We start from the raw sequence: 288,358 nt of genomic DNA on the forward strand, positions 1-288,358 counted from the left end.
CGATTCTGGTGTCCTCAGTGGTCAGCTTGTACTTCTTGGAGTTGACAGACATTTTTAAGCCAGTGCGTTCAGGCTACAGCTGCAATGACCGCAGCCTCAGCATGCCTTACATTGAGCCCACAAAGGAGGTCATCCCCTTCCTCATGCTCTTCAGTCTGGCTTTTGCCGGGCCAGCAGCGACGGTAAATGCCATAGTGCCACTCTTGCTCTTATTTAGTTTAGAGGACACTCTTACTTATTCATGCAGGCTTAGTGTTTGATCTCATTTTAGAGGGTCAAGGATGAATATTAAAGTGAATATTAAGTTATCCATTTTTAATGGTATGACTCCAATTTCTGTGTAGTCACCTGAAGTTGAATATGGCAGGTGTTTTTTTGTTTGTTTGTTTTGCGGTATTTGGTTGTAAATTGTTGCTAGCTTTGCACACATAAGTAAGTAAAGGCCCTATGAAATTACTTGATGCCTTTAGCTTTGTCTTAGCCACAAACAATGATTTGCTTCTTCCTAGTCATTTGCATTTGGTATTAGGGGGAAGGATATTTTGTCCAATCAGATGCTCTTTAACCCCTTAAGACCGGATGGAGCGTCGGCGCTCCCATTTGCGTGTCTCTCTTTAAAAGCCAATAAAAATTGAATCCATATAGGTAGCACAAAAATTCTTTTTGCATACAAAACCAGAGACTTTAAACTTTCATATCAAGCCTCCAACATGCTTCTGTTGTGTTGTTTTCACCCTCTAATGAGTCTGAGTAATATGCGTTTACAACAAAAATAGCACAGCCGCTAACTGAATACAAGTATGTATATTTCACGTGCTCATAACTTCATGAAAAATGCACAGATCATAAAAAATTGCACATCAATATTTAAAGCAGATTCTCAAGATTAAAATGAATCCAAAATCAATATAATATATTGCGTTGATCACAAGATATTACTCACGGAATGATTAAACATACTTGGCTAAAAACATGTCTCTCATCTCTCCGGGATGCAGTGTGTATCCAATGTTCCCGGACCCATCCATGTTCGTTTTCCAACGTGGAATAACACAAAATAGATATCATTTTAAAGCTTAGAATCTCATCTTTTTAATGCATCTAACCATTTTGAAAAACTCCTAACGAGTGCTGAGAAGCACCTCTAAACTGGAGTTTACCGCCCGTTGGTGCCACCTGGCTGCGGAAAAAATGAACAACAATTTTTCAAACTATTCTTTATGCTATCACTACGAAATTTGAACCAGATGCAGCTCACATATAGGAGAGCATCACCAAAAAAAATTGTTTAGCGATCTTATTGTGTTCCTGAGTTATTCCATGTCAAATAAAAAAAAAGAAAAATTATTTTTTAAAAATTATATATTTTTTGTCTTTTATCAGCTGTTTCTCAGCAAGAAAATGTCCAAATGTCATGTAATTTATATTTTCTTAAAATTTAAAATGATTTCTATCAAATGATACCTACCTTTTGACTCTCCTTGCTAGAGTTTTGGAGTTATGAGTCTTTACTTTTGTGTGAGTCGCTCAGAATAAAAAACTCTAAAAAAGCCTTCAGGTCTTAAAGGGTTAATGTATAGTATAGGATGAGTCATAATTTTTCACTTAGATGGCTTTAAAGGTGATAGAGAGGATTTTTTCGTCGACTGAGAATCCAAAGACTGTTACTGAGTTTTTGAAATGAGCGCATGCGTAAGAACAACCCCCCTCCTTCACAACACATTTCAAAGGAACGCCTCCCAAAACTCGTAAACACTCGTATTGGAACACGAGTGTTTACCGCCGGCATTCGCTGTGTCGTGTTTTTTGGATTCATTATGTCGGACTCAACCGCAGGTAACTCATAATCTGCAGTTGTTATTCCTGTCTCCTGACAAAAACATTGCATGCGGCGCCTGTAGAGTGTGGAAAGTTACTGGAGAGCACAGCCGCTCGTCTCTCACAAGGAACGTCACTGCAGTGATTGACAAGCCAGAGGGCCAATCGTTTACGCGATCATCGCGTAAACGATTGGCTGATGTTTTTAAGGCCCTACCTCGTGCACAGATGATGTATATTAATATTATTACTTTCAGTGCACCTAATAAATAGTCTTTTATCAGTTAGTAAAGACAGTTTCAAGTAATATTGCAAAAATGTATAAAACAAAACATCCTCTTTAGCACCTTTAAAACTAATACCCAGATGTGCCAATGTAACTAAGCATAAAAAAAATTACATAATGAAAGGTAGGGTAGGCAATTTCAGAGAGGCTAGCAATAGCAAGCTAGCTTTGAAATCATAAGATCCCTCCCTTCCTTCAGAGCGCTCTCCAAAGCCACGCCTCCTCCAAAACACATGAACACGCACAGTAGAGTCTGCAAAGCTACATGAGAGGCTGTGTTAAATTACCTCATGTCTCAAAGCACATAACATTACAATAATAATGAACATAAACAACTTAAACAGCTCTCACTTGTACCACCTGACTGCTGCAGATTTATTTCGGCGTTGATAGTGTTTCCATAGAATCATATAAATCTGAGTCTGGGGACATGTACAGCTCCGGGTTGAAAGTTACGGGTTGCTATCTTGTAATTGCGGTTACGACATGGCACGAGCATAAGCTCATTGTTTTGTTTCAGGAGGAACTGTAAAAGTTGGCTTCTGTTTATGACGCTCTGTGACATTTGGATCGAATGCAATGATTGGACAAACATTTTTTGGTCCTGAGACTTCCACAGAAGATATATGTAAAATTTTTTTAATATAGACCACTTCTATTATTGATTGCTATCAGGTTGTGAAGAGAGTTTCAACCAGTATAACAAAAAGTGTTTATGAAAAACATTGCCTTCCCTATATTTTCCTAGCTTTCACCTCACCTAAATTGCTGTTATCATTCCTATTCAAGGTCTCTCTTTCTCTCTCTTTATATCTTGCTCTTTGCCTGTCTCTTTTGCGTGTTATCTTTTCCCCAAACTGTCAGTGAAGTTTTGACTACCGCCCACCCAGCATGCATTTCGAACATCAGCTGGGCGTCAAGGCTCTAAGCCTCTCCAGGCATGTTGTGAGTGTATTATCAAGACCCTGGGTGATGAACTCAGGAGTCTAATAGATTGCCCTCAATTGCATTTCACCATCTGTACATGTTGAGGTCTACAAGAGTGTCACTGCAAAGGCAACTCAGTAGAAATATCTCGAATAGCTAATTATCACATTTCCTTTCAAACTTTCAAAAGTTGGAAGTTTGGAAATGTTTGGAAAGTGTAGCTTTTGAGAGTCATATACACATTACCATTTAAAAGTTTAGGACCAGTAAGATTTTTTTTAAAGAAATTAATCCTTTTACTCAGCAAGGATGCATTAAATTGATCAAAAGTGACTGTAAAGTTAGGGGTGGAGGAAAAAATCGATACAGCATAGTATTGCAATGTTTTTCATGTTGATATTGTATTGATACTCAATCTTTGCAGGGCCTGAATTTCGGCTCATGATTGTGAATATTGTGCATAATTTTACCATGAGCTCTCTGCTTACAATGCAGAAAATAATAATAATGGTTTGAAATCTGTTTTTCAGACTGTAATTTCACAAACAGTGCAAGTAACACAGACACACGCAGTGTGTAAAGGAAGTGCATTCTGGCATATTTCTGAACAAGGACTGCTTGTTGAAGGCTAATTAAACATGTTAATTTGACACACAAATGCCGTCACATTACCTGATAGCTCACCTGTTACATTACTGTTACATACAGTTGGTAATAATGGTTATAGTCCTTTGAAATCAAACTGTCTTACAATACGTTATTGTGTAGTCTATTTTTAACAACGAAAATAACTCCATAGCATTATCATTGGCAAATTTATGTGAGCCTTTCTTCCTAAAACAACAATATAAATATGATTCAGCACATAATTCGATTTCATAACTGAAAAAGAGTGTAAAGTATAGTTACCTTTGACTTTTACATTAGGGTGTTAGTAAGGTTGTTCTTTGTAAAACTCTTTAAAACGATAGCATGTATTGTAAAACAAATGTATTAAACTGAGTGTGAAAACATTGAAATGTGCAAATATTTTTATTTGACAACTGTAATTTCTATTTCAAAAATGTCTAATATATGAGGAAGGAAAATATTGAACAAGGAAGGGATGATGGACATGAAGATGCAAAATGAACTTTATCTTATTAGATAAAAACAAATGTGGCACAATATATGATATCGCCTATATTCGTCAATACTCAGCATATTGGAAAATCTTTTAAAATCGCAATAATATTCTATTGTTGGGCCTCTGGTGAATTCCACCCCTAGTAAAGACATTTATAATGTTACAAAAGATTTTAAATTCTTTTTAATTAAATTCTTTTTAATATGAATAAATCTTTGAAACTTCTTTGTAACTTTCTGTTCATCAAAGAATTCTGAAAAAAAAGTACAGCACAACTGTTTTCAACATTGATAATAATAATAAATGTTTCTTGAGCAGCAAATCAGCATATTAGAATGATTTCTGAAGGATCATGTGACACTGAAGACTGGAGTAATGATGCTGAAAATTCAGCTTTGCCATCACAGGAATAAATTACATTTTAAAATATATTTAAATAGAAGTTATTTTAAATTGTTTTAAACTTTACTGTAGCTTTGATCAAATACATGCAGCCTCAGTGAGCATAAGAGACTTATGCATAAAAACATTTTAAAAATCTTACAGACCCCAAATGTTTTAACAGTAGAGTAGCTTTTTAATAAATAGGTCACTGGGTCACAGCTGGGTCAATGAAACTAAAACTGTCCCAAAAAGAAAAGGAAAAATCTTTTAAAAATCCAGAATAAAATATGTCAATTTCTTAGAAATATGTATTCATGTTGGTTTTGAAAAACTTTTTTTTAAAATGTCAAGAAAAGTTACAGTATGTTTTACAGAAAAGTACAGTATGTGCCATCAAGTAAAAAGTAATAACATATTTTCCTTACTACTTGAATCTTAATCATCATATATAATCAGCCATGTACACTCTGTAAAGTTCCAAGACTTACAACTGCATTTAAATACGAGAGTGAATCCCCTAAATTATCGCTCTGTGACACCATGGAAACCATAGCAAAGTTCTGGCGTCTTGCACATTTGGTATCCGCTATTTTTGACAAAAATAATATTACAGTGACCAAAGACTTATGTTCTGCTATTTTGACAAAGCCACCACAGGGTCATTGTGTCTTGCTTATGCTTGTAAGGCTACTTCATAGAGCATGTCCTCATATTATAAGTGTTTTTAGGCTTGTTGTTTGATTTTGGCTCTTAAAGCGATCAAGTTTATAGAGTTAATAAAGTGGGCAGGTGCAGGTCAAGTATTTTATAATTACAACAATAGTTGTTCGGAAAATGTCGGTTCCGTACACTATGCATAGAATATTGTAAATGTGGTTGTCACTCCCATAAATTACTGGATTAAGCACTAAAAGGTGAATTGACAACCAAATTTAGCTGCAGTGTATATGGCCTTTTTGTATTTTACAACTATCAGGAATTAAATTATTAATTAATATAATTTCATGATGAATTGAATTTTAATTTTTTTGTTTTTTGTTTTTTTTTTAAACTAAACAGATTTGAAAGAGCTTTATGTCATTGTTTCAGCTGCTAATATATATTCACAGCGGCTTTCAAAGTTTGTTATTCCACTGTTGGTCTCATCAACATCATCTTAAAAAAATTACCTCACTCCACCTATATTCATCAGAGAGCAGATTCGTTTAATGTTTAATGACATATTTGTTTCATCAACTCCCCAGGATGTCGCTTGGGTGTTTTCATCACATTAGTTGCTCCACCATACTGGCCTAATTAATTTTGCAAGGCGGCTATGCTCTTTTAAGTGCTATCACTGTTTGTTATCCTGTGCATTATGCATTTGCCAGACACTGCAAATGAAAGGAGAATTGGACTTTGGTCTGCAGTGAAGCATGAGTACAAATCTCCTAAGGGTGCCCCGATCAGGATTTTTGGGGCTGATCAATGATCACGGGAAGCAGTATCAACCGATAGCGTTCACCGATACCGATCATGGTGTCTATTTGAAGCATTGTTCGTTTGTGTTAAATAAGAGGTGATCTATTGCTGGAATGTGTTGTTTTTTTTGCAAGTGCTCGCATTGCCGCTGTTATCAGTTCTCTCCTGGCACTTGTGCACACTGCGCAGTGTTCACACAGATAAGCAATTCAATCTACCACTTAACGCCATCGCAGAGACTCTCTGTTCGTCCAGTGAAATCACAAAACGTGTCCCTGCTCTTGATATAGAATCACTTATGAACAACTATACGAGGGCGGATTAGAACCCAGAACCTCTGACAAGTTTAACAAAAATTCTACCACTATCCCATTAAAAGACTCAAGTGTTATGTGCGAATTTCAAGCAGTAGCGCAAATAAATACAATAGAAGAAAGATACAAATGAAATAAACAGTGTTTTAAGTTTTTTTCAAGTAGCTCTAACAGTAGTATTCAGGTAAGAAATGCTACAGAAACTGAATAAGGAATCAAATCCGGATAGTCTTCCCTGAATAAATCAAAAACATATTAAGCCTTACAATTAAAGTTATTCATTCAAGAGCAGTGAGTGATTTTCTCTTTGTCTTTTGTTGTTTGATTTCCATTAATGATACAGCAGCAGCAGGTATTTATAGGCTGCTGTCACTTTAAGACCTGAAGCGTTTTCACACATGCGTTTTCTTTTTCAACAGTTTTCGTTCATTTGTGCAGACATGATGTGAAGCCATTTGTGCATTTTGAGAGAGACAGAGAGAGAGTGCTGATTCACTCATGCTGTATGTGAAATTACATCTTAGAAAGTTTTCAAATTGCTGATTTGTCAAAAGTTACTGCAAGGACTGCATGCCAGTGCAAGCATATCGTATATACCATACCTCTCATGGCAGGCACACGTCTTTAAGTGTTCTCAACATGAAATCGGTTTCTGAGATCGGCAAATTGAGAGATCACCGTCATTATAAGCGATTATCAACCAATAGTGAATCTCCACCTCAGCACAAACATTTGAGTCATAATTTTGTCTAATCACTCAACAACACTCTCTCAATGTTAATTCACCCAAATGAGGTTTGAGCCTCAGTACTGTATGGGTATGACGGCTGAGCCTGTGATAGCGGACGGCATGTGAATGTGTGTCCTGCTGGTATCTCCAGCTGTTATGGAAGCGCCTGCTACACTCAAGTGCTGCACTTGACTGTAGGTGTATAGCAAGTGTGATCCCAGGGGGGTATGATCACTTGTTCATCTCTTTCACTCCCTATCTCGTCATTCACAGCAGATGCCCCCTTGCAGAAGCATTTACATATAAATCTATGGGTTTCTGCTTTTCATTTACGTGGAATTAACATTTTAGTCATTGCAATAGTGGAGGCCTGGATGACTTACAAGATACCCCCCTTGCCCTCATCAGTTTGTACACTTTTGGATGAAATCCACCTCATATGGCTATAAATTAATGGATGGATGGATGAGAGTGATTACTTTAATTACAGTAATGGAGTTGATGTGTCAGTGATTCTATTAGAAATGACCCCTGGAAGCCACTAGAAAGGGGAGGAGTGGCAGTTTAACAACAGTGCTGTATGTTTGGGTAAACACAGATGACCATCTTCCCACAGATTATGATTGGGGAAGGGATCCTGTACTGCTGCTTGGCCAGAAGAAATATCGCCATCAAAACAGAGGCTAACATAAACGCCGCTGGCTGCAATTTCAACTCTTACATCCGAAGGGCTGTGAGGTTTGTGGGTGGGTGTATATTTCTCTGCTCTTTGTGACTCTAAAAAAAGCCATATAACTTGTATAAATATTGTTTGGAATACACTCTTGATCTTGACTCATTCTGTCTGTTTTATAGTCTTGTACTATATTGAGTTTGATATTAATAATGAAAGCTCCATCTATTTCATCACAAGCTTATGAAGTGTACTTGCTATTTATGAAATCTAGTATTTGAAAGACCTCTGTGTGTGTGTGTGTCTTTTGCTTCATTTTCAGGGGTTCATGTGTTTGGCCTGTGCATCACAGCACTCATCACAGATATTATCCAGCTGGCCACAGGATATCACGCCCCCTACTTCCTTACTGTGTGCAAGCCCAACTACACCAGCCTCAACACTTCCTGTGATGAAAACTCTTTCATTGTGGATGACATCTGCTCTGGGCCTGATCCAGCAGCCATCAATGCCGGCAGGTCAGAGAGTGGTATCTGTGTCATATTGTAGTTTGTCAACCCTGGTGCATAATCATGCTCAACAAAGGTCTACATTTGGACCAGATATTACATTCTATTTCAAAGTCAACATGAAATGTTGTTTTCAACCCATTTTACTTCCATATTGTGATGCATTTCCAAGTTAAACAGGACATTTAACCAGGAAAAAATATATGGCAAGACCATTTTATCCATCAGGAATAATTTGGGTGATGAAATGTGGGTGTTGTAAATGAGAATGGAAACAGACTGAATGTGAGTTTGCTAAGACTGTGTGTATGTAGCTATTTGGCTATTGGTTAACATTATTCAATAGCCTGTGTAGTCAAAATGATGTCAGGAAAAGGAAGGCAGTTTTAGAGGCAGCGTAAGTTACTGTTTCTATATATTTAGATTAAAGATTACAAAAATTAACTTTTTTTCTTTGTAAGAACATGCAACGAGTCACAGTTGTATCTCACAATAAGACTGTGAACATGAGTTTAGAAAGTAAATAGGGTCCATTATTTTGATTTATACGACTGGGCTGTTGAATGCTTGAATCTGATTGGTTGACCAACATTCTAAGGTGTGCAGATATTTTCAGGGAAATGCACGGCTGAAGTAGTTCTAGGCAGGTCTTGACCGCATTGCAGTTCCATATCACTTCGGCAAATGATTTCAGTTATTTCATTAGGTCCTACAGCCTACACTGCAAAATAAACAAAACCCACAACAACACTGAACAAGCAATTAAATATAGTAAACAATAGGATGAAAACGACAAATTATTGTCACAAAATACGTTTTATTGTGTCCTGAAAGTACATACTCTCTCGTGCTCTCTCTCTCTCTCTCACGTACTGTACACACGTACTGTATAGTACGGACACACACGCATTCACATATGCTTATTTTCTCTCTCTCTCTCTCTCTCTCTCTCTCTCTCTCTCTCTCTATCTCTACTGCGTTAATAACTGTATCAACTGTATTAGTCTGCTGTCAAGGCTCAAGCCTTCGTTACTAGTTCTGAAATTACATTTTGGAATTAGCAACGGATGCTTGGGATGAGATGCGTAAGGAATTAGTCCCACACAAGAGTGTTATAAGGACAAAAACCTGAAAATTGTCTTGAAATACAACATTGGAACAGTGTCTTGATGTGTAGTAACTGTAGTATAAGCAGAATAATTGACTCTGGGCCATTAAATTCTTAGAAAATAATGCACACCCGAGGTGCATTACCACCTTGGGTGTGTGTTATTTTCTAAGAATTCAACAGCCCGTCATCAATTATTCCTTACTTTAATCTGGTCCAACTAGAATAATCTGATTCTTAAAGACATATTTTTTAGTTCACTCCCGCTTGAGTTCAAATTGGCAAGATTCTTATACCATTTCAAGATTTTTCCTCAACCAACTGCAGATAAGTACTTGTGTCATGCAATGATGCAAGACTGACCTTATAAAAAGCTGACTCTGAAACTGGAGTGTGTTTTATTAACAATATAACCAAACAAAGATGATTAGACATATTATGGCTGACGAAATTTAATTGGTCCTACTGCGTAACAGCTCTAATTACAGTAAAGGTCTGATTGGATCAATAGATTTGTATATAATCTCTGCTGTAAACAGTGTAGATAAATATGAAGGCAGCAGAATGAATGCGGAGCTGTCCTCTGGCACATGGCGTTCCTGTAAAACCCACACAGGGTTCAGTCTTGATGCTTCACTCACAACCCGGCTGCCCATTCCAGCACACCCACACACATCCATTTGCACAGCTTTGCTTTTCAATCTTCCACTCATTTTATGCACTCTCAATAGCCACAATTACATGTTGTGCAGACATTTTGTATAACTTAAAAATTAGACGCAAAGAGGGTCAGTGTGGTGCATGTGTTCCCCGAAGGCTTACACTACTGTGACATATATTGAAATGTCTCTCCAGAATATCTAGCAGACATGCATACAGACATATTTGTTGTTTTATGAGAACATTCTTGGAAATAAAAAGCCCTGATCTTGTTTGTCACTCTATATGAATTATGGCACTATGGACGTGATCATCTGTGGCTTTCCATTCCCATCTGTCCCTTAGCATGGTACAGTACCTCAAATGTGTTCAGTGTGAAAAAGATCTAATGATCTAACAAGGCGGTCTGTCTCTCTTTACAGGAAGTCCTTCCCATCTCAGCATGCCACTCTGGCAGCCTTTGCGGCTGTGTACATCTCCGTAAGTAATCCACTTGACTCATGGCACAGTTGGCTCAAGCGAAATCTAACTGCTTGCCAAATAATCCCACTGTCCTTTCCACTATTAAGAATTTCCTAAAACTTCAGTCAAAAGGCTGGTCTCCTTCCACAGATGTACTTTAATGCCACTCTGACTGACTCGTCCAAGCTCCTGAAGCCACTCCTGGTGTTCTCCTTCATCATCTGTGGCATTATTTGCGGCTTGACTCGCATCATTCAGTTCAAGAACCATGCCGTGGATGTCTACTGTGGCTTTCTTATCGGAGGGAGCATAGCCGTCTACCTGGTGAGTCCTGCTGTCACAGAGATGCAGAAACAAAGGCAATGCGTGGATGATAGTTCATTTCATAATCCCATGACCGATCCATATTACTCTATGAAACCTTACTCTGGAGACGAATCATAGAGAATTAGCAAGGTGCTATAAGACAATACTGCTTTAATATAGGTAAAAATAGCTCACACATGCAAATCCCTTGTGGCTCCTTTTCTGTTCTCCACCCACACACCCCCCTCACATTCCTCCCACCATTTCTTTCTTTTTCTCTCACTCTCTCTCCTTACCCTCTGCTCAATCTGCTCTGAGGTCTATGTACATCCTGTGGTTTCTAACACTGACAACAATGCCAAAACACCTTTAGGAGGAATTAACGCAGCTAAGGCAAATCAGTACATCAGCTACTGGTTTTATTGTTTGCTTAACATAAACTACATTAATCAGGCCAAGCGATTAGCTGGGTAATGCTATTTGAACTGTGAAGTCCATGGAAAATATGAGTATTGATGTTGAAAATATGTGCATGTGTTGGAAAAACAATTACTGGTGACATAGGACCTTAGGACAATCCTGTTGCGAAAAGAAAAACTAAATCTTCTGGTCAGGCAGATCTGTTGACTGGTCCTAGAGGGGTTTGGGTACTTTACAGGTGGCCAGGATGGGAGACCAGCTTAAAACAGCTAGTGGATTTTTTTCAGCAGAGAATACAACCTTTTGAACCTTTAGATTATGCAAGTATTTCTCAAATCCTCAGTTTCATGTGCAAAAAAATAAGTATCACTATTCTGACTAACATCTTTATGGCATCTTAAATTTGATTCATGTTGAGGTAAAAATTGTACCTTTTTGCACTACTTCAGGGTCTGTATGCAGTCGGGAACTTTAAACCTAGTGAAGACACATCTTTGAAGACACATGCACATCCTCCTCTCCGTCAACCACAGCCACCACAGCCTCCACCACAGCCTCAGCCAGTGGTGCCTCCACCTGCTATGCGGGAGCCTCTGAGACCTCTACCCAACTTGAACACAGATCCACCACGCTTACTGCCACCTAAGAGCCTGAGTATGCGGGAACGTCCCACCTCGGCACGCTCTGAAAGTATCCTACTACGTGGACCGTCCTACAGAGAGAACCACTCTATGTCCAGCTTGAAGAGGGCAAGCACCGAGGTGGAGTGCATTACGCCACCCAGTCCCCTCTGCAAGGAGAGCTTTGTGACATTCAGTAACACCCTGCCTCGCGTGCATTCAACCGGAATTGAAGAACCAGTGCCTCGCCGCCACGCTGCTATCCATGCCTCCATGGACTCTACACGTTCCAAGCAGCTGCTCTCACAATGGAAGACCAAGAACGAGAATCGCAAGCTGTCTCTGCAGGTAATGGAGGCTGAGGCTGGACAGCTTTCTCCCCAGCGAAGCATGGAGCTCCGCTGCAGCTCTGAACCCTCAGCTATGGGCTTGGATGGTGAGCTCCGTGGTGGACCACCGGGACAGTACATGAAGCTTGCTGCTAGTGCTGTGCCATTAGCCAATCATAATAACTCTGGTGGCCTAGCTGGTGGAGCCAGGGTATCTATCCAGTCACGACCAGGATCCTCCCAACTGGTGCACATCCCTGAGGAGACCCAAGAGAACGTGAGCTACTCACCTCAGGAGGATGATGGAGAGGTGAATGATGGTGGGGGAGGGGGTGGGACAGCACGGTCGAAATGGTTGAAGGTGGCAGAGAAGAGCACCGCCTGCCGGACTAACAGCCAACCACGTATCATGCAGGTCATTGCAATGTCCAAGCAGCAAGGCATGTTGCATGGTAGTCCTAAAAGTGAGGGCAGCACCGTGAGTTGTACTGGATCCATCCGTTACAAAGCCCTGATGGATCAGGAACCTAACTCAGGCATTGTTCGAGTGGAGGCCCACCCTGAGAACAAGCCCGTGGTTAAACCACCATCCACAGATGGCAGTGGGTCCTGGAGGTGGAAACCACAGGAGCGGGTCAGCATCCGGCAGTCTCTCGAGCTCAATGACCTGAACCGGGACTCCGAAAGCTGCGAGTCATTGAAAGATGGCTACGGCTCCATAGATGGCAACCGGAGCCTACCTGACATCAGCAATCCCCATCATCCCCATTTCCACCATCACCACCACCAACAGAGTATCACCACCATCCGAGTCACACCGGTGGAAGCCAGCAGTGAAGCCACCTCGGAAACTCTCTCTACCACCTCCAGTCGAGACTCCACCCTACGCAGGAAAGGCAACATTATCCTGCTGCCTGACAGAGGACCTAGTCCTGAAAACACCAGGAATCTGCCTCACTTTTTCAAACCCTCCCCTACACCTCCCCCCATTTTGACTTTCAAAGAGTGAAAGAAACCTCTTTCTGTACCAATCCTAAGAGTTGCCTTGCTCTCTGAACTCTGAAGACTGGAGGCTCTGTTAAAGGAATGAGTAGAGCCAGTCATTCTGGATACATCTACGTTCCCTGACCATTAGACACACCTGAACTCTCCAGAACACATAAGGCAACATCATGCATTTTCAGTCTACATTCTGTAGGTCTTGTTACGAAAAAATAAGCACAAAATATGACAGTTGGGGCTGTTTGGTAAAGGTGATTGTTTGATTTGCCTTTGATTTTTCTGGATTAGTTTTGTTATTGAATCAATCCATTGTCTTATCGGAATCTGTCTGTTGTCTCATGGCAACGTGGGTGCTTTTAAAAACTTTGTAAATTTATATATATTTTCTCAATATAAATATTTGTATGTATACTGGACCACTCAATCACACGCTTAAGGAAAATAATTGTTTTCACTATGTCGCTATGAAATATTTAATACGGGCTTTCAATCAGACTCATAGCTTTTAGACAAATAGGACAATGTTATTGTGATGTTTACAGAAGGTTTTAGAGACAGTGTTTTTAACCAAATGGATGTTTTGTTTAGTGGGCTTGTTTAACCATATGCACTGTGTGTTTTGGTGACCATGAATGAGCTATTTACATTCAGACAGCTGAAAGGCTCTTTGCTGGCATAGAGACAATGAATTTATAGAGACTCAGCCTTTGGCATTGTAATGCAGAGAACAATACATTCTTCAGACATTAATATCATATTGCCTTTGTGTAATGTAGAACTTTTATTTGGTTCCACAGGCCAATGAGCACTATTTCACTCATATATATTGATTTGCAAGCCCCTGTATTTTATACTAGTTTGCTTTGAGCACAGGTATAATTGTGTTTTATGGCCCATTGCTGTACGTTTACAGTGATGTATTGTGCATATTTTCTTGGTTGTCCCCCATTTTGCCTGGTAGGATGGGGTTATATAGCTACTGAGGTGCGTCGTTCTCTTCATTTTTAAGCGTGTGGGCATAAACAAATGACTCATACTTCACTGCACTCACTGCAGAGAAGCATACACAATATAAGAGCAATAGGAGGCCCCCAAAGGTACTAGTGGGAATACATTGCTTATTTTTGTAAACGTCTAAAAAAACACTAATAATCATATTCATAGAGTGCCTCAAAAAGAACTAAATGCATATTAGCTAGTGATTACTTAGCTCCATCTTGCAGTAACTGTACAAAAAGTTGCTAATGGTGCAGAATTGACAGATGTTCATTGACTTCGCTTTAAATAACTACTGTCTGTGCTATCGAATGGCATTGGAAAATGGGCACAGTCATTGCATAATGACAAGTGCTGCATAAACTAAACTTTTAATAAAATACACATAATAGACTATGTTAGGATTCGTCCTGTGTGGCGTGTGTATTTCTAAACAGTTCTAAACTGTGTATTTGTATTTCTAGCTCATTGTTTACATCCTTGTTAGGATCATATTGTAATATACATAAATATTGCCAAATAAGAATGTATGTTGAACAAGGTGACAGATACATTTAGTTAATTCATGTACAGTGTCATTTATATGATGTTTTTTTTTAATTGAACTTAGATTTCAATGATATATATATATATATATATATATATATACATATTTGAATGTGTCTGTTTTAAAAGAGTGAATCAGAACCAACACATTTTAAAGTTTTATATGTGCTTGTACAGTATAATTGTACCCCACATTATGGCTTTAACCTGTCCTTACATATGCATGGTGACTTAATGTACTGCAACTAAAGGATTTGTTTTGTTTTGCTTTTCTTTTTTAAATGATGCCTTTAATAGTGATGGCTGGTACCTTCTGCGGAATCAACCGGATAATCATTAAATCTTTTTACCCCTGTAAATAGGTATTTGTAACTTTGCCAGCAAACTGTTGAGATGTGAAAAAGGTCAGTGGGTTATTATTTGAGTGTCACTGACACACTTTCATTATTAGTGCTTCAAACAAGATACGGTAAATCAGACAAATGGCTTTTCACTTGAACCTGTTGACAGATATTTGGAAGTTTCGCCTAGTGGGGTTTTGTTTAGCAATGTATTTTGACTGAGGATGATATGTCTTAATATATATTGAAATAAATATTTGGTATCACAGCCAGAATAACCTTTTTTTTTTTTATTTCCACACTTTCAAAGTATCATAAAAGATCAAAAAGTATATCACTGCATTGTTTTTTGTGCCTTTTTGTGAAGTGGTCTGTTTCTTCCACATTTAAAGCAAAATACACCTTCTATATGTGACGGTATATAGTCTCAGCCTCAGACGGCATGCCCATGGACCACCCGCAGTCCGTTCACTAACCATCTGATGCATATTGCACACAAAACTGGTAAGCACTTTCTCGATCTTGTATAAATTTAACTGGCTTGGAAATTTCCGTGAGTAAGAGCATGGAATATTCTCAGTTTTGTTAAACACTGATCAGGCATAACATTATGACCTAATATTGTGTTGGTCGTCCACCTTTTGCTGCCAAAACAGTCCTGACTCATCAAGGCATGGACTCCACTAGACCCCTGAAGGTGTGCTGTGGTATCTGGCACCAAGATGTTAGCAGCAGATAAGTCCTGTAAGTTGCGAGGTGGGATTGGACTTGTTTGTTCAGCACATCCCACAGATGCTCGATTGGATTGAGATCTGGGGAATTTGGAGGCCAAGTCAACACCTCAAACATCTTGTGCTCCTCAGACCATTCCTGAACCATTTTTGCTTTGTGGCAGGGTGCATTATTCTGCTGAAAGAGGACACAGCCACCAGGGAATACCGTTTCCATGAAAGGGTGTACATGGTCTGCAACAATGCTTAGGTATGTGATACGTGTCAAAGTAACATCTACATGAATGGCAGAGCCAAAGGTTTCCCAGCAGAGCATTGCCCAAAGCATCACACTGCCTCTGCCGACTTGCTTTCTTCCCATAGTGCACCCTGGTGCCATGTATTCCCCAGGTAAGTGACGCACACGTACCCGGCCATCCACGTGATGTAAAAGAAAACGTGATTCATCAGACCAGGCCACCTTCTTCCATTGCTCCGTGGTCCAGTTCTGATGCTCACATGCCCATTGTTGTTTCGGTTGTGGACAGGGGTCAGCATGGGCACCCTGACTGGTCTGCAGCTATGCAGCCCCATACGCAACAAACTGCGATGCACTGTGTATTCTGACAATCTTTCTATCAGAACCAGCATTAACTTCTTGAGCAATCTCAACTTCTTGAGTCTGTTGGATCGGACCACACGGGCCAGCCTTCACTCCCCACGTGCATCAATGAGCCTTGGCCACCAATGACCCTGTCGCTAGTTCACCACTGTTCCTTCCTTGGACCACTTTTGATAGATACTGACCACTGCAGACCTGGAAAACCCCACAAGAGCTGCAGTTTTGGAGATGCTCTGATCCAATTTCGCTCTTGTCAAACTCGCTCAAATCCTTACATTTGCCCATTTTTCCTGTTTCTAACACATTAACTTTAGGACAAAATTTTCACTTGCTGCCTAATATATCCCACCCACTAACAGGTGCCTGATGAAGAGATAATCAGTGTTATTCACTTCACCTATAAGTGGTCATAATGTTATGCCTGATCAGTGTATATATCTGCTTTGATTTCAGAGTTATTTCTGTGAAGTACTTATTTCCAATAATATACTGTCCTGTTACATATTTTCTGCTTTTTATTTTCTGTAAAATCATTCATAGAGCCATGTCATTATTTATTTTTTCTATGCTCTTCTTTTATTTTGGTATAATAAAGTTCAGTATAATATAAACCTGCTCCTAAATGGCACATATGCACAAAAATAACTGTGATTGATTGCTTTATATGTCAGTCAGATCCTGCCCAGAATAAACTCTCTGCCATGCTGCCAAGGTGTTTGGCATGGTTGCCAACACTTTGCAATGCAGTTTCTGTGGTTGTTAGCATGTTGGCTTAATTATTATTAAGAATTTATGTTTAGGATTTAATATCAAAATATGACAAATAGTAATAGTGATGCCTTTCAAAATGTCCCTAAAGTTGACATCTCTGAGCCATAGCTGTGCCAGAACCCCATTCAAAACCAATTCATTTACAAATAATTACACCTTGTAAATGAAAAAAGTGAGGTACAGCTGAACAAAGACCCTATTTTCAGCATCTTATTTCAGAAATTGCACAACAGTGGAAAGTATTTTCCCTTTATATGTGTCTTTTACGGTTGCTTTAGTCTGTCTGTGCTGAACCCAGAGGTCTAGTATCCATGTCTTTGTACAAGTGTATGTATCCAAGCCTTGTCTGTCTTTGGGGCATGTCTTAAGTAAACGCACTGACCAGCTCTAACAAATGACCTCACATTATGTTCATAGCTGGAATCAAAGGTCTCCTTCCCTTCATAATCACTTCATCTTTATTTATATGCTCTGCCAAGCTCAGTGTTTGGCTCGGAGGACATGTGGCATTTTGGATTAAACACATTCCTCTAGGAAGTGTTAAAAGCCAGGAAAGTGTGTCTGGTTTGCATTGCTGAATCCAATCAGTGGGTCCTAAGTAGGTCAGAAAGCTGACCTAAATTGAGGAAGAGATTCTCACTCCCCTTCATTTTATACAGCATCCCCTGAAGACCAAATGCATTGTGTTGAGTGGGGAGTAGAGAGTGAATAGCCCTGTTATGTATCAGAGACCAAAACAACAAAGAAAACAGAGACAGCTAAAAGAAAAAGTGATTAATAGACGTCTGATCCATTACTTTTGGGCTTGTCATTGGGCCGATGCACATCATCTTATTGCCCTGAAGCGAAGAGCCATTGCTCTAAAAATACTCCAACATAAAAACATCTCTGATGTCACCTGGCTAATGCAAACAACAACAACACAGCATCTGTTAAAATGAAGGTGAGCAATGTTTGAGTCCCTTATCATTCCACCATTGGAAAGTACATCATGTATTTTAAATTTTTCATGCTTCTTTCATTTGTTCCATTAAACTGTCATTTCAAACCTGAAAGTACACATTGGGCCAGATTTACTAAACGGGGCAATTAGCGCGAGAGCACAATTGCGCCGATGGGAGTGGCAAGTTTTGTGGGTGATCTGCTGATGCGCAAATTAAAGAACACAGATGCAGTCACATCATTTACATAATGTCCAATGCAATCTACCAAGAGCAGTGCAAATTAGCATTGGGTTGCAAATAAGCAGAGCTGATGCTCATCAGGTGCGGGTCGACACAGGCGCAACTTGTCATTTTCTCCCTTTTACTATGTGTTCTGTTCTCTGCGGTGTCGTCTCCTATAGCAGCAACAATTGCAGCCATGTCGCAAAATGGGTTAAGACATGCTTTTTTTGGGCAATAAATAATGGCGCAAATACCAGTAAATTGACTAGCACAAACATTAGTAAATCGCGTTGCGTGATTCATTTAAAGTCCACCTGTAGTCAATCATTTTATCATTTTCTACGTTGACGTGATTGGTTATAAGGTAGTTTGTGACATCAGAAACACCAGCAATTTCAAACCGCGAGTTTGAGACGGTCTGGTTTACTGCAGTTTTAAAGAGAAAATACTCAGCAATGGTGTTGACTTATGAATTTGCACATGGTTTGTCTTAAAGCATATTAAAAACACCAGATAGACATATCAACAACATTAAAAACTTGATTTTCACCTCACAGGGATTTTAAATGGTCTCCTCCCATAAATTTTGCATCTGAAACTGAAACTCCTACAAATGCATATGCAATATTGCGTTGGCGCAAGCTGTTAGTAAATCAGTGTTTATTCTCTGATATGTATCAGCATGTAATAAGCATGTCAAAAAAATTATGTTTCATGTAGTATACATCCAAACCATCTGTCCCCTAGTTTACTGGACAAAATGGGGAAGGAACATGGGTTGATCACATTTACCAGTAACAGCAGACTGTCAGTATCCCACAGTTTTAATGTGCTCTTTTTGCTTTACTACTGCTTTATTTCAAGACTTTGAAAGAGACAATTTTGGTTTTCAAAAAATAAGACATCTGAATTATTGCCGGTGTTGTCTTAGTTTTTTGTTTTTTTTCCCTGAACTGGTGGTTTAGAAGTTGATCAGCAATGACACAGTGAATTGATGAAAAGTGACAGTTAAGACTTTTATATTGTTACAAAAAAACAATTATATTTCAAATAAATGCTGTTTATTTGAACTTTCACTTGAACCTGGAAAAAACAGCTTTGCTATCACAGTAATAAATTAAATCTCAAAAACTTTATTTTTAGGCTGATCCAGCTAATGCACACAAGTGTTCAAACAAGTGGATGTTCGGCTCTTTTAACCGTTTAAAAGAGATTGTGGCCACATTTTATGTTACGATTCACATATGTACAAATATCCCATCAATTCACCTTGTAATGTCTCAGCTTTCAACATTACTTATCAAAACGTTTGAGATTATCCATGCAAGAAGGTCTAAACTTGCTTTGCCTTTTTTTTTTTTTTTTTTTTTTTTTTTGAGGACAGTCTGAAGGCAGTACACAGAGGGAGACAGATGGAGGGGTCATCTGGCAAAGATAATCAACTGCAAGGGGAAGAGACAATGTCAAGTTCATTTCATGGCTGTCAGGCAAGACCTGTCAAGGTGATGTCAAGGTGGTTCCTCCAACAGAGAGCGACAGACATGACTGTCAAATAAAACTTCACACGGCAAAACTTCACACTTCTGAACTATATTGCATGTTGCATTCCTTTTAGACCATTTTCACAGGTAACGTTGGCAACACATATTTTTTTGTTCTTTTGATGCCCTGTAACACAGAATGTGACTTGTTGCCAGTTTACAAGGCACCATTATGTCAAGTCTAATGATCTAGAAGTAACTTCAAGTGAGCTTTAGACATAACCAAGCAAATATTTAATGACTGTGCTAATTTATCAGCAGAAATGCAACCGTAAAGGGAAAGTTCACCCAAAAAAGACAATTCTGTCATTTACTTACCCTCATAGCATTCCAATCCTATTAGATCGCTTTATATGAACATATTTCATTTAGACTTTTATTTACAACTAAACAATAGCCAACACACATAGAGTACATCAAATATGGTAAACACAGAAGCTCAAACGCGAACCAATGAGGTTTGTTTTAGCGTATGATGCAGGCACATTTAAGCTTCTGTGTTTACCATATTTGATGTGCTCTATCAAAGTCCCTTTAAGACAAGTCATTTCACTCGGCGGCCATCTTTGAAACGCCTCTCGGGCATCCTGGGCATCATGCAATCTCTTTGAATGGGGAAACATCAAATTCTCCAAAACTGTTCGCCAACCTTACGATTAAATTTCATATTTGAAATCACCAATGAAATCTAACAACCGGCTCATAAATGTAGTTTCTAAACGCTCGAATCATGACAAAAAAAAACTATTTTTCAGGCTGGATCAAGCTAATGCGCATGCGCAGACCTAAATGCGCGTCTCTTCGGAGGCGCGCGTCTGACTGTTTCTATAGAAACCGGTGATTCTAACGGCCGCTGAAGTGACGCGATGACTTTACCAGTCGGCGATTGGCTCTTATTTAGAAGGCGGGGCTTATTCCGCCATATTGCGCGTTTCACTTTCTCCCATTCAAAACAATACGAGTGACAAGTCTTGTGTTATTTTATAGTCTTTGGCTCTATGTGTGTGCAGACATCCCAGGTCTCCCGGAAGTTCCGGGAGTCTCCCGCATATTGATAGCGGCTCCCTGATGCCCGCAAATTAGTTAAAATCTCCCGGAATCTAGAGCGAGCGAGCAAGAGCGCGCATAGAGACTGTGTTTCAAACCAGCGCGCGCACGCCAGAGAGGGAGAGGGAGCGAGAGAGAGACCTTGCGTGTGTGTGTGTGTGTGTGTGTGTGTGTGTGTGTGTGTGTGTGTGTGTACGAAGCGCATGTATGACAGAGAGCATCCCGAATGGCCTTTTTCGGCAAATCAACCAATCAATTATCAGTGAGGTGAGTTGACAAGTTTCATTTCATGTGCATATTATTCAGGCAAGTTGCCAAGGCTACATGAAAACAACAAACTCCTTAGACCTGTTTAAAGTTGCAATGGAAAATAAATAAAAGCAGTTTACATAAATAGTATAAGCAGCTTATATAAATAGTAAAAGTAATCTACATATTTAAACATAATTAACGAATAATTGCATATGCCTATAGCTTATAGCTCCTTCCTCTTTTTTTTGGGTGGGGGGGGGGGGGGGGGGGGTGATACCTCCCTGAAATGACTTTTTGCAGGTTGGGATGTCTGTGTGTGTCTTTATATGCGAATTAATGCCTATATTAATTTAAATCTGATATAAAGCGATCATATCTCTTCACAAGACTTGGGTTAAAGCACTTGATTCATATGGATTTATTTTATAATGCCTTTATGACCTTCTAAGGTTTATGATCATCTAAGTTTTGGTGGAATAAATGGAGGGACAGAAACTTATTAGGTTGTATTTTTTTTTTTTTTAAATCCTAATTTGTGTTTCAAAGAATAAACGTGTGGAACGACATGAAATGATAACAGAATTTTCATTTTGGGGTGAACTATGCCTTTAATTTAAAAAAAGTTGGGAAATGACGTTCATGAATGACGTTTATTTACTTTCAACATCTTCATCAGATGCTATTTGTTTATGTTCCACCATCTGCCCAAACCACATGCACAGGATTGTGCGATATCATAGACAGCGAAGAATTCATTTATGCATGCTTCCTTCAAAAATACAAAAAAACATCTCAGTTGACAGGATGTTACGTAAACAGTGGATTGGGATGTGATTTGATGCCCTCCTACCTCTATTGCCTCAGAAAGTGGTATTTTTCCAGAATCACATGTACTTTCATAAACAGGAGACATTAAGTGCATGTACCTAACACAATCAGGTCCGTCCATCACACACAGTGCTATCAACACACTGTCCTATTTAACCACAACCAGACGATGAATCTGTGAGGTAAAGAACTGCAAGTTTTCCATCTCTGTGAGGTTGCCATGGCAACTCCGCAGCAGACTCTGGATAGAACGAGAGTGTTTCCAATCAATGCTTTTTTTCGCTCTAAGATGAGTGTGAGAACACATTGTATAGCCGATGGCCTTGGCGGAGCCGCTTCTGAATCTGAAAAACAACATTTTAGACACTATTCATACCCTTATGCTTGATCTAAGCAAGGTGCAAAATGCTTGTGCAGACATCTTGAGGTTACCAGAAGGACAGGACGCCTACACTTATCCTTGAATGAAGATTATTGTACACATTGCAGCTGAAGCCACTGAACATTTGCATGTCTACAGTATATGTCTCTTCTTACAACCACATTATGGTGTGAGGCAATAGAGGCAGGCAAATAATACTGAACTTTTAATAGAAGCCAGCCCATTATGGTGAGCCTGGGGTTTAACCGCCAAATGAAAACTCTCTCATGAGTTGAATGAGGAAATTGTATTTCTGTTTCCTGCAGAGTTTTTCCTAATTTAATGGGATCTCCCTGGGAGGCTCAAAGAGCTGTTTGGGAATAGTGATGCGTAAATAAGTTGTAAAACTGTATTCGTGCACAACCTGGCATGTAAATGAAGTCGTTTGGCTATTATGATATCATTCATTCCCATGTGAATCTAGGAGAGACTGCACGATGATGTAGCAGTATTAGCAGTCTGGATGTTTCCTCTGAGATGCTGTACTAATTTTTCTTTCCTATTTATTTTAATCTTTATGGTTCCTCACAGCATGAGCAGAAGAAACAGTAAGGTACTTTTCTAATGATGACAATATTCTTTGTATGCAGATAATGGCATGAGCTTATGGGCTTTTGCTTATGGAAGCCCGTTTCTGCCTCAGAGTATAAAAATTCCTTTTAATCTCATAATGTGACTTTATGTCTCATAATTACAACTTTATTTCTAGCAATTTTGACTTTAAATCTCACAATACAACCTTACATTTCGTAACTGCAACTTTATTTCTAAGAATGTTGACTTTGTATGTCACAACTGCAACTTTATTTCTCATAATTTTGATTTTATATCTCATATGTGACCTTACATCTCAAAATTCCAACTTTATTACTCATCATTTTGATTTTATATTTCATGTGACCTTATATCTCACAATTGCAAATTCATTGACTTTATATCTGTCACTGACATGAGATCCACAACGATTGCAATCCACAATGATCCAAACAATTCCTGATGGACAAAATCAAGTCCCGCCCTACATTATTTCTTGTTCAATAAGCCGTTTCAGTCAGATATATTAATATGGACGCTTGTTTCTAAAATGCAATAAAAAATAAAAAACGTAATTGTGAGTTTATATCTCACAATTCTGAGGAATAAAAGTCAGAATTGAAAAATTTAACTGAGCTATCGGGGGAGAAGAGCCTTGGTGAGAGAGGTAAAGAAGAACCCAAAGATCACTGTGGCTGAGCTCCAGAGATGCAGTCGGGAGATGGAAGAAAGTTGTAGAAAGTCAACCATCACTGCAGCCCTCCACCAGTTGGGGCTTTATGGCAGAGTGGCCCGACGGAAGCCTCTCCTCAGTGCAAGACACATGAAAGCCCGCATGGAGGACTCCAAGATGGTGAGAAATAAGATTCTCTGGTCTGATGAGACCAAGATAGAACTTTTTGGCCTTAATTCTAAGCGGTATGTGTGGAGAAAACCAGGCGCTGCTCATCACCTGTCCAATACAGTCCCAACAGTGAAGCATGGTGGTGGCAGCATCATGCTGTGGGGGTGTTTTTCAGCTGCAGGGACAGGACGACTGGTTGCAATCGAGGGAAAGATGAATGCGGCCAAGTACACAGATATCCTGGACGAAAACCTTCTCCAGAGTGCTCAGGACCTCAGACTGGGCCAAAGGTTTACCTTCCAACAAGACAATGACCCTAAGCACACAGCTAAAATAACGAAGGAGTGGCTTCACAACAACTCTGTGACTGTTCTTGAATGGCCCAGCCAGAGCCCTGACTTAAACCCAATTGAGCATCTCTGGAGAGACCTAAAAATGGCTGTCCACCAACGTTTACCATCCAACCTGACAGAACTGGAGAGGATCTGCAAGGAGGAATGGCAGAGGATCCCCAAATCCAGGTGTGAAAAACTCTTTTCCCAAAAAGACTCATGGCTGTATTAGATCAAAAGGGTGCTTCTACTAAATGCTGAGCAAAGGGTCTGAATACTTAGGACCATGTGATATTTCAGTTTTTCTTTTTTAATAAATCTGCAAAAATGTCAACAATTCTGTGTTTTTCTGTCAATATGGGGTGCTGGGTGTACATTAATGAGGAAAAAAAATGAACTTAAATGATTTTAGCAAATGGCTGCAATATAACAAAGAGTGAAAAATTGAAGGGGGTCTGAATACTTTCCGTACCCACTGTAACTCACAATTGTGAGTTTAAATCTCACAATTCTGAGAAAAAAAGTCAGAATTGTGAGATAAGAAATCACAATTACCTTTTTTGTTTTTTTATTTAGTGGCAGAAACAAGCTTCCATAGATATATATCACAATAGGGAAGAAAATACTTACGTTACATGCTGACTTTAAATTTTTGATTATTGCCATCACGGTTTTTACCTACTGATGTGTGAAGTGTATAGGCTACCTTAAAGGTAAAAAAGATGGAAAGCTATTGCTTGTGTGAACAGCAGACATGATTTTTTGCAATTAGAAGTAAAATTTGAATTTGAATTGACCAAGTTTAATATGTAAATGTGGTTATGGTGTACTAAGTCAATCAGATAATTTTACAATAATTAGTTTAATATATGAAAAAAGCTAATGACACTGGTTTATCAGCAGATATACAGCAAGAGGGCTTCCAAGGACCTCCCTTGACTCCAGTCTGGCTGCTGTCTGAATTTGTTGAGCCAATCCAAAAGCAAATGTGTTGGTAATGAAGTAGAGAACATCATCATTCAGTCTCATTCATTCTGCTGCAGGGTTGTTTTCCTCTCCTCCCTCAGTAGATAGATCAATCCTGCTGTTTTATATGCTTCTCACCTCAGTGTGCAGCGTGTAGTGAGCACCATGCTCTCAGAACAGACACAACAGAACAGTTTTGTCTGCTTTTCACCCTTTTTGTAGGATCAACAGTCCATTTATTCCTTTTGTTGTTGTTTCTGTTTCGCATTTTTCTCAGGCTTTTATTTGTAACTTTAGCTGAAAGGTCGTAGCAGTGTGTCCTTTGGGCTGAAACACCTGGAAATGGTGATTGTGGAAAATGTAGGTCATGCCATGTGAGACCCCCAAATCCTGTTACAAGGATCCACACAGAGGCTTTGGAAATGCAAAGAAAATGAAGTATTGATGTAACAGAAACACTTCTGATAAAAAAAAATCTTGCTGTTTACTAAAATATGCTAATCCATGTTTTTAAAAATCTGGCTTATTATAGGCTATGTTGGAATATGTGGATTGTTTTTGCATTTCTGCACTGATTTTTAAGGAAATTCTGTGGATTTAAACATGGTAAATGGTAAAATAAATTAAAAATTGATTGTTATCTTTAATTGCTAATTATTTTAATTGATTAAATTAAAATAATTGTTAGATAATGACAGTAATGAACAATTGCTTACATTTTAATGAAGTTTCTGTACTTGTATTGACAAATCCAATTAATTTACTGTTTCAAAAAGTAACATTCCCATAATGTTTGCAAAATGATAAAATGGGATGTTAAAGGGTTAGTTCAAACTAAAATGAAAATTCAGTCATTTCAAAAAATGAAAATTCAGTCATTAATTGCTCACCCTCATGTCGTTCCCCACCTGTAAGTCCTTCGTTCATCTTCGGAACACAAATTAAGATATTTTTGATGAAATCCGATGGCTCAGTGAGGCCTCTATTGCCAGCAAGTTAATTTACAACTTCAATGCCCAGAAGGGTACTAAAAACATATTTAAAACAGTTAATGTGAGTACAGTGGTTCTACCTTAATTTTATGGACCTTATGTAGCCCCGCCCCTTTTCAGCACTGCGCTCGTTGTCTTTTGACTTCTGGTTTGTATTTCCACAGCGATCTTATGTATTTATGAATGAATTGTTCATTTTAAAGTCTTCCCAGTCTATTGACATTTGTTAAGACATGTGCTTTAAACATTACAATGCTCATGATAACTTTTGTTAACTCTACAATAAGTAAATCCACTTCACCAGCTAATTACTCTTTGACAGTGATGCCATAGAAATATACAGAGCTACTGCGAAGCTCTGTATATTTCTATTTGTATATTTATATTTATTTTCTTATATTTCTTCACGGAAGTTCAAAGACGAAATTCTCAAGATGGCTGCGTGCACGTTTCTCTGCTCCATAAGGTCTATATAGCGACGAGAATACTTTTTCTGCGCCAAAAAATACAAAAAAATACAGACTTTTCAACAATATCAATAATCTTTTGTTTCGAATCAGCGATTTGGAGCGGCAAAGTCACATGATTTCAGCAGTTTGGCAGTTTGACACGCGATCCGAACTGCTGACTCGAAACAAAAGATTCGAAGCAATGTTTTGAAATCGGCCATCACTAAATATTGTTGAAAAGTCGTTGTTTTTTTTTGGCGCACAAAAAGTATTCTCGTCGCTTTATAATAAGGTAGAACCACTGTACTCACATTAACTGTTTTAAATATGTTTTTAGTATATGGGCACTGAAAGTGTATATTAACTTGCTGGCAATAGAGGCCTCACTGAGCCATGGGATTTTATCAAAAATATCTTAATTTGCGTTACGAAGATGAAAGTGTTACGGGTATGGACCACATGAGGGTGAGTAATTAGTGACAGAATTTTCATTTTTGGGTGAACTAACCCTTTAACATTCGTATAACCAATAAAAACATTTTAAAACATTTAATAAATTGGACGTTTTGAACATTCTGAGAACATTCAGAAAAAAAAAACATTTCATAACCTACTGGGAACGTTCTTAGAGCATATTTTTGTTAGCTGGGTAGTTATTGTGAGGCTTATATGTCATGTTTTGTTTCTGCTTGGACCCCACTGTAATATTAAAGAGAAATGTGTATAGTGTTTGCTTGTAGATTGGAGTGATCAGCAGGCGGTTTCATTGCCTGCAGGGGAAGAAACTGTTCTCATGCTTGTGAACGTGCAGCAGCCTTTTTTCCAAAAAAACAAAAAAATTGTTAGCCTCCCCCCTGCTGGGCAGCACACACAGAACTGCGTAGAACTGGCAGAAGCTCAGCCTGTATGTAGGAAGTTACGCCTTGGCCTGGATGAGAGTCAGAAGAGTTTGAATTGAGTGGTAAAGTAAATGTGCTGTTACAGGCAGTGATGGAAGAGCTCAAACCCACAAGGGCTGCAGTACCCAAGGCACTTTTCATTATTTTTCCAGAATCTCCATGTCTTCAGTCCTGTATTATTATTTTTTCTTCAGTGAAACACAATAGGAGATGTTAGGTGGGCTTCTGTTGTTCATTTAAGGAAAATAGGATTTACACTACACAGTAAAATCCACAGAGTTAAATCAGCTCTGCTCAGATAACATTTGGTCCCTCTCTGAATAGTGTTAAAATAACACTGAAGCAGAGTTAAAGTTAATGAGATAATTAAGCTATTTATTCAGGGATGATTTCAATTTCAATTTTGGCTGAAATCAAGTTCTTGTGTTTCTCTTTCTCGTTTCAGTTATTCTGCTTGTTAACAGCAGGTGTTCATCATTAATCTTCAATCATCCCTGAATTAATAGCTTAATTATCTTATTAACTTTAACTCTGCTTCAGTGTTTTTTTAACACTATTCAGAGAGGGACCAAATGTTATCTGAGAAGAGCTGATTTAACTCTGGATTTTACTGTGTACCGTTCAAAAGTGTTTGTTTATAGAAATTAATACATTTATTCCTCAAATATTATTAAATATGTTAAATTGTTTAAAAGTGACAGTATAATGTTACAAAAGATTTGTTTCAAATATTTTTTATTCAAATGTTTTTATTTAAAGACTATAAATGTTGTTCTTTTGAATTTTCTATTCATCAAAGAATTCTCAAGAAAAATATGTGCTGTATTAAGCAGCACAACTGTTTTCAACACTGATAATTAGAATAAATATTTCTGAAGGATCATGTGACTGTAGACTGGGGTGATGGCTGTTAAAAAATCATCTTTGCCATCACAGGAATAAATTCTATCTTAAAATATTTAAAATAGAAGAGTTGTTTTAAATTGTAATATTATTTCACAAAATTCAAAATAAATGCAGCTTTGGCGAGCATAAGAGCCTTCTTTCAAAAACATTTTAATAAATCTTACCGATCCTAAACTTTAGTGTATACTATGTGGTCCATAAGACTATTCCACTATATTCCTGTCTTCTGAAATCAAATAATAGTTTTATGTGACTGACATTTTAGCCATTATTCACTGAAAATCACATCAGTCTGAATTTGTGTTTTGTTATGTGACCTACTGTATCATGATGTACAGGTATGAAAGTCATCATACATTTTAATTTTATGAAGTGGAGCAACTCAGACAGTCTGGATAGCATCTAATTTTAAGTTTATGAAAATAAATAAAATAATATACAGTTGGAGTGAGATGAGAGTGAGTAAATGATGACAGAATTATCTTGTAATTCATTTACTGTCAGTCACAACCTACAGTATATGATTTATCACATGCATCACTATTATAAATAAATGTAGGGACAGAAAATATTCATGAAATATGAGTTAATCTAAGTACACTCAGTTTTTTTTTTCTGCCTTTGCAAACTCAATGATGTCCCTCCTGTATAATAGACAGGAAGTGGATGAATCATCTTCAGCTCATCTATGAATGACACTCATTAGGCATCATCCTGACAGGGACAGCATCTTTGAAGAACTTAGACTGTGCTTGTGTCTACTTGGCTAAATCAGTCTGTGCATTTGCAAGCATGTATGGTTGTGTGGCTGAATACGAGGTCTTCACAGGGGGTCCATGATGGTACTGCAGGGGGTCCGCCAATTATCGTTTGATCTCAAACTATGTTTTGTGAAAAATGAAAATATGCACAAACAAAAATGTAACCAAAAAAAAAAAAAGTTAACTAAAGTTCAGCAAAAATGCAGATGAATGTTTCACTGTGGACAAAATGCATTACAGTAAGTTAAAGAATGGCTATAAATACAAGTGAAACAGGACCTCACTGAAGAGTAAAAAGAGTAAAAGAACATCATGTCGCAATCAATCAAGAGATGCGTACCTTCGTGTTCGTTGCCTATCCCTGAGTGCGGATCGGGCAGAGGATGCTGCATCTCTTGTTTTTAGCTAGATGGATTTCGTGAATGCCTCCTCCTCCCACTCCTCCCACAATGATAAAGTATATGAGGAGTTACTCAAGGTGGTGACTTGCGCAGTGGCCAGGTTACAGCTAGACTGATCACAGGAACAAGAAACCCTGAAGTGCTCAAAGTTAGAGGACAGATTTCTCTCTGGTGTCCAAGTGGAGGTGCCTGAGCGATGGTCTCTCCCCTGCTTCGAGGACCTCCATGATGAGTTAACTTGTTCATGTGGGAAACCATATTCACTTCATGTCTTTGTGCTCTCAACGTCGACCTATTCAACTATCGTGGGTGCAAGGGCATGTGATTATACGATTATGCCTCAGGTGGAAGAGCCGCTTGTGGGCTATCTCTCCCTTGGGAGCTCATCCTCATTAAAAACGGCTGGAAAGCGTTTCAATCAGCGGGTCAGGCTGGTGCTGCTCTGCACACCATGGAGGTGTTGCAGGCATACCAGGCTGACCTGCTGAAATATTTCCATATATGAGGAGGCCTTTGTTACATTTTTTCCCCACCGTACTCAAGGGGAGGGGCTGTCGGGCACCCACTCGTGGAGACTGGGGCCGGCTCGCCACGCTCAACAGCCTAAAAGGAGACCGGATTTGAGGGCAGTCTTCTCCGCTAAGAAAAAGTCCTGAGGCTTTTGTGCCCAAGAAGACCATGGGGGTGTCTTTATTAAAGGTGGTGTACTGCATGCCGCACAGACCTAGTTCACTGACAGTGAAGAAACTGAAACAGAAACCACATTGTGTTGCGTGCCTCAAAATATTAGCTTCTGACAGTATAAAGCCGAACAAGTTAAAGGGATAGTTCACCCAAAAATGAAAATTTGATGTTTATCTGCTTACCCCCAGCGCATCCAAGATGTAGGTGATATTGTTTCCTCAGCAGAACACAAATGATGATTTTTAACTCCAACCGTTGCAGTCTGTCAGCCGAATAATGGTAGTGAATGGGAACTTGGATCAATAAGAGTCGAAAAACCTTGCATAGACAAATCCAAATTAAACCCTGCGGCTCGTGATGACGCATTGATGTCCTAAGACACGAAACGATCGGTTTGTGCGAGAAACCGAACAGTATTTATATCCTTTTTTACCTCTAAAACACCACTATGTCCAACTGCGTTCAGCATTCGCTTAGTGAGGTCTGATCACGCTCTGACAACAGCAGTGATGCCTAGCACTCATTGAAGTATATGCGCGAGACATCACTGACATTGTCAGAGCGCGATCAGACCTCACTAAGCGAATGCTAAACACAGTTGGACATAGTGGTGTTTTAGAGGTAAAAAATGATATAAATACTGTTCGGTTTCTCACACAAACCGATCGTTTCGTGTCTTAGGACATCAATGTGTCGTCACGAGCCGCAGGGTTTAATTTGGATTTGTCTATGCAAGGTTTTTCAACTCTTATTGTTCAAGTTCCCATTCACTTCCATTATTTGACTGACAGACAGCAACGGTTGGAGTTAAAAATCATCATTTGTGTTCTGCTGAGGAAACAATATCACCTACATCTTGGATGCGCTGGGGGTAAGCAGATAAACATCAAATTTTCATTTTTGGGTGAACTATCCCTTTAAGATGCCACTTAGAAACTTTACATGACGAACACAAAGAGAAACCCGTTGAAGTTGAGAAGTAGTACTGTACTGTATGTTTCACCTATAGGATTCTGCAAGCAAGGTCATGTCGAGAGAGGTTATGTTTAATTGGAGGCATGTTGGGGGGCTTGAAAATACAAAGTTCTGTCATCAAAATGTAGATGGCGCAGGCTGCTAGGTCCTTAACTCAATCTGCTTGCAATCACATTGTTCTCTATAGGGCACAGCTTATTGGTTCCTGCTGTATCAGTAGCCAATGAACTTGCTGCTCAACCTTCAGATACTTGTCGGAATTTTCCGTTGCGACTGCAGCGCGCTTTCAGAAACCCTCCACCTTCCCCAGCTCCACCTGTATAGATCTGCTACGGGTAATTATTTTATGCTATTTCGTACAGCAGCAGCATGTCTTACTTGTTAGCAGCAGCGTGTTGTGTATGTATTGGCAGCAGCAAGTCCTGTACTTGCTCAGCAGCAGCAAAAACCAACAGCAGCAGCAAAAATAACAGCAGAGTAGTAGATCTATTCCGCCAAGACCAAACATATCAACATTGTCATACCATGCCAAACACTCAGAGAGAAATATTTTTCTCTACAAAAGGGGGCCCGGCAGGAAAAAAAATTGTGAACCAATCTGCATTAGAGTATTAATGTACAGTACTTGCAAAGTTACTTATAGAATGTCTGTTGGGGGACCATCACTATAAAGTGTTAGCAGATATTAAACAGACAGTCTACTGATACTCTAGTGTGAGTTAGTTGACATGTAGGTACAACGTTAATTAGTCAACAGAATGTCTAAAGGCAGTGTTGCCAAGTCTGCGGAATTTATCCTGTGGAATTGGGCTACTTTAACACTGTTGCTGCAGGTTATTTATCATGTCCGCGGGTTGGAGCAACCCCAAATAACATCATATTTTGCCCCTGGAATGTGTTTTGTTTTTTTGTTTTTTATGGGTGGAGGGGTAGCAATTGGGTGGGTTTTGTTGTGAAACCCTGGCAACCCTGTCTAAAGGGGACCATCAAAATAAAATGTTCCCCAGTTTTATACAATATGTAACAGATTATGTAATCCTTTACATCTCTCTATCCACCAATGGGTCCTTGGCATAAAAAAGATTAAAGTATGCTGTTGTAAACATTTCTAATTTACAGCACTTCTATATTATTGTGTTTACTGTATATAACTGAATCTTAAAGGGATTTTTGGTTTGAATAACAAAGATGGAATCAATAGAAAATCATGTGACGTTTGTGACAATCAATGATTCACATCAAAATGATCTGAAATCTTATTTTGACACACTGATTAAAGAAACGTGGGTAAAGGTGACTTTACAGATGTGACATTTCAGGGGTGATTGCACACCTGTTTTCAATCAATACATCCCATGCAGTTAGTAATACAATATCCATTCAAATAAATCAGTTACATTTCCTTTTGCAATTACATCTCTCTAATGTGGTTTGATTATGAATAATGTTCATATAATCTAAGAAAACTGTCTTTATAATTGAGATTCACGAGCAGAGTGAGGCATAAAAGACCTACGTTTGTTTGTTTTTTCCAAAGCATTTTCATAGTTAGCTGCATGACATACTGTGGATGGCACTAGAGAACGTGCAATCCACCGTTGCCCATGTGAAAATTCACCATAGCAACCATGCCACTGAAGCAACTAGAGCGTCATTCACTGCAATAGACGACTCAGCTTGACACAGCATAGCCCGAATACTGTCACATCCTTGCATATTGCAGATTAATCTTTTAATATGTACAGTATTCATCTATCTATTATTAATAAAGCAATCAATTATGCATTTAATTCATGCATACAAATTAGTATGTACGTTTTGGCATGTGTTATTTGTGTTTCCTAATGTACCGATGTCAGTAGGCATGCAATTTGCTGTGTGTCTGAGTGTGTGAGCGTGTTCAAGTGTGTAAATGTGAAGGTAGGTGTGCTGTTATCACAACCCCTATCAAAGAACATTGAAGTGTTATTTGGAGCTGCCCCAAAACCTTTGTTAAAGCAAACTGAAGTGTGTGATTAAGGCTACATCAGGTGCATTAGCATATTAAAACAGTCTGTACCGGTGCTGGAGCAAATCCTTTGTTATTTTTAAGCTCAAATGAGTCTGGACAGACTGAATGAGGACAAGGTGAGGACCTTTTTTTTGAAGGTACCCTAATGTAATAGAATAATTCACACGACTGTATTGTAGTCATGCCGGCAGTCTGTTTTCCTTTATCCACGGGCCACGGCATGAAAATGTTTCAAAGAATAGCCCTTGATACATAACTGGAGTGAAGCAGCTATTCAAAATGAAAAGCTCTTATCGAATTTTGCAAGGTCAACACACTTTCATTATGTAGGATGCTATTTATTTCTATGATGCTATTGCACAACTGAGTTATCATATTGCATTCATGAGCAACACTGTCAGTGTCAACTATACTGTATATTAGATATGCTACTGATTTTTCTTTATCTTTTGAACAATCCACCTGGTTTGAGCATCTGATGCAGAACAATGCCATCTACTGGAACTTTGAATAAAGCACAATTTATAAATTAGTGCTGAGGTAAACATATTTTTGTTGTCCATTTTTTCCTGTTGTATGACTGATTTTTTTTTTTTTTTTTTTTTTTTTTTTTTTTTAAGTATCTAATGGAAAACTGTTCTTGACACATCAGCTGGTCAACCTTATTTTACTTGAAAGTTTTTTTATTTTATTTCAGATAATCATAATTTAGGTTCCACTTATTATTTAAACTTTAAACACGTTATTCCTGAAATCTAAAACTATAACTTTATATATTACAGTACTGAAAATATATTACAGTTTTATATAATTGGGTCAGCACTTGACATTCTTTCTCATTCTATGTTTATTAATGGTGTAGATTCCAGATCTCTCTTACACTGTTTTTCTTTGGATACTGTACAGTATGTTTTGCAATATAAATACAAGAAATGAGACTGTTGTCCTAAACATCATAACACATAAGACCGTGTATGGAAATTTTGTCACTATAAACAGACAATCATGACAAATAAATGAAAGGACACAAAATCTAATACATAGAAACATTATCATTATCATTATGTCTATAGTGAAAAGAGCTGACAGAAATCCTTTTTCTTGTGCAGGCTTTAGATATTAAATTTACTTGACAGTTCACTCACAGTGACTAATGACCCCTTTTGGGCTTGCTTTATGCTCATTTGTTGTTTAATATGGGTTACACCTCAGAATAATCAGATTTTTTCCCTTTTATTAATCCACATGTACCCTGTTTGAGATATATTTTTACAGTGTGTGACTCATCACAAAAAAAATAGTTCAGCCCAGAATATTCACTTAAACTATATAAAAAGTACATTCTCACCTCTTATTACATTCCTGTCACTTTTCTGTTCCTTCTAAGAGTTACAGCACTAAATGTTCTTTGAGAAAGAAGGTCACACTGAAGTCATTTTGTATGACTTGGCAACAGAGCTCGAAAATTAGCGCATTTCTCAGGTATTCACTTTTATGGGGATGACCAGACCTTGGTTGTCTCACAAGAACCCTACAAATGCCTTTCTGCTGTGTAACATGTAGCACCCACAAATTTATGAGTTAAAAATGACAGGGTATGGGAAAATATGATCCGGTCATGATAAATAATAACATATTAAAACATACTAATATAAGAGTAGAACAGAACAGAAAGTAAATGGAACTCTGAAACTCTGTCACTTTTAGAGGTGCATTATGTAACTTTTACTGCATGCATTTTGTGGAAGAACATTATTTTGGTTGTGCTTCGGCTCTGCGTGACTGTGTGGTTGAATATGACCCTTCACAAATAGATAATGCTTTACAATGAACTCTGTTAGAGAGCTACATTTGGCAAGTTATCTGTTCAATAAAATACCTTACTCATCTGTTGAGCAATAAAAACGCCATCTCTGTGTTGCTTTTACAACATTTCAAATCTCTCAGTTCTCGTCAGCTCAAAAGCCAAGCATATGTTCAATCTTGTTTTATTATAAGCTCTGTCGCAGCAGACTCTCCTCTGTTCAGCACTTTTTTTTTTTTTAAATGGGTTCGAGATTTTATTACGGATTTGTGCTCCATTACAACTTTTCTCACTCATTGTGGGTGAGTGACGTATGTACAGTACGCAATTTCCCACGAAAACTATCCCGACAGGTCTAAAATATAAACACTTATAATAGGCTTATCAGGGTAAGAAGGACTTTTTTGGAAGAAGGACTGATGATGTATTGTTATTTAAATTTGTTAATTTTGGGGGAAAAAAAGTTTTCCTTTAAAAAACTTTAAATTTAAAAAGCAATTTAAATTGAATATGAGGTTCATGTGACCTTTGAACACACACACTCTATTACACTCTTGTCTGATCAATACTCTGGAAAGGGTCACGGCCTTATTGGATTAGAACAGAAAAGTGGGTTAAGCATCTTCTTGGATGCCACAAATATATCAGACGTAAAGGTGCATTATGTCACGTCCCAAACAGGAAAAAAAGGCCTTGAATTCTGTAGAAATTTAGAAGAGTTAAAAGTGACAGACAAACTAGAGGTCTCATCTCTAGAGGTCAGTAAAGAATATGAGTTTGACACAGCTGATCTGATCAGTCAATATTAGAACATCAAATTCACACTAATTAAATAAATATACATGTACTGAAAATTCATTCATATAATACTAGAATTATAGTTGACAATATATGTATATATATACTCTAAACCTGAAAAAGTTGGTAAAACTCAAAAAAAGTAATCAATTACATCAATTTTTTTAAGTTAGGAAATTCAAAGTTTAAGTAAGCAGAACTGGCAGATTTTTATTTTGTAGTCATACATTTTAATTGCTTAACTTGAAATACAATATATATATATATATATATATATATATATATATATATATATATATATATATATATATATATATATATATATATACACACATAAGGTCCATGTGTGTGCTGCTGATGCTGGCGTTCAGACGTAGAACCTGGAAGCGCTGAACGTAAACAGCGTAGCAGAAAGACAGGGGAGAGAAGATATTGCTGAATAAAGTCATTATTTTTGTTTTGTTTTTGCGCACAAAAACTATTCTCGTCGCGTCATAACGTTAAGGTTGAACCACTGTAGTCACGTTGACTATTTAAACATTGTTTTTACTACTTTTCTGGACCTTGAATGACGGTAATTACGTTGCTTTCTATGGGAGATTTTTTAAAAAAAATTCTCGGATTTCATCAAAAATATCTTAATTTGTGTTCTGAAGATGAATGAAGGTCTTACGGGTGTAGAACATCAGGGTGAGTAATTAATGACAGAAATTTCATTTTTTGGGTAAACTAACACTTTGTTTACTCTACTCAAACCAATTAATTATTTTACATTATTTATTTACTTATTTTTTACAATTATTATAATAATAATGATTATAATTTTACCATAACACAAAAAAAATCATGTATCCAGTTTTAAGAGCAACAAGAATCTGTATTAGATGTAGCTGTATTTGATGTAGGTAAATTCAGACACTTTATTTTTAGTGTAATGCAAGATGGTTTGGATAAAAACAATAATCAGTTAAATGACAAGTAATCAAATTTACCAATGTGTAGAGTGAAAAGTCTCTCTGTCTTAATTATTACAACTAATACAATGGTAGCATATGTTATCACTATGCTATTTGAAGCAGGCTTACAGTCTGATGATTGTTGCTTTTTTCCAGAGGTCTCTGTAAAAGCATTGGGTGACCTCAGCTGTCGGTAGGGCAAGAGCCTGTGAATGCCCCACCTCACACATACCCTAAATATCTAAAAGCACGTGTCATTTGATCAGGAAGCAGAAAGTATGACAGATGCTACTGGAGGGAGGCTTGTGCATTATCCTTTGAATAGTTTTGCTTTACATTTGCAGAGTCAAGTCACCTTTATTTGTTTAGCGCTTTTTACAATACAGATTGTTCAAAGCAGTTTTACAGTGATGACAGGAAAGTTATGCCACAAAGTTTGTTTCGGAATCTTCGAATCTTAAATATTTTTACTTTGACTCTTTTGGTGAATTTGTAAAACTGTAATATAAATTTTATGATAAAAAAAAATAACTACATTCAAATAAAATATGCATGTTATTGCTTGAAATGCATGAACATAAATATATCAGTTTGAGCTGCAAGTTCATGAAAGATCTCAGCATTCTTCATTCTGTTCATTAGATGCAACAGTAGGAATGTCCCATCTTGCTGTCGGTCTCATTTTCTACAGCTAGTGAGAGAGCATGTAGGAATGTCTGACACTTGACTGCAGCTTGTGAGTCGCCCCACGTCAAAATGATTTGTGACACTGTTTTTCTGCTCCGAAAGAAGCTTTGAAATGTATAGCCTAATGGTGATTTGACATTGCTGTACACCCTAAAAGAGAGTAAAAACAATTAAACAAATTAGATTAAAAGAACAGCTTTCCAGTGAAACCATATAGGCTACAGTGCTATATTCTTCCCTATACAAAGTCAAAATCAATAACTGCACTTCACATATCCGAGTGAAACAGGGAATGTGAACAAATTTTGTCTATCGTCAATTAATTGGATTGTTGATCATTGTGGTTTGCTATTGGTCGATCTCATGTGATTGACAGGTTGTCCCGCCCTCGCTCCAGTAAACGCACACACATCACCAGAGAAGATTTGTGGAAGAGTTATTTATTATGAGTTATTTTGACATGAATTTACCAAAAAATAATGACGTGCACGGACAAATCATTTATAATAAACACTGCATTATGCCATAAAAATAACAACTGTAAATTTTGATTTCATGGTGACTTTAAGTGAAAAATACTCAAATTTTCCAGCATTTTATTATACTGTTCCTCCAAGAAAATGCAGTGTCCAAAGTTTTGTTCCAAATATCAAACACAGAAGCATAAATTGACACAAGCCCACATGGGTGTGGGCTGTCGTCATTCACTTCAAACGTTCACTGATGAAGCTGATGAGACTGAACAACTGAACAAGCTCACTGGAATTTCATTGGCTGAGGGGAGGACTGTCAATCATTCCTACAGCACCTGCGAGAGCTGTAGCCATTAAATGAGCTCTGCGTGACGACTTCGTGTGAACTCAGAAAACCCTTCTGGATATCCGTTCGTCTTCGTGGCCCGGTAAGTGTGTTATCTGCTATTTTACTTCTCTTAGGGGATTCACATACAACACAATGTGAAAGTCAATTAACTGATGCCATAATATGCCAAGGATTTGTTTAAAGTTGTGTAGAATTAATTCATTAATTTGTAAAGGAATCGAGGGTCTCGTATCCTCTCAAATGTCATTAAGGCGGCAGAATTCTGCCGCCACTTCCACGCATCCTGTAAATTGGGTGACATTTTGTTTGGAAAAAAGTTAATATAAGGTGAAAGTTTAAACCCTCACAAGTCATAAAAAGAGTTAGTAATTAAAATATTCGGTGACATATGGAAACTAATTTTTGTTTTCTATATTGTTTACACATATGAACACACTTGTATGCTCATAACAACGAAACAACTAAACAAAAAATGTTTTTTAAGTAGTTTTATAATGTTTAAGATGTTCTTTGTCTTTATTATTCATATTAATATACAATAATTATCAATATACAATAACTTTATGGTTCCTGGATGTTTGTCCAGTCAGGATATTGTTATGGGAGCAGATGCCACAGGAGATTTACATCTTAACTGGCTGGTGATCAGATTAGAGGAGATTAGAGAGAAACTTCCTCTTGCTAAAACTGACAGGGAAACTGACCATGTGCAGGAAAGGCCTGCAAAGCATAGTCATCATATTCATGTGATTGTATCTGCCAATCAACTTGTTCAGTTTGTTTTGGATCTGTGCGGAAATGTGTCTATATGCCATAAAGCTGTCAGCTGTAACTGTTTATATATACTTTTATTGCCACTCTTAATGCATAGTTTTCATAAATAAGCAACTGCAAATGTATATGGTTATCTTTTGGGTTTTAAACCCTGACCACACTTAAGGGTCAATTTAAAGACATACAGATATGAATGAGGGTGTTTGTTAATAGTCTAATTCATTGCCTGTGTCCTTTCTTTAGGATATATCAGCTTCACAATTGTTTTATCACTTTGATCCATTTCAGAACAGCTGGTGGGTTTTTGTGGCTAGGAGAACAGAGACCTAGTGCATTGGTGTGCCACCATCTCAGGCTCATTATAGGCAATGTACCCCTGGGTGGCCTTGCTATTTTTAGATTGTGCCTGCAGAGTCTATTGGAATTCTGAAGCATAAGGGGTTCAATACGGATAGGTAGGTAGGTAGATAGATAGATAGATAGATAGATAGATAGATAGATAGATAGATAGATAGATAGATAGATAGATAGATAGATAGATAGATAGATAGATAGATAGATAGATAGATAGATAGATAGATAGATAGATAGTAGGGCTGTAACGATATGCGATATGAAACCGAAATCGCGATACGCAGGTCCACGAACCTGTATCGCGATGTGAGAAGGCAGAATCGCGACACACCCCTTCCAACTCCCAGAGTTATCCTTCCTGTCCAGATCCAATGCTACCACATTTTTAAATTACTATACGTATTAGGGGTGTAACGATTTATCGTAGATGGTGTGTCTCAATCAGCTCTCAGTTCAGTAAGTGTTTCGGGCACACATTGAATCTTGCAAGCAGGTTTAAACCTTTCTCATGTCAGTCTCTTGCATGGTCGCGTGAGAAAGTCGTGGCTTTCTTTCACCGCAGTGCACAGCAACAGCTGTGCTCACAGAAAAGCAAAAGACGCTTGCGATGCTTTGCTTTAAGTTAGAGGCCGTTCACATATTGCGTCTTTTCCGCGTGCAAGTCAGTTATTATTTTCAAATGTAGCCGGGCGGCAGGCGCGCTCATAATGGGATCAACGCGGTCGCGACGCGCATGCAATTCTCAACTTCTCAGAATGCCGCAAGCGCACCGCAGGTCGTGTGACAAGAATCAACCGATCAGCTATGGCCTTTCCGTAACAAAACATCAAAAGCTCAACCGAACAGCTGATCATAGCTGTACATGGTGGTTTTTATATCTTATCTCCATCAATATATCTCGTAGTAAAACTAATGCAAGGGCTATAATTTATCCTTTGCAGAAACATCCTGATCCTCTTGGAGAGCTCAGTTCATGGTTGCATAGCAACGACCGACGCCACAGGAGCGCAAGCGCTTTGGAAAGAAGGAGAAGCAGTGCGGCCGCGCCTTCCACGCGTTTTTAGACGCGATATGTGAACGGCCCCTATTCATAATTCTAAGTTCATGTTAAATTTAACATTTTTTTTCAGTGACAGACAGCCCTATTCAACTGTTAATTTGAATACAGAAGGTTTTTATTAAAATTTTATATTTATTTATTTTATTGAAATGTGATCTTGTATGTACAACAAGGAAAATTATTGAAATTTGTTCATGTTTTTTTTAATAAATCTTGTTTGAATTTCAGTTTCATTTTGTTCAAAATATCGTGATACGTATCGTATCGTGAACTTTGTATCGAGATACGTACCGTATCGTGACCTGAGCGTATCGTTACACCCCTAATAGATAGATAGATAGATAGATAGGAATTGAAGAAACTAATATTTTTATTCAGCAAGAATTAAGCATTAAGTTGATCAAAAGTGACAGCAAAGACTTTTACATTGACCTTTTTGAACTTTTGAACTTTCTATTCAGAATACTGAATAGAAAGTTCACAAAAATGTAAGCAGCAGGTTTTCAACGTTGATAAATGATTATTGAGCATGAAATCCCCATATTATAATGATTTCTAAAGTATCATGTGACACTGAAGACTGAAGAAAGCAGTTATTCTAAATTGTAATATTTCACAATACTGTTTTTACTGTATTTTGATCAACTAAATACAGACTTTTTGAGCATAAGAGACCTCTTTTAAAACATTAAAGGGATAGTTCACCCAAAAATAGAAATTCTGTCATCATTTACTCACTCTCAAGTAGTTCCAAACCTGTATGAATTTCTTTGTTCTGCTGAACACAAAAGAAGATATTTGGAAGGATGTCAGTAACCAAACAGATCTCACCCCCCATTGACTAACATAGTATTTATTTTTCCTACTATGGTAGTTAATGGGGGGTGAGAACTGTTTGGTTACTGACATTCTTCCAAATATCTTCCTTCAGCAGAACAAAGAAATTCATACAAGTTAGGAAGAACTTGAGGATGAGTAAATGATGACAGAATTTTTATTTTTGGTTGAACTATCCCTTTAATAAATCATACTGTCCCCAAACGTTTGAATGGTAGTGTATATATTGAGGAATGTTTTTGTGTGTTAATACTGATTGCATTTTCATAATGCGGTTTCTCTTGTGATCATAGAAGCTTTTAGAACATGTTACTGAAATTAACATTGTAACATTGAACTGTGCAAGTTGAGTCCAGGGCAGTGAGAGGCCTTATAACTAAAGCAGATGAGCAGGGTTGTGTCGAGTCAGCACTGGATACTGTCTATGTATGAAACATGGACAGAGACAGGAAGTCTGGAGTCAGTCTCACATTTCCTGGGAAAAGAAAGAGAAGCCTGGGGACCCACAGACACAGGCCCTGCTGTCACTATAACATGATAGTGTTACATTTTAAATGTTCAAATACTTGTTGCTCAAAAACTTGCAACTGACGTATATTTAGCAAAGATATGACTGACAGGGTATCAGAATGTGAATTGAAATTAATTCTATATAGTAAGTGATGTTTTTATGTACTTTTCCACTGCTTGCCCTAGTTAAAAGTACTGCAAAATAAAGCAGACAGCATGTCTTTCAGTTGCGTTGTCTTTGTGGCTGCATGCGATTTCAAACATGCAGGACAACCATTATAGATTTATGAGGTCAAAAAGTCAGCATAACTATGAACCTAATAAAAATTACACTTGCTAATATATCAGAATTCTGTAGGAAATGCTATCTTTTGCTTATCTTTGCAATATTGTTTCATACTCTTGCATTGCACGGATGTGGCAATCACAGCAGGTCACATCTGGCCAGTTGTAAGAGATCTTTAACTGAATGAAGCATGAAGCTACTTCAAGGGGCAAGTTCTAGCCTAAGGCCTTACTTGGATGTCTATTAAAACCGACAATATCTACAAGGGGTCACCCACTCAGACACGGGCAACCAAATCCTGTCAGGCAGATTATTTATGGTGCATTGCAGAGACTGTTTTACCACAGCTGCTATTCATGGAAGCACAGTGATCTTTAGAAAGCAGGAAGCAAGTGGTGATGAATGGACATTAACTTATGTATCAAAATATCAGTGTCACTGTATGGAGTTTGACCTACATATCGGCCAACACCCTTTGAGGCCCCACTAATATGAATGATGATTTTATAGTGTCATATAAAGGTTAATGTTTGTTTGTTTTTTTGTTTTTTTTCTTTTCTTCCAGAGGCAGGATGGAGGAAGCAGAACTCTTAAAGGAGCGGCTTCAAGCTATTACGGTAACTTCACATGGGTTTGTCTACTTATTTCAAAGCTCTCTGAAATACTTGATTGTGATTGGTAAAATGCTGCAATTACCCCATGATTTACTCACCCTCAAGCCATCCTAGGTGTATATGACTTTCTTCTTTCAGATGAATACAATCAGAGTTATATTAATAATCACCCTGATGCTCCTAAGATTTATAATGGCAGTGCACGGAAACCACCTGTTTGAAGCTCAAAAAAGTGCATCCATCCATCATAAACATGTACTCCACATGGCTCCGGGGGGTTAATAAAGGCCTTCTGAAGCGAAGCAATGCGTTTGTGTAAGAAAAATATCCATATTTAACACGTTATAAAATAAAATAACTAGCTTTCGCCAGACTGTATTCAATTTACGAAGAAAGTGTAAAACTCTCGCAGTTCAAAGCGCTTGCGCTACATCCTACGCCTTCCGTATTCAACTTACAAAACAAGCCTAACTGATGCGATGTCAGTTACGCTTTGAAGTTGAATACGGAAGGCGGGTGAGTAAATCATGGGGTAATTTTCATTTTAAAGTGGACTGATCTTTGACATTTCTAATTTTCATTGATTTTAAGATTTTTTTAGTCAAATTAATATTTTATTTCAGCTTTATTTTAATTAACGAAAACAATTTTTAATAGTTTACAACTGTATAGTGACAACCGCTTTCCTATCACAGAGTTGTGCTACTGTATAGTTCGTGTCTCTATTTCGTGTCCATTTGTCCACAGAATAAGAAAAAAATCCAAGAGGAAATTGCCCACAAACGGCTTGAGATCGACAGAGAGAAACTGAAGCTTCAACATGTTAAGGTACCTTCTTGATGTTTTCATCAGCGTTTTACTGAATTTTATAGTTTGAATTGTAAGGGACTGAAATTTGAAGTATCTCTATGTGTCTTTTACAGAAAAGGTCCATGAGAGATCTGTGGCTCATGGATGGGATGAACAGCAGTAATGCACAGGAAACCCAAAAAGCTCTTGAAGATGCACAACAAACGAAACACCTCAAGAGTAATATACATCAGTAAGACAAATTATTGTACTGTGTCTTATCGTATTTTTCATTTCAGTGGTTTAATTACTGTAGTATTATCTAAACCATATTTTCCACAAGAGAGTGGCTTTTGATCCAAAGATCTCAAGGCTTTTGAGATTTTTTTCATAAAGCATGCCAGTTACTTTGAGATTATCATGGCATAGTGGCATCTTCTGAATACAGTTCAAACAATCTGAACTGAAAGGTCTTTTGTATTTAGCTTCAGGGGTTGGCCTGATGTTTCTCAGCTAATGTCATTTGCCCTGTGGTGCCCTAATGAAATCTTTTTAGAGTGAAGCATGAGGCAAGAGGTGTGCAATGCTTTGTAATCGCATTGCATTGTAGTATGGCAATGAAGTCAGAGAAGGATGTTAAAAAAAGCTTTTTCCATGTCCTTGAAAAGCTGCTGCATGCAGGTCACACTCTGGTACAAATATTGCTGTCTGTGTCATTCTTTGCAAGTGTGTTAAATGATTCAGACTGATGGTGATTCTGACTGAACCTCAGTCGAATGAGAAAGTAAATTCTAAAGTCTGTTACTTAATATTTGTTTAAAATGCTTTCATACCCTCTTAACAACTCTTTGTGTCTTTAAACTATTGGGTCTAGCATGTCTATGCAACAAAAAGTACAGAGTGACAGGTGTTTTGACTCTTGTATGACTTGACCCGGTAACGGAGGCCAGTGTGTGTGTGTGTGTGTGTGTGTGTGTGTGTGTGTGTGTGTGTGTGTGTGTTACGAGAACTCGAGAGGACTCTTATTTAAACTATTACTGTAACAAATTCTCTGTAGGATAGAGAAAGAAATTGAAGCGTTGGAGAGAGAGGAAATGAACATCTCAACAAATGAGGGGCTGATTCTAAAGAGGCTAAAAGCCATTGAAAAATCTCCAGAGGACATTATTAAGGTACAGTGCTTTTGTTATGGTTCATTTAAAATGAATAGAAACTGTGCCTTTGCTTTAATAAACTAAAATATATATATAAATAACATTATTATTTTTTTAAGTAGGCTTTATACACTTTATTGTAGAAGATGATTCTGTTTATGTCTTCACAGGCAGTGAATGCAGATTTCATTTCAGGTAAATACTGTAAAACTACATCACAATCACAACGTTCTATGGACCATAAAACTAATTGCAGATTATTTATGAATATTGTAACTTTTTTTTTTCCCCCAGACCCAATCTATATTCACTCAACAATTCCAAATATGCCAAAGCCCAGCACACCTCTATTAAACCAGAGGAAGAAACAAGACCTGGAAACTAAAGAAAAAAATGACCAAGCCAAACCTGGTAAAATGAAAGAAGACTTCAAACCATCTTCAATATATTTCTATAATGCAGAACAGCAAAACAAATCAGCAAAAAAAAAAAAAAAATGGTTTCCCTTTTTTTTTTTTTTTTTTTCACGAATCCCTGGGGAATAGCAGGGGATTTGTGAGTTTATTAATTAATTAATTAATTAATTACTTAAAGCTAAATAATTAAATCATAAGTTTAAAAAAAGTTAATAAAAGTTAAAAAGTTTTAAATAAAAACAATCAAAATGAAAGCAAGATCAAAAATTTTATTTGTTTACCTGCTTGTCATGTGACCATTAACCAAAAGCAGAAAGCTGCAAAACATGCAAATATAATTTTTAAATTATTGAAATATTCACTTAAAATCTCAGGGTGTACTTCAAGTTAATATATTGGGTCAAAGCAGTTCTGCTGACAAAAAAGTTTGGGAATTCATGCTTTAAAAGTGTGTCATTTCTGTGCCAACAAATGGAGAGAAACATTTTTTTGATTATGTTTCGCTTCAAACAAACATGGCAAAAAATGTTGATCATATGACTATTGGTGCCAATGGTTCTACGATCTACTTAGGCTTACGATGCTTTTGAAAAATGCAACCCAGGTGTCATTGGTTGGTGAAACAGAGTCCCGCCTCCAAAATCACACCATTGGTAGAGCTAATGTTTTTATGTTGTGATACTCAAAAAGAGCAACGTTTTGATAGCGCTACAGCCACAGTCTCTACACTTTCATGGATATGGACACACAAATGTTTTACTTTATGGTATCCTAGTTTAATATGCAACGATAACAGTAAATATTTAAACATCTTAAAGCAATCTTAAAAATTCTAATATATAACACATTCCATTTGTCTCTTACAGCTTTGTTTGCTATGGAAATTAACGTTCAGAAGGACTTGCGCACAGGTGAAAGCCAAGTGCTGTCCACCTCCGCCATTTCTCCCCAAGAGCTCCAACAGAGAGGCATTAAAGTCTACGACGATGGCCGGAAGTCCGTCTACGCCTTACGCACGGATGGCCACCAGCCTGGTGCGAACGGAGTGGATGAACTCAGTCCCGTGGAGGTTGAGGAGCTGCTAAGACAGGCCTCTGAGAAAAAGAAGAGGTCCAATCAGGTTCAAATGGACCCTTCATATCCCTACAACATCTCCCATGAACTACAATCAAACCCCAACAACAGAGAGAGCAACAAATCCAACGGATACCAAGATCCCTACAGCATCGACTTATCTGCATGGCCCGAGCTTGTGTACAATGATGGCGTTCACTATCCGGAGGCTGCGGGTCAGAGAATTCCACTCCTTCCAATGCCTGATTATAATGACAGACCAGAGGAATACTATCACAACGGCAATGGGAACAGCTACAGCCGTGAGTTACATAGAGGGGAAAGACACGTGCGTGGACAGTATTACAATCGAAGAGAGAACAACCTGGGAACGCGGCATTTGGATTGTGACATCAGAAACCACAGCCCGTGCTCGGCCTACTCCGAGGACTCCAAAGTCAGCATCCTGAACGCCATGCCATCGGATGAGCCCGTCACCATGATCTTCATGGGCTACCAGAATGCTGAAGACAACAGCCAGAGCTATGAGGGCTCAGTTCGGGCAGAGCTGGTGATCATTGGAGATGGTGAAGATGATGCAAGCAGGAACATCCACCCTCATCAGAGCTCCAATGTCAACAACGCCTTTTCCTACTCTGCCGGACGGAAGGGAAAAAGAGACGGCGCGGAGGACCCGTCAACTACAGGTACCCGAAAGATTAAAAAAGTCAAGGGGAGACACAAGCCTTGCTGTGCCCTGATGTAGTTTCACTAACACTCTATCAGCTCTTCTATGATGCAGCTTCTCACCAGACTGGCTTCCCTCACTCTGCATGCTGGACACTGCTGTGGTTTTCAGTTTTCCAGTGTCTTAAACTGCTTTCTGTCCTTCATGTTGACATTTGCTTATGTTGTCTGACAATGTTTGTAGAAACACATTGTCATATGAGCAGGGGTCTTCAACTGCAGGGGTCCAACAATTATCATATCTGAAATGTTTTTTTTTTTTTGCAAAAAAATCTAAGTTAACTAAAAACAAATCTGAGATCTTCTAAATACACTACAGTTTAAAAGTTTTGGTTAAGTATGAGTTTTTAATGTTTTTACGGACGTCTTTATGCTCACCAAGGCTGCATTTATTTGACCAAAAATACAGTAAAATCAGTAATATTGTGAAATATATTTCGAATTTAAAATAACTGTTTTTCTATCTGAATAAATTTTAAAATGTAATTTATTTCTATGATGGCAAAGCTGAATTTTCAGCATCATTACTCCAGTCTTCATTGTCACATGATCCTTCAGAAATCATTCTGATATGCTGATTTGCTGCTCAAGAAACATTTCGTATTATCAGTGGTGAAAACAGTTTGGAAACTGGGATGCATTCTCTGATGAATAGAAAGTTCTGAGGAACAGCATTTATTTGAAATGGACATTTTTGTAAGAAAAACAGTCTTTACTATCACTTTTGATAGAGTAAATGCATTTCCAAAGTGTATGGTATAGTGTATGTCATTGTACCTTCCAAATTACATTTTAATTTCACTTAATACACTTAATATGTGATTCTGAAAATAAATACAGATTATTTTTAATGAATTTTCAATTTAAACATAAGTATGTAAATGCATTCATACGGGCCTTTCTACATGTTATTAATGGTCAAGCTTAACATGGATTTTTTAAATTAAATTTTATACAAAATGTGTCTCTATCCACCAAGGGCTCATTGAAAAAAGGTTGAAGACCCCTGATTTCGAGCTTTACCTCCCTCTAGTGGTGAAAGGGCAGAAATCTCTTTCAAATGAATACATGACATATGCAATCTCTCCTTTTTCAACTGCCAAACTTTCTATGCTATATTTCTTTTTTTCACATTTTGCATATAATTTCCTCACTGTGCTTTTGCCACTTGCAATAATAAGCATGGCAGCATGCCATCTGCTATGACATATGAACAGTCATGTTTGCTGTCATGGATTGTTTCTTTTCTGTCATGCATCTTTTCTTTTGCTTTGACATTGTGTGTATGAGAGCGTTGTATGAAAAGAGTGAGAGATGAATCTTTGTAATAAAACTGATTGAATGCGTGTTGTTTTTTTGTCTTTTTAATGTCCTAATAATTCATGTTTAAAGGGATAGTTCACCCAAAAATGCTAATTAATTGCTAATTAATGCTCATTTTTTTAATATATATATATATTCAGTTTTCATTCTAATTTTAGTAATTCTGTTATGCTGTCTTAAGTTTTTTTTATATATATATATATATATATATATATATATATATATATATATATATATATATATATATATATAAAAGCTTTAATTTATTTTTATTTCACTTTTACTCATTTTAGTACTCGACAAGACTCATTTTGTTTGTTTGTTGCCAGCAAGGTAACATTTAGTATTTACGTTTTTTTATCTAATATTTATATTTTATTTTATTTCAACTTTAATTAACAATAACGATTTTAATAGTTTTAGGGCACGTTTACACGACAACATTGTAAACGTAAAACAGATTTAACTAAAAACAGAAACGTTTTTCCTTTGCATTTTTAGTGTACAGACAACAATGTTATCAAAACGATCCCTGTTCAAATGGATCTGTGAAAACGACAAACCTGATTTTGCCAATTACAATATGTTCCTGGATCAACATCTTTGTTGATCCTGGAACAACATTCCATTCAACCAGTCAGATTTGAGGGACAAGTTTACAGTTTGTCAAGTTTAGGCTTATAATCAGGGTTTGGTGCTTCTACATCAGTGTTATTCACCTATTATTTCCATCTGATATTAAAGGGATAACTTATGGGTATAGGGTTAGGTTTAGGGAAATGGTTAGGACTCAATTTTCAGACTGGAATGTTGTTCCAGTATCATCAAAATATGTTGACCCAGGAATGCTTATAACTCGGAAAAATCAGGACGTACACGCTGTATTATGCATGCCAGGCCAGTAGTTGGTGATGTCACTTGGTAAAGAAACACTACGTCACCGTTTTCACAAATTCGTGTTTTTGTAGTTTACACAGAGACGATAATGGTATTATTTTCAAAAACTTTGAAACCCATTTTCAAAAGTTTGCATTTTCAGGCCCCCCAAAATGCTATTGTCGTGTAAATGAACAGCCAAAACATTCGTTTTCTGTTGAAAATGGTGTTGTGTAAATGCCCCCTTAGTTAACAATAGCAACTTTGCAATTAATACATAGGTTTTTTTTTTTCCTGGCAGCAGCTGTCACTAATAACCATTATTATATTGTAAGAACTGCATGAAGGTTTTTTGAAAAGTCCTCCTTTTGTGTTCCACCACAACTGTAACCGCACACACATATTGAAAGTCATGAGTAAATGACAGAATATTCATTTTTGAGTGATCTATTCCTTTAATGCTGAAAAACAAGCTGATTACGACATCCCCACCCACACAAATGTTGCATGAAAAGATAAGTGACTCACAACTTTTGATGCCACACTAACTTAAAAACCACTATGGCAATATTTTGCTGCTATAGATTCAATATGAATTATGTCGTATATAACAGTATGCTTTATCTAAAAAAAAAAAAAAATAGTGGACACTCCCACACATGACACCCTCTCTGTCATCTCATTGTAGAATAAGCAATCCAGCCCTGTCAATCTTCTTCAGAAACATCACAGTGTGAGCGCTCCAGTGGTGGGCAGATAATTTGCAGCCCATGTATTCCAACCTTAAGAGGCTTTTAAGAAGGCTGGGTGGTGTGCTTGAAACACTCTTATATAATCAATCTTGGGGATTATATAAATGGGGATAGCTTGTTTCATGTGGACAAATGTCTTTATAGCTTGAGTTATTAAGATTACCCTTTTACTTAAACTGCCTTTGCACACACAAAAGATTAGTCAGTGAGGAGGTGGAACACTGCTGAGAGGTACTGGTGCCCGAGAGGGTGTGCATCAGCTGTCCATTAACTTCTGTTTGGTTGGGAGGATAGAATTGAGCAGCTAAATCAATGTCTTTTCTCTCATGCTCCCTACAGCATTACAGATACAGATGGAGAAACTGGGTCAAACCGCATAGTGCCCAACACGCATTTTGTGGAACTCTGAGATTGTCCAAAGTGGCCAGCGAGGCAAGAAACATAAGTCAACATCTCGGCGGAGTCTTCTGAATGTGAAAGGAGGATGCGACATTAACACTTTTCAAGAAAAAATATTCTATACAGCTTAACATTGTATGACTCTGTCAATTTCTTTTATTCATAATGGTGCTACATATCTGCTGTATATGACACTGACTGATTTGAAATGACGTGCCAATAAAAGGATATATATGAGACAGTAAGCTAAGAGACTAAACCTCCAAAAAGGAAGAAATTGCTGTCATATGTCACAGTCTGAAGCTTCCTTTCAGATGTGCTCTTGTTGTAGAGCTAAACCCGAGTGACAGTCAAACCTTACAATGTGTGTTTGTGGCTGACAGCTGTTCGGGACACCTTTATTATCGGTTTATCTGTGCTAATGAATGAGCCTTTCTGTCATGTGTTTTTGTGGGCTTTTTTTTATTCAGATGTCCACGTCAAGGTCATCTTAGTGAGCCCTTATTCATTATAAATGAGGGCTCATTGCTTTTTTTCTTTATATTTAGATAAAATAATAAGTGTTGCCTTTATTAAAACAACTAACAAACATTAAAGGCATAGTAATTTGTCAACTTTTTTTCAAAACTTGTGACTTTCTCTCTTCTGATATTCTAAGCTGATCTTTTTATTAGATATTTTTCAATGTTAATTATATTTGACATTTCTGATATTTTTGAAACCCTTTGTCATACAGTGAAAGTGAATGGGAACTAGGGATAGTTGTAGTCTCTATTCATTCTTATTATATGGAAAAGAGCAGCTTGGACAATCTGCTAAATATCTGCTTTTGAGTTTCACAGAGACATACAGGGTTTTTGTAACAATAATAAATGATGACAGAAATGACATATTTTGAATGAACTGTCCCTTTCATGAAATATCTGACAATTTTTTTTTTTTTTTTTGTGGTCACTCTGTAGTTTGCAAAAGTGATGGTACAAATAAATAATAAAATACTAAATCAGATTAAAGCTGATCCTTTAATACACTGAGCCTCTGTATTTGATTCTGTTCACTGGCGACTCGCAGCAAACTGTCTGATAACAGACGTCTGGTGTTTTTTTTCCAGAGCAGTGAGGATTGTGTGCAAATTTTATTTTTTTTTTTTACATATATTCTCCTTTCCCTATATGTGTCTGTGTTTATTTAAGCTTGAGCTTGTCATGTCTGTCAGTGGAGTTACTGTGCTGCCATTGGTCGATTCCCACGCATTCAATCAGAGCTGTGGCTTCTGTCACACACATTCACACACATTAACACACACACACACATGCACTCAGAGGAAGAAACGAGACCTTCACTGTTAAACCAGCCGACCTCAAAGCTCCATGACAGTAAGTATTCACATTCCAAACTTTTGTATTGATATGGAATACACATTACTGTAGTGTGACACATCTGTCTGGATGGGTAGAGTCATTGTGCACCTGTGTCTGGTGAGACACATTTTTATGCATCTTCAGAGTTTAAAAAGAGCTCAGATGTGCACTTTTTTGCCGAATTTGTGAATTGTAGTGGGAAGGTCTTAAGGAGAAAAGACAGAGGAGAGAGAGAAGATGCCTTTCTTGGTGTTACATTTGCAATTTGTTGGAGTGTACTCATGCTGCTTTTCCGTCAAGTGTGTGGGATGGTAGCTACAAAAACAGAGGATGGGGGGGGAAAAACATGCAGAGACTGAGCCAGTAACACAGGCACCAAACAGACAGAATATGCTCCACCAAACTTATTGTCGTTATTTTTACTCTGATGCTCTGCAAGCAGAATTGAACCGCTTATATTGGGGGGAAAAAGACGCTTTGCCTCATTCCCTGACACAAAATATCTACAAAATGCATCGGATCTTTGCATTTGTCAATTTGCAACCAGATCACACAAAATTGGTGTCGTAAACATGCTTTCTAATTTCATGATCAAGTCATTGGAATTGTTGTTTTACAAAAAGACATATGCAAACATTTGGATATGAAGTTAGAGTGTGGAATTAAACAATGAATAGAGTCTGCATCACAATAGAACAGATGTGGCAGGTGAGTAATAATAAATTCTGGGTTATTCCTGGAAAAAACATGTTGATACATGAGGATTGGTTTGGCTTAGAGTCTAAGTGGAGGATGAGAGGATGAGTTTTGTCCATAGATAGATAGATTCATAGATAAATACATTCAGCTGGTTATCATCACAAAATGAACCTGTGCAGTGTGATCAAGCTCTGTCTTGTACCGCTCATAAAATTTTTAATTAGTGATAATGACCAGCTGGGGTACATTATTACACAGCTACTCATCAAATAAATATATATATGTAGGCCCACATGAACTGATCGCTCATTAGGTTTCCCAAACTGCATATATGTGAGGCTAAATGCCGATATTAACCAATCCAAATCAATGTAAAGTAGAAAGTACATAGGTTTTTCGTCTTCCATAGTGCAAAAGTTCCCTTTGCCCCAATGTAATATAAAAATACTTAACACAATTATATACTTTCCCTTACACCAATAGAGCACTGAAATAAGGAATTTTTGCATTCTTCAATACAATTAAAGTGATAGTTCCACCAAAATGAAAATTCTGTCATCATTTACTCACCCTCAAGTTGTTCCAAACCTGTATGAATTTCTTTGTTCTGCTGAATATGGGTAACCAAACAGTTGATGGGCCCCATTGACTTCCATAGTATTTTCCCCCCATACTATTCATCAAAATATTTTCTTTTGTGTTTAGCAGGAGAAAAAAAAATTCATACAGGTTTGGAACAACTTGAGGGTGAGTAAATGATGACAGAATATTCATTTTTGAGTGAACTATCCCTAATCTGTTCTGATGCACTGCCTCTAAAGCAGCTCTCTGTGAACAAACACCCAAAACACGCAAACAGAATGCGCCTGCATTGAGTTCTTTTTTCTTGAACGGACAAAAACACACAAAATCATGTTTTGTCCAGTATCCTCGTATAAGCACAGTCTTAAATTAGTTTTTTAAAATGGTTAATGAAGGTAAAGAGTTGTGAGAAAATGTGTGTCAGATCACGTCTTGTGTCAGGTCTTAAAGTGACAGCAGCCTATAATAAACCTGCTGTTAAAGGGATAGTTCACTCAAAAATGAAAATTATCCCATGATTTACTAACCCTCAAGCCATCCTATAGGTGTATATAACTATCTTCTTTCAGACAAACACAATCAGAGATATATTTAAAAATATCCTTAGTATTCCAAGGTTTATAATGGTTGTGAATGGGGGGCTGCGTTTTGAAGTAAAAAATAATGCATCCATCCATAAAAAAAAGTAATCCATACAACTCCAGTGGGTTAATAAAGGCCTTCTGAAGTGAAGCAATGCGTTTTTGTAAGAAAAATATCCATATTTAAAACTTTTTAAATTCAAATAACTAGCTTCTGGCAGACGACCGTACACAGAATGCGCAAGTTGACTTGTGCCAAATGAGTAACCCTCTGACGCGATGTATGATGCAGAATGTAGGAGGATTGTAAGCTTAGATGCCTCTTGTGAGTTCAAACAAATGTGCTGTGCAACAAATTTAAAGGTGCCCTCGAATGAAAAATTGAATTTATCTTGGCAATGTTAAATAACAAGAGTTCAGTACATGGAAATGACATACAGTGAGTCTCAAACTCCATTGTTTCCTCCCTTTTATATAAATCTCATTTGTTTAAAAGACCTCCGAAGAACAGGCGAATCTCAACATAACACCGACTGTTACGTAACAGTCGGGATCATTAATATGTACGCCCCCAATATTTGCATATGCCAGCCCATGTTTCCAACATTATAAAAGGGATTAGACAAGGGCAGCCAGTATTAACGTCTGGATCTGTGCACAACCAAATCATCAGACTAGGTAAGCAAGCAAGAACAATAGTGAAAAATGGCAGATGGAGCAATAATAACTGACATGATCCATGATAACATGATATTTTTAGTGATATTTGTAAACTGTCTTTCTAAATGTTTTGTTAGCATGTTGCTAATGTACTGTTAAATGTGGTTAAAGTTACCATCGGTTATTACTGTATTCACGGAGACAAGAGAGCTGTCGCTATTTTCATTTTTAATCACTTGCAGTCTGTATAATGCATAAACACAACTTCATTCTTTATAAATCTCTCCAACAGAGTAGTATTAGCCGTTAGCCACGTAGCACTATCAAACTCATTCAAAATCAGAAGTAAACAATATAACAGTATACAATACTCACATAATCCAACGCATGCATGCCGCATGCATGACGAACACTTTGTAAAGATCCATTTTGAGGGTTATATTAGCTGTGTAAACTTTGTTATGGCACTGTTCAAGGCAAGCGCGAGCTCTGTGGGCGTGGACCACGGGATTTAAAGGGGCCGCAGCATAAAATCGGCGCGTTTATAATGATGCCCCAAAATAGGCAGTTAAAAAAAATTAATAAAAAAAAATCTATGGGGTATTTTGATCTGAAACTTCACAGACACATTCAGAGGACACCTTAGACTTATATTACATCTTTTAAAAACATAATCTAGGGCACCTTTAAGATCCTCTTCTCTTATATTGAAATCCTGCAAAGTTTTTCTTTAAAAATTATCCTTTTAGACTTAAAATAATCTGTGACCGGTGATTTGTTTTGCTCTCTCCTTTGCGCCTCCGTGTTCGTCATTACGTTGTGCGTCAGGTCAAAGGATACACTTCCGCCGCAAATCGACTTGCGCATTCTGTGTGCGGTCTTCTGCCGGAAGCTAGTTATTTGAATTTATGATGTTTTAAAAATGGATATTTTTCTAACAAAAATGCATTGCTTCGTTTCAGAAGGCCTTTATTAACCCACTGGAGTTGTATGGATTACTTTTTTTTATGAATGGATGCATTATTTTTGATTCAAAACGCAACCCCCATTCTCTGCCATTATAAACCGTGGAGGACTAAGGATATTTTTAAATATATCTCTGATTGTGTTTGCCTTAAAGAAGATAGTCATATAGACCTGGTTTGAGGGTGAGTAAATCATGGGATAATTTTCATTTTTGTGTGAACTATCCCTTTAACTCCTCTGTGTCATTACTGTTACTCAAAGAACAAAAGACAGAGAAAATCATTCACTGCTCTCGACTGAACAACTTTTGTAACTTTAATAAGGACTAATCTGTAATTTTATAATGTATGCAGTGAAAACAGTGAAGTGTTTGATTATTCAATTTCTGTATATTTACAGAAATATCAAAAACAACGAAAACAATAATTTTTTTGTGCATTTTAGCAGGGCAGGTAAAAATCGGAACCGTCCTGACTGGACCAGTAGAAAAAACACTTAGCATTGAGCCCTGATATAAATGTGACATTAATTACATTGAGTTTATGTGAAGATTGTTTAAGTTCACTTAAATTAAAAGTTTATCTTTTTTAAAAGCTAATTAAAAATTAAAATTCATAGCTTTCAATTATGTAATGTGGAATGGCTAGAATTAAATTACGGAAGAGGATTAGGGCTAAGCAATAATAAAAAAAAATAAAACCATCTCGAGATTAAAGTTGTTAAATTTCGAGAAAAAATCTCGTTAAATTTCGAGAAAAAGTCGAAATGAAATGTTGAGAATAAACTCGTTAAATTATGAGAAAAAAAACTCGTTCAATTTCGAGAAAAAAGTCGAGATAAAATGTTGAGAATAAACTCATTAAATTACGAGAAAAAACTCGTTAAATTTCGAGAAAAAAGTCGAGATAAAATGTTGAGAATAAAGTCATTAAATTACGAGAAAAAAGTCGTTAAATTACGAGAACAAATTCGTTAAATTATGAGAAAAATGTCGTTAAATTTCGAGAAAAAAGTCGAGATAAAATGTTGAGAATAAAGTCATTAAATTATGAGAAAAAAAGTCGTTAAATTACGAATTTGTTCTCATAATTTAACGACTTTTTTTCTCGTAATTTCCTGACTTTATTCTCATAATTTAACGAGTTTATTCTCAACATTTTATCTCGACTTTTTTCTTGAAATTTAAGGAGTTTTTTTTATCGTAATTTAATGAGTTTATTCTCAACATTTTATTTCGACTTTTTTCTCGAAATTTAACAACTTTAATCTCGAGATGGTTTTATTTTTTTATTATTGCTTGGCCCTAATCCTCTTCCGTAATTAATGGCTAAAATTGAGAGAGAAAAAAATCAATTTATTAGAGACATCAGTATCAGTTATACTCTACTAACCTTTAGTGCTTTACTGTAAAAGATGCCATTAAACAAATATTTAAAATATAGCCTATTGTCTTCATGTTGTTGCTACATTATTTTGGAGAATTAAAAAAAGATTAAAAATTTTATATATATATATATATAAGAAGAGTCCAAGAGTGACCTTGGTCAGAATATTATGGATTGCATGTTCAAAAATCGCGTGGGCAAAGCCAAGCGTTCAATAGTTGGTTGAGAAAGTGTGGGCGCCTAGAGGGACAGTGCGGCTCCCTATCAGTGCAACCAGTGCTGGCGGGGCTCAGGCATTCAGTTGCTGTCGTTTCTGTCAATATCTTTATGTGCTCTATTTCACATTTGACAATTGCTGACGGATCGATAGGTCTGAACAGGAATTTGTCGCGAGCTTGATTTTCCTTCTTCGAATTCAACCATATGAATTACTCGCGACGCGTCGCCATTTGGTTACTCGCGTTATCTGTGCAAATTATTCAGGCATGTGCGTATTGCGGTAGATTGGAGATGATATCCGTTTGGCTCCTCTTTTTAAAGCTGCTGGTAGGTATCAAAATACTGAAGCTTTGTGCATCTGTTGCATCTGTATCTGCTTTGGCGAACATCTGCATGCGCAAGGCACGAATGATGCAGGAATTATGTGTGCTGCATTTGTACTGTCGTGCTTGGCAGAGTGCCTATTTAAAAAGAGTTATGATTCTGCATTGTCTATATCCGAAATCTCCATGACTGATCGGTATGTTTGACTTAAAGGGATAAATAACCTTCATCCCAAAAAGCAAACCCATAGTGTTGTGTGTAAAACAAAATGAGATTTTAGGCAGAATGACATCAGTCCCCATTCACTTTCATTGAACAGAAACAAAATGCAACGAAAGTAAAAGGTGACTGAGGCTGTTAATCCCCAACACATCTTAATTTTGGGGTGATCTAACCCTTTAATGCAACAGTCACACTTATTGGATTATAGCTGATGACATCATTTTGCTATCTGCAGAATTCCACCTCTGGCAATGTGGATGTGATGTTCAGACATCGGAAATGTATTTTCCAAAACAGAAAGGGTTGATCTGGGGTTAATGGTGGTCACAGCACCAGCAGGCATGCATAAAAGTACATCCTATCCGCTCGATATGAGCAATAGATTTGTTTCTCTGTCTCTCTTACTGGTTAAACTCAGGCTGATAGCTCTAATAAACATACTGCATGTCATTTTGATAAGGTTGTCTCTGACTCTACATGGATCTTACTGTATAATAAACAAGACAGCCTCCTCAGATAGAGCATGTTGCCAGGCAACCACTACTTTTCTGGGGAAAAAACACAAAACAGACTTTATGATCACCCACATACTGCATTATTATCATGCACATAAGCTCTGAGTTTTTGTTTTATGAGTGTGAGCACTGAAGAAGTACAAAGAGAGAAATGATAAACTATTAAGTGATAAATAAGGGAAAAGGAATTATTGTAGCTAGTTCTGAGTACATCCAATTAGCTTTTCGATTGATAGTACTTTCAAGAATGTAGTGTACACTGTTAGAAGGGTTCATAAAATTTTGGCAACAGATTACAAGCAATATTATTAATTAAATTCAACAAATAGAATTGAGTTAGAATTAATCAAATTAATTCCTTAAATGTCAACCATTTAAAATGAGTAAAATTTAAGTAAAATTTGAACAAAAATATCTGAATAACAGACAGACATCAAAGATTAATTAAGAACTCTTTATTTTATATTGCCAGACACTGATGATAACAAGCAGAATCACTGAAGGAAAGAGAAACACATGAAGTAACAGAGGTTTAGATGTTGATTTTATTGAAAATGTTTGGTAATCATTGTGGTGATCAGTGTTTCGTTTAGTTGGGCAGCTTTTTATGTCAGTTTGTGATTTTTTTAATGGTGTTTGCTAATTTTACACATTTTAAATGGTTAACTTTTAAGGAATTAAGTTGATTAATTCTAACTCAATTCTTATATGTTGAATTTAATTAATAATATTGCTTGTAATCTGTTGCCACAATTTTATTGAGTAGATAGAGCTTAGAGTAGATAGAGCTGTACTTTCTCAGAAGTGTTACCCTTCTTTTTATTTAAGCTTAGAAGCTGTTTAGAGTTTTTATTTCAAATGATCTACTTTAAATTAGGAGTAAAATTGAAGCAGAATTTTTTGTTTTCTAGAAGTTACATATTTTGTGCCTCAGCCCACATTGAGATTGCATGCTTTCTTAGAAACCACTTCTCATGCTTTATTTGTTATCAAAAAGGTCCACCCACTTATATCTCACAGCATGAATGCTAGAATAGCTTGATGAAACTAAAGCGATACTGTGCAGTTCTGCTGAAAACAGCACAAGGCTGGTTCTTCTAGATCAAGGTTGTCTATGTTAATTTTCCAAGATTTTTCAAGGAGCAAGACTAAGAGAAAACATTTTTTAGCGTTTTGTCATGTTTGGTGTTTTGAGTCTTCCTAAGCTTGGTTCCTTTAATTCTAAACAGATCTTTTTCAATGTAACTTTCACAGAGAGCTACAGCTGGTGTGCGAAGGTTATATGGAAGTGAACTAAATGAAGACACAAGCACCTCTGTAAATCAGCAACAAAAAGAGCAGCAATACCTCTCTGAAACAGTCACCATGGAGACCAGCCAGCTTTCAGAAATGGCTGATCTAACAGACTGTAAAATGGATCCTGGGTGTACAGAGGACACTGAGGAGGTAAATGAATGTTTTGTCACATATTTCTCAGAGTGCCTGGATACCAGAAAGAGCAACCCCCATGAAGACCTCGATGGGCAAGGCAACAAAGGCATAACCAATGAAAGTGATAGCTCAGGTGAATCTGATGGGAGCAAAGAATCTCAAGAAAGCATTATGGTCAAGGTCAACGAAGAAGAACAGCCAAATGGTACAGAATCTTTGACCTCTGAGTCTCATGAAGACCCTAACCTGAACGACCAACCAGAAGAGGAAATGGAAATCATCAATTCTGATGAGGCCCAGGAAGAAGAACACAATGAACCTGAGGAGAGGGTGGAGGCAGAAGAAGAATCTGTGCTGGAGCAGCAAATGAATGAGCTAGAGATTTCTGAAATCCAGACCGAAACTTGTCCGGATATGGATCGAGATGACCTGAGTGACTGTCTGCTTGTGGAAATGGCTATCATTTCATCAGACAGTGATGCTGAGGAGCCGTGGAGATCTACAGTTCCACCAGCTGTTGACAAAGAAGAGATTGAAGAGAACGGTGATCTCCTGGGTATGGATGAAGCAGAGGTAAACCCGGAAGACCAATCAAGGCAAGAAGACATTGAAGTGATTGATAGCAATGCTGAACCTGAAGATGAAGCCCTGGCTTTGAACATTATTGAAACTGAGATTCTAGAACAACCAGAGTGTCCCACTGAATGTGAGCTACAAGATATTTCTTTGGACTCCTCTGTCCATTACTGCAGCTTAACAAAGATCGCAGAGGACGAAGATGAGCTTGGGAAAACCTCAAAGCACAACCTACAGCGCCTGTCTTGTTCAACTTCAGAGCTCGACAAGAAGTTGCCACAGGACTTCTGCGTGGTTCAGGAAATAAAGAGCGAGAACGTCAGCACAGAGCATCTGGATTTTAGGATGACTCGCAAGCAATGGCAGAAGATAGAAGAGCAAACCAAGGGTCTGGTGCACCGGCCAGTGATGAAGCAGGGATCTTGCCAAGGTGGGCACAGCTTCATGTATACGCCTGTCCGCAACATTGATCGCCCCAGAAGAGACCCTGACATAGAAAGTCTCGGTCTGGGGGATTACCAGTACACTCAATTCAGCCCCTGTTCGGAGGACTCTGGCCTGGACGACACAAGCTACAGGTCCCCTTACGATGAGCCGGAGACTCCAGTGGAGCGGGAGATCCGTGAAGCTCTTGAACGAGAGGAGAATTTCAGACGAGAGAGGGCAATGGCAAAGATGTCTGCTGGTGATGCTACACCAGTTCAACCCAGGCCTAGTGCTCTTCACCACAGCAGATCAGAGCCTGGGGAGAAAGGACGGATGTTTGACACACCGGAGGACAGATGCAGGTCTCAGAGGTCCCCTAGTACAAGAACTCCAACTTTGTCTATCACTGCTTCTTCTGGAAAAAGTCCCACATACCATGAAATGACCGCCAATAATGTCATTATACTCGAGCCGGATTCATACCCCACGAGTCCACGGAATCAAGGGAAAGGTGGGCTGCTCTCTCCAGGGACGAGCAGTTTTCAAGAATGGTCATCAGACATGAACAACGTGATCATCCTGGAGACATCGAATCTCATTATTCGAAGTGCCTCGGAATTCTGCCTGAGCACTGCATGTCAAGAGACACAAGAGAGCACGTTTCAGAACAATCCCTTCTTCAAACTGCGCTCTCACAGCACGCAGTCTCTGGTGGATCAGGAGATAAAGTTGGTGAGGCAAAGAGAAGAGGAGCTTAGGAGGCAGAGAGCACAACTATATGTAAAGGAGAGATATGACACAGTCCTCGTGTCCCCCAGCCAACTGCAGAATTTCAATTATGAGAGACCAGGTAGCACATTTAGCAACCAGTAGAGTATTTACTTCATTGATGTTATTACATAAAGACGCAGTTCAGCAAATGTCCTTTCTTTTATTTGGACACTTTACAGGAGAGGTACCAGCAAAATCTAAGTCATCCCCCTCATCTCCATCGAAGACACGCAAAATGGATCGCTCCGCTTTGTCCTGCGACCAGAAGGTACATTAAATTTAGGCATGCTGATTCAAGTTGCAGATTTTAAACTTCATATTTTTCTGTTGGTCATCCCATGTATCATATATAACTGTTCTGATTTCCATTGCAAAGCATCTGTTTTTCATGTTTCACATTTTGACATCTCATTGATCTGTGCCCATTTCACCTTGAAACTGGAAACTGCATGCAGTTTTACAGGTGAAGCTTTCTCCTTTAGTTCCCTGAGGCTCCTTACCCTCGAGTCAGACGAAAAAGTGCCCTGGCCCAGAGGTGGGAGGCAGGTATCTTTGCCAATCATCAGCAACAAGACTGAATGATTTGCCTAAATGAAGCACCGAAGCACAAATCAAGTTTCATTTACAGTATAAGCATGTAGAAATAGATTCAGAGTAAAACATTCATTAGTACAAACCTTAAACTTAATAGGTGAGTAAATATATTCATAACTGATGTCATTCCCTTTTCAGTTTTTTTGGATGCAAATAGTATTTTCATTATCTTGGGAACACTTTTATATTATTGCAGATGACAAATTTATAAAGTAATGCATTCCTAAATTGCACTATGTACAAAAATAATGCCAAACACTGAGAAATATATTATTCTGATTTCACATAACATACAGTACATTGTTTAAAAAAGATACTAATTTTGAGTCTTATATTAACAAATCAGTTTCTTGTTTATAAGTTATTTTGTCACTTTAACCATACAGAGCAGAAGTAAATAATAATACATTTCGTCACCTTGGAATTATAAGGTTCTGACATCTGAGTTATTCACATATTCTTATTTTATTTATGTGATGTTTCTTTTGTAAGTTGTGTACATTTTGGGACTTTTTTTTAGAAAACAAAAAGGATTCTATCTACTGAGGTCTATGGAATTTTGACGCATAATATCTTAAAACTGTTCAGAATGCAGATAGAACCTTATAATTCCAAGGCGACGATTTATCATTGATTCAATCCGATCAAAAGTGCAATTTAAGACAAGAGAAGGCCACTTCTTGGAATGTCTATTATAGAGTATATAATGGATGTAGCTTCCAGAGTTGTTACAGATAAGTAGCTGGCTTCTGTACCATAATTACATTGTGAGCCTTTTAAATATTTTATGCTTCGATTGCCTGCGTATAATGTGAACATTTATTCTTGTGTGAAAATGATAATTTTAAAAATGTGTGAATTTCACTTCATAATATTCATGTTTGAAATGGCATCTTAATAGATATGTTTCTTCCTTGCAGGATGTTTTCAATGCAAAATACTGTTCTGTTCAAACCTTGCAATAAAATGAAATGATAATTGATAATGATTTGTTCTGCTTTATAAATAATTCTAGGCCTTCATCCCAATTTATGTCCTGAAAAGCTGCCATATGATTCATTCGTTGGCTATACGTTCCCTATGGAGCTGAGAAGTGAGATACAGAAAGCTGAGTTTCCAAGCACAAACACAGCAAGGACAGCCACTCTAAACTTAGTATCCTGTGGAAGCAGAAAGAAGGGCATTTAGATGCTTAGATGAACATTATGTACATGGTTGTTTTTGAGCCTTATAATTTGATGGTAAGTTTTTGTCGTGCCTATTGCACTAAACACACTGATTTCACTGATTAAGGGTTTTTTTAATCGCCACCTTTAAGTCTGAGTAAAGTGAAATTACCCAGTTTACATCCCCCGAGACATCTGAGAGAACTGGAAGTTCATCATCTTTGTCACTTCCTGCTGAAACAAGAGAAATTACTAAATATATAATGTTACATTATCTTTGAAAACATATTTTGCTTCATTTCACTCTCAGTTTGAGAGTAATGATCTTGCAATTTATGCCTGAACCACAGGAAGAGGGAACAAACTGAGCAGGCTTCCAAATGGAATCAGACTTTTGCTTTTGCACAGTCTTTCAAAGTTATATAATGTGAAAATGAGTTATACACACCTTTTCTGATAACATCATGCTTATGAAGTTGTAACACAAGCTTTAACACAATGTTCCAGACCACAAAAGCAGAGAGAATCCCTGTGGTCCACGGGTAAGGTAGCAAAAGAGACTGTTGCTTCATTCCAAAAAATATGGAAACCACTGCAATAATAATAAAAAAAGTAACATTTTTAAATGTTTTGACTGGATTATTACTCATAGAAATGGATTTATTTGAGGTAAAATTTATAAACAACAAAAATCCAAAGAGAGACATTCACCGGCAATAATTTCAGCTGCATTTCCAACACCCCAGTGCAACCAATTGAATATCCACCTCCTGGGAAAATGAAATGATTATCCTGCTGTTATTCTACTCACTTCATTATGTTTTTCAATTCATATATGTAAGCAATAGGTGTTAAAACTACCAAGTTGTAAATTTGAGTTAAATGATGAGCCTACCTTGAGGAGTCTGGAGCTGGTCTGAATGCAGCCATTATAGGCTGACAGAAAGAGAGAATCATAACAGTGCAGCCTAGGTATGGATGAGCACCTGCTCTCTGCAAAGACATTTGGTAATAGTATTGTTAACCAAAACCAAATCTATTAAACTATTTTCAGAAATTGAAATAAATCTGAAATAAAGTAAAGTCTATATATTAGATGAAAATACTTAAACGAAAATTACAAATGTTTATGTAAACTAGAGACAGAGAGAAGCACATAACAAAATTACTAAAATTTAAATAAAAAACCTTAATTAGTAACACTACAATAAAGTTTAATTTGTTGACATTAGTTAATGCATTACATAACATCAACTAGCATCAACTAACAATGAACAATATATAGGCTATCTACAGCATATTTTAACCTTTGTTAATGTTAGTTAATAAAAATATTCAGATTCATGTTAGTTCACTACTTTACTTTACTTTATTTATAAAGGGACCATGTACAATTTTTAACATAAATGTTTCCATTCCATGCATTGTACCGGATTTAGCTAAAAGCTAATTTTCACCCGCAGTCTCCAAAATATATACTAATGTTAAGTGATACAACTTTTGATCTTAAAAATGTATTAATGTATTAATAAATGCTGTGATTAACACTGACTAGGATTAATAAATTCTGTAGAAGTATTGTTCATTGCTCATGTTAACTATTGTAGTTAACTAATGTAGCTAAACAAAAGAAAACTTATTGTAAAGTGTTACTCTTAAACTAAAATTAAAATGAAATCTGAAAACGAAAATAAAAGCTAATTCAAAATATTAATAAATACTATAATTAATAAATACTGTACAGAACCAATATAAACATATATTAGCTATGCAATATAACACCACACTCTCTGATGCTGAAATAGGTCTTACGTTAAATAGGGCCCTCTACTGGCAAGGAGTGAAACTGGCATTTTTGCATTTTATTTGCAAATCATTGTCAAGGCAGAGAACACAGGCTTTACTCACTGTGCTCCATTTTCCTCGGTAGATAAAAGGAAAAACGAAGCCCACAGCTGTGAGCAAAACAGTAAGGGACATCAACATGCGATGCACCTGTAAACAGAGAAAATATTTAAACTGAAAAAGCTAATTACACATAAATGTGCAGAAAACTGAAAGTATTAAAGCATGAATAAGTATTAAGCAGCAACCACAAAAACATTCTCCATACCTGAAACCATATTTTTTGCCCAAACAATGTTCGTTCTGGCCAGTCAGGTTTAAAATAGCCAGCGATTAATGTTCCAGAGCTTCCTGCTAGCATCCAGGCAATCAGCATTAAAGCTCCTGCATTTACATTTGGAAATAATCTTTGAAAATGAAAGCATTTTGCAATTTACACCAATTTATTCATAACATGTAGTGGTTTATCTAATTACCAATTTGTCATTTAACTGATGCTTTTATCCCACAGCAACTACTTTATTCAAGGTGCAATGATAATAACTGCACTTGCTCAAGCAACATTTCCTTTTCTTGACCATATATTTAACCATTTGTGGAATTCTTAATATCCTGCAGTAAATTTAATTACAGCAGAACACTTACCATGACATTTCATGAGCAGTGGAGATCGAGAACCTGTCAGTATCTGGGGAGGGCCGGTAATGATCTGATGATGGGACGATATCAGTGGCTGCCACGTGTGTCTGTGGATCATACCTGCAGCACAACACAACAACAATAAAACTGCTGAGATAACTTGAACAAAGCATTATCTCACACACCATTTCCATCAATAAAAATAGCGATTTATCATACCATAACGATGGGATATATATAAAAAAAGTGAGACAATTGGTGTAAATCTTTCAGAACATCACATGAAAGTGTTTTAAGAAATGTAGGCCTACTTGTGCTTGTTTCCTTGTAAAAATTTAATTCAGACTTTAGCAAGCCAGCAGTAACTATTTTATTCCCTGTGCACCTGGTGACCCTGCCATAAAATAAATGACAGGAAACAAGTACTGATTGCTCAGCCCATCACAGGCACTTGTTAACCAGTAAGGTCAGAAATCCGGATCTGTGGAGTAACACGCAGTGGGGAGGCCATAAAAACAAAGTTGAATGTGACACTGTATCTGATAAAATGCATAATAATTTGCCAAAAAGGAGAAATACAGCCCTTTGGAAAATGCTGAAGGACGTGACGACCGGAAAGACTGCTATTTCATTATGCTGTAAATCTAGCAGTTAAAAAAAAAGAGCCAAAACACAAAACAGAACATATTCAATCTACAGTAGTTTATCTATTCCAGTGTTATTTTAGTATAATATATATATATATATATATATATATATATATATATATATATATATATATATATATATATATATATATATATATATTTGAATTCAGTTTTCATTTTACTTTTAGTTTAAAGGGTTAGTTCACCCAAAAATAAAAATTTTGTCATTTATTACTCACCCTCATGCCGTTCCACACCCGTAAGACCTTCGTTAATCTTCGGAACACAAATTAAGATAATTTTGTTGAAATCCGATGGCTCAGTGAGGCCTCCATAGCCAGCAATGACATTTCCTCTCTCAAGATCCATTAATGTACTAAAAACACATCTAAATCAGTTCATGTGAGTACAGTGGTTCAATATTAATATTATAAAGCGACGAGAATATTTTTGGTGCGGCAAAAAAACAAAATAATGACTTATATAGTGATGGCCGATTTCAAAACACTGCTTTAGGAAGCTTCGGAGCACAATGAATCAGTGTATTGAATCATGATTCGGATCGCGTGTCAAACTGCCAAACTGCTGAAATCACGTGACTTTGGTGCTCCGAACCGCTGATTTAACACGCTGATTCATAATGCTCTGAAGCTTCCTGAAGCAGTGTTTTGAAATCGGCCATCACTATATAAGTCGCTATTTTGCTTTTATTTGCCACACCAAAAATATTCTCATCGCTTTATAATATTAATATTGAACCACTGTACTCACATGAACTGATTTAAATATGTTTTTAGTACATTAATGGATCTTGAGAGAGGAAATGTCATTGCTCCCTATGCAGGCCTCACGGAGCCATCGGATTTCAACTAAAATATCTTAATTTGTGTTCCAAAGATTAAAAAAGGTCTTACAGGTGTGGAATGGCATGAGGGTAAGTAATAAATGACAGAATTGTCATTTTTGGCTGAACTAACCCTTTGAGTTTTAGTATTTTTGTTAAGTGCTTTTGTCATTTTTATTAGTTTTATTAGTCTCTTTATTAGAATATAACCAGAAAATACAGTAAATGTGTATGCAGTATTAATAAACAGAAAAAATCAGAAAAAAAAAACACTTTTATAGGCTAAATTGGCAAGTATTTAGTGACCTCCCCTTACACTTAAGCAATAGTAGGAACCAGGCTCTCCTAAACCTAAATGGAATGGAAAAGGACTGGAAGACCAAGAAAACTTTAAAATCTGATGAGAAGTTTCTCAGAGTATCATTTTTGAGAAATGGAAGAAGTCCAGGAGGTCACACTAAATACTGATTTTTGCTTAAAGAAACAATTTTGTACATATTTCCTGTATTTTCTGTTTGTATTGTAATAAAGTGACTGAAAAATAAATATGGATGGTCATTAAAACATTGCTAAAACAAGAAAGCTGGTGGTGGCCTAAGACTTTTTCACACTACTGTATATGTATCTATCTATCTATATATATATAAAGCTTTATTTCAATTAGTGAAAATCATTTTTAATAGCTTTATTTGACAATAACAACACTCTATGTCATTGATGCAGTTGAAAAGCTCACCATTTTCTGCAGTGCCGTGTGCTAAGAACAGGTAGTAACTGTTGTTAAGACTGAATCGGACCGGATCCTGAGGGGTGTATATGGATCTTGAGAACTTGCACTGAATAACCCCATCAGAAACTCTCCAGCCTACATCAGTCAGCACAGACTGCAGAGGAAATGAAAATCACGCTGATTACATTCACTGTACGAGTGACACTGTATAAAGTTCAGAGGCCACACTGTCATCCTTTTGGACTATAATGTTTTTATGGCTTTAAAATTATATTGTAACATACTGCAATACTGAAAACTGCCAAAAAAGCAGCATTAAAATCTAAAAGTACTCTCTCACCTTGGATGCCAACTCTGGATATGTCCGGCCTGTTGTGTGTGCAGCCTCAACACTTACACGACCCCCGTCATTTACGCACAAGTACACATCATCATCGCCCTAGCAAACATTAAAGGGTTAGTTCACCCAAAAATGAAATTTCTGTCATTAATTACTCACCCTCATGTCGTTCCAAACCCGCAAGACCTTCGTTCATCTTCGGAACATAATTAAGATATTTTTGATGAAATCCGAGAGGTTTTTCATCCTCAATAGAAAGCAATGAAATTACCACATTCAATGTCCAGAAAGGTAGTAAAGACATCGTTAAAATAGTCAACGTGACTACAGTGGTTCAACCTTAATGTTATGAAGTGACGAGAATACTTTTTGTGTGCAAAAACAAAACAAAATAACGACTTTATTCAACAATTTCTTCTCTACCCTGTCAGTCTCCTACGCAGTTGACGCAGTGCAGCGTTTCCGTGTTTACGTCCGAACGCCGGCTCAGTATTGGCCGACGCTGTTCAAGTGGGCACCACGACGCATATGTGTGTTGCTGACGTAGGAGCCGGCCTATACAGAGTCGGCGTTCTGACGTAGAACATGGAATCTCTGCAATATGTCTTCAACATAAACTGCATAAGAGAATGACAGCGCACAAAAAGTATTCTTGTCGCTTCATGACATTAAGGTTGAACCACTGTAGACGTTGACTAATTTAATGATGTATTTACTACTTTTCTGGAGCTTGAATGTGGTAATTTCATTTCTTTCTATGGACATTAATATAATATATATCTAAAGTTAGCTCATTATAATGAAGGACAAGAATGTGAAATGCATTTGATCATGCTCACCATCCATTCATCCTTGGACAGGGCAAAGGAGACGTATCCTTGTGCAGGGCCGCTGAGCTCAAACGAAACTGTCTGACCCAAAGTAGAATAAGAAAGGAAGAAGCAGTTTGTGTCTATAGAAGAGTTACAGCCGACAGGGTCAATGAGACAAGACTTCCTCTTGCCACATCCCTCTGAAGTGAACTGTAAGAGAAATGGCATCAAATTTTTTTATTTTAACAAAAAAAGTCTATGTAAAGCAGCCAATAAGAGCAGATTATATTTAGTATTTTGGAACGTACTGAATGAGGTAGAATAGAAGTGCTTGCAGAGTTTGTAGACATGACGGGGGTAGATTGAGGTGGAGCAGGAGTCGCGTCACCCTGAGAAATGACCGGACTAGGAAGTTTGAGCCAGAATGTCTTGTAGTGTGCAAGAACTGTGGCACTTGATGTGAAAAAACAAAGATTAAATCTGAATGTAATCACACATATTGGTTTGAGAAGAGCCAATAGAATATTTTCAATGCTGAATGACAAAGTCAGATGAGAAACACTCACAGAAAGTGTACAGTGGGAGGAGCATCAGACGGGGCTTTCCAGATCACCTGAATTTCGGTCTTTTTGGCATTACTGGTGTGACTAACTGCAGAACCCTTTAAAAGACATCATACTTTCATCATGCTCTTTAACAATAAAAGCAGATTTTGAGACACATTTCCCTTACAATATACTTTGTAATACTAAAATATTTATGGTAAGAGTGATTTATACAACAGCAGGGCTGCATTTTCAGCATCATAGTGTCACTTGATCCATCAGAAATCATTCTAATATGCTGATTTGGTCATCAAGAGTCATTTCTTATCTTGAGAATTGTACTGATTAATATTTTTGTGGAAACTGTAGACTCCTCTATACAGTACCTCTATGCTGTTGCACGTCAAACGCTGAGAAATCTTGGGATCTACCAATGCGAATGAGCCAACAGCTGATCCATCATGGTTTGTAGCATCTCGGGCCTGAATTAAAAAGCCTTCAAAGTGCTCACTTCCAGAGAGAGTGACTATGGACAGTGGAAGTGTCAATAAATACAGGCAACTGGTTGTTCAACTCAAAACATCTAAATTGGCAAAAATGATAATTGTTTAATTCATATGTGTTTTGTTTTCGCCTCTCACCTCTGATGTCCACGCCTGGGCTGAATTTACTGGCATTCACAGTCAGTGTGTATGGACTGGCAGTGGTGTTGGGTTGGCTGTGATGTTCTGGCATCATGCTCTCGCAAGATTTTTCCACCTTTCCATTTTTGTATCCACATACAGCTGTCAAACACAATGTTCCAACGATTGCCAGAGAAGTTTGTAGATTCCACATTTCCAGCAGAGGCAAAGTGATCCCTTTTCTGTGGATAGATCCTGAGAGGAGCACAATTATGGCCATTAATCCTTATCTTATAGATTATACCTTGCTCCTTAGGATTCATATTACATTACAGGGTTCCTATTTGTTGCCAAATTAATTTTCAAAGAAAAAAAAAAAAAAAAAAAAATCTTGACTTTTTCAGTCATTTGTGATTTCTGGAAATTGATTTTTAATTCATCATAGAGATTGCTAGGGTGAATTTCTCTTTGTAGGCTATGTCAGTTACTACATTAGAATGAATATATAAAAGTTAGCCTATATAAAATGTTTTTTCCCATTATGAAAAAATATCCTGAACTCACTTTTTCTTTTGAAAAACCCATTAGTAATTTGCTGCCCAATTTATTGTTGTTATTATTATGTATGTATGTAAATAAATGTTAATAAAAAGTTAATGAAGGTTTTAGAGGATCAAAAGTAAGCACTGCTCTTACCTTGTCAGTAACCTGTCTGCTCAGGACCAGGTAATGTTGGCAGATAATAGCTATGGTTTGAACATGAATGGGCGGATCATGTCGCATTTTAAGACTCTGTAGGCCAACCGCCACACGATGGAGACAAAATCTGAAACATCTGCCAGCAGGTTGTCTGTTTTTATACATTTATTTATTTGTTTATTCATTATTTAGGTTATTTTTTATTTATCATAACACATAATGCCAATACGTGTTTATCTAATCATTTGCATAAGCATACTGTACACTGTGCCTAAAAACATTTCACTTAAATGGCAGTGTGTCTTATATTAGTGTATTTACGGTAGAAGGAAGCGGAGAATTACAGCCGTGCACGCGCCTCCTTCACCAGCGAATGGAACGTCCTTAAGCCGAAAACAGGAAAATAGAAAATAACTGGTGTGTCTTTTAAACCTACTGCTTTTTAACATTGTATTGTCGTGCGAAACTGCTCTAAATGTTTATATCAGTTTAGATTTTAGACTGTCGTGCATCAGAAGAGGACAGTATGTATGTTGTAATGTATAGCCTACTGGCTTTGCTTGGCAAATGTTACTGTTGTCCCGATTACTCATTTAAAATAGACTTGCTTGGCCTTTATCTGCTAGATTCTTAACCTCGACCACTCTGAGATAGAGGATACTTTTTGGCCGTGCCTTCTAAATACCAGTCATGTTTACTGTAGTGATGGGAAGTACGATCCATTTCTGCCAGTCGGTTCTTTCGAAGAACCGTTTCAAAAACGATTCAGTGATTCTTTTTACATTTTGGAGTTGCATACTGCTTTAGACGAAAATATTCTAGTAATTCGTACACATATTGGTGGTTATTATAGATGATTAGTATAATTTGAACAATATTTATTGTAATTTCATGTGTTATTAAATTTCAGTTTCAGTCAGCTCATAAACCAAGTATTTTACGAGCTATATCTAGTTTGCATTTACATTAAACAAAACTAAAATTCATTTCTTGGGTGTAGTAATTTCTGCAATTCGGCTCTGCACATGTACTTTTCGCCCCATTATTAATTATATTCTCTGGTCACTTCAAGTGTACTAAATGCGCATTACGAATCGGACAGGTTCTAAATAGCCAGTGAACCGGTTCAACCTATTGAAAAGTTCCGACTCATATGAACGATTCGTTCACGAAACAGACAGCGCTAATGTTAAACTATCAGAGGTGTGATGGTGCATAGAGCGTAGATACTAACGTACGGACACATATCTTGCAATATTGAGGTATATTACATATGTATTTATTCCGGCAGAGCTCTCTGGCAGTTTGAGTTGTTGTAGTGCTCACTCGTTATCATGTTATCTGGCTCTTACGTTCAGTCATGGTAAATGGTAATGTTGCAATAATTTGTATTATAAAGGAAACTGTTGCAATTCTGTGGTTATTCAGAAGCTACACTACGTGCTTCATTTTAATTCATTTTAATTAAATGTAATATATTGTAATACAGTGATGTTTCGCATATCTTTTGGTTCACTTTTCAGTGAATGGGGTCCTGCTGAATTCCTGGTCATCATTGTATTAAGGACGTTCTAAAATAAGGAGGGCAATCATGACACCAAAACAAATACGAGTGATGGTCCTCAATGACATGGAGAAACTAGACAGGACCCTCTTTCGTCTGGACCAAGGCAAGTTTCAGCTCACGTTTAACGCATTGCATCGTCCTGAGGCATCTTTTTACAGTCTATGGGCATGACAGTACTAGTGTATTGTAGTGTGATAAGTAGTCTGTGTTACGTGCGGAACGTTTGTGGTTATTTATAGACGCCGTGGAGTTCTTTACTTTATGGCTGAGTAGCCTACCTATTAATTCATGCACCAATAAACAGTAAATATAACAGGAATTTGGCACTATGACAATGTAATAAATTTGAGAAATGTAATCCAATCATTATACGAAGAATCCAGTAAACAAATCTTGTTCAGAACTTTTCTCTTTTAATCCTATGGATACTCTTTTGAAGAGGTTGTAGTTTGACTCAGTGTATATGGTCAAATTCATATTCATGATCATCCTCAGGTAGCCTACTGTTAATAACAAAATTGTAAACATTTGAATGCAGTTTGTGTAGTTTTATCTAGATAGATAGATCATCATATTGCCATCTGATACTGTTAATATGTTATCACAAGACATTGAAATATATAATAGTTTTTAAAAATATTTGTAAAACAAAAGAAGAAAATTTGTTTAATAAATACATATGTCATGAACTGTTTTGGACCAAGTTCCACCTGTATTTTTATCCATTCATTATTTATTTATTGTAGGTCAAAAATGTCATGAAGCTTATGTTGTGTTTCTGCTCAGGGTTTGAGCTCCAGTTTCGCCTGGGTCCCACTCTTCAGGGGAAACACGTGCACGTTTACACCAACTACCCTGCGGAAGGGGAGCTCTTTGAGCGCCACAAGTTCCATGCCTTAGACTGGATTAACCCTACTGGAAGACAGGATGATTCGGACAAGTTCTGCACCCTTGACCTCAAGATTTCAGGCTCATACCAGTATTATTTTGGCCATGGGTGAGTTAGTTGCATAAAAAAATTTAGAGTATACTGTCAGTTCTATATTTACATATTATTAAAAATTGCACAACACGTCCTTGTTTATATATTTTTTACTCTTCAGAGATAAGGAGAAGTCAGGTGGTGGATATATCGTGGTGGACCCAGTGCTCCGGGTAGGGGCGGACAACCACATCTTGCCCCTAGACTGCATCAGTATCCAGACATATCTGTCCAAATGCCTCGGGCCGCTGGATGAGTGGCTGGACAGGCTAAGAGTCGCCAAAGAGACAGGTAAGAAGACAGCTGGTGCTATTATATTAGTTACACTTACACTTTTACCCAATTGTTTACCAAACATTCAACTTTAATTGCATTTGAACTTCTCTTGTCTCCTTCTTTGCAGTCTATTTAATTACATGAACAAACCTATAACCAAATAATACGTATGTAGACACTGAACAAAGATATTTAAAGAGGTGAAGTCAGTCAAAGTTAATTAGGCCAAGTTAATTTTTATTGAGTATGTTATTTCCGAATAATGACCAAATGTAATCATATGCAGTAAGGCCTATCATTGAAATGCATGTAGATCATACTTCTTTAAACTACTATATATATATATATATATATATATATATATATATATATATATATATATATATATATATATACAGTACAGTCCAAAAGTTCGGAACCACTAAGATTTTTAATGTTTTTAAAAGAAGTTTCGTCTGCTCACCAAGGCTACATTTATTTAATTAAAAATACAGTAAAAAACAGTAATATTGTGAAATATTATTACAATTTAAAATAACTGTTTTCTATTTGAATATATTTCACAAAGTAATTTATTCCTGTGATGCAAAGCTGAATTTTCAGCATCATTACTCCAGTCTTCAGTGTCACATGATCCTTCAGAAATCATTCTAATATGCTGATCTGCTGCTCAAGAAACATTTAATGTGTACAATTGTACAAAATATTTGTGTACAATATTTTTTTTCAGGATTATTTGATGAATAGAAAGTTCAAAAGAACAGTGTTTATCTGAAATCTTATCTTTTGTAACATTATAAATGTCTTTACTGCCACTTTTGATTGATTTAATGCATCCTTGCTGAATAAAAGTATTCATTTCTTTCATTTCTTTTCAGAAAAATAAAAATAAAAATTCTTACTGACCCCAAACTTTTGAACGGTAGTGTATAATGCTACAGAAGCTTTGTATTTCAGATAAATGCTGTTCTTTTGAACTTTCTATTCATCAAGGAATCCTGAAAAAAAAAGTACACAACTGTTTTCAACAGTGAAAATAATCATAAATGTTTATTGAGCAGCAAATCAGCATATTAGAATGATTTCTGAAGGATCATGTGACACTGAAGACTGGAGTAACGATGCTGAAAATTCAGCTTTGCATCACAGGAATAAATTACTTTGTCAAATATATTTAAATAGTACACAGTTATTTTAAATTGTAATAATATTTCACAATATTACTGTTTTTTACTGTATTTTTAATTAAATAAATGTAGCGTTGGTGAGCAGACGAAACTTCTTTTAAAAACATTAAAAATCTTAGTGGTTCCAAACTTTTGGACTGTACTATATATATATATATATATATATATATATATATATATATATATATATATATATATATATATATATTGTAATGTTTCCCATGAGTATTATGCTTTCAAGATTAATTTATGAAGGTATATGGCTACTTTGTTATGTCATAGTTTGCTATATATATATATATATATATATATATATATATATATATATATATATATATATATTTTTTTTTTTTTTTTTTTTTATTTTTTTTTTTATTACATTGGTACATTAACTGAAATATCTAATAATAATTTAGTTAGGATTCTGTTTCAAAGTAACTGATTTCATGTGCATCTTTTTTAGGGTATAATATGATTCACTTCACACCGCTGCAGATGCTGGGTGAGTCTCGCTCCTGTTACTCTCTGGCCGATCAGCTGGAGCTTAACCCAGACTTCTCCCCTGCTGGACAAGCCTACAACTGGACAGATGTCGGCAACCTGGTGGAGAAAATGAAAAATGAGTGGAATATGCTTTGCATCACGGATGTGGTTTACAATCATACAGGTGTACATTTTTCCTTTTTTTTATTATCTAGTTTCTAGACATGTTTCATGCATTTTTTGTAGTTTGAGCACAACTTTTTCACTTTTTAATTATCCCAATAATAACTCATAAAAGCTACATGCATAACCGTTATAAAAGAACTGGCAAAATGCTGTTAGATAATTTTATATTAAGTATAACATGTCACACCCACAGGACACCCAAAAGTATTGCATGTCAGTTATCCATTTGCAGGGTCCAGCTTTAGTTCTCTTATTCCAATGGAAAAGGCCAGAGTTCCAAAGTGATTGACTGTAATCTTCTGTAAGCCCCCACTAAAAGCCTTTGCATTGACTTCAATTCTAAAAATAGTTTATTTACAGAGGAAAGGAGCTATTGGTGCAACATTTGGCCTGTCTGATATAGTACTGTGCTGAGGTTCAGCTGTTGTATGGTGCTGCTAGCATGGCCCAATATGTGAACCGAATACTAAAGAGAAACACTTTAAAACTTTCTTTCAGACAAGCTGACTGACTGTGGAGGTTTAGAGAAGGCTGTCTGTATTGTGTTTACAGATTTGAACTGTAAACTTGCTTTGCGTAGTCTTGTTACAGTCTCTGTTTGACATCTCTAAGCATGTCACTAGGACAGTTTTTTCTTGCTGTGCATGGATATGTTAGAGTAGTCAGGCTTCATAGAAAGCAAAGTTCATAGTTCATAGTGTCATACCAGAACTCAGCACAGCTAAAGGTCAGGGGGTGTGTGATACCTTATCTAGAGCTGTGTACAAATGCCACAAATTTAAACAAGGGGAAGTCCAGTGCGGCATGGTGCATGTATATTTGTGCAGGTTACATATATACAGTGGGGTTCAAAAGTCTGAGGCCACATTATGAATCCGGGAATCAAAGTCAAATTTAAAACTCTCTTAATAAAAAATGCTACAAAGAAATAAATATAAACTGTAGTTCAAACGTTGGTTGGAAAGATTTTTATTTATTTATTTAATTTTTAAATAAGTCTCTTATGCTCACCAAGGCTGCATTTATTTGATAAAAATATGGTAAAAACTAATATTGTGAAATATTATTACAATTTAAAATAGTTCTAATTTCGAATTTTCAGCATCGTTACTCCAGTCTTCAGTGTCACATGATCCTTCAGAAATCAAAAATTAAAGAAAAAAAATAGAAAACTTAAAAAAAAAATTATATCATGTTTTTTTAATTATTAGAACATTCAAAAGAACAGCATTTATTTGAAATAGATAGGTTTTGTAACATTATAAATGTCTTACTGACCTCAACCCTTGAACAGTATTGTAAATAATAAATAAATAAAATAATTAATGTTTAAGGTTCTGCATTATTTTGAGGTCACTATTTGTATTATTATTATTATTATGCATTAAATTAGGAAAATGCAAAATAGGCACATTTTCATTAGACGTCTCAGACTTTTGGATCTTATTGTATATTGCTTGTATTCTATACATTCTTACACTAACAACTTATTTTTAAAATACATCAGTTGTTTAATTTAAATCCAAAAAAGTCTATATCTTTTTTCTTTTTTTTTTTGGTTTGTTTCAGCAAAAGTAGAATCTCCAATTCATTGACTTTTATGTGATGCCTGTTTCATCTTCTATGTCCTTTTTTATTTATTTGTATTACAATGTCATGATAACTGCTGTGTTTTCCCGCCTTTCTCAGCTGCTAACAGCAAATGGATTGAGAAACATCCTGAATGTGGTTATAACCTGGTGAACTCTCCTCATCTGAAGCCAGCCTGGGTGCTGGACAGGGCCCTGTGGCACGTCACCTGTGCTATAGCTGATGGCAAATACAAAGACAGGGGTCTCCCTGCCCTAATCCAGGATCACCAGCACCTCCATGTGAGCGAATCGCTGTCTGTGGAAGCCATAGAATGGAATTCAATTCCTTCAATACTAACTGTAATGTGTTTTCACTAGGCCATTCGTGGAGTTCTCTGGCAGGACGTGTTTCCCAGAATTAAACTGTGGGAGTTCTTCCAAGTCAAAGTGGAACCGGCGGTGGAGCAGTTCAGAGCTTTACTGCAAAGCGGTGAGTTACTGGATAGTTCTTAGACACTTACGTTAAGAGAAATGAAAATGTTAAAGTCGGTATAAAACGGAAGTTGCAATAGTCTTTTCTTCTGTATTGTGACGTATAGCTGAGCGATACGGCTTCTTGAACGAGGAAAAACGTAGGGCGGGACTTTATTTTGTCCATTGGGGAATTCATTGGATTGCTGGATGGTTGTGATTTGCTATTGGTCGATCTCATGTGAGTGACAGTTTGTCTTGCCTTTGCGCCAGCAAACACGTCAATTAAAGGTGCTACAGAGGATGTTTTGTTTTATACATTTTTGCAATATTACTTGAAACTGTCTTTACTAACTGATAAAAGACTATTTATTAGGTGCACTGAAAGGAATAATATTAATATACATCATCTGTGCACGAGGTAGGGCCTTAAAAACATCAGCCAATCGTTTACGTGATCATCGCGTAAACGATTGGCCCTCTGGCTTGTGAATCACTGCCATGACGTTCCTTGTGAGAGATGTGCGTGGCATGGCTGCGCGCTCCAGTAACTTTTCCATACTCCACAGGCGCCGCATGCAATGTTTTTGTCAGGAGACAGGAGTAACAACTGCAGATTATGAGTTATCTGCGGTGAGTCCGACATAATGAATCCACTAACACGACACAGCGAATGCCGGTGGTAAACACTCGTGTTCCAATACTCGTGCACGAGTTTTGGGAGGCGTTCCCTCGAAATACGCATGCGCTCATTTGAAAAACTCACTAACAGTCTTTGGTTTCTCAGTCGACGAAAAGATCCTCTGTAGCACCTTTAAATAAAACAATGTGAATTTAAGTGATCAAACACAACTGTAACAAAGTTCAAGTTCAGGGAAGAAGGAGACAAACGTTAATTGTAACTTTAATCGTACAATATGCATAAATAAACTACAAAACAAAAGGAACGTCAGCGGCCGACTGCAGCATATAAGCATAATAAAAACAGCATCTTAAAATGTCTCAGGCTCTCGGACCCGCCCTGCTCCACACCACAGTAACGTTAATAAACTTTAATACATTAGCTCACCCATGAACGTGATTTCTGCCTGAGTCCCGTCGGAGTGCTTTACATTGGCTGTGGACGTAAAGACAACAACTCCCATGATTCCACGCTCATTCACAGCGTCATCAAGCTACGCCTGTTATTGTTTTGAATAAGCGACCTCTAGTGGCGAAACTTACATATTGTGCTTTTAATTTAGGCTCATATAAACATTGACCAGTCTTGTGAACTAACCCTTTAATGTGTTTAATGGTTTGTTCTAAATTGTCTGTACAGGAGCCAAACCTGGTAGGAGCAATACTGATGGTAAACAACAACTGAAGATCATTCAGGACCCTCAGTACAGGCGCTTTGGTAACACAGTGGACATGGACTCCGCTTTAGAAACCTTTGTGCCCCATGGGTCAGTATGCTGCTGCATGTTTGAGCCTTTGTTCAGTGTAGACCAGGGGTGCAAAACTCAGTTCATGGAGGGCCGCAGACCTGCACAGTTTAGTTCCAACCATGCACTAACACACATGCTTGTAGTTTTCAAATAACCCTGAAGGACTTGAAGAGCTGGATTAGGTGTGTTTAATTCGGGTTGAAGCTAAACTCTGCTGGGCTGTAGACTGTTTATTATGCTTTATATGATATTTTACAGATGAATTATACATTCATGTTGTTGCAGGAGCAGTCCTGGTGCCATTGAAGATTGCTGTAACTGGCTGAGGAGGAGATTAGATGAACTCAATAATGAACAGTTTCATGAAATTAAGCACCATCAGGAGCAGGTGAGTCTCTCTCTCTCTGTACCTTCACCACTAATTTCAATGTAGTCCAGTGCAGTAATGTCATTTCTTTACTTTCAGGCTACTAACTGCATTGATGGAACTGTAAGCTATGAAAGACTGGCTGACCATGGACCCAAGCTGGGCCCTGTCACCAGGAAGCATCCTCTGGTTACCAGGTAGCACAGTTTATTCACTCATCAGCCTCTGCTTTAACAGAGTCTTAAGTTTTAACAGTTTTAACATCATATTTATATAATAAAATTAATGTATACAATCAGGGCCATAGCTATGGTTTCCAGTGCCCCAGTGCAGGTTGTTGCTGTGGGTCCCCCTCGGTTAAAATCTAGAATCATCACCAACTTTCACCCCTCTAGCAACAGCCCTGTATACAATGCAATATATGTAATTATGGCGCTTCTGAAAACTTTTGTCTGTATACAGATATTTTACTTTCCCATTCGAGGAGGCAACTTTGGAGCAAGATCTGGAACTAATGAATCAACCAGAAAAGTCATGTCACTTCCTGGCCCACAATGGCTGGGTCATGGCGGACGATCCCCTGAGGAATTTTGCAGAACCAGGTTTAGCAGTCTACCTTGACTAACAGAATTTTGTAACATTTTTTGTTTAATTATGTGAATTAAAATTTACAAAAGTTTTCTTCTACCATTAAAGGATTAGTCCACTTTTAAATACACTTTTCCTGATAAATTTACTCACCCCCATGTCATCCAAGATGTTCATGTCTTTCTTTCGTCAGGCGAAAAGAAATGAAGGTTTTTGAGGAAAACATTCCAGGATTTTTCTCCTTACAGTGGATTTCAATGCCTACCAACAGATTGAAGGTCAAAATTACAGTTTCAGTGCAGCTTCAAGGGCTTTAAACGATACCAGATGAGTAATAAGGGTCTTATCTAGCGAATCGATCGGTCATTTTCGAAAAAAATACAACCGTTTATGCTTTATAAACAAAATATCGCCTTGAACGTACTTTCCGCTTCCGCATTCTTCATAACGCTTACGCTGAATGTTCTACGCCTTCCCTATTCTACTTACGGAAAGAACGCGGCGCCAGTTTCGTTTTTTTCCGTAACTTGAATAGGGAAGGCGTAGAACATTCAGCGTAAGCGTTATGAAGAATGCGGAAGCGGAAAGTACGTTCAAGGCGATATTTTGTTTATAAAGCATAAACGGTTGTATTTTTTTCGAAAATGACCGATCGATTCGCTAGATAAGACCCTTATTACTCATCTGGTATCGTTTAAAGCCCTTGAAGCTGCACTGAAACTGTAATTTTGACCTTCAATCTGTTGGTAGCCATTGAAATCCACTGTAAGGAGAAAAATCCTGGAATGTTTTCCTCAAAAACCTTCATTTCTTTTCGACTGACGAAAGAAAGACATGAACATCTTGGATGACACGGGGGTGAGTAAATTTATCAGGAAAAGTGTATTTAAAAGTGGACTAATCCTTTAATATTGTAATATTCTCAATTCTGAAGTTTTAACTCCTTTAACCATAGTTAAATCCACTCCTCAGAAATCCCCCCTCCCCCCACAATTACTAAAAAAAAAAAAAAGTAGATTTAAAGTGTACTTGTAAAAATTCTGCCATAGTGTATTTGTAAGAGGGCAGTGGTGTAATTCTGACTTTGAACACAAGGTGGCAATATCAACACATTCTTAAATCCTAATCATTGACAACACTTTCCAAGCCTTTTTGGCAGTAAGGTCCATCAAAGTTGCTTTTTCTTCTTCTCCTCATTCTGGTCAGGGTCCAATGTCTACATCAGGAGGGAGCTGATCTGCTGGGGAGACAGTGTTAAACTGCGGTATGGAAACGGGCCCGAGGATTGCCCCTACCTGTGGGCCCACATGCAGAAATACACCGAGATCACGGCCAAGCACTTTGTGGGAGTGCGTCTGGACAACTGCCATTCAACTCCACTGCATGTGGCTGAGGTACCGCGGCAGTGTCAAAATATAGATTATTACTTTTGGCTAGATCGCAGATAAATAACCTGTTTGAGATTAACTATGTGTAAAGATGAATATTAGACATGGGGGGCGGAATGGTTTTTTCCCCTACACATTTGTATATGGCGAGCTCGTTAGTTACTGTCTTGGTTAGTACGTTTTGGCTGCTGATTGTTCCCCATCCACCGATAGCTCCGTCATTTGCTGTACTTCACGCTAAGAAATATTAAGTGTGGCTTATTCTCCATCCTATGCTTATTGATAAATCATTGATGGATAAGAGTTATGCTATGCAACTGACGCCTTTTCCAGTTTAACATGGTGATTTTTAAATTACAAAACAATAAGTGCATTGTAACAAATCATTAATTTAAATGTTAGTACATGGTAGTTAAAGAAACTTAACATAAGTGGGTCCCAAAAGGTTTCATAAGATTTTAAATCTTTTATTAGACAAATTAATATGTTTGAATCTTAATAAATTGCATTGTACCATCTTAAGTCTTGGTGGGATGTAGTAATGCCCTTAGAAGCATAAGATGGTTTTAACATTACAAGCCTTGTGTGCAGGAAACTACAGGTTAAAAGATGTGATGCTGATGTTTTCAGTTTACTACACAAAATCATAGTAACAGATTGTCACTTAAACAATGTTAAAAAAAAAAAGACTGACTTTTCCTTGAAGAGTTCACTTTCGATTCTGTCATTAAAACAACTTTTAGTCTACTTTTCCTAAGACAACTGAAGACAACTTTATGATTTTACAAAAATGTAAAAATATAGAAGGAATAAAGACAAACTGATAGCTTTCAAAATGTGTATTAACGTATTTGCTAATATAGCAAGGAGAAGCCGAAAACACAGGGCAAAAAAGGAAACCTTATGAAAAAAAATAAAAAGCGTAAAACATGAAATAAAGTAGTTGCTGGTACATTTCTAAAAATATCTATAATAACACATACAAATTTGGAAACAGCTGTTCATTGTTAACCCTGGAATGCATAAAGCGGGTTAAATTGACCCAGCATGTTGTGATTTTTGAAATATTTTATCAGTGAAAACAATTATTTATTTGATATTCCATGACTCTCATCAATTACATTTTCATATGTCTTGGTCATAAGATGGGAAAAAAATAATTTTTGTATTACTACCCCAAGAATGCATAAAGGGGGTCAAATTGGCCTGTATTCATTTCCTGTGGAATTTTGACTCAACACAGTATTTTTGTATAGATTTTTTGTCAATAATATTTATTTTCTTAAAAATTTATGGATTACTTTTTTGCTCTGAACCAAGAATTGTCTCAATACGCATATTTCCCTACTTTATAATAGGTGAAAACCAGTGAAAGGAGTAGTATGTCTGAATTCACGGTATTCAGAAAACAGTAGGCAAAAAAAGCATCCAGGTGGCCTACTACTTCTGCCATGATTCTGTCTCTGTCTGAAAAGATCATTTTTACAAGGTCTGTGAGAAATGTGGGGAGTGAAGGTTCAGACGTGAATATAGTATACAGTAGATCTATATTAGTTTAGAGTTTAAGAAAAAGTACAACTGCATTTAAAAAAAAAAATAATAAAATTTTGTAATGAAAAAATTGGACAAAAAAACATCTTTGATATATTAAAAAAATATTTTAATATCTTTGAAATATTAAAAAATTGAAGAAAACCATTAATTCCAATACGGGTCATTTTGACCCCCTTTTTGTATTAGTGTAGGTTTTTTGGTTCATGCTTTCTAGGGTTAAAGTTATTTTAACAAATATGTATATAAAGGACATGAATGAAAAACCCAACAAAATTTAGCATCAGTTGACAGTTTTTTAGCCTGCAACACTTCTCACTTTTAACACATGTTGTGTCCTGCAGACCATGTTGGCGGCAGCCAGAGCAGTCAGACCCAACCTCTATGTGATAGCCGAGCTCTTTACAGGCAGCGAGCTGATTGACAATGTGTTTGTAAACCGGCTCGGAATAACCAGTCTCATCAGAGGTACTGGAGAGTCTCTAAGCATGACACTAACAATGTCTTATCTGTTTTCTCCCTCTTTTTGCACTGCATCACCTGTCATTTCCTTATCTGAACTATCTTTCCTGGATATTTACATCCCAAAACTCTCTCCTGGATTTTGTTTTCTGTTTTCACTCATTTTGGTTTCATTTGAGGCATGACTTTCCCCCTTTCTGAACCCATTTTTTGCACCTCACCTGACACACTAACACCCGTGGTTTGGTTTCCTCTTGGCTGTACATCTTGCACTAACCCTGCTTGCTGCAGTTCATGCTGGATGCTGCCCGCAAACTGAGGCCTGACCTGTACGTGGTAGCCGAGCTCTTCACAGGCAGCGAGGAGCTGGATAATGTCTTTGTGACTAGATTAGGAATCTCGTCACTCATCAGAGGTATGGCCTTCTAATAACTAAGGTCTTTGACAAAATTCAATTGTAGCTGTTTTGTTATATTTTTCTTAAATTAGTATATAATGTGTAATCTAACTCCATTATCAAACATCCTGTATTGTTACACTACTATTCAATTTAGAGTCAGTAAGGATTTTATTGTTTTTGAAAGAAGTTTCTTATGCTCAATATGGCTGCATTTATTTGATCAGACCACACCTCCAGTAAAAACAGCAATATTGTAATAATATTACAGTATTTTGTAACATTATTAATGTCTTTACTGTCACTTTTGATCAGTTTAATGCACCCTTACTGAATAAAAGTCTTAATGACCCCAAACCTTTTGAATAGTAGTGTAAGTGGACAGAAAATATCATATTGATTCTACATAGCTTGACAGTTTAACCACAAAATGATTGACATCACTGTTCTTTAACTCTTCATTATTTACATGCCTCATGTTGTGCCAAACCTGTATGACTTTACTTCTTCTGCACTAGAGCTTTCAAACTTTAAAAAAGACACAAAGCACCATAAAACTAACAAAAACTACCCTAAAAGTTGACCACATGACACTACATTCCAAGTTTTCCCATGTCATACAATATTGCCTTATTGTTGGTTTGATTGCTTCTATTGCTCTCCTCATTTGTAAGTTGCTTTAAATAAAAGCGTCTGCTAAATGATTAAATTACTGAATACTGAAAATCTTGACCTCTAGCTCCCTTTGGCACATTCATGAGAGGTAGCAATGTCCGATTCATTTTTCAGTTGAATCTTTTCAATGAATCATTTGATCTGGTTAGGAAAACTGATTTGTTTGTGTACAGTTTTGAAAACGAAAGTACAGATTTGCAACTAAAAAAATGTGAGTGAATGATGATAATGAAGTTTCTATTTTTAAGTGAAGCAAGTAGCACATATTAAAGTGCCCCTATTATGCTTTTCAGATATTGCCTTTAATGTAGTATGTAATATAGCTGTTTGTGAATGTAAAAGTTCTGCAAAGTTTCAAAGATCAAATTGCACGATAAACAGAGTTATTTTCTCCCAAAAGAAAGAAGCAATTCTGAATTGCCTGAAATGAGTCGTCAGTGATTCCATTCTCACTTCCTGCACAAACCTATGTAGGTTTGTAACAAATTTGCATAGTACCAGCCTATGGTCTTCATTGGTTGCCTGCAAACAACGTCTACTTTGACCCGCCCTCAAACAGTAGTTGTAGCTGAGGCTTGAAAGAGTTTGGTTAGTGTTGTTGACATATCGAGATAAGAAGGCACTGTTTTCTGCACTGCGAAAGCGAAGACACTTTGCTTACACTTTCCAAAGGAAGTCTTTGCAGCTGAACTTCAGATATGTTAATTGGGGCTTTGTTTGTGATTCAACCAATCACCCCAGACTGGGCCATCTGACCAATCAGAGGAAAGTAGGCTCTCAGAAAGGAGGGGTTTAGAGAGACAGAATCTCCAAAGAACTGTTTTCAAACTCTTTGAGAACTAAGGTGATGTGCCATATATATTATGAGAAAATGGATGTTTTTTGACCTTGGATGAATGTAAACCTGCTGTAGGAAACCTGTAGGAGCCTTCTAAATAGCATAATCGGGGCACTTTAAATGGATGGAGTATTGATACTTTGCTTTGCGTTACTTGTCATTTTTTGTGCTGTTGTAGAGGCGATGAGCGCAGGAGACAGTCACGAGGAGGGCAGGCTGGTGTACCGGTATGGAGGGGAACCGGTGGGGGCTTTTCTTCAGCCCAGTCTCAGGCCTCTGGTGCCTAGCATCGCCCACGCCATGTTCCTGGATATCACACATGATAATGAGTGCCCTATTCAGGTATAGCATTTCAAAACATTGAATTACATTATACATTAATGTTGATGGAGCTTCTTGAATGAGTTCTTATATTGATGTTCTTTGTTGTAGATCCGCTCTGTATATGATTCACTGCCCAGCTCTGCTATTGTTTCTATGGCCTGCTGTGCCACTGGTAGCACCAGAGGCTACGATGAGTTGGTACCCCACCAGGCAAGATATTAACTTCATACAGCCTCACAAAACATGGATTGAGTTCCTTTTTTTTTTTTAGTACATATTGAAAGTCCTTCTTTTTTGTCTCTACCATCAGATCTCAGTGGTATCAGAGGAGCGCTTTTATAGCAAATGGAATCCTCAGGCTAAGCCGTCATCCCCTGATGAGGTCAACCTGCAGTCAGGAATCATCGGCGGAAAGCTGGCTCTGAATCGGCTACACCAGGAACTGGCTGCAAAAGGCTTTAACCAGGTAAATGCAGCCTTTGGAATTTAAGCCCCATCCCAAAGGAGGCCTTCAACCCTGGGGGTCCACAGTGATGGTTATACCACATAAGGAATGTTTTCATTATTCTTATAACTTTTTGGCTTGTTTGCACCGCAGGAAATGGGAATGATTTTAGTTATACGAATGCCTTTTGGGGGGAATAAATTAGCTTCTACTTCAGAGTAGGGTCTAACCCAACACAATAGGAACTACCAGTGACATAAGTGTACGTTGATTGTCTGAACGCATGCCATACAAACACAGGCACGAGTCGTTTTTAAAAAGCAGTGTAAACACACAGTTTACATATACTTACTGCATTTACCTGTCGTCTTTGTCTGCGGCGATGTGTTCTTTTCTCAGCCTCAATGATATGTAGCACTGCAAGTTGTTGTAGGGGATTTTGTCTCTTAGCCCTCCTTTTTGCTCTTTCAGTTGCTTAACTTATACATCTACATTCCATCTACATTATCACGAAGATCCAGCGTTAGCGTCAGTTCTGGCAGGTCACGTCAGTCAAGCTTGCATCAGCTGACTCCCAGGTGACTTGTGTCAACCTATAGGAATACGATGCCTATCACAGCATTCATAAATAAGCTCCTCAGTATTATAAGAAGCTATCGCATTTCTCAGGAGCAAATTACCCTCCTCCATCCCCAGCTCCTCCTCTCGTCAGTCAGGATTTGGCTTATGATTCCCTTGAATCAGACTAATTCTAGGGCTGGGCGATATATCGCATGCGATTGTCACGCGCATTTCGTCAGTAAAGCCGGTTCCCTGATTACCGCTAAATCGGCATCACCTGCTTTCAAATGGAGCGCCATTTAATAGACAGAACCGTAGATCACTGACAAGCTACGCAATATCGCGTTCATTATCGCAGATGAATCGCCTTCGATAATGAACGCGATATTGCGTAGCTTGTCAGTGAACTACGGCTCTGTCTATTAAATGCCGCTCCATTTGAAAGCAGGTGATGGCGATTTAGCGTTAATCAGGGAACCGGCTTTACTGACGAAATGCGCGTGACAATCGCATGCGATATATCGCCCAGCCCTAACTAGGGGGGGTTAATGCTGCTCTCCCTGCTGTTATCCATGCTAGGCTGCATGGATGTGCAGGGAGTTCTTGCCCAGAACAGAACCATGCCGCCAATACAAACTCTATGCTATTATCAATCATATTTGAAGATAGTGGTCCTGACAGAACCCAAGACTCACAACAAAAACATAGCTCTGATCATGGCGTCCAGTATCCTCCAGTTGTTGGCGTTGTTGAATGCCATGCTTAAATTAAGTCACTGTCAGCCAGCTTACGACACATCAAAGTTCCTACTGGAAAATGGCTCTAGGGGAAAATTTAGTGCATTTCCCAAAAGCATCGTTAGCCAACTAACATCGCAAATTCCATCGTTACTAACATAGTTCAACGATTTGGTGTTTCCCGAAACCATAGTTCAAACAAACATTCGCAAAATGCACCGCAAACTTATGTGGTTGGAACGACAGCTCTGCAGCTGTGGTTAGAAGCATAGTTTCTTGTTTTTATGACATGTTGACTTAATAAATCATTATCTTGAGCAAAATAAGCAAGCTGACATTAAGTACAAAGTATATCTTTTATTTCAAATATATACAAATGTTATTTACATATTTTAGTTTGTCAAGAGATTTTAAGCACTGTTTTTGAAGAGTGTGCATGTGCGTACGTGCTCTGGTACGTAAGAACGAGCCTATGATTGAATCTGGAAATAAAGCAAAATAACTGAGAAAAATGAGAATTAGTACTGGGATGCCATGTTTGTAATTTATAGCAAAAAATCTAGCATTAATTTGATCTCAAACGGATTCATTTAAAGAAGTTATTACTCCACCACCTGCGTGACGTCATTCACCAACATGGCTGAAGGACAGGTTTGTGACAATACGGTTTCAGGAAACTGGCTGGCTAGTTGGTTTGTTCAACAATGCATTGTACTATGGTAGTGAAGCAGCGAGTTAAGTCATTGTACGGGAAACGCACACCTGGTGGCTAGTTCCTATGACTTAGTTCCTATAACTAGCCAGTGCGAAAGCCCCTATAGACTGTTGAGTAGTAGTCCACTGTGAATTCTGTACAAATGCACGTTTGGCAGAAGGGCGGAAAAAAAAATGGTTGAAATTAACAAAAATTTAATAAACAACCAAAATAGATATAATCATTTTCATGTAATGAACACATGGTGGAGTAGTCTGATTTGTAGGTCTGTTAATAGAGAAGACATCACACCTGCAGATAGCGATATGACGTGATACAAGTAAAGTTGCCAGCACTTGTTTAAAGTTCATCTAGTTTTGCCAACACATTAAAATATTATGTTAAAATATAAATTTTAAATATTCAATTTTGAATAGAAACTAAAAATAACCTGCATTTTTAAATATTATAAAAAAAAAATTACTATATGTATTAAACACTATATTATAAACTAAAAATAACCTGAAAAAATTAGTAAATAGAATTACTAATAATAAATTGTGTTAAAATAAAAATGAAATGAAAAATGCAGAAAATATAATGAACTGTAACTAAAACCATTTTTTAAACTAACTAGCTAATTAAATAAATGTTAAATAATTAGATTTTTATAGATAGCATTTCATATTTTATATATTATATGTGTGATTTATTTTATGCTATAAAATGCTAAATGCTATATATAAAGTTAGAAACTAGAAATAACCTGAAAAGATTAGAATAAATATGTAAATGATATTTAAAAAAAAAAATCAAACTGAAATTCAAAACTATGATAACCTTTGACAAGCTTGATCAATATGTCTTTGGTTTTCTTAGGTGTTTGTGGACCAAGTGGATGAGGACATTGTGGCGGTCACCCGGCATTGTCCCAGCACGCACCAGTCAGTGGTGGCTGTGTGCCGCACTGCATTCAAGAACCCCAAACACCATCGCTATACAGACGAGGTTCCACCGATGTGCATCCCAGGTGTGTCACAGGCTCACTGCTCCTTCTTTGTGTTTAACTAGATGAGCTATTCTCTCTCACTCGCTCACACTAGCTACGTTTACATGGACACTTTTTGTTTCAGTCAGAATTAATTCATTTCTACAGCATACGCCATTTCTATGTCAATGCATATGCACGGTACTTTCCAGTTTCAGGTTTTAATCCTGAATTCAATGTTCACATGTCCTCACGATTGGATTATGAAAGGTTTAAACCACCCCTTACAATCTGAATGAAATTTTAATCGGATTTGGCCAATTCATTCCGATTGACGTGGTTACATGTGACTTTTTCTATTCTGACTGTGCTACTAGTCCAATTACTATCGTATTTTTAGGATCCATGTAAACGCAGCTACTGAGATTCGGTTCTGGTATCTGGTTTTATTCTGTCTATTATGTGTCAGTTGTACTTAACGCCTGACTGGAAGCCAATTCCTGTAATCTCTTGGAACAAATCCTCTCTCACAGGTAAGATTGAGGAGGTGGTGCTGGAGGCGCGTACTGTGGAGAGGCAGGCGGGCTCCTACAAAAAAGATGAGAGGAGCATTAATGGCATGCCTGAGTACACGGTGGAAATTAAAGAGCACATCCAGGTAACTTGAGTGCTGTGAGACCGCTCTAATTATAACCATTCTAAGCCGACACAATGGCCTCAGCAGAGAACACTCATTCACAAAACAGCAAAAGCTCAACCCCTACCCCTACAGCCCTCAAAGAGCTCTCGTTTCATCTCAACAAATTGTTTTGGTAAACCTCCCCTTTCCTGCCTGGTTGTAAATGTCTGCCGCCTAGACTTGCATGGCCTTTTGATTTGCTGTACTGTCAACACTGCACCAGTCAATCTTATCTTTTGGTCTCAGATGTTCCTTTGTTTGCGTCTCTGTCTGCTCAGATGAAGGACAGCAAGGTGGTACGGCAGGCTGGGGTGACGTCTCGAGGGCGCAGTGAATATGTGCAGGAGATCGTGTTTGAGCAGCTGACGCCTGGAAGCGTTATTGCTTTCAGGTTAGACCTAAACCGATCCATGACAGTGGTTTTCAAATGGTTTTACATCAGGATTTTACCTAGATTTTGTACTGGACATGAAGTGGTGATCCAACATTGTGCCAAAATGGTTTATAATACAAAAAGTAAAAAAAACCCTGAATGTATTTATATTAAACTGAACTGTATAGGCCTGACAGTATACAAAGTAAACATTTAATAGGCAAAATAGGACAGCATTTATATACTGGGATTGACATGAAATACTTTTGGGAAGTTGTAATTTATTCCTGTGATGGCAAAGCTGAATTTTCAGCATCATTACTCAGTCCTCAGTGTCACATGATCCTTCAGAAATCATTCTAATATGCTGATTTGCTGCTCAAGAAACATTTCTCATTATTATCAATGTTGAAAACAGTTGTGCTGCTTAATATTTGTGGAAGCAATTAGAATTCTTTAATGAATATAAAGTTCAAAAAACAACATTTATTTGACATAGAAAACTTTTGTAACATTATAAATGTCTACTGTCACTTTTCATCAATTTAATGCATCCTTGCTGAACAAGTTTCAAAAAAATAAAAATCTTACTGACTCCACATTTTTGAATGGTAGTGTATATATTTTTGTTCAATTATAAGGTTAGTTTCATTTTATTACTTGCATTTATAATTGATTTTTCCTGCTATCCACACTCGGCTGATACTGTACAGACTCATGACCCCACCGCTGTGAACCAAAAGTTTTGACTTTTAGCATCTAATCAAAGTTTATTTAGTAGTATGTTTAAGTGGTGATATGTCTTTGTTTCTCAGGGTGAGTCTGGACCCCAAATCCCAGGAGCTGGTTGGTGTGTTGAGGAACCATCTCATTCAGTTCAATCCGCTGTATAAAGCAGGAAGTCTGTCTGATCCAAACACACCCGACATACTGAAGAGCACCCTGACACAGTGAGTTCACACTAACACATTTCAGCTTTTGAGTTTTTAATGTGTTGTAACTGTTTTTCCTTCTAATATATTCATCCACATAACATCCACATTTACCAATTTCCACCGATATCATTTAATGCCCAGTCTAGATCCGTTCCCCACATTCCCAATGACGCTAACGGACATAACCGTTCCTCTTTTTGTTGTGCTTAACAGTTATTGCAGCCATATAGTCTTTCTGTCCCACATAGATTTTCTGAACTGAACATGTTTTTTTCATTGTTGAGGAGTTCTGAAGAAGTTTTTTCGTGTTTCTTCTTCTGCACTCCAGGATTATGTCTAAAATGACTCTGGCTGATATGAACATTCTGCTGTTTCGCTGTGACGAAGAGGAGAAAGAAGACGGAGGGGGCTGCTACAACATCCCCGGCTGGACGGCACTCAAATACGGTGGTCTGCAAGGTACAGACTTGTATTTAAACTTGTATTCAAAAGGACAATATACTTTAGGTTTGTATTTTGTGTGATTAAATGCTTTCCAGATGTCTTAAATAAATCCCAGTAACTGGCAATAACTGTTGTGATTTCACCCACACAGGTCTGTTGTCGGTGATGGCAGACATTCGACCCAAAAACGATCTTGGCCACCCGTTCTGTGACAACCTAAGGCAAGGGGATTGGATGATCGACTACGTGAGCAATAGACTGATGTCGCGCGGGGGCACGCTGGCTGAGGTAAATGAGTCGAGCGATAAAAATAAATACCGTATATAAGCCAGAGTTAAAAACTGCTGCTCCTACTTGTATATCCAGTAGGTAAATTTGTATCTAACGTGTGCTTAGGTGGGTCAGTGGTTCCAGGCTATGTTTACTTACCTGAAGCACATCCCTCGCTACCTCATCCCCTGTTACTTTGATGCCATCCTGGTCGGGGCCTACACAACTGCACTTGATGCGACCTTCAAACACATGTCAAGGTCAGTCTCTAAACAAGAATGAGAATGATCATCCTGGTGTTTGTCTACCCTAGCCCATCCTCAAATTGTTAGGCTGTATGATTATTATTATTATTATGATTCCACCTTTAAAAACAGCTTACAAAAAAGAATTTCAGGGTGTGACAAATAGATCAGTCATGAAAGTTTTTTTAGTAGCTGATTGATTCTCCCAAACAGGCAATCAATTGAACTCTATCTCCTATCTTATTTAGCAACCTCATTTATTCCCATTGCAACCTGGTCCAGCTTAATACTGTGTAACATGAGAATTTTCTTTAGCCATCCTCTTCCTCTCCTGCACCACTTGTCTAGATCTGCTATGGTGTTCTTACTTTACCAAGATCAATCCTACCTACGCTTTAAATCTGTTTCTGTTTTTGTCATGGGGTTGTTTTCTTTGGGCTGTTATAAGATTGCTATTATCGTGTGTGTGTGTGTTTAGTTTTGTGCAGAATGGCTCATCTTTTGTGAAGCTGTTGGCTCTGGGATCGGTCCAAATGTGTGGCGTGGGACGATTTCCAGCTCTTCCACCTCTCTCACCAGCCCTGACCGATGTGCCTTATCGTGTCAATGAAATCACTAAGCAAAAGGAGCAGTGCTGTGTCTCCTTGGCTGCAGGTGACTCTATAGACAATCATAAATATGTCACAAGTTGCACAGATTACCAGAGTATATTAATTTTTGAGTGTTGTTTGCTGTGACGAGCAGGGCGGGCGAGAGCCGTGAGGGAACTGCGAGGCCTGGTCCTCTCTCGTCCTTCACTGATGTCGCTCCTCCTTTTATGCCTCCGGAGCTCCTCCGTGAGAGACTCGAGGCCGGCACGCCTCGCAGGTGACGCTCATTATCACTCGCGTCACCGGCCTCGCTCCGTTCCCTCACGGCTCTCGCCCACCCTGCTCGTCACATTTGCCAAATAGCCGAAGTGTCTGGGCTGCTAACGTAGGATTGTAGGTTTAAACTTAAAGGGATAGTTCACCCAGAAATGAAAGTTCTGTCATCATTTGCTCACCCTTATGTTGTTCCAAACCTCTATGAGTTTCTTTCTTCTGTTGAACACAAAAGAAGATATTTTGAAGAATGTTGGTAACCAGACAGTTGACGGTAGCCATTGAAATACTATGGAAGTCAGTGGCTACCCTCAACTGTCTGGTTACCAACATTCTTTAAAACATCTTCTTCTGTGTTCAACAGAAGAAAGAAACTCATACAGGTTTGGAACAACATAAGGGTGAGCAAATGATGACAGAACTTTCATTTTTGGGTGAACTATCCCTTTAACCATCACCAAGTACAGTGTTTAAGCTCTGGGTCATTATTCTTGGCCTTGATTTCCACATTCCATAGGTCTGCCACATTTCTCTGCTGGAATTTTTCGTTGTTGGGGTAGGGACACGTTTATCGCCCTGAGAGGACTGATGCTGGTCACCGGCCGACACCTGGAGGCCAGGTACTTTATTCAATTCATTTCTACAGCAATCCACTGAGAACAATGTAAAATAGCCGTAAGAGTCTTTAGGCATCTCACAATTTGATTTTGATTTAGGGACTCTGGAAGGTTTTCAGTAACAGTGCAGAAGCACACATTTTTGGCAGGTTTAGGTGTAAATTCAGCATATGCATATGCTAAATTAATTAATTATAAAATTTTACTTATCGATCCATCCAGAAACATTTGAGAAAGATTTGTGATGTAACCATTAATGGATTATTTTCCCCTTCTGCTAATATGGACGACCTCAGACTGAGAAAAAGGAAAATGATTTTATTCTTGAGTGGAAAGTAAAGATGAGATTTTTCCCTCTTAGTTATTTCTGTTTCTCTTTGTCCTGCTTTACAGGAACATCATCCTGGGCTTTGCAGGCACACTGAGACATGGCTTGATCCCTAACCTGCTGGGAGAGGGAGTAGGGGCCCGTTTTAATTGCCGTGATGCAGTGTGGTGGTGGCTGCAGTGCATTCAGGATTACTGTACTATGGTGCCCAATGGCAATGACATCCTCCAATGTCCCGTGTCCAGGATGTACCCCACAGATGACTCAAAACCCCTGCCACCTGGCACTGTGGTGAGCACATCACCAAAAAATAGTTTTTTGACCAGTATTTTTGCTTTGATTTCCACTAAAATATATTTTAAATGTATACATTTATCCTTAAAACAAGATCAATTTAATTTTTGCTGCAGATATGCAAAGCTGCTTGAGAAAGGGGTGTGTTCACACTTATATGTTTGGTTCGATTAAAACGAACCCTGATGCGATTGCTCTGTTAGTGTGGTTCATTTGTGAATGCTATCATCCTAACCCTGGTGTACACCAAACAAGCGGACCGAGGCCGCTGAAAAGATGGGTCTCGGCCTGCTTTTAATAGAATTGTGATGCGGTTCAAATGAAATTCGAACGCAGTATGGACCAAAGTTACAGTTCGGTACAGTTCTTTTGCTGAATAAAAGTATTAATTTCTTTTAAAGGGGACCTATTATGCCCCCTTTTACAAGATGTAAAATAAGTCTCTGATGTCCCCAGAGTGTGTATGTGAAGTTTTAGCTCAAAATACCCCACAGATACATTTTTATAGCATGTTAAAATTGCCACTTTTTGGGGGTGAGCAAAAATGCGCCGTTTCAGTGTGTGCCCTTTAAATGCAAATGAGCTGCTTTGCTCTGCCTAAGAGGGCGGAGCTTCAAGAGCTCGTTCTCCGGTGTCAGGAGTCAGTCAGGACGCACTATAATGTCAGAAACTGCGAATATATGCTGCATGGAGATAGAACAGGTATAGTTTAGTTTAATTACAGTTTTAACTTCTTGTTTTTATCCACTATATTAGTACAAGCCTGTTTACAGATGAGTTTTATAACGTTTATTGTACTTCACACAAAATATGAAGCGTCTTTTTTCACTCTAGAAAATCACTGTAAGCTCTTAATAAAACAGTGCAAGTGTGCATTAAAGGGTTAGTTCACCCAAAAATGAAAATTATGTCATTAATGACTCACCCTCATGTCGTTCCAAACCTGTAAGACCTCCGTTCATCTTCGGAACACAGTTTAAGATATTTTAGATTTAGTCCGAGAGCTTTCTGTCCATCCATTGAAAATGTGTGTGCAGTATACTGTCCATGTCCATAAAGGTAATAAAAACATCATCAAAGTAGTCCATGTGACATCAGTGGGTTAGTTAGAAGTTTTTGAAGCATCTTATATAGATTTTGGTCCAAAAATAATAAAAAATGCGACTTTATTCAGCATTGTATTCTCTTCAGGAATCCTTTCCATTGAATTGATTCCATTGAATTGATTCCACTGAATTGATTCCATTGAATCCTTTCATCTGTCGGCGTTGGTAATGCACTTTTACGTCGTTGTTTTTGGCGATTAGGACATCCGCGACATGCACACTTACGCACCATTTTAAAAAATAGCTTGAATACAGCGTGCGTCTCCCTCAGACTGTAAACGAAACTCTGGCGCACCAGATAACACGTCAGCAGCGTCTTACATCAGCAGTGCGCTGCGGTTCACTGAACCCGAGTCGTGAACCCGGATGAACAACAGACCCGGAAGAGAATACAATGCTGAATAAAGTCGTAGTTTTTGTTATTTTTGGACCAAAATGTATTTTCAATGCTTCAAAAACTTCTAACTAACCCACTGATGTCACATGGACTACTTTGATGATGTTTTTATTACCTTTCTGGACATGGACAGTCTACCGTACATACATTTTCAATGGAGGGACAGAAAGCTCTCGGACTAAATCTAAAATATCTTAAACTGTGTTCCGAAGATGAAAGGAGGTATTACGGGTTTGGAACGACATGAGGGTGAGTCATTAATGACATAATTTTCATTTTTGGGTGAACTAACCCTTTAAAATATTATCCATAAACTCTCTCTCTCCCTTACATTATTATCAACATACACAGTGAAGTACACAGAAACAATCGTTACAACTATCAGTAAACAAATATATAAAGACCTTATGCCTTTTCGGGTAGTGCTTAATAAACTGGTAAACTTTATATCTGTAAATCAACTCCAATGAACTGTAATAAAGTGCTCTCACCTTTATTACTTCCGTATCCAGTATCACTCTGGAGACTGTAAGCTGGATCACGAACAGTTTGTACTTATCTGTCCTTGAATAACAAATTTTTTGCACAACCTCTGTTTTGTACTGACATTCGTTCACAAAGCAGTCCGGTGTGAAATGATTCGCGCAGACATAAACGAATTTCGGTAATATTGGTTGAGGGAGCATTTTCTTCAAAAATAAAATTAATCCACCTCGTCTTCAGCGGCTCAGGTTTCCGGAGTAAATGGAGAGAGCTGTGTGGATTTATCCATCCAGCTACAGAACACCTAAAACAACTGGGGGACATTCTTGTCAGTGCAGCAATGGCAGACTGTGTATAACTTGCTGTGAACTCGCTCAGGGCAGTTCTATGTTAAAACGGCAGTGTCTGTCAACATTCATGGGCGGGGCCTATGGGTAATGTGACATCACATTGCCAGGAACCTGCAAACCAGAGTCAAATTTGATGTAACGGATGGAATAATATTTACGTGTCGGGCACGGTGCGGGTCGGACGCGCGGTAGGCACAGGTGGACTGCGGGTCCAATAGCAAAGACTATTCCAACTCAATTCGTTGCATTTGACAGCTGCTTTCAAATGGCCCTGTTCTTATTTGTGTTCACGCTCTGTCTGAAGAACGTTAAAGGCTTCCAGCACGATTTGCAGCGCTGAGGATGGTAGCCAATTGCGCGGCATCTGATTGAAAGCTATAGTGAATATATATTAAAGGGAGTGCATTTTGCTAACTTTGTGTGTTTAATATAGGCTATTCACAATTTGAATAAACGTTTTAGAAGATTTTTCACGCTGCTACAAAGAGGACCAGCGGCCAGGTAAACACTGCTCAGTTTCAGAAGAGACGGCCGCGTTTAAATGGCGAGTTAATCTGCTAAAATATTTAACTAGCTGTAAGCTTAGTTAAAAATAGGCCAACTAAAACATTCTTTGTTCTACTATTTTTACTTGTGTTGTTAACGCAATTTTTCATTAAATGCAGCGACATAGAATGCCTCATTGGTTTTATTGCTTGTGTTAGGCTAGATGAGAAAATTATTTTTGTCTACCTCATGTAGGAGATTTAATGCGGGTCGGGTCGCGTATTTTATGTCAAATGGGTTGGGTCAGGTACGGGTTAAAATTATTGTCTTTGTCGGATATCAGGTTGGTTGTGCTGTTAATAACTGCGGGTCCGGGGCGGGTGCAGGTTTATCAAACAGGACCCGTGCAGGACACTGCTTATGATTTATGGGGATTAAAGAAAAGGAGTGGTTGTGTACACACACTGCCAACACACATTTATATCCAAACACCATGCAAAAGTGAATTTTGCATAATAGGTCCCGTTTAAGAAAATAGAATATTTCAGGCATTGTGAATGTACTCTATAAAAATTTTGGCTTTACTGATACCCAAATGTCACCAGTATTGTTATGTTTTGGTTATGCCACAGGATCAGCTGTTGTATGAGGTCATTCATGAAGCCATGGAGCGCCACATGCAGGGTATAGAGTTCAGAGAGAGGAACGCCGGACCACAGATTGACCGCAACATGAGAGATGAAGGTAAAGCCTTTAAAATAATTTTTAGGCTTTTTTTTTATTTCTTTGAAAAAAAAACTGATGAATCCGTTTTTTATGAACTTTCTCAGGCTTCAATATAGTCGCCAAGGTGAACCCCGACACTGGCTTTGTGTATGGTGGAAATCGGTTTAACTGTGGGACCTGGATGGACAAAATGGGAGAGAGCGAGAGGGCCCGCAATAAAGGGATTCCGGCTACACCCAGGCATGCACTGAAATCTTTTAAAGCCTCATATAATCTATTTATAAAACTCCATTTATAAGTGGATCTCTTTTCTCTGTCTCACATTCTATGTCTGTTCCCATGATTGAATATGACTCTTTTGTTCCTAATGCAGAGATGGCTCAGCGGTGGAAATAGTGGGTCTGTGCAAATCTACTTTGCGCTGGCTGGTGGAGCTACATAAGCAAGGGCTGTTTCCTTACAATACTGTGACCATACACAAAGATGGTGAGCTCAGATGGCCCTGACAGTGCTTTAACTTTGTTCCAAAACTTAGTAAGCCGCTTACCTAGACAGCATTTTAAGGCATCGTCAGGCACGCTCCCAATGCACAGAAGGTTTCAAAAAGTAGAAAGCGAAGTGTTGCTTCCATTTTAAGATACCTTATTCAACAAGTTCAATGAAAAAATTAATCCATAATGGCAGACAAGTTGAGAGTAATGGCAACTATAAATATATTTAATTCAGTACAAAAAAAAGTATAAATACTCGATGGAATTAATCATGTGTCATTTCCCCCAATCATTTGTATGTGTAAATTGTTTGTGAAAATTTCAAATAATTCGGCGAGATTCCATTTCAAACCATAGGATGCCGTAAAGTGTCCGTGTTTGTGTTATACTTATAGGCAAACAGCTCTCTGTGTCCTATGAAGAGTGGGACAGAAAAATCCAAGAGAAATTTGAGAAGATGTTCTATGTGTCCCATGACCCGAATGACCCCAATGAGAAGCATCCTGAGTTGGTCCATAAGCGGGGGATTTACAAAGACAGCTATGGAGCCTCCAGCCCCTGGTGTGACTACCAGCTCAGACCCAACTTTACCATTGCCATGGTGGTGGTGAGCATTCATTCTAAAAGTAGCACACTAGGGCTTGATCAGATCTGAAAGATCAAAGATTCCTTCTTCATTTATCATGAGCAGGGGTGCTGTAATTTATTTGCTTGTTTTCTTATTTATTTATTAGATGTTTTAACATTGTTTTATCCTGATCTTTAGCATTATTTTAGAGCATTTAGAATTTTTTACAGCTATTTTTGTGATTTTATGTTAATTTGACTTATATGTAGCATCAATAAATACTCCGATCTACAATTTAAATTATATCATTCAAGTCAAGTATTTGATTAGAGAGGGTGACATGCTGAATTTTTATATGGGTAAGAAAAAATGCCATCATAATGCTCAAAATGCCAGTGAAAATCAGTTGTATGCAGCAAATTATTAGTTAGTTACTAAAAGATTTGAAGTTTGTATATTTCTAATGGTTTCCCTTCCCAGGCTCCAGAGCTGTTTACTGTGGAGCACGCTTGGGAAGCACTGAATGTTACAGAAGAGAAACTGCTTGGACCTCTTGGGATGAAGACCTTAGACCCAGAGTGAGAGTCCATGTTTTCCTACCTCCTTACATTAATTATACTGCATTACCTCTTCCTGTGTGTGACTCAAGATCATTTGTTTGAACAGTGACATGGTTTACTGTGGCGTTTATGACAATTCTCTGGACAATGACAGCTACAACCTTGCCAGAGGCTTCAATTATCATCAAGGCCCTGTAAGATCCATATGTACTGCTTCATCTGCATATTTTTAGCTTTTCAATCTTAGGGATTACTTACCTTTCTGTTTATTTACCCTCATCAGGAGTGGCTCTGGCCTATCGGTTACTTCCTTCGTGCAAAGATCTACTTTGCTAAGAAGCTGGGCAAAGAGACTTATGACAAAACAGTGTATTTGGTGAAGAATGTCCTCTCTCGCCATTATGTCCATATGGAACGGTAAATGTTCATCTCTTAATTATTTTGTTGACCAAAATTGATTTTTAAAGGGGTGGTTGATTTATTGTTTCACATTTTTAACATTAGTTAGTGTGTAATGTTGCTGTTAGAACATAAACAACATCTGCAAAGTTACGACGCTCAAAGTTCAATGCAAAGGGAGATATTTTCTTTTAAAGAATTCTCTGTTTAAGACCTACAACAAACGGCTGGTAGGGACTACAACCAGCTTTTTCCTGGGTTAGTGACATCACTATCCCTAACATTTACATAAACCAGGCCATGTTGGGCTGCTTTAGAGAAGAGGAAGAGTTGTTGTAGTAGAGTGTTGTCACCATGCCGACGTTTTACACCAAACTGCTTCACAAACAAGGGTCAGTTCAACACTGGATTTGCACAAAAGATTAACACGACATCACATATTAGTCAATGAGTTGAATCAACTACATAAATTTATCCACTAACCATTCAGAAACGTCCAGATGCATTCTAAATGGCTGGTATAATGCAAATATTGCTTCAAAAAATGAACCTTGGTAAATGAAATGTACAGTACACAAGTTTGTAAAAATAAACACCTTTTTATGTTCAATAATCCAATTTAAAGGTGCCATCAAACGTTTTTTTACAAGATGTAATATAAGTCTAAGGTGTCCCCTGAATGTGTCTGTGAAGTTTCAGCTCAAAATACCCCATAGATTTTTTTTTAATAATTTTTTTAACTGCCTATTTTGGGGCATAATTAGAAATGCGCCGATTCAGGCTGCGTCCCCTTTAATTGCTCGCGCTCTCCGCCCCCCCCAGAGCTCTGGACTCTATCATTGCATAAACAAAGTTCACACAGCTAATATAACCCTCAAAATGGATCTTTACAAAGTGTTCGTCATGCAGCATGTCTAATCGCGCAAGTATGATATTTATTTGGATGTTTACATTTGATTCTGAATGAGTTTGATTGTGCTCCATGGCTAACGGCTAATGCTACACTGTTGGAGAGATTTATAAAGAATGAAGTTGTGTTTGTGCATTATACAGACTGCAAGTGTTTAAAAATGAAAATAGCGACGGCTCTTGTCTCCGTGAAAACAGTAATAAACGATAACAGTCTGTGTTATTTTGAGATTCACCTGTTCTTCGGAGGTCTTTTAAACAAATGAGATTTATATAAGAAGGAGGAAACAATGGAGTTTGAGACTCACTGTATGTCATTTCCATGTACTGAACTCTTGTTATTCAACTATGCCGAGGTAAATTCAATTTTCAATTCGATGGCACCTTTAAAGTGTGTAATTTCAATACCACTATAGTCATCAGAATGTGGTTCCAACAACTGAGAAACTATGCTGAACGTTTTGAAATGTGAATGGAACAATAAATGATTATATCTTATGCTGTATTTGGAGATCAAATCTGCAGAAACGTGTCATCTGGATCTGATATATCTGTCTTTTGTTCCTCAGGTCACCCTGGAAGGGACTGCCAGAGCTCACTAATGAGAACGGCCAGTTCTGCCCTTTTAGCTGTGAAACTCAGGCCTGGTCTCTTGCCGCTGTGCTTGAGGTTCTTCATGACCTGTGAGCAGAGATCATGCGTCCTCATCTTTTTACAAGTGTTCCTGTGCAATCTTGTTTGTGTGCTCGTTACTTGAACTGGTCTGAGGACACGTTAACACACCCTGAGCTACAGAGTAAAGTACAACACATCATACCGTACTTCCAGTATTGTTAATAAGATGTTCTTGTCCCTTGTTTCATTGTCCTTCCTTCCTCATCCAGCTTCTACTAGACCACTAGAGACTGTGAATTTGCCCTTAATGTAGCTGATTTGAGGTGCATAGTCAAAATGTTGTTGTTATTCTGTCAGAATATTCAGAACTTGTCTAGTATAACCTATAATTAACCCATTAACCCATTGTTAGTATGTTAATGTGTAATGTTTGTCCTTTTTTTTTTTTTGCACACAAACATCTTTCACACTGCTGTAAGGCTAGGATGTACCTTTTAAAACTCACAAAATGTTTTTGTTTGCATGTTCGAAATGACTGAATAATTAGGAAAACTAAAAACAGGGATAAATGTGAAATAAAAAGGTTTAAAGATCCTTTATAACTGTTTGTTTTTAATTCAGAAAGTGCAGACATTTTTGTTGTCAGCTATTTTATTACATGTTTAAAGTACTTGCGTTCTCCACAATTACTGCATGGTTATATTATATAAACACTAAAAACGTTTACCATCAAGTTTTATTATGTTTAATATAAAACATCAGTGTTTTTCTATAGAACTGTTTATACTTATCAAAGGTTGATCGAAGTAAATGTTAGTGCAAGTAGAATCACAGTGAATCTTGTTGTAGATGGAGTGTTGATAGGAGACGTTGACCGAATTGTAGAGCTGTTCACCATGTTCCAGAAAACTGGATAGTCTCTGACAAATGTCACACTGTAAGGGCATTGAATTAATTGACAATTATAATCAAGGAGTTTTCATTTTAATTTAAGAGACTGCAAATGTATAATTTGGCTATTTAAACAATGCATACACAAACTGAATATCACCCAGGGAGGAGTTTGTCGGTGCTTCCCATGTAGCCTCAAAATGGGATTTCTTGTCTGCAGATGCTTGGCTGAGAGTTGAGTTCTGAGGGCCAAAACCAGAGTGTTTCCATGACTCATGCCTCATTTTAGCATTAAAGCAAATATTGCAGCTAATATTTAAATGTCTGCAATGAATACGAATGAGCAATGTAATACATTAACTCCATCTTAAAATAACAATAAAGCACCTCTATATTAAAGCAGTTCAGGGCACGGGATTGGACGGTATTTATTGATGTGAAGCGTCCCACTGCAGTTTTTCCGTCCACCTCTCGAGCCTGTAACATGAAGCCTTGGAATTCGGAGGCATTCTCTGCCGCCTGCAGGGTTACTGAGAGTTAAACACAAAGATGTATGTTGACCTCTCCAGGCTTGTCAGCGTAACTCCAGTTGACCCCTGCTGCTTACATAATCATGAGCTTTTCATTGAGGAAACTACTATGGTAATGATGTGGAATAATGAAAATTACTCTTAATAACACTGCATAATTTTAAACTAAATTACATATGATAGTTTTTAAGAAAACCCCATGAATGTGGCTATTAGTCCATATCTATTAGTTTCGAGGTCATCTATAGACCTTGTGTAGCCCTGCCTCTTTTCAGCGGTTTGTATTTTGACAGCATGAAAGTAAGATCTTACGAATTTATGAATGAATTGCTTGTTTTAAAATCTTCTCAGTCTACTGACATCAGTTATGACATCTGCTTCAAACAATACAATGTTTATGGTAAATTTCGTTAACTCTACAAAATAAATCCACTTCACCATCTAATTACTTTTCGACAGAGCTCCCAAACGGAAGTTCAAACACAAAAATCAAAAGATGGCTGTGTGCTTGTTTCTCTGGCGCATAAGGTCTATATGATAGTGTAAATGTTGACAACTTCACTTTTAGTTGATATACGCATTTAAAATGTATACAGTGCAAAAAAAATATTATTGGGGTATATTTTTCAAGAAAATTCTTTCTACTTTAAAATGTCATGTTTAATTCAATATGTCACTGCTGTGTCTTTGTAATTATTTATGAAATTTACTAGCAGTTTCTGAGTGAAAATGATTTCAAAGTAAATCCTGCACAATTTTTTTTCTGTGTAGTCTTAAATATTGATAACTCATTCTAAACGGCACAGATTTTTGCCTAATCTGATGCTCCCTAGAATGATAAAATCCCCCCTCAATACCATCAATATCATTTGCAGTTTATTTGCATGTAGCAAATTATGTTCATAGCTGTGACAACTGAAGTCTACTGGCAATTTTTTAAAGGGACAAGCCCTATGATATGCCCTGCCCAAACTTCCCGTTTCAAAAGGAAATACATCAGCATAGGAAAGAAAACAGTGCTTGTTAATCTTTCAAAATCTCATTCATTTAACAATGGGTTACCAGTAAGCCTAATATCTAAAAACCTACAAAGAAGAAGCAGCAGTTAGAAACTGCCCTCACCAGTGATGGTTTGTCCTGCTGTGAATGTGGTGCTGTTCACAGAGACTTTATAAGGAGAGCTGCTTGTCTGGGACTTAAATTCAGAGTGATTGGGGGTCATGCTTTGACAGGATTCCTCCACTTCCCCATTAGGGAAAGATGTGACCCCCCTCACACACACACACAAGACCAGGAGAATGTAAACATGCATCTAAAAACAAAAAACAAAGGCTTATTTATGTAACTGATTGATTGATTGATTGATTGATTGATTGATTGAACTAGAACAAATTAGTATTTTTTTTTTTTAAATAACAAGCAATTAGTAAGTAATAGTGTTCAGTTGAAGGAGGTAGTTCACTATTAGCTGATCAGTAACTACTATTTTTCATACCTCCCAGAGGACTACTAACAACTATACATAAAAAATGAATGCACAATGCATAATTAATTCTAAAGTGAAGAACATGGTTACCCTGTAGTACTGACTCGAGTACTAGTAAATCCTTCAGGAGGAATTACTAATTATTTGGAACCCAGTGATATAATAACCCAAGTAATGACTGGATTGAGGTTTTTGTAAGGTTTTGGATAGTAATGACAAACGTTACTACATCCTTCTAAAGGAATTACAAATGATTTAGATCAGCATTATAAAGTGAAGATCAAGGTAACCCACTAGTAATGACCAAATCCATCAGAAGGAATTACTATCCGAAACATTACAAAAAAAGTTTACATTGACTTAAGTCATTACTAGAGAGATATGCTTTTCACTTTAAAGGTGCCCTAGAATCAAAAATTGAATTTACCTTGGCATAGTTGAATAACAAGGAACATGGAAATGACATACAGTGAGTCTCAAACTCCATTGTTTCCTCCTTCTTGTGTAAATCTCATTTGTTTAAAAGACCTCAGAAGAACAGGCGAATCTCAACATAACACCGACTGTTACGTAACAGTCGGGATCATTAATATGTATGACCCCAATATTTGCATATGCCAGCCTATGTTCAAGGCATTAGACAAGGGCAGGCAGTATTAACGTCTGGATCTGTGGACAGCTGAATCATCAGACTAGGTAAGCAAGCAAGAACAATAGCGAAAAATGGCAGATAATAGCTGACATGATCCATGATTACATGATATTTTTAGTGATATTTGTAAATTGTCTTTATAAATGTTTCGTTAGCATTTTGCTAATGTACTGTTAAATGTGGTTAAAGTTACCATCGTTTCTTACTGTATTCACGGAGACAAGAGTCGTCGCTATTTTCATTTTTAAACACTTGCAGTCTGTATAATTCATAAACACAACTTCATTCTTTATAAATCTCTCCAACAGTGTGTAATGTTAGCTTTAGCCATGGAGCACAGACTCAAACTCATTCAGAATCAAATGTAAACATCCAAATAAATACTATACTCACATGATCTGATCCATGCATGCAGTATGCATGACGAACATCTTGTAAAGATCCATTTGAGGGTTATATTAGCTATGTGAACTTTGTAAATGCACTGTATTAGAGTCGAGAGCTCGGGGGGCAGGGAGCGCGCGATTTAAAGGGGCTGCAGCCTGAATCAGTGCATAGTTAATGATGCCCCAAAATAGGCAGTTAAAACAATTAATTTAAAAAAATCCATGGGGTATTTTGAGCTGAAACTTCACAGACACATTCAGGGGACACCTTAGACTTATATTACATCTTGTAAAAACTGGTTCTAGGGCACCTTTAAAATACTGTTCTAAATAAGTAGTAATTCCTTCTGAAGGATTTGGTATTATTTGAGTCACTGGGTTGCATGAGCTTTACTTTAGATTTAATTATACATTATCCATTATTCACATTAATTATGAACCTGTATAGTAGTTCTCTGAGGTATGAAAAAATTGTAGTTACTCATTAGAACCAATAAAATATGTTTAAAAAATGTATAATTTACATAATTTGTTCTACATAACATGTTCTTTGGCTGTTGGATTCTCATTCAAAGACAGCAAAGAAAAACCTACCGTGTAAGAGTGAGAAGTTTGCTCCTCCAGAAATGGCAGAGGGATTGTGGGGTTGTTTGAAGCCTCTGTATTGACAGTATGGAAATTTCTATCCCATAAATACAGACTGATTGAATTTCATGTGGGCGTAAAAGCTGTTTTGTATTTGTGATTTTGCATGCGTAATTTGTGTCGCAGCTTTATATTGTGTTCTGGTTTTCAAGTTTGTTTTGGTTGTGATTGGGACATTTACTCTCATTCAGTTAACATTTAAATTTAAAGTTTCATTGAATCTATAAGTCAAAATGTCATGAACGCTAAATATATCTGCCAATGTATCTTAAAATTGCTCATACTTTAAAAAAAATAGAGAATCAATTTTTAAAGGAATAGTTGTTGTTATAAACTTCCTAAGTCTTTATTAGAAAAATATCAGAAAACTTTAACTTAGTAGTTATTCAATGCTAAATTATATCCTCATATTTACATGGTGTTCTTAGAAGCTAATATACTATGCCTGTCCGTTTTTTTATATGTCATGTCACTTATTCAAAGGTCACATGGAAAAATCTATATAACCAGGATGCATATTTGATCTCTGTTAGTTTTAGATAAGCTCTCAACTCCATACATCCATTTGTATACATTTAAGAGGTACAATAGACATGAAAAAGTGAAGATTTATATGTAGAAGAGCGGCAAAGGTTTTATTTCCTCATTATTCAAATATCAACTTTTATTTTTCGTAATTCACCAATTTTATTTCCTCATACTTCACATATCCACTCCCTTTTCTTTATTGTTTTCCCATAGCAATAAAGTTGTTTTTCTGCCTGCTCATTGTTTGCACTCCTGATATCAAGGACCTATAAATCCCTCTTCTTTCTGACACAAACCCGCTAATGACATTTTCTGGAAAGCAACACAACACTGCTGTTTGGTTTTGTGAAGGTTAGTAACTCTTGGTTAAAACATTAAACAGTGAACGTAACTTGAATGTTTTCATTAGAATGTCAATAATTGTTAATGTTATTATTCGTCATTGTTATCAATATGCTGTTTATTCTGTTTTAGATGTATATACAGTTTCTCATCCTGGTTTTTTGGCTGAATCTTCACACTCTAACGGCATACAGGAATGGACAGGTGACTCAGGCATGCATGTCTATGTCTCCTGATCATGGGTTTAATGCCTCTACATTAGAACCTCCATATACTGTCACCTCAGATGCCTCTAACTACACAGATGGTCAGGTGATCACAGGTTGGTGACAGCTCCATTCATCTGTAAAAACATGTATAAATTAAATTTCATTAAAAACAATAAATCAAGCCACGAGTGAAATCTGCAAACACATGCTAGAGCTTTTCTCAGAAATAACCACTTTTCCTAGCCATTTTGGAAATGATTTTCAGCAACACTGTAAAAAAAAAAAATCGACCTATTTCAACTTAAAAACTTAAGTTCAGTTACTGCTTTAAATTTTTTATCAAACTGGCTGTACAACTCATTTCAACCTAAATTATATGAGATTTTTATATTTTAAAAAAGAATTGAGTCTCGTAAACGTATATATAAAAAAGTTGAAATTACTTAAATTATTTTCATGAGTTAAAGTAATGTAAAAACATACAGATCATATATTTTTTCAGTGCAGTGTCTTGAAATTTTTACTGGATGTATGTGTCAGTTTCATTCAAGATCACAGTTAACATAACTGTTTTATTGTCAGTGACACTACACGCAAATGAGACTGGATTCAAGGGCTTTCTTCTTCAGGCCAGGGATGAGAAGGGTCCAGTAGGAACTTTCACAGTCATGGGAAGCAATACTCAATTACTCACCTGTGAAACCAATGTAAGATTTTTATTTAAGGGACAGTGCACCCAGAAATTAACATTCATTTGCTCACCCTCATGTAATTCCAAACCTCTATGACTTTAGAAAGCTTCCTTCAGTAAAGAAGATTTGACCTTGCATTACATAATTATAGCCTAAACTGACTGGATACATATTTTGCATATAGCAACGAAGGAATGAAAATATTGTACTCGATGATGAACCAGCATTCTCTGTCTTTCAGGACTCAGCTGTCAGTCATACTTCAGATGATGACAAATCAAATATTGTGGTTCAGTGGAAAGCTCCCAACAGTAACAACACAGATATTTGGTTCAGGTAAATCTGAAGGTGCATATGCACCTGTTGTAGCCTATCTGTTAGTGTTCCTTCTTCTTCTTTTTCTTCCGCTTAAATCTATGGCAGCACAGAACCGCTTGTGAGAAAATTATCAAGTTTGGCACACTGAAAGAGGACAGTATCAATATTAACCACAGCAATTCTGGATTCTCTAACTCAATCCCTCTAGCACCACCAACTGCCCAAATTTGCACCTACATTTGTGCTAATACAGGGGTAGAAATTATTTTTTCCTCTGATTGGCTCAAGAGGATTCGATTGAAAAACCTACTTTTTCAATCTCGTCATACACGGTTCATCCAATTTTTGGCTCGGATATACGTACCAAGCTGGCAAAAAGTTGTTTAAAGCTTTTTGATAAACTCAACCATTCTTGAATAATACACAAAAGATTTTAAGGACGAGCATGCCAGATTGGATGTGAGGATATATCTCCACAAATCTTGGTAAAAATCACGAGCATGACCTGAGGCAATGTTTCGGTATAGTACAAGCTACTGGTTAGGAGATATAAAAAATGGCTAAGTTTGCTCAATAACTTCTGAACTGTTTGTTCAAATATCATAAAACGGGTCTCTTTTAATTCAGTGCAGCATACTGAGTAGAATGATTTTATCAGCAATTTTGGGCGTCAGCCATTTTGGAGTTTGTTGTAAAATGCTGTATTTTCTGAACACATTAGAGTATCGTTTCGAAACTCGGTATGTGTTATCAAGACAATGCCCTGAAGGTTCTCAAAATGTTTTTGAACCTTAGACCTTCTGGTCAAAATTTATAATGAAATTTCAAAAAATGCTAAAAGCTTTTGATTAATTTTGCCTATTTTAATGAAACTGTTCTTGATAGATTCCTTGAGTCATACCGAGAACAATGACACCATATTCAGTCGAACTTTCTGTCCACCATTTTGAATTCGGAACTTTTTCAAATTACTAGACCCTTGGTCTGATTTTCAAAAAAATCTGCTGAGATCATCTTCAGACCATGCTGGCAAAAAAAAAAAAAAAAAAAAAAAAAAAAAAAAACTGACCAAACTGTTCTTGAGTTCAACGAAATTGATGGCATGGTGCCAAGCTAATTCAATGTTTTATATGGACACCAAACTTAGTTTGTATATGTCATTATCTCCTTACACTGATCACACAACATCAATTTGACCACCTATCTCAGCATGGACCAGCATAATCCAGCTCAAACCAGCATACTAGCTTCATAACCTACTTTACCAGCATATGCTGTTTTTTTCAGCAGGGATTGGTCCCAAGTAATTTAATTATATTTCAAGCATTTTTAAGCATTGCTTTCATAATGCTGCAGTAGAAGATTTACTGTTCCCTTTCCTCATTTACTAAACATAAATCTTTTAATCTGGTTTTATTTTAAAGAAATGACACAATGAAAGATGCCTTCAACAAATAATTATATGATACAAAGTGATACAAACTGTTTTTTTTTTTTTTTTCTGCTGTCATTGCTAATGTAAATTAATTTAATGGGTTTTTGCAGGGCAACATTTGTGCAGAATTTCTCTATCTTCTGGGTTGGTGTTCAAAGTGATCCTGTTAGATTCCTGGCGACAAATCCTCCAAATGTGACAGTCTCCCCACCCAACGCGACAGTCTTCCCAACCAACGGGACAGTCTTCCCAACCAACGGGACAGTCTTCCCAACCAACGCAACAGTCTCCCCAACCAACGCGACAGTCTCCCCAACCAACGCGACAGTCTCCCCAACCAACACGACAGTCTCGACACCCAACAGAACAACTAACGATAGTCCATCCATTTCTCTCACATGGTGTCTTTTTTTTCTTCCTCTGCTGGCAATTATTTAAAAAACTGGACAAAATCCTTAGTCACAGTTTATTTTTTATATATAGACTTTTAGTTTAATATTAAAACAGATTTATATATTTGTTGAAGTACAATGGGGCTAAAAAAAAAGCAATTTTTCTGATTTCAAAATATATTAAATAATATTTCAATAATATACTGATATTGTAATATAAATGTAAAAAATTCTTTTGATCAGCAGTGTAATAGACACATTGTACCCTACTGTCATATTTATATTTACTGTATATAACGAAGCTTGTATCAAATGTTAAGATTATCTAGACTGTTAATTGTCAGTGTCCCAGTAGTGGAACATGGTGAACTTTTTGCTGTTTTGCCTTTTTATTAGTTTTTAGTTTTGTCTTCTAGTTTAGTTTTGCCTTTTAGATATTTTAATAATGATCATAAATTAGGTATCATTTGAAAGTGTAAACACTCAAAACTCATCCCATGAAAACCTCATCCTAATTTTGAAATTAGACATTGCATTACCATGAAAACAAGCTCAAATTTTGTGTTATTAACTTCAAATTTGGAACACACCTTAGTTAGACATATGGCTTTGATTTTCTACCAATTTGAGAGTCCAAATTATTTTGTAATATATATATTGCATAAAATAAAAGTACAGTATATTTGCTTTACAGTAAACTTTCATTCATTTGAAGTGCTTTCACTTCTGCAATAATCTACTGAGTGTCTTCTTTAGCAGGTTAATTACAAAAGCATGAATGTTTCCAGTATGTGTGAACACAAGAGTCTGGATGTATGAAAAAAGACAGCCCAGATCTCAAAACCACTCTTAGTTTTATTTCTTCTTCTAGATCAAAAGTGGACACAAAATACAAACAAAAACAAAACAAACAAACTTTGTACATATATCATACGATGTGTTTAGAAGTGTGTAAGAGCAGAATCAAGGCTTCTACAGTACACAGGAGGAACCGGTACAGTTGTTTGATCAGAGGACAGTGTGTCTCTATCATCAGTAGACCCACGGCTCCTCTGCAGTCCAGTTATAGGAGCTGCCTTTACTAGGTCCCTGCAGGACCACTTAAGGGCCAGTGCCCTTTTGATATAGCACCTTTCAATATGGAGGAGAGAGTGACAGCAATGAGGGGTGTAGGGCTGGACTATGGTCAGGCAGTGGTACAGTTCTGGGTTCAGTGCGTCCAGTATGTGGAGGAGGGTCTTCACATTAACTGCAAGGCCACAGTTGAGGAGCCAGACAGCCTTTACTGGCTCTTGTTCCTGCAGGACAGACAGCAGGCCTTCCTGTAGTACCAGTGAGTGCACAACTTCACCCGCAGGACAAGGGCACAGTTAGCTGTCGCTTTATCCTGACAAGCATCCTCAGCTGGGGAAAAAATAGTAAATAGACAATTTTAAAAGACATAAATGATATGAATTTTCTCATTAATTTGAATTATATAAATACATTAATTTATTTAAATTATTTATTTTATTATTTTTAAATGTTAAAATACCTATAGCAAAGAATATATAATAATAAATTCATTCATTCATTTAAAAAAATCCTAGTTTAATAACAGAAAGTTATATAATAAATACATACATTTAAATATTTACATTTATTTTTCTCATGTATAAGGACAAAACTGTATAATAAATAAATACATTCATTAATTAGTTCATTAATTAATTTAAGATTTCAAGAGATGTCGAGAAAAGTGCTTAAAGTAGATCTCATTGAACACCAGGGAGTGCAGGTCTGTACCGTGTTCTCCCTACTAAATCGCTAACTGAGAACAAGGAATGTCACTGCTGTCCAAAAACACAAAATTGGCTGCCAAATTGACAACATGCATGATGCACTTGCCCTGCAAAGCTTAAAAACAACAAAGCATTAATCTGGTCTAAATTTCACAGGAATTAGTTTGTGTTGTGCCAAGATAGATCCACATGTGCTTTTAATTGAGCCAAGCGTTTTAACACGCACCCATTGCTGTGTTTCATTAAAAGGTACAGCGTAAACTACTTACAACTGGCATGATCAAATAACAGCCTTGCCAGGGTGCTGCCTTATAGCATCTTTCCAAATAAAGATAGATTGGATTTCTTTTCAATTTTCTCTGGGCCTGTCTTGTTGAAAATCTGCCGTGCGTATCCAAGCTTAAGCCATCTCAAGCCGGTCTGGAGACCTCAGTTTGTTTGTATTTGTAGTGCTGTGGTTTGCTATAACAGTACCTGGTGGTCCAGTGGTGCAGGGCTGCACCTCACAGCTCTGCCTGGCCTCTGGTCTCAGTGTTGAATCACAGCTATGGCCCAGTTCTTCCCCTTGATAACACTTGACCTCTCGCACACGCACTCCAATCCCACATGTCTTACTGCACTGCAGGGCACAGGTACACACACAAATACTAATGTGTGAGCGGTTAACATTTTAATTAACCATTATCTAGAACAGAGAAATCACAGACTTGTGCAAATGTGTGCAATGTGCAGAAGTAAATATTTTCTAAAAAGTTGGTCTTACAGAAGCCCTGTGTAATTAGTCTGGGTTACAGTCATGTGCATCAGATGCCATACAGACGTACTTCTTAAAGTGCTGACACATTAGGGAAAATTCATTTTCCACAGGCAAAAAAAGGTCTGTTGTCCTTGCTGCATGTAGCACCCCTCATGCAGAAATAAAAGAAGTAGCTGCCTGTTGGTCATTGTGGTGAATTTGCATGACCTGAACCTGTACATGAGCATTAAAATTGTGGGGAACTTTTACCCCCTCACATGAAACGCCCTATCGTGCAGATTCCTATTTAAATGACTGGATTTCACCAACAAAACTTGTGACAGTGACAGAACTGTGACATTATTTCTCATAATCGAGACTTTATTTCTCAAAACTGCAAAAAAAAAAAAAAAAATTCTTGTAATTGCAACTTTAATTTCTTGTAATTGTGACTTTAAATCACACAATTTCTTGTAATTTAAAGTTTTACTTCTCATCATTGTGACTTTATTTCTTGTAACTGAGACTTCATTTCTCACGACGTGACTATATGTCTCACAATTGCAACTACTTGATTTGACATCGTGACTTTATTTCTTGTAACTGAGACTTCATTTCTCACGACGCGACTATATGTCTCACAATTGCAACTGCTTGATTTCTCATCATTGTGACTTTATTTCTTGTAACTGAGACTTCATTTCTCACAACGTGACTATGTCTCACAATTGGAACTACTTAATTTGTCATTGTGACTTTATTTCTTGTAACTGAGACGTCATTTCTCACGACGTGACTATATGTCTCACAATTGCAACTGCTTTCTTCGTGACTTTATTTCTTGTAACTGAGACTTCATTTTTCAAGATGTGACTATGTCAGACAAATGCAACTACTTGATTTCTCATCATTGTGACTTTATTTCTTGTAACTGAGACTTCATTTCTCACGACATGACTATATGTCTCACAATTGCAACTGCTTGATTTCTCATCATCGTGACTTTATTTCTTGTAACTGAGACTTCATTTCTCACAACGTGACTGTGTCTCACAATTGGAACTACTTAATTTGTCATTGTGACTTTATTTCTTGTAACTGAGACGTCATTTCTCACGACGTGACTATATGTCTCACAATTGCAACTGCTTTCTTCGTGACTTTATTTCTTGTAACTGAGACTTCATTTTTCACGATGTGACTATGTCAGACAAATGCAACTACTTGATTTCTCATCATTGTGACTTTATTTCTTGTAACTGAGACATCGTTTCTCACGAAGTGACTATATGTCTCACAATTGCAACTACTTGATTTCTCATCATTGTGACTTTATTTCTTGTAACTGAGACGTAATTTCTCATGACGTGACTATATGTCTCACAATTGCAACCACTTGATTTGACATCGTGACTTTATTTCTTGTAACTGAGACATAATTTCTCACGACGTGACTATATGTCTCACAATTGCAACTACTTGATTTGACATCGTGACTTTATTTCTTGTAACTGAGACTTCATTTCTCACGACGCGACTATATGTCTCACAATTGCAACTGCTTGATTTCTCATCATTGTGACTTTATTTCTTGTAACTGAGACGTCATTTCTCACGACGTGACTATATGTCTCACAATTGCAACTGCTTTCTTCGTGATTTTATTTCTTGTAACTGAGACTTCATTTTTCACGATGTGACTATATGTCTCACAATTGCAACTGCTTGATTTCTCATCATCGTGACTTTATTTCTTGTAACTGAGACTTCATTTCTCACAACGTGACTATGTCTCACAATTGGAACTACTTAATTTGTCATTGTGACTTTATTTCTTGTAACTGAGACGTCATTTCTCACGACGCGACTATATGTCTCACAATTGCAACTGCTTTCTTCGTGACTTTATTTTTTGTAACTGAGACTTCATTTTTCACGATGTGACTGTCAGACAAATGCAACTACTTGATTTCTCATCATTGTGACTTTATTTCTTGTAACTGAGACTTCATTTCTCACGACATGACTATGTCTCACAATTGGAACTACTTAATTTGTCATTGTGACTTTATTTCTTGTAACTGAGACTTCATTTCTCACGACATGACTATGTCTCACAATTGGAACTACTTAATTTGTCATTGTGACTTTATTTCTTGTAACTGAGACATCGTTTCTCACGACGTGACTATATGTCTCACAATTGCAACCACTTGATTTCTCATCAATGTGACTTTATTTCTTGTAACTGAGACGTAATTTCTCACGACGTGACTATATGTCTCACAATTGCAACTACTTGATTTGACATCGTGACTTTATTTCTTGTAACTGAGACATCATTTCTCACGACGTGACTATATGTCTCACAATTGCAACTGCTTTCTTCGTGACTTTATTACTTGTAACTGAGACTTCATTTTTCACGACGTGACTATATGTCTCATAATTGCAACTACTTGATTTCTCATAATTGTGACTTTATTTCTCGTTACTGAGACCTCATTTCTCATGACTATATGTCTCACAATTATGACTTTTAGGGCTGTCGCGGTTAAGGAATTTCCCTTGCGGTATTTTTGAGTGGCTCAATAGCGCGATATGCGGTATTACCGCCATATATATATATAGAGAGAGAGAGAGAGAGAGAGAGAGAGAGAGAGAGAGATCATATTCAATAACGAAACTAAATAGAGCATTGAAGTAAAGAGAATGTCAAAATAAGGGTCTACAAAACAGAACATAAACCTGACAATAAGATGGTAGAGCTATTGTTGTATGTATAATAGTTAGTTCCGATCCTCGAATCTGACTAAACAAGACTTTCTGCTAATATTTCACGAGTATAAGCAGAACTAACGTTACTCATCTCTGCGCGTTCTAGACGGGCTGTCAGTCAGTGCAGTTACATTGTTGTGACACAAGGTGGCGGCAAGGGACTGTCTTTGAGTCTTTAAACCGTTCATTCAACTGCACGTTCAAAAACGCAGATTCATTCAGCGAGATGAAATGAAACAAGCTATTGAAATCATTTTAACGTTGAGCGCCACTTTATAAGGCTCAGCTGACCAGTAATGCTTTGATGCTAATGCAGAGATTTCGCTATCCTTGGACACGGCAACTTTTTTTCACGAATATATGTCTCGGCCTGAAGGACAGACGCAGGTAATCGCACGCGCTCAGTCGATCTCTCTCACATTCACTGTCTGTTTAGGCTTGTTTAGTGCAAATCTACGGAGCCTCTGTACAAATGTGTACCACCATGGTACACATTATGCTATCATTATTACCTTATTTAATATTTAGTACACGCGTATGAAGTGTAAAACGAGAAGGACATAGCCTTTCAAAAAATAGAAAACATGCAAATATCGCGGTTGCTGCGGTTTTTGCAGTGTTCTGCGGTTGGCTCGTCAAAAGCGCGATATTACGAAATTGCGATTATCGCAACAGCCCTAATGACTTTATGACATTTGGCACATGACATTTTGTGTAATACATAGTATTTTGAACTACACTGTCACAGCATGTGCCTCATATGTAAACATCCCAATGAACATGCTGCACATGGCATGAAACCCATGAATTCTGAAGAAAATGTAAAATTCAACAAGAAGAGTTTGTAAAGCAGTTAAACTATAATAACCTGGGACCAGGAAGTGGTGAACCACTTGGAGCAGGGTCTCTCGAAACAGGCCGCGCTGTCTGCAGGTCTGAGGGATCTATCACATATCCGTTCGGGGAACTCCTTGAACACACCACCCTCCAGCCCTGCACACACCACCTGACGCGTCTTCACCCCACGGCCACATGTGGCATTACACTGGAAAGGTTCAAGACAAAATACTACAGTAAAAAACTCAATATATTGATAATATATAAATAATGCTAAAATAACACTGCATAGCAGATGGATGGGAAGCATTCATAAACTGCAGTACAGCTCACCTGTTCCCACTCTTGCTCCACCCAGTGGGCGTGGCAGTTTTTGTCTCCGCACGGATGCACCGCCAGAGGCTTGAGCTCTGGATCACACTGCCCATCAGAAATCACCTTTCCATTACTATTCTTACACACCACATAGCGTCTCATCCTGCCTTCCCCACACGGCCCTGAGCACTTAGAGAGGGAGAAATAAAGACACATAATGTCATGTTTAAAGGACAATCTATTTTAAGTTTCTATGTGATATTTTACAGGATGTTTCCTGAAACCCACCGGCCCCCAGTCAGAGACGGTCCATCTGCGGTCACAGGGCGGCCCCTCACACTCTCTCTGGCTGACTGGTCTGGTGGACTCATTACAGAATCTGGCCTCCATGGAGCAGCGCACCTCACGGCTTCTCACCCCACGACCGCCACACCGTGCTGAACACTATCAGAATGAAAACCACTACGATAACTGCCACATTTGGCTCACTATGGACCCTTTACATGGACTGTAATGATGCGTTTCCACAGTTATTAACATCGCAAATCTAGTTACGTTTTTCAAAAAAAATGTAATACGCACTTATAACTCTACACTTTTGCAGTAAATGACAAAAAACGAAATAACGCTGCTGTGAGGGTGTTTCGTTTCTGATACAAAGGGGAGTGGGGAGTGATGGCAAATTTTTTGTTAACAACTGTTTAATGAGTTTTTTTCTTTTTTTTTTAAAGTAAAGAAATTCAAGAATACAATTATGCAAATGTAGAACCCACCCCAAACCATCCCACCCCTGGTAGACTTCAAGAAAATAGAAATATAATACAAACACAGAAGGAAGACAAAATAAATTAAATTAAATTACAAAACAAAACAAAACAAAACAAAAAACAGATTTAAGGTTAAGATGTTAAGAAAATTGAGACAATATCAAAAGCAGCAGGCCATAAATTCACAATCTTAACATTGGATCCATGCATTCGAGAAGTTGAGAGTTCCATTGAAATAATGTCCAACAAAGACTATCCACATTCGTCTGTCCATTGTGTCAGGAGGATTCCAAAGTGATGGCAAATTTGACATATGATCTGACTGCTGTAATCAATTTCTTTACATTTTTCCCTCTTTTGGAAAGTCATGGAAATGCTATTGAGGATTTTTTCTTTTGCTATTACAGCTAATGCAAATACAAAAATTATATTTGCTGTCATCTACCATTCACCGCTATAGATGTTTACCCAACTATGACAACCCCCGGAAATGTGAAGGGTCCAATGGATTTGTAAAGCACATCCCTTGTGATAAACAGTGTGCTTAATTGTACTGAATGTAAACTTGTGAAAAGAAAAGAAAAGCTGTATTTGCAGGTAATATAATATTAATAAAATACAAGACCACTTAAGTGTACTTAAAAAGAGTACACATTCATGACTGCTTATTAAAATACTTCAGTGCACTTTTTAAAAAGTGCACTTTGTAATAATGTCAAATTAACAAAGTTTTACTTCATTTTAAATCATTATGCTTTAATAAACTTTTATCATGCTTTAAAGAAGCACACTTATTATGATGTTGACTAACTTATTTTATTTTATCAACTGTATTTGATGTTACATTTAAAGTTAATATTTTAAATGTACTAAATTGCAACTTGATCATTACAAATGTGTAATTACAAATATATGTAAATGCATAACATAGAGGTTTCAATAGAAATTACATTAAAGTTTATTTTCGTTTACCATAAATGTTTGTCAGTACATTCGTCAGTACACTTTAACTATATTTCAAAAACAATAGAAGTAATTGAAATGACTTATTACATAAAAAGATGTACTTAAGTGGGTTAAAAAAGCTCAGCTAATTGCATTTAATATAAATTGAAACTATAATACATTTTTATTTAATTCCAATTATCATGCAATTAAGTGTCTGAAAACATTACATTCAATACACACTTAAGTATATTCTTTTAAAGTATATTATTTCTGTAATAATTACTAGTATAATTACTGTAATAATTACTAGTTATACTAGTATAAATGTATTTCCTTTGCTCAAGGGTTTTCTTTAAAGCTGCTTCGGAGCAATATGTATTGTGAAAAGCGTTATACAAATAAACTGAATTGAGATCAATGCAACTAACTGTGCAGAAATACACCACTTTTGACAGCTAATATTCGATTCACATGCAAATTCAAAATAAAGTGCACACTGACCTCAGACCAGTCTGAGATCTCCCACTGCGGGCCGCAGCTTTTGCTCTTGCAGGCTTTCCGTGTCATGGGCTTCTGCAGCTCCGCAGCCAGACACAGCTCATCATAAACAGAGCTGTCAAATCCCGGCGCCATCATTTTCCAGCAGCGCACCGTGCGGAACTGAAACCCCTCCCCACATGTCCGCGAACACTCGCTCCAGCGACTAGTTTCCCACCTGCCTCAGTATACAGAATACCCCAACTTAAGATCTATCATCAACAGCATCTGAGAATTTACTTCACTGTATAGCAAATTATATTACAACTCAAGTAATGGCATGAAGTGTCAGTATCAAACCTAGGCAGGCACTCTTTCCCTGTGCAGAACTCATGTGTGGGCTCCGGCCTGGTCAAAGCATCACAGTAGCTCTCATCCACCTCTGACCCATCATACTTCACACATAAGGCATAAGAAGTGCTTATACCTATAGACACAGAGCATAAGGTCAGGTTCGTTGTGTGTTTGCAAATGTGTATCAGTGCCTGTGTATATGCTCTGTGTGCTTGTAATTGCACCTGTGGTACATGTTGAGCTGCACGGTGCATATGCAGATACCTTCCATCTGTACATATCGGACATGCTGATGTCATGATCCAGAGATTCCACCTCAAACTCATTACTGCCAGAGTAGGAGAAAAGAGAGAGAGAAAAGGCAGAAGAAGAAAAGTTCATGAGCAGTGCTGGTTCAAATGACTGATTCAATTTTTTTTTAACTTCTTCTGTCACACAACTGCAATATTATATATTATATACTATATTTAGCTTATACTGTGTTAAAACAATGTTTTTCATTAGTTAACATACAAATCAACTATTTTAACAAGGAAACAGACCTTTAAATGCTATCATACAGTATAGACAAAATATGTAAATTGTTTTCTTTTTGTAAAGTAAATACATTGTTTTTGTAAAGAAAAGTATGTAAATTATGTAAAAATCCTGGTGTAGTTTGGAAAATTAATCAGAAATGAGTTCTTTTGAATTAATTATGACAAGACAAATTGAATTATGGCAAGACAAATTATAAGCCTAAGAGATTTCCACAAGATTTTATATGCCATTTAACTGAATAAGGTAAGACTGGCATTGGTCAACTTAGTTCCAGTTCCAGCTCCATTCCCAGTCCTGTTCTTGTGATTCCTGCCTCAATTCAAACTGTCTTATCGAATAAAGCCAGAAAGGCCAAAATTATAACTTTTAAAAAAACTAAAGCCTATTGTTTTATCGCACATAGGCTAAAACGAGTGCACATAACTCATCAGACCTTGAATTCACCCACCCTGACACTTTCGTTGCTTTCACAGTTTGTATGTTTGCTTAAGTCTGAACCAGAATTTGATTCATTGAACTACATTATCATCAATACAGTTACTACAGCAGAAAATGTAAATCCCCTCAGTTCCTGAATATCCATAATTTAAGAAAAGACTCATTTGTTTTTCATAATTTCATGTTAACTTGCCCTCTGAGAATAGAACGTTGAAGGCTGGGAAAGAAAAAGCTTTCTACCTTTTTTCTACCCTAACAAGCACATCTGTGGAAAGGATGCAGTGATGTTTTGAAAGATTGGTGCACATTTCCATTCATAACAACTCAAGCCAGACCATGGCAATAAATATGTCAGAGCATTCATTTAAAGGCTCAATCCACTCATATGCCCTCTGTCTGACCTCTCACTGTGGGGGGTCTGCACTGGCTCCACCTGGTGGAGCTGGAGAAGGTTGGACCGGTGGTTTGTGGAGTCATTAGTCCTGGGCTCAGACTGAGGCTCTCCATCTGAACCGTGCATGTCCAGGCTGCCCGGGTAAATCTCCAGTGTCAGGCTGTTGTCCAGTGAAGAGCTGGAGTTGAGCTTGATTATGGCACAACCTGAGAGTGCAGAACCGTCTTTACAGGGCTGTCTGGAGCCTGAGGGCCATGACGCCCCATCATAGAAGAGACTCTTTAGAACTGGCATAGAGGTGTGATTGGAATCACTGGAACTAGACGAATCACCATCAATCAAGTTGGAATCAGGGCCTGGACAACAGCAAAGCATGGTTAATTAGTCCATGATTAGATTTCCTTTATCTTATAAAAGTTCTGTTCACATGCAATATTTACAGTATGTGCACTTGACAATTTGGATATTTTTCAGTTACTTAAACAGAATGTATTATAGAAAAATGTACTGTATTTAAAGGTGTCCTCGAATGAAAAATTGAATTGAATTGAAGAACAGGCGAATCTCAACATAACACAGACTGTTGCGTAACAGTCGGGGTGTACGCCCCCAATATTTGCATATGCCAGCACATGTTTCCAACACTATGAAAGGCATTACACAAGGGCAGCCAGTATTAACGTCTGGATCTGCACAGCCGAATCATCAGACTAGGTAAGCAAGCAAGAACAATAGCGAAAAATGGCAGATGGAGCAATAATAACTGACATGATCCATGATAACATGATATTTTTAGTGATATTTGTAAATTGTCTTTCTAAATGTTTCATTAGCATGTTGCTAATGTACTGTTAAATGTGGTTAAAGTTACCATCGTTTCTTACTGTATTCACGGAGACAAGAGCCGTCGCTATTTTCATTATGAAACACTTGCAGACTGTATAATTCATAAACACTACTTCATTCTTTATAAATCTCTCCAACAGTGTAGCATTAGCCATTAGCCACGGAGCACAGCCTCAAATTCATTCAGAATCAATGTAAACAATTTAACAGTATACAATACTCACATAATCCGCCGCATGCATGACGAACACTTTGTAAAGATCCATTTGAGGGTTATATTAGCTGTGTAAACTTTGTTTAGGCACTGTTTAAGGTAAGCGCGAGCTCCGTGGGTGGAGAGCACGAGATTTAAAGGGGCCGCACAGCATAAATCGACTCATATTTAATGATGCCCCAAAATAGGCAGTTAAAAAAATGTATTAAAAAAAATCTATGGGGTATTTTGAGCTGAAACTTCACAGACACATTCAGGGGAAAACTTAGACTTATATTACATCTTGTAAAAAAACGTTCGATGGCACCTTTAAATAATAAAATATACACCCCCCTTTAAAAGTCTGGGGTCGGTTTTTTGAAAGAAATATTTACTTTTCTTTAGCAAGGAAGGATTAAATTGATCAAAAATGCAGTAAAGGCATTTATTTTATTTTAATATTATTTTCAAATAAATGCTGTTCTTTTGAACTTTCTATTTATCAAAGAAAACAACGCTCTAAGAAATGATGAGTCAAATATAGACAAACTCAGCCGTTGGGTTAACATTTTTAATTAAATGGTTGGGTTTGTCCATATTTGAGCCAAATTTGGGTTGAAACAACCCAGCATTTTTTAGAGTGAATGTATCACGGTTTCCACAAAAACTGTTTTCAACATTGAAAATAATAACAAATTATAATGATTTCTGAAGGATCATGTGACACTGAAGACTGCAGTCCAGCTTCATAGGAATAAATGATTTATTTTAAATATATTAAAATTAAAAAAGTTATTTTGAAATGTAATAATATTGCAAAATATTAATGTGTATACCATGTGTATTTTAATAAAATACAAATAAATGCATCCTTGGTGAGCATAAGAGTCTTCTTTCAAAAACATCTTACTTACTTACAAAAAAATCTTACTGACCCCAATCTTTTGAAAGGTAGTGTATATAATTGTACTGTAGAAAAATAACGCTTTTCATACTTAAGTTAATAAAGTAAAAAAACTATTTTAGCATGTTTCTAAACTCTAACTACATCTGTCAAAACAGTAATACAATTAATCAGAATTAGTTTTAATATAATTATTATACAGCATTTATTGCAATATAATTATTTTTCAAAACATATTTTTTTTCGTTACAGTGTATGCATAAAATATATAGGCACTTATATGATGTTTCACACTCTGTACAATTACTTAAGTTTAAAACCAAATTTCATTGCCCTCCTGGCTTTCTTATTGAATGTTGATTCAGATTATGTTTGCTAAATACTTATACTTGATAAATCACCTTGAGTATGAACTACAACTGTTTTTCACCATCACCCCGCAACAAAAGATGAAAGACCCAAGGGCAAGTCCCAAGCAAAACAGCTTTTACATAAATGTCTGCACCAAAACCTCTAATGTGAAAGCGACATGAAATGCCAATGAACAAACCCAAAATGTTTCCCCCTAAAAATGACTTACCAAAACTGCCTTGTGCCTCAAGATGGTGCATTTCATCATCAAGCTCGTTCTGGAGGACCTCACTGGCAGGTCTAAACAACACCAGACCAGGGAGCTCACTGAAGTTTACAGAGGCCTGAAGTCCCCACAACAGCTCCTCATGGCCCACATGCACCTCATCATTATCTTGGGCTACCAAAGAAGTGCTCTGATTGTCTTTCTTTCCATATTCCTTACGAGCCTCGATTTCATTATGAGTGGAGGAGAGCTCCGTAGAGGACGTGTTAACCTTCTGCTCTGCCGGTGAAGGGTCTTTGGATGTCTTTGACATCAGGTTGCTTATTTGAGGTTGCTCAGGGGTGGAGGCCATAGGAGGTGCTGCCCTCAGCTCCGCAGCTCGAGGAACTGTGTACTCGTATGTGATGTGAGCCATCTTTCCATTGAGGTTGTAATACTGCACATAAACAATAAACAGACTATCAACTTGAAAAAAGTCACATTTATTATTGCTTTATAGATTGTTTCAAAGCAGCTTCACATTAATAAACAGGAAATAACAGTGTTAAAGGTGCCCTAGATTCAAAATTTGAATTTACCTCGGCATAGTTGAATAACAAGAGTTCAGTACATGGAAAAGACATACATTGAGTTTCAAACTCCATTGCTTTCTCTTTCTTATGTAAATCTCATTTGTTTAAAAGACTTCCGGAAAACACGCGGATCTCAACGTAACACCGACTGTTACGTAACAGTCGGGGTGTACGCCCCAATATTTGCATATGCCAGCCCATGTTCCCAACATTATGAAAGGCATTAGACAAAGGCAGCCAGTAATGTCTGGATCTGCACAGGTGAATCAACAGACTAGGTAAGCAAGCAAGAACAACAGCGAAAATGGCAGATGGAGCAATAATAACTGACATGATCCATGATAGCATGATATTTTTAGTGATATTTGTAAATTGTCTATCTAAATGTTTCGTTAGCATGTTGCTAATGTACTCTTATATGAGGTTAAAGTTACCATCATTTCTTACTGAATTCACAGAGACAAGAGCCATCGCTATTTTCATTTTTAAACACTTGCAGTCTGTATAATTCATAAACACAACTTCATTCTTTATAAATCTCTCCAAAAGTGTAGCATTAGCCGTTAGCCACGGAGCACAGCCTCAAACTCATAGAGAATCAAATATAAACATCAAAATAAATACTTTACTCACATAATTCGAAGCATGCATACAGCATGCACGACGAACATCTTGTAAAGATCCATTTGAGGGTTATATTAGCTGTGTGAACTTTGTAAATGTGCTGTGATATAATCAAGAGCTCGTGTGGCAGGGAGCACGCGAATTAAAGGGGTGGCGTGCTGAAAAAATCAGTGCATAGTTAATGATGCCCCCAAAATAGGCAGTTAAACAAATTAATTTAAAAAAATCTATGGTGTATTTTGAGCTGAAACTTCACAGACACATTCAGGAGACACCTTAGACTTCTAAGGCATTCTTGGGCACCTTTAATGTTGTACAGTTCATCAATTTCAGCTGTAAAACAGCTCTACAGAAGATAATCATTATTCAGCTCAATTTAGTTCAGTGTTGTTTCAGTTCAATTCAATAACTTGTCGATGTTGCAAAGCTTATCAATTATGAAACCAGCTCAATTCAGCAATAAGCAGCTCTACTGAAGACAACAGTGTCATTATTCAGCTCAAGTGTTGATTCATTTCGGTTCAATAACAGTGCTGATGTTGCAAAGTTACAGTCATTATCCAGCATTATTCAAATTTTGTTCTCATTTGATAGTGTCAGTGCAGTTAAATATTACTAAATATTAATTGTCTTTAATACCACATACTACAAACTGTCTGAGATATTATCAGACGATCACATATGATATAAAATAAAAAAACATGGTTGTGATTTTACATACCTATATACCTACCATGACATTCAGGGCCTGATGGGTGGGACCCTGAGCCATGATGTACTCAAAGCCATCAGAGAAGAGGTTAGCCGGCCTCCTATACTTAAAGACTGTCCCAGCAACATGGAAGTTCTGTGGATTGTCAATCACACTGTTCCCATTGAAGAAGAAGTGACCAGCTTCATCAGACAGAGCTGGAAGATGATGAAAGATAAATTTAATAACTCTTTATTGTTCTCTTTGCCCACCAGAATTTTGACTGATACAACGGTGAAACCCTTACCCAAAATATTTTCAGTTTTCCGTCGCTCTATGATTTGGATATCAGTGGCACCAACTGGTATATTGGTTATGAACACATATCCTAAAAACACAAAGACAAATGAATACATTTTAAATTATTTATCATTAAAATAATGCTTGTGTTTAATGACTGTGTCAGATGAAACATCTTCATTAAGGGATAGTCCATCCATAAACAATAATTCTGTCATTATTAACTCACACCAATGTCATTCCAAACCCCTATGAGTTTCTTTGTTCTGTAGAACATAAAAGAAGATATTTTGAAGAATGTTTGTAACCAAACAGTTTGGGTTCCCACTGACTGGACAAAAAATACAATGGGAACCAAAGCTGTTTGGTAACCAACATTCTTCAAAATATCTTTTATTTGTGCTCTGCAGAAGAGAGAAATTCATACAAGTTTGGAAGAACATGAAGGTGAGTAAATGAAGACAGAATTTTCATTTTTAGGTGAACTATCCCTTTAATTTATTAAGAGCATAGATAAAAGGAAACAAAATTGACCAGAGATGGTCTAATCAACCCTCAATGCTAACGTAAGGTATACCTAACTGTGTGATCCCTTTCCGGTAAGATCCTGAGACACGATAACAAGAACCACCGTTTCCACCACAGACTCCACATTTATCTATGGTTTTACTGGAATACAATTTCCCATCACACCCTACCACCTGCAACCAAGACAACAGAATAGTTAGCACTGAACATGATCTCACAAACACAAGGCAACAGTGATCACTTTATGACACCAAAGAGCTTAAACCTGATCCCTATCTCTGATCTCTATCCCATTAGGTCACGCTTCAAAATCACTAATAACATAATAACACTGTTAAATATAATCTCTAGAAATGCTAAAATGAATTTCCAATTTTCATTCTTTATATGATAATGTTGTGATACCTAAACACATGTGTAGCAAATGATTTGTTTGACTTTTTTGTGTGTTTTTATGCGCAGTAGGATATTCTCTCTCTCTCTCTCTCTCTCTCTTTGGCCAAAATATCAGTTATAAAAAACAAGCAATTGTCATGATAACAACTTTTGTAACATCATTAATTTAAAAAATATGTTTCCAATTAATCAAAACAACAGCATAAAATATTGCATTTACATGGTCAGATGACAATATTTTTGGATTTCCATGTGTTCACAGGTGCCATATTCATCAGCACAGTCGCACAGAGCTGAAGCACAACCAAAACAATGTTCTTTTGCAAAAAAATGCATGCCGTTTTGTTTTTTAACAGTTAGAGGGACAAAAGTTACATAGTGTATGTTTACATTAATTTTATGGTAGCACTTTATTTTACAGTTCAGTTATATACTAATAATAAAATAGAAATTTTAGCTCAACAGATTTAATGTGTCCGTGTCTGGCTTTTATAATCATTTAGAATAAATTAGTGTAAATAAATAAATCAATAAGTGTGAACTTATTAACGATTTCTACACAAAAGAGATCCAATGCTATCAACCAATAAAAAATGTTAAAAAATAAAAACAGCTTTGCTAGAATGTCAAGCATCCTAAATATAGCATTAATGTGCTCTTCTCACCTTTCAGGACATGGCTTCTTAAAGCTTGAAATAATATTTGCACCAAACATTATTCTGACACACCTGACACTGGCCCTCGATGCAAACACCCTGGTAGATGCCGTCCCTGCAGAATGTCCCGTCGTGGGCAGGCACCAGCAGCTGCCTTTCTCCTGTGGTTGTGGTGCACTGGAGGTCACATGGCTTATTGGAGATGTTGATGTAATCATCTGAACAGGAGGTGACATCAGCAAAACATCATTACGATCAAGGCTTAAGAGAATTCCTCTAGAGATAAAAGGTCTTTATGGCATTGAGAGGCCTCTTTTGTACATAGGGGACTATGGGCTGAGGAAATAATCCTAAAGGGGCATCTGTGAGCTATAATAGAGCTGGCCAGGGGCCAAGACAAGAAATTCAGAAGAGTCTAGAACACCGAAAGGCTGAAAGACAGAGAAGGAGAGCAAATTAACTCAGAATACTAAAGTGATTTTAAAAAACACAGAGAGAGAGAGAGAGAGAGAGAGTGAGTTGGAAAAAGCAAACACTGAGGGACGTTTTTTACCCGGATAAAGTGGAACCCACTCATAGTGCTTCCTGCCGAAGGCTTTGGCATTGAATTGAGAGCACTGGTGCTGTTTGAAGCTGATTCGGCTGTTTGGGCATGGCTAGGCAAACATCCAGACAACAATAAAGACACAGTTCGTGAGCCAGGCAGCAGGTCAAACAGCCTGCAGATATTAAAGCTTCAAGCCAACATGTGTAAAAATGCACAGTTATGCCAGTTGGCTCGGATGGAGTATTCCACCCAGTAACACAGTCACATTATTACAGGTCATGCTTTAATTATACACAATAATCTTTATGAAGATCTCATAAACTTTGTGTCATACCTGGTTTTTACACAGCTGATACTGTTTGGACAGTCCAGTGCAGAAGGAACTGTTGATGTTGTGGGTCGACGTCAGTCTGAAAACAGTTCATCTGCATATAAGTCCATCTTGATGAGACATAACATTTTTACTCATTCGTGAAAGGATCTACAGAAACTGTGTAATGGCGGACGATATTAAAATTCTAAACTATTCTCTCTTAAAAAATAGTATAACAATGTTTAATAAAATACAACACTATAAAATCTGTCATTTTAAATGCTACAAGTGAATTTAGGCATCACAAAAAAATGGAATGATTGCGGTATCATAAAAGTGGTATGCGGTATAATAAAAGTTCTGCTGCTCGCAAGGCGTGTCACGCTCGTCTCTCATTAGCAATCACTCCAGCGGCCTTGTTTCTGCTCGCACAGCACTCTCCCCTGCTCTGCTTCATACTACAGTAACATTAATAATCTCATCCATGAACATGATTTCTACATGAGTCCCGTCCCTATTCTTTTCCACTGGCTGTAGACGTGAAGAAGACAACACCTCGCATGAGTCCGCGAAATCAAGGCGTCATCAAGCTACACCTTTATTTTGAATAAGCGACCTCTAGCGGCGAAAATTTACATATTGTGCCTTTAACAGTGTTATTGGTGTTTTAAAAAATGTATGTAAAAATAGGGGAAATGAGCTGCACAATTAAATATCTAATATCAGCCATTACCAATAAATCTTGAATATGGAGCAATAACCTATATGGTACCGATATTTCTAGAAAATTGTCATGCGTTTTTCAGTTTTCAATTGTTTTTGGCTATCATTCATATTGAAAAAAACTGCCTACACCAGTACTGGACCAAACCAGTCAAGGCTAGTTTATCCTGGTTAGCACTAGTCTGGTGCTTATTCAGTTTGAAACCAGTGTTATTTTAGTATTATATATATACTATTATAGTTTTTATTAATATTTTGAATGAGTTTTTATTTTTTATTTACAGTTTTCATTTTAAAGGTGCTCTAGGTGATCCTGGGTGGAGTAACTTCCTGTTGACGTTCGAAGTGTTGTCAAACAAAACAGAGGCTAGCTAGACCCTCCCTCCTCCCCCTCCCATCCGTGCTTCCTGAAACAGTCATGAACGCGCATTTTAAATCATTCTTGTCGGTTATTGGCTGGAGCATGTTTATTATGATTCGTGGTCCAGGCTGAACCAGTTTGTTTTTATTGCCGTTTTCGGAGCTTGTGGCGACTACAGAGACCGTGTTTTTTTTACAGTATGTTCAGGGGACTGGCAGCTAGCGGATAGTGAGGAGATGTTTGCTGTATGTGACAAAAAATGTTTTGGCCTAAAAACGTGTGACATCACTTAGAGCACCTTTAATTTTAGTTTAATTTTTAGAATTTTGTGCTTTTGTCATTTTTTTTTAAATATTACTACTATACAGTTTAGGTTAGTTTTTATTTCAGTTTCAGTTCAGTTTTAGCATGTATTTATTTCCAGTTGGCAATTTTAGTGCTTCATTTCAAACTTATTTCAGTTAGTTGCCAAGGCATTTCTAACTTTCGTTTAGTTAGAAGTTTTTCATCTAATATTTATTAACTTTTGTTCATTGAAGTGAAGCTAAAAAAAAAAAAATAATTAAATGTTTTAATGATTTTTGTTTTAGTTAACAATAATAGCCCAACTGGGAACATCAGCATCCCATACTGGTAACCAGCATCCAAAACACAGCATACGCCACTAGGATCTCTCTAAACGTCTCCATGATTCTCCTCATCTTTCTAGCTCTCTCCGTCCGTTCCCTCCCCCCACACACACACCTTTCGCTGCCTCCACCATACTGGGAAGTGCTAATGGGAGCCAGCTGGACTGGCTCAGCCAGGGCCCTTATCTCCAGTGGAATCTCCCCAAAATGTTTGACCATTTGCTCTAAAAGCCATTTTATAAATATGTTTGTCATTCTGAGCAGAATTCCCTGTGTCATGTGGACCAGTGGATTGATTTTAATTCCACATGACATTCCTCTGGGTGCTCTGGAGGATATTAGTCAAAGGGGAATTCTCTCCCACTTCCCCCCTTTCTCATGTGAGGGTTCACTTGGGTTAGTCTGTGTTCTGGTATAGGCTGAGGAAGGGAAACGCTGATTTATACAAGGTTTATCTTCAATAGATGGGACAACTGTTCATTATTTTCTCTCTTTCTTTGAAGAAAATAATAAACTAAAATGTTAAAAAATTCATGCGCCCTTGTAATCTTTAATCAAAATAACTTCCTCTCCCTTTTGCTGACACATCTCTTCTCTGATGACGTCAACCTGTCACTCACATCATGAGATCACAGCAATAACAAACCACAACCATCCATTCTACATTTTTTCTTGTTTGAGAAGGCGTTTAGGAAGAAAAGACTACCACAACTTCCGTTTCATGCTGACTTTACATGTAAACCAGTTACAGATCAAAATTGTTCATGAAATCTAAGTAAAACCATTAAAGAGAGACTGTGCATTCAGGGCCAAATAATCCAACATTAAATTAATTTTGTTACCTACAAGTTGATCGTGGGTGACATTACCCGGTGTGAAAAGTGGGTTCAGACCAGGGTCAAATTGACAGCTCTCAACCCATAGTGGAGAACCTTGGACCTGTCACTTCTGATTAGTAAAGACTCAGAGGGTCTTTTTTCCTCGGGTGAGCTGGATCTGAATGAGCATGTGTGTACTAGTTAAGACGAGTGCTTTACCTCTGCTGCAGACAGTGACGCTCTTGAGAGCGCACTCCTCCTCCACAGGTACGGGAACAGGTGGACCAGCTGCTCCATTCACCCCACCACTGAGCTACCTCGTCTGGCTGCCTCTGGAAATCCTCCCTCCCCTCACTGCTGTCCTGGCAAAGACAGAGACACAGTGCTTCACTGCTGCACACTTGCATGATAACATGGAAAATCTGTAAACAATGGCAATTATTGTCAGATACAACCACGTCTCTGTGTAACTTGTGGATAAAAGCTGTCGTGACTATCAAGGCACTAATATTAGTCAAATGTTGTTGTTGCACAGGTCTTGTTTCCAATGCTGGACTCAAGCATTTACAGTGAGAGAATAGAGAGCAGAAAAAAAATAGGACATTAAGGAAAACACACAATGAAATTCAGACAAACAAGACAAGCCTAGACATTAAAGGTGAGATAGACTTTGCTACTTGAATGAGAAAGAGAGAGAAAGAGAAAGAGGGAGAGGGACATGAGTGGAGGGCAGTTTTAGGGAAGAGATGGAGACGAAGGTGGATGGAGCCCCCCTAACGGCCCAGATGAAAGGGCAAGCGACTGTAGGCAAATTAAGCAGACTCCTGTTGTCTAGACAGCAGGTTAATCACTCCTCTTCAAGCCGTGCATCAGTGAACTTTAACACAGCACAGGCACGGCTCCTTGGAAAGTCTTGTGAAGCTCTCAAAGAGAAGAGCTGCCCAGCATGGTTGATCTCAAACCAGCTTTAATGGTCAACGTTTGGATTTTCGGTATAAGGAGGAGGATTTACACAAAGACCATTTTCTTCCTAGAGCTCTATGCACCCGTTGACCCATCCTGAACAGTGCGCTGTTCAGTCCACAACTGACATTTGGAAAGTTATGGTATATTTAAGCATGAAATCGACCTGTTTGAAAGTGACATTTTGACATAGATGTGTACTTACTGTCTTTTTAATGACTGACTCTCTTTAGAAGCGTGATTACAGTAGAATATGACCCTTAAAGCAAGAACACTGACTATTACTGCAGGCTTGTAGAAATGCGTAATCATGGGATGTTTTGTAGTAAGGGGGTTTGGCAGCCCCCTCTACAAACCCAAACAGCTTGGCTAGAGCCACTCCAGTGTCCCCCGCCCCAAACGCAGGGGATCTTAAGGGGATCTTGTCCAAACAAGAGTCTGCATGCCCATATGTTTTTTATCTGAATGCCCTGTAGATGTTTAGATTCTAAATAGACAATAGACTTTTCCCCACTTTCTAATGCAGTCCTAAAATGGAGACCCCCTAGGGAGACCATATGGGCCTGATGAGTTTCGAAATGTCACTTTATTTGAGTTTAGTCTGCTGATGCTAGAACACGGCGCCGGTCAGGTCGAACTGGTTATTAACACACCGAACTGAGCATCAAAACATCTTTTGTAGCAATAGTATTACTTTCAAACAGCATGTTGGCTATGACTATAACGCCCATAAATGTTAGACCAAACAACTGAACTGAGCGAATGACAATGCTCTATTTATGGACAACCATAGCAGGACAAAAAGCTTTACTTTGTGTCTGATTCGTGAACGAATTGTTGATTCGGATCTTTTTAGTGAATCTGTAGAAAAACCTGTTACAAATCCTGTTTAAACCATTCCATCACGAATCAGACTGAATCAGCTGTTCTCGAGTTCTCGAAAATCCTTTTTCAGCCGAGTGATGTAAATTAATTTGAACCAGTTTAGTATGCAAATTATATTTACGATCTAAATGACTTTTGCCACTGAATCATGTCTTTAAGAAAATAAACTGGACAGACGAAAATAAAACAGCAATAGCCTATGTAAACTTGCAACATGTAAACAGGATAACGGAACTGCGCGGTGACATATTTATATGTCGACTAAATCAGTCTTTTAATAAGGCGCTTTGAAACTAAGGCTGTGTCCAAATTGTCCCCTATACCCTTAAAGGTGCGGTGTGTAAATTTTATCTAGCGGTGAGGTTACGAATTGCTATATAGAGAAGCTACGGTGGCCAACACAGGACAAAGATGTAGTCGTCTGAGACAGAAGAGAGTAGCCAGTCAAGCAAATGCACTCTGTAGAGCAGTTTGTCCGGTTAGGGCTACTGTAGAAACATGTCGGCGCAAAATGGCGACTTAACATGTAAGGGGACCCGCGGTGTATGTAGATAGAAATGGCTCATTCTAAGGTCACAAAAACATAACGGTTCATTATGTAAGGTGTTTATACACCACTGAAAACATAGTTATATTGCATTTCTGTCAATAGATCCTACTAAAATTTACACTTCGCACCTTTAAATAGGGCGCATTTTTTGAGGCCATTTGTAGTGGAAGGTTATCGAGAGCACTCATTCAATCCCATAATGCACCGCAAAAATGAGCGTACAACAAATAACAATCAAAGGCTACAGAATACCCATAATGCACTGTGAAAGTCGCGCGCCGAATGAATTTGCACGTCTGACCTGAAGATGGCGCCCGCAGCTGAATCATCCATTCATCCTTTCCAAACCGCTGGTCCTACGTATTATCAAACAGGTATAAATTCCTTTTTTAATTTATCATTAAATTGTTTAATTAAGGTGCTAGTTTCCATGACAGAGTTCAAGAAAAATCTTTTCATTACTACTGGAGCTGCCAGTTTGTTCGAAAGAACCGATTCACGGAAATGAGTCGCGGACTTCCCATCACTAGATTCACCTCGAATCAACTCAATCTTGACTCAAACATGCAACAGAAAGAAAAGTTGTCACCGGCACGGAGTCCAGATGGCACGTGAAAAAGACATTTTCAATATTAAAAAATTGTGCTCGCGAATGAGCAAAACGTGCGTGCGGTTTAATAAATCGCGATGAAAAAGGTAATAATAATGTGCAGTTTTAATTTGGGAAATTCCAGACATAAAAACTCTAGCTGGGCTTTGATCTCAGAATCCGAATGAGCACGCAACGCGTTATAAAAGAGCAATGCCGTGCTCCTGGACGTGGTCAAAACCGTGTTTTGGTGTGAAAGTTTGACGTTACGCCCGCCACAGAGGCTCTTCTCGCTTCCCGCATTGTAACCGGCATTTCTAACTGAGCGCTTATTCAAACCAGCGTTAGTAGATCAAGCATACGACTTCAAGCCCAAAGAGTGCTTCACAGCGATATATACAAAAACGAACGCGATTTACCTTAACATTTGCACCTGCTGCTGTATTAATAATCCATAAGTGTAAGACAAAGTAGTGTAGTAGAATATGTCCGAATCTTGCAGTCCAGAGACAGTACATGGTTCATTTGAGAACAAGGAGACCTCGCCCCCCTGATCTTAACCAAAGACTAAAGAGAGAGAGGGGCTCGCACTTTGAGGTCTAACGGTGAACGAAAGCCTTGATGCATTAATGGCTTTACAACCTGCTGGAAGAAAAGAAAGGGGGCTGGTCAGACCCACTGTGATTGACCTTGTAGATTTCAAAGTACAGCATCCATCTCTATGAGGACCCAGAAACAGAAGTTTGCCTACATTAGTCATGTAAAAGGTCTGAGTGAACTACTACTAATAACAGGACAAAGTTACACAAAGGCTATACTAGCTCACTCAGAATCACCTGGCATGTTTAAACATGATTATAGCCTTATACCTGATCACAGCCTGTCAGTTTTATGTTATTGCCACTAATTTGAGCCAAAAACATGCGTAAAGAAAAGTTTTAGGGGGTTAAATCTTAAAATCTTAAGGGGTTATTGGACCATTTGCATGTAGAAAACTGCTTTTATTATGCTCAATGGCTGTAACATGATGATACTTTCACCTCCAAATGAACGTTGTCAGTCACAATATGAAATAGTAAACATCAATATCTCAAGGTAGATAAATCTGTGCCATCTTATGATGCACATAAACATGCAAATTGCATATTGTCTAATGTTTAACATCATCTATCTACTGCACTGAACACACAGTACCATTCAAAAGATTGGGGTCAGCAAGATTTTTTTGTCTTTTTCAGAAATTATTATTTGTATCCATTAAGGATACATTTAATTGATCAAAAGTGACGGTAATTTATGGTGTTATAAAATATTTCTACATCAAATAAATGCTGTTCTTTTGAACTTTCTGTTCATCAAAGAATCCTGAAAAAATTTATCACGGTTCCCTAAAAAAATATTAAACAATTGTTTTCAACTCTGATAAAAATAAAAAATGTTAGCAAATCAGCATATTAGAATGATTTCTGAAGTGACACTGAAGATTGGAGTAATACGTGCTATAAATTCAGCTTTGCCGTCACAGGAATAAATTACATTTTAATATATATTAAAATTGAAAGCAGTTATTTTAAATTGTAATAATATTTCACAATATTACTGTTTAATCAAATAAGTGCAGCCTTGGTGATCATAAGACTTTTGAACGGTAGTGTACATGCCCTAAAAGTGCATAAAAATCTTAGTTTAATTACCTTATTAATTAGCCTTTCAGATCAATTCTATTTAATCAACATACAAGGCATGGCATTACATATCAATTTATAGTGTTCTTTATTTTGTAAAGATAACAAACATTTTGTAACGGTCATTTTTACAGTCAGAACACCAGAACGTTCTGGTGAAAAGCTGATTGCAACCAACAATCATGGGGAAAATACTCATTATTGCATCTTGGATGTGGTACAGTCACATAAATGTGTATCGCTTTACATAATGAAACTATGTTCTCATGCCACAATAAATTTAGGTTTCTGACAACAAAGGCAAGTTCAGACACCCCACCAAAGAGCCTTGTGTCCTTCCACTGATTTCCCTGACTGTGCATTCCACTTAAGAAATGACAGCTGGATAATTAAACCCACTACTCTGTTGTTATTAATTCAAATATATTATATTTGTTAAAACATCAAAGCAATCCAGACTATAGCAAAATAAGTTGCGGTCAGTTAAGATTAAACAAGCATTTGTGTGTGTGTGTGGGTAAACCAATAATGTCCCCACAAAGATGGCAATATCCGAAATCCTTAAACAGCTTATAAATCATAGTGATGTTTTTTTATTATTATTATTTTTTATCTAAGAATGCAGAACGTTTGAAAATCATTATGTCTTTGGAATGTCCCCATAAAACATGAAAACCCAACATCTGTGTGTGTGTGTGTGTGTGTGTTTAGACTCCATCAATTAAGACTCCACCATGAGACAGAGAGGGAAAAAAACTCTACACTGGACCATTGCCAGGTGGTCGCAGATACTTGATATATGAAATAATAGACACCTGTGATGAAAAACATGACTTTTGATTAAAGACCTATAGCAGCATACTTGTAGGTGTAAGTCAATGTCAAGAACAGCTTCAGTGCCAGTTCACACTGCTAAAGGGCATTGTGCCTACACAATAGACTTTTGTTCAGAGCTGCCAAACTAAAAGAATCTTCCTCTTACAGACACTGACATATGGACATTCCCACTAAAATAATATGAAATGTAATGATCAAGCATTACTAAACACAAAGAGTTATCTGTCAGGCATTTTAGAGTGTCAGAGATACCCTAAAGTCCATGACGCTATCATTGTGCTGATTTAATGTTAGACAGTTATGACAGTATTGGATTAGTATTTATACATCCATTTCATCATGATGCAATCATGTATAAGGAGTTGTGATGCACACATACTTCAGCATTTACAATTAAACTACAGTGACTGCAAAAATGTATTTGGACACTTTTGTTACATTAGATACAAAATATCAAAGTGGCATCTGCAAAAAAAAATCACATACTAGAACTTTTCTCAGAGCAGGTCTTATTCGTTTTAGAATTTTTTTTGCAGTGACTTCTAACTGCTCCCAATGTGATGTTAAGTAGTTTAAAGTAACTGCTGTAGTTTCAAGTAACTGCATGTTTCATAAATTTTGACAACCAGAATGTGTAAATACTTTTTTTGTATTCATTCTGAACTATATATCTTTTGGTTTCTTGTCGGAAACCTAACAAACATTGTTTTCTTAATATTATTTTTGAATGTTTTGCTTGAAAAGTGTACTTGCGTTGTCTTTCTTTGTATCCTTAGCTGCTCAGGTCGTCATGAAAAACAAATTATATGCACTTTTTGGTAAGAAATGGTACTTCTGCTAAGTACATATGAGGGGAAAAAAACATTAGTAATAGTGCTCTAGTGGTGAATTAAGGTAATTAAGGTTATGTTGTGTCACCTTAAAGGGATAGTTGACCCAAAAATAAAAATTCTATCATTTACTCACACTTTTCATTTACTACCATAGTAGGAAAAATAAATACTATGTTAGTCAATGGGGGGCGAGATCTGTTTGGTTACTGACATCCTTCCAAATATCTTCTTTTGTGTTCAGCAGAAGAAAGAAATTCATACAGGTTTGGAACTACTTGAGGGTGAGTAAATGATGACAGAATTTTCATTTTTGGGTGAACTATCCCTTTAAATCTTTCAAACAAATGACATCTCTCTGTAATTGTCAAAATGTATAGATACATAACTTTGGCACGCACACACACACACACACACACACACACACACACACAAAAGTAATTTGAAATTTAGCACAGTCTATATCCCACCAATATAAATGTGTGCATTGTGCAATAGTGAGAGGAAGAATGAGTAAGAGTAATATGAAGGGGACATTTATAATGACAAATTAATTGCATATCATGTTTTATAGTCATATATGTAGTCTGAATAACATTAAATTATGAGTGTAACATAAGCATATCCCTGAATGTTTTTTCTTAATCTTTAACGCTTAGTTGACTGTCCTAGAAAAGACAATTTCTCACTTAAAAACATTGGATAAAGATACATCTTTTTTAATAGTAATGCGAATGTCTGATACACATTTTGAAAAAAAAAATAAAAAAATTTTGAAATATGAACACATTACCCAGTGTTAAAATAACCAATCAGTCTTATATAATAATATTCTCTTCACAGGTAATTTGCACATTAACATTTTCCCATTTGTTTTAATAACTTGCAATTGATCTAAAAGGCAGTAGATGGCGTAAACGCTCTACTTCAGATGCAGCTTCATTGGCATTTGGAGTTTCTTTCAGTGAATCGTTGTGACTTGCAAAAAATAGGTAGACGTATTTTGACTCATAAACAACTGATTAATTTATCTAAAACCTCTAGCGAATTATCTCATAATTAATACATAATTAATTTCCACAGAGAAATGCTTTTGAATACTTTTACCATGAACTAAGGGCATTTTATGTTAATTATATCTGTGCCGTTTTTTGTTGTTGTTGTTTTGTTTTTTTGGTAATGCATTTATTTATTGTAGAGCAGTTAAATGTTTGGGTCATTGATCCAATGGCAGAACTCCTCCCTGTCTTCAAACACTGCTTGAGGTTCCTGCCCACTGACTTCTGTTCATACTGCAAACCTTTCAAATATCCATTCATCACCGGCTATCCAACACACTAAAGGTCTTCTTTCCGTCTGTAAAAACCATAAGCAACTGCTTTCACCAAAACTAGGACCCTTTTGACGTCACCAGGGGCACTTTTTACATCTTCATTAATTAACGGACTATTGATTGACAAATGGACATACATAGATTGCATGAAGATTAATTGCCTTTTTTCTTGGACGAACAGAAATTACGTATCCTTTACATCTTACTCAAATTGCTTTAGCAGCTCTTCTTGTCTGAATAATTTTTATAATGGGATTATTGTTTTTCATTTTTTGCTGTGGCGCTTTTTGTTTTACACGTGCAAATGTGACGGAGCAACAAACTGCTGACAATATAGAAAACCGTGCAACTCTAGAAGATGAAATGGACAATCAAGAAAACATCTTAACACAGGTCATTTTTCTTGGTTTTCTACATTTTTAAAAATGAAATTACATGAACATGTGATAGTGAGTGTATTTTACATTAATAATAATGTTAACAATAATTGTATTTAATTACTAGAAATTTCTATTATAAGTCCAGTATATGTCAAGTCATATATGTACATAATATAATAAGAAGAATAAGAATAATAATCTATAAAGCATTATTTTAAAATACTTGAAAACTTTAATTAGGGTAATACTTATTTTATTATTTTATTTTATCAATAATAATTATCCCATTATTTAATAGCTCATTGGGGACTACGATAAAGTGAAGACTCTATCTGAGGGCTCAGACTGTCGGTGTAAATGTGTGGTAAGGCCTCTGAGCAGGAGCGCATGCAAGCGCATTGAAGAAGGCCATGCCAAGGCTGAGGACTTCTACACAGTGGAGACTTTCACTGCAGGACCCAGCTGCCAGAAGTGTGCCTGCATCGCCCCTCCGTCCGCCCTGAACCCCTGTGAGGGAGACTTCAGGTTTAAGAAGCTGCAAGAGGCTGGGCGGGATGATATCAAGGTAAAGGGAATCATCTCAACAAAAACCAACTGCACTGGTTTTAATAGATGATCCCTAATAATACTGGGATAATATTATTTTTAAAACCAGACTATTTATTTTGATGACTTGTTTTAGACTTATAAAGTAGTGAGTATTATAAACTTCTAATAACCCTCTAAATTCTCATTTTCTTTTTTTATGATCTTTCAGCTTTCAACCATAATGGACCTGCTAGAGGGAGCATTTTATGGGATGGACTTGTTAAAGCTTCACTCTGTCACAACAAAACTTCTGGAACGGGTTGATAAGATAGAGAAAGTGAGTGCAATACAAATGCTTGTTCTTAATAATTAATCCAAACATTAAAACAATGGCTCTGATAAAAGCATATCTCAGTGTTGGGGAAAGTTACTTTTAAAAGTAATGCATTACAATATTGAGTTACTCCTTGAAAAGTAACTAATTGCATTACTTAGTTCCTTTTTATGGAAAGTAATGCATTACATTACTCTTGCATTACTTTTTCTCATCGGGGCTGGGCTTGCTTGTTTGGTTGTTTTTTTTAATAACAGCAAAAAAGTTCTATTTTGGCAAATGTAAAGGCCACCAAATTTCACACCAAAAGTGAAATGAATAAGGAATAAGAAATGCAAATTTACTCCTGTGCAGTAGAGGGCGCAGCTCAAACAAACCTTTCAGCTGTGCTGCCATTCTGAATGGAAGAATAATAGGATGCAGGAGAAGAAAATTCAACATTCTTCAGCAATAAAGTGAGATTAAATACATAAAGTATATTTGTTTAATTTAATATATTTAATTATTGCAGGTTTGTGCAATATTCTGAGATTGCATTTCACAATTTTATTCATTTTGAGAAATACTGTTTTTGTGCAAGTGTAAATGCCTGCTCACATGTAGTCTAGAACTACAATAACCATCATGTTCACACAGCGCACACAACGCCTCGGCACTTACAATTTCTCTCAACATGGGGACAGGAGAGCTGTCAGTCAATACATGGGAAACAAAGTAACTTTTGTCGTTATTTTACTAGTTATTTGAAAAAAGTAATCTGATTACATTACTTAAGTTACTTGTAATGCATTGATAAATCAATAAATGAATTACCTGCTGTGTGGGCCATAACTAAAAAGTTTTTTTAGTGTTAGAAAAAAAAAAGTTAAGCCTCCTTTTCCACATTAGCACCATCACAGGAAGACCAATCCAGTCATGGTACATTAAGAACAAGAACATGGGTGTCACATTATTTATTTTTAATTATACTGTTCCCCAAAACAACAATGTTGCGTCTGTGCACTATTCAGTATTACCACGGCAACAGAAATCACTGTGTGCTTTCAAATGTTGCCACTGAACAAAAGGGAATTGAGTTCAGGTGGTTTAGGCGGAACTGCCACCCATGGACATCTATTGTGTTTACATTCTCCCTACAGTCGTTTTCCGGAAACCTGACAAAGGAGAAAGTGAGCGTGAAAGGTGAAAAAGCGCAGGGGAAGGGGCCTCGCACCAACCAACGGCAAGAGAAGAAGAAACGTCTCAGCGTGCTGGAGCCCTCACTGCAGAAGAATGTGGCAGCTGCATTTGCTCACACTGAGGTACAGTACAGATACAGCACACACTAGCACAATCCATTACAAATGCCTTAATATTTGTCTCACTTCACATAGATGATAAATAATAAAACATAAAATGAATACGAACCACAAATGTCATACATAAAATGTATGCAAAGGGCAAAGCCACCAGCACTAAACCCTGCCCAGTGGAAAGAGTGGTCGAATTTACTGTTCCATTGAGCTTGAAGACATGTCAGTAGAGAAATAGTCGATTACAGTCATACAACTTTCCCACAGCATGCTCAAGTCATTAATACACCACAAATTCCCCCCATCTCATCCAGAAGATTTATGCAACCACAAAATAGGCAGTTTGGAAAGAGACAATTAATGCTGCTTGTTTGATGCAGTAATTTGAAACAGTGATCAGGTTAATCACTTACATTTTTGAAGACAATAATTTAACTGACAATTTCACTGTTTATTCCTGACCAGAGGAAATATGAGGAGAAGTTTGTTGGGAATCAGAGCTCCAGCAAGCCTGTGCTGAAGAGAAGCAACTCTGGGGATCAGGAGGAGCCGCATAAACCTGTGAAGACCAAAGCAGATCCCAATGGCATGACCATCAAAAGTATGACCTTCTACAAAACCGGCACAATGGAGGATAGTGAGGGGGAAGAACACAGTGAGTGTCCAACAGCTCATTTTACTCACCAAATTTTTTTACTTATGATTATATCTATTTTAAAATGTATGTTGTTACACTGGGACCTCAAGTTGCTGCTCTTATGTACTGTATGTATATGGTATATGAGGTATATGATATGAGGTATACAAAAAGGTATATGAAAATTAGAAAAACAACGGTACAAATCTGTCTGCTTAAAAGGTTAGTTCCCCCAAAAATTAAAATTCTGTCATTTATTACTCACCCTCATGTCATTCCACACCCGTAAAACCTTCGTTCATCTTCGAAACACAAATTAAGATATTTTTGTTGAAATCCAATGGCTCAGTGAGGCCTCCATAGCCAACAATGACATTTCCTCTCTCAAGATCCATAAAGGTACTAAAAACATATTTAAATCAGTTCGTGTGAGTACAGTGGTTCAATATTAATATTATAAAGCAACGATAATATTTTTGGTGCGCCAAAAAAACAAAATAACGCCTTATATAGTGATGGCCGATTTCAAAACACTGCTTCATGAAGCTTCGGAGCGTTATGAAACTTTTGTATTGAATCATGATTCAGATCGCGTGTCAAACCACCAAACTGCTGAAATCACGTGACTTTGGCAGTCCGAACCGCTGATTTACCACGCTGATTCATAATGCTCTGAAGCTTCCTGAAAGTTGTTATTTTGTTTTTTTTGGTGCACCAAAAATATTCTCGTCGCTTTATAATATTAATATTGAACCACTGTACTCACATGAACCGATTTAAATATGTTTTTAGTACATTAATGGATCTTGAGAGAGGAAACGTCATTGCTGGCTATGCAGGCCTCACTGAGCCATCGGATTTCAACAAAAATATCTTAATTTGTGTTCCGAAGATTAACGAAGGTCTTACGGGTGTGGAACGGCATGAGGGTGAGTAATAAATGACATTATTTTCATTTTTGGGGGAACTAACCCTTTAACGTCTTCTATGAGGCAATGAACTACTGCAAATGACGTAATCAAATTAAAACTTTATATAATAACTATTAATTTATAGCCAACTGTAAGTATAAAATCAATCATTTAAAATTCATTATGCATACAGCTTAAATAAACTTCCATTTAAAAGTTCGGGTCAGTGTTTTTTAAAAAGAAGTCTCTTTATGCTCAGCAGGGCTGCATTTATTTGACCAAAAATACAGTAAAACAGTAATATTGTTAATATTGTATCACATGATCCTTCAGAAATCATTCTAATGTGCTGATTTGGTGCTCAAGAAACATTTTTTTATCAATTATTATTATCACCAATGTTGAAAACAGATTTTTTCTGAACATTTTTTCAGGATTCTTATATGAATAGGAAGTTTTTTTTTATTTGAAATATTAATCTTTTGTAACCTTATCAATGTCTTTAATTTTTTTTTATCAATTACTGATTAAAGTATTAATTAAAAAAAAAAATCTTACTAAATGGCAGTGTAAATGTATAAGAAATGTGATGATGGAGGGAGACTTTTGCTCCATGAGGCTGGGTAGACATTCAGGATGCTGTAAGACCCATTCTTTTCAGACGACAGGTGAAATGTTACAAACAAGTTAAACTAAGCATTTTACAGTATGTTTCTTCTCTCAATAGTTGCCACAGCAGTCCATGAGGTTGTAAGTGGTGAAGGCTCGGTGGATTTAATTATTGAGGACCAGCTCCATAAGCAAGAGCCACCTGTTACAAGACCTGGAGCTTCTGCAGCAGTGACCCAGACCCCCTTAATGAACCTCAACCAACAGAATGGAGAACCTACTGCTGCAAACATAACAAATGTGACAAAGCAAACTAAAGGAGAGACTGTAAAAGTCAAGAAGTCAGGCACAATAACAACAGCAAGGGCCATCCCGCAAACCTCAATGACATTAACTACCACAACGACAACAAGCACTAAGACAGCGACCATCGCAACTCCTCTTGCAGTGCCAAAACAGCTGGCCAGTGTTACAGCACCCACAAAGAAGTACAAACTTAGCTGGGATGAAGCTACAACTCAAAGAAGCACACAACCCCCAAAGAAGACCAAAGAACAAGGTAAGCTTGATTACAGAAAATTAACTTAAAAAGTTTAGAGAGGCCATATGACCTGTGAGATATAGATTCTTCCTATCTGGTTTTATTGTTTACAGGGATCTGCAAGGACACATTGGCAAGCATTGCTGATCCTGTTACACACAACACGTACGGCAAGAATGTAGGTGCTTGGATGAAAGACCCAAAAGGCAACGGAAAAGTTATTTATGTGACGGACTACCACTTTGGGGACCAGCTTCTGGAATTCCGTGATATGGACACTTTTAAACAAGGTACATCTAACGTTAAAATAGTCGTTTGAAGCATACTGTACTGTATATTTTCAACTTGAGGTCTCAGAATATTTCTTACAAAGTGTGAATTTAAATAAAAAAGAAGATTTAAATCAAATTTTATATTCTTACAGTTGGAAACCATAATTGTAAAAAATAATATCAAAACTGTTCATACATTACTGTTCAAAAGCTTTAGGTTAGTAAAAAAAAAATTAAAGAAATCAATACTTTTATTTAGCAAGGATGCATTTAATTGCTCAAAAGTGACATTAAAGACATTTATAACTTACAAAAATCAGTTTTTTAAATAAATGCTGTTCTTTTGAACTTTCTATTCATCAAAGAATCCTGAAGAAAAGTATCATGGTTTCCACAAAAAACATTAATAAGAATTAGAAATGTTTCTTGAGCACCAAATCAGCATATTTGAATGATTTCTTTAATTAGAATAAAATACATTTTAAAATATATTGAAATATATAACAGTTACAAAATTGTAATATTATTTCACAGTATGGCTCTCTTTAATGTATTTTGGGTCATATAAATGCAGCCTTCTTTTAAAAACATTAATAAATCTTACTTAGATTTTTTTTAGTTGAAACTGTTTCTCTTCACATTTATACAAATAGTAATATAGTATAACCTAACATATAAAGTAATATAACTACTTTAGTAACACTACAAAAAATGTACAGCAAATTTACAAAAAAAAAAAAACAAAGTACATCTTACAGATAATATCTGAATCATTTCAGCTACAGTAGTACAGTTACAATATAAAAAAGACAATTATTCAATTTTGGAGACAACATACCTCAATATCATACTTTTTTTCTTACGTAGCATTAATGATTCTTTATACATGCAAATACAGGTGCTGGTCATATAATTAGAATATCGTGAAAAAGTTCATTTTTTTATTGTAAATTATTTAAAAAAATGAAACTTTCATATATTCTAGATTCCCTACATGTAAAGTAAAACATTTCAAAAGTTTTTTTTTTTAATTTGTTGATTAGAGCATACAGCTCATGAAAGTCCGAAATACAGTATCTCAAAATATTAGAATATTTACATTTGAGTTTCATTAAATGACCATCCCTACAGTATAAATTCCGGGTATCTCTTGTTCTTTGAAACCACACTAATGGGGAAGACTGCTGACTTGGCAATGGTCCAGGAGACAATCATTGACACCCTCCACATAGAGAGTAAGTCACAGATGGTCATTACTGAATGTGGTGGCTGTTTACAGAGAGATGTATCAAATCATATTGAATGCAAAGTTGTCTAGAAGGAAGAAATTGGGTAGGCAAAGGTGCACAAGCAACAGGGATGACCGCAAGCTTGAGAATACTGTCAAGTAAAGCCGATTCAAACACTTGGGAGAGCTTCACAATGAGTAGAATGAAGCCGGAGTCAGCGCATCAAGAGTCACCACACTCAGACATCTTCTGGAAAAGGACTACCAAGCCACTTCTGAAATAGAAACAACGTCAGAAGCATCTTACCTGGGTTAAGGAGAAAAAAACTGGACAGTGAACAGTGGTCGAAAGTCCTCTTTTCAGATAAAAGTAAATTTTGCATTTCATGTTGAAATCATGGTCCCAGAGTCTGAAGGAAGACTGGAGAGGCACAGAATCCAAGCTGCTTGAAGTCTAGTGTGAAGTTTCTGAAGTTAGTAATGATTTGGGGGGGCCGTGACATCTGCTGGTGTTGGTCCATTGTGTTTTATCAAGTGCAAAGTCAATGCAGCCATCTTCCAGGAGATTTTGGAGCACTTTATGCTTCCATCTGCTGACAAGCTTTATGGAGATGCTGATTTCCTTTTCCAGCAGGACTTTAGCACCTGCCCACAGTGCAAAAACCACTTCCAAGTGGTTTACTGACCATGATATTACTGTGCTTTATTGGCCAGCCAACATGCCTGACCCCTGAATCTATGGGATATTTTCAAGAGAAAGATGAGAAACAGTCGATCCAACAATATGCAGATGATCTGAAGGCTCAATAGTGCCTCAGCAGTGCCACAGGCTTATCACTTCCATGCCACACTTCACTGATGCTGTAATTTGTGCTAGGAGTAAGTCATTTGCTGTAATATGTGCTGCCGACCAAGTATTGAGTGCACAAATGAACATACTTTAAAGAACTTGAACTTTTCTGTTTTGAAAATCCATTTTTTGTTTGATCTTAGGAAATATTCTAATATTTTGAGATACTGGATTTTGGACTTTCATGAGCTGTACGCTCTAATCATCAAAATAAAAATAAAAAATAAATAAAAAAACTTTTGAAATGTTTTACTTTACATGTAGGGAATCTAGAATATATGAAAGTTTCATTTTTAAAAATAATTTACAATAAAAAAATTAACTTTTTGATGATATTCTAATTATATGACCAGCACCTGTATACGTGGGTCAATGACGAATAAGGTTTTTTAAAAAAAGATTGTGGTTTTTATAATCAATTAATGCTGCTTTTGTCATTTTTTTTTTTTTACAAGATGGACAAAATTTGTCACCAAAAAAGTAATTCGGTTTAACCAAAATTTCGGTTTTACTGAACGACACTTTTGGTTATACCGAATGACAATATTTTCAAACAGTGCTAACAGGCTGATATCTAGCTAGCTAGCTAGCAAAAGGACAATCAAACATTTTATATTTAGCTTTTAAAATATTACAACATTTTCCATGTTTTATAGTGGATGTACCGAATGACCTGATGTTTGCATATGAGCAAGTGAAAACATGAATTTTTAAAATAGTTAAGAGAGAGTTAGTTACTTTGCTTCATGACCATGTGGTCCTTTGCAGGTGAATGATGTCACATCCTGTCACATGATATTGACTGCATGACTTGATCCATGCAAAATCTCATAACAAAGCAACGACTTCTACACATAACTTTAATACCTTTTTTGCACTATGTTGATATATGATGTTATAAAATCATGCTAGAATAAAAAATATAAACATTTATTACATTTAATCACAAATTAAATTGCTGTATTGGCTTTTGGATGATTAGACCGAATGACATTTTGACACTTCAAAAATCTTTAAAATACCTTTATATGTAGTAAAATATAATTAAAACCTTTTGGATTGTACTACCTTACATTGGATATATCATATCTTTGTTTTTTTATTATTATTAAGGCCAGAAAAATGTCCCATCATGTCACTGACCCACATATGCCTTTATATTTTAAGAAGGGGGTCCCTTGCAAGTTGCAACAGGATCAAGTTGTACAGTACAGTATTGTTTTTCCTCTTTTTCTCATAGGGCAGTTTAGCAACACCTACAAAATCCCTTATAACTGGATTGGCACCGGTCATGTCGTCTACGGTGGCTCTTTCTTCTACAATAGAGCATTTTCTCGTGATATAATCAGGTTTGATCTTCGTCTCCGGTACGTAGCAGCCTGGACCACCCTTCATGATGCTGTATTAGAGGAGGCGGAGGGTTGGGGAGGACATTCAGACATTGACTTTAGTGTGGACGAGAGTGGGCTATGGTTAGTGTACCCAGCTCTGGACGAAGAGGGATTTCACCAGGAAGTGATCATCCTAAGCAAGCTTCAGCCCTCTGACTTACAGAAAGAGAAGAGCTGGAGGACAGGCCTGAGGAGGAACTACTATGGTAACTGCTTCGTCATCTGCGGTGTTCTGTACGCCATTGACAGTTTCGAGCGCACACATGCCAATATTTCCTACGCGTTCGACACGCACACACACACCCAGATGATTCCCCGTCTCCCTTTTATAAACAACTACTCCCACACCACACAAATCGACTACAACCCTAAGGAACGTATGCTTTATGCGTGGGACAATGGCCATCAAGTGACCTACAATGTAATATTTGCTTATTAACAGTAATTTAACACTTTATTAAGGTACTGCGTGCAGCACTTTCTGTATAAAATAGTCAAATGATTGTGTCTAAGTGGGTTGTAGATCAGTCTACATGACAAATATTTTTATGAATATTTCATCAGGTCTTATTTTTTGTCTTTTTGTCTGTTGCACGTCTTTTGTTATTGCTTTTTTAATGGATGCTTGTTATTCTCAAAGGGTTACAAAATATCATTGAGCTTCATGACAAGGTTTTCACTGCTTTCTTGAAGTGTACATGTATGTTGTATATAATGTAATTTAAAATAAACCTTATAGCAAGCTCTTCTAAACCTGTGGAGTGTCATTGCCTCAGTCTAAAGTTATTTTAAGGTCAACATGAAACGTCATTCGCAAACAACCCAATAAACGTCTATAATATGGTGTATTTCAGAGTTAAACAGAACATTTGTGGTTTCTGTTTAACAGGTGGCTGAATAGGAGGAGATATTCAAATCTGATGAAAGAATATGACAAACATTTTTATCTTTGAAATAACATGCACTGATGAATTTTTCGCAAAAAGACTAGGAATGTGCATTAAATACATTGTGACGGAACGGCTGCCTCTCCTTTATTGTCAGCGCCACCCCGTCCTTTAAATCGCCGCCCTTCACCAGGTTCCCGACTGGAGTGGGTGTGAGAGAGAGGAGGGGCGCTGATATAACCAGGTCTGGCGGCGTGTGATGAGGCACACCTGAAGATAATGAAGCCTCATCACCGCCGCTGTTAAAAGCTGAACGCGCCCCTGTGCATGAACACGACCCTGTGCATGCACGCTGGTGTCCTCTGGGGTCCAGGAAGGGAGCGCGGAGGGACTCCCGCACCGCCACAGATGCGAGTCGCCGGACCCGCGGTTCGGAATGGAGAAGCATGCGTAACGCCGCCGACAGGTTAGGACGCCGGGCCGCTATTCCCCTCAGTTGTCTTGGCTTAAAGGTGCCCTCGAATGAAAAATTGAATTTATCTTGGCATAGTTAAATAACAAGAGTTCAGTACATGGAAAAGACATACATTGAGTTTCAAACCCCATTGCTTCCTCCTTATGTAAATCTCATTTGTTTAAAAGACTTAACATACAGTGAGTCTCAAACTCCATTGTTTCCTCCTTCTTATATAAATCTCATTTGTTTAAAAGACCTCCGAAGAACAGGTGAATCTCAACAACACCGGGGTGTACGCCCCCAATATTTGCCTATGCCAGCCCATGTCCCCAACATTATGAAAGGCATTAGACAAGGGCAGGCAGTATTGTCTGGATGTGCACAGCCGAATCATCAGACTAGGTAAGCAAGCAAGAACAATAGCGAAAAATGGCAGATGGAGCAATAATAACTGACATGATCCATGATATCATGATATTTTTAGTGATATTTGTAAATTCTTTCTAAATGTTTCGTTAGCATGTTGCTAATGTACTGTTAAATGTGGTTAAAGTTACCATTATTTCTTAATGTATTCATGGAGACGAGAGCCGTCGCTATTTTCATTTTTAAAGGTCCCGTTCTTCGTGGTTTTTTGAAGCTTTGATTGTGTTTATAGTGTGCAATATAACATGTGTTCATGTTTCGCGTGTAAAAAAACACAGTATTTTTCACATAATTTACTTATCTGTATACCGCTGTTTCCACTGTCATAAAAACGGGCTGATGACTTCCTTGTTCTATGAAGTCCCTCCTTCAGAACGAGTTCTGATTGTGCCAGCGGTTCCTGTGTTGTGATTCGACAGCAGCTTAGCGCTCCTTGCCCGGAAAGGTCACGCCTCTTACCATAACGGGGAGATGCATGCGCTCAGTGTTATTGTAAACATGTCTTTAATTTTACCTTATCAATTTGAGCCGGAATCAGACCCGGAGAACATAGATGAAGAGGATCGAGTAGAACCTGTGCAAACACGTCTTTTACAGGATGTGTCACAATGGTAAGCTGTTTATTTACAGTAGGTAACGTTACATAGGCCTAAACATAGAACAATGATTAGCGTGGCTGCAGCTAAACCAGCATGTGGTTAAACAGTAAACAACAGATATAATCAACAAATAATTTAAACTGATCATAACAACTCTTGCTCTTCTCCGTGGGAGCGCAACAAGACCACGCCCCCTTTTTTGTGTATTCCTGTGGGCGGAGGTTAGTCAACGTCAGTTTTAGTGACGTCATTAAAGAAGGAAGTAGAGGGATGTAGTCCAAACAGGCCGTTCGTTGTAGGCTATTTCTGTTAAATAAAATATCTCGCTTGGCATTGAACTTTGAGCTTTAAAATTTTACAGATTTTATTTATACTCTAACAACAACATTACACACTAACTAAAGTTGGAAACATGGGATCACGAAGAATGGGACCTTTAAACACTTGCAGTCTGTATAATTCATAAACACAACTTCCTTCTTTATAAATCTCTCCAACAGTGTAGCATTAGCCGTTAGCCACGGAGCACAGCCTCAAATTCATTCAGAACAATATAACAGATTATGTGAGTATTGTAACAGTATACAATACTCACATAATCTGACGCTTGCATGACGAACACTTTGTAAAGATCCATTTGAGGGTTATATTAGCTGTGTAAATTTTGTTTAGGCACCGTTTAAGGCAAGCGCGAGCTCCGCGGGCGGAGAACACGAGATTTAAAGGGGCCTCACAGCATAAATCGGCTCATATTTAATGATGCCCCAAAATAGGCAGTTAAAATTAATTAAAAAAAAAAATCTATGGGGTATTTTGAGCTGAAACTTCAGACACATTCAGGGGACACCTTAGACTTATATTACATTTTGTAAAAAAAAAATTCGATGGCACCTTTTAAAGAGGACGAGCCGCTGTGCCGAAGCCGCCGCCCCTCACGCCTTGGACTGGAGAGGGAGAGGGAGAGGGGACACTTATTTTCTGTTTTTTTGGGGGGGTTTTCTGTTTATTTCTGTCAAATAAAAGCCTCTCCGAGGCCTGACGCCACACCCACTGTGTCTGTCGTTTGCTCCTCCCGCTACAACATGTATAAAGATTTCACATTGACTTTAGTATACATCTGTATGTTATTAGAAGCTATAATATCCACTTCCTTCCCTCTTTCCTCAGAGAAATTCCTTGGAAAACCAGTTGAGAAAGAGGACTGGACAGCACCTTGTGGAATTGATAAATGTCACAATTACAAATCGATAGACGATACCAAAATTTCAGTAGCTGGTACCAATACCAGTAAAATGTCATGGTTCTCTGTGCTGATTTTGGTATAGCAAAAATTAGAACTACTTAGATTTAACAATTTAAAAAAAATAATAATAACTAAGCCATTGCATCTTGCGCTCAACAGACAGTCAGTGATTGGCTATAAAGCTCAATACTTAAAATTGTTGGAAATTGCATTTAAATGCTGACTTAACACCTATTTGTTTTTTTTTTTTTTTTTTTTTTTTTTTTTTTTTTTTTTTTTACAAAACATTTAAATATATTATGTCCCTTAGCTCATGTATGATCAATCAAAGGCAGATCTGTGATCTGAATATCGTTATAATAGAAGGCTATTAATAGTTATAATGAATGGTTATATTCTCATTGAAAAAAGCATGCTCAGTCTTTCTCTTTATAAAACATGTGCGATCAGTTTCCTTTTTGGAAACCTTACTGTGAAAGTTAAAGCTGCTCCATTAATGTCAGTCTTGATTAAGAACATGGCTTTATGAGTGAAAAAGACAAAACTAACTCAATACCTGACAGAGTTTCAGTGTTAGACAAGCTGAAGTGACAGCTCTGAAATGTCATTGACAGTCACTCCACATATATAATGTATATATATGTGTCAACTGAAAGAAAAGACACACACATGCCCCTAGTGGTTTAAATCGCATTGAAGTATTATGAGAATGCTAGAAAACAAATTGGCTAACCAGCAGGGTTGTGGGGAATCATTCAGACAACTACATATTAACAGGGCCCTGAATGGCAGCCACATCTGCAGTGCTTTGGAGAAGCAGAGCTTGAAACCCCAGAGGTCTTCACCGAGGCTTTACTTTGGCCAGGCCCACCGTCTGTCTCGGCGAGCTGACGGTGTCACGCTATACTCAGAGTTCATATGTTCACTCACTCTAATCTAACACACTCATTCATTCATGTTTTAACGTTGATGACGAGGTTCCCTGCTCTTACTCTTTTGAGTTGGTTAATATTCGTCTGACCTTATACAGTTGGTTCAGCCTTTCTGTTGGATAGCTCAGAATTCTTTTACCATGAACCCCAGACAAAAGACTTGCAACAACCAAAGTCCAAAATTACCACTCAGCAAGTGCCAAATGAAAGTAAAAATTGGCTTTCCTTAGTAAAGAAAACAGAGACACTCGCCAGTTGGCCATAACTTCACCATTATGTGCTTTACCCTGTTAATAGTTTCCTGGTAGTGGGACACTTGGCACGCTGTTTTATTGCCTTTTTCCCTATCACATATAATTAGGTCATTAGAAAATCATTTGAATCACTAAAAATGTATCCTGTGAAAACCATTTTGCAATCGGACATTGCGTTACCATGGAAACAGCCCCTAAAATCCTTTTAGTGTGTTACATTTTTGTGATGAACTTCAAATATGGCTTTGATTTTCTAGCAATTATTTGTAACATTTTCTAACAAATTATTTTGTAAAATATATTATTTTGTTTAAATAAAACATTCCGTAGATTTTCTTTACAGTAAACTTACAATTCTATTACACTTTTTTGCTTTCTCTTTTGCAATAACCTGCTGACTGTCTTCATTACCTCTTTCCCCGCCAGCATTAAAAAAAAAAAAAAAAAAAAAAAAAAAGCCAGCCAGCCACCACCAGCATTTTTTATAATTTTCACAAAACTTTTATGGTGCCCAGAATATTTTGTTGAATGAACATCTGAAGCAATCTGAATGCAAGAAATCGCATCCAAAAATATATACAGTTGCAAGAAAAAGTATGTGAACCACTTGCAGAATCTGTGAAAATGTTAATAATTTAACAAAATAAGGGAGATAATACAAAATGCATGTTATTTTTTATTTAGTACTTTTACATAAAAGATGTTTACATATAATCCACAAGACAAAAAAAAATAGCTGAATTTATTAAAGGTGCCCTAGAATCAAAATTTGAATTTACCTCGGCATAGTTAAATAACAAGAGTTCAGTACATGGAAAAGACATAGATTGAGTTTCAAACCCCATTGCTTCCTCCTTCTTATGTAAATCTCATTTGTTTAAAAGACTTCCGGAAAACATGCGGATCTCAACATAACACAGACTGTTACGTAACAATTGGGATCATTAATATGTATGACCCCAATATTTGCATATATGCCAGCCCATGTTCAAGGCATTAGACAAGGAAAGGCAGTATTAACGTCTGGATCTGTGCACAGACAAGGTAAGCAAGCAAGAACAACAGCGAAAAATGGCAGATGGAGCAATAATAACTGACATGATCCATGATAGCATGATATTTTTAGTGATATTTGTAAATTGTCTTTCTAAATGTTTCATTAGCATGTTGCTAATGTACTGTTAAATGCGGTTAAAGTTACCATCGTTTCTTACTGTATTCACGGAGACGAGTCGTCGCTATTTTCATTTTTAAACACGTGCAGTCTGTATAATGCACAAACACAACTTCATTCTTTATAAATCTCTCCAAAAGTGTAGCATTAGCCACATGAGCATAGCCTCAAACTCATACAGAATCAAACGTAAACATCAAAATAAATACTTTACTCACATAATTCAAAGCATGCATGCAGCATGCATGACGAACATCTTGTAAAGATCCATTTGAGGGTTATATTAGCTGTGTGAACTTTGTAAATGCACTGTAATATAGTCGAGAGCTCGTGTGGCAGGGAGCAGGCGAATTAAAGGGGCAGCGCGCTGCCAAAATCAGTGTGTAGTTAATGATGCCCCCAAAATAGGCAGTTAAAAAAGTTAATTAAAAAAAAATCTATCGGGTATTTTGAGCTGAAACTTCACAGACACATTCAGGAGACACCTTAGACTTATATTACATCTTGTGAAAAAGCATTCTTGGGCACCTTTAAAATAACCCCATTCATAAGTGAACCATTGATTCTCAATACTGTGTGTGGTTACCTGGATGATCTACGGCTGTTTTTTTGTTTTGTGATGGTTCTTCATGAGTCTCTTGTTTGTTCTGAGCAGTTAAACTGAGCTCTGTTCTTCAGAAAAAATCTCCAGGTCCTGCAGATTCTTCAGTTGTTCACCTTTTTTGCATATTTGAACCTTTTACAGCAGTGACTGGATGATTTTGAGATCCGTCTTTTCACACTGAGGACAATTGAGGGACTCAAACACAACTGTTAAAAAAGGTTCAAACATTCACTGACGCTCCAGAAAAAACATGTTGCATTAATAGATGGGGGGTGAAAACATTTGGAATTTGAAGATCAAGGTAAATTGTATTTAATTTGTCTTCCAGGAAACATGCAAGTATCTTCTGTTGCTTCCGAAGGTCAGTACTAAATGGAAAAAAAATGATATTCAAGCGAAAAATTTGGTTGCTGTCAAACCTGTTCAAAAGTTTTCACCCCCCGACTCTTAATGCATCGTGTTTCCTTCTGAAGCACCAGTGAATGTTTGAACCTTTTTTAATAGTTGTGTTTGAGTCCCTCAATTGTCCTCAGTGTGAAAAGACAGATCTCAATATCATTCAGTCAATGTTGTAAAGGGTTCAAATATGCAAAAGATGCTGGAAAACTGAAGAACTTTTGGGACCTGGAGATTTTTTTCTGAAGAACAGAGCTCAGTTTAACTGCTCAGAAGAAACAAGAGACTCATGAACAACCATTGCAAAACAAACAAACAAAAAAAAGCAGTCATAGATCATCCAGATAACCACACACAGTATTAAGAATCAAGGGTTCACAAACTTGAACTGGGTCATTTTAATACGTTCAGCTCTTGATGTAAACATCTTTTATGTAAAATATCTTACTCAGGACAGTACTAAATAAAAAATAACATGCATTTTGTATGATCTCTCTTATTTTGTTAAAATTTTGCACATTTTCACAGATTCTGCAAGTGGTTCATATACTTTTTCTTGCAACTATATATAGGCCTAGAATATGCATAAGAAATGCTTTTATCGCTTGTTTCTGCTCCTTTTTTGATCCGGAGAGTCTCTACACTTTCAGAAGATTCGTAATAGTGCCCCCTATCATCTAACAGTGAAAACACGGAAAGCTGGAAAATTCCGTTAATGGTGGGGAAAGAGTTAAAAAGATCAATCTTAGGTCTTTATTCCAAAGCATTCATGAACTACGACCAGGACCAGATTTAGGATCTATGCTCTATGACAGTTAACAGAGTAAGTCATAGGCTACTGAAGACATGATACTCGGATCCTCACTAATATAAGGGGGCATTTGTGATTAAAATCAGTCTACCAAACAAAATCATCAGTCACTGTCATGACTTGTGCATCTTTAGGCTTTTTTCCTTGTTTAAATATTTAATATTAAAGGTTTATCTGAATTAGGGGGTTAGTTCACCCAAAAATGAAAATTCTGTCATTTATTACTCACCCTCATGTCGTTCCACACCCGTAAAACCTTTGTTCATCTTCGGAACACAAATTAAGATATTTCTGATGAAATCTGAGATTTCACCAATTTAACCACCACTTTCAAGATCCACAAAGGCACTAAAGACATTGTTAAAATAGTTAACTTGACTACAGTGGTTTAACCTTAATTTTATGAAGTGACAAGAATACTTTTTGTGCGCAAAAACAAAACAAAAATAAACTTTATTCGACAATATATTCTCTTCTGTGTCATTCTCCTATGCTGTTTATGTTGCAGCGCTTCCCGGTTCTACGTCAGAACTCCGGCTCAGTATTGGCCGCATGCATGTGAATACTGAGTTCTGACGTAGAACACACATCAGAATTTTCATTTTTGGGTGAACTAACCCTTTAAATGAATTGACAGTTTTGTAGACTTTTTGCCTTGTATCTCAAGAAGAAAGGAAAAACCAAGCTGAAAGAAAGTAGGAGGTGAACATATTGAGAAGCTCCTCAGAGAGCTGACCCTTAACATGAGTGGATGGTGAGGGGATGTTGTTGTCATGCAATGAGCTGGAGTGAGAAATGCTCCCACTAGGCGTATCTAAGCCCATCATGCATGCTCCCTCTTAAAAAGACATGTCTTCACAGTAATGGGGCCACTGAACTTGCCTGGGTAATCCTCCAGAGCAAACAAAACATACAACAACAGGACAAAGACATTGACCCACAGGCCAAATTCAACTATAATTCTTTAACACACTTCAAATGAACTCCAAACGAACGAGGTTAAAAATGTCATGCAAAAAACAAGGTAAGATGAGAGAGGGGAGGTCATAAATTTTGCTATATTGTCAAGAACTTCTGGAAATATGTTTGGGGTTTTGACTGGTTCTTACTGTGGGCCTCTTTAAACTCAAACTTACCAGGTGGTTTTTATGGACCACTAATAGTTTTAGACTTACAAAACTGTCTTTATAGACTATGTGAAATGGCTTTACAATGTCCTTTCCTGTGTTGATGCATTTCCAATAGGATGTCGAGGCAGGACATACTGGCCTGGTTTCACAGACAGGGCTTAGATTAAGCCAGGATTAGACCTTAGTTCAATTAGAGCATTTAAGTATCTTTTATAAACGTTTAAGCCCTTTTCGGACGGGACTAGTTTCACAGGGGGACGTTAGAGAAATTTCTGTTTCACAGACGTACTTTGAGATTTTAATCCCGTCCGAATCTGCCATGGCTGTCTTTTTCTCACACGACCTCTGTAAAAATTCCAGAGCAAATTACCTACTGTTTTTCGTCAAACTCGGCGGTCCTCAGAGAAATCTAATCCCGTCCGAATGCGAATGTCTGTGATTTCCGAAAATGTTTTTTCCAAAACGCTTTTACTTGTGTGTTTTGGTCAACGTGAACTACCGTACAATCTCTCGCTATCGCGCCGGTATTCAAGTTTCTGCTTTTTGCGCACCGATAATGGATGTAGATGTGTTTGGTACACTGCGAAGAAATAAAAAAAATAAATCAACAAGAAGAGCCAAATCACGTAAACTGTTAAGACTGGCTACTGTAATATCAGTGTCAGGTAAGATTACTTTCATTTCTGCACTTAATTACATAACGTGTAAATTATATAAATTAAAACCTTTTATTCCAGTGGGTTTATTATAAGAACACAGTTCTATTAAATCATGATGATAAATGTATGTTTAGTTTTTCACACTACAATTTTTATAAAATGTTTACAAAACACTAAATGTGTTAGGACGTTTTACTTTATATTTCAAAGTGCATTCTGAACACGTGATCTTCTGAAATGCCCACACGTAAAACACAGACACTCCTACCTCGGTAATAAACACGGAGATGTTAGTCCCGTCCGAATCCGTACATACAATCACAGACGTAGGTTGATAAGAATTGTTACTCAAACGTCGTTTGGAAAACTAGTCCCGTCCGAATAGGGCTTTAGAAAAATATTGGTGTACATCTTGAAACAAAACAATGGCATTGATATTTTAAGATGTGTCATTGCAAGTTGCTTTCCGGTAAGACATCTCAAACATGCAATTTAGTCTTTAAGCCGTCTGTAAACCGGGGGACTGTATCAAATTTGTCCAGTTTTTTTAACCATGTAAAGCCTGACAAATAAAGTAAGTGAAAAATCACATTTTTTGAAATGGAACAGTTTATTGAACATTCAGACAAAATATAAAAATACATTTTAGAAAAGTTTTCATATGTGTTTCTTCTTGTATCATATTTGAAACAGGCTTTTATGGCTCATAAAATAGTGAGTATATGAAGCTCATATTTGGTGGAAAAAAACACCTCAATTTCATTCTGAAGCCCAAACTGAGCAAAATCTGCAACTTGGTGCCATTACTGATATTTATATGGCCGAAAAGTAAGAGGAAATTCTGCTTGTAATGTAAATCAATGAGATCTTTATAACTGCAATATATAGCAGATTACTTACATAAAATGCTTATAAATATCAGTCATCACTCCCAATAATAGCTATGTCTTAGGAAGATGAAATTGAAATATTTACTTTTCTTATTAAAGCTCTGTAGTTCTTTATTGTGGAAGGCAAACATATAATGAAGTGCAATACAATGATGATTGAGAGATGTACAAATAAATACTCCTCAAAAGCCTGATGTATCATATTTGATACTCAAATTTTAACATGATTTTTCTAAAAAATTATGTATGGATAATTGAGTTAATCTAAGATGCATGCCTCAGTACAGTAAGTGTTCATCTTGAAATATTACTATCAGTATAAAAGTTACTCTTCCATTTACTTATAAAACTTAAATATAAAATATATAATATAAAAATCATAAAAAATAAAAAACAGTAGAGATTTCACAGCAGATAGATACGTGTACCACAACCTGATGAGGGGCGTTTATAGAATTATACTATGTATTTTTTTACTTGCTAAAAAGTATAAACTGTCAATCAGATGACAGAAGTCATGCAGTGATTGTGTTCAATCAGTTTTGATCATGTTCATAGTTTTGAGGCCTTAGAAATTTATGAAACAAATTTAAGCTTTATAGGGTTAAATAGCCAATAGCCTTTAGTTTAGCCTTCAACCAATAGCTACAGCCATGAACCATGATCTGGCACTTGCTATTGCCAGTTATGGCAGGTAATATATTAGGGGCAGATTATCTTTCTGGAGAACAGTTGATACACCCTTAAAGGAATATACATTTTAAATGTGTATATGTTTTGTCAACTTTTCATGTATCTATACCAATTTTACAATCTTTCTCTTTGGAAAATGGACCAAATATATTAATCCTCCTGCAATCAAAGGCATCACAAATTGTTTAACTTAATAAATATTCTGTTTAATATAGAATAATTAAACTGAAAGAAGACAATAGCAAAACAGAATAACAGAACAATTTAGTCCTCTACTAAATCAATATGTACAACACTACACTGCATGGAGCTGCAGCCATCAAAGACATTTAGCACATTTCTCATTTGACTTGGGAGAAACTCTGAGCAAATTACACTCAGCCATTATGGAAAACCGAGTCTCTTTGGATGGCTGTTTTTTCACAAATGCTTTCCAGCAAAGCCTTTAGGTCCAGATTTTCTTTCCCACAGCAGCTGGGTTATTACCAAGCCAGTGCGGTCCTAGTCTTTCTATCACTGTGTCAGTTGTATATGTATGTATGTGCTCTGGACATTCAATCAGCCATTGAAGGTTCTGGGAGCAGAGCTTCTTTTCTTTAGCTTTGACCCAAGAGGAACTGTATCTTGTCTTCTAATACTCTGACTCAAAACAACTGGTCAGCCAGACCTCTGGACAAGTCTATTCAGTTTAGGCTTTTATGCCAAAGTGTTTGCACTTTGTAGAAGAATCAATCTACAAATGGCTTACTTACAGGTGCCAGTTCATGTTAACGTCGGCATTAAAGGGAAACTGCGATAGTCTTTTGTTCCCTTTTGTAACGGCTTCTCGAACAAGAAAACATGTAGGGCGGTATCCACAAACATGCATATCCACACACATGCATATAAACCCCATAGAGGAACTACCCCTCCTGGAGACTTAAAAAGCCCTGAGATTGAAATCAGGCATGGTGCTTTTCTCTCTCAAGTTCCCATGAGCCCCGTTCTGGCATATCATCAGAAACACATTCGTATGCTCATCTAGTAGTCATCGGCTTGAAATTACGTTGAAAATCAGGTCTGAAACTTCATAGGGTCTGTCTGAATAGGGCTAATTGTGGGAGTGTTATCCCTGCATGGCATTAGGACTCCTTTCACTGTGAGACTCAATGCTGATTTATCAGATTAGCATCAAGAGAATGCTTTTACCAAACCTCATCGGACTGTTTATGCAGCCATCAAACACATGGCATTCCTGGAGACCTTTCAGAGGGGAACTCAACACGCTGTATCTGTATTAGATCAGGCATTACAGATAATTCTTTGAAGTGAATGCAATTATGCTCATTTGGGCTGAAAGGAAGGCATGCTTTTACCAGCACTTAGCACTGCAGGTTATAAAAGCCAAAAAAGCTAGCCAAAAAGCTTTTTTTTTTTTCTTCTTCCTATTTAAACTGTGATACATTTTTAATAGTTTTTCTTTATGGAATTTTAGCACATTTCTGACATATTTCAGGAATTAAATTTAATTTCCCATTAACGAAAAAAAAAAAAAATCTTATAGTTATTATGACACAACACATCTTCTGAGATTAGCGTGTCTACTTCAATAAGCATCAATCATTACATGAATTAATTGTACCTGAAGAACACACACAAAACTACGCTGAAGAACAAATTTCATTTTGTGAATTCTATTAAAGTTATTAAAATGTAGTAAATATAACCTATTCATTAAAAAAATGCAGAGTGTGAAAGTTGGGATCATTTGTGCATTGCATTAACCTCCATTACAAAATACAAAAAAATTGCAACCATTTCATAAAACCATCCAGTCAGCAATCACAGAACTCAGGTGAAAACAACAAATAAAATATAAATTATTCCATCCCAAATGTAATAAATTTTTAAAACTAAAATGTTCTTAAACTCTGTTAATATTCCCACTAAAGTGCCAAAAAAGTCATAACTCAGTTTTTCATGACCATTTTCCACCCTCTCTCTGACCCTTACAATTAAACGGTTGTTTTGGTCAGGGGTTTGCTGTCATGCTCAGTGTAGTTTTAACTCCCCACAACAGCCTCTTCAAATAAAAGCTCTGCAAAGTCTGAATTACATTGTGACAGGATAAGAAAGAAATCCATGCCTAAACGGTTGTCGAAATGTAAAAATCAGACTGAAATGAGCATACAGTATATATTGTTGAAAATAAACTTAAGTGAGTTGAGTAATATATGAGTGGCAGAAGCCACAAACTGTACCACTTGTCTAACACAATACACCCAACAACTGCACATTTCAGCCCTTAATCTGAAACCAGATGTGTAGAGACTGAACAGGAAGGGGCCTGGGACAGTCCCCTGAGGGGCCTCTGTGTTGCTGACCATGCAATCAGCCTTACATACTGAATAAAATCCTGTTTCATGCTATGAAAATTGTTTCTACAGTAAAATGCAGTGTATCAGTATTCTTAAAGCAATGTTTTAGCTGGAACTGGGAAACATTTCAGGTTAGACAGAAGATGGATACTGCAAATTATATGTATAACCTTCAGTCATCAGCTGGGAAGTTAAAATGGAAAGATGATTCACTGCTCTGCATGACAGCACAGAACAAAAGAGCACAACCAAAGTAACTGTAAATTGATTCAATTTTTCCATAACTCTAGTGCTTCTACAGTCAATTGCTCGTTACAGCAGCTCCACTGTCCATTTAATAAAATAGTAAAATAAATAACTCAATTCATGGTGTCTTACATAAGGGAATCATGTAAGGGCTGATTCTCCACATTTGCTCTTGATTGTTTTTCATTTTTCAACATATACTAGATTGTTTTGTTTTTTGTTTTTTTTAAGAAATTAATACTTTTATTCATTAAGGAAGCATTAAATTGACCAAAAGTGACAGTTTTTAAACTATTTCAAATAAATGCTGTTCTTCTGAACTTTCTATTCACCAAAGAATCCTGAAAAAAATGTCCAGACAAAATCTGTTTTCAATTATATATATATATATATATATATATATATATATATATATATATATATAATATCATCAATGTTGAAAACAGATTTTGGTGTCTTACATAACATTTCTGTCTAACCTGAAATGTTTCTCCATATATATATATATATATATATATATATATATATATATATATATATATATATATATATATATATATATATATATATATATATATATATATATACAGTAGTCAACATCTGAAGTGGATCAAAAAAGTTAATCAAAACTGTCCTAAGAACTAAGTTGTCCTAAGAGGAAGGTTTTAGGACAACTTTGATGAAAGGATTTGATCCACTTCAAATGTTGACTACTATATATGTATGTGTATATGTGTGTGTGTGTGTGTGTGTGTGTGTGTGTGTGTGTGTGTGTATGTGTGTGTTTCTTGAGCAGCAAATCAGTATATTAAAATGATTTCTGAAAGATCATGGACAAGCCATCATTGGATAATTGGACAAGGTTATTGGACATCCAAGTTTTTACTTCCTCTAGACATTTAAGAAGTGTTGCTCCTGAGTCATTATTATTTGGCCTCAAAGGTACATAAATTTGAGCATCGTCCGCATATAAGTGGTAAAAGATACCTTTTTTTTTTTTTTTTTTTTAATCATTCCCAAGGGGAGCATATATAGTGAAAACAAGACTGGACCCAATATGGATCCTTGAGGGACCCCACAGTCAATGAATGCTGGGGAGGAAAAATAATTACCAAGCTTTACTGTAAAAGATCTTTGCTCCAGGTAAGAGGCAAACCATTTAAAAACCATTCCCTGAATCCCGACAAACTGATTAATGCAGTTCAAAAGGATTGAATGATCAATGGTATCAAAAGCTTCAGAGAGATCTAAAAGAGTTAAAGCAGATACTTTTTAGTTTATGGTGTTGGTGGTCATTTATGTTCAAGGACATCCCACCCTTCTTCACTTGGTAGGAGAGTGGACTGGTTCAACAGAGATGAATCAGTCATCCCAGTCAGCTATTCTGCTTAAATTTCTGGTAGCTCTTTATCAGGGTATAACGAATGAGGAAGATAGCAAAATCTTCTTTCTTTTATCCTCCCTTCAAGTAGGATAATGCGCTTCCTTGTGGATGGGTTGCCATCAGTCGACAGTGAGCACGAAGCTATGGTAAAGTGAGTCACGTTGGGTAAAATGCCATGCATCCCACACTCCTCTTTAATGTCCTCTCCAATGGTTTATTGGAGTTTAAAGCTGCAGTCCGCGATTTTTCCTCTTTGTCGCCATCTCTTGTTTGAAACCTGCAATTGCAGTCATATGCGGAACAGTTATCTGTACATGCGTTGTGCCTCGGCACAGCTCTTCAGCGCGGATTAATCTAATGTTTGCTGTCAGTCACCGCACCGGTGTGGATACTGCACTTCAGAATCACAGATTCTACGTCTTGAAAGTATAACCAATATAAGAATTTTCACTGGAAAATAACAAGTAAGTAACATTTCTGCCACTTTTGTTCCGACCAACTGAGGAAAAAAGCATTAAAATAAATCGCGCTGCCAATGATGATTAAATCTAACGATCGCTTAGCTCGGATCATGCCAAACCGTGCAAATTATTATTACTGTTATATTGTTCTCAAATTGTTAATGTTAACAACATCAGCATTGCTATGACTATGTGTATATTAGTGTTACCTGTAGATTTCAATTTCTGTATCCACTCCACAGTCCAAAGTCTTTTGCTTTTGGCTACGGGTGAATCTCCAGTTGTCACTGATGATTGTCATTTGGATCTTTCTGGATTACAATCCGCCATCAAAATGATAAGTTTAATTATTGCAGCTGCTGTGAGAAAAGGCTATAAATGATAAAACCAACTAGCCTGGACGGGACTCCTTCCTTTCTGTTTACGGACGTGACGTAATGACGCACAGACAAACTGCTGCATGCTCGAATTTCCCGTGGAAATCCACCATGTCGCTCTTATTATAAAACATTATTACAAGCTTACCGTTGTGAATCGAGCTAAGATAATGAGATAGTTTTGAACACAGGCTGGTTATATACTTGCTCAAAAATTTATTTTGGATCATTTTTAACCAAAAAAAGTTAGGGACTGCAGCTTTAAGTAGGGCTAGAGAGCTACCCTCTAGATGAAGACTCCTTAGGAGTCCTTTGGGTCAGAGTTGCTATAGGCAGTACACTATGCGTCCCATGCTCCTCTTTTACCACCCTCTCCTATTTGTTTTGGAGTTTAAGTAGGGCTAAGAGCATTCCATTGCATATTTATTTCCATAGGGTTGAGGCAAGGCAGACTAATTATTATGGACAGTCTGTACAGTGTCCCTCTTTTCATTTGCCTCCCTCCCCAACTGTTGTTTGGTTTTAATTAGGGCTGTGTTCTCCCCCGTGGATGGGTCATCTGGTAAAGGAGTTGCATTGGACAAAACGTCATGTGTCCCATCTTCCCTCTCTAATTTCTGGGTTGGAATTGATAGTTAGTATCATGGTGGGCAGTACACATTACATCCCTCTACTCCATTTGTCTCCCTCCCCAATTATGGTTGGGGCTTGAAGTAGGGACCTTTATCCCCTTGGGATGGGTGTTATTATCAATGAAGCCTGGTGATAAGGGTTGTCATGAGCAGAACATAAGCATCCCATACCCCTCTTTTACCACCCTCTGCAGTTATATACTGGAGTTTCAAGTAGGGCTAATGACTTCCTTCTCATCATATTCTTCCTTAGAGGTGATACAAGGCAAATGGAACTGTGTTGGACAGTCTGCAGAGCATCCCTCTATTCCATTTATCTCCCTGCCTAACCATTTTTGGGCTTCAAATAAGGATATAAGCTCCCCCTTTGGATGGGTTGTTTGGTAGTATGAGTCATAGTTGGAACACTATGCATCCCATCCTACCCTTTTCTGCCCTCTTCGATTATTCAGAATTTAAGTAGGGCTAAAAGCTTCCCTTTTAGAAAAATGCCTCCTTAGGGCCGATATAGGTAGATATCACACTGCACAGCTGTGGTGGATGCAGAAAGTGGATCATGGCTAGGCCTCTAAAAGTGTGGGTGGGCTGGAATAATCCACATCACCCCATGTTTTTCAACCGGATTAATTTGGAAGAAAAAAAATTGATGCACTGGTCCCTGCGTGATACTATAAACGCCCATGACTTAAAGGTGAAGCATGTAATATAAAGATTAAACAGGTCATGAACAAGTCAAAGCAAATGGGGCATTGCATTGCAACGCGCTACAGTGAACGCTACAACATCATCATGAACTCGTTCAGAAAGACAAATGTTCTGGTTTATAAGTTTCATTTGATGTTTCCAGTGTGAACAGCCCAAATAGTTGTGGCACATTATGCCAAAAAATGCTCCCAGTGCAGATAAGTTGGGTGGATTTATTATAAGCGAAATGCTTGCTTTCACTCTAGACAGAGACAGAGTTGCCTACTTAGCTGTTTACACATTACACATAGCAACACAGCTAAAAGTATTCCTCATATTGGACCTTTCATTGTCTTCTAATATAGTCTACTTCTATCTGTTGAGACATGCCTTCTCAACCCCCCGTACAAGCTGTGTTTGTGTTGTTTGTTCAGTTGGGAGAGGCTAATGCGCGATGCACGGAAGGGCCATTTGCAAGGTTGCAACATCTCCTTCAGACAAAAGAGTTGTGTAACTCAGGCAACCTTTAATACTCTTGGGCTTCGGCATGTGATGTCATAGACTGCCGTCTGCCAATGGTTATTTACACGTGCTCAGACATCGGTCACGATGAGGGTCTCGTTCGCCTTCTCTGGGAACTGGGTTGCATTCACAACCTGAAACGTTACTGTCCAAAAATAAAAATACTCAAGTCTCTAAATATAATTATATTTATATTATTAGTTGCATTATTATATCTAAAACTCGTAAGTCAGGGCACATATGGGTGCAGCTGAATCAACACATGGTCACTGATCTGCAGAAATCAGGGCTCATCACGTCCAGGATTTCCACCGACATTCCATGACCCTCTCAGGACTCTCCCGTTACACAGAAGAAGGGGATTCTTCTGCCTGTAGCCAGTGCAGAATGATGTGAAGTGAGAACTACAGTGTGTGTAGGGTGATTAATGAAGTCATGGCAGGTGGAGGAAAAGACTCCCATGTAGAGGAGAGGAGGTCTCTGGCTCTGAAGGGAGATAATTCTTCAATCTGAAGATTGTCTGACATAGAAAGCTCTTACAGTCTGTTTAAAATGAGGCAAAATCTATCTGATAGAAGTGAAAGAGTTCTGCGGGCCAGCTGTGTGACACTTCACCGGTATCTACTGCCTGAATGCATGATTTTGCTATATATTATGGTTGCATTCCTGCTGGGGCTCATGGGAATGTTTAGCACGGATGGGAGTGTTTTTCAAGCTTGTCTGAGATTTGAAGAACCACATGTGCATAAGATTTTTCTTTCTCTCCGCTCCTGACCTCGTCCAAAATGCAATGTTTATGCTGATTTACAAAACTCCATAGAGAAACTCGCCAAGCCTGTGCTTTACAGAGCATTTCATTGAGCTCAATGGGGTGTTACAGTTGAGGACTAAAACTAATATAGCTAATAAAATATTCGTTAAAGTCATTTAAAGTCAGGATAAACTTCACACCTGTAAACTGTAACTAGGGAATTCAAATTAAATTACACAAATTAATTTCCAACAAATTAGTGGAAAGGCTGGAATGAGGTAAGAAGAATAAATGTCAGATGTGTAATTCACAGGACAAAGTTGACATTTCATACAGCTAGAAAAAAAGACAAATGCACGGCTGATGCATTGAGCAGTGGTGCTTTTGCTGCCTACGAAAAATAAAAGAACAAAAATTAATTTTGAGATTCAAGAACAAAAAAGCTAACATTAATATTAAAGGTGCCCTAGAATTAAAAATTGAATTTATCTTGGCATAGTTAAATAACAAGAGTTCAGTACATGGAAATGACATACAGTGAGTCTCAAACACCGTTGTTTCCTCCTTCTTATATAAATCTCATTTGTTTAAAAGATCTCCGAAGAACAGGCGAATCTCAACATAACACCAAATGTTACGTAACAGTCGGGGTGTACGCCCCCAATATTTGCATATGCCAGCCCATGTTCAAGCCATTAGATAAGGGCAAAACGTCTGGATGTGCACAGCTGAATCATCAGACTAGGTAAGCAAGCAAGGACAATAGCGAAAAATGGCAGATGGAGCGATAATAACTGACATGATCCATGATAACATGATATTTTTAGTGATATTTGTAAATCGTCTTTCTAAATGTTTCGTTAGCATGTTGCTAATGTACTGTTAAATGTGGTTAAAGTTACCATCATTTATTACTGTATTCGCAGAGACAAGAGCCGTCGCTATTTTCATTTTTAAACACTTGCAGTCTGTATAATGCATAAACACAACTTCATTCTTTATAAATCTCTCCAACAGTGTAGCATTAGCCATTAGCCACGGAGCACTATCAAACTCATTCAGAATCAAATGGATGTTTGCATTTGATTCTGAATTCTGAATACTATACTCACAGGAATCGATGTATGCATGATGAACACTTTGTAAAGATCCATTTTGAGGGTTATATTAGCTGTGTGAACTTTGTGTTTGCTGTTTAAAGCAGTTGAGAGCTCGTGGGGGCAGGGAAGCGGGAGATTTAAAGGGGCCGCACGCTTAATCAGTGCATATGTAATAATGGCTCAAAATAGGCAGTTAAAAAAAAAAATAAAAAAAAATCTATGGGGTATTTTGAGCTGAAACTTCACAGACACGTTCAGGGGACACCTTATATTACATCTTTTGAAAAGGGGTTCTAGGGCACCTTTAAGAGATCATTGCTTGCTAAACAATTCCGATAAGAAGTCATGACTATAAACAATAAACTGCGGCTGCAGTTGCATAAACTGCTTAGACTACAATGGTTATCTGATTTTTTTTTCCCTTAAGACTGATCATAACATTTTTAATTTAGTTACATAAAAACATAGGTTGAATTTGAACCTGAAAGGTATAATTACCCCTTGGCTAACTGCTAGTTGGTCAGACAAGCTCTTAAGACAGTCTTCACACAGTGGCTGTTTATGCAACTGGACTTCTTGCACCAAAGTCTACAGTAAATAATAAAAAGATAATTTAATTATTGCGGTTCAAAGGTTTTTAGGGATTTTCACTAATTTAATAAGTGGTTTTGACAGATTAGATTTGCCTATTTATGTCTATTTAACACAAATTAATGGTATTCCTTTTTTTCAATCGCTTAGCATAAACTTAGCATAGTGCTAAGTTTATGCTAAGCTTTGCTAAACTTTTTGATTTGTATATAAGGCAGAAAGAGAAGCATAAAAACCAGGCCAAAAGGCTTCTCTGCAGTTCTGAGAACATTGTGTGCTGAGATTAGACTGACAGATGATGTCATTACCCAACAGACATCTGTTTACTGCTGCTTGACAGTATGCTTATATATTCACTGGTGTGCAGAGAGCTGCTTACATGCTCTGAACAGTGCTATAAAAACACATCAAAATAATAAAAGGGTTCCTAAGAAAAATGGGTCCAAAAGTAAGTGGACCAGTATAACCACACTTCTGTATGAGGTTTCTTAAACAATACAGTTAACAGGGAAGAATTACACCGATACCTCTTGCAGCCATTTCCACTGTTAAATTTAGCTCCATCATTGACAAATCAAACAATTGTGGTTTTGAACAACAGATCTCATTGAATAAACATGAAAGAACTGTTTACCAACAAAAAATTCACTACTAAGCTTAAAGGGTTAGAAAATAATGTAATTTATTACTCACCCTCATGTCGTTCTACAGCCGTAAGACCTTCGATCATCCTCCGAACTCAAATTAAGATATTGTTGATGAAATCCGATGGCTCAGTGAGGCCTCCATAGACAGCAATGCCATTCAAACTCTCAAGGTCCATTTAAGGTACTAAAAATATATTTGAAAAAGTTCATGTGACTACAGTCGTTCAATCGACTGAATACTTTTTGTGCGCCAAAAAAAAAAAAAAAAAAAAAGACTTTTCAACAATATCTATCCATGGGTTTCATGTGACGTCACTGTATTCTATCGCCGCCATATTTGTGACCGGTCAGAGCTGCGCGCTCTGTTTAAGTCTATGGTGACAGCAGCTACAACTACCAGAGGAAGGCCAACGAAAAGCTCTCAGAAGGTTCACAACAAATTTACAATATGTCTGGGATATGTGGTGCTGTTAGCCGTTTCAACAGTCGTCAGAACTGCAAATTTATTTGATCTCAAAGGAGTTAGATCGGCAGAATTATTGGCTTCATTCAGAAAGGACCGTACCACTGGCAGCCAAACAGCAATGCACAACATTAATAACTGCTGGGACTGTCATTTACATAACATTATAATTGTATACAATATTGTATTAAAATATTGTGAATTCTCTGTGTTTCGGCGTGTTATTACAGGATGAACAAATTCACGACGCGAGCTGACTACATTACTTAGTTCAAGTACATGCGTGCATGATTTTGTGCAAATATAAGTTGTAATTTTATGTCTATCTTGTATAAATATATATGAGTTACCCTATATAGGATGTGTTCCGTTGAGTTAATTAACTTAAAGCGCTTCATTTTACGGATGTTCATTCAGAGCGTGCAGCTCAAATAATAGCCTACTATCAAAATGAGATGATTTGAGAAAAAAATCTGTTATTGTTCGTGATCCTTATTAATCAAACCACGTGTTGCTGAATATAATACGAGAACAATATAAGAGCTAGAAAATAATGCATCATTTTTAAAAAAAAAAAATATTAAAGTTTTAATATTACTGTAAACATTTTAATGACTTAATCATTGCTGTTTGAGCTGCGCACGCTGAAGCTGAAGAGAATAAAAACCCGTAAACAAAGTTAATTAACTCAACGGAACACATCCTATATAAAATAATCCAGATATTAATACAAAATAAAAAAAAATTACAACTTATATTTGCACAAAATCATGCACGCATGTACTTGAACTAAGTAATGTAGTCAGCTCGTGTCGTTAATTTGTTCATCCTGTAATAACACGCCGAAACACAGCAACTAGAATTCACAATATTTTAATACAATATTGTATACAATTATAATGTTATGTAAATGACAGTCCCAGCAGTTATTAATGTTGTGCATTGCTGTTTGGCTGCCAGTGGTGTGGTCCTTTCTGAATGAAGCCAAGAATTCCGCCGATCTAACTCCTTTGGGATCAAATAAATTTGTAGTTCTGACGACTGTTGAAACGGCTAACAGCACCACATATCCCAGACATATTGTAAATTTGTTGTGAACCTTCTGAGAGTGTTTCATTGGCCTTCCTCTAGTTGTAGCTGCTGTCACCATAGACTTAAACAGAGCGCACAGCTCTGACCGGTCACAAATATGGCGGCGGGCATAGCGGAAGTGACGTCTTTGAAACCCATGGATATGGGCCGATTTCAAAACACTGCTTCGGAGCTTTATGAATCGAATCAATGAATCGGAGCGCCAAAGTCACGTGATTTCAGCAGTTTAGCCATTTGATAGGAGACCCAAATCACTAATTCGAAACAAAATATTCATAAAGCTCAGAAGTTTCATGAAGCAGTGTTTTGAAATTGGCCCATATAGATAATGTTGAAAAGTCGTTATTTTGTTTTTTTTGGTGCACAAAAAGTATTCTTGTTGTTTTATAATATTAAGATTGAACCACTGAACTCACATAAACTGTTTCAAATATGTTTTTAGTACCTTTATGGACCTTGAGAGTTTGAATGGCATTGCTGTCTATAGAGGTCTCACTGAGCCATCGGATTTCATCAACAATATCTTAATTTGTGTTCTGAAGATGAACAAAGGTCTTACGGCTATAGAACGACATGAGGGTGAGTAATAAATGACATTATTTTAATTTTTGGGTGAAGTAACCCTTTAACCTGAAGCAGTTTGGTGATGAAATAGAGGAAAAAAGCAACGAGTCAAGGTGACGTTGTGACTTAAAAAATTGCTATCATTGAGATTCCTGTACAGTAGGTCTGCCGTAGTTGTGGAGTCATTTTGTGCAGCTCTACAGCAGAAGGGCTGCCAAAACTAGAAAGCTGGGTCATAACTCAGTGAGAGACTCACATTGGTTATATAAGCAGGTCCTGCTTTTAATGTGTTCTGCACACTCCACTTCTCCATCAGCCGCGCTCACACAGACCAACTGCATTACAATCTTCATATGTCACCATGATGCTCAGCAAATGCACCCACCGACAGTTAGCACACAGAGATTTACCGAATGTCTCAATGCTGAGAGAGGAAAGGCAAATACTGCTTTAAAATAGGAGATCCTTAAATGGTGTTTGTGAAGTTATTTCATAACAGATTATAGCCTTAAAATGGTGTTAATGACTAATTAACAGTGTACAAAAATATTAAGAACAACATCTGTTTTCAACAATGATAATAACAAGAAATGAATAGAAAACAGTTATGTTAAATTTATCTATCTTACATTTTGATCATATGAGCTAAAAGGGTATTTAGTGATGTGTAAGCTGTCTATACAGGTGTACCATTAGTCAGGCCCTGTCTGGTGTTTCCTGCTCTGTTTTGAATGAGCGTGAGGTCCAGCAGATGTCTGCTGTTATCCAGACTGTCTATGTCCAGACCATTTGAATAACTCTCCAATGTGAGGGGTGTAATTTCAGAGAAACCCCACCAGGGAATTGAATGCACAGACAACACTGACTTTCAACTTATTCAAGTAAAATTCCACATATCCTCATATCCTGTGGAAAAATACGGTTTTAGTCCCAGTTTGTTAAGATAAAGCCAACAGATGAGTGGTAAGGAACAGTACATTAATATAAAATCAGTTATATTATTGATGTACAAAAAGGTCCCATTGGCTAGTGTTAGTTGATGCATTAATGAACAATACATATGTTTCATCTTTGCTAACGTTAATACAACTGTTCATTGTTAGTTCATTTTAATATTAAAATTGAAATTAATATTAAATAAGATTAATAAATGTATTTTTTTCATTGTTAGTTTGTGTTAACTAATGTAGTTAATTAATATTAACAAATGGAATCTTATTGTAAATGGAACCCAATTTTCTAAATTTTATAAATTAAGACTATAAATTAAGAAAAAAATTGTCTACATGCTTTAGCTAAATGTAATGTGTATGTTCTGTTTTGGTTTAATTCTAGTTCCTGTTTCCTTTGTTCTCATTTTCCCGCCCCTAGTTTGTTTCTATATGGATATCGTTGTTAATTAGTTCTCTACACCTTTTCTGTTTCTACATTGATTACCCTGTTTGTATAAGCCCTGAGTTCTCCCTAGCTCTTTGTCCTGTATTGTCTGAGTTGTGTTTTTTGTTTTCTTGTGGTGATTTAATAAAGACTGTTTATTTTTGGATTCTCTGTCGTCGTGAGCTTCTGACCACCTTTCAGCAACTTTGAAAGACTCAGAAAGACAAGATGCTAGGTTTGCTTTACACAAAGAGCTACACAGTGTTCGGCAAGCTACTTGGAAAATGTAGTGAGCTAAGCTAGCAGTTAATTAAATGAAGCTTTACTACACTGAAGCCACCCCCCTGGGAAATGTAGCAAGCTAAGCTACAGCAACATGCCAAATGTTGTTTACTACATCTAACTTCATTCCAAGTCAGTGCTTTCTCAGTGATCAATAAAACTGTCAGTCAAACAGATTTCTCGCGTGTCAGCCCAAGGAAAACACGAAGAAGAAGAAGTCACCATCATACAGAAGTACTACTGTTGGCTACACAGGTTCATGTATGGCGGTGGTGTCACTTACCAATCCTTAGCAGTTGTATTTCCAATTTGAGATTGAGCTTCAGAAATGATTGGGAAAATATAGCTTGTGTGGACACTACCACACTACTTGATTAACAAAAGAGCTTTGCTACTCTGTTGAAAAAACCAGCATATGCTGGTTAGGTATGTTTTGAAGCATGTCAGCTGGTTTGAGCTGGTTTATGCTGGTCCTTAGTTGGTAGTGAGCTGGTTTAAGCTGGTCCTGAGCTGGTTCTTAGTCGTACATGAGCCAGTTTAAGCTGGTCAAATGCTGGTCCTAAGCTGGTTCTAAGCTGGTCCTAAGTAACTCCAGCTCAGGACTCCAGCTTAAACCAGCTCATGACCAATTAAGGACCAGCATAAACCAGCTCAAACCAGCTGCCATGCTTCAAAACATACCTAACCAGCATATGCTGTTTTTTTTCAACAGGGTAATGAAAAGCTATTTGATTCAGAAAACAGCCACCACGCTATTGAGAAATGTAGTTAAACTAGTAATGTCACTACTTGTAGCAACACTACTGCCCAACACTGGAGCTACACAACACCAGAGCACATCTTCTCTATCTGTACATATTAGTCTTGCATAGCCAGACCTTCAGACTGACGGCAGAAGGTCTGAACTCCATAGCTGACCTATATGTAAAGCAAACATTGTTTTCTATAGCGTCATGTTTAGGGGTGTGAAAATGTTAGGTCTATCGCTGCGTACGAAATCGAATACTTTTTTATATAATATGCGAAAAAAGTGTTTAGTTGATTGTGATAAGCGCTCATTGTCACAGTTGTAAAAACAACGGCTTTCTTCTTTGTCATCACAAAGGCTTTGTGTGCAGGTGGACCATTAAAGAACATGACCACGCATGCCTCCCAGAAATCCTAGAGAATTCAACCAGATTCAATCTCAGACGTTCAGCCAACGGTCCGTGGACGTGATGTCTGAAGCTGAGACTATATATACAGAAGTCAAATGACTGAGCTTTGGCTTTGAAGTAATCAAAAACACTCTTCTATTTGCCTGGGGTACTTAACAAAACTTCTAATGGTAAACTCTGCAAGGTTTTGTTAATAAGCAAATACTTGGCAGTCAGCGATGAGAGCCAAACAACAGCACTTGCCGATTAGCAGCACAGCCAGGAAAAGCTTACAGTACATTCGTTCTCTCATTGTAGTTTATTTAACAAACATTGGAGATGGATTGGAATGGAAGTGGCAGATTGGGCTCGATTGAGCACTTTAGTTCTAGCCCTAGCTGACGTCTCAGCGTTCCGAGAAGCCTCAGCGCCTGGAAAGTCAGAGCAACCCAGAGCACCGGTGGGCCAAATTTCCAGAGCGTCCATCAAAATCTGCTGTTTCAAAGGTGGCTTTTCCACACATTTGTGAGAAGAAAGAAATGAAAATATGAACTTAACTCAAGCAATTTGTTCACGGAACAATGGACGACATGCAGCATTGAGCATCTCTCATTCATTTACATCATGACTGGAGCAAACTCTATGAAGAAACCAAAGTCAGACTTGCTTGGACTTCTTTCAGGGTTTCCACTCTTTCATTCCATTAGCATTAGCATTCCTGGCACAGGACCCCCGGAAATATGCCATTTGAAATCTGCCATATTTGCTCATGGAACTACAGATGTTTTTGATCAAATCACCTGAGATGCCATGTGACCTATCTTTCATGGAGCAGCATGAAAATGACATCATGACAATGTTAACTAGAGGATGGCACCATAAGAATGCACAGAGCCAAACTCTACACTAGCAACTTTCCTGAGCTGTGACACTGTGGCTAACTGTCGGTGGTGCGTTTCACATATTTAACCCTGCAAAGCCCGACATATGAATAGTCAGAATTTTTTTTTTTTTTTTTAAGTCTATTAAAACATTTTAGACAAATTATACATTTAAAAAAAATCCCTAAAAAGGTTTTTGCATATGAAATATGATACAGGATTTATTAAGGTAAACGTACAATTATGTAATTATATTATGTTGTTTGCAAAATATATTTTCATGTCATAAAACAAGGCTTCCAGGCAAACAAATTTTGGAGAATATCAGAGTTAAGCTCGACATTTTAATTATTTTCTGAGACATTTCAGTAATTTTAGCTTTTTCCATTACTGTAAAACTGTAACTCTTTTCTCTGGGTCAGGTAGCTCAGTGGCTTGTGAAAGGAGGAAATGTAACACCAGCTCACAATGTTCCACAATGTTCTCTATGTCATCTGGTTGTCAAGCCTCATTACAAACAATCAGGTTGCATTAAAAAGTTTCTGGTTTATTTTAGCTATGAATATTGCATTGGTGACAGAATCTCAAAGGCCATTTACGGTTCGTTTCATCTGGTCAATGTTCTCAGTTAGGGGTCTGTGCTTGATGCAAAAGACTCCTGTTAACTGGTTGATTACAAGAGACTTGAAGAATAAAGCCATGCACACAAATCAAAATCAGCTTGTAATGCAGGAATATGCACAGCAAGTGGGACTGACGGGTGGTTTTGACAATTTCACTGATTACAGAATCTGAGCCTCCTGTATGATATGATGTGTGGATGCGGACTCAACTCACAACACTCCAAAGCAATCACATACATGACATTTGCATTTTGTAATTAAAAAAAAAAAAAAATCTAAGTGGGCTTGTGAGTTTGAAATTTAAGTCATGGTGTCATGGATTTCATGTTGTCATTTTCTATTCAGCACTCTTTAAAGCCGCTACAATGCGGCAGATCTCCAGACTGACCCTGAAAACTGTGGCCAGTAGCTAAATGTCATTCAGCTGGTTAATGCAATTGTCTATATTTTGCAATGTCTTTACTTTGCACAGGTGTCAGAATATCAGAGTGAAACCAAACATTTTGTGACCCGACAAACTACTATCATCCTACTAACATGTGGTATGACAGGTAGCAGTACTGTATATTAAAGCCCAACACATGTGCAGTGATTTGTGTTCCAGCCGCCCACTGTACCGCACAGCTGAGAAAAACAACACCTAATAAACAGGTGCAGCTGCAGCAATGGAAAGAATGACATGCAGTCATTAAATATAGCTTAATTACCACAGACTGTCGAAAAATAAATAAAGTTTCCAGGTCTTATAGATGCTAGTCTCAGCCTCTGACGTCACGCCCATGGAAACAAATGCTGTGACGCCAAAACCACTCATGGAAGAAGAACGCCGTTGAAACTAAATGCTGGATTTTCAAAAGTATGTGAAGTTCACAGCTCCATTGTTGCAGTAAACTTGCACAACGTTCTTGAATGAATAATTTATTAGATACACGCCGGTTTGTTATTGTAGGGACATCGACATCATGACGCGGAACAAAACAAACTGTGACTGGTTGCGTGACATGTCAGTGGGCGGTCTTTGGCCAATGAAAGCTGCGATAGAGTCCATACCTTCTGCCGTCAGTCTGAAGGTCTGGCTGGCTTTATTTTTGGTTCATCACACCATATTGTATATTGTGTCTATGTATTTGAAACATTTGAATGGACAGATAAAGCATTTTTGTTGAAGTACAATGTAATTTTGACCATAATAATGTACCAAATCTAACTTGTATAAATATTACAGTTGTATAGAAAAATACTATACATACATTTATAGGTAAAATCAAACTTCTAACCTCCTGTACCTATTCTGTGACGTCAAAGAACTTCCCTGTGCAAAGGATCATGGGGGCCCGAAGTGTCCATCAGTTGTACCCTTCAAAATCCTTCATTCCGAAGGGCCCTTTGAAGTGGGCAGTTTTGAGCACTTCGGTTTGGAACGACCCTTCAATATGGCGGCCATGATTATTTTCACTACGAAGTGCCCTTCGGAAGACGATATATCCTGTTTGGAACGCACCGTATATAGATGCTAACAAGCATTATAGCTGTCATAGACAGAGGTAATTTGATGTATTGCCCAACTGGTTATCTAATACGGTAAAGTGTAGATAGAAGTAGATGGGGGCAGAGAATGTTAATGTGTTCCTGTCATACATGAAAATAACTATACATATAGTAAATATTGGAAATACAATGTAGCCTACCATTCATAAGTTTGGGTTCGGTAAGATTTATGATTTTAAAAGAAGTCTCTTATGCTCACCAAAGCTGCATTTATTTAATCAAAAACACAGTAAAAACAGTAACGTTGTGAAATATTATGAAAAGTTATTTAAAATAAATATGAATGCATTTTAAAATGACATTTATTCCTATGTTGACAAAGCTGAATTTACAGCATCATTACTCCAGTCTTCAGTGTCACATGACCCTTCAGAAATCATTCTAATACGCTGCTCAAAAACATTTATTTTTATTATCAAAATTGATGAATAGAAAGTTTAAAAGAACAGCATTTATTTAATAGAAATCTTTTGAAACAATGCACAAAAAAAAAAAAAAAAAAACTTTTGAACAGTCATGTACAGTATAGAACTCAATAGAGGCAAATCTGCATTGCAAATTTCACTATGGAAAGAACTGAGTTTCTCTCAACAGTGAATGGAGAGCAACAAAGGAATGGGAAATGGAAAACCTAGAGTGAAGAGATTACATAACACTCTGGGAGGGGAGGACAAATTGCTGGTGCTCCATTTTACTTGCATGCTTTTGTGCAGAGGACAAAAAGAAAAGGATTTAAACATTCACTTCTGTCCAAGCATTGGACTAGAAGAATCCATAATTCATATAACTAGTGCTTCAGTGGTCCCCACTGTCCTGTCTATCTCATCACACACATGAAAAAGTCACAAGAGAATGTCCTCAATGTCCTGCTGCAGCAGAAAATCCTCAGTCAGCTCATCTTCAGACCTGCTCTGGGGTCAGTTTGTGTAGGCCATCCAATAGCTTTGGCTTTAAAGCAGTTTAGGTTCCAACCACAATGTTGTATTTGGTTTCCAAAGAAACCTTTTCAAATCTGGGAGCATGGCCATCTGTGAGCTCCGTAGGAAAAAAAAGAAAAAAAAACTTTCTGGAATTGGAATAAAGGACAGATATGTATGAGGAAAAACCCTGAGCGATCATGCTCAGCAAAAAACCTACCCACTGTCAGTACGGCAAAGATGGAGACAGGAACCTTCTTCTTCCGATGATGCTTCTGTAAACACGGAGATGAACAAAATCTATGCTGTCCAAGGCATAATTGCATTTTTAATGCTAATTTGAGGTTATGCAAGATTGTGGATCTATTTGTTTCTTCTGTGTTCTGCTTACTGGAGCAAAACTTTTTAAAGAACCAATCCTCAATTGAACACACTATGCAAATCTCCAATGACCTGAAATTACCAATGACACAAGACAATTTGTACAGGATGTCTCCTTAGCCATTTAAACAAATGCCAGTTAGTTAAATATTTAGACATAACAATTGTTCTTTAAAAGGGGGAAACAGTAGACCATCCTAAAGAACCCTTTTTATACAAGGATTCATTCAGAATGATTTGACAACAGAATCAATTATACGAATATACTGTAGTAGCACAATAACTGAAATGTCATGGCCATAGAGCCAACATTTGTGTCTGAAGAAAATCCATCCTTTAGAAGAGAGATTTATTTCAGGACTTTCACTTTCTACCTCCTCAATAACCACAGCAACAAATCTTGGTTTCAAAGAGTAAGATGCTGTAAATCTGGGGGGGACGGGGGGATCTGAGAGCTTTTCCACTGACCACATCCTCAATTAAAGATCAAACAGTCCTTAACAAAAACTGCAGACTGGACTATAAGATTATACTGTAATAAGCCAAGTAAACAAATCCAGTACCAAAGGCAAAAATACACAAAGCCAAAAGGTTTCACTCAAATTACATGAATGAGCATTGGTTTATTTGCATACACATGTACACTAAAAAAACCTGCTATTTTTGAAAGAAGTTAATTCACCAAGGATGCATTTAATTGAAAAAAAAAATTGATGTAAAAAATGCAGTTCTTTTGAAATTTCTGTTCATCAAAGAATCCTGAACAAGATGTAAATTAATGAAATACTGGCCTGTGATACAACAATATGGCATATCTGCTCATTCACAAAATAGAAGACAAAGAAAGAACCTATACTACTAATAGTTCATATGTTTAAAAAGAAAGCAGCTTCTCATGGCAGATAATGCTAAAGATAGAGGTGATGGATCAACTGTAAAATATGTGCTTTGATTCAATTTTCTGCAGCTGCTATGTGGCCACTTACAGTATGTGTCTTTTGATGAAAGAGTTGCTGTGACACATCTTAAAGGGAGTATTTGGAGACGTGGCACAGAAGAGGTCTATCCCCCTGAAATCAATTAAAACTTGTCCAGTTGTTTAAGTTAAGACCGTGTCAAATATTTAGACATGCCATGCATTTTTAATTCAGACTGCAAAGGAGAGCTGGCTCTAGACACGTGGACAAAATTAAATGTGTTAGACATATTTGAGAATCAGCTCTACTATTCTCTAGTTCAGCTGGATAAGCCGATTAGAAAATCAACATCATAGCATTTAACATGTTAAAGGAATAAACTGTTAAATCAAAATGCAAGTTGGCTCAAAGGAATAATTTACCAAAAAAAAAAAAAAAATTGACATCATTTACTCACCCTAAAGTTGCTCTAAACCTGTATGACTTTCTTTGTTCTGTTGAACACAAAAGAAGATATTTTGAAGAATCTTGGTAACCAAAGAGTTGCTGGCCCAATTGACTTTCATAGTGTGAAAATAGTACTATGGAAGTCAGTGGGGACCAGAAACTGTTTGGTTACCGAGATTCTTCAAATTATCTTATTTTGTGTTCAACAGAACAAAGAAACTCATACAGGTTTAGAGCAACTTGAGGGTGATTAAATGATGACATTTTTTAAACAAAAATGATTTAAAATAATCTACATCTCTGAAGACGGCCAAAGACGTTGTTTGAGCTGTTAAGTCCATACATGTGCTCAACATCTGATCCATAGAAATCTGTGGTTTACTACTGACCGATCTAGATCGATATTAGTAAAACTGGAAACGAGGGTAAAGCGGATATGACAGGAGATGCAATGACACGGTCCGTGTCCTGGTTAAAATTGCTGATTTCTCTGGATTTAAAGGTGATAAATAGGATGTTTTGTTTTATACATTTTTGCAATATTACTTGAAACTGTCTTTACTAACTGATAAAAGACTATTTATTAGGTGCACTGAAAATAATAATATTAATAGACATCATCTGTGCACGAGGTAGGGCGTTAAAAACATCAGCCAGTCGTTTACGCGATCATCGCATAAACGATTGGCCCTCTGGTTTGTCAATCTCTGCCGTGACGTTCCTTGTGAGAGACGTGCGCGGATTGGCCCTCTGGCTTGTCAATCACTGCCATGACGTTCCTTGTGAGAGACGCGCGGCTGCGCGCTCCAGTAACTTTCCACACTCCAGAGGCGCCGCATGTAATGTTTTTGTCAGGAGACAGGAGTAACAACTGCAGATTATGAGTTACCTGCGGTGAGTCCGACATAATGAATCCACAAACACGACACAGCAAATGCCGGTGGTAAACACTCGTGTTCCAATACTCGTGCACGAGTTTTGGGAGGCGTTCCTTTGAAATGAGCTGTGAAGGAGGGGAGTTGTTCTTACGTATGCGCTCATTTCAAAAACTCAGTAACAGTCTTTGGATTCTCAGTCGACGAAAAAATCCTCTCTATCACCTTTAAACATTGTTGGAAATAACAAAATAAGTACACAAGTCAACAAAATACTTAACTCTGTTCTAGTGGTTTTTGGATATTTTAATCTAAAAATCTTACATATTGTGCCTTTAAGGCATTACATTTACAAGACGCAAGTAAAATTAACATTTTGACTTTGTGATTACTTTTTAAAATGCCAACTAGAAAAAAAATGTTCTATTGAATTTAAATCTGTTTAAAAAGAGAGTTTTAACACTGATACACAAAGTAATAAAGACAAACTACAGTTTTTCCATTCAGTCTTACACACCCAACTAATAGCAATTTTGCAGTTTATAACATTGCCTGTTCCATTTGTAAGAACAGCATCTTTTCTCATTTCCAGATGTACGGCATGTCTGTAAATACTGTTATTTACACTAACTACTCTTGAAAGGAAAGAATAAACAAAAACTGTGTATTTTAGGCCAAATTGCTACTATTGAAAAGGTCAAGACTGTCACACAAAAGTGCTTGATTACAGCTTAAGCGGGTTTCTGAACCAATCAGAAGTCTAGCTTTTCCACACCTCCGTCTAAGCTCTAACCCAGACCATGACTGCAACACCAATAAGAAGCCCACTTGTACCACATGTACCATTTTACCATTACATTGATATTTAATGTTCCTGGAAAAGCAAAAACAACTGCATATATTGTGTTGGAGTTACATTTAGTTTACTCTTTTCATTCTCAGCTCCTCTATTCCTGAAATCCTGCTCCTCTCCTCTCTCAACTGATGTCATCTCTCTTGCGCACATACTCAGTGGGCGACTCTTGACACTTCACAGAAAGAGTTCAGGTCATTACATAGAGGATATGACCCCCATAAACACAACAGGATCTCACAACTCAAAGCCATAACCACCCACAGTGGAATGCAGACTCTCTCAATAAACATCATATAAACATCTATGAGCTGGGGGTCAAGAGGAAACTACATGCTCATGAATCTGAATTAGTGCTACATTTCATACAAATACAAAGTATATGATGACAGTTTATGGACCAATTTCTGTGTGGCACCACTTGTTTAAAAAAAATGTAATTTCTGATTTTGTGAGAAGCAGATTTAGCAAGTCAGGAGCTATAAGTTTGTTATTCTGTCCTCTAATACCTCTAGTACTTCTCAACCAAGTCAAAGTATCTCACATTTGCATTAAAAGCTGATCATCTGTCATCTACAGTGCAGGTGTAGCCAGAGAACTACTTTGTCCTTACTCTCCACTATTTTGAATATCACACGAAATGTAGTCAATGTAATTGCACAGTACTAGTTATTTGTCGCCCCCTACTGGATAGAAAACCCACTTTTGCAATACAGGTGCTGGTCATATAATTAGAATATCATCAAAAAGTTGATTTATTTCACTAATTCCATTCAAAAAGTGAAACTTGTATATTATATTCATTCATTACACACAGACTGATACATTTCAAATGTTTATTTCTTTTAATTTTGATGATTATAACTGACAACTTACAAGGAAAATCCCAAATTCAGTATCTCAGAAAATTAGAATATTACTTAAGACTTAAGAAATCTTGGCCAACTGAAAAGTATGAACATGAAAAGTATGAGCATGTACAGCACTCAATACTTAGTTGGGGCTCCTTTTGCCTGAATTACTGCAGCAATGCGGCGTGGCATGGAGTCGATCAGTCTGTGGCACTGCTCAGGTGTTATGGGAGCCCAGGTTGCTCTGATAGTGGCTTTCAGCTCTTCTGCATTGTTGGGTCTGGCATATCGCATCTTCCTCTTCACAATACCCCATAGATTTTCTATGGGGTTAAGGTCAGGCGAGTTTGCTGCCCAAATAAGAACAGGGATACCATGGTCCTTAAACCAGGTACTGGTAGCTTTGGCACTGTGTGCAGGTGCCAAGTCCTGTTGAAATGAAATCTGCATCTCCATAAAGTTGGTCAGCAGCAGGAAGCATGAAGTGCTCTAAAACTTCCTGGTAAATGGCTGCGTTGACCGTGGACCTCAGAAAACACAGTGGACCAACACTAGCAGATGACATGGCACCCCAAACCATCACTGACTGTGGAAACTTTAGACTGGACCTCAAGCAACGTGGATTGTGTGCCTCTCCTCTCTTCCTCCAGACTCTGGGACCCTGATTTCCAAAGGAAATGCAAAATTTACTTTCGTCAGAGAACATAACTTTGGACCACTCAGCAGTAGTCCAGTCCTTTTTGTCTTTAGCCCAGGCGAGACGCTTCTGACGCTGTCTGTTGTTCAAGAGTGGCTTGACACAAGGAATGCGACAGCTGAAACCCATGTCTTGCATACATCTGTGCGTAGTGGTTCTTGAAGCACTGACTCCAGCTGCAGTCCACTCTTTGTGAATCTCCCCCACATTTTTGAATGGGTTTTGTTTCACAATCCTCTCCAGGGTGCGGTTATCCCTATTGCTTGTACACTTCTTTCTACCACATCTTTTCCTTCCCTTCGCCTCTCTATTAATGTGCTTGGACACAGAGCTCTGTGAACAGCCAGTCTCTTTTGCAATGACCTTTTGTGTCTTGCCCTCCTTGTGCAAGGTGTCAACGGTCGTCTTTTGGACAACTGTCAAGTCAGCAGTCTTCCCCATGATTGTGTAGCCTACAGAACTAGACTGAGATACCATTTAAAGGCCTTTGCAGGTGTTTTGAGTTAATTAGCTGATTAGAGTGTGGCACCAGGTGTCTTCAATATTGAACCTTTTCACAATATTCTAATTTTCTGAGATACTGAATTTGGGATTTTCCTTAGTTGTCAGTTATAATAATCATCAAAATTAAAAGAAATAAACATTTGAAATATATCAGTCTGTGTGTAAAGAATGAATATAATATACAAGTTTCACTTTTTGAATGGAATTAGTGAAATAAATCAACTTTTTGATGATATTCTAATTATATGACCAGCACCTGTACATGTAATCTTTATTTATGAATGCAAAAGTTTATCCAAATAAAAATTAACCCTAAATTAAAATATAGTTAAATTAACCATACAAGTCTAATAAAATATATTCTGAATATAAAATTTGTACTTTGATTGAGCAAGGATGTATTAAACTGATCAAAAGTGGCAGTAAAGACATTTATAATGTAAGAAAATAAATACATAAATTTCATAAGAAAATAAATAAATGTCAGCTGTTTCGAATTTTCTATTCATCAAAGAATCCTGGACAAAATGTATCACGGTTCCCACTAAAATATGAAGCAGCACAACTGATTTCAACATTGATAATAAAAAGAAATGTTTCTTGAGCAGCAAATCAGCATATTAAAATGATTTCAAAAGGATCATGTGACACTGAAGACTGAAGTAATGATGCTGAAAATTCAGCTTTGCCATCACAGGAATAAATTACATTTTTATATAGATTAAAACAGAAAATTATTTTAAATTATTTTAAATTTAAATTTTTTACTGTATAAAAGTGAGCCTAACTTTTTAAAAGTCCCCATATTTTTGAATGGTAGTATAGATGAAATATAACTAATATAATATAACATAACACAACTTTTAAGCAAAGTTACAATCAAAGTGAAGCACAGGGCATTTCACGTGGTATTTCTGTTATTTTTATGTATTATTTCAACTTAACACACCAAGAATCACAAAAATTTCTGAGCATACAATACAGATCTTTATTTGTGGGTCATTTGAGTGCAGATATACTGATGTGTTTGATTTCATCCACTCTGTTCTTGTGCATCTGGAAGGCCGGTGTCACCCAGCGCCCACACGAACACTGTTCACCGTACCAGTTAAACGAGCCCAGCTTTGAGCTGCACTTGGGACACAAAAGCTACAAGAGAGATTTTAACAAAAGCTTTTACTTTGAAATATATTAAAAACACCCACAGAGAAACAAAATGGCACATTTATTGCATAGCCACTACAACCTCTAGCAATTATCAATCTTAAATTTAACCCTTTAACTTTTGCAATAGTTAAAAATACATACTTGAAAAAAGGTAAATGGACATATAGGAACAATGTTATGATAATTCTGTTTAATTGCGTGTCCAGATGTGTGAAGCAGTCAGATACTACCTGTCCATCCATAACACCTAGTAAGGCCTGCTCCATCCATTGCACCGGCTCTATAAAGTAGGATGTGCACTGTTTCTGATCTTCAGCTGCAGGGCTCACTGTCCTCGTCTTCTTATGAGAGAACGCAGAGGCTCCTCCTCCCACACAGTGACTGAGAATGCTGGAGTGACGGAAAAGTGTGCGTCTGTTGGGAACGAAAGACAACTGCAGGTTATGACTTCAGTCAGTGAACGTGATTTCACCAAGTACAACATGTTCCTGGATCAACATCTTTGCTGTTCCTGGAACAGCATTCCACTCTACCAATCAGATTTGAGGTTTACAGTTTATGTCAAGCTTAGGCTTACAGCCAGGGTTAGGTGCTTCTTCATTAGTGTTATTCATCTGTCATTTCCCTCTGATATTAGGGATAAGTTATGGGTAGAGTTAGGTTTAGGGGATATGGTTAAAGGTGCCCTAGATTCAAAAATTGAATTTATCTTGGCATAGTTAAATAACAAGAGTTCAGTACATGGAAAAGACATATAGTGAGCCTCAAACTCCATTGTTTCCTCCTTCTTATATAAATCTCATTTGTTTAAAAGACCTCCGAAGAACAGGCGAATCTCAACATAACACAGACTGTTACGTAACAGTCGGGGTGTACGCCCCCAATATTTGCATATGCCAGCCCATGTTCCCAACATTATGAAAGGCATTAAACAAGGGCAAAACGTCTGGATCTGTGCAGAGCTGAGTCAACAGACTAGGTAAGCAAGCAAGAACAACAGCGAAAAATGGCAGATGGAGCAATAATAACCGACATGATTCATGATAACATGATATTTTTAGTGATATTTGTAAATTGTCTTTCTAAATGTTTCGTTAACATGTTGCTAATGTACTGTTAAATGTAGTTAAAGTTACCATCGTTTCTTACTGTATTCACGGAGACAAGAGCCGTCGCTATTTTCATTTTTAAACACTTGCAGTCTGTATAATGCATAAACACAACTTCATTCTTTATAAATCTCTCCAACAGTGTAGCATTAGCCGTTAGCCACGGAGCACAGCCTCAAACTCATTCAGAATCAATGTAAACATCAAAATAAACACTGTACTCATGCGATTAGACATGCTGCATGACGAACACTTTGTAAAGATCCATTTTGAGGGTTATATTAGCTGTTTGAACTTTTTTTATGTTGTTTAAGGCAAGCGCGAGCTCTGGGGGCATGGAGCACGAGATTTAAAGGGCCACACACCCTGAATCGGCTCATTTCTAATTATGCCCCAAAATAGGCAGTTAAAAAAATGAATTTAAAAAAATCTATGGGATATTTTGAGCTGAAACTTCACAGACACATTCAGGGGACACCTTAGACTTACATTACATCTTTTAAAAAAAAGTTCTAGGGCACCTTTAAAGGATTAGTTCACTTTAAAATGAAAATTACCCCAAGCTTTACTCACCCTCAAGCCATCCTAGGTATACAGACTTTCTTCTTTCTGATGAACACAATCTGAGTTATATTAATAAATATCCTGATGCATCCAAGCTTTATAATGGCAGTGAGCGGGACCAATGAGTCTAAAGCTCAAGAAAGTGCATCCATCCATCATACTCCACACAGCTCCAGGGGGTTAATAAAGGCCCTCTGAAGCAAAGTGATGCATTTTCTTAAGAAAAATAGCCATATTTAGCAAGTTATAAAGTAAAATATCACATCAGTTACACTTCGTAGCGTAGGATGTAGCTGAAGTGTTTTGAACTGCAAGTGTTTTATACTTTCTTCGTAAGTTGAATACGGAAGGCAGTTTAGCGGAAGCAAGATATTTTACTTTATAACTTGTTAAATATGGATATTTTTCTTACACAAAACACATCGCTTTGGCTCGAGGGTGAGTAAAGCTTGGGGTAATTTTTATTTTAAAGTGAACTAATCCTTTAAGACTACATTTTTGGACAGGAATGTTGATCCAGGATCAACTAAATATGTTGATCCAGGAATATGTTTTTCTTGGCAAAATCACGGTGACCGACTTCAGCCGATGTATAAAAAAATACAGTACATAAAAACATATTTTACCTGCACTTTCTACATCTGTATACAGCTTCTGCATTCTGGGTTTGAGCAGGGTCAACAGCAAAGACATCTTTCGGCACATTCTGGAGCTCTGAATTGATCAAAATACATGACTTTAATATAAGCCCTGGTAAATTTCTTTAAATAGTGTATTTAATAAATATATAGACCATTTAACTATGGGTGTATAAAGTTGAAATTAACACTTATTTACCAAATGTTAAGCAAGCTCAAGTATGTACATACCTGGATATTTCTCAGTAATTTTCTTCAATCTAAACTGTTTGTATAAAGGATTTGTGGTGTCTACTTTACAGTCCATTAATTCATAAAGTGCCAGCTGGTCCAGAAACTCTTCATTCATTCTGAGAAAATGAGAGGAACATCGTTCAATAATAATGCTCTTCACAAATGTGCCGTCACAGAAAAAAATAATGAAAAACACTCACTTAACATCTGGTTTTAAATTTTGGAGTTTGGAATATGCATCCTGCAAATTCAGGTGTTTTGTTTTCATCAGGTAAGCAGTCACAACAGCAGCACTTCTACTTTGCCCTACATGGCTGCAAAAAATAAATAAAAATCAAGAAAAACAGTTGAATCCCAGTTTCTTAAAATCAAATATAATATATTTCTTAAAAATATAATATATATTAATTAGATAAGACACTAAAACACTTTCTTACAACTTACATATGAATAAACAAACTAATCAGTAGTTGTTCAATTATATATTTAGAAGAGATATAGATGAAAATGCAACATTTTACTTTATTTAGCATCATTAATTTATTACATTTGTGAATATCTGAATGTATATTAACTAATACACTGTTATAGTGTTTCTTGTGAACGTTAAATGGTTAAACCTACCAATGCACAAGAACTGCTGGTGATTTGGACTCAGATTGTGTGCTGAAAGCCTCACATATAAAGCTGACACAGTCATCCAGCCTGCTCAGGAGATCTGTGGACGCATCATCCAGAGCTCGGACAAATTTTGTGTGGAATCCAGTCACATAAGGTTCCTCTGAGTCAACGGTGAGTATGTGCGTTACACCCGCGTCTGTCAGGCTCTGAGCATCCTTCACATCGGACACAGATCCGATGTAGAGTCCAGCCTCCACTCCTATCATGGTTTACTGTGTAAACACAACATCACTTTTCATTTCAGTATGCACGGAGAGTGCAGCTTAGCTACGGGTCTGTTAATAACTGCTACATTTCCAAGGCTAGTATTTAATTTTTTATATAAATTCATAAGAGAGTATTTTTAGGTGTTATTACTTCAAATGCATTTAGGCCGCAGCTCTTCTGAGATAACTTTAATGTAAACATCAACGTTACTGAACTCACATGCAACTTGCTGTCAAGAAAGAGGTCCAGTAAAATAAAAAAGTCCGTGGGAAACAAAATGAAATTGTTAGTTCCGGACGGAACGCTATTATATTATGGCTTCACAATACCTCTAGATGGCGTTAATAGGAAATAAATACTTCGTTGAGATTGCAACATTCATTTGTTTAGCTAAGTCTTGTCATTCTTGGCTATGTGATTTATTTTGCTAAATAAAGATTACAGAATTCTGTAGGCTAAGCATATTAAGGAATTCATATTTGCATCTGATTGTGCATTTTAAAATAATAACAACATTATTCATGTTTTTTTTTTTTTTTCATTTGAGGACTTCATTTGAGTTTTTAATCAGACGTAGCAAGCTTCTGGGGACAATAGTTAAACATATAGGCCTATATAATTGACATTCAATGAGCAAATCAAATTGAAAAATAAACCCTTAGACACATTCTCACAAACTTACAACTGGCCTACAGTCTGCTCTGTTTTTAGACAGACCTTTCTAATTTTATAGTATGTATTACCATCAGCATGTTCAGCAGAAGTTCCTCAAGAACACAGGCTTGATTTATTGTAGAACCGTTAGTAAAGCAGTTCAAAACAGCATTCAAGTTGTACAATATTGCCAGCTCAGGAAACTGTACTGCAGATTTTATTTGAGCTTTAAATCTCTTTTGCATACTATCAAGTTCCCATGGTATGTTCTAGACCTGTAGTTCTGCCCTTTTGGAAGGCTTTTGGCTATCCATCATGTGCTTAATGAAAGCCAACACTATGACATTTAAACAGGAGTGAAAGAGTCCAGTCCACTGCACCTAATATCAGACACATGCTGTCTTTTTCACTTACATAAAGAAACTGACTGAGATATTAGACTACAATGGGATTAGAAGTCTTTGGTGAGCATGATGGTGGAGTATTTATTCTCTATGGCATATCATGATCTTGATAAACATAAAAACAAGTCGTTGTACCATTACAGAGCAGATGCCTGTGCTTTAATCTGACTGGCCCTCTCAGGACAAGTCCAACTTAGCCTCATATGGTCCCTCAGAATCCCTGTCCAACCTGTTGCACGTATGTCTTTCCTGGGATGCACAGCATTTACACATTATCGCATGAAACCCAGATCAGCAGAATTGGTCTATTTTTTCTTTTGTCAGCGACTGTCATGGGATGATTAGGGTTATTGATTTTGGTAAGAGCATCAGAAATTTGCACCAGAATCTTCCATTTGTCTAGACCCACAAAGGCAGATTTAGGATTAAAAGCTTAAAGCAATGCAAGGACTGATGCTTTCTAGAGATGAACATCTGTGTGGACCTTTTCCTAGACTCTTTGTCATTGCTTGAGACATTAAGGGTTACAAAACTTCATTTGCTCTTGCAACAAGACATTGATAGATAGGAAATGAACCGTACAGATCATTGTTGAAAGTTCCTCTTTGACTCAGATTTTCCATGAAGGAAATGTCATTTACGCTTAATGACTCTTCTAAAAAGTAAAAGGACATATACAAATGCATATTGAATTTACATAAATATAAATATACACTACCATTCAAAAGTTTGGAAACATTATTACTTTTAATGTTTCTGAAAGAAGTCTCTTATGCTCATCAAACCTGCATTTATTTGATCAAAAATACAGAAAAAAACAGTAATATTGTGAAATATTATTACAATTTAAAATAATGGTTTTCTATTTTAATATACTTAAAAAAAAAAAAAAAAAAAATTCTGTAATGCAAAGCTGAATTTTCATCAGCCATTACTCCAGTCTTCAGTGTCACATGATCCTTCAGAAATCATTCTAATATGCTGATTTGATACTCAGTTATTATCAAAGTTGGAAACAGTTGTGTTGCTTAATATTTTTTGGAAACTGTGATACTTTTTTCAGGATTCTTTGATGAATAAATAGTCAAAAAGAACAGGATTTATTCAAAATAGAACTATTTTCTAACAATATAAATCACTTTTATCAATTTAACACATCCTTGCTGAAAAAAAGTATTAATTTCTTTCAAAAAAAAAAAAGAAAGAAAAAAATACTGACCCCAAACTTTTGAACAGTAGTGTATATTGTTACAAAAGATTTAATTTAAATAAATGCTGCTCTTTTTAAACTTTTTATTCATCAAAGAATCCTGAAAAAAAGTATTAAAAAAATATTAAGCAGCACAACATTTGTAATAAATCAGCATATTAGAATAATTTCTGAAGGATCATGTGACACTGAAGACTGGATTTAATGATGCTGAAAATTCAGCTTTGCATCACAGACATAAATTATATTTTAAAGTATATTATAATAGAAAACCATTATTTTAAATTGTAATAAGATTTTACAATATTACTGTATTTTTGATCAAATGATGAGTAGACGAGACTTCTTTCGAAAACATTAAAAATAGTAATGTTTCCAAACTTTTGAATGGTATATGCATTTAATGTTAGACTTTCTTACATACTAGTATTCATGATAAAATTGGTTTGTGCCAAATTAATTTCTTATTCAAATGGTTAGGCCAAAAGACCAGCTATAGTTTTTTTCTTCTAGGTTTCACATGTTGTCCTTTGTCAGAACTGGTGTTCCTTTTCTCAGAGAAAAACAATTCTGTGAAGAACTGAAGAACTGAAAACATTTTTGAAATCTGGGCTAGTTCTGATTTCAGCCAAAGATCTCTGCCGCTCTGTGTTGTAGCTGTAGCTCTGTCTCTCTTCGTCTTTCTGACACTTTGGCTTTCTTGTCAGTTTGACTTTATATGATACAGTTGCCCCAAAAAAATATATAGACACTAAAAAAAAAAGCTATCAAAGCAAACAAACATAACTAACTTAATGATTTTTGAGTATTTTTCATTCTTTTAACAAGCTGGTGTGGCTGTTATATTATATTTTATTATTATTATTATTATTTTTTCTCAGTGAGGAATTTGGTTTGATCCATTGTTTGATCATTTGAAACCTAACAAATATATTTAAGTGAAATGTTTAGCTTAAAGGTGTGCTATATTTCTTTCAAATAAATTATGTAATGCAAAGACTTGTGGCTGAAGCGTCCAGATTGTTGTGGTCACTGTACAGTATGTGCAACAAAACTTCCTCTCTATAGCCTACACTACTTTTCCTCAAACGCACCTGGCCTTGGCAGCCTGTTTGAATCCTCCCTGCAGAGCTCGTGATTGTTATTCATTCAAATGACTCTAGCAGAGCTGAAGCAGAACTCATCAGAACATTCGTTCTCCTCAGCTGGCAGCCCAAGACGTGTGTTCTTAAGGCACAATTGATTTTGCCCTGTTGCTTCCTCTTTAAAGTTCACTCAGGGTAGCCCTACTTCAGCTGTTTCTATTTCAGTGCTTCAAGAAATGAGAGCTTCATTGCCAAGTGTGTTCCTGCATTTGCCTATGTTGATAAATTAAACCATTGTGTAATATATTTTTTGATTGTTGTTCTTTCCTCTTTTCTATTTATATGCATATTTAGCATAGCACTGGCGAAAGTGTCCCATGATCATTCTGACAGAACTTTCACTTCACATTTACTATAGACTGATTGCAAAATATTACAGTTATTCTTTTCTGTAATTATGTGTAGTTCTGATTCATTATTATTCTCATGTTTTCCATAGTTTGGGGAAAAAATATATATATGTAAAATATTTATGTATCTCTATAGGCTGTGTTAGCTTCAATCAATCCATCCATCGATCAATTTCAATTCAAGTTCAATTTTATTAGAAACCAACAAATTAAAGCCCAAAAAAATCAAGACCCTGTGGAGAAACTCATCAGAGGTCGGATACGGACATGCACCTCTATTTTTAAATACCTATTAATTTGCCGGTTTTACAATGGTTTCCCCAAATACACTTCCCTTTATATATATTTCATAGTTACTCCTCCTTTGTGTGCCTTCATGTTGGCTTAAGTTTAGCACCGATGTGTTGATCAGTATGTCACGGGTCATGTCCCATGAGCCCCTCTGTCATTCGTCTTGAGTAAGATTTATGACGCACATCCTGTGGCGAAAGAGTAGCAAGACGCCACTCGTGAGGTAATGCTGGCCGTCCTTTCTGGAGGTCAACTCCGGCTCTCTTGCTTAAGTCTTTCTCTCACTTGGTTACAAAACATTTGGAGGAAATCTGATATTATATCGCTCTGACTTTCGATAACGTTTAATCCAGTTTTCTAGTTTTCGATAAAGTCAAATTCATCCAATAACTCAAAATGCTCAAAATGTTTGGCTTTTCTTGTCTTACACTTTCTTGAGTGTATGAATGTGATAATTAATATCCTGTACACAAATAAGATAGTGTGCAACAGAATTAAGTTCCCTCATAGACGCCTGAAGGCCAGAGTTGACCAGTAACAGCAATAAAATCACTGTAAACCCTAACGCTCAAAATAATTAATTGGTTTGAGTAGGACAAACTTAAATTGAACAAATTCGTTGTCAAATTAACTTTTATTTAGTATTTAGCACTTTCTTTTTCTTTCAAGTTCACAGAACTGATATATTTTAAGTAAACTGAACTGTTTCATTGTTTTGAGATTTATGAACGTATTTAGACAAACTTAAGTTTAACAGAAACTGGGTTGGGATTTCTATTTCCCAGCATGCTGGGAAAGAGAGAGAATTTTTTTTTTTTTTTTTTTTGCACAAGATTAATACTAAATTGAAGATTTAGTAGTGGTTAAAATTTTGTTATGCTAATTTAGAAGAGTTTCTGTTAGGGTTTTTGGAGAGTTACCATCATGGTGACATGGTGGCTTGGGTTGGGAGCAATGTTAAATGCTATATATTTCTGCATTCATTCAGCAAGCTATACCATGCTATTGTTAACATGTTAGCAAGTTAGCATTTTCTGAATTAGCTTGTTATAGCTAGCTACATTTACACTAATAAAAATGTTTATATTGAGGATAGTGTACTCAAACATTTCAAGTTAGGAACAATTAAAATCTGCCAGTTCTGCTTACTTAAACTTTGAATTTCTTAACTTAAAAATTTTGAGGAAACTGAACTTAATCAGGTTTACAGTGTAGTAATTAATGTTTTCATAGCTGTGAACCAGATTAATTCAAGAAGTTTGCAATTTGGTTTCATGCAGTAGCCTACTGCACACAATATTTAAAGCTGATTAACATGCTGTTTTTTTTTGTTTGTTTGTTTTTTGGTTTTTGTGATTTGTCGAAATGGTCTGCACCACTGAAATTGCAGCATGTTTTGCCTTTGTGCTTAGAGATTAATGACCTGTGAGATTGATGATACATGGCGTGGCTGATGCCAGTGAGGTTTCACTCGTGTGTGTGTGTGCGTGTGTGTGTCTGTGTGTGTGTGTGTGTGTGTGTGTGTGTGAATGGGCGTGGTTTGTGTATAGGGACTGATTAAAACATGAGGGGGCTCTGTTAATGAGTGTATGACAGATGGAGAACCACCCCCCAAACACACACACACGCGCACACACACACACACACACACACACACACACACACACACACAATCTATCCGATATGATCAGTCGAGCAAAGAGGAAGGTTGTTGCTCAAACAGGTTTTCACTTCACTCGATCAGATAAAAAGCTGAATATTATTACAAACAGGCAATATTCTGTTCTCCAGATCTCAGAAACAAAGTTTAAAGGAATATTCCTGGTTCAATGCAAGTTAATCTCAACTGACAGTACTTGTGACATAATGTTGATTACCAAATAAATTAATTTTCTCTCGTCCTTGCTTTACATCAAAAAGTAAAAATCTGGGTTATAGTGAATGGATGTGATCGTGAATGCTCACTGTTATAATGATCACAGTTTCAAAAGTATAGCTTTATAATATGAAGTGTAAAAAAATAGTTTACAAACCATTTCTTTGTAAAGTTTTATCTAATTTTACAGCTTCATTGTCACAACACAAAAAACAGTACACTCTCATGGCAATTCATAACTAATTTACATTATGTGGCAAATTTGTATGCTTTTTTATAATCTCATTGATTTTTTGTGCAATCTGCTTATGCCACACTTTGGGTTAGGTTTAAAGGTTGGGTTAGGGGCGGACCTTCATGCTTATGTATTTTCTAAAAAAAAAAAAAAAAAAAAAAAAAAAAAAACGCTTTCGTATTAATATAATCTTATTAATTCATATACAAACTCATAAAATACCTCATGTCATTCCAAACCTGTATGCATTTCTTTCTTCTGCTGAACACAAAAGAAGATATTTTGAAGAATGCTGTTATCCAAACAGTTTTGGTTTGGTTGTCCATACAGTGGAAGTCAATGAACCAACAATCTTCTAAATATCTTCTCCACAGAAGACAGAAAGCCACAACAGGTTTGGAATGACATGACGGTGAGTAAATGATGAAAGGCTATACTTTTAAAGGGTTAGTTCACCCAAAAATGAAAATAATGTCATTTATTACTCACCCTCATGCCGTTCCACACCCGTAAGACCTTCGTCCCGTAAGAATCTTCGGAACACAAATTAAGATATTTTTGTTGAAATCCGATGGCTCAGAGAGGCCTCCATAGCCAGCAATGACATTTCCTCTCTCAAGATCTATTAATGTAATAAAACATATTTAAATCAGTTCATGTGAGCACAGTGGTTCAATATTAATATTACAAAGCGACGAGAATATTTTTGGTGTGCCAAAAAAACAAAATAACGACTTATTTAGTGATGGCCGATTTCAAAACACTGCTTCAGGAAGCTTCGGAGTGTTATAATTCTTCTGTGTCGAATCATGATTCGGATCGCGTGTCAAACCGCCAAACTGCTGAACTCACGTGACTTTGGCGCTCCGAACCGCTGATTCGACACACTGATTCATTATGCTCCGAAGCCTCACGGAGCCATCGGATTTCAACAAAAATATCTTAATTTGCGTTCCGAAGATTAACGAAGGCCTTACGGGTGTGGGACAGCATGAGTGTAAGTAACAAATGACAGAATTTTCATTTTTGGGTGAACTAACCCTTTAAGTGCTTTTATAAAACATGTTTTGTTTAGATTTACTTTTACTAGTGTTAATGCACCAGTAGATCACTTTATCAGTCAATAAAAGCAAGTTAGGACTTGATATTCATAAATATTAATCTGAGAGTCAGTGAGACCACTCTCACATGGAAAATTAGCCTGAAGATGCATATTTCAGAAATTTGTGGCACATTTGTCTGGCTAGATGTGTACGTCTCTGTGTGTGTATTTGCCACATGCTGCCCCCAGACACGGGCTGTTGTCTGAGGGAGAGATGACCAGACTGCTCGTTTCTCCCGGCTGGCCTCAGAGCAGTGACTGTTAGGTTAAGGGGTGGGCCACTCTGCTTTTAACTGGTGATAGATGATTGCAAGGGTGAGGTCTCCGACACTCTGCAACTGAATGGTCCATTGGCAGCCATTGTTGTGGACAAACAGCAGCATAATCCTGCAAGCCTTCCCTCAAATCTGCAGTGATTTAGAGGTTTTCTGGATCTCTCAACCACCTGATCTCTTTTAATTACATAATATTTAAATTAGCCACATTAAAAGCAATTACACCTATTTGCATCGTGAAAAGTGTTTGCCGTTCTCCTTATTAATGAAAGCAACAAGATTGAATACAATCATTACGTCGCTCATGTTCGCACTGAAATCTAATCCTCATTCTTGTTACCCCCTTTTCAGCTCTAATATACTTTGCAGATCAGGGTGATTGTAATGCTCTGGAACATGTGGCTCCATTAGAGGGATAAAAGGGTGGTTGATAAATTGTCCTTTTAGTCCCTTTCTTTGACTCCACAAATTTACATTATCTAACAGGGAACAAATGAAAAGGCCCTGATTAGTGTGGAATGAGTTGGAAGAGAAGCCATTCATCTTTGTTAGCATCCCCCTGTGTTCTTTTATGTTGTGTTTTTACAAGGATGGGAGCCAGTGTGCTTTTCCCATTCGACAGCCCAGCTCATGGACTGACAGAGTGGTCATCACTAACGTTCTCTCTCTCTCTCAGTGTCCCTCTTATACAGGAGTTCAACACTCTGAATGCTGGTGACTTCTGAATAACCTCCTGAGGTAGTGGGAGCTCACCCTTAAATGACCCCTCACTCTGAAGAGATCTTGGGGGGCGTCGAGGGGTCTTCAGACCCTCTGGTAGCCTTGTGGGGACTGAGCGCTTGGAATTTGGAGAATTTTTTTCCCCTCTCCAAAATCTCAAAGGCCATGGTCAGCAGATCTTGCACTAAGCAGTTTGTGGACACAGAATATTATGATAATCCACCGACCCAGTAAAACTGCAAATAAGAATGCTAATCTAAAATAATTACTTGGTGTTGATAGGTTTAATGAAACCTGTTCTGATTATTATACACATGTTGTAGTATTAAACATTTTATTGTTTAGAAATTATATATTTATTTCATTTATAAACTCCCAATTACATATGCTTGCTTTCAGTCCATATATTTAGCTGAATGAAAACATTTAAATGTGCATTAATTTTCATATCAAAATCGCTTTATTGGCACTATACGAATGTTACAGTTTGAAACTCTTTAGTTCATGATCCACCAACACTGTAGTCATGTATGACAATAAAAAATGAAAAAGAAATATGATAATAAAGCTGAAATATTAACATTTTTCAAATCACATTCATTCAAAAACCAAAAAACAATTTTTTTTTTATTTTTTTTTTTAAAGTAGCTAGTATGTGCATACTGTATTATACAAGCTGGCCGTATTGTATATTACCAAAATACCTTGTACAGTCTTAAAAATAATGGTTCTGTATTTGCATTGATTATTCCATAAAGAACCTTTAACATCCGTGGAACCTTTCAATTGCACAAAAGATTCTTTATAGTGGAAAAACTATAAAATTTCTTCACACTAAGAAATAATTGTTGACTAAAATGTTCTTCGGGGAGCCCAAAAATGGGCTCTTCCAAAAATTGCCATCGCTGCGAAAATGCCTTTTGGAAGCTTTATTTTTAGGAGTGTATGATGGTTGACAAAATATTTAGTAAAAGTATTTTAGTATTTTTTTTTTTTGCGTGAATACGTTTTTATAATGGAAAAAAAAAAAAAAACAGTATGTTGTATACTTTTAATTTTGTAAATTATACAGCTTCAGTAGGCTGTCATTGGGAGAGGTCTGGCCCTCGCCACCCCCTCGGTGGGGCCCCAAGTGTGCGCAGCGAATCCTCAGTCAGATCGCGGACAGCAGCGGGGAGATGCTGCCGTCCAGAACGGCAAAACAAGACACTTTACGAGAAAACTGGACAGTTCTTTCATATTCGTCAAAACATGGATAATAACGACACATATCTTCATCTCAGTAAGTGCTTCGTAGTTTTACGTCTTATTTTATTCCCGGAAGTCTGTGTTGTTTTCTTTTCAAGCCTCAGTGTTTGCGTGTCCCCCATGCCGTATGTTATCTGAAGTACGGATTCTTCAGACGGACTTTGTACGATATGCTCATAAATTGTACGTGCGTGAGTTATCGGCGCAGTCGTGTCATGTGTATTGACTTGGAACCAGTGCCAATGTTAAAATCAGGTGATAAAGATTGTGCCTCTCAGTCAGGGTCAGGGGTTGGCACTTTAATTGCGGTTATGTAATTTATAGCTTTCCAGAGCGCCTCTTGTTAAACTGTTTGCTGTCGAGTAGTTATTAATGGCTCTCAGTTGGTATCTGGACAGCAGTCTGTCGTGGGTTATTTATTTATTTAGCAACAGTTTGGCTCTTAGAAGGTGTATAGTATAAAATAACCCAGACAGGATCAACTATTCACGAGTAGGCTACAGAAGATCAGAACAGATTTTAAATCAACTAGGCTACATGTGGAAAATTTTTATTTTTACACTTTTCATGCAGAATGGATCGCTACATTTGACTCAGTCCTCAAACTAGGAACATGTCTGACAGATCATTTCATCACTGTGATGAAATTCTTCAAGCCTAGCGGTTGTGAAATTATTTAGTTCTAGATGAATTACATCAACTAGCCTAATTTTAATCACTTAGTGACTGTTAAGAGGACATTATTTCAACGACTACGAATGACTTGTTTAATTTAGTTAGGAAAAAAGTCGGTTTAATTTGATATATGAATGAAGGATCATCCTCCTGCACGAGAAAGAATGGTTTACTGCTTTCAAGCTCGTGAGTGACTGAAGCAACTCATTTGTCGTCCAGCTTTTGTTAGGATGGCTGATTTAGCGTGCATTAAACTGCTGAAATATTACTTATCACCTGTACAGTCAATCATTCAAGTCTCTGGGGTGAAAGTGTGTGGACATTTCTCACAAAGCGCCCGAACTGCCTGTCACACCACATAACATCATGCCTGGAGTCATTTTATTGCCTTAATTAACACCCTCCTTGTTGTGTTTATTAATCTCACCCCAGCTACCGTTGTTATTCAGTGGCAAATTGTCGACTATGAAGACTATTTTTAGATTTTCTCAGGCTCTCGACGAGTTGCGCGCGCTCTTGTAATGTCAGTCGCTGCCTCGAGCTGCGCAATTTGCGTTACGCGCGTGTCATTTCATGCAGAGAATTTTCGCACGCACAAGGCCTCAACGGGGTCATGGTAAGAAACGTATAGCCTATATAGCTATTTGGTATATATAGCAAAATAAATGTGGAAATAAAAAATACTGTTTTTTTTTTTTTTAACAAAAAAAAAAAAAAATCTAAAACCATAGAAATTTGCATGCTGTTCGTTTTTTTTTACACATATCCTATATAGGCTATATAAGGGAAACAGAAGAAAAATGATCATAAAAGAGGTGTCTGCAAGAGCTGCATAGAATTTCTTCTAATGTCTCCAAATTTGGAATGGACAAATCATATACGTCTGATGATTCATGACTTTGTGTATCCTGAAAGAGAGAGACCTTGGCAGGCCCTTTAGCAGTGTTGTAGTCGTGTGTTCAGCTCATGTTCCAGTAAACAGTGAATAGAGTGCATGATGAACACATACAAGGCCAGTGTTGTGTCTTGGGTGTTTAAAGACCCTTTTTCTTCCTTGTGTTTGAGGTGGTCTCTTTAGATAAAGACTGCCGTATCCTATTTCACCTTCACTGTTGCAACTGAGGCAAGTGTTGCCTTTCTCATGTTCTGAAAAGAAACCTGGCAACCGTTGGTAAGACTGACCTATCATCTGTGCGTGTTAGCTATTGAAAAAGTACGGAATGATTTAAAGGGTTAGATCACCCAAAAATGAAATTTCTGTCATTAAGTACTCACTCTCACGTAAGACCTTCGTTCATCTTCGGAACACAAAGTAAGATATTTTTTTATCCTCAATAGAAAGCAACGAAATTACCACATTCAAGGTCCAGAGAAGTAGTAAAAACTGTTAAAATAGTCAACGTGACAACAGTGGTTCAACCTTAATGTTATGAAGCGACGAGAATACTTTTTGTGCGCAAAAACAAAACAAAAATAACAACTTTATTCAACAAATTTGTCTCCCCCTGTCATTCTCCTACCCTATTTTCGTTGCAGCGCTTCAAGGTTCTACGTCAGAACGCCGACTCAGTATTGGCCGACGCCTGTTCACGTGAGCAGCTCGACGCATGCACGTGATGCTGACGCAGGAGCCGGCCAATAATGTTCGGACGTAAACACGGAAGCCCTGAACTGCATTCACTGCGTACGAGTCTGACGGGAGAGATGAATTTGTTGAATAAAGTCATTATTTTTGTTTTGTTTTTGCGCACAAAAAGTATTCTCATCATTTCATAAAATTAAGGTTGAACCACTGTAGTCACATTGACTATTTTAATGATGTTTTTACTACTTTTCTGGACCTTGAATGTGGTAATTTCGTTTCTTTCTATTGAGGATAAAAAATAAAAAATATATTTTAATTTGTGTTCCGAAGATGAACAAAGGTCTTACGGGTTTGCAACAACATGAGGGTGAGTACTTAATGACAGAAATTTCATTTTTGGGTAAAGAAGCCCTTTTACGTTTTATTGAATTTTACTACAATAACATAACACACCTTCACTGTTGACCAAATCTGTTGGGATCGGGCTCTGCATGCATTTGTTTGTGTTAAATGTAGACTTTAGCTATTCTAGACCTACACAAAAACACTGGAACACAATGCCTGATCCATTAGATAACATTCAGTCGAAAAAGCCCCGCCATCAATGGTGAGCATCTTCAACACAGGCTGGGTTGTTATTCAGCTTGCTAATCTAATTGACGATTTTTCTGCCCCAGTTATGACAGTCTCTCCCAAGGACAGTCTCAGAGAAAAACCATGTTCCAGATCACTCACCCCATGCTCTTGGTTGTGTCACTTCTATTCGAAGGTCATTCCTAGATAGAAATTTATTTCAGTAGCTTCTGTACTTACTCACCTGCATCACTTTCTGTAATATCAATTATCATATTAAATTAAAATCAAGTCCCGCCCCACATTTTTTCTTGTTCGAGAAGCCATTTCACTCGAATATACATCACAATACGGAAGAAAAGAGTATAGCAAACTTTCGTTTCATGACGACTTTAAGAATTTGAAAAATGTTTGTCTTTGAAATAGCGATCGATAGCCTGTCTATCAAATAGTTTTATTAAACACACTACCACAAAGCCAAATCAGCACACATTCCTTCCCTGACATTTAGAACTAAACCTTATTATCAGATTTTGGGCTTGCATCAATAAACCAGTTCCCCTGTGAGCCACAGGATGATAATCTCTTTAATCTGAGTAGGTAATCCAGCATCAGTCCGCCACACATCCCCAGGGGAATTCTTCCATCCAGCCTCACCCCCTTTATTCATGGATACTTTAGGATCCAGCATATATCTGTTCCTGAAAAGATATACAAACAAATTAACTGCAGGTTGTCAAAATTGTGAAGTAGGTCATGGTGGTGGTTAAACAGAAAAAGTGAACACAATTGGCAATTTGTAACTATTTTATGTTTTTTTTTTTTTTTGTTTTTTTACAAATTAGTGGCTAATTTTATACAGTCTCATTTTGCTTACACCTAACTGACAGTGACAATACAACAAAAATTCCATACGAATCACATCATACGAATTCATACAAAACGTCCACCTCATTTGCGACTTTATTCAACACATTTGCATGATAGATTTGTTCTCTCTTTGAAGTGCCATTCTTGAAATATGTACAAAGCAGTAAGTGCAATTAAATAACCATGATGTTCTTCTTCAAGGTCTTACTAAAGAAAACACAGTGTTCTCTAGAGTCGAGGTTTCTTTTCATTTCTTTTTCAAGCTAGACATCAAGGTGTTTGTGTTAATAGCATTTTTAAAATGCTATTCAGTTGAACTGAGTCCTCTCAGGGTTTGTTTGTAATTTTAACAAGTTCAGTGAATTGTTTTTTTATATTTTACACCATTATAAGTACTCAATAAGAGTCCTGTTTAAAGGGTTTTTAAAATTAATTCATTATCTCATGGCTCCTAAATTATCTAAGTGTCCACAGGGCTACTATAGACAATATATTATAAAGCCATCAGTATAATTGTGCAACAATACACTTCATACACAAATCTCCGCTTTAATATCCTATTGAACCATTAGTAATGACAGCCTTGACTGCTTTACATGATGCAGCCATATGGTGTTCTGCTTTTCTAAGCAAGCTTATTGAATTTGTTTGGGTGATTGAGTGTCTGTATTGATCTTTCATAATCTCCACTAGAAAGCAAATTTTTGCTGATCATTCTGTCACAGAGATTTGTTGAAAAATCAGCATATAATCACTTCTGAGGATCCTTGACCATATGGATGTGTCAGGATACTGTACTCTGTTTGGGTTTTTAAAAATGTTTTTTAAGCAAGGCTGCATTTATTTGATCAAAAGTAATGTTTCTTAAAATATATTATTTTAATTTGTTGTTTGATGGCAAAACTGAATGTTCAGCAAGCATTAAAGGTGCTAAAGAGGATGTTTTGTTTTATACATTTTTGCAATATTACATGAAACTGTCTTTACTAACTGATAAAAGACTATTTATTAGGTGCACTGAAAGTAATAATATTAATATACATCATCTGTGCACAAGGTAGGGCCTTAAAAACATCAGCCAATCGTTTACGCGATCATCGCGTAAACGATTGGCCCTCTGGCTTGTCAATCACTGCCATGACGTTCCTTGTGAGAGACGTACGCGGATTGGCCCTCTGGCTTGTCAATCGCTGCCATGACGATCCATGTGAGAGACGCGCGGCTGCGCGCTCCAGTAACTTTCCACACTCCAGAGGCGCCGCATGCAATGTTTTTGTCAGGAGACAGGAGTAACAACTGCAGATTATAAGTCACCTGCGGTGAGTCCGACATAATGAATCCACGGCTTTAAGTCGCGCACACACTTAACGATTGTAAGGCCGATTATGAATGTAAATTGATACTTATGACTGATCGCGCTCAAACGCGTCCAGTCAGAGCCAGTTGCTTTCAGTCTGCGATTACAGTCGGTGTTCAAATTCCATGTGAAAGTATATAAATCTGCTTCAGGAGCAGGAAACAATCGCTGTATGTTGAGCATAGTCAGAATGTTTTAGCTAGTCGTTAAATGTGTGCCCAGCTTAATAACACAGCAAATGCCGGTGGTAAACACTCGTGTTCCGATACTCGTGCACGAGTTTTGGGAGGCGTTCCCTCTAAATGAGCTGTGAAGGAGGGGGGTTGTTCTTACACATGCGCTCATTTCAAAAACTCAGTCGACAAAAAGAACCTCTTTAGCACCTTTAATCCAGTCTTCAGTGTCACATGATCCTTCATAAAACTATTGGCGGGCTGTAGGTTTAAATCTACTCCCTGTTTCCTTTTTTTCTGACTCTAAATGTGTTTTATAGTGGAATGTATTTGAATATCACGTTCCATCTGATCTCCAACCAGCAAGAGTGAAAGAAAGTTGATGTGCCCTTTGAACATATGCACACCCAGTCACTCCAAGGATAGCTGTTCCTTCAGATCAGAATGTGACATTTAGAGGTCATTAATACCACCAGGACACGAAGACTAACAGGCTTGAATAAGTGTGGGTGCTGAGGATAGCTTTTACATGGTCATTCATGGCATTACAGGGTATGTCACGGTGGCAGAGCCATTTCAGTGTGAGGAGCAGGAGGCATCACAACAAAAGATACAGTTGGAAAACAGCTGCTCTATCATGCCTTTAAAATACAGCGAGAGTGAGTGAAAATGCCTTGTGCATGTGGCTGATTGTAGCATGACTATTAAATCTAAAACGTGTATTGTGAAGGTTTTGTGAGGATCTAAACTGCATTTGCTCTTCATTTTGCATGCATGATGGACTCTTTATAATTTAAAAGCCCATGTTTTGCTGTCAGTATTTAATCTGAAATTGCTATTTTAAGATATTTAATTTATCGTAAAATAAACATTGCTTGATATGTAGGTTCATACTATTTTAATCTCTCTAAAAAAAGGAGCGTTAACTCTATTAGTCGACCAATCACGTTTTTTAATGACCAATGCTGACATCTAGAGAGTCAATGATGACTATTTTACACATTATTAACTCAAAATTCACTAACAGTGTTTATGTTGATTATCCATTGACAAGGCTATCGGTGGATATCTCAAATGGACAAATATTGGCCGCATAATTATCTGACTGATACTGGCCTGTCATTTGTTAACTTACAGACAATTCATTTATATGAATTTATATGGTGTAGGCTATAAATATTATATATATAAATATTATATATAAATATTTTAGCAGCTTTAGTAGTAGCATTTATTTATTTATCTGGGCAATAACTTTTTAACTGTGTGTATTCTTAGTTATCTATCTATCTGGGCATTTATATGGGCAATAACTCATTTTAACTATGTGTACTCTTAGTTATTCCTGTTCCTAAATGCATAAATCTATTTTTATTGTGCCGCATACTGGATTGCTCCAAACTGAATTTCATTGTATTAAATATGCAATGACAATAATAACGACCTTAAGACTTTATTGAGCATGTGTACATTTTGCACTATCGAGTGAGAGATCTGAAATTTGATGTGTCTGAAATTTGATGTGTGATGATCCATGAGTGCTTGCAGTCAATGCTAGTCACTTTTTTGACCCCTACTACTGTGCAAATGCCACCAACCATTACCCCATCACTGACACGGCCCCCAGATTACTCACAGCATTTCTAGCATGAAAATGTCAAACTGTCACAATACATCTTCTGTATTTATATAGTAGAAGAATAGAGAAAAGAGAGAAAAATGAACAAGTCAACCGTGTATTCAAATCTTTTTCAAGATGATTAATTATTATTCACATTATGTAAATCATTATTAATAAATTAATTTATGTTCAAAATTTTAAAAGATTTTTTTCTTGGTTATATGAACATTAAAAGGATAGTTCACCCAAAAATGACAATTCTGTCATCATTCATTCACCCTCAATTTGTTCCAAACCTGTATGAATTTCTTTCTTCTGATGAACACAATAGAAGATATTTTGAAGAATGTGGGTAACCAAACAGTTAACATTGACTCCCATTGTATTTTTTCCCACACACTTTGGAAGTCAGTGGCTACCTTCTAATGCTTGGTTACCCACATTTTTCTTTGTTCAGCAGAAGAAAGAAAAACATAGAGGTTTGGAACAACTTGAGTGTGAATAAATGATGACAGAATTGTCATTTTTGGGTGAACTATCTCTTTAAAGCAACATTCCATTGTATCATTTTTAAACAATATAAAAATATTACTTCTGTTCTCTGAATTCTGAAACCCTAGTAACATTTAAAAAAATGTTAAATGAGCATCCAACTAAAACATTTCAGGAAAAAAGTTCCATTAACAATGTTTAAATAACGTTTTTGTGCTAATGCTTTGAGAACATTTTTAAAGACCAGATAACTTTGAACGGACATTCTATTAACGTTACTGGAAGAATGTTTGTTCATAACTTTGAAAAACCTTGCCACAGTGTTAGCTGAAGTTCCTAGAATGTTCCCTGTAAGCTGGGGACTAATCACCTCTTTCTGTTCGCAGGTTCTTCTTTGCAGGTAACACACGGTCACCTGAGCTCTCCTCCGTCCCAGCCTCCTCTCAGCTCCATGGTGTCCCACCATCACCCCTCCATCATCAACGGTCTAGGGTCACCATACTCAGTCATCACTTCTTCCTCCCTGGGTTCGCCTTCAGCCTCCATGCCCACCACCTCCAGCATGGTTTATGGCGCACTCAACAGTCCACAGGTACAGTCCAGAGAAAGACGCCGTGTCTATGACAGTGGTTCAAAAAACCAGGGGGTTGTGGAAGCAAACTTCCATGCAGGCCTCAAAATGACTTTAAAATAAGACAAAAGAAGCATTAAAGGTGCAGTAAGCGATTTCTGAAAAACGCTGTTGAAAGTAGATTGGACTGAGCACCGCAGCACACTTGTAGTCAGTCAGCAGTAGGGGGCGTATACACTCATGATGGGGGAGGAGAGGGAGTGAGCATGAGGGAGATTTGAAGAAAAACTGTAGAAAGAGAGATGGCTGAGAGACATTACAAAAAAGAAAAGGTCAGAGGAATATCACTGGAAAAAGAAGGGTTATGATCAGGCAAGAGCTTTAGGACCTGCGTTAATATTAGAAATGCTTTCTAGAGCTGGAGAGACCTAAGCGGGAAGGCCTGAAAACAGGCACCAAGGTTGCTTTATTTCTTCTCGATACATGAGTAACATTGGTTTTGCTCAAGCGTGCTGCACAAGTCCTGAAAAGTGAAGCCAAAGCGTCTGTCTTGTGCACTGAGATCTCTCTCCTCCCCCATCATGAGTGTATACGCCCCTTACTGCTGACTGGCTATAAGTGTGTTTTGGTGCTCGGTCTGATCCACTTTTCAACAACGTTTTTCAAAAATCGCTTAATGCACCTTTAAAGGTGCTAAAGAGGATCTTTTCGTCGACTGAGAAACCAAAGACTGAGTAAGAGTTTTTGAAATGAGTGCATGCGTAAGAATTTCGAGGGAACGCCTCCCAAAACTCGTGCACGAGTACATGAACACGAGTGTTTACCACCGGCATTCGCTGTGTCGTGTTAGTGGATTCATTATGTCGGACTCACCGCAGGTAACTCATAATCTGCAGTTGTTACTCCTGTCTTCTGATAAAAACATTGGATGCGGCACCTGTGGAGTGTGGAAAGTTACTGGAGCGTGCAGCCGCGCACGTCTCTCACATGATTGCGTAAACGATCGGCTGATGTTTTTAAGGCCCTACCTCGTGCACAGATGATGTATATTAATATTATTCCTTTCAGTGCACCTAATAAATAGTCTTTTATCAGTTAGTAAAGACAGTTTCAAGTAATATTGCAAAAATGTATAAAACAAAACATCCTCTTTAGCACCTTTAAATGAATAAAATCTTAAAACGCAATGGGCATTTCTATAATGAATATATATTTTACTAGTTATGGCAAGCTAGTAAATGCATTGGTTAAAAACAGTGGGAACACTGAATATTCAGCTCCTAAAACTTTTGGAATCCTGAAATGTAATTATTTTAATTTTTATATAGTTATAATTATTGTAGTTACTATTTAAATTTACAGAAACTGTAGGCCTTCTCTTAGATCAAAATAAGTTTTAAAGAAAAAACTTGGGCTAGGGAGCCTTGGAATATTGTTGGACAGCTGAGCGCCTTGGAGTCAAAAATCACTAGTTTATGAAACATTGTAATGTTTATTTCATGACATGGAGCATAAAATCAGATTTTAACATTTAATGATTCATATACTAGCATACTTGTGCAGATTCTCCATAGAGAATACATAGAGTACAATATCCTTTCTAAAAGAGCACAACCCCCACCCAGTTGTTTAATAAGCACAACCTTTTTCTTTTCTTTGCTTTGGATCATTTGTGCTATTTCATGGAAGAGCTAGTAGAACATCCAAGCTTCCAATCAGAGAAACTTTCACTGCAAGAGGCAGCAATGCAAATTCAGAATGCTCTTTTAATGTATCTCTCCTTTCCTCTGCAGGGCCTCCCTCCAGCCCGAGGGAGAACAGCCCATTCAGTTTAGTCTAGCCTAAAAAGAGCTAATGTAGCGTGACGGACAGCCCTAGTATAACCTTGGCTCACATGGAGAGAGATATCATTGCGTCGAGGCTGCGCTACAGCGGGCACAATATGCGACACTTCAAGAAAGCTGTGGAAACCTGCCATTCTATTAGCTGTAAATAGAGTCGTGTGTAAATGTCTCGCTTGAGAGTAGGGACGACTCTATAGAGGAATGCTTCTCGTGAGTGAGGGCCAAGAGCGCTGAATAATATATGGGCTATAGGCAGCAGATTAAAGAGAGTGAATGTGATGGTGGTTGCTGTGCATCACCTTCCCGGCATCTTTCTGCCTCACTGAATGGCTCACCGTTTCAGGATAGCGCTCTCAGAAATAAACATGTTGGCGTGAGTGTGAATGTGTGTGTGCATATCTTGCCTTTACTGTGCGAAACAGTCGAAATTAACATTGTTAATTTGACTGTTAAAGAAAAAAAGGCCAAGCCAAAAATGGCAAAATATTTAGATCTATAACCATTTTAATCTCAAATCACTGGTCAGGAAATTAACAAGAATTTGACAAATACTGTAGAAAAAAAAAAAAACCTTTGTTTTCTTTAAATGTTTAAGCTGTGTAGGTAAACTTGCAGACAGCTTTTGACAGGACGAAGAGTCAGTGTTGTTCCACTCAATGCTAATGGTTTGAAACTGTTCATGTGTAGTTGAAAAAATGTCTCCAAGTTTGTTTGAGTTTAATGTGACCAAATATTCACTTATAGGGTTCAAATCTGGACTCTCACCAGGCCAAAACATGAGTCTGATGGACTTGTTCTCAAGCCACTTCTTGGTTCTCAAGCCACTTCTTGGATATTCTAGAATATATTCTATATCTATATTCTAGGGGCTCTATATTCTATCTGAGCGCCCAGCGTTTGTTTTTTAAGGCGACCGTTATTTTAGATCATTTAGAATGCATGAATTCCTTGGCGACGCATCATGCAGCCACACTATGACATACAGTATCTCACAGAAGTGTGTACACCCCTCACATTTTTGTAAATATTTTATTATATCTTTTCATGTGACAACACTGAAGAAATGACACTTTGCTACAATGTAAAGTAGTGAGTGTACAGCTTGTATAACAGTGTACATTTGTTGTCCCCTCAAAATAACTCAACACACAGCCATTAATGTCTAAACCGCTGGCCACAAAAGTGAGTACACCCCTAAGTGAAAGTGTCAATATTTTTTGTGGCCACCATTATTTTCCCGCACTGCCTTAACCCTCTTGGGCATGGAGTTCACCAGAGCTTCACAGGTTGCCACTGGAGTCCTCTTCCACTCCTCCATGACGACATCAACTGGTGGATGTTAGAGACTTTGCGCTCCTCCACCTTCCGTTTGAGGATGACCAACAGATGCTCAGTAGGGTTTAGGTCTGGAGACATGCTTGGCCAGTCCATCACCTTTACCCTCAGCTTCTTTAGCAAGGCAGTGGTCGTTCTGGAGGTATGTTTGGAGTCGTTATCATGTTGGAATACTGCCCTGCGGCCCAGTCTCTGAAGGAAGGGGATCATGCTCTGCTCATTCATGGTTCCCTCAATGAATTGTAACTCCCCAGTGTCAGCAGCACTCATGCAGCCCCAGACCATGACACTCCCACCACCATGCTTGACTGTAGGCAAGACTTGTCTTTGTACTTTGTACACGACGCTTGACACCATCTGAACCAAATAAGTTTATCTTAGTCTCATCAGACCACAGGACATGGTTCCAGTAATCCATGTCCTTAGTCTGCTTGTCTTCAGCAAACTGTTTGCGGGCTTTCTTGTGCATCATCTTTAGAAGTTGCTTCCTTCTGGGATGACAGCCATGCAGACCAATTTGATGCAGTGTGCGGTGTATGGTCTGAGCACTGACAGGCTGACCCCCCCCCCCCCACCCCACCCCTTCAACCTCTGCAGCAATGCTGGCAGCACTCATACGTCTATTTCCCAAACACAACGTGGAAGTGAATGTGTTTAGTCTTTTAAAGACCTTTATAATGATCATGTTAGTTGATGTAACACGCGAAAAGTTTGCACCCCAATTCAGAAGAACTAGCTACATCTACATAAACGGATCACGTAAATTCATAAATTTTTCCCAAAATACAAAGAAGTGAGTGGCCAGTGAACTGGGAGAAGAATAGAGTAAACTTTGTTTCATACACAGTGTATCTGATGTAAATAAAACACTTTGTCAAATTATAATTGAAAAGATTATTATATTGCAGCTTCCATAGACATCAGTGTATGGAATTTGAATTTAACAAAATATAAATGTCTTTTTTTATATAGTACTGCATTTAAATGTCTATTTTAAATGTCTGTAACCTCAAATAAACATTACGTGGTTGAAAACACTGAATATTAGTGGTAAATGAAAGCACTATGCGCGTCCGTGAATTCAAAAGCACAAAAGCACGTTTGAATTTAGCAGTGACACACTGAACGTTTTAATCACACCGGTGCGATCGTACTTGTCAAAGAGTTCAAATCAATCCCGTTTTGGGGGTGGAAGGGGGACAAATTGAAACTGATGGGGCACAAATCAGATTCAAGGGGGCAATGCCCCCTCATGGAGCCGTGCCTACCATTTGGACAGGAGCATTGTCTTGTTGAAAAATAACATCTGATCATTCTTTGGAATAACAACTTTTCATTTGTAGGAAGCAAGCCATTCTGCAATAGTCTCCGGTACATCAAAGCATTAAATGACTTTTCACAGTGAAGTAGCTCAGCAATACCAGCAGCTAAAAAGGCTCCCCACACAATCTTCCTCCATGCTTCACTGTGGTAGAGATGCATTTATTATTATATTTCTCAGCAGATTTTCAAAGACACTGTTCTGAAAGTGCATAATCAGTACAATTAAGCACACTTCTTTTTCACAAGGGTTAACAAGCTCATATTCAAGTGTGACATTATTCTGGTATGGAACTATCCAGTAAATTCAAATAAAGTCACAAGCATTTTTGTGCAGCAGGAGCTGGTTTGATGTGTATAATGCTTGAAGGCTGAGATTAGTGCACTGTTGAGTTGAAAGCTAAATACTGCTTCTTTGCAAAGTTAGGGGCAAGACAACATTTTATGAAATATGCATTAACAGTTGCACAGCTCCTAGTTTCATTAAAAATGCACATCCTGACATTGTAGTTCATGTTCAGCTTTTTAAGCTATTATTGGTCTATTGACCCGTTGAGGTTTAGTTGGTTTGTTTTCAATTTCCATTCCTTGACCTTTCTCTCTCTCTCTCTGGGCATGTGTGTCTAATTCTATAACAGCCATCTGATCTGTACTTGACCAGGATCTTTTTTCGCTCATGAAACTTGCCATGTCAAGTATTTGATGCCCTCTACTGGTCAAGACAAAGTTCCTTTTTTCACTTAGCCAATACTTTGATTGCAATTAATGATTTTTAAGTACAACTTTTAGCTGCAGCACTCTGAAGTTTAGATTCCATTGTTGCTTTATTTCACATTTCGACCACATAAACACCCTAAAAAGTGTATACTATACATGTCTAATAAGGCTCAAAGCCACAGAGGGTGAATGCATAAGGTGTAATGAACATTCACCTTCAGTCAAAGCAATAACATCACTTGATCCAAAGAGGAACGGGAAACCACTCACACACACAAGCTTACTCCGTTGTTTGTTTCTCTCTTCACAGATGAACTCTCTGAACAGTGTTAGCAGCTCAGAAGACATTAAACCTCCTCCAGGACTGGTGGGATTGGGCAGTTACTCCTGCAGCAGCCCGGGGTCCCTCTCCAAACACATCTGTGCCATCTGCGGAGACCGATCCTCAGGTAACGACCCTCATACAGCACCTGCGCACAAGGACATGTTTAGTCATGCTGATATTGTCTTTGACTGGAGCCAGACTGAAATTGTATTTCTGGGTATGCTTAAAGACAAATCTCTTTCTCTACCTATAGGGAAACATTATGGTGTTTACAGTTGTGAAGGATGCAAGGGCTTCTTCAAGAGAACCATCCGGAAAGACCTCACGTACACGTGTCGAGACAATAAGGATTGCCAGATAGACAAGCGCCAACGGAACCGCTGCCAGTACTGCCGCTATCAGAAGTGTCTGGCCATGGGCATGAAGAGAGAAGGTGAGCGACACAAATGAAAGAGACCTTCATCAATGACTTGTGTAGGCCATTTGAACAGTGATTGTGTATTATGTGATTATTGTTTATCATGAAGTTTTTTTGTCTGTACAGCGGTGCAAGAAGAGAGACAGCGGGGTCGGGAAAAGAGTGATAATGAGGTGGAGTCCAGCAGCAGCTTTAATGAGGAAATGCCAGTGGAGAAGATTCTAGATGCTGAGCTTGCAGTGGAACCCAAGACTGAAGCTTACATGGAGTCCAGCACAGGAAACTCGGTGAGACACCTCATGAAGTCTTCTAGAAAGCTACGTGATGTTCCTCTGAACTGTATTTCATTTTTATGTTTTAACATTATGGAATTCTACGGAAGAGGATTAGGGCCAAGCAATAATAAAAAAAATAAAACCATCTCGAGATTAAAGTTGTTAAATTTCGAGAAAAAACTCGTTAAATTTCAAGAAAAAAGTCGAGATAAAATGTTGAGAATAAACTCGTTAAATTACGAGAAAAAACTCGTTAAATTACGAGAAAAAACTCGTTAAATTTCAAGAAAAAAGTCGAGATAAAATGTTGAGAATAAACTCGTTAAGTTACGAGAAAAAACTCATTAAATTTCGAGAAAAAAATCGAGATAAAATGTTGAGAATAAAGTCATTAAATTACGAGAAAAAAGTCGTTAGATTATGAGAACAAATTTGTTAAATTATGAGAAAAAAGTCGTTAAATTTCGAGAAAAAAGTCGTTAGATTATGAGAATAAATTTGTTAAATTATGAGAAAAAAGTCGTTAAATTTCGAGAAAAAAGTCGTTAGATTATCAGAATAAATTTGTTAAATTATGAGAAAAAAGTTGTTAAATTTCGAGAAAAAAAGTCGAGATAAAATGTTGAGAATAAAGTCATTAAATTATGAGAAAAAAGTCGTTAAATTATGAGAACAAATTCGTAATTTAACGAATTTGTTCTCGAAATTTAACTACTTTTTTCTCATAATTTAACGAATTTGTTCTCATAATCTAACGACTTTTTTCTCGTAATTTAATGACTTTATTCTCAACATTTTATCTTGACTTTTTTTCTCTAAATTTAACGATTTTTTTCTCGTAATTTAACGAGTTTATTCTCAACATTTTATCTCGACCTTTTTCTCGAAATTTAACGACATTTTTCTCATAATATAACGAATTTGTTCTCATAATCTAACAACTTTTTTCTCGTAATTTAATGACTTTATTCTCAACATTTTATCTTGACTTTTTTCTCGAAATTTAACGACATTTTTCTCATAATTTAACAAATTTGTTCTCGTAATTTAACAACTTTTTTCTCGTAATTTAATGACTTTATTCTCAACATTTTATTTAGACTTTTTTCTCGAAATTTAATGAGTTTTTTCTCGAAATTTAACAACTTTAATCTCGAGATGGTTTTATTTTTTTTATTATTGCTTGGCCCTAATCCTCTTCCGTAGAATTCTGATCAATATTAAAGAGATTATAAAAAAGATTTGAATGTACACTACTGTTCAAAAGTTTGGGGTCTGTTTTTGTTATTGTTTTTGAAAGAAGTCTCTAATGTTCACCAAGGCTGCATTATTTACTTTAACAACAGTAATATTGTGTAATATTATTAAAATGTAAATAACTGTCTTCTATTTTAATATATTTTAAAATATATTTTTTTCCTGTAATGGCAAAGCTGAATTTTCAGCATCATTACTCCAGTCTTCAGTGTCACATGATCATCTAATATGCTGATTTGATGCTCATGAAACATTTCTTAATATTATCAATGTTGAAAACAGTTGTGCTGCTGAATATTTTTGTGGAAACTCATTTTTTACAACTCATACATACAATTTTTCAGGAATCTTTGATGAATAGAATGTTCAAAAGTACAGCATCTATTTGAAATAGAAATCTTTTGTAACATTATGAACATCATGGCTATTACTTTTAAAAAAAAATCAATTTAATGCATCCTTGCTGAATAAAACAATTAATTTCTCTAAAAAATATATAATTACTCCAGCCAATAGAAATAATAGCTCTCTTATGAAGTGTCACACTAAAGTGATGACAAATGTATATATTTTTAAATTGTCTGACATTTAATTGCAGACTTTGGTGCACTCCAAAAATATTTGTATTGATCAATATTTTTTGTCTTGTTTTACAGGAAAAAATATCTAAAAATCCTTAAAACTAGATAAATTTCAGAAAGAAAAATGTGTATATGAGCAAGACCTTTTTCTTTTACAAAGAATATACCTTGAATTAAGTTATTTTAATATTATTTTAATATTAGTTTTGTTATTATTTTGTATTTTATTTTGCTATTATATATTATGCTATATTTTCTTTTTTCTTTTGCTATTATAGCTTCTCAAATAAATTGATCTTGTTTTAAGAATGGGGAAACAAGATATTTTGCATTGAATTATAAAGGTCTTTTAGGGGGTCTAAATCAAATTTGGTGCTGTCTTAAGAAACTATTGGGATATTTTCAATGGCGATAGCCTTGTGGGCAGCGCACCATTGTGCTTCAGGTCACCCGAGTTCGAGTCCTGGCTCACAGACCTTTCCCAATCCCATCCCCTCCCTCTTTGCTTCCTGTTTGCTTCCTGACCTATCATAATAAAGGCAAAAACGCAAAAATAAATCATTAAAAAAAAAAAAAGAAGAAAGAAACTATTGGGATATTAGAGAGAGATTTCATTTAAATTTTCCCCCCCCTATATAGTCAGTACTTTAATATGTACATATTTCTGTCTCTGATTCTCAGACAAATGACCCAGTGACCAACATCTGCCAGGCCGCAGATAAGCAGCTCTTCACTCTTGTTGAGTGGGCTAAAAGAATCCCGCACTTCTCTGACCTCCCTCTGGATGACCAGGTCATCCTACTGCGAGCAGGTCAGTATCCCTCTATTCAGATGTTAAATGTGTCTGTAGAATGTACCACCCGCTCTCACTGTGTGTGTTTGTGTTTAGGTTGGAACGAGCTGCTCATCGCTTCATTCTCACACCGTTCAGTGACGGTTAAAGACGGGATCCTTTTGGCCACCGGCCTGCACGTCCACCGCAGCAGTGCTCACAGCGCAGGGGTGGGCTCGATATTTGACAGGTCAGGTTGCATCACAGAATCTCACCACCTCAAATCCACACTTAAAAATGTGTGAATGCATGTCCTAAAAAAGTATCAAACCAAGTGTTGGGTGGGACTTGATTTTGTCCATCTAGATTGATTAGATGGCTGTGGTTTGCCATTGCTCTGATGTCATGTGAGTGACACGTTGTCCCACCCTGGGGCCAGTAAACACCATCAGAGAAGATGATTTTCCATTCATTGATCCCTCTGCATTAGAATAAGTCACTTTCATATGACATTATCCACTATTTGTATCCTTTTCTTTATATTATTGAATCCTTGTATATCCAATGTACTAATCTAAATATAATAATGTTTACAGGGTATTAACAGAGCTGGTGTCTAAGATGAAGGATATGCAGATGGACAAGACAGAGCTGGGCTGTCTAAGAGCTATTGTCCTCTTCAACCCAGGTAAAGATCTGTGCCGAGCCTTCAACTCTCAGAACCACCAGACAATTTCAATAAACCTAATCAGACAGACAGATCTGCCTAAAGTCAAGTAACCTTTATTTATATGGCATTTATACATTGTTTCAAAGCAACTTTACTGTGATAAACAAGAAAATAATGATTCAGTGATGCAAACAGAATTTAGTTCTGCTGTAAAGCAATAATAGACAGTGATTATTCAGCTGAAATCAGTTCAGTGTTGATTCTGTTTGATTCAATAACTGTGTAAAGTTCATCAGTTATGAAATGAGTTCAATTCATCTGTAAAGCAGCTCTGCAGAAAGAAGTGATGTCATCATAAAGCTCAGATTTTATGTTAATTTTAGAATTGCAATTAATTATAATAAACAAACATAAAATATTTTTTTTATATATAAATATCAACCTTTTTCCTAAAGAGCCTACTGCGTTTTGAATTATGAGAGGCACTTCCAGTTAACTTCCACTCAAAAAAAAGGCTGAAATTAATAATTTCAAATCATAAGGTTGACTGAATGAGCTGTCAGTTTTCCTTCATGTCTTTTTTTCAGACATCAAATTTTAATGTGATATGGTATCACAAGAATATCTATGGCAAGAGCTCTTTTCAGTCACTGTGTTATTTTTCTCCTGATTATTTCCTTTTTTTTTCTTTTTATACCACTGTAATAATATGAAAAAAACAACATATACTGCGCACTTGTGGTCTGCTCTCTCGATTTAATTTACGATATATCCCTAGAATAATTCAATAGAGTGCACTGAAAATCTCTCGCTTTTCTCCCCAAATCCTCACATCTCTTTCCAGGTTTGTTTTCACACAGATGCTTTAAATTGTAATTGTCTCCCCTTTTTAATTCTAATCCTAACTTTGTTTACTGGAATGTTTCTAAAGCAGGTAAATACCGTATTTGTTATCTGTCAAAATGACAGAAAGCACTTTGAAATATTATCACTCAATGCTAAAGTTAATAAACACTTTTGATTAACGCAACTACTGGATGTTACATAATATAGACATATTATTACAGTGATATTTAACCCGTTCATAATTGTGCTGCGGAAAGAATCAAGCATTTCATGGTCTGTTGAAAGTACTTTTTTAATGCTTTTACACTTTTAAATTTAATTTTAATGTTCGATGGTTGAAGGGTGAGTAGTATAATGTCAGATAACATTGCACCCAGTTTTTGAAAATGCTTATTATTGCGTTCATAGAGTGACCTTTCCAAAGACTTTTGGGACTTTAAACTGAATGATTGAAAAAATGAAATGTCTTGTTCAGACGTTCAGTTTTATCAGGATGATGAAATGCACGTGTTCTTATGTTTTATGTTACTGTCCCTTTTATAGATGCGAAAGGATTGTCAAACCCATCAGAGGTCGAGGCATTACGGGAAAAGGTTTACGCCTCACTGGAGGCCTACACCAAACACAATTACCCCGATCAGCCCGGCAGGTAGTTCCCGCACTGCCACCTTGATATTTTATTGATGAAACAGCACTTCTGTTCTTCTTTATTTTAAGACAGACTTTGGCTTTTTATTAGTGTAAAGAGATACAGTATGTAGGTCATGCGGGTACAGTTGTGGAGTCTAAGCGTTTTTTTCCCTTTTCAGGTTTGCCAAGCTGCTCCTCCGTCTGCCCGCTCTGCGCTCCATAGGACTGAAGTGCCTGGAGCACCTGTTTTTCTTCAAACTCATCGGAGACACACCTATAGACACTTTCCTCATGGAGATGCTGGAAGCACCGCATCAAATCACATGACAAAAGTCTTACTGCATGTAAATACCCCCCAGTGCACACTTAACCCCATTATAACAAAAAGAAGTTCTTATTTTTTACCAAGCACAATGTGAAGAAAAAAAATGTTTGATCAAAAATATTGGTATTTTCAAAGAAAGAGACACTGTTAAAGTAAAATGTAAGAGTACTGTAAACCTTTATTTTGTACATAGATTTTACCAACTGTGATAGCTCCAACAACTAAATGTGAAAATATTTAATTCAATGCAAAACTGTATAAACAGTCACCAGCAATGAGTTTAGAATTCTGTGAAAATAAAAGTCTTTTCAAATGTTTTGCTCTTGCTTTATTTTGAAATAATCTTCAGACAGTTGTGCATACATTTGTGGTCAGAATTTTTGGCACCCTTGGTAAATATGATCAAAGATGACTGTAAAAATAAATCTGCATTGTTTATCCTTTTGATCTTTAATTCATAAAATTAGCAAAAATCTAACCTTTCATTGAAGAAAAAGAATTGAAAGTGGGGGGGAAATCACATTAGGAAATAAATGTTTTTCTCCAAAACACGTTGGCCACAATTATTGGCACCCTTTTATTCAATACGTTTTGCAACCTCCTTTTGCCAAGAAAACAGCTCTCACTCTTCTTCTGTAATGCCTGATGAGTTTGGAGAACACCTGACGAGATCAGAGACTATTCCTTCATAGAGAATCTCTCCAGATCCTTCAGATTCCCAGTTCCATGCTGGTGCTTCTTCTCTTCAGTTCACTCCACTCATTTTCTTTAGGGTTCAGGTCAGGGGACTGGGATGGTCATGGCAGAAGCTTCATTTTGTGCTCAGTGGCACATTTTTGTGTTGATTTTGATGTTTGTTTTGGATCATTGTTCTGATGGAAGATCCAACAACGGCCCATTATAAGATTTCTAGCAGAAGTGGTGAGGTCTTGATTTTTTTTTTTTATCTATTAGTATTTGATAGAATCCATGATACCATGTATCTGAACAAGATGTCCAGGACCTCCAGCAGAAAAATAGGCCCACAACATTAAAGATCCAGCAGTATATTTAACCGTGGGCATGGGGTACTTTTTATCCATGTGTGCACCAAACCCATCTGGTGGGTTTGCTGCCAAAAGGCTCTTTTTTAGTTTCATCTGACCATAGAAGCCGGTTCCGTTTGAAGTTCCAGTCTTGTCTGACAACTGAATATGCTGGAGATTGTTTCTGGATGATAGCAGAGGATTTTTCTTGAAATCCTCCCGAACAACTTGTGGGGATGTAGGTGCTGTTTGATTTTTTTTTTAGGCTTTTCTCAAGACTCAACTAATCTCTGCAATTCTCCAGCTGTGATCCTTGGAGAGTCTTTGTCCACTCAAACTTTCCTCCTCACTTCACATTAGGACAATTTAGACACATCCTCTTCCAGGCAGATTTGTAACATCTTTAGTTGCCCTGAAGGTGGAAATGGGGATTTTCAATGTTTTAGGTATTTTCTTACAACCACTTTCTATTTTGTGAAGCTCAACAATCTTTTGCTGCACATCAGAACTATATTCTTTGGTTTTTCTCATGGTGATGAATGATTAAGGGAATTTGGCCTTTGTGTTTACACATATTTGTACTCCTGTGGAACAGGAAGTCATGGCTGGACAATTTCATGTTCATGATCACCCTGGTGTGCTAAAAAAATGTAAATATGAATGGGAATATACTTCAGTGATATTTTACACATAAACAAATTCTAGGGGTGCCAATAATTTTGGCCAGCGTGTTTTGGAGAAAAACATTTATTTCATAATGTGATTTTCCCCCACTTTCAATTCTTTTCCTTCAATCAAAGGTTAGATTTTTGCAAATTTTATGAATTAAAGATCAAAAGGATAAACAATGCAGATTTATTTTTACAGTCACCTTTGATGCTGATTTATCAAGAGTGCCAATAATTCTGACCACAACTGTATATACACTTAAATACAAGCCTTCAACAAACAAGCTATATAAATAAGAGTTGTAAAATGAAACCCAGATTCACCTTCCTTTGTCTCAGAAACACATTCACAAGCAGTTTTCTTGTTTAAATGAATCACGTTATTTAGGTCTTTGGTGTTTGTTTTTTTGTCAAAGAAGTTTTTACTATTACTCATTTATAATATATTTTATATCTTATTATAAATATATTTATTTAATGAAACAACTAAAATATTAATACTATTTAATGTAACATTCCAAGTAAAAGTGAGGTGTCATAGTGTTGTTCGGGTCTGTCTGATTGTTCTAAATCAATTATTTTGTGACTCACTGGTTGGGAAACTTTTTTCCCTAACATTAAAAAGCACTTGTAAAACGTCTGGAGCAGGCAGAAAAGGAACACCATTAATGCGTTTCTCAGCAGGCATGAATGAAATGTGCTTCTTTCATCTGTCTCTGTTGTGCGTCTAGACTGATGGTTTTTATGGAACTGAAAATGCACTTTATGTGTTCATGTGTTTTGATAACAATGCCATAACAATATGTGATTATATGATTTCTTGAATAACCATTGACATGCCACAAATGTAACAAGATAGCAAACAATTCAGTCTCACCTGTGAAATGGCTGCATCAATATTTTTATCTGTTTCAATAACATTTCCTGCTCATTCACATCAACGGTGCAAAGTAAGTGGTGGATATAACACACATGAACGAGCAAATGTGTTGAACACTGGATTTGATCCGTACCAGGTCCTAAAAACACATTTTGTGACTTGTATAAATTTAATCCACAATCCATCTCTGTATGGATTGTGGATCCATTTAGATAGAAATTTCTTTCATAAACATCAATTTACCAATATGCACTGCAAAAGTTCGCACAATTATATAGCTGATGAGAAACCATGAAATTATATCACTATTATATCACGATTGCCCCTATTTACACTAGATATATAGTTGACTATATATCTAGTGTAAATAGGGGCAATCGTGATATAATAGTGATATAATTTCATGGTTTCTTGTCAAGCTCTTTATTTGTATTGTCATTATACATGAACATTATAGATATTACAGAGATATAACAAGTATATATAACTATATTTGAACCCAATATATTTAATGCATTAATAATAATGCTGTTTTGTATATATTTAGGACTATTTTTAATTACATAAAGTATACAAAAATGTAGGGCCAGTAAGATTCTTTTTAATTAATACTTTTATTCAGCAAGCATGCATTAAAAGTGAGAATAAAGGCTTAATGTTGTCTCAAAATATTTCTCTTTCAACTAAATGCTGTTATTTTGAACTTCCTATTCATCAAAATATCCTGATGTATCACAGTTTCCTCAAAAAATGAAGCAGTTCAACTGTTTTCAACATTGATAATAGTAAGAAATGTTTCTTGAGCAGCAAATCAGCATATTAGAATGATTTCTGAAGGATCATGTGACACTCAAGACTGGAGTAATGATGCTGAAAATTCAGCTTTGCTATCCCAGGAATAAATTACAGTTTAAAATATATTCAAATAGAGAACAGAATTTTAAAAACTGAAATAATATTTCACAATATCACTGATTTTACTGTATTTTTGATCAAATAAATGCAGCATTGGTGAGCATAAGAGACTTCTTTCAAACATATTAAAATACTGATTTTTTAACACCACACTTTTGAGTCATATTTAAGAAATATATTTAATAAAGTTATGTACACTGTACAATGTAACACTTTGAAATTCAGTTAATAACCATTTAGTGCGTCAGTAATTATTTCATAGGTTACATGAGTTTTAAAAGGTCTACAAGATATATATTTTTGGCTTCAAAGTGATGACTGAGTAATATACAAACTTCACAGTACCTGTGTCAATAACAGCTGTGGTGCAAAGATGAACACATCTGTAACAGTGCTAGAACAACACTGATATTGTAATGTGAGACACTCAATAAAGTGCCCTATAATGTCCTTAAAAACCCAAAGTAAGAACATGGGCCGTCTCTAAGGTTTTGATTTTTTCATTTTCTCGAACTTTGTTCAGACTATTAACGACAATGTCTGAACCGAGTCTGACTGTATTGCCTTTGATTGTTGGGGACATGTGGACTAATGCGTCTGAATAGTGGGTGTCCCTGAGGCAATGTTGACTTTTTGAAGCACATGACCAAACCAGAGGATTGAAATAATCACTGCAGTGTGTTTGGAGGTGTGGTACACTTTAACATCTGAAAGACATTACTTCAGAACAAAAACCATTTCCCACAAAGAGGATGTTTTCTCTCTCTCTCTTAAGTTTCTTCACAGCACATGGTCATTTTATTGCGACAGGAACTGAGAGAAAAGCTGAAACATTTATTACATAGCACAATATAGTTTTTTAATGACTACATTGTTGGATTTGGTTTGATTTTGGGTATTAAGAGGTCATTACGCCACCATCCTTCTCATTTCGGCTTATGAAACAACTGTGGCAGATATTTGAGACATACACATACCTTATCAACCACACAAACAATCACAAAACACTCAAATGTCCTTGACCACCTACATAAAACCAACTCTTTGACCAGATCGAGTGACTCATGAGAGTGAAACAAGAGAAATCTGTTGGGCTTTTTGGTGATAGTTACATAGTTTAATTTTCATGACCACATTAGAAAGGTCAAACTCCATCTGTGACAACAAAATAAAGTCTAGGAAAAGTGCAGGACCTCTGCAATGACATCTTTTGGTTTCTCTGAATTTGATTAAAAAGCTTCATTTTGACCCATAAGCTGACCGCATTGGGAACATTTATGCGCTCAAATCCAGTATCAGAACCTCTGGACACTGAAATTTTAATAGCCATAATATTAATAATAACAATAATAATAAAAAAATCAAATTAACCGTTTATCCCACTGTGGAATATTGAGATCCAAGGACATTTTAACAGAGGTCACTCTTCTGTCAGCACTGCAGACAAATGCACTTGGTGCTGTCACTGCTGCTTTTGTCTAGTGTGTGTGTGTGTGTGTGTGTATTCCCTCCATTATGGGGACCAAATGTCCCCACAATGATAGTAATACCATTAAATTTTGACCTTATGAGGAGACTTTTTGGTCCCCATAAGGAAAACAGCGTATATATTATACTAAATGAAGTGTTTTGAAAATCGGGGGCAGGTTTAAAAAGTAATACGCTCTATCTACTCGATAAAATTGTGGCAACAGATTACAAGCAATATTATTTATTAAATTCAACATATAAGAATTGAGTTAGAATTAATCAAATTAATTCCTCAAAAGTTAACCATTTAAAATGTGTAAAATTAGCAAACACCATTACAAAAAACACAAACTGACATAAAAAGAGTCAAACTACCCAACTAAATAAAACACTGATCACCACAATGGTGACCAAACATTTTCAATAAAATCAACATCTAAACTTCTGTTACTACATGTGTTTCTGCTTGTTATCATCAGTGTCTTCAATGTTGGCAATACAAAATAAAGAGTTCTTTAATCTGTTATTCAGGTATTTCCGTTTAAATTTTACTTAAATTTTACTCATTTTAAATGGTTGACATTTAAGGAATAGATATAGTATATTACTTTTAACAGTGTGGGGGATAGAATATACAGTTTGTATAGTATAAAAATCATTACATATGGGAAGTCCCCATAAAACATGCAACAGTGTGTGTGTTGTGTGTGTGTGTGTGTGTGTGTGTGTGTGTGTGTGTGTGGGAGGTTTGATCCTCTAGTCTTTACATCATCATGCTTTAATTGGGCTGCAGTGGTTAATTAAAGTTTCTGGCCAACAGGAGAAATCCAGCTGCCATACAATATAAAAGAGACAGAAGTGCCCAAGGACAGAACAAGGTGAGTTCGCATAGACACTTCTTTTCGGTAAGTCTTTCTCTGCTCACACTCAAAGAAATAATTCTGACACTGTTCACTTTATTTTCAAACAATTCGTTTTGATTTAACACCATGTATCAGGTTTCTCGTTCAAACATGATTTCTTCATGTTAAATTGGCTTGAAATTGTAACTTTTATGTTTTTGAAAGAAGTTACTTATGCTCACTAAGGCTGCATTTATTTAATAAAAAATACAGTAAAAACAGTAATATTGTAAAATATTATTAGAATTTAAAATAACTGTTTTCTATGTGAAAATATTTTAAAATGTAATTTATTCCTGATGAATTTACAGCATCATTACTCCAGTCTTCAGTGTCACATGATCCTTCAGAAATCATTCTAATATGCCGATTTGCTGCTTGAGAAATGCTTATTACTGTATATTATTATTATTTATTATATAAAATGTTGAAAACCGTTTTTGCTACTTAACATTTTTGTGGAAACAATGATATTAATCAAACATTTGGTAAGATTAGAAAAGAGAGAAATTAATATTATATTATATTATATATTATTATAATTAATATTCATAAAGGATGCATTAAATTGATCAAAAGTGACAGTAAAGACATGTAAATTGTTACAAAAGGTTTCTATTTAACAAATGCTTTAATAAATGTACTAAATAAATGTAATAAATTCTGTTCATTTAACTTTTTATTCATCAAAGAATCCAATTTCCACAAAAATGTTAATCAGCACAACTGATTTCAGTATTGATAATAATAAATGAAAAATCATAACAGGAATAAAATACTTTTTAAAATACATTCAAATAGAAAACAGTTCTTTTAATGGTAACACTTTATTTTACAATGTCATTGTTACACATTTTACATGTAGTTAACTAGAAATGCAAATTACATGCAATTAACCCTAAACCTATAAGTAGTAAATTATTGTTACTCAGTACTTAAATGTAGCTATAATTACACTGTAATACTGATACCTTAAAATAAAATGTAACCCTTTGATTTGTAAAAATATTTCTCAATAGTACAATTTTTACTGTATTTTTTGATCAAATAAACGCAGCCTTGGTGAACTTCTTTCAAAAACTGTAATGTTTCCACACTTTTATACTGTAGGTGTTTTTATCAGTGTGCAGTCTGCTCTATTGACGGTCACCATGCCTGGATCCGCTCTGGTTTCGTCTCTCCTGGCACTGGCCTGTGTTCTCCTGCCACTGTGTGCTGCTCAAGGTGAGGCGCATCCTTTCTGGATTGGTCCGTCTTGGTTCTGGTGAGGTCTGGTTAATTGCAGCTTGTGTTGTTGTGTGCAGGCAGCTGTGTGGGCAGATGTGGCGAGCCACAGTTCAACCGCGGACAGATGTGTAACTGTGACTACAACTGTTTTGTCCACGGCGAATGCTGCAAGGATTTTGATGACGTCTGCACCGCCAGTAAGACCCTCACAATAAAGTTCCTACTCATTATTTTTTTATTAGGCTAATAATTATTTATTTTTAAAAGCTGAATAGGACAATATTCAAAATGATATAAAATTAGAAATGCATGCTGGGATGTTTTTTAACACCTTTAAAGGAGTTCAAATGTAGCCTAGGCTAATACGCTGGAGTTTGTTTATCCTTGTGTTTTGTTTTGCTTTTCTTTCTTTTTTTAAATTTTTATTTATTCATTTAGACTATTTATAGCTAGGCAACGTCGGTTCTGTGAGTTTCTCCAATTTTAAACCTTCACCGAATTATTTTCTTTAATTATTCCCAGGTGAAAAAAATACTAGGCTATAGTAATTTATAGTAAATACTATAGTGTTTTTGAACCATGCTATAGGAAATTGTAGTACACTGTATATATTATAGTATTTACAACACTTTGTTAATGAATGCTGCAGCATACTGTAATATTAATTATAGTGAACTGATCAACTGTAATTAGTTTTTACTAGGCTACAGTAAACTGTAGTGTATTGTAGTATAATATACCCTATAGATTAAAGAAAACTTAGTACAGTATTGGGTGACGTAATTTGTTTATATTAGGCCTACTATAGTTGTTATATTACCACAGCAACTATAGAATTACCACAACAAATTAATTCAAGTACTTTACTATAGTATGGTTCAAAAACACTATAGTATTTACTATAAATTACTATAGTATTTTTTCACCTTGGCTTTTAATAAATTAATTATGTAAATCCTGACATCCCTGAATCCCTTTTTTAATTGAACAGTTTATTGAACCTTTAGAAAAAATGTAAAAGAATTATGAAGTTATGTGTTTTAGATTTTTATGGCCAATTTAATGGCCAATATACGATATAGTGAGAATATGGAGCTCATACTCGAAAAGGAAAAAACACCTCAGTTTTACAGGGTTAAAATTGTTATGTGTAATTGGCAGGTGACTCCTGCAGGGGTCGCTGTGGTGAGCCGTTCCGCCGCGGGAGACAGTGTGAGTGCGATTCAGACTGTGTGCTGCACAACACATGCTGCCCTGACTACAGTCGACAGTGTGGTATGCTTCTTCTTTACAATAGGACAGGGGTTTTACAGACCCAGGGACCCCCAACACTACCTAACTATATGCTACCTAAGATTACATTTATTCAAACTGTCAGAAATGGCATGGATATTTTGAAAATTTAGCTATATATCATCTGCACTGACCAGTTTTATTTTAGTTTTGACTTTATTCTTATTTTCATCAGATGCTTTCTCCAATTTGCAAGCTGCAAGAAGCTCAAAACCAAACAAACCAACAGGTACTATTTATTTATTTATTTTTTTGTGTGTTATTGTGACCTTTTTATCAGCTCGAGGGACCACTTTAGAGCTGAATGGCTTTATATACCGTAAACTCAGGAAAAGGTCATTCCCTTAAGCTGCAACATGTTAGACATAAAGCCAAAATTGTCTTCAGTCCCTCCCAAGACCAAAACACCAAAGATGCCTGATCTGAAGCCCCTCAGAGCCCCCAAGAAGCCTTCAGATAGCAAGAGTGAGGAGGAAGGTACAGGTAAGTTTAATCTGCAGAGATAAATCGCAAAGACAGACTGTATCTCACAGACTTCAGGTAACTGGACAGGATTCAAATCAACCCAATATAATGAGAAAATTGAGAATTGTTTACTCACACAAAAGTTGGGACCAGAAGATAAAACAAGGCATATTAGTTAGCAACAGTGGTTACTACAGCAATACGGACAAGATCACCAATGGTGGGCCCGGCTCTCATTTTATATTAACTTCAGATTGGATAAGGACAAAGTGTATTTTTATGTTCTGTTTTTCAGATTATACTGAGGAGTGTATGGCAGTATGTCTCGCAGCTCAGCAAAGCCCAGATCTCATGAGAGATGGTAAGTTCAGAAAGCAGATTGGAAGCAGACTTACATGGTTTACTGGTGTTCAGTGCCTTTATTACATATATTTTATACATGCACACACAAACGTGAGATTTTTTGGTAAGATTTTTTTTTTTTTTTTTTGAAAGAAGTCTCTTATGTTTGCCAGTGCTGAATTTATTTGATCAAAAATACAGTGAAAACAGTAATATTATGAGATATCATTACATTTTAAATAACTGTTTTAATATATTTTAAAATGTACTTTATTCCTGAGCAGAATTTTCAGCATCATTACTCCAGCCTTCATTGTCACATGATCCTTCAGAAATCATTCTAATATGCCATTTTGCTGCTCAAGAAACATTTCATATTATTATCAAAGTTGAAATCAGTTGTGCTGCTTAATAATTTTGTGGAAACCTTTTTTCAGGGTTCTTGAATAAAAAGGAAGTTAAAAAAACAGCATTTATTTTAAATAGTCTGTAACATTTGTAATATTATAAATGTCTTAACTGTCACATTATGTATATGTATTTTTTGTCAGGGACTAGAATAAATAACTTTATGGCTCCATCTGAAGATCCATCACTTCCTGCTGGTGGCCCTTCGCCCCAGGACATCGGCCTCTATGCTCCTCTGACACCCTCTGACATACCAGGTAACAGCTTAAAGGGTTAGTTCACCCAAAAATGAAAATTCTGTCATTTATTACTCACCCTCATGCCGTTCCACACCCGTAAGACCTTCATTAATCTTCGGAACACAAATTAAGATATTTGAAATCCGATGGCTCCGTGAGGCCTCCATAGGAGCAATGTACACTTCCTCTCTCAAGATCCATAAAGGTACTAAAAACATATTTAAATCGGTTCATGTGAGTACAGTGGTTCAATATTAATATTATAAAGCGACGAGAATATTTTTGGAGCGCCAAAAAAAACTAAATAACGACTTATTTAGTGATGGACGATTTCAAAATAATGCGTCATGAAGCATCGAAGCACAAATGAATCAGTGTGTCGAATCATGATTCAGATCGCGTGTCAAACTGCCAACGGCTGAAATCACGTGACTTTGGCGCTCCGAACAGCAGATTCGATACACTGATTCATTTGTGCTCCGATGTTTCCTGAAGCATTATTTTGAAATCGACCATCACTAAATAAGTCGTTATTTAGTTTTTTTTTTTGGGTGCACCAAAAATATTCTCGTTGCTTTATAATATTAATATTGAACCACTGTACTCACACGAACCGATTTAAATATGTTTTTAGCACCTTTATGGATCTTGAGAGAGGAAGTGTACATTGCTCCCTATGGAGGCCTCACGGAGCCATCGGATTTCAAGTAAAATATCTTAATTTGTGTTCCGAAGATTAATGAAGGTCTTACGGGTGTGGAACGGCACGAGGGTGAGTGGTGAGGGTGCAAGGTATGTGTAAACTTATGACCTCTCTGCTCTCTACACATAAAGGCTATTCTGACAAACAACAAATAATAATTTTTACATAATTTTTTAAAGCTTTTATTTATTTACATGATTTGTCATCCATGACCATGTATCAATGTATGTCTATGAATGGCCCGAGTGCTTGGAGGCACAATTATGAGAGAGATGACATTTGCTCATATTATTGTAATAGTAAACGTTCTGAGAAGCTATGAGACATGAAGTGATCGGAATCCTCAGAAAACGTTTCCATGATGAGAGACAGATGGAAAGCCGGCACATCGGATGAATGAAGCATACTAAAAAAATAGACCACACAATGTCTCTAATTTTGTGCATGTAACAATATTGTGGGAGGCTGATTCCTCGGCCCTGATTTGATAATCACAATATTAACTAATCTACATATATGCCCTCACAGGTATTGGTTCCAACCCATCTGGGTTCCCTCTGCCATCCGGGATCCTTCTGCCAGAATCCGGTCCTGCTCCTGCAGCTGGGCCACTACAGGCAGGGGGTCCTTCCTCTGGGAATCTCCTAACCCTCCCTGTGCAGGTCTCCCTCTCAATCAGCGAACAAGGTGACGGGCCATCCAGTGGACCTGCCTCTGGTTCAGGTAGACCCAACACTCTTGCAGACATCGCCCAGGCCTTGGCAACCAGCAGCCCTGTAGGAGCTGGTATGTTACTTTTGTAATACTTATGAATTTGTTCACATCCCTGAAATTAACACTGATATATGAAAACAATTTGAAATTAGTTGTTATAAGTATTCATTTTTTTTTTCCCTTTATTATGGCATAATTTATATTATCTTATAAATTATACTGTCATTATTTCATGTTATATACTTCTGGTTATATATCAGTTAATTAGAAATAAATTAAATCTGAATATATTTAAAACATTAATCTCTGTTTTTTTTTTTTAAGATGCAAACTCAGACCCTGATCTCTGCAGCGGCCTTGTCATCGATGGAATGGTAACTCTCTTCAACGGCACCATCATAGTTTTCAGAGGTAAAATTTCTCTATATATTCTGTTGCATATTGTGCAATTTTTTCTCCCTAAAGATACTAATTAAGCAAAGTGCTTTCCATCTCAGGTCACTTCTTTTGGCTGCTGAACCCCAAGACCAAGAGGATCGGTCCTGCTCGTAAAATCACTGAAGAACTGGGCATCCCGTCTCCCATTGACACGGCCTTCACACGCTGCAACTGCCAGGGCAAGACCTACATCATTAAGGTACTGAAGAACACAGAAAAGAGTCACTAAATGTGTTTTCAACCCTTAAAAAAAAAACACTGAGTTGTACATGTTCCTTCACTAAGGGTGACAACTACTGGAGTTTTGAGAATGGTGTTAAGGAGCCTGGATATCCCAGATCGGTGTCCCAGGACTTTGGTGGGCTCACAGGGGAGATCACTGCTGCTCTGCCAGTCCCAGCCACCAGAAAGAAGCCAGAGTCTGTGTACTTCTTCAAGAAAGGTGCTTTTGACCTCCTATGTTTGATCAGCATTGTTAGAAATAACTAAAATGAGAGTATAAATCATAATTTTAATTTTCTAATCAGGAGGTACAATTCAGAAATTCTCTTATCCACCTGGAAGTGGACCAACTTGCAGCGGAAAGAGATCCAAAAATTCAGTCTACGCCAAGATCCGCCGTGCCAGACAAGCAGGTGCTCTGAATTTTTTAATGCTAAATTGAGGTATTTGAAGTCAACTGTCTTAAAGGGATACTTACACTCAAATGAAAATTCTCATTACTTACTCACCCTCAAGCTGTTCAAAACCTGTATGAGTTTCTTTCTTCTTTTGAACACAAAAGAAGGTATTTTAAAGAATGTTGGTAACCAGACAGTTGACGGCACCCTTTAACTTCTATAGTAGGAAAAAAAAAAAAAAAATACCATGGAAGTCAATGGGTGCCGTTAACAGAAGAAAAAAAAATAATAACAACTGATCAGTGTTATTTTAGTATTATTTATATGCTACTATAGTATGTACTTTGAATTTAACTTTTATATTTTCAGTTTAGTCATTTCATGCGCCCTTTGTAATTTGTTTTATTTTTTTTTTAAATGTAGTACTTCAGCTTAAACTTGTTTTATTTTAGTTAGTTGCATAGACAACATTTCTAATTTTATTTACATTTTCTAAGTTTAATTTCAGATTACAATTAATATTATTTTTTAAACTACTAGTTTTAGTTAATGATGACAACACTGCAAACAAATAAATACAACCTCAAAAGTCATTTAATACAACTCATTTGACAGAGATCCAGTTGTCAGGGGAGATCAACATCAAACTCAAAATGAAGGGCTTCCCGACCCCTGTGACATCAGCTATGTCCATGCCCAACCCCAAGAAGCCTGATGGTTTTGATTACTTTGTTTTCTCTTGGCGTAAGTGACAATATTTTATCTTGCAACAGACAAAAAGTATTACCTGTGTGTTTAGAAGTCGACGCAGTTTGTGAAAAGATTAAAAAATTTACAATACGTTACTGATCTCATCTCAGTGCTTTACAGCACTTCAGTCATATCACAGTTTCTTTGAATCAATACATTAATCATTATTTATGTAATAACACAATCTCTGTAATTTACAGCTAAAGTCTTCAACGTCAAGATAAGCGGTGAGCTGCCTGCTTTGTCAGCCCCTGTCAGCCATTCCTCTCAGCAGAATGACATCAGCAAGTGGCTCAACTGTGCCTGAAAAGCCAGCACTAAACAAACACCACCACCAGCTGCATGGCGAGAAAGATTCTCCATTTATTAGCAAAACATTTGAACAGAGTCAGGATGATTACTCACAAAATATAAAACAACAAATCTAACCAACATTGAAACAAAACATTAAGTAAAACAGCAGTAGGCTGATTCTGGGTGCTTTGTAGAGTCGTTCATGGGCTTGTGATCAGAGTTTCTGCTGGGCAGACGCTGGGTTTAGATGGGAGTGCCTCTGTTGAGTCCTCGACCCCGGCCTCCACGAGGAAAATCAATACCTGCAGGATAACATTGAGATACCACATTGGATGTAACTCTTTAAACTAAGTGAAGATTTTTTATAAATTACATTCCTTCTTAAAAACAAATTCTACATAAGAAACATCCAAAAATCAAATTTTATACAAACTGTTGATTAACGTCCTGACAAATAAAAAGCTTCTGTACACATTTCAGTTAACCTTTGCTTCAATAAAATAAGAAAAGCTTTAAAAAAAAAAAAACAGTCTGTGTGGTGTTACTATATGTGAGAGAGTGTGAGTAATGATGTAGAGTGTATGAGTAAGAGGGTGAATGTATGAGAGACAGATGAGTGAGTAATGGGGTCCTAACCTCTCCTGATGAGCTGGTTCCTCCGGGGCAGCTGGTGCTGAGGAAGGAGTCGGCTTGCAGGCTTGGCCTGACCAGTACTGGTGCTAGTGCTGGTATCTAAAAAGACAAGAAAAGTTTTTTTTTTTTTTTACTATAGTAACTACATGTAACAAGGACAATGTTAAAAAAAAAAAAAAAAAAAAAGTTACCAATAGATTTTTTTAAATGAACAGATCTGGGGGAAAAAAAACTGAAAGAAACGAGTATGAAATGGTGTGTACCTGCGGAGCTGGATGTGGGCTCTTGACTAGTGGAGGGCAGGCTGGCATCATCAAGCGGCTGAGTGGACTCCAGCTCCGACTGGCCCTCTAGACACGCCTCACTACTCGCCCTGTACACAGATAACACAATTACTACAACTCCACTGAAACGTTCAGAGGTAAACCAATAAACTGTCTTGAGTGCCCACCCTTCACTCTCAGCCTCGGCCACAAAGACATCATCTCCATCATCTCCCGGGACAGCTTCCCCAGGGGTGGTCAGACTGCCGGTGGATGTGCTCACCATGGGAACCGACTGAGAGGCTGTCTCCGACACATCAGAGGGGTGACTCTCTGTGAACACCGTCACTGTCCAGACAAATGAAAGTGGGAGGAGAATGGTTAGGTTTGACTTACCAGTCATATATCAACCAAACAAACATAACCTGACTTCCCCAGCTGCTCACCTGGAGCAGCCACTTGTAGAGGGGTGGTGGGAACACTCCTTCCTCCAGATTCTTCATCGTGAGCAGGCAGGAAGAGAGGACATTCATACATGCCTAACCCTGCAGAAGACAGACAGCCTCTTAATTTTATGTGGCCCACATTACAGTAAGAATGCAGGGTCTTACACTGCGGTCACATCAATTATAGTACTTGCCAGAACTATCAATTACTAAATATCTAACAATTAAAAAAATACAATACAATTTTCAAGTTGGAAACTCTTAATTTTATGAAAGCTCCGACTTATTCCATTTGACACCATGTAAAAACTCAAGAAAACCGAATGTTTTGCTTTCATTAAAGCAATACATGATTTATTTAGCATTATGGTAACATGCTGGTAGCAGTGGTAACATTTTACTGTATGGTTCTGTTAACTAGATGCATATTGTACACCAGATGATATTTAAGATTATTTAATTAATTGCATCTAATATTGAACATTTAATTTTGCATTCTCATTTTCCCTTTTTTTAACATTTAAATTGTTTTTGCCATAATCTAACAATCATTAAATATCTTTAAAAACACTAATTCATACATATGTGTAATGTAATATATTCATAATATTAACATATGACATTTTACAGCATTTATTGATCATGGTTTAAGTTCATTTATAATTATACTGTTCATAATTCACACATGCTAGTTTACAATCCATTAAAAATGGTGTATAACAATGTATTCAATGTTAAAATGTACACTACTGCTCAAAAGTTTGGGGTAAGTACGATTTGAAAAGTGACAGTAAAGACATTTATAATGTTACATAAGACTTCCACTTCAAATAAATTATGTGCTTTTGAACTTTCTATTAAAGAATCCGTTCCAAAAAGAAAAATGATCAGTTTCCACAAAATATTAAGCAGCAAAAGCATTTAACAATGATAAGAAATGTTTCTTGAGCACCAAATCAGCATATTAGAATGATTTCTGAAGGATCATGTGCCACTGAAGACTGAAGTAATGATGCTGACAGCTTTGCTATCACAAGAATAAATTAAATTTTAAAATATTTTAAAATAGAAAACATTTTAAATTGTAATAATATTTTAACTGTATTCATAATATAGCCTTGGTGAGCCTTCTTTCAAATGCAATCCAAAATCTTAGACCCCAAAATGTTGAACGATAATGTATTAATAAATAAAAATAATATATTAATAAATACTGTAAAAATATTGTTCAGAGTTTCCACAGAAACTAATGCTTGGGACCAAAGGACATTAACGGCTCTAAAACAGAATCTCCAGGTAGTCATCTTGTAATCGAGGTCATTTCGAAACAAGGTGAATGCATCATTACTGTGTCGTGCTGGTGCTCACCTCCATGTGTGGCCAGATGGCTCAAGTCAGAATGAGAGGAGCTGGCCTGAGGCATCATGTCCTCAGGAGGGCCGAAACGGAAACGAGGAACTCCGGCCACCTGAGGGGAACTGAGATTGAGAGATGCATCATTAAATGAGGTGGTTAATGATGTGTCCCTTCTTGCAATAAAAGAGTGAAAAGCTGTTGTGACTCACTGAATGGCCTCTGCAAAGCCGTCTGTGCGGTGTGGCACAACAAGGGTGGGAGTGCTGGGAACCATTCTGTCATCATCATCAAAGAAGTGTTGCTGTAGGAACCAAAATACTGATGGTCAGAAACTCAGAAGCCCTAAAGGCGCAGATTGTTTACATTGGTTTTACGAACAAAGTTCACTCACCATGCTTCCGATTCCAGGCGTGAGCTGGGGCGCACGACTCATTGAGGGCCGTCTGCTCTGTCCTGGCTGCCTCTGTGGAAAAGAATAGTAGTCATCAAAATGATTTAACAAAGAAATGGAAGTATGGAAATTATGTAGTGACCAAAAAAATACTAATCAAACCTTTTATATTTTATGTAATGGTTTGTCATCCATACCTGCATGATGGGCGGTCCAAGCTCAGGGATGGGGTGGATGTTGAGACGTGGAGGTGGGGTGTGATGCGGTCTCCGGGGGGATTGGGGCAGCCGTGGTCCCAAGCAGGAGGTGGTGGTGCTGGGGACTGGCTGGTGCTCTCTCACAGGCTCAGCAGGAAAAGCCTCCAAGGTGCTGACACTAGCTTCACCTGTGAACACAGAGGAAAGTTATTCAGATTCTGATTAACTGTCACTTATACTTAAAAGGGGCCGTATTCTACACTTTCATACAAAAAAAGGTTATGCAACTGTGGGATTACAAATTTAAGAATCTGTTTAATATGTGCTGATCCTATGTCCTGACATAACATCACATGAAAAATGTGGTGTGTATGTGTTTTTGTACCACTGCTCTGAGAGTCCGCTTGCTTCTGGATTGACCCAGATGCTTCTTGACTCTCTTCATTGTCAATGCCTGGATCAGCTGCCCCACCACCCTGCCAACACACCAAATACCACATCAAACCACCATATCACGCTAAACAGTTAATCTCACAAGATAGGGCTGCACAATTGTTTGTGTCAAATGCTGCGATTGCACAGCTTTTCAGTGAAGCACGGCTCAATGATCAGTAGTAAATACTGCTCCATCTGAAAGCCAGAGGGCGCTCTTGCACAGAAACTCTAAATATGCCCCACAGAAGTAGATATAATGTCATTGCAGGAAATCCCTATGGGCATCATACTATTGCTGTAGCTGAATAAACAGAAGATTGAAACACTTTGATTGATTAAACATGACTAATAAACACACACAACTACAACAATACATGGTTTATCAGAGTTCTTCAAGTCTTCTTGGGTACTTTCATGATAATAAAGTATATTTATCCTTCCATGCTAATTGACATAGCCTTTATCTCTGTATAGAATACTATAAAATAATGTGTTGTGTGCCTTATTCTGTGTAAGAAGCCACATCATCTCACAGAAGGATGTTTTCAAATACTCAGTTGATGTTATGAAGTGAGTTTGGAGTAAAAACATGTCATTAAATGTCTTTTGTTGGACAAGAGGTTCATAAATGCTTCTCATGTTTGGAAAGATGTTTGACGCACTGTTTTTTTAAATGCAAGTTATAAGTGACTCAAACTCGCAGTGCTGTCAGACGGAGTAGCATTTACTACTGATCACAGAGCCATGCTTCAATGACAAGCTGCGCATAAAAAGATAATCGTAGCCTTTGCCATTTCACAATCGCACTAAGCCAAATCAGTTTAAGGGTGATTTTGTGTTAATTGTAATTTATTGTGTAGCCCTATCACTATAAGAATAAAAGATTCAAAGTAAATTAGGATCATCTACTAGCAAACAACAGTAAAGCAACTTGAACGTAAAAGTAGGCGTCACCTCTGCCTCATCCCCCTCATAGGCCTCATTGGCATCTGCACTCCCACTGCCTTCATTACTCTCCTCTGCTGCTTCTGCCATCTCTCCATCACCATCTTCATCTTCATCATCTTCAGCATCATCATCATCATCTTCATACTGCTGGAAGAAAGGAAGGTTAATACATGTTGCTAATTACATAGTTTCTGCTTCTCTGAGAAACACACTGACCTGTCCAGGCTCCTCCTGCTCCTCCTCTTCCTCCTCAGTGCCACTATCTGTTTCTATGATGATGACGTCATGCTTATACTCCTCGGATGAGTCCTGTCCGCTGATCTGAGACTCGGATGGTTGGGACTCACTCACCTGATCCATTGGGACAGACTGAGACAAAGATTCTTCATCTCCCTCTGCTAATACGGGATATGCTTCCTGTGAGCGATGAACAGATATGATCAGTGCACTGGTTGTTCAATGTTGGGATGAACGGTTACAATTCTGCTGTTACTAAGAGATAAATGGCAGGTACCTCACTGGCATCAGAAGGTTGCTGGACTTCTCCTGAAGCTTCACCCATAGCATCATTACTCTCCTCAGTACCTGAAGCATCCTGCAAAAAGAGCATGGTGGGATGACGTATAAATCTAAAGAGTCCATTTTCCTTGGCCGATGCACTATAAATACACAAGCAAGTTTGCAAAGACTGGTAATTAAATTATACAAACAGACAACATCTTTCTATCAGATTGCCATTGCTGGCTGCAAGCAACATACAGTGTGACCAGTGTATTGGATTTGAAAGTTAATGAGCAGATTTTTTTTTTCCTCCTAATGCAGTCGAAAACTGATGACATGTTTTTCTCCCCTGGGTCAGTTGGCCCATAACACAGTAAGTGTTGCAATGTACAATTTGTTTGCCTACAAAAAAATTATGGATTTTTTTTTTAATTATACATCTCTTTCTGGGTCAAAACTGATGCAAAAGGGTGTTAATTATCTGTCTCACAATCAGTTTTTATCAGTCTGACAAATTTCTTGATAAATAACACAAGTAACTTCCACAAGGTGTCAGGAGACAGGTACATACACTGCTCACCTCCAGGCCCACTCTTCTTATGATGCGGATCTTCTTATTGATGGGTGGGTGGGTCGGGTCGTCCGTTGTGGTGTCGGTCACCTCAGTGGAGCTCTCCTGCTCTTCCTCTCGCACTCGCTTGGGCACAGATGAGCCTGCTGTTGCTGACACTGACAGAAGAACGATATGTTAGGAAGAAACCTCATATTAATAAAAGAGGAGGTAGGGGGATTCTAGGGGGTCAGTGACAAAGTTCTGAGAAAATGTGTGAAAGATCTAAAATAATAATGTAAATAATTACCAAATTAAATATTTATAATATCACACTTACCATTTTGGCTCTTATTATTTAGTTAATAGTTAACATTATTTCTGACCAAAAAGTCCAAAAAGCAATGTTGTTTCAATATTAGGAACATGTAAATAAATGTTGACTTTAAATATCATGGTCCTTTGTACCTGTACCAAAGACAGCAGTGGAAGTGGACGGCCTCTCCATCTGTGAGCTATGTACTGCCTCCATAATGGTCGTTGCTGATTCCTGACTTGCCTGCTGCTGAGTGGGCTGGACGAAAGCGGTGGCTTGGTTCTGCTGCAGGCTGAGTATTGGCTGTGTGGTCTGTATGTTAGGGCTGGTGGAACGTACTGAGCCACTGGTGCTGCCAAAGACAGTCACATGCTCAAGTGGACCCTCTATGGACTGCAGAGCTGATGGGACAAACCATTGACAATTTACAAATTATGCATTAATAAAAAAAAAAATCATATCAGTTTTCATGAAGCCTGACCTCGAGCCATACCTTCCTGCGTTTCAACCTGTGTGGTGGGCATGACTGTGGCTGTGGGCGTGGTTACAGGAGCGGGGGTTACCATTGGGCGAATGCTTGCCCTCGGGGTGGACTTGCTCCCTGCAATTGGCGAAGGCTTGCTGGGGGTGGCAGCAACTGGTGTGGGCTTGATGTTAGCGGTGGGTGGCTCGGATGTACTGGCACTGTTAATAGATGAAATGTCGAAAGACAATACTGAACATCACTGGAATGAAAGATGCATCCTCTTGAATTTCAGCTCTAAATGGAGCATTACCTTCCTCTGTCAGTAGTAGGTGTGGGTTTGAGAGTGATCTGTCGAGGATCTGATGACCTCTGTGCTTCTTGAACCTGGAAAAGATCACAAATGTTGATCAATAAAGGACAAATACTTTAACTCAGAAATAAAGCCCAGGATGTATCTTGTCAGATACATAATAGTTAAAAACCAACAAATAAAATAATATAAAGACATTTACGTAGTATTTCTACATATCTGTTAGAGTAAACATGGGCAGTGAGTGCAGCGTTTGTGGTACTGTACCTTGCTCTGGCCTGGCTCCTGAGCTTCATCTCTCTGTTCTCCGTGTCTTTCCTGTTGCTCACGGAGTTCCCTCAGCTCTCTCTCCAGCCGGTTCAACCGGCCTTCATACTGTGACTTGAGTGCACTCATCCTCACCTCCAGCTCCTCTCTCTGTTGCTTCAGCTCCTCGTTCTCTTTCACCAGCTGCTCCTTTGCACCTAAAACACACACATGCACATTTTAATTTAAAATAGAGGCTTCTATTGTACCTAAAACTGTGCTTGTCAAACCAAGGGATCTTTATATTGTACAAAAGTTTGGGGTCTGAAATGCCAAAAATGGATCTTTGTCTTGTAAATAATGGTCATGATTTGCTAGATGGACTAAACTGCTTTTGTAAGAATATCTGTAGGATTAATGTGCTTGTAATGTGTTCTGGTTTACTAACTGTTGAGCTGGTTGATCTTCTGCTTGGCACCCATGAAAGCTTTCTTGGTCTTCTCCTCTTTATCAGCGATCTGCTGTCGGAGCTGCTCCTCCAGGTTACCCTTCTCCTGTAGCTCTGCTCTCAAACGGTTGAGCTCTGGCTGCACCTGTGCCAGCTGCTCCTGCAAGCTCTTCACCTCTGCTTCACGCTCCTGCACCGTCTGCACCCAAACATCACCACATATACGTTTTGAATACGCCACTGGCAGACTCATTGAGTTTGTTCACCTCATCGCTTTTATGAAGTGACCACGCACTTCATATGCAACAATAAAGGAGGATGCAAGAACACCGTCCTACTCAAACTCTTTTCCACAAAGGCTACTATAGACCAACAAAAACACACTTCACACTTCACCGTCTCAAAAGTTAATGAACAAACAACACTTCATTACTCTCTCACTTCCTGGATTAAAAGGTTTTATTACCATTTTATAACATGAGCCAAACCAGAGAAGCCCACAATGGCAATGTTTGTAATTGTATACTGTGTACTTTTACAGCACTGGACGTCCCAGTGAACTGAGGGATTATACAATGTGGGTCTGTAAAAGTAATCATTGTGTGGAAGCTTTAAAGTGTTAGTTCAACCAAAAATGAAAATTCTGTCTTTAATTACTCACCCTCATGTCGTTCCGACTACAGTGGTTCACAGTGGTGCACAAAAAGTACTCTCGTCTCCTTGTGCATATTTCTGAGCCTTGAAAGTGGTAATTAAATTACTGTTTATGGAGGGGTCAGGGAGCTCTCGGATTTAATCAAAAATATCCTAATTTGTGTTCTGAAGATGAATGAAGGTCTTACGAGTTTGGAACGACATGAGGGTGAGTACTTAAGTGAATTTTCATTTTTGGTTGAACTAACCCATTAATTGTTTAATTTGTACGTTGGAGCGTTTCAATAAAGATTTTAATCTAATGCAGACATAAAAGGTTAGTTCAGCCAAAAATGAAACATTTAATTTAGGCTTTTAATTCACATATAAATATTGATCATTACACATACAAAGAGCACACGGAAAACAGAAGCTCAAACATGCTTGCTAGAGATGCGAGAATCAATGAGGTTTGCTCTTGGGGTAAAGTATGGCTGAGCTTCCATTTACCATATTTGATATCCAATTTGTAAGTGCATTAATGTTTATATGTGCATAAAATCCTAAATTAATTTTCCTAAGTTAAATTTCTCTTCAGAAGACTTGGACTTCTGCTCGGTTTGTATGCATTACTACTGCAATGTCTTTATAAACTTTTTTAGACTCAATTGTCAGAGCAGCACACCAAGCCTTAAATTAGTACCTTCTGTATGCTTTCCAGCTGAGTTTCCAGCTCTGAGGACCTGTTCTGTGACTGACTCAATGAACTCTTCAGGTTCTGAATCTCCTGCACCGAGGCCTGACGGTCTTCCTGCTCCTGTGCTGGCTTAGAAGCAGCCTCTGCCACCATCTGTCAGAGAGATGTGATGGACTCATATTAATTTAAGACATTTTCAATGGTTAAATTGGTTTAAAAGGAAATAATTAAAAATGATAACCATATGTTCTGGTGGTACCTTATCATGCTGTTCTTTGAGCTCTTCGAACTGGGTTTTGTAACGACGGCCTATCTTCTTGACCTGTGTGATAGTTTTGAGTTTCTCCTGGATGTCCAGGGTCTTTGCCTCCAGCTCCTTCTTCAGATTATCTCTTTCAGTGGTGACCTTTCCAAGGCTATCCTGCAGGTTCTGCACCTGGCTCTGAGCTGTAGTAATTGAAGCTTGGCTCCTGTTTGGTAGGTAGAGAATGAAGACTGCTCGGTTAAAACAAACAAACCTCACATTTTAAAAAGTTATGATTCAATCAAACTGCACACTGACCTGGCCACCTCATTCTTGAGTTTCCCTGTCTCCTCTGTGAGCTGCTGGATGCGTTTGAGATGGGCCTCTCTCTCAGAATTCAGCTTCTTACTTTCCTCCTGATCGGTGTCCTTCTGCTGACTCAGCAGTTGCTGCACGACCAGTAAAATTACAGAGTTAGATACTGAGAACCACAATACTGATCAAGTTTAGTCATGTTTGACTGAATAAAACTGACCTAACACACTGGTATTTCATAAAATATTCATGTACATGTCATATACATGTTTCATTCAATATACAGAAGTTCATGTATAAGCAATGAGATCCAAAGACCTGTGTGCGGGCTTTCAACCGCTTGACATCGTCCTCCAGGAGTTTCTTCTCAGCCTGCAACATGCCACTCTTCTCACTCAGCTCAGCATTGGAGTCCAGTAGGGGCTTGATGTCTGCTTCCAGCTTGCGCATCTACAACATGACCATCCAAATCTGATAAGTCATTTAAGCAAATATACAATATACACCGATATACCAGTAATTACACATCAATCAATATTAAAACCTACAGTTAAGCTAATCTGACTTCATTACTAATGGGGAGTAATGTTTTATGAATAATTGATTTGTTTTATAACAGCTACAGGACACTGAACTAGATTTTTGCTGTCATGACAACACTGCTTATTAAAGTCTCTAATTATCTATAAACAATTACCTTGTTTCCTAAAATGACATTATTTTAACATTATTTTAAATTACCTATAAAGACAGATGATGATCACTTTAGCTAATGAATAAGGCAGGAAATGGTCTTAATGAGTGATGTACACAGTGTGATCTTAAGGTCTTGCCTTGGCCTTAGTCTGCTGTAGTTCATGCTCCAGTCTGTTCTTCTCATTCTTCAGCATCTTGTTGGTCTCGGTCAGAGCACTCATACTCTCCATCCGCTTCATCATGTCTTCCTTCTGTGTCAAGGTCTTTGTTGTCACCTGTAGATCGAGATGTTAACTGATTGCAGCGTATGTTTTGAAGTGAAGTGTTAACTTTCTTTGATGTTAAAGGCTTTCTCTTGAGTCAACTAAATATGGAGCAACAACTAAATAAAAAAATAACAAAATAACATTGGGAAAATAACATTGGCTCAACCGATGGCATGAGTCTCTAATGGGACTAACTGTTTGTCAAACCAATAGCAGATGGAGAGAAAGTTTGGGAAAACTTTTTGAAAACACTTTTTAGGACCTGTAGCTTTTCTCTCTCTGCATTCAGGCTGTCCTGTAGTTCCTTCAGTTCTCCCTCTAGGTACTCCATGCGCTGTTTATAGCGCAGGGTCTCCACCTCCGCCACTTCCAACCGGGTCTCAGCAATCTCCTTCTCCCGCCGTACAAACCTGTTGGGTATGAGAGGCCACATCATTACGATCCCTTTCTTGTGTAACACTTTAAGGCATTTTAAAGGGTTAGTTCACCCAAAAATGAAAATTCTGTCATTTATTACTTACCCTACTTACCCCGTTCCACACCCTTAAGACCTTCGTTAATCTTCGAATCTGCTGTTCGGAGAACCAAAGTCACGTGATTTCAGCCGTTGGCAGTTTGACACGCGATCTGAATCATGATTCGATACACTGATTCTTTGTGCTCCGATGCTTCATGAAGCAGTGTTTTGAAATCCGCCATCACTAAATAAGTTGTTATTTTGTTGTTTTTGGCGCTCCAAAATATTCTCGCTGCTTTATAATAATAATATTGAACCACTGTACTCACATGAACTGATTTAAATATGTTTTTAGTACCTTTATAGATCTTGAGAGAGGAAGTGTCATTGCTCCCTATGTAGGCCTCACTGAGTTTTCGGATTTCAACTAAAATATCTTAATTTGTGTTCCGAAGATTAACGAAGGTCTTACGGGTGTGGAACGGCCTGAGGGTAAGTAATAAATGACAGAATTTTCATTTTTGGGTGAACTAACCCTTTAACAGCATGTCATGCTTCAAAGGGGTCACGTTGCCAAGGGGTTTTTACCTAAGGATGTCCAGGATCTGCTCATGAGACTTGCCCTCCTCGTTCAGAGAGATGTTCAGACTGCTCTCTCTAGCAGTCTGTTGCTGGGTGGAGGCAGTTTTCTTGCTGCTCAGATTCTCCATCTGCTCATGGAGCATGGTGTTCTGCTTCTGCAGCTCCTCGGCTCTCTTCTGCTCTTTAGAAAGTTCTTCCTGAGGAGAAAAATATAGGAAGTCAACCAAGTTAATAGCTCTACAAAGGACAGTCCACCCAAAAATTAAAATTCTATCATCATTCATTCTAAACCTGTGTCACTTACTTTCTTGTGTGTAATACAAAAATAATATATTTTGAAGAATGCTGATAATTAAATAGTTTCAGATCCCATTGACTTCTATTGTATGGACAAATAATACAATTGAAGTCAATGAGAACTGAAACCGTTTGGTTATCAACATTCTTAAAAATATAATCTTTTGTGTTCAGCAGAAAAAATAAATGCATACAGGTTTGGAACGACATGAGGGTGAGTAAATGACGACAAATTTCTTTTTTGGTTTGACTGTCCCTTTAAATAAATTACCAAGAATTCACTTCAGCGGTTTACCAAACATTGCAATGATTATTCATGCATATAAAGTCAAGGCTAAATATAGCGGAAAGAAGCAATTAAGGGGTCAAGCACAAAAATGGCATGATGAGTTATGCAAGCATGTCTGGAAGCATTAGACCAACTGAAGCAATGAGTAATTCAAAACATTTTTAGATGTTTTTAGTCGAAACGGCTTAAAAATCATAAATACAATCACTAATAATGTGATTTAAATGTTTACGGACAGCAATTTTGACCAAATATGGCATGATTGGTATCATTGTTCTCAGTATGACTCAAGGAATCTATCAAGACCACTTTCATTAAATTACATAAAAATTAAATCAAAAGCTATTAGCATTTTATATATTATAATTTTTTTTTTTTTTTTTTTTTTTGTGGCCCACAAGTTGGCACTGTTCCGAAACTTCAGAGTACCTTAAAGGGATAGTTCACCCAAAAATGAAAATTTGATGTTTATCTGCTTACCCCCAGCGCATCCAAGATGTAGGTGACTTTGTTTCTTCAGTAGAATACAAATGATGATTTTTAACTCCAACCGTTGCCATCTGTCAGTCATATAATGTGGGTCAATGGGAACTTCTTTTATAAGAGTAAATAAAACTTGCTTAGACAAGTCCAAATTAAACCCTGCGGATCGTGACGACACATTGATGTCCTAAGACACGAAACGATCGGTTTGTGCGAGAAACCGAACAGTATTTATATCATTTTTTAAGTCTAATACACCACTATGTCCAACCGCGTTCAGCATTCGCTTAGTGAGGTTTGATCGTGCTCTGACAACGGAAGTGATGTCTCGCGCATATACTTCAATGAGTGCTAGACATCACTGCCGCTGTCAGAGCGCGATCAGACCTCACTAAGCGAATGCTGAACGCGGTTGGACATAGTGGTGTATTAGACTTAAAAAATGATATAAATACTGTTCGGTTTCTCGCACAAACCGATCGTTTCGTGTCTTTGGACATCAATGTGCCGTCACGAGCCGCAGGGTTTAATTTGGACTTGTCTATGCAAGTTTTATTTACTCTTATAGTAGAAGTTCCCATCCACTAGCATTATTTGACTGACAGACGGCAACGGTTGGAGTTAAAAATCATCATTTGTGTTTTACTGAAGAAACAAAGTCACCTACATCTTGGATGCGCTGGGGGTAAGCAGATAAACATCAAATTTTCATTTTTGGGTGAACTATCCCTTTAAGGGCATGGTCCAGAATTGGATAACACACACAGAGTTTTACGCATAAAATAAAGCATTTTACACCAAAATTCAAAATGACCAACACCCACAATGGCAGATATGGGAAAACTGGGTATTGTTTGACTTGGTACGCTGCACTGAATGCGATATGATTTTTGGGCAAACTGTTCAGAAGTCTAACAAAAATATCAATTTTTCATATTTCCTGCCTAGTAGGTGGAGCTGTGCAAAAACACTGCAACTCTGCAAGTAACCTGAGGTCATGCTGGTGATGACATGTATCAAGATTTGAATTTGGACAGTTAGTTTCACTAGAGGGACTGAGTTAGAGACTCCAAATTTGCTGTGGTTAATGTTGAGACTGTCCTCTATCTGTGTGCCATATTTCATAGCTTTCCCACAAGCGGTTCTATGGGCTTCCATAGACTTGAGAATGGAAGAAGGAAGAATAATAAGGACACTTCTTATCAACAAATACAGTAGGTGCCTATTAGGTGTGCAACGGTTTAGATTACTCACGGTTTGGTTTTTAATCACAGTTTTAGGTTCACAGTTTTGGTACGGTTCGGTATGTACTATGTTCAGTAAATAAAATAGGACGATTGTCAAACAAAAATAAAGAAAATAAAAACAAATAATCTAACTACAAGAAACAGCACAAATAAATACATGAGAGACAAAGCTAAGATACAAATAAAATAAACAATGCTTTAGAGGTTTTTCAGGTATTTAACAGTAGTTTTACCAAGAACCGTAACACCCCTATGCACCATCGGTGCTTGGCTCCTAAACATAGTCTTTCATTTATAATAGCCCGTGAGGCTCACTAACATAATTTTGCATCAGCCAGTTCCTTTTTACATTCTTCTACCTTTGCAAACCACAAGACCTTACCCTCAGTCTCTTCTCTTGCTGTTCCCAGTTTGTGCGACCCTGATGCAGTTCAGATGCAGCTTTCTGGGCCTTATCCTCTAGCTGCTTCAGGTTCTGTGCTGACAACTGTCCCTGTTTCTTGGCTGTCTGTAGGGCTTCCACATCCGCAGCATGCAGCATGAGCTCTCGCTCGTATTTATTCTGAGCCTCTGCAGCCAACTTAGCCTTGGGCCAGAAATAAGACACAGGTGAGTAAACATCCAAGAAAATCAGTGGGTATCTGTGTGAAGAATCAATCCTGATTTGATCCAGGAGTGTCATGCCCACCTGTAGTTTGCTGTCCTGCGTGGCTCTCTGCTCCTGGGCCACCGCTGCCGCAGCTCTCTGCAGGGCATCCTGCAGCTCCGTCTGCATGTCCGTCATGCTCCTCTTCAGTTCCTTCACCTGTTGTGCAGCCAAAAGGAGGAGTTTCAATCTTCATAACTCTCCTATACAGAACAGCTACAAAAAACAATGACGTGCCATACGCGTCCATTCCTTACCCGTTCTTCAACACTCTCTACAGCTTTCATCTTCTCCTCCTGGAGCTCCAGCTTTTCCTTCTCTGCTTCCAGCAGCCGGGCTTCCAGCTGCTGGTTCAACTCCCGTGCCGTCTTCAGCTGGCTGTCAATGGATGTCCGTGCCTGCTCAGCCAACTAGAAGTGAAAAATAGGACAAATTTTAGCACTGTGGCTACTTGGGACAAATCAATTGAACAGGTTTAAGCAGATTATTACCTGCTTCTCTTTGTTTACAGACTCCTCCAAGCTGAGCACCATGGATCTGTACTGTTCTACGTTGGTGGTGGTATTCTTCAAACGCTCCTTCAGGTCAGAGTTCTGTTCTTCAACCTGCTGTAGACGTGCTTGGAGCTCATCTACCTCCTGCTGAGGAACGCCAGGAGCTGAAACTGCACATAACAGGAACAATATTGTCTTTTACAGCACTGGATTATTATTTGACACTCACTACTCCATCCTCTAATTTCTCTGTTTACCTCTGGGTAATGTCCTGACAGGCTGTTTAGGTGCTGTGCCAAGGTTCTCGTTGTTCAGTTGCTGTCTCATGGAGGTGGCCTGCTGTTCAGCAGTTCTTAGCAGCTCTTTAGTCTTCTGATGAAGTGCTGTCTGTGCCTCCAACTGTTTCTTAACCTCCAGCAGCTGAGCCTAGCCAATAGAAATGAGACATATTATTCCCACAAGTCTTTTAGGTGTAGACAGATCCACTTGTGGGGTTGTAGAGGTTTGACAAGTAATCAACAAAAAACAACAAGCTGACCATTGTAAATCCTCCCAAATAAAAAGGGAGTGAATTTACGAGCTTACATCTTGGTTGCGCTTCCAGTGCGTGTCTCTGTTCCACCTCCTGTTCCAGTTTCTTCTTTAATTGGATAATCTCTTTCTCCAGACGCTGGATATGGTTATTGTAGCGCTGCTTGGTCTCAGTCTCAGAGCGCTCCGTCATAAGCTGTCATATAATAAGGAAATTAAAAATAAGGCCAAAGAGAAGAGTTTTTTGACAAAGTTGGCTGGGATATGTAAACAAGCTGTACCTGAATGGATTTGAGGTTGGTGAGCAGGAGATTCTGGCCCCGTTGCTCGGTCAGGACAGACTCCTTCTCCTGGGACAGTCTGTTCTCCACCTGCTTCAGAATGTCTCGTTCCTTACGGATATTCTCAACGCGCAACTGGTAGAGAAAAATAAACAAATAAATAAAATTCATTAAAGCAGCAAGCAACGATGAAAGGGCCCTCGCACTTTGGCTCACCGCCACCCGTTGGCCTAAGGGAAACTGCGAACAGTGGGAAACATGCATGTAAGCAAGTAAATACAGGAGAATTATGGCAAAGTCATTCCAAAGTGCCACACTTCCTGCTGCCAACAGGTGGCACCTTGACTGTAACTGAATATTGCCATGTAGATGTTGTTGTGACAAATTTGATGTTCCTTCAGTTCTGGTCTCAAAGAAAACTCTCAGAGTCGAATCTCCAGGTCCCAAGCAACAAAGTGAGATGCCAGCTCCACATCTGAATCTCTCTAGCCAGAGCACAGTTCTTGTTAAAACAGTGTAAGATCTACCCCTACAGTTCTTTTCCATGATGTCATTTCAGGTGCTCTTCTCCCTTTCTCTTCCAAGTACTCCCCAATATTTTCACCACAGTCAATTCAATTAAACTGCAGGTGTTGCTTATGCAGGAGATAATTCTCTTTGTAAGGGTGGCCAACTGCCAATAGTTACATCTTTTGACTTAATATCTCATGGTGGAATTCTGGCAATTGATGGTCAACCCTTTGTCATAGGCAAAATGAAACATTGTATCAAAAACAATCAACACTCCCCAGAGGCAAAAAGCCACCCTTAATACACCCTTAATAATGATCTTATTCATTTCACATCCTCCTGTTGTCTGATGGAAAACTACCAGCAAAATATGCTTAGTGGTCAAGGTAAATTCTCAGATACATCTGACCCTTGTAATCACAGTCACGTAGGCCATGAGGCCTCAAAACACTTCTGGCTTTTACAGTAAGCAAACTAATTCTACAATTGTTTTCTTTAAAGGTCCCGTTTTTCGTGTTTTTTTGAAGCTTTGATTGTGTTTATAGTGTGCAATATAACATGTGTTCATGTTTCGCGTGTAAAAAAACACAGTATTTTTCACATAATTTACTTATCTGTATACCGCTGTTTCCACTGTCATAAAAACGGGCTGATGACTTCCTTGTTCTATGAAGTCCCTCCTTCAGAAATACGTAACGAGTTCTGATTGTGCCAGCGGTTCCTGTGTTGTGATTCGACAGCAGCTTAGCGCTCCTTGCCCGGAAAGCTCACGCCTCTTACCATAACGTGGAGATGCACGCGCTCAGTGTTATTGTAAACATGTCTTTAATTTTACCCTATTAATTTGAGCCGGAATCAGACCCGGTGATTGGACTGCGGGATGAAAATAACAGCGTTTCGACGACATGGCGACAAACACACTCTACAAACGCAACTCTTGTGTATTCCTGTGGGCGGAGGTTAGTCAAAAAACTGTTTTAGTGACGTCATTACAGAAGGAAGTAGAGGGATGTAGTCCAAACTGGCCGTTCGATGTAGGCGACTTCTGTTAAATAAAATATCTCGCTTGGCATTGAACTTTGAGCTTTAAAATTTTACAGATTTTATTTATACTCTAACAACAACATTACACACTAACTAAAGTTTGAAACATGGGATCACGAAGAACGGGACCTTTAAGATAGATAAAATACTTCATCAATGTCTTCAGGCCAGGACTATTATGAAACATGAAATTTGGAGCAGATCGGACATTGTATGCCTGAGTTACTTACAACAACTTCCTGTTTCATGGCATTAATCATATACATTAGCAATTAGCCAAGTGTTGCATGATTTAATGTGTTTCTAGCATTTTTGGTACGTTTGGTACTTCATGGCATATTTAAATGTTTCTGGGAGTGAATTACAGTGCAAAGCATGCCATTTCCTGTTGCCAGCAGGTGGCGCTATGACTAACTGAATATTGGCATGTTGATGTCTTCAGGCCAGGAATCTTATCACACATGTGAAGTTTGGGGCAGATCGGACACTGTATGCCTGAGTTTCAACAGCTTCCTCTTTTATGGCGAAACATCAGACTTTGTCAGGCCGCCACAGACACACCCTTCAGCGAAAACTCAAGATCTTCGCAATTTAACATTGCTAAGGCCTTTAGATTAGACTGACCAAATATGATGTTTATCTGATAAAATCTTTAGGAGGAGTTCATTAAAGTACAACATCTGGAAATGGCAAAAACTGCAAAAATTTTGCTGAGAAAATTCTAAATATCTCACTTCCTGTTGGGTTTTCAGATTTTGCACCCAGGGACTTTTTTGTAGGTATTGGGCTGTTAGATAAATCTACCGCATTTCATACCTGAAATGTAGCACAAAGGGCACTTAATTGAAATTTTGTAGGTGGCGCCATCAAGCCATTTTGCCACACCTAATTCTGAAACCCATATCAGATGCAAATTTTCAAAAAAAAAGATGCAAAAAATGTGATTCATTTCAGAGAAGAAGAACTGACTGGGCAATTACAATAGGGTACTCACACCATCGGTGCTTGGGCCCTAATAAACGGAGCAATTCCAATAGGGTCCTCACACCATTGGTGCTCGGACCATAAATAGTGAATATTAGTTTGCTGATGGTCTATACAGTATTTAACTTTCTCTCACCTCAGCCATGGTTAGTTTCTCATTGGCCTCCCTCAGATCTTGAGTCATTGTGTGAATGATTTGCTCATGTCTCTGATGAGTGGCACTCATCTTTTGATTCTTCTCCCTCAGGGCTTCAATCTCTCGTCGAAAGCCATTCACATTCTCCTGAAGCATCTCATACCTGCCATGGACCAATTCAGATGTTAAGAATTCAATCCTTTTCAAATCATGAAATGGAATTTGAATTAAACAAGCTATTTAAAAATGTTCAATTTGTATTTTTACACACCACTACAAAAAGTTCACCACATTTTGAGAAAATTAAAGTTAATTTATAAAATAAGGATATTATATTCAAAACAAATTCCTATATGGCATCTTTCCCATAACATTATTAACATCTTAATCAGTAGAAGCTCCTTACCAACTTTATATTCTAATCACTGAACACATGCAGAAAACTTTTGGCAGAGGTCTAATGTCCTTGCATTATTCAGCCTGAAGGTGGCGCTCTTTAATGTTCATTGACAGGCTCCAAGTACGCACGACACACGCATTATCTCATAATTGCCTTAAAGTAGTATTTACTGCCTCCGATTGTTGTTTTAGAATGTTACAAGATGTGGAGGAATTCAGCAGAATGATATTGTCTTGGTCTGCAGCAAGGTTACGTAATGTAATGTGAAAATAAGGGGAGCAGTCTCAAATCTGCGGCTGGTCTTAATTATAATATTATGGTAAAAAAAAAGGTTTATATGTTCTGTGTATGAAATGTTGATTGTAAATAAATAAAGATAAAAGCCACATGCAACAAACTGTTTACATGTAGCTTTGGCTGGACTTCTCAGGTAAAAACATATTGCCTGCAAACAGATATTTCAGAAAAGTGCTCACCGTTTAAATGCAAACTCCAGCTGAGAGGAAAGTTTAGCCTTTTGTGAAAGCAAGTCAGACACTTGACCACGAAGCCTCTCAATCTGTTCATTCAGAAGCTTGTCGTTTTCTGCTTTCTCCTTTTTATATGTTACGAAGGCATCATTAAGCTACAAGGTGAAACATGCATTTTAATGGTTAATATTAAATGTCCAAATGTCATTTTATAATGAACAGTTTACCCAAAAGAGAAAGTTGTCACAATTTACTCAATTTTATGTCATTCCAAACCCATAACACTTGAATCACAAAAAGTGCAGCAGTCTAGCCAAATATTTATGCTGCTCTTTTCCATTCAAAAGCATACAGGTTTGGAAGAAAATCATTGTTTGAATGAACAAACTTTTTAAAGTAGAGAAACAAGGTGAGTAAATCTGTCTAACCTGCTTAAGAGCTGCTTTAGCCTGAGTTGCCTGGTAAGATTCTGAAGCTGCAGACCTCAGGGGTGTAGATCTGGTGGACATGGGTCCTGGCCTGTTGGGAGTGGTAGACTGAGATCCAGCCTCTGAACCTGAACCTGAACACAAACACAGGCGAATGAGTTAAGACTCATTTTAAAATTTGGATCAAAAGCTAATAAAAAGGAGAGGCCATTTGGTCTTAGGGGTAAATTTTCACCCTGTGGTGGAAGCTCAACTCCGGCTGTCTGCAACAGGATACGATACATGTCCCTTTGTCGGATGGCGGAGTCAGCCAGCTGCTTCTGGTGGTTTTGCTGTTCTTTGATCTGCTCTAGTTCCTTCTGAACCTTCTCTAGACTCTGTTCCAACTCTGTTTGTCTGAAAGAGCAGATACAGATTTTTTACTGATCTTCATAGCATCACTGAAGAATAGCAGGGCAATGTACTTAGAAGTTCTGACAGATCTTCTCCAAGATAAAATGTGTGCATTTATTCCTGTGGTCCATATGCCACTCCCAAGATCACAAGGCCAATACCTGGCAGTCTTAGCCTGGTTCTGATCCCTCTCTCTCTGCTCCTCCAGGTCTCTGATCTGGGCCAGAAGGTTCTGGTTTTGCTGCTGAAGTTCTTGGACACTGCGGAAGGCCACCTGCCGTGAGCCCTGGACCTCAGAGCTGCTGCTCACAGCTGAGCTCAAGTCCTCACGCACCACCTGATTACCACGTGCCTCCTCCACCTCCACCAGCAGCACACTTACCTGAATCATGAAAAAAAATTGTGGAAATACATGTAGATTTTGTGATCAGAAATACTGTGCTATCTGAGGCTGAATCTAGGTGTTTCATCTCAATGTTTACTGTAAGAGGCTTACCTGTTCAGACATGTCTGCTAGTTGTCTCTTTGATCTCTGATTATCTCTCTCTAGCCCTAAAGCTCTCTTATTGGCTTCATCTGTCTCCTTCTGCAGCCGATGGACCTCCTGATATAGAGAAGCGAGACCGATTAGCATCTACTGATTGACCATCGTGTTTTTTGCCAACTATCTCAAATATGTGCAAACCTTCATAGCTTGCTCCAGTTTGGCACAGAGGCTAGTCATGGACTTCTGCATGTTCTCATATTCCTCTCTCTGGCGTTTCAGAATGGGAGCTTTGGTCTCCACCTCCAGAACTATCTCATCCAGAACCTTGTTCACACGCTTGCTCTCCAGTTTCTCCAGGTGCAGCTGGTCTTGCGCCTCCACAAAGGCATTATACAACTGAGAGCAAATACAGACAAGTTACTTCATGATAAACATTACTAAATTCAATCATGCTAATGGTAGGTAAAATGTAACTGATTAATTATTTTGTGATAAACATTTTATACCTCCATTAGCTTCATGCCCGGCTTAACAATCTTGGCCACTGCAGCTGCAGTTGGCGAGAGGTTTGTCAGCTCCTCTTCTGTGAGAGCTGGAACACCTTTTGAAGTACATAAATTCAGACTGAAATCTTGCACAATGACATGATTCAACTGAAAATTTGGCAGAAGTACACTGAAAAGATTCAGCCTAAAACAAAAACTGACACAAACTTTTGTTGTGTAGGCGTGCATTACCTCTCCTTTTAAATTCTGCAAGGCGTGTATTGGCGTTCTCCAGCTCTTTCTCCAGATTCCTGACCTTCTCATGTAGATCAGATTCTGCTTTCTCCCTCACACCCCGCAGCTCTGACAGCTTCTTCTCTGTGCCTTTATTTGCTGTTGATGGAAGAGGCATTTAAATTCAGCACAACATTCACAGTGAGGCAATGAGAGAATACTTGTAAACGCTCAAAACAAAACAATGGATACAGTAGAAAAGCATACTACAATACTACTGATATTAATATTATATTTGAAGTATTTACCTACCTACTGTGCACAGATTTTGTTCATGCAATACTTGGATGGCCTTCTACATTTCCCAAAATGTGCAGTATACAACAGTACACACTATGCTATGTATTCTACAATGCAATGTGCTCAGCCTTCCTTTTCCATTGTAATGACTAAATCAGAAAAATATATCTGCTACAATTTTTACCATTACAATTTTTTTTTTTACATGACAAAAAATAAATTAGGTAGACATTGGCAGAAAATGTGGTATTATAATAATAAATAAATAAATAAATAAATAAATAAATAAATAATAATAATAATAAAATAAATTTTTATAAATTTTATTTAATTTATTAAACATTTACGCATTTGGCAGCTGACTTTATACAACTTGCATTGCACTCAAGTTATACATTTTACAGACCTGCCAACCTTGGAATTTTTTTTCGAGTACCAGTGTGACGGGACGGGGCACGGGTTTTTTTTTTTTTTTTTTTGAGGGGGGGGGGGGGGGATTTTTACATTTTTGAGAATACAATACACAAAGCACACACACCCATCTTCGTTAATCTAATTTTGACTGTTACATTTTTTTTTTATTTGACAATTAAAAATTTTACTACACCTGCTCAAAAGCATTTTTTTAATTCATGATTAGTCTGGCATTGCATATTGTGTTCTTATACAAACTGACAACCACAAGTGAATCGCATTCATATATTTAATATGGACTAAAAATTTTTGTTTGCAATTTCAAGAAGGCTATATTTAACTAACCTGACAGTTGAGTCGTTTATACAGGTTTTGTAATGAAAACTAGTCTACAATTAAGAAACCCTTACAAAATAGTAAACATTGAGTTTACATGTGATTCATTTAAAATACTTAATTTATTATTCCAATATCCAAATATGATACTAAATCCCACAGAAAAAATGGTTTCTATTTGTAGCGTGCTGTCTTTGAATTATAAACAAGACAAACATTCACTGAATAAAGGTTTGACAATGCAAACATATTTATAGAAAACAGTTGACAACGAATAGAAAGGACCAATAAGAGCAAACAAATTGAGTATTCAAGAATATCAAGAAATTAGTCATATAACGAGGGGTTGTTAACTAAAGCATCCGTCATTTAACAAATCTTAAAAACACGGGTGGATAATTAAAAATCTTTTCTGACAAAAAAAAAATAACACAAGCAAGAACAAATTTTAAACCAAACACGATTTTCATTTTACCTCTCTGTGTGCGCGCGCGCACGCGCGTTTGTTTATGAGAGAGAGGGCTCGCGCAGCATTGAGACAACGGTCATTTTAAATGCAGAAGTAACTAATGTGCTAGTTTTCATACAAAATAAGTAGGCTATGTAACATAATTAGTTACTTTAGTTAGTATTAACACAATAACGCAACACATGTAGGCTATACGTTTCTGAACACTGAGAATAAATAAATAAACGCCTGTTTCTCCAGACTCGCGCTTGTCAGTCAGTCACACATCACAACATTTTCATAATCAGCGATTTCAATTTTATTTAGATTTGTTGTTCAACATTACGTGTGCATTTTATACCCGTTTACCTTAAGGAGTTAACAGTGCGTGAGTGTGCTGTCCTCGCTTGAGAATTCAGTCACTGAGACGGCGGGAGTGGAAGGAGGGATTGAGCGGGATTTTGTATTGCTGTCGATTTGCAGTGTCTTTTTATTGATAGGCCGTACACATTTGTCAATCATCCCCGCTTGCTATTTGGGGAAATGAACCCAGCGCTGATTGGTCGAACTCTTTTGCTGGATTTGAGTACTAGTCGTGCACAGAGGAGTCACCGGGTTTTTGCGTAGTATAGAGTGACAAATCGTACCAGCGTACTTTGAGGTCAAAATGCGTACCTGGTACGCAAAATGCGTACATGTTGGCAGGTCTGCATTTTATCAAACATTTATTCGAATCCAATGTTTGAGCTGCAGGAATGAATGAAATATATAAATAATCTAAATAAATAAATACTAATTAAAGCATTTTAATTTACAACAAAACTTAAAAGTCAGCCATTTATTCTGAACACAAGAAATGTTTAGAGGGAAAATCATTACAAGGAATTGTTCAAACCTTCCATCGCCTCCTTCAGCAGTTTGTTGAGCTCTTCAACAGCTCTGTTCAATTCAGCATTCTTGGATTCAGAATCTGCTGCTGCATCCTGTGAACAAACAAAAGGATTCAGATTTTAATCATACCACACATTAATGCTGAACACTGCAAAACTAATATCAACATTTACTGACCTTGTACAAATTACAGAGTTTGAGGTTAGCATTCAGCTCATTGCGGTACTTTTCCTCCATGGAGGCCCGCTGTTCTTTAGCCTAAAAATATAAGTCAAACAATACACCTCAATTCAATTTCTCTTCTGTGTCAAGTGGTAGAGCAAACAAGAATAAGAAGCTGATAGTGAACCTCTCTGAGTTTGTTCATCAGATCCTCAGTACTCTTCTGCATGTTGTCATTGTTTTTCTTGAGTGTGTTCACTTGGTCCTGAAGTCTGGTCACCTGATTATGACATATACAGTGTATGACTGATGCAGATAGGCGATTTGATAAGAATACAGCCCAATATATAAATATGAGTCTCAAAAATTCCTCACACCTCTTCCTTCTTGGTCTCTAAAGAGCACCTGAGCTCCAGGATCTCTTTGCCCTTGTCTCTGGATACTGTGTACAGCTCGTCTGTCTTACTCTTCAGCTCTGAATTCAGCCATGTGTTCTGGTTCTGGAGAAGCTCCTTTTCTTGTTCCATTCGCTTCTCACGATGCTGACGAGAAAGTAACAGTAAATCACTTAAATAATCAAATCAAAATATGGAATCAGTGGTCAGATGTATTAATTCATCAGAGACCTAATAACAGCTAAATGAGAGTCACTGGTTACCTGAATGGAAACCTCAGATGACTGAAGTTCATCTAGTTTAAGCTGGAGCTCCATCTTGATTGTGCTGGTTTCCGCGAGTTTGTCATTGAGGCGTTTGAGATCCTCTGTATATTGACCATAAGAGACATATTAGCAATTACACATGTTAATGGGATAGTTCACTGTCAAATTCTCAAGAATGTTTTGAAGAAAATGGGTAACCAAACAATAGATAGGCCCACAACTTGAGGGTGAGTAAACGATGACAGAATTTTCATTTTTGGGTAAACTATCCCTTTAAAAGTAATGGTAATTTGCTACCAACTCAACTGCACAAAACAGTGGATATGTCCAGAGAAGAATACTACTACAATATATGCAGTATACTATATGCATACTGTACACAAATTTTCTGTATGAAATACAAGCGTGGCCCGTTACATTCCCCAAAGTGTGCAGTACATAATAGAACACATTATGTGCTATTATATCCCACAATGCAATGTGCTCAGTCTTTTTTTCAGTGTGATGACTGAATTAGTGATGACTGAATATTATCTGTTGAAATTAACAAATTCTTGACAAATTGTTTGACATGACAAAAAAAGAGACTAGACATTTGCAAAAAATAATTTAGAATGAAATATGTATTTGATAAATTAAATAAAACTATACATGTGAGCAATTACCAATGAATTTATTTCTGATTGAAAGATTAGTTGAACAACATAAAGCAATATTTAATTCAAATGAATAAACCTAAACACTGACACTCCACTTTTATAAAGAACTCTGATCAATAGCATATTAGTTTGCGCTACAGTATTAACTGCCAAATTTCTGTACACTATGTGCAAATAAAAAGTCCTCTAAGTCCTCATTTAAGTAACTAAAGCAATCCTATTTGGTTAATGACATAAAATTCCAATGTCAACGACAACTTTGATCACTAATTTAAATAACAGTGCCATACCACTGAGGTTTTCCACTTCTTGAGATCTCTTCTCAAGCATCCGTGAGAGCTCTCGGTTTTCTGCCTCAATTTCATATTTGGCTCTTGGCGGCGTACTCTGAAATGCAAAAACATTGGGATATTTACATCATCTTTAAATGCTCAAAATATTAAGGCCCGTATGAAGCATGACAGATGAGAAACTCAAATAGTTACCTCTTGCGTTGTTCCCTGCTCTTCCTCTATATCTTTCAACTTCTTAAGTTCCTCGGCTTTAAAAAGCAAAAGAAGACTCATGTTATTCAGCAGCTTAGTGTCAATGCAATTCATATATAAAAACAGAATAAAGCAGTGTACTTACAGAGACGGCTGTTCTCCTCCTTAATACTGTGATACTCCTTACTTTGGGACAAGAACTGCTCCTGACTCTCAGCTAGCTTCTTCTCAAGATTAAAGTACTGTTGCTCTGTTGATTAAAAACAAATATTTGTAACATGTTTCACTTGGACAACTCACACCAACAGCTCTTTGACACTTCATTTATGATTAGGACTGCTGATTTAAATAAAACCAAACAAGATGAGTTAATTAATAATGCTTTATAGATTTGCAAGGAAGGCGTTATATGGTCAGCCATTATCTTTATCTCAATATCAAAGGGACTGCCAACTTCACACATAATAAGTGGAAAAGACAGCAAAACAGACAAACGTGAGCCAAACATTTTCTTTGGTCTGCCATCTCAGTATTAACTAGTTAACTATTTACGCCAAAAAAAAAAAACTTAAGTAGACTCAGTCTACTTGCTAACTCAGGTAATTTATGCAGAAGATACAAGCCTCTCCAGAATAATTTCCCAGACAACTTGTTCTTCATCTGTATAAAAGCGTTTATAATGCCTAAACATGTTGTCTAGTCAGCCAGTACACTTCTTTAAAAGACACACAGCTGTTGAATGACTATATGGCCCGCCTGCTACCGTTACTCACCACAGTCTGCTTTATACCGCTCGTGCTGTGATTTCAGTGAGTCTATTTCCGTCTGCTGCTCTGACAGAACTTTCTCGAGCTTGTTCTGAATGGCTTTCGGCAGTTTGTTTATCTCACTTCTCTCCAGTGTTTGCTGAAGAAGTGCCGCCATCTCTCCAGCTCACTGCAAGCGTTAGCATTAGCTGCCCTTACGTCATATGTGAGCGATATAAACTCAAGCCGCAAAGCAGCACGGACCTACAGACGTATTATCCAATCAGGTCTCTTGAATTGAGTTGCGTGTGTTTGATGCGACGACGTGTCACACGTATTGGTTCCACTGAGAACTGATCAGCTGTGTGCATGAACTGAAGGTACGTTTAAAGGCCTTTATTTGCAGTACTTTCAGAAACATAATTGTCATATTGTATGGTTCGTAAAATAGCATTATTCTCAATGTATTTTTAAAGAAGTTTACTCTTACAAATGTGTTACTTTTTGTTTTCATTCAAGACGTTCAACTGCTTCTATATATTGAAACTAAGCTGTACAAACAGTGATTTCTGGGAGAATAATAACAATAGCATTAATTTTTCATTCTGTAATTGTAAGGTGTGATGCATACATTTTTATTTTAGCATTCAAAACAATTTATTTCATTTCTTGGTGTTTTTCTTTTTTAATTATTTAGACAAAATGGTATAGAATTTTAATACTGGACCTTTATTAGTTATCAGCCATAATATGAAAATTATTTCACACAATACTTGTCATGATCAAAAGGCTGACTAAATACTCTTTTTCCTGTTTGTTTGTTATTTACTGTCATTGAAAAGATTGACACTAATTTAATGATTCTTTTGTACTGGTACAGGTAATAATTTTAATAGTAATATTAGTATTTCCCTTAATAGCTGCAATACCTGTCAGTGAAACTGACATATAAAATATTTTAACATTATTTGGTATCTGTTTGGGAAGTGTAACATATGTTTGGTGGTTATTGTACTGTTGCAACTTGCAAGCAGAGGAGTAAAGTACTTGAGTAAATGTACTTAAGTATCTTTTTGGCTACTTTGTAGTTATCAAATATATTGGCAACTTTTACTCTCTACTTGACTGCATTTTTGAGCAAGTAAATGTACTTTTTACTCCACTACATTTGTGATGAGTAATGCAATTATAAATTACATTTTTCATGGCACCTAACTTTTTCTGCAGCAGTTTGTTTCTGATATAAAGAAGCGATATTGCCATCTGACGGCACTGAAGGTACTGTGTCTTGTGCATTTTACCTTCACTCCCCCAAAACTTTTCAACAAGGCTACTTTACTTGAATGTGAATGCATTAGCAGTGAGTTTCTGATTACAGGTGTTTGATTTATTAGATGAGGAAATGACTGCAGCTGGTGATGAGGCTCAAACCAGCACATACAGTAGACTTTGACTATTTAATTTCACCTAACATTGTTTTATTTATCCGCTATATTGACAAGACTGTTTTGAAGGATATTGGTTTACTTATGGCCTTTTTGTGCACCTGAGCTTTACTGAGACTTGAGAGTTTGTAGACGTTTAAAAGGTCATTGTGTCGACCTTGATTTATTGCAACATTGAGGTATTCAGTTTTATTTTGATTTTAGAAAATAAACTTGATTTCTCATCTTACAAATCAATTGTTTATTATTTTCACTGCCATGTCTCTCAGTTGTTGAGGACTAGTGCATCTCTGAGCCTATAATCAGCATGAGTAAAATACTTAAGTACTGTTAAAATCAGATACTTTAAGACTTTTACTCAAGTCGTATTGGAATTGGTGACTTGTAACTTGTAGTTGAGTCATCTTCCATGTAAGGTATCAGTACTTTTACTCAAGTATGGTTTTCAGGTACTATTTACACCTCTGCTTGCAAGCGGGTTAATATGGCACATATTGATATTTCTTTCTTTATGTTTACAGGCAGAATGGGTAGGAGTTATATTGTAGATGAAGCTGTGGCGAAATATCTTGGTGGTCTTCAGGCAGATCCCGGATCATGTGCGACTGGACTCCTGGCTGGTCAAGTAAGGAAACTAAACTAACCTATATTTAATCACGTCAGTTCACAGAACTATTTTTCCTAACATTTTCTTTTCACAGTCCTCTCCTCAGAGAGAATTTGTGGTGCTGGCCGTGCAAACTCCTCACAGGGAGAGTGAGGGGCAGCTGAAGTCTTCCAGAGGGGGCAGCCCACTGGATGACATTGATGTGGAGTGGGTCACAGAACATGCCAGGCAGGTGGGTAGGCCTGAGTGACTTTGAAATGTTTTTACAGTCTAGTTGTACATGATTTTGACTTTCTCTATTCTAGGTGTCCCGCATGTTACCAGGAGGTCTTTGTATTCTTGGCTTGTTTTTAGTAACCCCACCTGAACTCTCCAAAGATGCCCAAAACACGTTAAAAAGGGTACAGTCATTGATATATTTGTCTGTTTATTTGCTAATAATATGTTTATTTGTTAGAATAAACTTGATATTTTTTAGTAAATTAAATAATTAAATGTATTTATTAATTATTCATTTTATTTTAAGGTATATTAAAATACATTTTAATTAAATTATACTAATTTTATTATACTACTTAATTTAAAAATTGACTGGACCACATTTTAGATTTTATTAAAGATTATTTTTTTAGGCCTTCATAACTTCATCACATATTTTTGTGCTGATCTCTTTACGTAGCTTATATTTGCCATGGATAAATGCATAGGTAAGGGAAGATTGTGGGAACTCACAGAGGAGGATGTGACTGATCGAGTCACCCTGCACATCTGCTCCAAAACAAAGAAGTATCCTGCACACTACGTCATTACATAATTTCCTCTGTGAACTATAAGCATCACCTGCTATGAATAACCTCAAAAGTTTGCATGATCCTTGACTTAAAATGTACAGAACTGTCTGCAAAACGCTTGATGTAAAAGATCCAAAGGTGAGAGACATATTTTGGGTGTAAAACTTGGAATAGTATGGCACAGAGTATTGTATCTTGCTGTGCATACTGATTTATAGAGTTCAGCCAAGCCAGCAGACTGGAAGTATCAGACAGATGTCTCGTCATCCTGGCCCATGTTGACCTGCTCTGTTGAGGTGGATCTGCCGATCCCTTTGACAGGATCCTCTGATAACACGGACAAGTGCATGAAGGTGAGACAGAAGACAGATGGGGTATATGAAGACAGATGTTTTATTTGATTTTGTGTAGAATGTAAATTTGAAAAAAAATAAAATAAACTGCTTATACAGTTTGTGAATTTTTATCTTCCTTTACCCCCCTTGTCCAGGATGGTCTTAGGAGGTGGGCTAAACAGATTGAGGCTGGTAACTGTCTCATAAGTGGCAGACAGGCATTAGATGACTCTGAACTCATCTCAGGACAGGTAAAGATGTAATTCTGTCATTCCTCTGTTGTACTGATTAAACTTTTGAGATGAAGTAGACTTTTTTTTTTTCTTTCAGAAAAAGAACATAAAGACAGCCCATCGTCAGACACTCCCAGCCCGGATCCTTGTCTCAGATGTGAGCTCATCTTAATCTTATCTTATAATACCAAACATTATCAATGGGGCATATATCTGTGTGTAGTCAAAGGTATAATACAAATATCAATGTGACAGGAGCAGCCAGAACTGGATGAGCGGTGCAGTGCTCTGGTTCAGCTGTGCAGTGGCTCCATAAGGGTTCGAGGGGTGGTTCACTGCAGGGCCTACATCCACAACAACAAACCCAAAGCCAGACATGCAGCACAGGTCATTAAAGCCTATTCCCAATGCTTTATGCTTAGGGATTCACAATATTTTGGTACTATATACGTATGCAAGATGATATATATCAATATTAGATATGTAAATGTATTTTACATTTAAATAACCTTTGCAGTCATCTACAGTCAGTAACACTTAAAGGGATAGTTCACACAAAAATGAAAATTTGATGTTTATCTGCTTACCCCCAGCGCATCCAAGATGTAGGTGACTTTGTTTCTTCAGTAGAACACAAATTATGATTTTTAACTCCAACCGTTGCAGTCTGTCAGTCAAAAATCGCGCTCTGACAACGGCAGTGATGTCTCGCTCTCATTGAAGTATATGCGCGAGACATCACTGCCGCTGTCAGAGCGCGATCAGACCTCACTAAGCGAATGCTGAACGCGGTTGGACATAGTGGTGTATTAGAGTTAAAAAATGATATAAATACTGTTCGGTTTATCGCACAAACCGATTATTTCATGTCTTAGGACATCAATGTGTCGTCACGAGCCGCAGGGTTTAATTTGGACTTGTCTATGCAAGTTTTATTTACTCTTATAGTAGAAGTTCCCATCCACTAGCATTATTTGACTAACAGACGGCAACGGTTGGAGTTAAAAATCATCATTTGTGTTCTACTGAAGAAACAAAGACACCTACATCTTGGATGCGCTGGGGGTAAGTAGATAAACATCAAATTTTCATTTTTGGGTGAACTATCCCTTTAAAAGTTACTCTTTTTTAACACTAATAATAATTAAATAACACTGTTATATATAATCTTGAGCAAATCTCATTGTACATTTTTCACACTGTACATTATAAGGTTGTCCCTGAATTCATTTCAACTAGCATTTAAAATGTATTGATTTTATTTCTTATTGTTTTATTATTCATTTGTTTACACAAATTAATTTTAATATCAGCCATTTATTAGTTATCAGCCATAACATGAACATTATTTCACTCAATATTTGTCATGAACAAAGTATACTTGACTAAAATACACTTTTATATTTGCCTGTTATTTGCTCTCTTTGAAAAGACTGATACTGATTTAATTTTTCCTTTGCACTGGTAGGCCATTAAGAGAGACATCATAAACACGGTTTCCTCCAGAGTGGAGATGTTTCTGGAAGATCTTTTAATAAGTGAAGGGAGTCACAAAGGTACAGTGGTCCATCATGTCTCATATGCGATGTTGAAAGAGAAAGTCAACCTCAAAATTAACATTGTGTCCCCAGGTGAAAAAAGTACACTTCCATCATGTATTTAAAGTGCTCTATTTCTGCGCACTAATTTTGTACTTAATATACTAAAAATTCTTCTTTGCCACAGCTAAATACATTTTTTTAACACAGAGATAGTATGTTAAAACCACATTTTAATTCATATTCATGGTGTCTCAAAATTGCACTGTTGAGTACACTTAAATGTTCTTAAGATTATCTTTAAGAAGTACTAAAGAAGAATTTTTAGTATATTAAGTACAAAATTAGTGCGTGAAAATAGAGCACACTAAGTACATTATGGAAGTGTACTGTTTTTTCCACCTGGGTCATCATTTACTCACCCTCATGTCGTTCCAAACCTGTATAACTTTTTTCTTCTGTGGAACATAAAAGAAGATATTTTGAAGAATGTTGGGAACCAAACCATTTCGATTCACTTTGATTTACAATGTATTTTTGACATTTAGAGTTAATGTCAGAATTATCCATTGAAGTTTCACAACAAACATTTGCAAACATCAAACTGACCACTAGATGGCAGTAGGGTGCCACCATTTGTCTTTGAGATTTGTACATAGTACAAAAAATAAATGTATTCCTAATTCAAGACATGAGTTCCCATATTGATTCTCTAGGTCTGTGCACTGGGCAGCAGGCTCTTCCTCGGCGTGTGTTTGCCCCAATGCCCTTCTCCGGCCTGTCTGTGTGTGACTACATGTTCCCAGATGAAAGTACTGCTGATGTGGCTGAGCGTCTGAAAGAGATGTTGGACTGGGAAACACCAGAAGAGGACATAGATATTAGTCTGGAGAAAAATCAGTGTACGTTTTCCATACTTCAATATGAGACTTTAAGGCAGGGGTTCTCAACTCTGGACCTCGAGGTCCACTTTCTTGCTGCGTTTAGGTCCAATCATGATCAAACTTATCTGCCTTGAACTTTCTTGTAATTCTGAAGAAACATAGTCATAGAAGCTGTAATGGTGTTTAAAAAGGGAGAAAATTCTTGGTTGTGTCCAAAATTGCCCCCATACCCTTAAATAGGGCACTATTTGAGGGGACAGCCATTTGTCGTGGTGTCCGAAACCATGCACTCATTAAATCCAACAATGCATAATAACTACAGAATACCCATAATGCACTGTGAGAGTCGCGCACCAAATGAATTCCCACGTCTGACCAGAAGATGGCGCCTACAGCTGAATCCATTTTACAAACTGCTGATCCAATGTGGCTACAGCATATGATACAGGTATAAATTCCTTTTTAATTGATTATTAAATTGTTTAATTAAGTTTTGTACATGGTTTCCATGTACAGATTTTTTCATTACTACTAGAGCTGCCAGTTTACTAAGTTTCAAATAATTATCAAACAGCAAGCACAAACTATGCAAAAGCGGCAGCTTTTCTGGCTCAGTGACCGAAATCACTCACTCGTTTACATTCACTTCCTCAAGTGAACTCTATTAGTGGACTAATGTATGGAACAGTGACTGAGGATATAGGGGGTGATTTTGGACACAGTCCTTGATTAGCTTGTTCAAGTGTGTTTGATTAGGGTTGGAGCAAAACTCATTGAAGGCCAGAGTTAAGAACCCTTGCTTTAGGGATTAATTAATTCTCTCACTTTATTTGAGTGGCTCATGAAGTTGCACTATTGTATTGGTTTGTATCATCTCTTGGCTTTTCCAAGTGGACCTCAGATCTGTTACTAGGGTATTGCGCAATGTAGAGCTTGTTGCTGGGATTTAGGGATGACTAACCACAAGTATTGTAGGGACTGGTTAAACGGCTAAGAATGTGTATAGGTATGTGATTTACAGAATGCTAAGTGATAAACCTTTTCAAAATGAGTGCACACAGACCTCTTTTGACACACCCAGCCTCATTCCACTTTTAATAATAGCCAGCTACACCTTGCGTCTTGTTCAAACCAGTTGAAGCCCACAAATTTTTTTTCATGTATATGTAAAAGGAAAACATAGTAACCACAGGCTATAGAATATCTGATCCCTTGTAATAACAGGCCCTTTGGAAATTTTGGATTATCACCTCTATGACAACACAACTTGGAATCCTGGGAAAGGGGATTATTTTCCTCTCTTTTTCCCCTTCTGGCATCATTTCTCTCTCTTCAGCGCTACAAGCCTTCAGTACCTAGTTTCTGAATTTTTACATGTTTGTGCATGTGTTTTTTTCTTCAGTATTCTCCCCTGAATTGGAGATAATTGATGGCCATGATTCCAGTAAACATGTAATCTCAGAAGAAGTTGAAAATTCCAAAATTCAAAAAGCCCCTCACTACTATACTGGTAAGTGCCTAATATCTTAATTATTAATATAAATATTAAATCACTCTCTATTTCTTTGTGAGTAATACTTTTATTAATTCAATAAATCATTCTCTTTGTATCATGATATTAAATGGGGCTCAACAATATAGTTAATGATAATTATACTTTTTCTAATGATACAGTGTGAGTGACTTCATGTTGTTTGTTAGTTGGCAAGGTGTGACCATATTTTTCCTTTTGTGACTTCTATAATCCTTGAAAACATCCACATATTCCCATTTTGGTCCATTTCCACATTCCTGATCCTCTCTCTCTCTCTCTCTCTCTCTCTCTCTCTCTCTCTCTCTCTCAAACACACAGGTGTGGCAGTAGCAGCAACCATTGCTCTTCTTGCCACAGCCACATCTCTGCTGTATCTTAGTGAATGACAATGGAAATAGCAAATATGTAGCAAAAACTGTACAAGTGAGTGTGTATGTTTGTATAATATACTGTAAAATCTTAAATATAAATACATTTGGACCACAAATCTATTATAGGATTATTGTAATGTAAAATACACTAAATGGCAAAAGTAAGTCTCCACATACTTTTGCCATATAGTGTATTTTACATTACAGTAATCATTTCTAATAAACAGGTTTGGCTATTTGAGAGAAGACTTAATGTTACACTATATAATGACAATCTAGAAAATGATGTGCCTAACAGTCACTGTCTGACCTTACTGATGCCCGCTGTTTATCATTCTGCCATTGTTCTGAAATTAAATGTTCAGCAAGACACACAAGCATCAGTGACGATGTTGGGTGATGGGCTTTGTTCAGGCCAGTCAAGTCATTTCTCTACAATTTTTTGCCACAAAGTTGGAAAAATACAGTCCTTTTTGTGATGAAGCACTTTGATTTGATTTATACTAGAATAATTGGAATAGAAAAATCTGTTAATTCAAAACGGTTGTTCACATATTTTTTGGTAGTATATAGTGTAGCTCAAAATATATATTTTAAATATGTTAATTTTAGTAATAACATACCAGTTACCTTAAGTCCAAATTACACAATCATGTGTTTTGTTTTGTTTTGATTTTTTCCCCTTGAGGGGGAATAAGATTTCTGGCATGTTTTCACTCGTGCAACGTTAAGAACAGATCAAAAGAAAAACGTTAACTGTCATTATCCATGCATTTCTTTGTAGAATGTCTGTGGCTTTTCCAGTATATTATCATTGCCATTTGTCATGTCATTATCAAACCAGTTTCTTTTGGCTTCTGTTGCAGCTCAGCAATAAAGGCATACAGGAAATGATGTATTAAACTGAATGGAAAATACCCTCAGCATGAAGTGTGTCTGTGTCTTTTGTGACTGTGTGTGTTTGTGTGAGATGATGCGTGTTGATGACATTCCTTATTCTAAATCAGCCATCAACCTTCTCAGATGAAGGACCCCCTGGTAGTGCATACCTTATGATTTTTACATTGCAAATCCATTAAAATAAATACATTTTAATCTGGCATGGACAGTGAAACATTTATGTGAACTTTAGTTTTGACTTTAGTTAACATTTTAATTTTGTTTACTTTTTCCTTTTCATTTTTTCCTAGTTTGAGATCAAACCATAATTATTGTACCCCCTTTAAAAAAAAAACCTGTTCTAAAGTACCAAAATCATCATGTGTATCCTTAACAGAGTCATTTAGTTTTCACATTGATAACCAAAACCCACATTCACCTGCACCTCTTAACAAGCACTTGCATATGAATGCTCGCTCTCACACACAGTAATCCTGTGACTGTGTGATCTTTGAGCTGTTGGGTACATGTCCAGGCATGTTTTACTTGGAACAACATTTGTAGCACAAATCTAGTTGCATAGACATGAAGACATAAAAGAGCAGGGAGTGTTCTTGGCTGTTGTGTGTTCATCTTGAAGAAAGTCACCCTGATTCATTTACTGAAACGTGACAACATATGAAATCACACTTTTTGTTATGATCATTTATTCTTTAAGCAGATAGCGGCTCGATACAAAATAGATGACAAGTACAGTGTCATTGTGTGAGAATTTAACTTTCATACCAAATTGCTCTGTGTGACAAGCCTTAACCAACCTTAAAAAAGATGGCTTCTCCCATTCTCTGCAAATCAGAGTTCCCACAGTCATGGGAAACCTGGAAATTTCAGGAGAGTTTAATTTCTCTGATGAATATACACTACCTTTCAAAAAGTTTGGGGTCCGTAAGATTTTTTAAAATGTTTTTGAAAGAAGTCTCTTATGCTTACCGAGGCTGCATTTATTTGATCAAAAACAGCAACATTGTGAAACATTATTACAATGTAAAGTACTTGTTTTTAATTTTAAATGTATTCCTGTGATGGTAAAGCTGAATTTTCAGCATCATTATTCCAGTCACATGATCCTTCAGAAATTTGCACAGCAAGAAATATTTCTTATCATCAATGTTGAAAACTGTTGTGCTACTTAATATGGAAACAATGATACATTTTTTCAGGATTCTTTGATGAATTGAAACTTCAAAAGAACAGCACTTATTTGAAATAGAAATGTTTTGTAACATAATATCTTTACTGTTACTTTTGATTAATTTAATGCATCCTTGATGAATAAAAGTATTAATTTCTTACAAAATCATTTTTACTGACCCCTATCTTTTGAACAGTAGGGTATATTACTATTAATTACCTCCAATATAAAATATTCCATCAGCTTCTTCACAAACCATACCGATGTGCCATTTGTGATTATGTTTTTCCCTAAAAATGATAATTTTGGGGCATTTTTGCCTTTGAGACAAATAGTCTGAGAAGAAACAGGATCAGGAAAGGGACTCAAACTTGGGTCACTTTCAGCGAATTAGTCTTAACTGGTCCAAATTATTCATGAGTGAATTGATCTGAATTTAACTGGTCTTTAAAAATCCTTATACAGTAATCAAAAACCAGTAGAAAGGTCAAAAGTCATGGAAACTCATTGAAAAAAAATTGTGGGAACCCTGGGAACTGAAACAAGCAGGATTGTGTGCTTTTGATAACACTATGAAGTATTTAACTGTAAATGCCTTGAGGTGTGCGTGTTTGTTGGAGTCATGGACCAGCAGTCACAGAGTCATTACTCGATCTATCTCTGAAACAAGTCTGACAGGTTGACTAATGTAATTGACTTCCACCCTTTAAATTTCCTCGTTTACTCCACATCAGCATTCTCTTCCTCATCAGGACAGGCTGCAATCTCTTTCTCTGGCAACAAACCGTACTCATTTAGGAAGTTCTCCACATCCATGGCGAAGAACTCCTCATTCAAGTGCTTTGTAATGGACAGGAAGTTTCCTAGAAGCTCTCCAGCCTTGTACACCAGAAGGGCGGGCAGAACGTCGTCTGAAAAACGCTCGTCCGCCCCAGTGGCAGAGGCTTTGATTCGGCAGAATTTGACGGTGGAATACTCTGCCGCCAGACAGGTCAAGCAGTTGTTGAGTGCGTCACAACCTCTGATCCCGTCGTCATAGATGTGCACTACCACTAGGGTCAGGCGGTGCTCTTTCTCGATGACATCCAGGAAGGCCTCCCCGCTATCCAGCTCAAATACGGCATCAAACGTAGGCCCGAAACTCAGGCGCTCGTGCATCTCCTGCATGCACTGCTTGCGATACTTACGCAGACAACTTTCGTCCTCTTCTTGGATCATCTCGTATTCCTGAGTGCTCATCTGTGTGTGGTCAGACACAGCAAAATGTTAATAAACATTATAAAACGCTTATACTGCCAGTCAACAATCTGGTCACACTTGACTGCATTGTTTCAGAAAAGATTCTAATGATCTTAAAAACCATTTAACATGTAGAATGAGTAGCTATATGTACAAACGTTTGACTGGTAAGCAATGTTCCCTCTAAGCTGCGCGCGTGCGCGGCCACGCACTTCTGAAGACGCGGCCGCGCAGAAGAAATAATTGCCGCGCAGAGAACAGACATGAAAATGATTGTAGTAGTTTAAATGAGAAATAATTGCAGTGCTCTGGACAACCGCTATAGAGTTATTGTCGCTATAGAGTTAGAACCGGTGAATGCGGTTTACAGGTTTCATAGAAAGAGAACGATTGAGCGCGTATGAGCTGGCTGGACCTGAGCTAAATCAGTCGCGGTAAGAATACTGTAATGTTTGCGGACTAAATACATCAATACGAGAGGCAACGTGAAACGAAAAGAAATGTGAAATAAAACGTCATGTTTTAATGAAAAGTGGTGGAAATAACGGATGATGGGCACAGAATACTAACAAAACTCTGAGTCTTTTACAATCACACTCCCACCACAGGTGTAGCTTGCAAACTCAAAATACATAAGTACCTCAGTTTAAATAGATTTTTGTGTGTGGTGGTGGTGTGGGTTTCAGGGATGTTTAGATAACTATAAACGAGTTAATGTTCACTTTTCTTAAAAATATTTAGCTATCAGTTTAAATGCTTCAGTTTGTTTTCACTATATAATATATTAAAACAAATGGAAGCATTTAAACTGATATAATACTGTATATCAGTTTAAATACTTAAATATTATATTATATTTTATTATATTATAATGTAAGCCTAATAAAAAATTGATCTCACAAGGGGATTGTTTAGGGCTCCTTGCCACGAAAAATCTTAACCTCCTGGTATATAAAATCTGGGAAATTCATATAAACATGTAATTCTGATGGTTTAACACTGTCTGTTGCTAATAATTGACTGTACAAAAACACATTATGGTTGTCCCAAACCAACATTGTAACTGCTCATATTATATTATTATAAAGAATTGAACTGTCCTGCAGGAGGACAGAAATTATTTTTTAATAGAATTTCTTGGTAAAGACTGGTACAGTTAATACAGCAATGTGAAAAAATCTCAAGTAACCTAAAATGTGCTTAATTTAGTGACTGAACTGCTTGTTTTCAAACATATTATTTAATAAAGCAATTACATCAGTTACATCAATGGTCAAATGGTCAAATAAAATAGAAATGGCACATTGAAGTTAAATGTTACAGTTGCATGATAAAACCATTTTTTTGTGTGTGTGTTTACGTTAATTGTACAGGTCTGATATAAAGTATGTTTTTGCTCAGGTGGCCAAAATGTGTAGCCTGGGTGCCAGCCCGAACCCCGCCCACAACATTTTTTGGACGGGAAGTTCTGCCTAGAATATGAGTATGACAAAGTCAGGCTACAAAATGTGCGCTCAACAGAGAAAAGTTTTGCTCAGCGAGAAAAAAAATTAGAGGGAACATTGCTGGTAAGATATAATGATGGTTATATTTAAAACAGTTCATGTGACTACAGTGGTTGAACCTTAATGTTATGAAGTGACGAGAATACTTTCTGTGTGCCAAAAAAACAAAATAAAGACTTTATTCAACAATATCTAGTGATGGGCGATTTCAAAACACTGCTTCATGAAGCTTCGAAGCTTTACGAATCTTTTGTTGTTTTTGAATCAGTGGTTCGGAGCGCGTATCAAACTGCCAAAGTCACGTGAATCATTGAAATTTCAAAACACATATATCGTAACAAAGCCTCGTTTACTGAAATCGCGTGACTTTGGTGCTCTAAACCACTGAAATGAAAATGAAAGATTTGTCAAGCTTCGAAGCTTCATGAAGCAGTGTTTTGAAATTGGCCATCACTAGATATTGTTGAATAAAGTCGTTATTTTGTTTTTTTTGGTGCATAAAAAGTATTCTCGTCACTTCATAACATTAAGTTTGAATCACTGAACTGTTACTTTAGTACTTTAGTACATTTCTGGGCGTTTGAATTAACTTGCTTTCAATGCAGGCCTCACTGAGCCATCGGACTTTATCAAACATATCTTAATTTGTATTCCGAAGATGAACGAAAGGTCTTACGGGTGTGGAATGACATTTTTGGGTGAAATAACGCTTTAAAATTATTTCGTCATTTTGTTGTGAATGATGTGCAGATATCATTTGGGGATTTTTCACAGTACCTTGCGGCCATGCTTTTCCCGAGTGTCGTCATTATTGGATTTGGGGTTGGACATCTGTCTGAGAAGCTCTCTCTTGTTGGGAGGGATGCTTTCATGGTCCTCACTCTCAAGTTTGAATTTCCTCCAGTCATGGATCACACCTTTGGGCCCTAAGTTGCGAAAGTGTTTTGTCATGATGACCTCAGCGTGTCTTAGGCATATCACAGCATAATGAGAGAAGTCTCCAGTATTATCTCATCATTACTGTATATTGAATTGATGTTAGCAGGATATGTTCTGCAATCAATGTGATTACTGTAATGTGGATATTTCTTTATTTCATTAATTAGTAAGTCTTTAAAGTCTTTCACCTGTTTGTGTTGCTGGTAGTTCCTCAATCTCAGGTGAACCTGACATGATTCCTCAATGGAGACCTGATGATAGATAATTCAGATCTAATAAGCCATTTGTTTGTGTTTGTTCACTCAGTTTAAAGGGGATATATGTACAATTCAGAAACACTTGTTATTAAGAAAGCATCTGATCACAGTGATGTGGATATGTCTGCACACGCTCTGCAATTCACCGGCAACATGTCGACAGATGAGATTAAAATTACACTGTTATGACTGTTTGATTATCAAGTATATTTCAAACTATAGACTATATCTGACTATGCGAGACTATAGTTTGAATGAATCCCTTTTCTTTGCATGACTCATTGTACAATACAAAATGCTCTTTCAGCATTATCCTGAACATTGTATGAGCATTCGTTTCATGGGCCATTGAAAATCTTTTTGATTTTTATAAAAAGTCCGTCTACAGGCTTCCATAGACAACCTAGGATGTCAGGGAAGGTCTCGTTTTTAAAGTTTTGGTACAAGTTGTACACACATTGGCAAAAAATAAGCATGCATACATCAAAATTCTTACATATAATTTCTTTAAGGATGGAAAAATAATAGGAAGTTGTTGCTCCATCTGAATATACCCATTTTATGCAACATCCTCTAACAAATTGTGCGTGGTTGACATTTCGTCATTCCTTTTCATATTTCAAGTCCATATGAAACGAACAAGCAGATGAGAAGTTTTATGTTTACAATCGTTTACTAGTGTAGTCATTCTGATAGATTTTATTTCTGTTGCATGAGTTCTTGACACTGTCAGAGTCTGTTACAATGATCCAGGTTGAGGTGGAATTAGCAGATTACTCTCTATAGGTGATGGATTAGATTCTAATCAGATTATATTGTTGCGAGTAATGAGTTTGTTTCTGAAGTGCCCATGATGTTTCTGTTTTCTTGCATGTAAAAGTGCATTCTAAGACTGATCTTATGGCATGACATCTTAGTAAGTGAAAAACGGCACATAATTGAGAGCATGCAATCTCAAAAAAACTACCCTTTCTGGCTTTCTCAGAGCAATTCCAATGTAAATGTGAGCAGCTGGCTTAAAGAAATGTGCTGATCAGCTACTACACTGGATGCTGCGAACAAGATACACTCAGAAATACGTCAGAAGTAATCTTGTTCAATCCGATTCATTGCTTTGTTTTACCTAGAATTTCCACTCCTATCAACAAATTCCATTACCAGTTTCAGTATTCGTGCAAGCAAGTCTAAGGCCTATGCATGTTTTAAGCAGGTTTTAAATATTATATATAGATATATATACATACATACACAAAAAATACAAAAATAGGGCACAATGTTCTGTATTAATTTAACAGAATTTTCCATATTTTTTTGTTTTACCTGTATTTAAAATTTTTCACTTCATTGCGTTGTGTTGTACGGTTAACGGAAATGTCTGTAAGATTACTGGATAATGTCCAAATAATAAGCTGCCAGTACTTTTTCTGTTATTTTACGAATTTCATTTTTACAGTGCAGAACTATCCCATAAAGAAAGAACTATCCTTGTGAACCATGTTTGCAGTGGTCATTAACTAGAGGAGGAGAAATGTCATTCTTACCTGACCGTTTGCTGTGATTATCTGTCTTTGCTGTGCACTGTCTCAGATAATAATGTCTGTCTGCATGGACATCATGGTTACGTCTCAGTAATAACTTGATGTGATGTAATAGGATTATAGCAGAGGAATTAAACCAGCATGTCACTGAGATAAACAGACAAAATACAGGTCCCACATTATTACAATAAGCCCCTGGCACTTTCCATACACTGTAAACAATCCAACTTCTGTTTTGTCAGGTCAAACTCATGAAATACTATATTTACCTGTAAAGTAGACCGTTCGAGTTTGCTTTTATAAAGCTATATAATGTTTAAGCACTTTGAACCTCATATATTGTTGAATCTGTTATAGGCCCATTAGAGAAGCATTGTGGCTGCATAGGGAATACCCATAATCCCTTGCACTTCAATAATTTATTTTTGTGTGTTGATCAAAACATGGGGAATTTTGAGGATATGTATATTTTGGTCATCCTTTAGAATGAAAGGATAAAACATCTATTAAAGGCACAATATGTAAGATTTTTTGATTAAAATAACAAAAACCCACTACAACAATGTTATATATTTTGTTGTTTCCAAACAATGTTTAAATCCAGATAAATCAGCTATTTTTAAACAGCGTAATGGCCCGTGTTATTGCGTCGCCTGTCAGAGACGTCATATCCGTACTACCCTTGATGGAAACACCAGAGATGCTTTAAAAAGTATGTGTTTTATTAGACAGGTGAGCAACTGTTTGGACACATGTTTAAATCTCGTTTTCTTGATTTGTACCATGTCTCAAGGGGGTCGCACACCGGACGCGAAGCTCAGCGCCGCGCCACGTCTTTAAAATTCGAACGCATTGTTTTCTATGAGAGTACGCACACCGGCGGCGACATTCGGCGCCTGTCCGCGGCGCCCAGCAACGACTCAGGAAGTTGTTTAAAATCCTGCCGCGCCACAGAGCGCCATGTACATTGTTTTACATTAAACGTATATTATATTTCTCTCAAATCGTCGTTAATGTAGGCTACATACTTCACCCTGTGCTGCAAGATACAGTTTCACATTCTTAGTTTAACAGCTTGAATAAAGTCTAAAAATGTATAATAAACGTAGCATTTTCTTTCCTTTTGCTTTGTTGTGCCATTTTTCCATGTACACTAACCTCAGTGCGAAATATTAAAGCATGTAACGTTTCCCTGTTGACGTAAAACACTCCCATTGTGCAGCTATCAGGAGTCGAGTCAAAATTGAGCTCGCACGTGTATAATGTGCGCGGCCGGTGTGCGATACCTGTGAGTTGTCAGAGACGCGACGCTGTGCGGCGCCGAGCTTCGCGTCCGGTGTGCGACCCCCTTCAGAGACAACACTATTTTGTCAAGTGCCTAACATAACATAATCAAAAAGATTTATTTGTAGTAACAGTAATACAGCATTTTCTCCACCATACAATATATTTTAAAATTAATTGCATGCCATTTAGCAACACAAGTCATCCAGCTTTTATTAATATGATGTAATATCGATCTATGTAAAGGTCAAAGTTTTTTCTAGAGCACATTTAACACAACAGAAGTTAACCAAAGTGCTGTACATCCACAATCATAACATAAACAACAACAAAGAAAACAAAACACAGCTCTCAAACTGAATTAAATGCCAAAGAATAAAAATATGTTTTAAGACTAGATTTAAAAGCAGACAATGTTGGGGCCAGCCTCACCGACAGTGGGAAATTATTCCATAAATTAGGGGCAGCAACTGCAAAACCCCGATCTCCCCTATGCTTCAGCCTAGCTCTAGAGACAACCAGAAGCATGTAGTCTGCTGACATAAGGGACCTCAATGGGACTTGAGGTGGAATAAGGTGAGAAAGGTAAGTTGCTATGGCTGACACCAACATAGAGGGGATTACAATAGTCCAAACGAGAAGATATTAAAACAGGGGTGCCCAACCCTGTTCCTGGAGATCTACCTTCCTGCAGAGTTCAGCTCCAGCCCCGCTCAACACACCTGTTTGTAATTATCAAGTGCTTATGGAGATCTTAATTAGCTGGTTCAGGTGTGTTTTATCAGGGTTGGAGCTAAACTTTGCAGGTAGGTAGATCTCCCCAGGAACAGGGTTGGGCACCCCTGTATATGTACATGTATAACCCTTTCTTTAAATGACAGAAAAGGTTTGACTTTAGATAAAAACCTTAACTGATAAAAACTGGTTTAACCACAAAATTTATCTGTTTATCAAGTTTAAAATCACTGTCCATAATTACACAGATTTATAATGGAGGATATAATGTAAGGAAGTAAAGAACCCAATTCTGTGTTGGGGGCCACATAGGTACTATTTGGGCCAAATATCACAATTTCATGGCCATTCCAGCTTTAATCTCCTTGAGACAGTCCAACAATAATTTTAAAGAGCTGGTATCTTCTCGTTTCAATGGCTGATAAAATTGTGTGTCATCTGCATAACAATGAAATGAAATGCCATGCTTTCCTAGATGGAAGCATGTACAGGGAAAACCGCACCGGGCCAAGAATAGACCCCTGAGGAACTCCGCATTGAGGGGGTGCTGACAGAGACACAAAGTCCCCAAGGCAGACAGAAAACTTTCTATCAGATAGATATTGCTTAAACCACTCTAGTGCAATACCTTTGATCCCAATACTGGTCCAACTGAGAGATCACAATATTATGATCGATGGTGTCAAATGCAGCTGTGAGGTCTAAAGGAATAAGAATGGCAGAATCTCCGGAATCTGTGACTAATAAGTTTGTTAATAATTTGTAAAAGTGCAGTTTCTGTACTGCGAAAGGCTTTAAATCCACACTGAAATACCTATAAAATTCCATGTAAATCCAAAAAAGATTACAGCTGTATACATATACAGCTTTCTCCAATATTTTAGAAAGAAATAGAAGTTTAGAAATAGGTCAGTAATTGGAGAAAACCGAGGTATGGTTGTACTACAACAGAGGTACAACACCTGAGGTCAGACAATTCCTAGAATTATAGTCCCAATAGTTTCAAAAATTTGTTTTAAAAAATGTGGAGGGACCACATCTGTTGGACAGGTGGAGGGTTTCATTTGAACAATGACATTTTAATGTGTTTCAAGATGAGAAGGAAGAAGTCAGGGATTTGCTGAGGCTTGTGCTTATAACTTTCTCACAGTTCAACACAGTCGCACTCACTGTGCTTCAATAAACTCAGTCAAAACACATACAATTCAACAGGCGGCTCTCCAGAGCATTCAGCATGTATGAGTCCTCAGTCAGTCAGTCCTCAAGTGGCTTTTAACCGGTCTCTCCACGCCAATTATTGAAACAAGACACAGGTGTTTGTCATTTTACGCTTGACCTATTTAAGCACCTCATCTCCTGTCTCTCTCTCCTACTGCAGAACTTGCTGAAACTTGCCCCCATTGCCACATACCCCTTCCCCATTCCTGGAAAGGAAGTCACCCACAGCGCCCCGATCTGTGGACCACCTTGAATTTAAAGGGCTGTAATGCCAGATACCAACAGGTGATTCACGTGTTACTGTCTTTCATGCATTCATGCCACTTCAGGGGCGCGTGATCTGAAATAAGAGTGAATTCCCGTCCCAGGAGGTAACAGTGGAGGGTGAGAACGGCCAATCTGATCGCCAAGCACTCTTTTTTTTTGATGGTGCTGTACTTTGTCTATCTCTTAGAGAGCTTCTGACTGCACCGGCCGCTCCTCTCCTTCTATCTCCTGGGACAGGACCGCTCCAAGGCCCCTGTCCAATGCGTCAGTCTGCAGTAAAAAGGGAGAGAAAAATCAGGAGAGTGTAATAGCGGCCTGCCACACAAAGCAGCCTTTACAGGGGTACAAGCCTGCTGACACAGCTCCATTAACTGGATGGGATCTGGTGCTTCCTTTTTAGTGAGGTCAGTCAGCAGGCTGGTGAGGTCTGAATAATTAGGCACAAACCTTCTGTAATATCCTGCCAGCCCCAGAAATGGTCTCTGTCACCTGGAGGTAGGGCTGTAATAGCGTGTGGATGGCTGTCTTGGGTGTTGGTAGCATTCATCACCATGCTGAGCCCTCTGGGGTGTTGCTGCACATTCAAGTGATGGCAAAGTTGTGGATGGATCATCTATTCTGTCATGTTGATGTTCTGCTTGCAACTTATCCTCACTGTGTTTCACTGGCATCTGTGCTCGGCAACAAGCGAACGGTGCATTGCAAATCTCCTCACTATGTATGGATATTATGTTAATTAAGAAGTTGCCCAATCTGGCTTGTGTAAACCGGACCATGTAAAGAACTGTTAAGCTCTTAGGTGTATTAATTAATCTAATTAATACCCGGTGACATCCACCAAAGATTGTCCGATCAGAACTATTAAGTGATGTCTGTTTAGGAGGATCTAGAGGCTCTGATTCATACTACAGTAGCGTTAATAAAACTTTAATACATTAGCTTACCCATGAATGTGATTTCTGCCTGAGTCCCGTCGGATTGCTTGACATCAGTTGTGGAGGTGAATACGACAACTCCCATGATTCCACGCTCATTCATGGCGTCATTAAGCTACGCATTTGTTATTATTTCGAAAAAGCGACCTCTAACTGTGAAACTTACATACTGTGCCTTTAAGTGTTTCTGATGATGTTTTATTTAAAGGTGCCCTAGAACTTTTTTTTAAAAAGATGTAATATAAATCTAAGGTGTCCCCTGAATGTGTCTGAAGTTTCAGCTCAAAATACCCCATAGATTTTTTTAAATTAATTTTTTTAACTGCCTATTTTGGGGCATAATTAGAAACGAGCAGATTTCAGGTTGCGGCCCCTTTAAATCGCGCGCTCTCCGCCCCCTCCCGAGCTCTCGACTCTATCACAGCATAAACAAAGTTCACACAGCTAATATAACCCTCAAAATGGATCTTTACAAAGTGTTCGTCATGCATACTGAATGCATGCGTCGGATTATGTGAGTATTGTATTTATTTGGGTGTTTACATTTGATATTGAATGAGTTTGAGGCTATGCTCTGTGGCTAACGGCTAACACTACACTGTTGGAGAGATTTATAAAGAATGAAATTGTGTTTATGAATTATACAGACTGCAAGTGTTTAAAAATGAAAATAACGACGGCTCTTGTCTCCGTGAATACAGTAAGAAACGATGGTAACTTTAACCACATTTAACAGTACATTAGCAACATGCTAACGAAACATTTAGAAAGACAATTCACAAATATCACTAAAAATATCATGTTATCATGGATCATGTCAGTTATTATTGCTCCATCTGCCATTTTTCGCTGTTTTCCTTGCTTGCTTACCTAGTCTGATTATTCAGCAGTGCACATCCAGACGTGTAATGCCTCAATCATGGGCTGGCATATGCAAATATTGGGGCGTACACCCCGACTGTTACGTAACAGTTGGTGTTATGTTGAGATTCGCCTGTTCTTCGGAGGTCTTTTAAACAAATGAGATTTATATAAGAAGGAGGAAACAATGGAGTTTGAAACTCACTGTATGTCTTTTCCATGTACTGAACTCTTGTTATTTAACTATGCCAATATAAATTCAATTTTTAATTCTAGGGCACCTTTAAAAAATATTTTTCATTATAGTGTGATTAGTGTCCTTTTGGTTTGTTCAATTATTGAATGTATTTACCGACTTGTAAACAGTTTTGAGTTTAGTGGATTTTGCAAACATGCAGCTTCTCAGATATTACTGTATTTGTTCCTAGCAGTTTATTCAGCCCCCATTTAACTTTCAACAAATACGTAATTTCTTACTGTACTCTTGCTCTTGATTATGGTTGATTTAACTTAAAATGTTAGTTTGGGTGAACAACCTAACTTGCAAACATTATTTGGCACAACAACTGAAGTTGAGAAAACTCTAAAATGCTTTACAGCAGGCTTACTTTTTTTTTTTTTACATTGAGGGTCACTTTTGTGTCTCATTACCATAATATTTTAATGGTTATTTAAGGCATAAAGTAATTTTAATCTTAAATTAATGTTGCATGAAATGCCCACATCAAGTGCTATACCTTACATGTTTAGTAGTATTCAATAATGTCATCATTTTGAAATAATCTCTTGATTAACATACTCAGATCCAGTATGGAATTGCTTTTCCAGACCTGGAAAATTCATGGAAATGTCTGTATTGAATATAAATGTGTTCAGGGGGGAAGAAAAGAAAAGAAAAGAAATTGCTTTATAAATTAATTTATTTTCCTTATCCAGCAATTATGAATGAATGGAAAAGGTGTGGGTTCTCTGTGCAATTTGATAGTGTGTGATAATCTTTATATTCACTATTTTATGGCAGTTGCTGGTGATTACATCTAGCTGGTGTTGCGTTATGACACTTTTAGCATTATGTCACCTACGTTTGGGTTAGAAAGACTTGATGTACAGACTGATATCCCCTCCTGTCTGCACATGGCTTTGCTTTGTCATCTCATCTGTATTCCACCTTACTTTACATTCCCTCACATTCTGCAATGGGACAAAAAAGAGGAGTAATTTATTCAAGAAAACGGAAACATAAGTTAGCAAAGAAATGTTTTTCATCCATCGCTAGATGGTGGTAAAATCCACTGAAATGTTTGCAAGGTTTGAAAAACTCTTTGCTTGAGCTGGGCAGCAGAGAGACACAGCTATTGATGTTCTATTAGCAGACTCACTTTATCTGTTCGGGGCAATCTGCCAACCAGCTTTTGCAGTCTTTTCTTTTGTATATTTCCGTTAACACACCCTTTGCTGACATACTTTGAGGGGTGGGAACTGTGTAGCATTACATATTGTACTTACTTTTTCTTTTGATCCTTTGATAAAACTACCATTATTCACTGAACAAATGCCTCTGCAGCCTCTTTTATGATCTGCAGATCACAGCTCTGCACTCTTACCCTACTTCAACTTCATGAGGTGCATGCTGGGATCATTTTTAGACTGTACTGAAGGAGTTCACATATATGATGAACACTTGTTGACTGCTTTTGCTTCACTATGCAATCAAAAATGTGCTCAGCCATTTAATTCAATACAGTAAAATGCTTTTTTGTAAAGAAATTCATATTTATTTTTGTTTACATAATTAATTTCAAGCATAAATGTAGGCCATTACTTTAAAAGGTTTTCAGGACCATGAGAAGCATAAATTAAGTAAAATGTGTCTAAACTTTGGTCTAATAATGTGCATATAAAAATTAAGCACATTTAATATTCACTTATCCTGTCAAATTTAAAAAGCTAGCAGCTCTGGTTCCCAGAAATTCGATGTAAAAAATTCATTGATAATATTTCAGCAAGATTTTCGAGTCTTGAGTACTTTAGAATTTATTGTTTATCATTAAATAATAGACCTATTGTTAAATAATTTCTTATTTCTTGGGCTTCACTTTTTGACTTTCTCTGTGTCTTGGGATTTTTCCATTGTGCACATCATGTACCTACCTAGACAAACACGAAATATGAGTCCTTGGACACACTGACACTCTCACACGTAACCAGAGTTGAAGACACACATTTACGCACATACATTTCTTATCTGTTATTATATTTCTCTTGAAATGCCATACATGGTAAGGTTTGATTCTTAAGTCATATGATTGGATGCTCAAGCCATCCAGGAGATTGTTGTTTGACCTATGTCTATAAATATGACCCTTCTTCCTGAATAAATCTGAGAATGCTTTGTACCACACTTGATCTGTGTCTGCTTGGTCATTCTCCCGAGGCCTCGCGTTGCTGCTGCTGCTGCCACAGCCACACATCACAGGGGTTGAGGCGCCTGTTTCTTAAATGATGACTGAGACTACCTATTATTGAGATTTTGATCTGACACCTATAATAAGATGGGCAAGATGGCGCCGGTTTGTGTGGCAAGCAGTCTGCCCTGTTCGTTTTATGTGCTGATGTTGGCTATTTTAACTATTTTCACATCAGTTTAACTACTGTGAACTCTACATTGTTAACCTATGACCGTCAAACATTACTTGATATTGGAAATCTAATCTCTTACTCGCCTGATGCTGTGTGGAGTGGATCTTATACATGTCCTCCGCCGTTCGCCTCTAACATTCCAGACTTTATGTGTCGACGGCCCTTCGACGCGCCGCGGAGAAAGCGTAGCAGGATTCGAGGGAAGCGGGCTGGTGTTTACGATCAGGATCAAGTCCGGTTTTCTCTTTGGATCTACACGGCTTTCTGACTTTCTCTCACTGAAATCCTGGCCCATTTCTGATCGTTTTGTGGTAAGACGCTCGTTGGAATAGCCCTATCGGAGGATTCGTCCGATTGTCCTCGGCTTCTTGGATGCGCCCGCGCGCCCCATCTCTCCCCGGATTCACGGTGGAGGAGTCAATCACGGGCGGCGTTCTCCGTCTACTGAACCGAGGTCATCCTTTGCCTTGCGAGTCCCCGCCGATTAGAATGGGATTAAAGGGTTTGTTCACCCATGCCGTTCCACATCACACCCGTAAGACCTTCGTTCATCTTAGGAACGTAAATTAAGATATTTTTGTTGAAATCCGATGGCTCCGTGAGGCCTTCATAGGGAGCAATGACATTTCCTCTCTCAAGATCCATAAAGGTACTAAAAACATATTTAAATCAGTTCATGTGAGTACAGTGTTTCAATATTAATATTATAAAGCGACGAGAATTTTTTTGGTGCGCCAAAAAACAAACAAAATAACTACTTATAAAGTGATGGCCGATTTCAAAACACTGCTTCAGGAAGCTTCGGAGCATAAATGATTCAGTGTATCGAATCTGCTGTTCGGAGCGCCAAAGTCACGTGATTTCAGCCGTTGACAGTTTGACACGCAATCTGAATCATGATTTGATACACTGATTCATTTGTGCTCCGAATCTTCCTGAAGCAGTGTTTTGAAATCAGGCCATCACTATATATAATATTATTTTGGGTTTTTTTTGGTGCACCAAAAATATTCTTGTCACTTTATAATATTAATATTGAGCCACTGTACTCACATGAACCGATTTAAATATGTTTTTAGCACCTTTATGGATCTTGAGAGAGGAAATGTCATTGCTCCCTATGAAGGCCTCATAGAGCCATCGGATTTCAACTAAAATATCTTAATTTGTGTTCTGAAGATGAACGAAGGTCTTACGGGTGTGGAACAGCATGAGGGTAAGTAATAAATGACATTTTTCATTCATTTTTGGGTGAACTAACCCTTTAATTATCGTTCGCTCCCTTGTCAACAAAACTTTTATCCTGCACAACTTTTTTACTTCAAGGGATTTGTATTTTATATTTTTGACGGAACCTTGAGTTAAAGAGGGAGACTCTAGTTCCTTTTCTGAACTTGTTCCTCAGGATTGCACCTTTTATAATTGCCCAAGGAAAACTGGACGTGGAGAAGGACTTGCAGCTGTTTTCAAACGAAAGTTTATTACACGTAACGTTACCATTCCGACTGGTGTCTACTCGAGCTTTGAGGTACAGCTTCTTCAAATTGATTTGGTATGTCCAGTTCTCTGTGTTAATATCTCCACCACGCAATAACAATGCCTTTCTAAATTAATTCTCTGATTTACGAGAACTGATTCCACGGTTTGATTACATCTTAGTGTTGGTTGATTTAAATATCCATTTATGTTGCCCCACTAAACCACTGGTAACTGATTTATAAATCTTATTGACTCATTTGATTTTGTACAATGGGTGCAAGAGCCTACTCATGCTCATGGTCACACGTTGGACTTAGTTCTTTAACATGGATTCCAAATATCTGATATTGAAATCAGTGGCACTTGTTTTTCTGACCACAAACTGGTACTTTTCTCCTCTCATTTTCCTGATCCAGTAGTTGCCACACCCTCAGTGACTAGTTTGAAGAATGGTTATTTCTCCACTCAGTCATGAGAGAGATTTGTGGCCTTTTATGATATAACTGATCCACATGTGCTTGATGCAGACCTGCCAACATGTACGCATTTTGCGTACCAGGTACGCATTTTGACCTCAAAGTACGCTGGTACGATTTGTCACTATACTACGCAAAAACCCGGTGAGTCCTCTGTGCACGCGTAGTGCTCAAATCCAGCAAAAGAAAGAGTTTGACCAATCATATCGCTGGGTTCATTTCCCCAAATAGCAAACGGGGATGATTGACCTATCAATTAAAAGAGACTGCAAATCGACAGCAACACAAAATCCCGCGCGATCCTCCTTCCACTCCTGCAGTCTCAGTTGACTGAATTTTCAAGCGAGGACAGTACAGCAGTCACGGTACTTCTGACTCCTTGAGGTAAACGGGTATAACATGCTCAAGTAATGTTGAACAACAAATCTAAATAAAATTGAAATCGCTATATGGCTTAGTGATTATGAAAGTGCTGTGATGTGTGACTGACTGACAAGCGCGAGTCTGGAGAAACAGGCGTTTATTTATTTATTCTCTTGATACGTATACCCTACATGTGTTGCGTTATTGTGTTAATACTAACTAAAGTACCTAATTATGTTACATAGCCTACTTATTTTGTAAGAAAACTAGCACATTAGTTACTTATGCATTTAAAAGCACCGTTGTCTCAGTGCTGCGCGAGCTCTCTCTCATACACACAAACGCGCGCGAGCACAGAGAGGGAAGATCATTGTAAAATGAAAATTGACGTGCTTGGTTTAAAATTTGTTCTTGCTTGTGTTATTTTTTTGTCAGAAAACATTTTTAATTATCCACCCGTGTTTTTAAGTTTCGGTAAATGACGGACTCTTTAGTTAACACAACCCCTCGTTATATAACTAACTTCTTGATATTCTTGAATTCTCGATTCGTTTTGCACTTATGGGTACTGTCTATTCACTGTTAACTGTTTTCTATAAATATGCTGTATTTGAACAAGACAAACATTCGCTGATTAAAGGTTAGCCAATACAAACATGTTACAAATAGATACCTTTTTTTCTGTGGGATTTAGTATATCCAATATTATTCCAATATCCAAATATTTTAGCATATTTGGATATTGGAATAATAAATTAAGTATTTTAAATGAATCACATATAAACTCAATGTTTACTCTTTTCTAAGGGTTTCTTAATTTTAGACTAGTTTTCATTACAAAACCTGTGTAAAAGACTCAACTGTCAGGTTAGTTGTATGTAAATATAACCTACTTGAAATTGCAAACACAATTTTTTAGTCCATATTAAATATGTGAATGTGATTCACTTGTGGTTGTCAGTTTGTATAAGCACACATTATGCAATGCAATATTAATCATGAATAAAAAAAAATGCTTTTGAGCAGGTGTAGTGAAAATATAAAATAAAAGTCAAAATTAGATTAACGAAGATGGGTGTGTGTTTGTGCTTTGTGTATTGTATTCTCAAAAATGTAAAAAAATATATCCCCCCCCCCCCCCCAAAAAAAAAAAAACCTGTGTCCTGTCCCATCACACTGGTACTCGAAAATTTTTTCCAAGGTTGGCAGGTCTGTTGATGTATCCTCTCCTGTGCTGGATGTGAACAGACTTTTTTATTCTTTCAATCAAAAATGTTTGTCTACTCTTAATCTTATTGCTCCATTAAAACCTAAACGTATTGTTACCAGACCCCAACCTTGGTTTAATGATTCTACTCTGTGCCTCAGAAAGGCTTGTAGAAGAGCAGAGCGAAAATGGTGTAAGGATAAGTTACAGATCTCATATGAAATGTGGAGAGATTCCTTATATGTGTACCAGAGAGCTGTCAAGGCTGCCAAGTCCAAATATCTGTCTGAGTTTATTGGTGACAATTTACACAGACCCAAGACCCTCTTCTCTGTTATTGATTGTGTACTCAGTCCCCCTGTCAACATTTTTCCTGATGCTTCTGTATCACTGTGTGAACAATTCTGTACCTTTTTTAATGAGAAAACCATTCAACTAAGATCTAACCTGCCCTTGGTGAACTCTGTTCAACCTGAGAGATCAAGCAGTCCGATGCTGTGGAATGATTTTACATTTACATTTACATTTATTCATTTGGCAGACGCTTTTATACAAAGCGACTTACAAGTGAGGAATACAACAAGCGAGTCGTCATGATGAGGCAAATAGACAAGAAGTGATCACAATACTAGTTATAGGCAGTGCTCAGAGTATCATAAGCTACAATAGAGAGGGAATAGAGGAAGTGAAAGTATAGGTATAAGAATTTTTTTTTTTTTTTTTTTTTTTGATGTTAAGTGCTCACGAAAGAGATGAGTTTTCAACAGTCTTTTGACTGTTGCCAGGGACTCAGCATTCTGGATGAAGGCAGGAAGATCATTCCACCAGCAAGGGACAGTGAATGAGAATGTCCTGGAGAGTGATTTCGTGCCTCTCTGTGATTGTACCACAAGCCTTTGCTCCTTTAATGAGCGTAGGCTTCTGGTAGGAGTGTAGACTCGTAAGAGTGAGTGGAAGTAGGAGGGTGCTGAGCCTGTGGTAGATCTGTAAGCAAGCGTCAACGCCTTGAATTTGATGCGAGCAGCAAGTGGGAGCCAGTGCAGAGAGATGAATAGAGGCGTGACGTGGGCTCTTTTGGGCTCGTTAAAGATGAGACGTGCTGCAGCATTCTGAATCATTTGTAGAGGCTTGATTGTGCATGATGGCAATCCAGCCAGAAGAGCATTGCAGTAATCAAGCCTAGAAATGACCAGGGCCTGGACCAGAAGTTGTTGCATGTTCTGTTAGAAAGGGCCTGATTTTCCTGATATTGTATAGTGCAAATGTGCATGACCGAGCTGTCTTTGCAGTGTGGTCTTTGAAGGTCAGTTGGTCATCAAGGATTACTCCAAGATTTCTGGCCGAAATTGATGGGGTAATTGAGGATGTGCCAAGCTGGATGCTGAAATCATGATTTGGAGTCAGATTGGCAGGGAAGACGAGAAGCTCAGTCTTAGCCAGGTTGAGCTGTAGATGATGTTCTTTCATCCATGCCGAGATGTCCGCCAGACAGCTTGAGATTCGAGCAGCTACTGTGGGATCGTCTGGTTGGAATGAAAGGAAGAGTTGTGTCATCAGCATAGCAATGGTAGGAGAAACCATGTGCCTGAATGATGGGACCAAGTGATGTAGTGTAAATGGAGAAGAGGAGGGGTCCAAGCACTGAACCCTGAGGAACCCCTGTGGTCAGTTGATGAGCTTTGGATACCTCCCCTCTTTTAAAAGTGCAATTTTCAGCCTGTTTCCCTTGAATCCTGTAAAGCCATTGTTGAAAGTCTAAGATCAACTTCATTTTCTCTAGATATCATTCCATCTAGATTTCTAAAACAGATTTTCAGTACTGTTGGACATGATCTTTTAACTATCTTTAACACTAGTCTAACTACTGGGGTTGTTCCTGACTGCCTAAAAACAGCTACAGTAACTCCTTTATTAAAGAGGCCCAATCTATATTCTTCGAACTTTAATAACTTTAGGCCTATATCAAACTTGTCATTTCTCTCTAAGATTCTTGAGAAAATTGTGTTGACCCAGCATGCATTTGACGTCAAATAATATTCTTGAAACATTTCAGTCGGGTTTTAAGTCTCAACACAGCATGGAAATCACCCTTTTAAAAGTTGTAAATGATATTTTACTAGAAACAGATAAAGGCAATACCATGGCTTTGGTGCTACTAGACTTAAGCTCTGCATTGGTTGACCACAACATCTTGATTTCCAGGTTGGAGAGCTGTGTTGGACTACAGGGAAAGGTATTGAATTGGTTTCAATCTTTTTTAACTAACAGAAGCTTTAGTGTTTCTATTGGCCAACATCGTTCGTCCTCACACCCACTTGCTTGTGGGGTGCCACAGGGCTCAATTCTTGCTCCAATTTTATTTTCTATATTCATGCTGCCAATGGGTGCTATCTTTGAGAAATACGGAGTGTCATTCCACCTTTATGCGGACGATACTCAGCTGTATTTTCCCTGGCAGCATAAAAGTAAAGATTTTTTAGGACCTCTGTTGAATTGTATAAACGAATTACAAATATGGTTAAAGCAGAATCTCTTAGTGTTAAACGAGAACAAAACCGAAATCATTCTGTTTGGCTCAAAGTCATATGAAGACTGTGCCCCTCATTTTGGTCATCTCTCTTCCTATCTTACACCTGGTGCCAAAAATCTTGGTGTTCTTTTTGACTGCAGTCTGGGTTTTGAGAAACAAATTAGTGCAGTAGTCAAATCATGTTTTTTCCGGCATTTATCAAAAGTCAAATCTTTACTCTCTGTTAAACAGTTTGAACAGATTATTCACTTGTTTGTTCTATCTCGTCTAGATTACTGTAATTCACTTTACTATGGTATAAGTCTTCTATAGTGTGTTTACAGATGGTCCAAATTATGCTGCAAGATTGATTTCAGGCAGACGAAAGTTCGACCACATCTTGCCCATTCTTATTTCACTAAACTTATTTCACAGTTAAATTTAGAATTAGTTTTAAAATTTTAACTTTTGTTTGCAAATCCTTGCACAATCAAGCCCCACCATATCTCTCAGAGACAAGCTCTATTTATAAACCAAATAGGTCCCTAAGATCCAGTAACCTTGGTCTCCTCACTGTTCCTAGATCTAGGTTCCATTGCAGAGGTGACCAAGCCTTCGCTGTTGCTGGTCCTAGTCTATGGAACAATTTACCAGCTTCTATTAGAGCTGTGCCTTCTCTGCCTGCATTTAAATGCCGGCTTAAAAATCATCTTATGTCAATAGCTTTGATCTAGCCATGTAAATTGTATTGTTATGTTGTGTTTCAATGTTTTATTGTCTCTTATTCATTTTATTCTACCTGTATTGTACAGCACTTTGCATCAACTAGTAGTTGTGTGAAAGTGCTTTATAAATAAACAAAGAAAGAAAAAGAACAAACGTGAACTAAACAAAACTGCTTTGTACCTCAAAACTTACAACCACCATAATAATGCAGGTGGTACAATAGAAAGACACAGTACATTGTCTCATTGAATATAATATTTATTTTCACCATATATTGCTTATTTATACTTTATATTTTATGGTAAAAGTCCTGTTCAATCTATTATCGTTTTTAACTATATCTCGTTATGCACCAATTAAGTTTTTAATGTGGCAATTTTACACTTTTTTTTCTTATGTTTTTTCTGGAGGGCCACAGTCCTGCAGAGTTTAGCTCCAACCCTAATTAATCACACCTGAACCAGCTAATCAAGGTCTAACTAGGCCAAAGCCACTGGAAGGCAAGCCCGCAACTTTTAGCCAAAAAAGCGTAACGGCTAATGCTAACGCTCCGCCCCCGGTGGTACGCAGGGAAGGAGACCAGAGGCCATTTTTTGAATGGATGTCAATGGATGAGAGGCTTCACTATGCTGATTAAACAGCTTTTGTGGGGAAATAGCTAATCATTTAATAAACCGACAGCCTGTTTGCCAATCTTTAGCATGTTTTACACTAAACAATACGTTTGTTGGGAAATATATGTAGATTTTAGCTTGATAAAAATGTATTTTTTTAAGAGAAGGCAGACTAGGGAATGTTGCGACTGATGTCACTGCCATTACATGATAGGCTGAGAGGTGCCACACATGATTAAGTTAGCCGGTTACGCTTTCTCCAATGGTAAGAGATACAGACCCACTTATCTCTCTATTATATACAATCTCTGATAGGCATACTAGAAACTTACAGGCAGGTGTTTTGGAGCTGGTTGGAGCGAAACTCTGCAGGACAGTGGCCCTCCATGACCGAGTTTCTATGTCCTACATCAGGAGTGCCCAACCCTGTTCCTGGAGGTCTACCTGCCTGCAAAGTTTAGCTCCAACCCTGATAATAACACACCTGAATCAGCTAATTAAGATCTCCAGAAGCACTTGATAATTACAGACAGGTGTGTTGAGCAGGGCTGGAGCTGAACTCTGTAGGAAGGTAGAACAGGGTTGGGCACCCTGATCTACATACACCGCGGGTCCCCTCGCATGTTAAGTCATAAACGGACAAACTGCTCTGAGCGCATTTGCTTGACTGGCTTCTCTTCTGTCTCAGACAATGACATCTTTGTCCTATGTTGGCCACCGTAGCTTCTATAGCAATTCGCAGCCTCACCACTAGATGCCGCTAAAATGTACACACTGCACCTTTAAAAGTTTGTGGTCAGTAAGTTGATCAAAAGTGACAGTAAAGACTTGTTTATAATGTTACAGAAGATTTTATATTTCAAATAAATGTTGTTTACTTTCTATTGATCAAAAAAAATGTATCACAGTTACCACAAAAATGTTAAGCAGCACAACTTTTTTGAACATTGATAATAATAATAAATGTTTCTTGAGCTTAAAGGTGACCTATTATGCCCCTTTTTACAAGATGTAAAATAAGTCTCATGTGTCCCCAGAATGTGTCTGTGAAGTGTCAGCTCAAAATACCCCATGGATTTTTTAACACCTATTTTTGGATGGGAGAAAAAATGCGCTGATTTGGTGTGTGTACCTTTAAATGCAAATAAGCTTTTGGTCCCCACCCCAAGCTCGTGATTCCAATACACTGAGGCTTAAAGGTGCCCTAGATTATGTTTTTATAAGATGTAATATAAGTCTAAGGTGTCCCCTGAATGTGTCTGTGAAGTTTCAGCTCAAAATACCCCATAGATTTTTTTTAATTAATTTTTTTAACTGCCTATTTTGGGGCATCATTATAAACGCGCCGATTTTATGCTGCGGCCCCTTTAAATCCCGTGCTCTCCGCCCACAGAGCTCGCGCTTGCCTTGAACAGTGCCTTAACAAAGTTTACACAGCTAATATAACCCTCAAAATGGATCTTTACAAAGTGTTCGTCATGCATGCGTCGGATTATATGAGTATTGTATACTGTTATATTGTTTACTTCTGATTTTGAATGGTAATGCTACGCTGTTGGAGAGATTTATAAAGAATGAAGTTGTGTTTATGAATTATACAGACTGCAAGTGTTTAAAAATGAAAATAGCGACAGCTCTCTTGTCTCCGTGAATACAGTAATAACCGATGGTAACTTTAACCCCATTTAACAGTACATTAGCAACATGCTAATGAAACATTTAGAAAGACAATTTACAAATATCACTAAAAATATCATGTTATCATGGATCATGTCAGTTATTATTGCTCCATCTGCCATTTTTCGCTATTGTTCTTGCTTGCTTACCTAGTCTGATGATTTGGTTGTGCACATCCAGACGTTAATACTGGCTGCCCTTGTCTAATGCCTTTTATAATGTTGGAAACGTGGGCTGGCATATGCAAATATTGGGTGCGTACACCCCGACTGTTACGTAACAGTTGGTGTTATGTTGAGATTCGCCTGTTCTTCGGAGGTCTTTTAAACAAATGAGATTTATATAAGAAGGAGGAAACAATGGAGTTTGAGACTCACTGTATGTCTTTTCCATGTACTGAACTCTTGTTATTTAACTATGCCAAGATAAATTCAATTTTTCATTCGAGGGCACCTTTAAATGAATACAGGAGAAGCTCACACAGCAAATATAACTCTCAAAATTGATCATTACAAATTGTTTGTGATGCAGCATATCAGATCATGTAGGTACAGTACAGTCCAAAAGTTTGGAACCACTAAGATTTTTAATGTTTTTAAAAGAAGTTTCGTCTGCTCACCAAGGCTACATTTATTTAATTAAAAATACAGTAAAAAACAGTAATATTGTGAAATATTATTACAATTATGTAAAATAACTGTGTACTATTTAAATATATTTGACAAAGTAATTTATTCCTGTGATCAAAGCTGAATTTTCAGCATCGTTACTCCAGTCTTCAGTGTCACATGATCCTTCAGAAATCATTCTAAGATGCTGATTTGCTGCTCAATAAACATTTATGATTCTTTTCAATGTTGAAAACAGTTGTGTACTTTTTTTTTCAGGATTCCTTGATGAATAGAAAGTTCAAAAGAACAGCATTTATCTGAAATACAAAGCTTCTGTAGCATTATACACTACCGTTCAAAAGTTTGGGGTCAGTAAGAATTTTTATTTTTATTTTTTTGAAAAGAAATGAAAGAAATGAATACTTTTATTCAGCAAGGATGCATTAAATCAATCAAAAGTGGCAGTAAAGACATTTATAATGTTACAAAAGATTAGATTTCAGATAAACACTGTTCTTTTGAACTTTCTATTCATCAAATAATCCTGAAAAAAAATATTGTACACAAATATTTTGTACAATTGTACACATTAAATGTTTCTTGAGCAGCAGATCAGCATATTAGAATGATTTCTGAAGGATCATGTGACACTGAAGACTGGAGTAATGATGCTGAATTTTTTTTTTTTTTTTAATTTATTCTTGTGAAGCTTTGCATCACAGGAATAAATTACTTTGTGAAATATATTCAAATAGAAAACAGTTATTTTAAATTGTAATAATATTTCACAATATTACTGTTTTTTACTGTATTTTTAATTAAATACATGTAGCCTTGGTGAGCAGACGAAACTTCTTTTAAAAACATTAAAAATCTTAGTGGTTCCAAACTTTTGGACTGTACTGTATGGCATGTATTTTGTGGATGTTTGCTAACATTCAGTTCTGAATTAGTTTCATAGCGTGCTGCACGGCAACGTAGCTAAAGCCACACACTGTTGGAGAGACTCATTAAGAATGAAGACGCATTTATGAATTATACAGACTGCAAGCGTTTTCGGGTTAAAAATGAAAGTAACCACATGGCTCTGGTCTCTGTGAATACAGTAAGAAACTTTAGCCACATTTAACAGTACATTAGCAACATGCTAACGAAACACATTCAGAAAGACAATTTGCAAACATCATGAAATATATGAAATTGGATCATGAACAGTGAGTATCGATCTATCTTTGAGAATCAACCCCTGTGCAAATCCTGTATTTTACTGACCCTTGTG

General features: G+C 37.3%; 15 protein-coding genes across 29 annotated transcripts in view; 9 read left to right on the forward strand and 6 right to left on the reverse strand.

Annotated features, from left to right (window-relative positions):
• The window catches only part of plppr4a (phospholipid phosphatase related 4a), a 21,500-nt gene extending 6,214 nt beyond the window's left edge, over window positions 1-15,286 (forward strand). Inside the window, exons 2-7 of the mRNA XM_048164406.1 lie at window positions 1-182; window positions 7,663-7,792; window positions 8,042-8,237; window positions 10,419-10,476; window positions 10,609-10,782; window positions 11,634-15,286. The exon at window positions 1-182 is cut by the window's left edge and continues 4 nt beyond it. Of these exons, the coding sequence (XP_048020363.1) occupies window positions 1-182; window positions 7,663-7,792; window positions 8,042-8,237; window positions 10,419-10,476; window positions 10,609-10,782; window positions 11,634-13,142 (2,249 nt within the window). The 3' untranslated portion in view covers window positions 13,143-15,286. The remainder of the gene's footprint in view (window positions 183-7,662; window positions 7,793-8,041; window positions 8,238-10,418; window positions 10,477-10,608; window positions 10,783-11,633) is intronic.
• A 22,799-nt stretch (window positions 15,287-38,085) lies between these two features.
• On the forward strand, window positions 38,086-51,171 carry palmda (palmdelphin a). The gene is made up of 9 exons (XM_048164756.1): window positions 38,086-38,276; window positions 42,584-42,635; window positions 43,380-43,460; window positions 43,556-43,674; window positions 44,479-44,593; window positions 44,746-44,770; window positions 44,870-44,986; window positions 45,858-46,751; window positions 50,082-51,171. Exons 2-9 carry the CDS (start codon window positions 42,591-42,593, stop codon window positions 50,120-50,122), a joined length of 1,437 nt encoding a protein of 478 aa, XP_048020713.1. The 5' UTR covers window positions 38,086-38,276; window positions 42,584-42,590; the 3' UTR covers window positions 50,123-51,171.
• A 208-nt stretch (window positions 51,172-51,379) lies between these two features.
• si:ch211-153l6.6 lies at window positions 51,380-62,438 on the forward strand. 4 transcript variants are annotated; one of them, XM_048164628.1, is made up of 4 exons: window positions 51,380-51,517; window positions 58,910-60,938; window positions 61,039-61,127; window positions 61,342-62,438. In XM_048164628.1, exons 1-4 carry the CDS (start codon window positions 51,512-51,514, stop codon window positions 61,435-61,437), a joined length of 2,220 nt encoding a protein of 739 aa, XP_048020585.1. In that variant the 5' UTR covers window positions 51,380-51,511; the 3' UTR covers window positions 61,438-62,438. The 4 variants fall into 4 exon arrangements, with proteins under 4 accessions (XP_048020585.1, XP_048020586.1, XP_048020584.1 ...); XM_048164629.1 differs by lacking the exon at window positions 51,380-51,517 and adding an exon at window positions 53,992-54,042; XM_048164627.1 differs by lacking the exon at window positions 51,380-51,517 and adding an exon at window positions 56,612-56,921 and having other exon boundaries at window positions 61,315-62,438.
• A 33-nt stretch (window positions 62,439-62,471) lies between these two features.
• On the reverse strand, window positions 62,472-70,567 carry frrs1a (ferric-chelate reductase 1a). The gene is made up of 16 exons (XM_048164632.1): window positions 70,341-70,567; window positions 69,663-69,899; window positions 69,408-69,547; window positions 69,043-69,137; window positions 68,785-68,929; window positions 68,504-68,686; window positions 67,665-67,763; window positions 67,331-67,478; window positions 65,110-65,223; window positions 64,733-64,848; window positions 64,528-64,614; window positions 63,515-63,612; window positions 63,331-63,389; window positions 63,068-63,211; window positions 62,792-62,850; window positions 62,472-62,613 (listed from the first exon to the last, which is right to left on the reverse strand). Exons 2-16 carry the CDS (start codon window positions 69,856-69,858, stop codon window positions 62,521-62,523), a joined length of 1,776 nt encoding a protein of 591 aa, XP_048020589.1. The 5' UTR covers window positions 69,859-69,899; window positions 70,341-70,567; the 3' UTR covers window positions 62,472-62,520.
• Window positions 70,568-70,630: 63 nt separating this feature from the next.
• On the forward strand, window positions 70,631-101,248 carry agla (amylo-alpha-1, 6-glucosidase, 4-alpha-glucanotransferase a). 5 transcript variants are annotated; one of them, XM_048164621.1, is made up of 34 exons: window positions 70,631-70,760; window positions 71,867-72,013; window positions 72,697-72,907; window positions 73,014-73,183; window positions 74,819-75,022; window positions 76,714-76,895; window positions 76,974-77,085; window positions 78,388-78,514; window positions 78,782-78,884; window positions 78,963-79,060; window positions 79,326-79,465; window positions 80,658-80,845; window positions 82,735-82,858; window positions 84,941-85,104; window positions 85,195-85,296; window positions 85,397-85,552; window positions 88,403-88,553; window positions 89,045-89,169; window positions 89,469-89,581; window positions 90,379-90,513; window positions 90,827-90,957; window positions 91,094-91,230; window positions 91,339-91,472; window positions 91,936-92,111; window positions 92,838-92,940; window positions 93,331-93,556; window positions 97,014-97,125; window positions 97,212-97,347; window positions 97,481-97,593; window positions 97,994-98,205; window positions 98,647-98,744; window positions 98,833-98,920; window positions 99,010-99,143; window positions 100,604-101,248. In XM_048164621.1, the coding sequence occupies exons 2-34, from the start codon at window positions 71,935-71,937 to the stop codon at window positions 100,719-100,721; spliced, it is 4,602 nt and encodes a 1,533-aa protein (XP_048020578.1). In that variant the 5' UTR covers window positions 70,631-70,760; window positions 71,867-71,934; the 3' UTR covers window positions 100,722-101,248. The 5 variants fall into 5 exon arrangements, with proteins under 5 accessions (XP_048020578.1, XP_048020576.1, XP_048020577.1 ...); XM_048164619.1 differs by lacking the exon at window positions 70,631-70,760 and adding an exon at window positions 71,475-71,605; XM_048164620.1 differs by lacking the exons at window positions 70,631-70,760; window positions 82,735-82,858 and adding exons at window positions 71,475-71,605; window positions 83,144-83,267.
• Window positions 101,249-101,282: 34 nt separating this feature from the next.
• Window positions 101,283-105,343, reverse strand: LOC125251591 (putative ferric-chelate reductase 1). 2 transcript variants are annotated; one of them, XM_048164636.1, is made up of 5 exons: window positions 105,189-105,343; window positions 103,193-103,382; window positions 101,928-102,070; window positions 101,701-101,782; window positions 101,283-101,584 (listed from the first exon to the last, which is right to left on the reverse strand). In XM_048164636.1, the coding sequence occupies exons 2-5, from the start codon at window positions 103,380-103,382 to the stop codon at window positions 101,580-101,582; spliced, it is 420 nt and encodes a 139-aa protein (XP_048020593.1). In that variant the 5' UTR covers window positions 105,189-105,343; the 3' UTR covers window positions 101,283-101,579. The 2 variants fall into 2 exon arrangements, with proteins under 2 accessions (XP_048020593.1, XP_048020592.1); XM_048164635.1 differs by having other exon boundaries at window positions 101,685-101,782.
• A 618-nt stretch (window positions 105,344-105,961) lies between these two features.
• On the forward strand, window positions 105,962-109,857 carry LOC125251590 (putative defense protein). Its single transcript, XM_048164633.1, has 5 exons — window positions 105,962-106,118; window positions 106,242-106,431; window positions 106,901-107,025; window positions 107,252-107,346; window positions 108,874-109,857. The coding sequence occupies exons 2-5, from the start codon at window positions 106,242-106,244 to the stop codon at window positions 109,199-109,201; spliced, it is 738 nt and encodes a 245-aa protein (XP_048020590.1). The 5' UTR covers window positions 105,962-106,118; the 3' UTR covers window positions 109,202-109,857.
• A 135-nt stretch (window positions 109,858-109,992) lies between these two features.
• Window positions 109,993-133,371, reverse strand: si:ch211-267e7.3 (ADAMTS-like protein 2). 2 transcript variants are annotated; one of them, XM_048164624.1, is made up of 18 exons: window positions 132,605-133,371; window positions 129,418-129,560; window positions 126,689-126,764; window positions 126,361-126,463; window positions 125,880-126,025; window positions 124,805-124,928; window positions 124,235-124,315; window positions 123,970-124,145; window positions 122,044-122,476; window positions 119,528-119,876; window positions 118,373-118,476; window positions 118,155-118,281; window positions 117,819-118,032; window positions 115,891-116,046; window positions 115,621-115,791; window positions 115,319-115,495; window positions 111,411-111,555; window positions 109,993-110,559 (listed from the first exon to the last, which is right to left on the reverse strand). In XM_048164624.1, the coding sequence occupies exons 1-18, from the start codon at window positions 132,701-132,703 to the stop codon at window positions 110,438-110,440; spliced, it is 2,946 nt and encodes a 981-aa protein (XP_048020581.1). In that variant the 5' UTR covers window positions 132,704-133,371; the 3' UTR covers window positions 109,993-110,437. The 2 variants fall into 2 exon arrangements, with proteins under 2 accessions (XP_048020581.1, XP_048020582.1); XM_048164625.1 differs by having other exon boundaries at window positions 129,418-129,555; window positions 132,605-133,370.
• Window positions 133,372-135,808: 2,437 nt separating this feature from the next.
• On the forward strand, window positions 135,809-146,596 carry olfml2bb (olfactomedin-like 2Bb). The gene is made up of 8 exons (XM_048164631.1): window positions 135,809-137,263; window positions 137,549-137,815; window positions 138,008-138,115; window positions 139,252-139,413; window positions 139,870-140,059; window positions 141,680-142,120; window positions 142,216-142,392; window positions 145,693-146,596. Exons 1-8 carry the CDS (start codon window positions 137,120-137,122, stop codon window positions 146,280-146,282), a joined length of 2,079 nt encoding a protein of 692 aa, XP_048020588.1. The 5' UTR covers window positions 135,809-137,119; the 3' UTR covers window positions 146,283-146,596.
• Window positions 146,597-182,122: 35,526 nt separating this feature from the next.
• dusp12 (dual specificity phosphatase 12) lies at window positions 182,123-186,123 on the reverse strand. 2 transcript variants are annotated; one of them, XM_048163332.1, is made up of 7 exons: window positions 185,978-186,123; window positions 185,495-185,763; window positions 185,071-185,184; window positions 184,868-184,986; window positions 184,625-184,712; window positions 182,556-182,739; window positions 182,123-182,307 (listed from the first exon to the last, which is right to left on the reverse strand). In XM_048163332.1, the coding sequence occupies exons 2-7, from the start codon at window positions 185,755-185,757 to the stop codon at window positions 182,158-182,160; spliced, it is 918 nt and encodes a 305-aa protein (XP_048019289.1). In that variant the 5' UTR covers window positions 185,758-185,763; window positions 185,978-186,123; the 3' UTR covers window positions 182,123-182,157. The 2 variants fall into 2 exon arrangements, with proteins under 2 accessions (XP_048019289.1, XP_048019288.1); XM_048163331.1 differs by having other exon boundaries at window positions 185,909-186,018.
• Window positions 186,124-195,136: 9,013 nt separating this feature from the next.
• Window positions 195,137-214,817, forward strand: rxrga (retinoid x receptor, gamma a). 2 transcript variants are annotated; one of them, XM_048163651.1, is made up of 11 exons: window positions 195,137-195,302; window positions 201,053-201,160; window positions 203,001-203,206; window positions 208,712-208,850; window positions 208,980-209,159; window positions 209,271-209,431; window positions 211,939-212,068; window positions 212,147-212,279; window positions 212,626-212,717; window positions 214,089-214,194; window positions 214,355-214,817. In XM_048163651.1, the coding sequence occupies exons 1-11, from the start codon at window positions 195,272-195,274 to the stop codon at window positions 214,500-214,502; spliced, it is 1,434 nt and encodes a 477-aa protein (XP_048019608.1). In that variant the 5' UTR covers window positions 195,137-195,271; the 3' UTR covers window positions 214,503-214,817. The 2 variants fall into 2 exon arrangements, with proteins under 2 accessions (XP_048019608.1, XP_048019609.1); XM_048163652.1 differs by lacking the exon at window positions 201,053-201,160 and having other exon boundaries at window positions 195,138-195,302.
• A 6,616-nt stretch (window positions 214,818-221,433) lies between these two features.
• prg4a (proteoglycan 4a) lies at window positions 221,434-228,380 on the forward strand. Of its 2 annotated transcripts, XM_048162262.1 has the most exons (14): window positions 221,434-221,584; window positions 221,665-221,784; window positions 222,749-222,862; window positions 223,056-223,109; window positions 223,268-223,363; window positions 223,641-223,706; window positions 224,239-224,352; window positions 225,566-225,823; window positions 226,076-226,162; window positions 226,249-226,388; window positions 226,475-226,631; window positions 226,717-226,824; window positions 227,425-227,553; window positions 227,760-228,380. In XM_048162262.1, the coding sequence occupies exons 1-14, from the start codon at window positions 221,446-221,448 to the stop codon at window positions 227,864-227,866; spliced, it is 1,689 nt and encodes a 562-aa protein (XP_048018219.1). In that variant the 5' UTR covers window positions 221,434-221,445; the 3' UTR covers window positions 227,867-228,380. The 2 variants fall into 2 exon arrangements, with proteins under 2 accessions (XP_048018219.1, XP_048018220.1); XM_048162263.1 differs by lacking the exon at window positions 223,268-223,363.
• Window positions 227,899-254,425, reverse strand: tpra (translocated promoter region a, nuclear basket protein). The gene is given in 52 exon segments (XM_048162261.1): window positions 227,899-228,155; window positions 228,490-228,585; window positions 228,750-228,859; window positions 228,938-229,097; window positions 229,196-229,294; window positions 230,564-230,673; window positions 230,761-230,852; window positions 230,943-231,014; window positions 231,140-231,327; window positions 231,525-231,615; window positions 232,529-232,666; window positions 232,739-232,939; window positions 233,037-233,117; window positions 233,595-233,752; window positions 234,042-234,290; window positions 234,383-234,573; window positions 234,666-234,739; window positions 234,933-235,129; window positions 235,360-235,558; window positions 236,696-236,842; window positions 236,949-237,159; window positions 237,252-237,382; window positions 237,567-237,698; window positions 238,082-238,219; window positions 238,473-238,620; window positions 239,256-239,446; window positions 241,948-242,151; window positions 242,254-242,370; window positions 242,469-242,621; window positions 242,703-242,875; window positions 242,963-243,131; window positions 243,291-243,305; window positions 243,307-243,432; window positions 243,518-243,652; window positions 246,192-246,354; window positions 247,068-247,216; window positions 247,490-247,623; window positions 247,725-247,885; window positions 248,044-248,264; window positions 248,379-248,486; window positions 248,568-248,765; window positions 248,876-248,970; window positions 249,107-249,247; window positions 251,482-251,569; window positions 251,655-251,735; window positions 251,827-251,919; window positions 252,017-252,181; window positions 252,298-252,401; window positions 253,250-253,346; window positions 253,445-253,500; window positions 253,590-253,694; window positions 254,218-254,425. Coding segments are annotated over 52 exon segments (7,065 nt in total). The 5' UTR covers window positions 254,369-254,425; the 3' UTR covers window positions 227,899-228,096.
• A 22-nt stretch (window positions 254,426-254,447) lies between these two features.
• Window positions 254,448-262,851, forward strand: odr4 (odr-4 GPCR localization factor homolog). Of its 3 annotated transcripts, XM_048162265.1 has the most exons (15): window positions 254,448-254,570; window positions 256,157-256,260; window positions 256,337-256,474; window positions 256,548-256,643; window positions 256,922-257,028; window positions 257,135-257,171; window positions 257,252-257,386; window positions 257,524-257,619; window positions 257,699-257,758; window positions 257,857-257,988; window positions 259,070-259,157; window positions 259,856-260,041; window positions 261,426-261,533; window positions 261,876-261,980; window positions 262,795-262,851. In XM_048162265.1, exons 2-14 carry the CDS (start codon window positions 256,162-256,164, stop codon window positions 261,941-261,943), a joined length of 1,350 nt encoding a protein of 449 aa, XP_048018222.1. In that variant the 5' UTR covers window positions 254,448-254,570; window positions 256,157-256,161; the 3' UTR covers window positions 261,944-261,980; window positions 262,795-262,851. The 3 variants fall into 3 exon arrangements, with proteins under 3 accessions (XP_048018222.1, XP_048018221.1, XP_048018223.1); XM_048162264.1 differs by having other exon boundaries at window positions 261,876-262,851; XM_048162266.1 differs by lacking the exon at window positions 254,448-254,570 and adding an exon at window positions 255,437-255,468 and having other exon boundaries at window positions 261,876-262,851.
• A 1,211-nt stretch (window positions 262,852-264,062) lies between these two features.
• Window positions 264,063-276,378, reverse strand: pdca (phosducin a). The gene is made up of 5 exons (XM_048163406.1): window positions 275,860-276,378; window positions 269,481-269,624; window positions 267,871-267,933; window positions 267,521-267,669; window positions 264,063-265,238 (listed from the first exon to the last, which is right to left on the reverse strand). Exons 3-5 carry the CDS (start codon window positions 267,914-267,916, stop codon window positions 264,720-264,722), a joined length of 714 nt encoding a protein of 237 aa, XP_048019363.1. The 5' UTR covers window positions 267,917-267,933; window positions 269,481-269,624; window positions 275,860-276,378; the 3' UTR covers window positions 264,063-264,719.
• Between the last annotated feature and the right edge of the window lie 11,980 nt (window positions 276,379-288,358).

Source organism: Megalobrama amblycephala, linkage group LG17, assembly GCF_018812025.1.
Source record: "Megalobrama amblycephala isolate DHTTF-2021 linkage group LG17, ASM1881202v1, whole genome shotgun sequence".
In the NCBI taxonomy this organism is placed as follows: domain Eukaryota; kingdom Metazoa; phylum Chordata; class Actinopteri; order Cypriniformes; family Xenocyprididae; genus Megalobrama; species Megalobrama amblycephala.

What these genes read in the sequence shown, in the direction of transcription:
- palmda (XM_048164756.1), top strand. Translation starts at nt 42,591, where the DNA reads ATGGAGGAAGCAGAACTCTTAAAGGAGCGGCTTCAAGCTATTACG. An exon ending in AGCGGCTTCAAGCTATTACG is followed by an intron (nt 42,636 to 43,379) that starts GTAACTTCACAT and finishes ATTTGTCCACAG; the next exon opens with AATAAGAAAAAAATCCAAGA. An exon ending in CTCAAGAGTAATATACATCA is followed by an intron (nt 43,675 to 44,478) that starts GTAAGACAAATT and finishes AATTCTCTGTAG; the next exon opens with GATAGAGAAAGAAATTGAAG.
- si:ch211-153l6.6 (XM_048164626.1), top strand. Translation starts at nt 56,799, where the DNA reads ATGAATTACTCGCGACGCGTCGCCATTTGGTTACTCGCGTTATCTGTG. An exon ending in TCCTCTTTTTAAAGCTGCTG is followed by an intron (nt 56,922 to 58,909) that starts GTAGGTATCAAA and finishes TAACTTTCACAG; the next exon opens with AGAGCTACAGCTGGTGTGCG. An exon ending in CTTTGTCCTGCGACCAGAAG is followed by an intron (nt 61,128 to 61,341) that starts GTACATTAAATT and finishes TTTCTCCTTTAG; the next exon opens with TTCCCTGAGGCTCCTTACCC.
- frrs1a (XM_048164632.1), bottom strand. Translation starts at nt 69,858, where the DNA reads ATGTGGAATCTACAAACTTCTCTGGCAATCGTTGGAACATTGTGTTTG. An exon ending in ACTGCTCATGAAATGTCATG is followed by an intron (nt 64,849 to 65,109) that starts GTAAGTGTTCTG and finishes ATGTAAATGCAG; the next exon opens with GAGCTTTAATGCTGATTGCC. An exon ending in TCTCGGGGGATGTAAACTGG is followed by an intron (nt 62,614 to 62,791) that starts GTAATTTCACTT and finishes CTGCTTCCACAG; the next exon opens with GATACTAAGTTTAGAGTGGC.
- agla (XM_048164621.1), top strand. Translation starts at nt 71,935, where the DNA reads ATGACACCAAAACAAATACGAGTGATGGTCCTCAATGACATGGAGAAA. An exon ending in TTAAGCACCATCAGGAGCAG is followed by an intron (nt 78,885 to 78,962) that starts GTGAGTCTCTCT and finishes CTTTACTTTCAG; the next exon opens with GCTACTAACTGCATTGATGG. An exon ending in AAGCATCCTCTGGTTACCAG is followed by an intron (nt 79,061 to 79,325) that starts GTAGCACAGTTT and finishes GTCTGTATACAG; the next exon opens with ATATTTTACTTTCCCATTCG.
- LOC125251591 (XM_048164635.1), bottom strand. Translation starts at nt 103,382, where the DNA reads ATGCATGTTTACATTCTCCTGGTCTTGTGTGTGTGTGTGAGGGGGGTC. An exon ending in TGAACTGCTTTAATATAGAG is followed by an intron (nt 101,783 to 101,927) that starts GTGCTTTATTGT and finishes TTTGGCCCTCAG; the next exon opens with AACTCAACTCTCAGCCAAGC. An exon ending in CTGGGTGATATTCAGTTTGT is followed by an intron (nt 101,585 to 101,684) that starts GTATGCATTGTT and finishes ATGCCCTTACAG; the next exon opens with TGTGACATTTGTCAGAGACT.
- LOC125251590 (XM_048164633.1), top strand. Translation starts at nt 106,242, where the DNA reads ATGTATATACAGTTTCTCATCCTGGTTTTTTGGCTGAATCTTCACACT. An exon ending in AGATGGTCAGGTGATCACAG is followed by an intron (nt 106,432 to 106,900) that starts GTTGGTGACAGC and finishes TTTTATTGTCAG; the next exon opens with TGACACTACACGCAAATGAG. An exon ending in AACACAGATATTTGGTTCAG is followed by an intron (nt 107,347 to 108,873) that starts GTAAATCTGAAG and finishes GGGTTTTTGCAG; the next exon opens with GGCAACATTTGTGCAGAATT.
- si:ch211-267e7.3 (XM_048164624.1), bottom strand. Translation starts at nt 132,703, where the DNA reads ATGTACTGTCTCTGGACTGCAAGATTCGGACATATTCTACTACACTAC. An exon ending in GAAAACTGAAAATATTTTGG is followed by an intron (nt 124,146 to 124,234) that starts GTAAGGGTTTCA and finishes ATCATCTTCCAG; the next exon opens with CTCTGTCTGATGAAGCTGGT. An exon ending in CAGACCCCCCACAGTGAGAG is followed by an intron (nt 118,477 to 119,527) that starts GTCAGACAGAGG and finishes CTACTCTGGCAG; the next exon opens with TAATGAGTTTGAGGTGGAAT.
- olfml2bb (XM_048164631.1), top strand. Translation starts at nt 137,120, where the DNA reads ATGGGATTATTGTTTTTCATTTTTTGCTGTGGCGCTTTTTGTTTTACA. An exon ending in AAGAAAACATCTTAACACAG is followed by an intron (nt 137,264 to 137,548) that starts GTCATTTTTCTT and finishes ATTATTTAATAG; the next exon opens with CTCATTGGGGACTACGATAA. An exon ending in CTGCATTTGCTCACACTGAG is followed by an intron (nt 139,414 to 139,869) that starts GTACAGTACAGA and finishes ATTCCTGACCAG; the next exon opens with AGGAAATATGAGGAGAAGTT.
- dusp12 (XM_048163332.1), bottom strand. Translation starts at nt 185,757, where the DNA reads ATGATAGGAGTGGAGGCTGGACTCTACATCGGATCTGTGTCCGATGTG. An exon ending in AATTACTGAGAAATATCCAG is followed by an intron (nt 184,713 to 184,867) that starts GTATGTACATAC and finishes TGATCAATTCAG; the next exon opens with AGCTCCAGAATGTGCCGAAA. An exon ending in TACAGATGTAGAAAGTGCAG is followed by an intron (nt 182,740 to 184,624) that starts GTAAAATATGTT and finishes CGTTCCCAACAG; the next exon opens with ACGCACACTTTTCCGTCACT.
- rxrga (XM_048163651.1), top strand. Translation starts at nt 195,272, where the DNA reads ATGGATAATAACGACACATATCTTCATCTCA. An exon ending in CGACACATATCTTCATCTCA is followed by an intron (nt 195,303 to 201,052) that starts GTAAGTGCTTCG and finishes ATGGCATTACAG; the next exon opens with GGTATGTCACGGTGGCAGAG. An exon ending in TACCCCGATCAGCCCGGCAG is followed by an intron (nt 214,195 to 214,354) that starts GTAGTTCCCGCA and finishes TTCCCTTTTCAG; the next exon opens with GTTTGCCAAGCTGCTCCTCC.
- prg4a (XM_048162262.1), top strand. Translation starts at nt 221,446, where the DNA reads ATGTTTCCACACTTTTATACTGTAGGTGTTTTTATCAGTGTGCAGTCT. An exon ending in TGATGACGTCTGCACCGCCA is followed by an intron (nt 221,785 to 222,748) that starts GTAAGACCCTCA and finishes TGTAATTGGCAG; the next exon opens with GTGACTCCTGCAGGGGTCGC. An exon ending in CACCATCATAGTTTTCAGAG is followed by an intron (nt 226,163 to 226,248) that starts GTAAAATTTCTC and finishes TTTCCATCTCAG; the next exon opens with GTCACTTCTTTTGGCTGCTG.
- odr4 (XM_048162264.1), top strand. Translation starts at nt 256,162, where the DNA reads ATGGGTAGGAGTTATATTGTAGATGAAGCTGTGGCGAAATATCTTGGT. An exon ending in CTGGACTCCTGGCTGGTCAA is followed by an intron (nt 256,261 to 256,336) that starts GTAAGGAAACTA and finishes TTCTTTTCACAG; the next exon opens with TCCTCTCCTCAGAGAGAATT. An exon ending in TTGATGTAAAAGATCCAAAG is followed by an intron (nt 257,172 to 257,251) that starts GTGAGAGACATA and finishes ACTGATTTATAG; the next exon opens with AGTTCAGCCAAGCCAGCAGA.
- pdca (XM_048163406.1), bottom strand. Translation starts at nt 267,916, where the DNA reads ATGTCAGGTTCACCTGAGATTGAGGAACTACCAGCAACACAAACAG. An exon ending in ACTACCAGCAACACAAACAG is followed by an intron (nt 267,670 to 267,870) that starts GTGAAAGACTTT and finishes TTCGCAACTTAG; the next exon opens with GGCCCAAAGGTGTGATCCAT. An exon ending in GGGAAAAGCATGGCCGCAAG is followed by an intron (nt 265,239 to 267,520) that starts GTACTGTGAAAA and finishes GACCACACACAG; the next exon opens with ATGAGCACTCAGGAATACGA.